Source organism: Diadema antillarum, unplaced genomic scaffold (genome assembly GCF_040938485.1).
Source record: "Diadema antillarum isolate AM-2024a unplaced genomic scaffold, OU_Dant_1.0 scf00000008, whole genome shotgun sequence".
NCBI classification, from domain to species: domain Eukaryota; kingdom Metazoa; phylum Echinodermata; class Echinoidea; order Diadematoida; family Diadematidae; genus Diadema; species Diadema antillarum.
This window is the reverse complement of record NW_027270897.1, coordinates 3,471,833-3,751,834: the sequence shown is the minus strand read 5'-3', so window position 1 is coordinate 3,751,834 and position 280,002 is coordinate 3,471,833. Positions and strand designations below refer to the sequence as shown.

The window sequence follows — 280,002 nt, the reverse complement described above, 5'->3', positions numbered from 1 at the left end:
GGAGCCGCCACAACATGCTGCTCTCAACCGGGAGTCAGAAATGACGACGAACCCTGAGGGACCCCCTGCGGCACCCCAGACAACGCCACCTGACAACGCATCCTTCAGCTCAGGCCGCCCTCGCAGAAACAGGCAAACCCCAAATACCCTAACATACCACAATCTCGGAAATCCTGCCCCCCATTGCATGCCATTGTATATTAATGACATAAACCCTGCCATGCCCGAGGTATCAAGGCCACCAAATAATAATATGTATCCTCCCAACCTACCTATGAACCCGACCTATTACTACCCCTGGTATAACCCTTTTGTACCTTACGGAATGCCGTTTGCATTCCCCACAATGTATGACCACGGACAACAGGTGGGAAATCAACAGTGAACCATGCAGTTGACCAATACGCCGAACATTATGTGTGCCCCATAGTGGAGGGGTACGCTGAGTAAGACGATGATTCGTCGAATGAAGGTAGTTGTGATTTAGGTAACCAGTGGTTTAAACCTCTGTGGAAAGCAGTTTTCTCTCAGAAATTGTACCCCTGAATCATGTGGCAAAGATAAATTGTAAAAGAAATGAACAGAAAAGAAACACTGCGCAGTGTAAAAGTGGGAGAACTTTATTTTGTTTCGCTAGTTATGAAGTTCTACAGATCAAGAGTCATTTCTTTTCGCCATATCATTTTTGTATTCGAATATAGAGTAAAACTATAATACTTCGCATGTGGATCTGTAAGGATCAGAAGAATACACTCTCAGGAACGCGCGCTGGGAAGCTGTATTACTTTTTAGTGTGCTATACAATGTAGCATATGTAAGGGGTTTAACCCTGCGAAAGTGAAATGCAAAGTGCGATGTGGAGGAGCGCCATGTGTCAGGATATGTTATTATGATGTTACATTTGAAGTTATTTGTTTACTGTGTTGTATGAATAGACGGTTAAGAGATGAGATAATGTCAGTTGACAATGATATGGTATGGATTTTATTGACTTTAATCTGAACATACGTTTTTTGTAATCCATGCATTGATAGCATCAACCCTAGTTATTGTGTAAATGTCGAGGACAACATTTCTTTCAGGAGGGAAAGATGTGATACCCCAAGAAAATAGATCCCCCCCCCCATTTTTTAGAAGTTTTGGACAATTGCACTGATTTAAAAGAAAGAACATACCCTCACAAACTTGATCCATCCACCCCTAAAGCCCGGAGTGGAGTTAACCAAACTGCTTGAAATTCAGAGAAAAATGACATCACTCAGATGGATGTGGTTTTGAGCACACTTTCATCCCTGCATCCATCTTGACTGGACGTGTGTTATCTTTCTCTGCATACAGGTAAGAAACCTTGCTTTTACCCCTTTTCAATTACAATTGTATTCAAAATCATTCCTTCCTATTGGTAAATCTGGTGATTCTATGACATTTAGTGTTTTGTAGTTGAATGTAGTAATTATTCCTTCAGAAAAAAGGAATTCTGAACACCAATGGTGTTCTCAGTGAAGTTATTAAGTACATGTATTTGTACAAACCTATTGTCACTTACAGCTAGATAGACTGGTATGCCAGTGTTGGTGAATAATAGAAATGGTGTTACTGTTATATTTGTGTAGTGATTTAGTAGTTTTCATGATGTAAGAGTTGAAATTACAACTTAAGCTGATTTAATGCCGGATTAAGTGCTGCTTGTGCGAGTGTGAACAAGCCATAGGCTGTACTGTCCTGTGGAAGAGACAGAGTAGAATGGTCAGTGTAAACACTCTCCTAGGCGGTGCGCCGTGTAAGAGTCCGTTGACCTTTAGGCTATCTTGGGAATGACTGTGAAGTGACTGACATACATTGTATATGTTATTCTGACTGAAAGCCCAAATGCCTTAACGAGTATGCTTATTGTAAATACATGGATATTTGGCATGATGCTTGTGGAATAGTAGTGTAGCATTGTGCAGAATGGAAACAGTGACGGATGATGATAATAGTGTACATTTGTAGATACAGGTAGAATAGAGATAGAGACGGAGGGCCGGTGTGAACACAGTTTGGATGACTCACGCCAACCTCCGCACCTTATCGGCCAGAGCTCTGACCACCAGCTCTCTGGAAGGTGTGTTTATAGTTGTGGTCAGTGTCTCTCTCACTTTCCCAGCCCCCCAGTTCCTCACTTTTTGGCCAGTCCCTCACTTGGTATAAAGAAACTAAAAAGGAATTATTCAGGGATCGTCCCCAAAGTTTGGTCTTCAGAGCGACTGTAGTAACATTCCCGAAATACTTTCGCTTTTGCCTGACGGCAGGGATCATCTCAGATGTTGTTAAAGTTTATGCTGTAAAAGATGTTATAGAAGCGTTTTGTTTTATATGAGAGGAATAAAATATAGGAACGAGCAGGAAAGAGAGAGAAAACCTGGCTTTTAGAGAAACAAAGGAAAACTAAAGAAGTTAGAATTGTTTTGCAGTGTACTAAGATGACTAGTTTTCCCGCTTGCTTTCAGAACAATTCTTGCCAAAGAAGTGAATGCATTCCAGGTTTAGGTTTATCTAATCATTTGTGTTTCGGTTCGTGGATACAAACAGAGATTAATCAAATGATATGTAGTTGTGTTTATTTGATTAAATCAATTGTATTTTAAATGACTGGTTAATGTTAAGCTATAAGGTTGCTTTTGTTAAAGGAGAAGTTTACAGTTAATTATGCTTACTACAAAAGAATATTAAGATTAATTGTTACGAGTAAGTGTCATAATTAACCTTTGATTTTAGAGACTCTTTGAGGTATAAATCAAGCATCATAATATTGAGCAAGGTAAATTATCAATTACACTGAAGAAGAATTAGATATTCATATCAACAATTTGCATGTGTAATTCACGTTGTGTTGATGAAAAGAAGTATTGATAATTATTTTGATTGCGATTTATATGATCATTATTGAAACTTGATATGATTTATACAAGAATAAAGAGAAACACTTTCATCCCTGCATCCATCTTGACTGGACGTGTGTTATCTTTCTCTGCATACAGATCAAGAGTGATATTGGAGTGTAAATTCAACCCAGTTACCCGAGACCCGGGTAACACTACATAATTATGATTATGACCTAGTTTGACAAAATATTTTAAAAGTTACAAGGAATCTTTCATGATGATGCTAAAATGTCCCATTTCTTCCCGGTCTCCCCTACATTTTCCTGCATTTTTTTCTCACGGATAACCTCTGCGTTTTAATGGAAAGGACCAAACCTCCCACCCACCCAGCCGCCAACGTCTCTAAAGTATTGCAAATGGAGGATGTATATACAAAAATTGTCCAGAATGAAAACTGTATTCCTTCACGACCATTAGGGCCTACGTACATGTACAAAATATTTCCCTCGTTTTCCTCACTTGCAGGTAGAATGCATATCGTCTCACCTGGTTTTCTTTCTGGTTTATTCGAAACATTTTCATCGGGTTATGAGATAGAGTGCATAAACCGTCACGTAAATGATGTACGTTATTATAAACATTAAAACGGGGAAAAAAAGTATACGTGTGCATAATGATCACAATCGATCTTTCTCAAGGCAGCACAAAAAGAAGAACTTATTCACATTCATAGACAATGTGCGTGTTTGCATGATAAATATGGGGTTGGTTCATGCAGAAAAGAAAGTAGGCGTGTACTTATATTTGTCATGCACCCGGGGGTTGAATTGTTTAACTGTTGGTTTCCTTTTCACTGTGTTATTACTACATTAAATTTAGCATGACTCCAAAGTCTTCAAAATAAAAAATTCATGCACAACACCAGATCGTAGTACCCATGTTATTTCAAACTTTCACACCCTCTCGAACGAGGGAGGGGTAAATACCCCATCCAATGAAGACTTTAGACTAACATAGTGACAGCGAACTGCCTGCAAACAGGTTTTCTTCCATGGTTATTTTATGTTATTTTCTGTGACCCACGTGTATCAAAGGATATCCTTTTTGTGAGAAATTTGTCATTTGTATACATTTAAGGAGCCTTATTTTAATCAATAATGAAAAATAGCTTTAATTCATTTTCCATGATTACTTCTCATGGAGCAGAAGTGTTGTAATCGATCTCATATATCAATGCAGGACAGAGCTCTGAATTTGCTACACGAGCAAACCCCGGAAATGACTATTCAAACTGAACAGCTGATAAAATAAAGATTTCTCCACCAAATTGATTCTGATGTTATTTCAATGAAGAATGGATGCTCCACCCAACAAGCTAAACTACTATCGCATTTTATCCCAGCAAAGTCCTACAAACCTGCTGTTCAAATTTTTGGGGCCACCCTGTATAGTGTAAGCTCACAGTGATATTGTCGTTTATCTATTTGCATCTAATCATCAAAGTGCCACAGTTTTCGTAGCATTGTGGTCTTTCCAAGCAAGTGTAAATGGCCCTATAATAATAGTACAAACTCTGCCAAATTTAGCGACTTCCCAGGAAAACGAGTAGCATTAGTTCTCACCTTTAAACTGGAATGGTGCAATCTGTATAGTCACTGTAAACAGTTTTTGAATGCATACATTATAAATCAAAATCTGGAAGTCAATCACGAGCCCCAAATGTTCTTACACTCCTGTGCTACATACTACTTAACTACCCCCCCCCCCCCCCGAAAAAAAAAAATGTTTGTGAATCTATAATGAAATGTTTTTAACGATCAGAATGGTAAAATCTTCGTTTGACACCTGGGTATATCTATATTTTTGCTAAAAAATATCAACGAATTTTGAGCTTGTATATTTTTGTTACTCCCCTTTTGTAATTTCAGCTGAAAGATTCGTTTTACTTTTTAGTGAAGTTTTCTTACTGTTGTTGTATAACGAGGGAACAACGTCATTTTCGGAGGCTGAATCTACCAATCTTCACCAACACACCATGTTGATAAATTTACTACGTTAATCACAATGGAATCTGACTTTGGAGCAACAGCTAAGTTTGAAAGGCATCAAACATTTACATTTTTTTCGCCTGCAGATTCGTTCAACAATAATTGAAAGAAATCCCATGGCAAACTATCGGTTTTTACTCTCACTAGAACAGTCTATTGCTAATGTTCGTCTCCACTTTTAATAGGCATAAGTTTGCAAAGTGACCACAAAGTGTTCATTAAACTTCGAGATATTTGTTTTTGCGCCATGTGATACTTGAACAATGTAATAAAATATTTTGCAAGAGCTTACTTATGTCTGCCGTTACATCTGCTGTAGTTTGTTTTTTGCGTTTTGTATGTTTGCTTCTACATTATGTCGTGATCAGGCCTTGTGAGATAAATAGGCTCCTATACGAAACCTGAATGTGAGAAAATAACATAAAACAGGTGAAAAATTAGCGGTTTACTTCGACTATGTCTCCTTCACTTCTTTACACTAAACTGTTAGAAACTGGAAAATAATGACATTATACTAGCCTGGACGTGAGCGGAATTCGTTTGTGTAAGAGTGTGTATGTGAGAGTATGTATATCTGCGTATAGAAGTATATGTTTATACCAAAAGTAGGTTCCTGCGTGTGTGTGTGTGTGTGTGTGTGTGTGTGTGTACGTGTGTGATAACTTCATTAGGCGAAACAACGTAGGATACTGTTTAAGGGGTTTGCAGCATTGTTGGAACCTCCATTATAATGATAAATAATAGTAATAATAATAATATTAATAATAATAATAATAATAATAATAATAATAATAATAATAATAATAATAATTTCCCATAGGCCTAATAGGCTCTTAGCTGGTTTAATATTCCTCTGAAAAGACAGATTACGCCACTGCACTTGAATTAAACTCAGAATAATGAGAGTGATCTATTAAAAAAAAAACCATAATTCCATAAATATTCTTCAAACCTGCAGTTTGGATTTGATAATTCGATAGATACACTTTGCTCTGGCTAGGTTATTATTCAAAACCTCTTCATACGTTTACCTCTGAAGAAATCGCTCTCATTACTTTTGACATTTTTACCTCTGACATTAACTCTTGACATTTTTACCTCTGTCATTAACTCTTGACATTTTTACCTCTGACTTTTTTACCTCTGACATTATTACCTCTGACATTATTACTTCTGACATAATTACCTCTGCCATTTTTACCTCTGCCATTTTTACCTCTGCCATTTTTACCCCTGCCATTTTTACCCCTGCCATTTTTACCCCTGCCATTTTTACCTCTGCCATTTTTACCTCTGCCATTTTTACCTCTGCCATTTTTACCCCTGCCATTTTTACCTCTGCCATTTTTACCTCTGCCATTTTTACCTCTGCCATTTTTACCTCTGCCATTTTTACCTCTGCCATTTTTACCCCTGCCATTTTTACCCCTGCCATTTTTACCCCTGCCATTTTTACCTCTGCCATTTTTACCTCTGCCATTTTTACCTCTGCCATTTTTACCCCTGCCATTTTTACCTCTGCCATTTTTACCTCTGCCATTTTTACCCTGCCATTTTTACCTCTGCCATTTTTTTCTCTGCCATTTTTACCTCTGCCATTTTTACCTCTGCCATTTTTACCTCTGCCATTTTTTACCTCTGCCATTTTTACCTGGCACCCTTCAGGTTCGGACCACACCAACTGGTGTTACTGTGGTGTAAATGTGTTTACACATTTTTTCAAAAATCAAGTACTTTGTCGGAAAATTCTTTATCGTCTTGTTGAAGTTCAAAATTAACAAGAAGTGCAGTAACTAAGAATCTATTCAAAAAACAATTTCAAATTTTGAAATGACACCCGGAGGTGTTAATCTAACACCATGAATGAGCACCGGAAATTTAACATCAGCTCGGTGTTTCATATTCAATACCGGACTTTTTGCAGTGTATGTGTTTGCATGATATATTATCGGGCAATTTCAATTGCTAAAATTTGATATATACATGTAGTTACCACTTTACGGATGACTTCCTAATCTCACTTAGGTCCAATTAAACGGAAACCTCTTCCCTTTTTTAAATTTATTTCACTGTATGACAAAACCAACCTAATCGTGATTAATTGCTGTTGAAGTGCACATTGCCAGCAATTAGCTTATTACTTGAGTACAAGTTGTAGTATCCGAATTCCCTCAAATCCAATTTAAAAGTTCACTTTCTCAAAACAGGAAAGTGCTTTACCAAGATGTGTTCACCTCGTCTTTGTGTTGACTTTATAAAGATCGAAAACGATGTCACATACTTTGTAAAGACAAGTAAAATTTTTGTGCAGCATTTTATTTCATTTGTTTTATTTACCGTTTTCATGATTTCAGGTCAAACCTTTTACGGCACCGGGCATTCCCACAGAATTCTACACACAGTGTAAAGTTCTGTGGGGATTCCCAGAGCACAAAAACCCAGAGCCCTCAACGGCCAACTAAGTTGTACACGTTAACAAGAACCTTGTCAATGAGAACAGTGGCGTATGTAAGGGGGGGGGGGGGCAAGGGGGGCACATGCCCCGGGCGCCACTCTTTGGGGGCGCCGAAAAAAAAAGAGAGAAAAAAAAAACGAAGAAGAAGAAAAGAAAAAGGGAAAAGAAGAAGAAGAAGAAGAAGAAACTCGCCCGGACCGGGAAGGAGGGGGAATTGGAGGGGGGGGGGGGGGGGGAGAGAAAACCACATCAAACAAGATAAAAACAAAAAATGACAATGTTTGTTGTGTTCACACAAGAATTCCATGTTTTGTAAGCTGAAATTTCGGCTCGCTCGTTGCGCTCACCAGCCAAAATTCATACATATATATAAAAAAAGATAAGAACAAAACGTGATGATGACGCGGACAAAATGACAATGTATGTTGTGTTCACACAAGCCATCGTTAGAAGGCAAAATGTTACACGGCTGCAATTTTATTTCTTTCGTTCTGAAGCGATCGCCCATTGGATCAAACGAGGGCGCCAAAGGTGTAGAACATACGGGGGGCGCAAAAAACCAAATCAAACAAGATAAGAACAAAACGTATAATGATGACGCGGAAATATACAAATTTCGGCTCACTCGCGCGTACTAATTTAGAGTTTTTTTTTTTTTTCAAGTCCTCAGTTTATTGGTATAAATCGTTATCTATAAGGCCGTCACCATTGATTTTCTTGATTAGAATTGCAAGATTTAATAAGCAAAAAATGACAAGAATTCCATGTTTTGTAAGCTGAAATACAAAAATTTTCGGCTCGCTCGCTGCGCTCGCTCGCCAAAATTTATCACAAAAAAAGAGAGATAAGAACAAAACGTGATGATGACGCGGAAATATACAAAAATTTTCGGCTCGTTCGCTGCGCTCGCTCGCCAAAATTTATCTAAATTTATTACATTTAAATCACCCTCATCTATAAGGCCGTCACTATATCTTTATTAGAATTGTAAGATCTAATTAGTAAGCAAAAAATGACAACAATTCCATGTTTTGTAAGCTGAAATACAGAAATTTTCGGCTCGCTCGCTCAAATTATCAAAAAAAAAAAAGAGATAAGAACAAAATGTGATGATGGTGCGGATATATACAAATTTCGCTATAAATCGCTATAAATATTATGAAAGAGTACATAATTCTACGACGAAGTCAAAGTTTATTTGATGAAACTTGGGTTTGAAGTGGCTGAGATATCCAAATCAAAGCAATCCTAATAAAAGGTGGGACCCATTTTTTTTTTTATTAGGATCGCTTTATTTCACTTTGTGTTTTGATATCTTAACCATTTTCATCAAATAAACTTTGAATTCCTCTTAGAATTGCATGCTTTTTACATTTCATGAAGTGGTTTCTAAGTATCTTGCAAAAATATAAAAGCTGAATCCTCACCTCAACCAATACTACATGTATACTACATGTACTACATAATCATCCTTTTAAATCCCCTTGCATTTTCATCCGTGGCATTTTCCCCTGATATTTTTACTCTGACAGTTTTACCCCCGGTATTCTAACTCATGACATTTTCCTCTGACATTATTTACTCCTGAAGTATTTACCACTTTCATGACATATTTGCCTCTCACATTATTTTTTTACCCAGCGCCGAAATTACTCTCTCTAGGGTAGTCTACCCGATAAATCAAAGGGGTTACAATAAACTATAATAGATGCGTACAATGCGTCCATTATGCAACCCATGAATAAAATAATATATACTGGAAGTATGAGGTAACGATCAGCACCGAACAAATCCCCCACTGACCTCCGCAGAAATCAGATTACCAGTGCTTATGTTACTGAAAAATCAAAAGGACTAGATTGCATCCATTCTGGTATCATTATCATTATTATTATAACGTTACATTTATTATCATCATTATTATCATTATCATCATTATTACTATTACTATTATTATTTTTATTATTATCATTATCATATACGAGTAGGCCCTAATAGCTATAGTACAGTTAGTAGTATAGTTGAAGTAGTAGTAATTTTTTTTGTGTGTGTTCAATTTCTAGATGTTATTGACGGATATTTGAGTTAGAACTGTCACATCAACAAGTATTTGTCTTCTTTACGAAGTAGTATCCATAAAACTATTGGTATTTTGAATAGACTTGTGAGGCGTTTATTTTTCCCATATAACCACTGTGCATTTTATTAGTAAATTAATAAAGCACTATTATAATTTTCCAATCTGATATTGTATTTCTGCATGCGGGAAATGCGCATTGTATTTATTGAATAGAGTGTATGTTTTTGTATTTTACAAAAGGCTGCAGTACGTATAGTAACAATTTCATATCTTTTAACACTCACTAATTTACTTTTCTAGAAATTAAATAATACTCAGAGTTACTCCTCTTCACTCTTTGACAAGCAGCTAGTTTTATGTATAACACTCAAAAGGTCATTTACCTAAAATTTTTGCAGTTGCTATTGTTCTTAATACTTCGATCTGTATAAATATGAAACTCCGAATGCGTGCAACATATACTTATGTTCCGTTTTTATTGATATAAATATCTAAACGCAACATAAAATTTGTTGGTCCAAAATTATGGAGAAATATAAAAACAGATTTAAAACAAAGTTCAGCACATGTTTATCATCCAGAAGAAAATATAATAGCTGATTATAAAAAAATTTGCATAATGTGTAGACTTATATTGTCAAGTGTTATATAAGATGTCCCTTTTTCATTGGTATATGTTGTTTTGTCCCTTATAAGTACTAGTCCATCTGACCCTCTGGTTGTTACGTCGTGCATGTTCCCTTGCTGATTATTCTGTAATATCTTATTTGATTGATGACTGATAGGTCCTCATGTGTCATTTTCAGTGGTTCATTATTCTTACTCTAGGGCTAGCTGTCTAATGGAGTTCGGCTGTTCGATGGTAAATGGCCTAGCGCAATAATTGCGGTTCCTTTCCACATTCTCACTCTGGCCCTAAGCCACATACTTTAATTTCTTATGTGTACATTACTATTATGCCAGTGATCGTCTTATTCTGTACCGGGGAGGCCGCGGTGGGCTCGAGAGACATTCCACCGCCCTGTTCTGTACATAATGCTCTGATGAAATCCCACATTGATTTCATACTTTTAATGAGGAGCGGGAAAAAGTACAACTTGAAACTTGAAGTTGTTGGGCCTACTACTAGTATGATTAATACTGTCATGTACTACTCCTTGACAGTAGACCATGGAATGTCGGTTACAGTTCTTTATTCCGAATGTTCGCTAATCCGAAAATGATAGGGTTGATATAGGAGTTAAGGTTCGTAAGTACGCGCACTATATTTAGGCCTATAAAATGCAGTCTGTACATTTTCGGTTGAACGAATCTGATTTCATTTTCGGAAAATAACGAATAACCTTTGGTCCGACCAAGGAGCTTCAAACACCAAAAGTGTTCGAGATTAACGAACCCTTTTTCATTTTCTAGGTATACGGAATTTATGTGTTTTGGAATGACGAAACTTAGCAGTGGCGGATCCAGGAGGGGCGCACTGCCCACCGGCGCATCCAGGATTTACAGGGAGGCGGTTAGTATGCGAGGGAGCGAAGCTAGCGAGGGGTGGGGGGGGGGGGGGGAGGGGGGAGTTGGTGTGGAAGGAGGTGTCCCCCCTGGCACGGTGAGAACTTTTTGCATTTTAATGTTGTAAATGGTGCACTTTGATGCATGCTTTTGCGTGTTTTATCGACTTGAAACAGTCCCACTACCCAACACTAAATTGTTTAAGGTAGCAGTATATTTTGATATAGATTACTATTGAACAATTTGCCTACAAAATGTTTTCATTCAAATAAACTTCTTGTATTGATTCTTACAATGAATATTATGAACGCTGTCTGTTAAGCCATCAAACAGAAAAAGCATGCACACGAGGTTGTAGACAAGGGGTATTTCTCCTTCCACACGAAAGTGATTTTGCAATTTCAGACCTGGTGCAAACTTTTGGAGCAATACTTCTAGCCCCCTCCCCATAAAAATAATGGAAATAAATAGGGTTTATTCAGGGAAGTGTCAATAGCTAAATCACGGAATTTAGCATCTCATTCCACGTGTGCATCATCCGTGTGTATGTACAAAGTCTAGTGAGGTAGAGGGGGGGGGGTGTGGGAGGGGGGTGCCACTCCCACTCGAGCTTTTGCGTTTTTAGAATTGAAATAAAGCGATCTGAAGCACAATTTTTGTGGGAATTTCGGAAATTGTCATCCCCCAAAGTGTACTAAGTCTATAGAGGGGACCAAGCAATGGGAGGGTGGCAAGATACCTCTCCCATATTCGAGGGAGGGTTTTTTTTCATTTTTGAACTGAAATAAAACAATATGGCGCACACTTTTGTTGGGATATGTGGAAATTTGTCAGAGAAGTGTAGCAAGTCTGTGGAAGCCGACAAAGCAGGAGGATGTGGGAGGGGATAAGCCTTATTCCACCTCCTATACGAGGGAGATTCCGTATTTTCTGATTGCTGTTAAACGTTTTGGTGCACACATTTTGTGGCATATTTGGAAAACTGTATATGTTCAAAGTGTAGCAATAGTCTACTTGAATGCATGGGAGGGGGAGGGGGCGAGCAGGGAAAAAGCGTGGGAGAGTACTATCCCCACCCTTCCCGTACGAGGGAGCTTTTGCCTCTTTAAAGTTGAAATTGAGATATCTCTTATACGCTATTTGATGGAATATTTGGGAAATCATCAAAAAAAAAAATGATCGGGGGAACTGAGCAAGGAAAGGGTTGATTAAAAGGGGATATAGAGCCTACCCCTTGCACATGAGGGTACTTTTGAGTTTTCGGAATATAAGTGATAAGGTCTTGTTACCTCGGTATTATTTAGAATTTTTTGTAAATCTGAAAAGTGTAGGCCTACTAAGGCTAGGGAAAGGGGCACAGAGGGGAAGGGTTTGGGAGGGGGCATCCCCCTCCCAAGCCAGAGAGATTTTGCAATTTCAGAAGTGAAATTCAACGATCTGGCACACACTTTGAATGAAATATTGAAAAATTATGATTTTACTTGATAAAAGGTTGAAAGGGAGACCCGCTTCATGCACATGCATACAGTATACACGCAATGTTTCATTTTTTTTTCCGCCTTCCAAATTCCCGGTCCAAATCTTGGGGGGGGGGGGGGGGGCGACCGCCCCCATCGCCCTCCCCCCCCCCCCCTTGTTAAAACAAAAGAAATGAAAGAAAAATGGAGGGGGGCACGTCGCCCCCCCCCCCCCCCTTACGGAATTCTTGGATCCGCCCCTGCTTAGGAATGTTTACAGAACTTACTAGCAGTATTCCATTTTCGGATTTAATTCGGAATAATTACTAGTAATCCATATCGAATACCATGCATGATAACGAAAAAAAAAAAATCTCACATTGCGCTCCGTGAGTGACTTTCACGCACACTGCACTAGTGCACTGTCTTGTATTACAAATCGTGCTTCAAGTGCACGATTCGCTTCCCCGAGTCACGCGCACGCGATTTTACACTCCACATCACAATTCCTAGATCCTCTGCTGACTTGCCATCCCCACTGTCACGTGTGTGTCCATACGTACTGCACAAGCACTGCACTGCACAAGTACTCATCGCGCGCTAAAGCTACTAGTGTAGAATTGGCGTTGACGAAATACGACAACCGCTCGACTCCGAGGAATCAGTGGCTGACGTACTGCGAAAGAAATGGTAAATAAATGACATTTTGCACCGGTTCCTGTGTTTTTGAAGTAGTGATGAATACTGTATTCATAACACTTTTCTTTCTTCTCTTTCCCTCACAGACTACCTACGAGAACAAGGGTCCCAAGGTGAGTTAATAACAGATTCTTTTACCCGCCGAGCTTCGTTTTCGTTCATTCTCTCTCTCGTCGTGCTGCATGTTTTGTACCGGTGTAGTGTAGTATTGCGCCGCTGACACGAAGAACACTACACAGCCAACCTTTTCTTGAATTCACCGTTTTGCATGGTTCTCGTTACAGCCGGATGCCGGCAGATTCGTTGCTTTCCATCACGTGAGCTTCTGGGTTGGAAATGCTCTACAGGTGAGTGATTTTGTATCATAAACATACATACGGATCGTACGTAATTTTCACCCAAGAGTCAAGACCCCTCACGTTTGTCTGTGATATATCGATACAAATGTACATAAAAACAGGGGTTGTACGATGGTGGTTTGCTCATACAGCGCACACAGTACATACCGGCGAGCACGCAATGCAACTCCATCCTGTAATACTACGTAGACACCACAGTGTGACGGGGCCCAGGAAGTACGCAGCGCTGATTGGTCGCTATGGGTGGTGTGTCTGGGGGCTTGGCAAAGACCCATGTGTGGTTTATCACTGTACTGCATAATGGGCAGTGCTTAGAGTGGGATTTTTGCCTAAGTCTTGTGTTGAAATGGTTAAATTTTACTTTTCTTTTTCACGCACATCATCATGCACTAGTACGTAGTAGGTACTTAACCCCAGTACCTGTCTGTACTAGTAGTAGTAGCTAGCTGTCTATTTCTCAGTTGCTACACATACAATTAGACTAGACTAAGCTTGTTCTATAGCAATGTAGCTATGTAGGGGCCCAGGCCCATATAGAGCGGGACTAGTACTAATAGTACTAGGGCCAGGGCAGAGAATTATTCTATGCAATATGGACAGGTGTGAACAGGTATGACTGATTTTAAAGTAAAACGATACATGTGTTGCCAATTGGTAAGCTACACCTGTATGAACCAAAATTATTGCCATAAATTATTATCACCAAGTGATTGCAGACGTCAGACAGTAATTTCATGTAGGATATCTTGCAGTAGGTTGCTGATTTTTTCTTTTTTTCCCCCATTCTTTTGTGTTTGTGTTCCCTGTGGTATGCAGGTCCATCAGGGTATAGTTTAACAACCTTGGTGATACACACGGTGTACACTTCAGTTGCATGGCAGTGGATATTTCTAGGTTGATCTCTCCTCTATTCCCTCATTTGGAGTGACAAATAAAGGGAGAGAAAAATAGAAAAACCAAGAACAAACGAACCTGTGACAACGTGCCAAGGAGAAATTGCTGCCATTTGCCCCACAGTTCAGAAGTGTCATAAACTATAAAAGCTGTTATTTTTGCATACAAATATTTTCGTGAATTACATGGTAAGAGGTCACAGATATTTTTGTGAATTACATGGTAAGAGGTCACAGATGTTTTTGCAAGATGTTGTTTTCACAATTTGACACTGAGGCTATCGTATGTGCACCACTGCCTCTCTGTTCACTCCATTTCCGCATGTTAAATTTGCAGCCCAACTCATCTGTGATTTACCTGTACCTGTGATGCAAATAATGGGATCTGAGCTTTACCTTACATCATATAAATCCATGTGTATGTACATGTACAACTGTATTTATTTGGGTGATGTGAACAAAAGACTCGCATACAGACCTTTGGTTCACAGACACATACATGTAGATCGTAAGACTTAAAAGCAGCACTTTCCTAGAAAAAGAAGGTACATGTATTGCTATTCATCTAATGGTAAACCTAGCAGAGTATAATTTTTATGCCTCCGCAACGAAGTGGCCGGAGGCATTATGTTTTCGGGTCGTCCGTCCATCCCGTTTTGTTTTTGTCGATATCTCAAGAACCGTGTGGTGGTTTTACATCAAACTTGGTATGAGGGTATATCCTTGGGGGATAATACTTTGTGTGGATTTTAGGGTCACTGGGTCAAAGGTCAAAGGTCACAGGTTATTTTGTGGAAAAAAAAATTTGAAATTTCATGATGTTTTTCTCCATATCTCGCAAATGGTTCAAGGTATCTTCATTGAACTTAGTATATATGCTTGTACCGATGGGCAGTGATTATCTAGGGAAGTTGGGGGTCATGGGTCAAAGGTCAAGGGGGTCAAAGGTCAAGGTCAACTCCTCAAAATATCACTACTTTTTAAAATGCAATATGCCTGAAGGTTTTTTTTTTTTTTTTAACTTGATGTATGGCATGTATTACCCAATATATTTTTTGGGGGAAGTTTCTTGCCAAAAGGTCAAAGGTCAAAAGGTAAAAGGTCAAGTAAAAGTGCTAAATTGCACTTTTTCCTCCATATCTCAAAAGTAACTGAAGGTATCATCATGAAACTTACATATTTATGCATGTTCAACCTGACAGTGATTCTCTTTGGAACTGTGAGGTCAAAGGTCAAAGGCCAGGTTTAGATAATGCTATTTTCCCATTTGATACTGAAATTATACTTTTTCTCAATACCTTGAAAATTACTCAATGCATAAACTTATAGTGGGGTGGCTTAGTGAAATTATCGTGACACGGCGGACAAAAGCATGATTTTTTTCACCAAAGGTACTTCATGATGTACCTTCTCCAAAAATAGGGTGCTCCAAGAAAATTGATGCTGGGAAGGAGGTCAGAGGTCAAAGGTCAATGACCTTTATTTGTGAAATAGGTTTTTTGGCTATTTCTCAGGTCAGGAATATCCAATCTGGATAAAACTTGGCAGGAAGAATATTGAGAACAAGTAAAATATTTTGATTGAATTTGGAGTGAATTTTCCAAAGGTCAAAGGTCAATGAACTTTTTCTAAAAATCATGTTTTTGTTTATTTCTCCAGGTAGGAAGATTCAATTTTCACAAAATTTGATATGAACGTTGTATAGAAGGTACCAAGAGTATAAACCAGGGGTCAAATATAATTGTTGATTTGTGCATTGCCATGGCAACCCAAAACTAGGGTCTTTAATTGAAGTTAGTTACAGGAGGCTATTTTCCAGTTTGGAAGAGATTCCATTTGAATAGGTACAACTGATCGACGGGATGTATAGAGGTTTGAAATACTTTTCATTAGTGTTAAGTGGTATGTTGCCATGGCAACTACTTCAATTATAGATTTTGGTTAAACTTAAAGGATTTTGAATTTGGAGAGATTTCCATCAGGGTTGGTATAATTGATCAACAAAAAAGTCGCCAGACAAAGATTTGTCACCTTTATAGCATGTGGGTTGAGTGAATGCAGCAACAATAGTAGAACACATCAGTGAGAGTTTGAGGAAAATTGGACAATCCGTTCTAAAGTTATGAATTTTTGAAGTTTCTGCTCATGCAGTCGAGGCTGGATGAGAAGACTACTATACCTTGTAATGTCACATGTGTACAACGATATAAAGAATGAATAAAGAAAATTCAACATAAATTATTTTCGCTTACAAAAGGATACTCGACTTCTCTTTCAGAAGGCAGGGGGAATAATATTACCCTTGACATACGTCAGTAGCAAGTCAAAGAAACTATGTGAACTTTATTCAAAAAGTATGGTTTTGTGAAATTCTCATTTTATTTTCCTTAGAATGTGCGCATGTGACATCATACACTGTGGTAGTCTTTTCATCCAGCCGCGACTGTGCAGATACCTTAAAAAATCATATCTTTTGAACGGATTGTACGATTTTTTCCAAGCTTTCTGTGATGTGTCCTACTAATATTGTTGTATTCACTGAATCCACGTGTGCATGAAGGTGGACTTGTCCTTTAAGGACAGATTCTGAAAGAGCAGACTGTAAGCTTTAAAATGATGTATCACACAATTCAAAGGGATTCCCCTAACCTATCTAAATAATAATACCGGTACTGGAAAGAAAGCACACACTCTGGATAAGTATGAACTGAGAAAAGAGGCTGCATTGTCTATTTTAGCGTTTAATCTTTACCAAGCTGTCTCATGTCATTATGTTCATCTTTTCTTCCCCCCTCCATTTTTCATTTGAGTTTGTCATTATTGATTTTTTATGATAAGAACGATGCCACAAGGCATTGTTTCTTAAAAATGCTTCAACTGCTCCTTCAGGTCCAAAATCTACATCAATATATATAATTTTCCTGATCTCCTCAACATTTTCCAAAAATAAAGCATACACCTTTTATGCATTGAGTCCTCCTTTTTGTGGATAATTACAGGCCAAAACCCAAAATTAGTGCTTGAAAATTATTCTTAAGTGTGAGTTACGGATAGAAAGAACCTCTGTAAAAAAATGAATCTGTATAATCAATGTTAAGTATTGTTAATAACACAAAATATGAACAATATTTCTATGATAACATGTTTCCAGACTAAACCGTCCGAATTTATGCTTTAATGAGAAAAATACTGATATCTCTTTATATGTTTGCTTTGATTGCAAAAACTGTATATGGTAGGATGTCTTGTGATACAACAGCTGGGGGGGCATTTCATGAAGTAGTTTGGTCAGATATTTTTCTGACAAACTGTTACAAACTACAGAAATCCTTGCATCTGATTGGCAGAGAGCAAATTTGTCCGACAACTTGTCGGACAAAATGCTTCATGAAATGCCCCCAGACCTACACATATTATGCATAAAATGTGATATCCTGAACATTTTTTTCAAGTCACTCTCCCAAAAGTGTATATATAGGACTTTAAGTTTTTCTTGTGTTTGTTCCTGGCAGATTACTAGTACACAAATGCTCCAATCCATGATGACCTAACGGAAATTAAGGAAATCAAAATGAATATACTGAAAACCAAAACTACAGATACTAATAACTTACTTCATTCTTCTCTCCCCACCCCACCCCTTCTTTTTGGTTTCTTGATATACTAGTAGATCTAGCTGACTTTGATAATTGTCATTATGTAACATCATCTTCAATTGACAATGCGATAAAACTTAACAATCATTTCATTATGCTGCTGGACTAATAGGGTTAGTTGAACTATATTGTTTTTAATGTACTATACTTTTTCCTCCTAACAATCACATGTATTTTGGGTGGAATGTATTTTGACATAAAGCATCATAGAATCAACCGCCTTTGGGGTCGGGAATTTTGTCATATTATATTGTGATTTAGATTCTGCTCTATGCCAATTTTGTTTTATTTCTATCAACTTTTTAAACTTCCCCATAGACTTTGTTCACCAGCCAACTACATCCCACCCTCTTTGGATAATGTGAACCAATCAAACATTGCTTTTACTTTTTAATAACATGTCTATACATAGCTATCAGAACAAAAATATTCAAGCCGCTTTAAGTCTTTATGAGTGAAATTACAAATATCAATATATTTTTAAAAATATTCAAATTGTCTAAATTCAACTTCATCAATGAAAACAAACTTTTAACCTTTTTAAACATTTGAATAACCCCCATAAGAAATAAGAAACACATAGAGAGGGGAAGTGCGGACTATAAAAATTGCTTACGGGAACCAGGTAATCCCTGCGCTAAACCTATGGAATTCACACAATCTTGGAGGAAACGGGTTAAATTTGTTAGGAAATAGGGCAATACCCAAAACCTTAAGTTCTCAATGGAATATGCAGCTCTTCTACTGGTAAACTAGTAGTTCTGGGAGAGAAAATGAGCTGTGACATAGTCCTACACCTGGCTCAGTCATTGCCCAAGATTTAAAGTATCTGAGCCAGAGTCACATGTCACTCTTTGCCATTTCTCTACAGGAGGTAGACAGTACTAAAAAGATCCTTTACCAGAAATTATATCAAATTATTTAATGAAAAGGTGCTTAAGAAAACTGGACTATTCCAACACACCTCCTTCAGGTCTGCAACACAGACTAACCACCTGTTACCAGAGGAAAACCAGTATTACTGTAAACATGCACATAATATGTCGTATTATGGGTCTGAATTTTAAGACTAGCAACCATGTACATTGCATTGCATTGTACAGAAACCTGGCGAATGCCCTGTGTATAGTCTTTGAATTCAGACATTATTGTTATGTACAAATTAAGGGCATTTTCTCATTTTTTCTGTTAGCGGATTTCTTGGAGCACCCCCTAATTTTGATCCTCATATATATACAAATGTCTGAGGAAAAAATGACACTTTTGTCCGGCGTGTCACGATTATCAGTATATTTGTCACTAAGCCACCCCACTATTATAAAAGGGTCAAAAGTCAAGTAAAAATCATCAGTTCCCCAAATACTTGCACTCTGACATTTTAATCATTCATCCAATTGAACCTAGTTCTAGGAAAGTGAACATTCAGCACATTTGTGTCAAACCTGTCATTTTAATATTTTGCCACTTGTGTGAAACTGTCATCACACATTGTCAAGACATTGTACTATAGACCTATTAGGAGAACCATGCATTATGGCGGAGGCATATCAGTAGCCGTAGCGATATATCTAGTTTATACAATATATTTGCCTGTGCATGTGTGGGTGTGTGTGTGTGCTATAACCATTCATTATAGTACTTATAGATATTTCGTATTTATATTAATCAAGACACCGTCTTTGCAATGCCTTTGTCAGTTTTTTATATATTATACAGTATATCTAAAAAAAAATTACAATCGGATTTTGCGTTGATAACACCCAATATGATCAAACCGTCTAAATGCTACTTCAGGGTCTTAAAACATCTTAGATATATTTTGCAGAAAACCCCATTCAATTTGGTTAAGCGGTTACAAGGAAATGTGGATTGTTGTAAAGCATGTCATGAGTCTGATTCTTCCCAGTTTAGCACTTGGATGCTCTTGGAACTGCATGTGTAAACACCATAGACAGAGCTTGGAGGGAAAGGATTCCCGACATGCTGTTCAAAAACCCTCATTTCTCTTTTACCACTGAAGCAAATTGAATGGGGTTTTCTGTAAGATGTGGGCAATGAGTTATAGTTTCATACCCTGAAATTGTGTTTGAATTGATTCACTATTTTTAAAGTTATCATTGTGGAGAGTACTGTTATAAAATATGGGGGGACATACGGTATATTATAATTGTATGTACAATGTATTGGGTTTTTTTCTTCTTCTTCTTTTTTATGCCAGTGGAGGGCGAATTCCTGTATAACATGTATTCATTTAAACAGACAATAAAGTAGGCCTACCTTGTCTCTTGTATACAATATGTGGTATCTTTTCTATTAAGTAGCTGATCCTCAGACAGGTTCCTACAGATAAGGAATAAAGATTGTCTGTGTCTTAATGATCTGCACTTGATTAATTTTTTTTTTGTGTGTGTGTTTTAACCTTTTTAGGGAGGAGGTAAACATATACCAGTTTGGGGGACCCTTTGGCACATGAGCAGAAAAAGGGTCACTTGTACCAACACATCATGTACATGTACTAGATTTTTTTTTTTAACTTAATGAGTATGATGTAATGATTGAAAAATTCAAGTAGTCCTTATATGGTGCTTGCTGGCACAGCCATCTGACATTTAAAGTTGTATATTGGCAATATTAACAGAAAAAATGATTGTTGATACATTCAGTGCAAAATCACAAAATAATGCTTCCCCAAGTGTAAATTTATCGACCATGTCCTTTGTCCTTTGTTTGAACATGAGTGATGAATTCCATAGATTGTTACATCAGGCAAGCCTACAGTGTCTGCATAATTTCGCTTTTCAAACGAGTGATGAGCCTAACCAACTGAGAAAAAGAGAGGTCACTTGTACGCATGTGCACCATGAGTAATGGTAACTCCCAACTGACTTTATTGCTTGTAAATTTGCATGACTCACATAGTGAGCTGTAGGTAGCCACCATTAAAAGACAAAGCATAACAAAACAAAAAACAGAAAACAAATGACAACTACAAACAAAACCAGACCAAACTTTAAAAAAAATGTTTGATTTGATTGCCAACAGGAAACTGGGATGAATATCAGAGACAAAGTTTTGCCAGAATGATTAATTGTAATGATGAATGTTGACAGAAATATTGCAGCCAAAATAATGAATGCAGGCAACATAAATTCTTTCCAGAGTGGTGATGTTTCTAGATGCAAACTTTGGTGATCACATAATTGTCTTCTTTATCAATTTGCAATGTTCTTCATTTTCCAGGGGCAGATTAGCCAGCCAAATTTCTCTCTCTCTCCCTCTCTGTCTATCTGTCTCTCTCTCTCTGTGTCTTCAAGCCTTACAGAGCTCTTTTTAAAGTTCACAAAGGTTTATTTCTAGGTTCACAAGCTCAGTCCATTTAATGACTACCAGTAAATATCAAGTCTTCCTGTTTATGGTTATTGATATGACTTATGTGTCTGATCTCACCACAGGCGGCCACGTTCTACTGTGTTCGAATGGGCTTCCAGCCCTATGCTTACAGAGGCTTGCAGACTGGGAGTAGGGAAGTCTGCACTCATGTTGTGCGTCAAGGAAAGGTACAGATGCACCTGATTTTTGCTCCCAAGCCACTTTGCATGGATGCAAATCTATGGATTAAAAAAATAATAATAATAAAAGTTGCTTTGTTCCACCCATTACCACTGGATCCCTCATTTTGATAAAGAGGCCATGAGGCTTGCTTCAGTGAAAAACATGCAATTCATCATCCATAGAGCCTTTTGAAATTACTTTATGTGACAGTTAGGTTAATGGAGAGACATTTGATTGCCTTCAGACATTTCGTTTTTCATTTGCTTCTATATCTTTAAGCACGACTTGATGCTGTTGTGATTAAAAGGAAAATGTTTAAAGTGATTAGCTGAAGATTGTCTGATAACTGCAGTTATAAGCACATCGGTTGTATAATGTGCAATAAGAATTAGAAGATCAAGAAAAGTCCTCAAAAGCAGAAATGAAAAGTTTGATGATGGCACATTTACAAAATTACTCTTTTTCTTCCAACACCAGGCCATGTTTGCCTTTCATTCTCCACTCAACCCCTCTGGAGCTGTCTCTGAAGGTAGACACTTAAAGTTGTTGTTTTCATATTGCTCTGTGTGTGGGGGTGTGTGGGTGGGTGTGTTTGATAAAATCTTGGCTACCCAGGGTAGCCTCTTCAGTGTAATCATTGTCTGTGTATTGCCCCCTGCTGTTGTCATTGTCAATAGAGATAGATACAATAGATAGATATACACTGTAGATAGAAAGGTAAATAGAGAGATAAAGAGAGGGATGGGGGGGGGGGGGGGGGGGGAGAAAGAAAGAATATGCATATTATATGTCTTGTGCATCAGGCATGAGAGCTCATTGAAAAAAACAACAACAAACAACAAAAAACCCTCATAGTATGGATGTCCTTTATCAAAACACCTGTGGTTTTTAAGTAGATTAAAAACACTAGAGATCACAAAAAAAAAGTTAAAAATCATATCAGCTTATTGTGCTAGTGTTCATTGAACACATGATTTCAGATGCAATGCTCTTGTACAATTTATGTATTACAGTGTATGTAATCATTTGTTTACATCAAGTATTTTTTTCAAACTACAACACCCCAAGATTATTCTGAATGTTTAAGTACACACAAAGCAGTGTACATTTGTATTTAACTTGTTTGTATCAGTGTGTACCTATGTCAGTGATAAATACGTCTGTTGAGAATGAGAAGGGCGTTAAGTGGTCGTGAACACTATGGGTTTAGTTGCAACTTAACGCCCTTATCATTCTCAGCCGACGAATATCATTTTCTTTATCAAAGTTCAATAGACATATGACAAACAAAGGTTTATACTACAAAAGTATGTTAAACATCCTGTTTGGATCATACTAATTTTGTGGACATTTGCTTTATTTTACAATTACCAAGCCAATACACCAATAGGAATTTGAATTACCTCAAAATGACTTAGATTTTAAAAAAAAAAAATGAAAAAGAGAAAAACATAATTATCTAATCAAACATCCATTTATGTGCTTTTACATGAAAAGTACCTGTGATTTAAAAAAAAAACAAACAAACAAAAATCAAATGCATTTGGAAGAAAATAAATTGTGCTTTATGCCTCTCTTTGTACCCCCTCCATCCCTCCTTTGTGTATCATCCAATACTGAAAAATATTGATAGTCTGTTGTGGCTTTTTTTCTTCCACCAGAGATGGGTCGTCATCTACAGGTCCATGGGGATGGTGTGAAGGATATTGCCTTTGAAGTGGAAAATCTGGCTGCCATTGTCGAAGTATGTGGACTTTTGTTGCTTTTCTCATGTCTATTTCTTTCTTTTTTTTCATGACAGTGTGGCTTGATTTACCATTTTAGATTTAGTTTTTTATGCTTTGTTAGGTTGACTTGATTAGGCACTTTAGGTTGATTCTGTCTCTGTGGGGTAAAGGAAATACACAGCATGATTACCAGCATTGCACACTAGTATCCTACATGTATTACCATACATGTTGAAGCAACTGATTTGTTCAAGCTAAGAGAGGGGATGAATAAATTTACTGCTTTGATAAGTTTGCAGTACCAGATAGTGTACATAGAATCACCATTCAGAAGATCAAAAGCACAGCAGAAAAGCTGGAGTTAAAAGTTGTCAGCTAGCAAATGTTTGTGTATAGTTTTCATACCATTTTGATGCACTGTGTAAAATGTCCTATCAAACTTACACTTTAACTTTGGTGTACTGTATGATAGTGTATGTTCATGTGTGGGAGTGTTTGGGTACATTTGGTTGCAGCATCTCATCACAAAAGGAATCGTCTCTTCTTGTCAATTTTTTTTTTACACAGATTTATTGCAATTGCCCTCGAATCTTTCATTCAGTGTCTAAGTATGTGACCCTTTATGCACCATGGTCTGCCACCTGTTAATATCAAAGCTCTTGAAGCAGTACAGTGTATTTACTACAGTGTTTAGGTAATTTTGGAAGCAGCTGCATTTATTGCTTAATCAAAGTACTTCTTTCCATTATCACACAAATGTGTATGATCAATCATATTGATGGCACAGAAGGGGGATATAAATTATGTATCAGAATTACTGGTACCTTTCTGTCATACAGTTTGTAAATATGTCATTCTTAGTACCGATCGCATGGCAGTGAATGATACATGTACAATTGTATGTACTATGCACACCAAAAATCATGCGGTTTGCATATGATTGTGAACAAATATCAACAAATGGCAAACAAACATTGACACACACACATACACACATACTAGCTCACATGTATGCAAATGTGCATATCTATGGCAAGAATTCATTGAGCTATCTTAAATACCATAAGGTTCTAACCTGTTGTAAGTTACTGTATACGCTATGTATTTCGCGGGGGTTTTATTTTCGCGAATTTCGCGAGTCGGGAGCTATTCGCGAAATTAACAACACGCGAAAATATTACCTTCCAAAATGAATCCCTTGCCTTGATGATACGAACATTTCAGTACTAGTATACCATGTCACGGCTTACCGAACAGACCATACTGGCTAAGCTTGTTTACGCACGTCCACGTCTACTTACGAATACTGTAGAGAGCCAATCCATTATCGCAAGGGGACCACTCTTCAGAAATCTAGCGCGATGGACTTAACCACTTCAAAAATGTTGAATTCTAACTTACTAGTTCGCAGAGTTTGGCAAGTCTTTTTCATGCAGTGTATATCATTCTTATTTGCTAGTAAGTTGAAAATTCACACTTTCTTTGCCACTTCATATTTTCTCTGGTCCCCCAATCGCGAATTTAACCACTCGCGAAAATGTGTGACAGCGGCAATTCGCGAAAATTTATATACGCGAAAATTATAGCGTATACAGTAACAGAGGTTACTTACAGTTGTACACTGTAATTGCAGTGGATGAATTTTTATGTGTACACTTCACTGCTCTAACTGCTGTGAATTTTTAGTCTGCAACATCTGAACTCTTTCTCAAGAGACTGGTGCTATCTTACAGCTGTCAGTGAATATCTAACAATACAAGCCTTTATTTGTCTTCCAAAAAATTTGTGTAGTTATCTACCAGCAGCTATCTTTGGCTGTCTGCTGTTGTTTATTTAGCCGTGGAAAGTTTCCTTTTGGTCTCTGCTTTCTTTCTTCACTCCTGGATTTACATTTGTACCTCTGCCATGGAGATTTTTATTTTTTTCTATTTTCTGCCAATGCTTCTCTGTTTGTATGTAAATCTATTGGCAATTTCATGCAAATATTATAATCAGATTTACTTAACATTCATAGGAGAGGTTGGAAATCTTCCAAGGCACAAGTGTTTAGGTTTTGGCAGTAACCTCTGACCTGGATCGTCGTCTGAATCCAGGAATGTTTTGAAGGATTTTTATCATGACATGATAGAAATTTTAACACCTCTCAGATGTACATGTACCTCATCAAAATATGACCAGGATGCTTGATCAGAGAATAGAGGGCAACCTCAATGAGTTTTCATGGCACTGCTAACTTTGATGCAGATATTGACAATATGATTGAGCTCATGGTTCAGAACAGTTAAATTGTGAGATATGTGAAAAACTTGGCAATAAAGTTGCAGCATAACATTGGGGAGGGGAGGGGGCATTGGAAAAAGCTGCCTCGAAGGGAGTCTGTTCTCTTGAAGCTTTGTCAGCTGTTGCATTGTGACAGTGAGTCTAAACTGTGTTCACCTGTCTGCTTCCCTGTAGAAAGCCAAGGAGAGGGGTGCAAAGGTACTCAAGGAACCCTGGGAGGAGGAAGATGAGACAGGAGCAGTCTTGTATGCCCAGATCAACACGGTGAGATGTATTCAAATTAATGAAATTATTGCATTGAGTTGTTTTGTCATAACTGATTGACAAAGTGCTCTTACATCAACATAAAAAAAACCCATCAACAACACTGAATTGATCAGTATTTTAGTAAAGCTGTAGTAGCCAAGATAATAATGATAATTTTTTAAAAAAAGATAGGCAAACATACTTGGACTTCATGCGAACCAACAATTTCTTGCTCACCGGACAGGCGTCTTATCCACTGGACCAGCAAGCTACCCCCTGACAGCCAGTACTGGTTTTAATCCTTACAGCATGCAGTGAATACTGGTCAAGAAATTATTCAAATTAAAGAATGCCTGTGAGCTTTGCAGTCGCGTACCGTGACTACCTTCTCTCTGTTAAAGGTTTTAAAGTGCCAGTGCAATTGAGATGGATACCGATTCATTTATTTTTTATGTTTATCTATTTTGTTAGCTGTGTCTTAAATATTGAAATGACATGATTAGGTGAGATTATTCTAAGGCTTGTACAATGAGGGTCAGCTATTCGGAGCCGACGGCCCTTTATGCGGCATGAAATTTTCGTGAACAGCCACTGGCATTCAGTGCATATAGTGTAGACAAGAACTTTTGTGTGCATTTTAATTTCGCGAATCTTGACACTCGCGAAATTAAAATGCACACGAACATTCCTAGTTTTGCAGTATTTTATGTGGGGTATGATATCTTTCCTTATGTACATCTTGATAAGTAGTGAGTTGAAATCAACTAACCCACATCAAAACAAATGAATTCACAAGTAAGGAGTTTTGTTATTGATATCAAATATTTTCTCAGGGGAGAATATGGATATTTTGTTTGGTGTTGAGTGTCTTCAAGTGTCGAGCCACTGGGAGGCCATTGTCCTACTATATGATGCCTTTAATACATCCATCCTATTTCATGTCTATGTTTGCATCTCATTTTGGCGAATGCGACTGACTTTGCCATTCCCCCCCCCCCCCCCATATTTATACCTTATCTCGACAGTATGGGGAGACAGTGCACACTTTCATAGAGAGAAAGGGTTTCAATGGCCTCTTTCTGCCTGGTTATAAGCAGCCTCTATACCAAGACCCTCTGCTAAAAACACTGTGAGTATCTGTCACTCTGTTTTAGTTTTTGGATACATTTGTAGATATGAAGAGTTTTAATGCAAAACAAGCTAACTCCATTCTTGTTAAGTTGAGATGTCTGTGATTATGGCTGCTAAAACACAAAGAAAATAATCAAATGATATGGGATATTTTTAATCATAACTTGTAGAATATGCCTTGTTACACTGTATGTTACAAGTGAGGTTTCATTGGAACAGTTCTATTTTGTTCTATCTGAAGATGGCCACACTTTGAAATGTTTGAAAATGGTGCTTAGCCCATTTTACCATGAAACTCTTCCTATGTATCAGATCCTAATGACAGGCATCAGAACCAAAAGTGTCTGAGAATTTGTGTGCATACATGTGTATTTGTGTGTGTATTGTGTGTATGAGAGTTTGAGTGTATCTGTGGATCATCATGTGGCGTGGGCTGCTGATGCATACATTGTATTTTGGTTAAGCTCTGCAAACATTTTGTAAAGGTCCCATCACGCTAGAGCGAATGCCCAATGAATGCCCAAAGAATTCAGAAAATATGAAGATACTTTTCACATCCGTTGCTAATACTAGAATAGTTTGTAACATGTTTAACATTCTTTGTATTCATTAGCTATTCATAGGGATTCACGGAGATACAGTGGAGATTTTGGACTTGTTCAAAATTAAAAATTGGCTCCTTCGTATCTGTGCAAATCCCTATGAATAGCGAACGAATATAAAGAACATAAAACTTGCTAAGAACTATTCTAGTATTAAAATTCATGAAATTCCTGACATTCTAGTATTAGCGATGGATGCAATATATCCTCAAATTTTTGAATTCGTTTTTGCATTCGTTTGGCATTCACACCTGTATGACAGGGCCTTAAACAGCAAGGACATGTGGGAAAATGCATACCTCTATGAATATTGTTGAATTATAATTACTACTTGAGAATAGCAAGTAGCCTACGTGTAGGTTGTCATGCATATCATAACGGGGGGGGGGGGGGGGGGGGGAGACACACCTACACACACACACAAACAAACACACACTCACACACAGTATGCACAGACACAAAGCAGTAAATGTATTGCTTGGATGACTTGGAATTCCCTACTCTTACTTCAATGTCTGCCATTACTGTTTGGGAAAGTGACTGGTACATACCAGTATTTTTTTTCTTTCAGAATGGATAGAATGCTGGTATATGCAGGATTATTGTCAATACAGTGACCCACCTTACATATATGTAAGGGGAACAGGGTAACCTGCGTATGACATATAATCAATCTCTCTGCGATATTCATGACAAGACATGTGAAATTAAGCAGCTGTACAGTTGAAATAGTTTCATTGTGTATTGCCATTTTATGCATCTTTTCATTACTACTATCATTTTGCTGGCAGTCTGTGATAGTTTTATCAGGGAGGTGGTTCTCTTCCCACCCCCCTGGTTTTATAGTCCTCTTTGTCTCATGACCACAACTATGTTGGGGCTTTGGTAGAAAATTTTTGGGCTTACCAGGTATGTAGAAAATCTTGGGTCTTTTGCACACTCAAAAGAAAACAATCACACACACACACACACACAAAAAGCCCTACCTCAGCAACTGCTGAATAGTGTTTGCTCAAGTATGAAACTGTGCAAAGGATTTGACTTCTCGTAATGTTTGGAATGTGCATCTCGATAACATGATATCCTCAAGGTATTTTCAGCAGGGGCATCAATGAAAGTTTACTCTTATTGGACTCATTTAAACAATATATTTAGATAAGTGCTACATAGTCACATGACCAAAACAGCTCCATTTTGGTAAATACATGTAGTAAATACCATGGTAGATAACTTTGGGATTGTGAAATAGTCACAACCTTTATCATGATTTTTCCCCCAATTCTTCCTCAAACTGCCATAGATCTGTTGCATTTGACTCATAACATTCATGCTATGAATGGTTGTTACCAGGTGTTGGCCATTGGACTATAAACTTCATATATGATTTCCATGTACAATCAGAAGAAACAAAATGCAGTGAAATTGTTTTGAGTTGGTGAAGAAATTTAAACAAAGTCTGTTGAAACTGTTCAGTTGAGAAGATATTAATCCCCAGGTACATAGAAGTATTACTGTACCACCTATACATACACATAGAATATAAGAATACACGAATCATATACATTAAACTTGCTCTAGAACAAAAGCAGACATATTCACCTCCACCAAAGAAGGAGGAGGTTATGTGATCACTGGCGTTGGTTTGCCTGTTTGCAAAATCAGTCAAAAAGTTGTGAACGGATTAAAATGAAACTCTCATGAAAAGTCAATATTGACACAAGGAACACCTCATTCAATTTTGGTAATGATCCAGGAATTTTTATGGATTTTTGAAGAATTTTTCATCTTTTGTCATATAAGGTCAACGAACTTTGGGCTCGAGCTGTGTGCACTGGAGGTTTACATGTGCACACTAAAGTACGTGCTCTGCTCGGCAAGCGCCTAGCAATGATGTGAATAAAAGGCTTCTATTTTGGGGAATTGTAAGTGTGTAAGTAAGGTACCGGGTGGAAATGAGTTGCTGGCGTAGCGGAGGTCCGTGCTGTCCTAGTGCTTTTCTAGTTTTACATAAATACTTTGCATCTTTTATATGTGTGCACTTGGGTTAAGAGGTAAGTGCAGATAGAATAATAATGATAATGATAATAATATTAAAATAATAATAATAATAATGAAAATGATAATAACTAGAAAAGCACTCTGAGAGCGCAGACCTGTGCCAAGCATGCAAATCATTTTCACCACGGATCTTGTTCTTCCATAGAGATATCAGTGATTTCCACCCATACGTACTTATAGCATTGTGTGCTGAAAGTTGCCTGATTTCCCAATATAGAAGCCTTTGTTACGTCATAAACCCTCAGCTGCACAGCGCGCCTCACCCCAGCAGAAACTAGAGCAGGCACTTTAGTGCGCGCAGGCAAACCTCAAATACGCGCAGCCTGAACTCCCAAGTTCATTGACCCTACCTGCCAAAATATCAAAAATCCTTCATAAATTCCCCCAAAATTCTTGGATCACTACCAAAAGTTAATCGTTTGTTACTTGTGTGATTCTCAACCTTTCCTGCAAGTTTCATCCCAATCCATTAACTACTTTTTGAGTTATTTTGCACACAGACAAACTAACTAACGAACACACACACAAACCGACGGTAACAAAAACATAACCTCCTCCCTTAGTGGAGGTAATAAGAAGAAGGAGAAGAAGAAGGAGAAGAAGAAGAAGAAAAAACAAAACAAAACAAAACAAAACAAACCAGAAAAACCCACTGGAATACAGAGTTTTTCCTTGTGGTAGGCTCTCCCTGGAATGCATGCATGATCTATACACGGCATAGGAGGCAGTGGAGACCGTGGAAGCCATCTCTCACATTATACTGTATGCAACAACTGAACTGGCAAGGGCAGCTTACGGTCAGTTTAGTGGCTTGATAATCACAGCAGGTGACTGCTGTATGACCCTGAGTGCCATGTCGCGCATGACTGCAAACTGTTCATTTTCTCAACATATGTGCAGAGATAGATTCAAGCATCATAATATTCAAAAGGGTATTTTATGAGCGAACTCTCCACCACATAATGGCTTTTATAGCATACTGTCAGCGAGACAGCACAAATGTGCTGGTATCATTTTTTTTCCCCCTTTCTAAACTGCCTTTGTGCAATCATGGCCTGATGTTTAATACCAGTGTAAAGTCTAAACATACATGTAAAGTCAACTAATCTGGAATAAGTATGCTCTCCCGTATGCACTACAAAAGTAGTCATAAATGCTTTGTATGGACCTTACTAAGGATATAAATCCATGAACCGTGTATTCTTATCCACTGTTCTTAACGTTCAGTATCACAAATGCAAATATGTAGGTGTGGGCCTTTGGGCTTGAAAATATCCTGTCTGTCTATCAACTCATGGGAAGAAAGAAATGATAATTTATCGCCAGTTGATGCAATCAGGAATGAAGTGAGACCACTGAAACTGCAGGGCGATAGTGATGTAGTCCTTCATTATGTAGACATTAATTCAGCATTGTTATTTTCACACTTTACAAACACATAATCTGTCACAGTTTTTACACCACACCAGCCACACATTTAGACTGTTACATGAATCAGACAAACTGAAAACTTCAAACATGGCCACGCAAACGAAAATAGACACCACTTGGCAATGATTATTTGCAGCTGTGGGAAGATATATGCCTTTAACCAAAACAAAAGCAGTTAAACAAATGTACCAGGTAACCACGGATAAAGGCATAATTCACCATTTGCAGATGAAACAAAAACCCAGCATTAGTGCTTTAAAATAGTTCTAAAATGTGAGTTATGGATAGAAACAACCACTGTAAAAATTTGAATCCTTATAATCGTTGTTAAGTATTGTTAAATACACAAAATGTGAACAATAATTAGAATAAAAGTGTTTCCAGACAAAACCGTCTACAGTTACGGTTTATTGAGAAAAATAATATCTCCTTATATTTTAAGCTTAAATTGAAAAAATTTTATATGGTAGGATGTTTTGTGATACAACAGACCTACACAAAGATGCATCAAATGTAATATCTTGAAAAAATTTTAAATCACTGCTCTCAAAGGTAAACAGTACCTTTAAGGTAACATCGGAATGTCACTCAGTGAATGGCAGTACCAAGCAGGATGATGGTCACACTGGCAATTTCATGCAGAACTTTACTGCTCGAGCATTTCAGCCAGAGACAACACGCGTGGCAGTGATAGAGGGAGACTTGAATATTGGAATAGAATGGTGATATGTTGACATATTTGCAGAGGGAAGCTGTAGTACTTTTTGAGTGCCAGGTCAAAGGTCAGCCTGTAGTGATGGGTTTATCACTAGTCTCTGTCACTCTCTTTCAGTCCTGCCTCTAACATCGAATGCATCGATCACATCGTTGGCAACCAGCCTGACCTGGAGATGGACAATGTCGTTGACTGGTAAGCTGCCAAACCACACAAAAAAAAAAATACATGAATGAATAAGATATATAATTAGATAGATAGATAGATAGATAGATAGATAGACATATAGATAGACTGATAGATAGATAAACAGATAAATAGATAAATGAATGAATGAATGAATAAGTAAATAGATACACTGTAAAAAGTAGAATGAATAAATAAGATAGATAAATAAATAAATAAATACATACATACATACATACATACATACATACATACATAAATAAATAAATAAATAAACAAATAAATAAATAAATAAATAAATAAATAAATAAATAAATAAATAAATAAATAAATAAATAAATAGATAAATGAATAAATAAATTCAATAATGAAATGATGAAATGATGAAAAAACTGCCAAAGTCAAGCAAATATGTGGTGCTATGGTGGGAAAAAAGTTTCTTCCATTGTAGGATTTTCATTATGATTGTGCTTGTACTGTTTTGCAAACTTTTTTAATGGTGCACATAATAAATGCACTAGTAATCATTGTGTAAACCTGGGGTAATGTAGGATTGCCTTCTGATTGGAAACGTGTGTGATGGCAACAACCTCCCAAATGAACAAGAACATTTCAAAATCCTTTTCCCTCGGTCAGAATAATTGAACTCATGTATTCCGTTGCATGTTTTCTTTGGTGGGAGTACTGTGGTTTAGTTGACAAGGCTCTAGATTTAACATACAGCAGGTCATGAGTTCAAATCCAACTCGGTGCTAGCGTTCTTGGACCAAACCTTATTTACTCACTATGATGATCTTCACACAGATATTAAACGTGACTTCCAGACAATGCTTGTGCCATAAAAATTTCAGAGCCATCTTGAAGAGCATCACTAACAGTGAATACACTTTTAAGGACAAGTGAGGTAATACTATCAGAATTATTTTTCACACAATGTCTCTAACCTCTTTCAGGTATGTGCAGAACCTGATGTTCCATCGATTTTGGTCCGTGGACGATTCCCAGATCCACACATCGTACAGTGCCCTCAGATCAGTCGTCGTCACAAACTTTGAAGAGACCATCAAGTTGCCGATCAACGAACCAGCCAATGGCAAACGCAAGAGCCAGATACAGGTAAAATTCTTGCCAGCCACTCTTTTCCGCTCTCAAGTTTGTCCTTATACCTCACTCTCTGCAGTTTCTCATTGTTACATAATGTGATCATTTACCCTAACCCCTTTCCCTTGACATAACAAGGATAGTGATCTTAAAAACAGTCAGTGGTATGACTGCCGCAAACACAAAAAGATCCTGCGTCAAATCCCAATCGGACAAGCTGACATAAATATTTCAGTTTGGTTTCATTTTTTTAACTCTGCCGCATCTCCTGAATTTGGAGGATCCACCGTATGCCATATATACAGAGTAGGTTTGACCAATTTTTGCAAGGTGGATTTTACTTGCATACAAATGTTCATGTGTGATGAAATGAATCTTGGTTTGCCCTACCAGGAATACGTGGACTATTACGGCACGGCTGGAGTGCAGCACATTGCCCTGCACACATCAGACATCATCAATGCCATCAAGGCGCTGAAGGAGCGTGGGATGCAGTTCCTCACCATCCCCAACACCTACTACACCAACCTGAGGGAACGGCTCAAGTCCTCCAAGGTCCAAGTTACTGAAAGCCTGGATGTGGTGAGTTGCTCACAGCTGTAGGGGGTTTCTCTTTAAGTAGCATACACAGCAGTGGATCTGACCAGTGCTTTGCATACCATGCTGTATACACCATGCTGTGTATACCATACACTTGTACTTTCTACACCATGCTGTGTACACCATGCTGGTTACACCATGCTGTGTACCCCATGCTGTTTACACCATGCTTTGTACACCATGCTATGTACACCATGCTGTGTACACCACTCTGTTTACACCATGCTTTGTACACCTTGCTATGTACACCATGCTGTGTTACACCATGCTGTGTTACACCATGCTGTGTTCACCATGCTGCTTGTACTACTGGTAATTATGAATTGCTCTATGCCATGGATGCCAATGAACATGTGCTACAGATACCACATTTAGAAACAAAGGCTGGTGAGTGAATGCAGTTTCTTATTTTATGGACACATGGTGTAGGATACATTGTTATAGGAACTCTGCTCATCTTTATCAGTGCCTATTTTAAAAAAGAAACAGTGTTAAAATGTCAGGGGATTTGTTTTTGTTTTTCGAGGTTATGACAATCATTATGGTAAACAGTGATCAGTGTTTAAGAAATGTGCTGTTTAAACATCAGTATATTACCTTCTATTCTTGAAATCATTATTATCATTGTCGTCATTATAAACTTTTGATTGTCTCCCCCACACACACATACACACAGCTGCAAAAGCTGCACATTCTGGTGGACTATGATGACAATGGCTACCTACTCCAGATCTTCACCAAACCTGTCCAGGATCGTCCCACTGTCTTCCTGGAAGTGATCCAGCGCAAGAACCATCAGGTAATAACGAGCCCTGTCTTCTATACCCACTGAGCTCTATAGGGGGTATCTGGATATCTCATTGGCCCATTCATGCTGTACATAGCAGTGAACCTGCCCCGCCGCCATCTTGTCAGGCACACTCTGTGGAGACTTTGCACACATTTTCCGACAGAGACAATGATCAAGATCATTTGATGTCGTGAGCTCTGTACACGTATGAATGGACGATGTTCGTGGTAAGATGGTGGCGCAGTTGCTTCAAAGCAATTGGCCAATGAGCTATCTGGATACCTCCTATGGAGATCCGTGGTCTAACCCCAATGTCTGTGTGCTGGGAGTCTACAATGGATTGAGCTCTGTTGAGCTCTGCTCTGCATCAGACTGCAATGATAATCAAATTAATGATTCATCTGTCGTGTTGTTGTTTTTTTTTCTAGTGCAACTGATTTACAGATTTATTTGCATTCATGAAGGGCAAATAGTCAATCAGTTGCAGTGATATTGTCTGCAGAAAAAAGAAGGAAATGAAACCTGTCACAACAAAGTATGTCCATCAAAAGAAATTAGTCATTCCAACTCAACCTAGAAGAAAGGTCTAGTATTGACTAATTAGCAGCAGGTAAACGAGAAAATCAAGTGAGATACCACTCCTTGTTCAAGATTACCTTGTAGAGCAAACTAAAATTAATAGTATGGATTGATTAAGTTTAATGAAATTAGACAAACACAAAGAAACTTAACAAATGTTCAAATTTCAATGTATTTTCACACGATGATTTCTTCCAGATTGGCATATGAAAAGTAGATATTGTACTGTAAAGCACGATATATTCGCGGCATGAAAATTTCGCAAATTGGAGCCGACAGTCTTTCTCGCGGCATGAAATTTTCGTGAATTGCCACTGGCATCCAATGCATATTGTGTAGGCAAGAACTTTCGCTTGCAATTTAATTTCGTGAATGTTGGCGCTCGCAAAATCCACAAAATTAAAATGCATGTGAACATTCCTCGTTTTACAGTATGTAGTTGCAACTGAAGATGTTTTTTTTTTGTGGTAACTTGTCAAACTTTTAAGTTCCATTTTATTTTCATTTTGTAAATGGTCTGATTTTTATGTCGACAGTGAGAACAAGGAACAAAATTTCAGTTTAAGCACATCAGACATTGAGCAAAATTTGACTCTTTTGTCATGAATGTTTCATCTTTTATAACTTCATTCTGTCACAGACACTACTCTTTGTGCAGTGTTTTGTTGTTGTTGTTGTTTTTAAAGGGATTGTACAGTATTGGTGGAGATGAGAATTGGGCTTTTAACTTATTGCGAGATACCAAGAACACACTTATGATATAGTACAGAGCATACCATTTAAAGAGGAATTCAAAGTTTATTTGATGAAAATCGGGTTTGGAATGACTGAAACATCCAAAAACAAAGTAAAACAAAGCAGTCGTAATAAAGTGTGGGTCCCACACTTTATTACAATCACTCTTTTTGGGATATATCAGCCATTTCAAAACTGATTTTCATCAAATAAACGTTGAATTCCTCATAGAATTACATGCTCTTTCATATTTCATAAGAGGTTTCTCATTATCTCACCAAAAAATGTTAGAAACCTGAAATTAGGTCTCAACCAAAACTATACGAACCCTTTAACATACATTTTTTATATGAGAATGATTTCTATTTTATCACAAATTTGATTTCCCCTATCATTACTCTGCTCAAGCTGCAGCAGCGATTATTAGTGCGACTTCACAGATGCAGTTTAAATCAAGTCCGTGGTTCCAATTTAGTCCATGGATGTCAATGTGTCAATGTGCAATCAGTATAGGATGTCTGTTGCTGTGCAGTATGTATTGTATGAATTCCTACATGTATGGAAATTTGCACAATCCCAGAAATAGGTTTCTCCACCCTTGTGAATTTCTACCATTTTGTTACAGCTGTATATCCAGGTAGATTTTTTCTTCCGTGAAGGTTGGGGGATGCATAAATTCTGTAATATTCTGTGTTAATGTTGTTTTATGAATCTGGCTGTGTTTCCAATGCTAGGGATTTGGTGCTGGGAACTTCAAGTCCCTGTTTGAAGCCATCGAACAAGACCAAGATGAGAGAGGCAACCTGTAGGGAGAAGGGCGCCCCCAACCAGCCGAGGGATGCCAATCTCCAACACCTCTGTCATCACAGCGAGATGGTGGCGTGAGGTGTTGTCATGGCACTACACACAGCATGATATTACTGTGCTCTCCCGTTTCACCTTCCATTTTGTTCTTCACCTCTTCCCCTCTCACTTTTGGGTGCTTAGCTTCATTAATGGCTGCCACACTCTGATTGGCTGTATCATTAAATCCCATTTAGTGTGTGTGTGTGTGTGTGTGTATGTATATGTGTCTGCCTGTGTGTGGGTGTGTGTGTGCACAATCATAAGACATGTTTAGCAGCTCTCAATGTGCCTCAATAGGCCAAGTGCATGAAATGCCGCAGAGATTTTAATGGGTATATATTATGGTCATATGTGTACATATTCATGGAAAGAGTTATCAATGTTAACTTTAAAGAGTGTATTTTATTTCCCCTCATTTTCATGGCTGGTTCACTCAAGTGAACTTTGTGTCTGATCTCTCCAACTGATCAATGGTTATCTGTCTGAGGGTTCCTAGAACCTGAAGGCTGATGATTAGCAGCTGCGTCATGAAACATAGAATGCATGCATGGTTGTACCAGTTGTAAGTTGTTGCATTCATTATATGCCACTGCTCTCTTTGTTTGAAACTGACTCTCTTTGTGACACATGCAAGTTTTTCAAACTATGTTGAAGACTGGTACAGCAGTACTCATAGTTAGAAACTGGCACCAGTCTACTTGCAGGTAGTTTCTCAAAGAATGACCAGGAATGATTAGTAAGGATTATTCAGAATTCTGGTCAATTTCTCCTGTGTGGTATTCACAATTGATTCACTTCTGTATGGTCTGGGCAAAGAGCAATAAGCATGTAATGATGTGTAGAATAATTCTAGTGCCCTCCCATACCACTCAGTAGGCATTATGAAACAAATTAAGTACTGTACAGATTAAACTGGAACAGCATGTTATCGTAATAAGCAGACAGCATACGCATATTATGACGTTGGTTTCACATGCAAATCAAAATCAAGTAATTATAATCTTAGAATGAAGAGGTTAGAACATAAAGGTCTTGTTTAATTATGACGTGTAATTTCTTGGTCATTTTGTGCACCCAATATTTGCTGTGTGTGGAAATGATCTGTCTCCCTCACAGTAGTGTTTGCCACTGAATAGAACAATCTACTATATAGTACCAGTAATCTCTGCATTGCATCATGTACAAGTTTACAGTTTATGAGTTTTTGCTGTTGTAGTGTTTTGCAATATAATTATTCTCCTTCTTCGGCTTCTTCCACATGTATTCAGAAGTGTTTGAGAACATTGATTGTTCATACATTTGCGTTCAAAACTGCACATTTGTTAATATTTTTAGCCCAGTGAACTTAGCCTGTTACTGAAATACAAGAAAAATTGTTATCAGTAGTTCTTTATCTCATTCTAAGTCATATATCTTTATTTTATTTAATTTTATTTTATTTTATTTTGCATAATTTCATTTTTTAGTTAATGGCTGACTAGCTTGCCTTTTGAGATTCGTTGCAGACAAAGCAAAACAAGAGAAAGTTGTTTTTTGTGTGCTGTTTATGGGCATTTTTTTCCCCCTTGGTAAGGAGATTTCTGTCTTTTGATAAGGCAACAAGTCCTGTACACATACTTTCTTAGTAATTCTTTAGTTTTCTCCGCATATATTCCAAGTAAAATATCACCTCTTTCTGTAATTGGCAACTTTAGTGTTGATTTCCCTCAGGCTGAAACAAAGAGGCACACCCCCTTGGTCTGGCATAAACTTTAAAGCTGTGCCCTCAAGTTATTTCCACTTCATGTGTTGTGTTGTGACATTCTGCAATATCAGCTTACTGTCTCATCAATCTGCTGTGTAATAACAAGTAAGGCATTCAGTCATTCTATCTTTCACATTTCTTTCTGAATGGTTACCCCTTGTTTTCTCTGCTTCTTAAATGTTCTGTTATCAGAGTGTTTGGCTCTATGGTGTCATGTATTCTTTTGGGCCAAAAATGAGGCATCATCTGTAGGATTGACTTTAGTGTCATGTTTGAACCCTGATTGGATGGAAGAAAGCAAATCATGTCACTCAATGTTTGCCATGCCAAAGAAAGTGCCAACCTGCCCATTTTGGTCCAGTTTCAACCTTAATTTTCCTTGAAATGATTCCTGCTTTTAAAAATCACCAAAGTCAGTACTGTAAGATATTTATGTAATGTTAAATCAACTAAATTCCCGATGACTCTGTTTCGGGGGTGGGACATGATATTCTGATAGGAAATACAGTTATCGAAAAATGTGGCACTACATCTGTGAAGAGATCCCATCTAGCCAAGCATTTTTTAGGTCCATCTGAATATTTCTTGGTGTTTAACACTTTGATATTTTTTGGTGGCAAGGATTGAACTTGTGTGTTATTAGGGAGCATCATATTCTACGAAAAAATTTTCAACAGTCTCTAGCTGCCCTGAAGAATTGTATTGAAGTTTTTGAAAGTGGCTGGGTAATTAAGTGAATCCCTATCTGTTTTACAATATTTTGCCAATACTTAGCATCTAGCACAGATGTATTAAGGTTTCTTGACACAAATGGTAGTGTAAGAGCATCAGTGAGCTAGTATGCTTGATTGGGTGACAGGGAAATTTTGTTTAGGTGTTAACTTGTTGCAAATCTTGTATGAAGTCATTTATAAGCACCTAGGACTCTTCATCAGAGGTTTTTATTTTGTTGGTTAGCCACTTGGGTATCATGACAAGGATAATTAATGTAGTGTGAGCTACCCTTTGTAGGTAGAAGTGGTCAGATCACATGGGATTTTTCTGACTTAATCAACTATTGTTCTTCCTGTTCTTATTTGATATGTGGCTTGGGTCAAATGCAATGTCTCTGGGATGTATTTGAGTTTGTTGTTTGCTTATAATGTAGTGTGACTATAGTGTGACCATCTTCCTGAGCATTACAGTATTACATGCCCCTCAGTTTAGCCACTTGTAATGAGTGCAGATTGGCGAAAAGTTTCTCTTTTGTCCTGGATGGTCCAGGTTATGTGGGAATAAAAATCTGTGTGAACACATAGAGATTGAAGTAACCAATAAAGTTCATGTTCTTGAGAAAGATATCTGTTTTTGTGTGATATACATGGAGCCAGGTTACTTGATATCGCTACATTTCAAATGAAAGATCAATGCAATCCTAGTCTGGCATGAAGACTATCTCAGAGACTCCAACTCTCCCGTTTTCAACGGGAGATCTCCCGCCGAAAGCCCATTTTTGCAAAATCTCCCGTTCTCCCGTTTGAGATTTGATTTCTCCCGCCCTGGCTCTGCGTCTCCCGGTGGAAAGGATTTCTTACTTATTGCTATCTTATGTTGAAAAAATAAGCCTTAGATAGCACCAGAGAACATCTAGAACTCTAGGAACTTCGCGCTTCGCACACATCAACTTGGAGTTTCCCGTTTGCTAGGGGTTTCGGGCTGGAGAATCTCCAGATTAGAAGGTGCTTGGGGTTGGAGTCTCTGCTATCTGCCTGTGAGCTGGATGGTCCGAGATGCTGTGTCTTTGGCAAAGGTGATGAAGGGTACATTTTGTGGAAGGTACTTCAGTTGTTAAAGGGTCTGGAAACCAGACTAATGCATAACTGATTACTGGTCAGTGCATGCACATTGTGTGTGTGTGTGTGTGTGTGTGTGTTTGTGTGATGGCCGTTTTATTATATGGTATCAGATCTGCCTGGGGATATCTGTGACTGTATTATGTGTGCAGTGTATTTATGTATGCAATATGTGATACTTTCTATTTGTGCAATCATGTGAGGTGATGACACGAAGTCTAATTGCCTTTGGTTGGTTGGTTATTTGGTCGTTTTTGCTTTTTTTTTGGGGGGGGGGGTGTTTTTGTTTTGCTTGTGTGTGTGTGTGTCATTCGTGTACATGTATGTACAATGTTTGTGTATAATGCAGTCTGTCTTTGTATGATGTTTTGTTTTTGTATCTGTGAACGTTTCTGTTTCTGTGATATGAAATTGAACGAAATTCGAATAAAGAATTATAAAAAAAAAACCCAATGTATCAATTTCATTCACATTGTTATATCAAAGCAGCCTAACACAAGTACTAGTAACATGTTCTGTGTAACTTCTCAGGATATGCCGTCTGTACTATTGGCTTTCATGTGCCATGTAAATGTTCCCCTATATTTTGTGATTGATCTGACTTGAACAAATATCTGAATTGAATTGAATTGAAATTTTAAACTCCTTCCGCCTAATGGATGATACATTACATTTTCAGGTAGTTCATCAGTTCAGATATTCATTTGCAAAATATCTACACAACCACTCGAAACACATTTTTGCGTGCACAGTAAAAGCCCGCAGGCAGTCAAGGATTTTTATTTCGAGAATGAAAATGATGTTCCCTGCCATTTTACATTCGTTTTTGTCTTTCTTTGTTTGTTCGTTTGTTTGTTTGTTTGTTTGTTTTTTAGTTGTCTGTTCTGAATTCGTTGCAATCAAGCAAACTGTCGTTATTATATAGCGCCATCATCGACAAAGTTAGTCCAAGGATCTACCTTGGCAGTCAATACTGATCTCTGTACTGTGTACTAGAGTGCTAAGTGTCGACATCGGAGCGGCTTGGTCGGTCCATTTAATTTGACTTGAGACGTCCGAATAATATTTCGCAGCGATCCCGATGCGAGAAGAAAATAAAGCTGATGAAGGGGTGTAATGATTAGCGCCATCAGTTTCTGTGTCCGTGTGAAACAGCGGTCCGTCGTGTCGTGTCCATACACCGTTTCGTTGAACAGCCAGTTTACTTATGTTCCAAATGATATGATGGGTGGTTTTTCTTTAAGACCTTAGTAACAAGTTTTAAAGCTATCCTTACATCCATACTTCTAGTCGCACTTTAGACGTCTTAATTGTTGCCATGTCAAGCAAGCCTAGGGCAAGCTTTCTGGTTATAGGTTTTATCACCCATTAAAACAATAAAGAAGACCTCGGAATGCTTTTTCAGACTTTTTCATTTGAACATATATGATTGGTTACACTGGGTACAGAGTTACAAAATCAATAGTGATTGAGATAAGAATTAAGAGTTTGTTCTAAAAATTCATAGCAAATTACAGTAAAAAAAGGATGATGATATCGCAGCTTCACTTCAAGAATGCATGATTGTGTGCTCATAGAAGCACAACAAAAGGAATAGGGCATGCATAAATTCTGTGCAGGTGAATTTGTTGTGCAAAACAGTATGGACTTACACTGCTATATTTCTTTAATATATGTGGGCCTGCTATGTCATCATCCATGTCCAGTGTAGATGGTATGCTATGCTGTAACATGCCAGGAGACAGAATGGTGATAGCCGTGTGCATCTCTATAAACAGAACCTGGTTCTACTTGAAGAGAAGGTTATAATTTATTAAAATTATTAGTGATATTTGCCCCTTCTTAATGAATACTGATTACCAAAAACAATGTCCAACCTTGCATCGCACATTCCAGCGATATCTGTAGGACCTTGCGGTGTTACTGTTTTAGTACTTGTCATTATTTTACAGAAAAGGGTAGGGACCCATACTAGCATACCAACACGCCAAATTCCCAATCATTTTTCCTCCTCATCTACGCCCCCCCCCCCCCTTTCCAGGAAAGGGTGTGACAGGTCAATTACTGAATATAAGATTAGACCCTAGGATAACGACATGGTTCGAGGTTCAGTTTTGATCAGTTGAAGAGGTTTACCACAGTATAATGTACTAGTGGGACCCACGTTGAAGTTTTGCGATCACCATGGCGACAGTGAAGCAAAATGGGACATTAATCTCATCGATTGCCGCTGAAGGTGCTAAAAGTACCACGCCTTTTTTTTTGCCCGGCATCGTCGTGATTTAATAAGACAGTATACAGTTGAAGATGCATAGGACGGAGTGGATCGGTGAGACTTGGATGCGCGAGTTTAACTTTGGAACTGTTTAAACCCACGAACGCAGCGAGTGCACTGTTTCCAAAGTTGAACGAAAGCATCCGATTCTCATCGATCCATGAAATAGGCCTGTGCATCATTCGTTTTGTAAAGTGGGCCCGTAAAATAATTCATGAAATTCAACATTTTCCTTGTCATAAGTTAAGTATACCCACAAAGCTTGAGCCATGATTTTACCGGACGCAATGACCAAGTTCATTGCCACTGAGGTGATATCTAACGTCAAAAATTGTTGTAGAATTAATGTCATTTTCATCGTGTTTAATCTAAAAAGATCATGGGAGCAGTAGGGACCTAGAGACTCAGTGGTACAGTGACCCTTTGTCAGTTTGCCGTAAGTCAGTATGGTCCTCTGGAAGCGTATGGGCTGTGTGATTATATAGTCGTCGTCCCATACTTTCTCGCTCATGCAATCTCAAGCACGGCGAATTACGTTTTAGTACTGCTGTAGACGAGTTGTCTTTTTCTTTTAAGTGTTAAGTGTTATTGAATACTGACAAAGGGGTCTGGAAATGGGTAAAAGTTACAAAAACAAACAAATAAACAAACAAACAAACAAACACACCATCAATGCGTATGCTTTCATACCACACATCAGCAAATGTCAATATTATTTCTATTTTAGATCAGGTATATAAAATGAGGTGGGGACACATTTTCGTAAGTTATGACAACGGGTCCTTCCTTCAATATAAACCAAAAAGCATAGCCGACATGCGTTTGTGATCAATGTTATTTTTCCCAGTATTTAAATATTATCGATGTATTGAATAGCTCTCTATTACGTCATCAAGGAAGACATCCTTTAAATTTGAATATTGCAGGCGTATTGATAACTTGGTGCGATTGGAAAATGAGCTACATTTTGTATCTCTATTGGCCGTGGGATGTGGCAGGTTTCACATGGCATATTGTGATCACCATATCACGCTTCCAGTCTGTCAGAGCAATTCAGATTTATCTTGACTGTGATGGTGTATTGTTTAGTCTCATTTTTGATTGCATCTGTATGGATGTTGTATGTATACGCGGTTACTTTGCTTACATAGCCAGCCTATCGCAGAATGAAAGAGAAGGACAAACTATCGAATTGTCATGATCGAGCACATCGTGATAAATCAATACGTTCAATCGTGACGAATCAGTAGTTTTCTCCTGCATCTGAAAGACTGCGATAAATATCAGGGCTAATTTTGTGTTTCATTTGTTTTTTGTATATTTTTCGGGAAATTATTTGAACTGTTTTATCTAGGGTTGCGGATCATTAATGTTTTCAAATAGAAGGCATTCTATACTAGTTTTAGGCTTAAGAGATTAACAATCCCATGTGGACCGTAATCAAAATACAGGCTTTAATACAGTGTACTAGTAATACGTCTATGTGTATCATAAACTTCAGTGATTATTATATAAGTCTATATTTTTCTGTAAACGTCATACCTTAAAATAGTGAGTCAGACACGTCAGATGTGATATATCTTCTCAATATACGGACACTTCTTATAAAGATGATACGATGTTTAACTGCGCTGGCTTTAGATATCTAATTGTCTTCTTTTGACAGGGTTTTCCTCATGAAATTAATCACTTTGTAGGGATTATTGTTTGGTTTATTCTGCTCATCCCTGCTGGTCTTAATTAGGATTGCAAACACAAGCCAGGCATCGCTCAGTCAATTTAAACAGTTACTTTTCTGAAACTTCGCCGAAAATAAAGCACCGCAGAGCGATGCCATGTCGCCATCAAAAGCCATGTATCGTAACTGTGCGATAAACATCTATATTTGGTTTGTATTATGGGCGCACACCATCAAAAAGCTCGCTTTGAGGAACTCTACCATCTCGTCGCGCTTAAGTGCAGCCGCCGAATGGCCGCTATATCAACAGCTTGTGGTGGTGTCATGGTTGGAATCTAAACCTCAACAGAGATAACATTGAGACACTCGGTACATAAAATCAGAATAGAGCGGAGCGCGTGTAGTTATATAGATAAAGATTTGTATTCTTTGCATGCAGGTGCTAGCAGTTTAACCATGATTGTGAACCCTTCCCCTGAGCTGTACTGCAGCTTCCTTGAAAATTGTTCCGAGACTTCGCTGAAAAAAAAAAGAACAATGTGAAATTAAAAGAACTTATGTTAATTTTACAGCTTCAAATTTCAAATAATGGTACGAAGCAACATCAGTTCCAGTTCAGGACAATTTTCTGAAGCAACTGATCTTTTTTTATCCTTTTGATACCACAAAATGTACCTTCTTTTGATGCTTTCAAAAAAGAACCTCAAAACCTAACTTTTTAATTCAAATGGACAATATGTTATATCTTACACTCTGTTGTAACGTAATACATGTAATCTGTTTCCACAGCGCTTATGAGTATCTTTTTAGGTGGAATGAGCGCTTTATAAGAGTCTTTCTATTGTCATACTATTAAAATGTGATATATACTTGAGAGTGGAATAATTGCAATTGAGGGGGATGATTTCAATTCAACTATATTCTATTTCAATCAAACAAAAATTATCATAGGTACAAAGTATACATTTGTCATTTCATATTGTTGAACAATATTAGGAAAAAGTCATGAAAATGATACAGAATATTTTATTTGTTCAAGTTACTGAAATATGATATGTCCCTATATAGATACATAGGCCTATACATTTGTATAACATAGGCCTACTTTTTTTCAAAGAACATAACAATAGTTTATTGCTTCCAATTACACTTTATATCACAGTCTACATGACGGTCTACGTAAAATGTTTTATCTTATGATGGGACATAGATATCGCCCAAGTAAAATGTAATATGTGAAACTTTTTGTACGCATCCTCAAAATATTTACAAATTTCTATGCGTGAAGCGAGGAACGTTTTACTCAATGATGAGCTATAAGATGAAATCAAATTCCAGTGCAGAAATAAGTTTATTCTCCCATCAGTATACATATAGGCCCACATTGTAGAACTTAACTAACGGTTCATCTTCTACTGTGTGTTTGTGTGTGTGTGTGTTTTGTTCTGTTTTTATCTCTATAGATCTAAGACTGACAAATACTGAAGATGAGTTATCTCGGCCTGAGATCGTGAATCAAAATTTGGCGTAAAGATTTGGTGTTGACACGACCCCGAAACGTGACGCCACAGTATAGGATGGGCACAAGCAAGCTGTAAGTTCTGTCTCAAAGGGTCTGCTCTGTCGTCACTATCACACTACTCCGACACCATTGAAACACAGTCATGCAAAATCAAACAATTATTTAATTCGATGATCCTTTTACAGCTAGAACTTGGATATCTTTCTGTGTGTCGAGGTTGTAATAAAAGAAACAGCAAACTGCAACTTTTTGAATTGAAATGACACTCCATGTTCATGGTGAATAATCATCGTATCACATATATTGTAAATATTTTTTCTTGCATGATCAGTGACTTAGTAAAATACTGCAACCCACATTCACCCTTTGAAGTGACCGCTTCTACGTATTACGTACAGCGCTACTGTAATTTGATGGAACGGATACAAGTTTATACTCATTTATTCAAATAAAAGCAGTTACAATTTTGTATGTACGTCAACCAATGCCAACGGCAGACTTTTTAGGCAATGTAACACCATACCTTCAGTTCATATTCGTATTTGGTAGAAGCCCATCATCACAGTTTTTGAAAAAATAAACGAAACTTTGAAATTCCGTAAAGTTCTAATATCTCTATTAATGTCTCATTTTCAGTGAAACATCTGCAGTTCTATCTGATATTTCGCTATGTTTGGAAAAATTTACTTGAACATGGGTGTCGAAGTGCTCTTTGTGTACGAAGGGGCATAGATAACCTGTGCGTTCCACCTGTAGCAATGCGTTTCACATGTAGCAATATCTCAAGCTACGGTAATACTGGTATTAATGAATGATTGCAGCTATAACGTAGTGTTGAATGTGATAACAACAATGATAATGTCTATCAACAATAACTGCAATGCAATGATCATTGATATGATAACGAGGTGAGATTGCTCATGATACAGAAAATGATATCTATAACAATATTGACTTCAATATCTGGTGATATTTTGATATGACTAAAAACCATATTCTTGAAGATAAATCAATACTTCTAAAACGAGAACATATTAGACGGTTATCACCTCCGTTCTTGCAGCACGATAAATATCGATTGAAAACGGATGGGTATTTTTAAGAAACGAATCGTACACATTGATATAAATGTATATCACCGCTGCTGTGTACTAAAAATAGTTGTTTAGACGTTCCACAAAACAGGAAGACGACTTTACTGCGTATGTGTGCTGCGATTTCAATGCGTTTGTTGAAGAAAAGATAAAATCAACCTACAGTATGTATTTGGCAAGTCGTATATCCACTGAGTAAACAATGGCTCACATGATAAAACCACAATCGTTGTTGATACATACTTTAGGCATAAAACTGTTTCTGAAGTAGGCCTAGTTGGAGTGTATTGAGAAGAGATGTGAGCTAGTTCATGACATATTTCTTTCGATTTTTTTTTTCTATCCGGATATAGTGAGTGTCATACTCCAACTCATATACAAAATGTCATACTGGGATATCAAACATCAAAATATTCGTTCATTTTGCATTTACGTTCTATTCGTTTTCCTTGTGCTGTATGTACAGTTGGGTCGTATTACCTGTCGCCCTCATGGTGATTGCCAGACAGCCTAATGTATTTTTCTACTGGGGTTGATGACTTGAGTATTGCTATCTATTCAGGGTGAACTGTCAACTTTAGTTTGATAACTACTGAAAGCCAATACTATTCGAGTTGAGTGCGAGTTAGTTGATGTTTTGTATGCTTTATTTTATGAGGTTTTTTTTTTCTTTGAAGGTGGTGTGGCAAATCGGGCTATATGGTTGGAACATTTATTCGTTATACAATGTACCGCACATAAATTGTCAACATCTCATCCATCGTCAACAGAAGACACAACATAATATCTTAACACCCAGATAATTCTACGCCCAGTTGAGAGACACCAAGCACGCACGCACACACACACACACACACACACGCACACACACACACACACACACACACACACACACACACGCCACAACAACAATGGATTAAAAAGATCTGAAGGTTTGGGCAGCATGCGTGACCCCCGTCAACAACCTTTAAAACTTGTAAAGATGAAATATAGGCAATTGGTGCTTCTAAATTATAAAAATATCTCTGGCTCAACTTTGCCCCGTTGTTATCTCAGCAGATAACATCAATAAAGCTGCACGAATTGCACAGAATGGTTTCATAGTGCACGAATAAGATAATCAACAACAGCACCCAAGTTGAATGTTATATAGCTACTGTTTGAGGTTGCAACACCTGCACATATATAGCCAGAATTAGCTGGCCTTGTGGTGCATCAACATAGCGTTTTGCAGATGCATGGATTCTTCTAACTCACCAATTGCTCACGCCAACAACTCTTATTTCCAAATTAATCCTACGGAACCTAATTCTACACATTTATCTCATACAGATCCTTTATTTCATCGTTTGAATACTTTGAAGCTTCATGACATCCACATTTTACTAACAGGTATATTCATGTACAAGTACGCAACAAATCAACTTCCCTCTTTATTTCATTATATTTCACTTAAATTCGAATATACACACCGTTCGACAGACTTTCACCTTGTGAACCCAAAACTGTTTTAGCTCAGAAATCAATTAGACATTGCGGTCCCGATGTCTGGAACAATCTACCTGATCAATTAAAGCCGTGTACTTCACTTTTTTCCTTAAGGCTCATCTAGAAAAGTATCTGCTATCGAAATAAGTTTCCAGTTAGTTGTCTTTGATCAATGTATTTTTTTTCTCAAGTCTCAGTCAGCCCTGACCCATGCAAAATGTTTTTCGATTTTTTCAATTCCCTCCCGTTCTTTTCTTTGATAATGACTTTACAGCAGGGGCACCTATTTGAATATTGTATACCTTCAGTAAAGCACATACCTTACCCCCAAAATATGCATACTGTGAACATTCATTCTCTCTTGCACTGTCACTCGCACACACCTACACTTCTATTGTCTGTTATACCAGTAGTCAATGGTGCTGCGTGCTTTTTTTTTTCTTTAAAGCGCCAATTCACTGTTTTTCTTTTCCGTTGTTTTTTTTTTCTTCTTTCTTTAGCAAAATGTATTTCGTGTATCAAGATTAAGAGTTTTATGAGTACATTTATAATTGGTGTTGTATTATATTCGTATTACATATATAAAATTAGATAGGGCCTCATCCACGTCAAGCTCTGCTTATGATGACGGTCCCCTGTATTGATTTCTCCTTTGTTCATGGATACAGTATGCCTTAATATGTTATTTTGATTCATATGTCACTACAGACTGATGCTATTATGAAAATTATATTTTATTGATTTGTATGTTAAACCCTCCTTTTTTTTGCATACTCTGTATCACTTTGTTTTCATTTGTTATTGTATTTGGAGAAAGAAATGCAGAAATAAACCAAACCAAACCAACCTCATCCTTATTCTTACATGCACACGGTGATGAATGATCGCGATATCTCAGAAAGCCCATGCAGTAGTAAAGGAAAATTATGATGATTTTGATAGGAGAAAGCTTGAAAAAACAGACAAGTAATTTGTGATGATGGTATAACATTTTGGGAGCTGTCAATCATTTTTTATTGTTTCAAAAGACACTACAGAAATTGTACCATGTCGAATGAGTGATATGTAACAAAATCAAATAAGATCACATTAAAAAGACTACCCCCATGATAAGGTATAACGACCTGGAACTTAACAATACTGGAAGTGTATAGATCCGTCTCGTGAAAATACGACTCATAAATACTAATTTTACACACGATATGAACGTTAGAATAAGGAATATCCCCTACCCACTTGTCAGGTATTGTTTTTCCACACACAGGTGCGAATTGGCCTTGATGTTTGGAAGACTTGTAACAGCGATTACCATCTTGTAGCAGCGACTACAACTAAAACTGGTACCAAACTGTGAAATAAACTGCTGTATTCTGAATATCGTGGGTTTTTTTTCCAAACCTTGTGTGAAGTGAAGTCAGTGAATCAAAACCATGTAAGAACATTTCCAAAACTAGGTATGAAACTTCGAAACAAAGATGACAAATAAAAGCATTTCCAAACTTACTTTTCAGCTACCGCTTACTTTTATTTGCATTTCAGACTCTCTTGGTGGAAAGAGTCCTCCTGAGGTTTGATGGTACACAATGACTCAATGTCAAGAATGTGTAATAAGGGCATAAGTTTAATATTTTCACTATTCCCAATACTTCCTGGCTCAATAGGATGTACGAGTGATCACAGATTGTATTACCTAGCATATGTTTGTTTTATCATGTGATATTGCAACAACAACAACTACAACTGCAAATAAAGGTGGTATATACATTGATGGTTGTATATGTCTTAGTGTGTTTTGTATATAGCCAGACATAACATAGCTTTTGGCAGAAGGGTTAAAAAAAGATAAAGGAAATTAAAAAAAAAAGACAGAAGAGAGAAGATTTTAACTATGTTAACCGCGTCTTTATCATCCGGATTTGTTTTTCTTTTTTTTAAATTTCGAAACAGTCAATCAAATTATAGAGTTTTTACAAATATTTCATTGTTTAAGTTGTTTGTCTAAGGAGACAGAAAACTAAACAAACTAAAAATAAAATCAATGAGCGGCATCGTATGTGGAAGCTGATGCGTATGAAGATTAGAGAGAGCTCCATTGTTAATTCTTGTGAAAACAGCGATGTCGGCAACAGGCTACTTTCAGCAACAATCTAAGCACATCTGACACGGAATTTTGAGCTTTGATCCTTGGTGCGTGTTTAGTTTTTCTCCTCTGTTGTCAAGATGTTTGAATTTTCATGCACCGAATGCAGTGAGGGATCCTAAAGCCATAAACGCATTTTATAGCTTTATTGAGCGAGTTTTATTACGACGAACTTATATTTCTAATCCACGCACCGACACAAATTTTAGGAAAAAGGAAAATCCTCTTTGTTCAAAATGTATACAATGTCAAACTCATCAATGCTCATTTACTTAAGCTTTTAATTACTTCATCTGTATTACAATGCGAAATATTACACTCTTGGTGTATACAATATCAGATTCAGATGCAGATTCATCTTTATTGATCTATGATAGGACATAGAAATATTGCTGTCATTGACATTTGTACAATCATGCAAACACATTGCACAACATAGTTACTTGCTTCCATGACAGTTACAATGAACGTTATGAACATAACATATAAATAAATCAGCTAAAAATGTCCCTATGATTAATGTGCCTCCGTTGTGTCACATAAGAGGTGACACTTTAACATGATATCGTTATTCAAATAATTCTTCCTTTTGAATGTATTTCCAATTGTCATGATTCTCGACTCAATGATGATAAAAACACTGAAAAGAAATCGTCTGATCGGTACCAAGAAGTGTATATAGAGTCGGGATGAACTTTTCCGCCCATGTCGTATCAAATCTTCCCTGCGTCATGGGAATCTTAACGCGCACTATATATATTCAAAACGATATCAACCAAGATGTTTTGTTGTTATTATTGTTTGTTTGTTGTTATTGTTGTTGTTGTTTTTAGAGGGAGCACAAAATTTAAAAAAATTTAAGAGAAGATCGATGAATGAAAGACTTTCAATTGTTGATTAGTGTACTCCGCGAGGGGCTCGCTGAAAATTCGATCTGCATGTACGCCAGTTCTCCGTCGGGCTGATTTTTGGGGACTCATCACTCTTTTCACGTGCTCCGACATTATTGTACACAGAGCACACTGGGTATTTTCCTCATTTCACTACAGAGCTCGACCGTAAAGACTGACTCCAGATATCCTATTCATGTCGGGGATTCTGAGAATTCTAAGACAAAAATTAAAAATCCTTTCATAAAGTACAACTTGCAATCAATACAGTGGTGTATAACAAGTTCATAGTCAGGTCATTAGCAAGTAATTTCGGTTGGAATAGAAACATTTCGCAGCAAACGATGATAGCTAAACTATCATGTCAAAGCAATCTAGCAACAGAAATTCAGTGAAAGAGGTACCGCAGTGGTAGAAGGACAAACAAATCAAAGATTTTTTTTAAGGTAAATGCACCACGAATTGGAGTGAATATGGAAGAGATTGTATGTCCATTGTTTATTCAATGTATAGTATGTATCATTCTTATTTTCCTATATAATGTTATGGATTATAATTGTTCAAGCAACATACATCTCATGTCTTAGATATTAATATGATGTACATTGATTCATAATGATTGTAAAATGTAAGAAAAGCAGTGGAAAACTACTATAACTATGTGCCAAACTCTCATTGCAATAATAACACCCAGTCCTCTGTCCCACAAGGAGAATAATATTCCATGTATGATTTCATTGTTGATGAAAACTGATAGAACTTCTTAGCATTGTGGATTTTTGCTGTAATGTTTTATTTTCAAAAAGTTTTGTTGAGAATGATCACAACTTTCATAACTTCTTCCACATATTCATCTAAAAGATTGTTTAAACAAAGTTGCTATTTGTAAGTAACACAACCAAATTTCTTCTGTGATGTCTAATCATTCCTGCACATAACAGCGATTTGATTGATATTTCGGCACCCTGCATAATAATTCCGGTGAACTCATATTGTGGGATATTGATATATGTATGCTTTATGTTACTTTGCAATGTACATTATATACCTGTGTTTTCTTCTGTTTATACGCTTTGCTATTCAATTTACATAATTATGTTATGCTCATCAATATTATTCAGGGCCCCAAGGAAGACCACTACTGATTGGTGAATGGACTACCCTGACAAAAGATTAGAAATAAATAAAAAAATGAATGATAGCAATCTAAATATGACAATAAGTCATTATCACTGCCATCATTACGCCTCTTAACGTTTATTGACGCTATGGTATGCATCGAGGTGTTTATCAACAACCATAATTATATATAATAATATTTCAAGACTGAGTTCAAAACGACGTGATCAGCAACTGAAATTTATTTTGTGAGTGGTTTTGTAACCATGGGTCCTTTTTAATAGAAGATGGAAACTGGTGAAGGCAGCCATTAACTGTCGGAGTGTCAACTAGCATTCACCTCAATCAGGGACGATTAATTATGCAAAACCGGTGATTAAAAGCGCCTGGAATGTTTATTCTGCTGGGTGTTTTCGGTAGAGGTACAAAGTTCGGACAAAGCGGGATCCATTTGAAACTTAAAGGTAGTAGCACCCGTTAATATTTCTGAACCTTGAAGACATTCTTAACACCTTGCCGTCAGCGGCATTTCGCCACATTAATTTCGGCAGGCTGATGCCACCCGGACTTAAAAATCTCGAAAGAAAAAAGAAGAAGAAAGCGATTACGTCATAAAGTATCTTTCACATGTATCATCCCAACTTCAAAAGTTTTGTGCAATTACTGTAGAATATGCCGTGTTGCACTTTTTTCGTTTTTATCACATCAGGGTTTTTTTCCTCCTCAAGATAACGCGAGTTACACCCATAAAACATGAGATAAGAACTGAAATATGCAGACATCCACTTGTATATCGTTATATCACAGAGATCAAATTGTATAAAGTTGCTGTAGATACGTATAGATTCTGATTGTATGGACGACTATAATTCAAGCACGAATCTCTTGATATACCCAGAGAAACCAAAACACCAGTCTAATTTGCCCAACAAGATATTCTTATTCTTCGCTGTTCTTCACTCTCCATTGCTATTTTGATGATTAGTGTGCATATCTAGACCAACGGACACTTTTTTTTTTTTTTTGCTGTCATGTTGCGTTTTATATACAATGATTATAAAACTTGAAAATCGTGTTTATATAACTTTGTCGTACAAAAACTCTCTGTGCAAGACGCTATGCCTGAAAATTGTGATTTCAGTTTGATATATTAAAGGTTTGATAAGTATAATTTTTTGTACACAAAATAACAATATATGGTCATATTATGTTTATCACATCGATTGTATAATATATATATCTTACACAATACGAGAGCTATCTAAAAGACAAACAGCAAGCGAAAAAAAAAAGAATCAAGAAGAATGGTGCGATTTTTGTTTTCATTTGAGTGTGCTTGAATGTCTTACAATGTTATACATTTAAAGGGACCGTATAGTTTTGGTTGAGACCTAATTTCAGGTTTCTAACATTTTTTTGGTGAGATTATGAGAAACCTCTTATGAAATATGAAAGAGCATTTAATTCTATGAGGAATTCAACGTTTTTTATTTGATGGAAATTGGTTTTGAAATGGCTGAGATATCCAAAAAAGAGCGATTCTAATAAAGTGTGGGACCCACACTTTATTACAATCGTTTTGTTTTACTTTGTTTTTGGATGTTTCAGTCATTCCAAACCCGATTTTCATCAAATAAACTTTGAATTCCTCTTAAAATGGTATGTTCTGTTGGTACACTGTATATAAGTGTTTTCTTGGTATCTCGCAAAAAGTTAAAAGCCCAATTCTCACCTCCACCAATATTGTACCATCCCTTTAAGTTGTGATATAGGAGAGTATGATTCATGACCAAGCTGACAAACCCTGCTGAATTGATTTAGAACTAAATAAGTTATGATGCTGTGCTGAGTTACAAAGAAACAATCATATTATATCGTCTGCTCTGCGGTATACACAGTATCTCCTTGTCACGTATTCAGGCATTTATATCGAGCAGACTTTCTTTTAAATTGGTAGGCCTATAAGCGTTTTTGTATTTCTGCTAATTCTACAAGTGATATTTATTTTTGAAAGATTTTAAAATGTGAAAAAAAAAATGAAATGAATTCAAAAGTGGAATAGACAAAGTGTTGCTAAAGTATGTAATAAAACATTTCGAAGGTATATGTGAAATGAACATGTAACGAATAGCTATATGATAAACAATTTCAAACACAAAGGTCACAGCCAAAAAGTCTCAGGATAACCTTAACACTCGAAAAGGAGACAGACACATGGGACAAGCAATAACAGTGTCAAAATGAAAATTATCGGATACGTTTCAAGATGCTTTTGAAACTTGTTCAAGTTTTCTCAACCGAATACACGCACCACCCCAGCCCCCCTCAAGCGGCGCTCCCCGCATCCCAACAAGCGTGTCTTTGGCGTAAAGAAGGCGAGACGGAGCAGGTTGATTTGGCGCGCACCGTCCTCATGGTAAATCTCTCTCGTACACCCCTGGGTCTCGGGCCACATTGTCAATCATTAACCCCTCGCAGATGGACTATATATGAAGAGTATAACTTGGGATTCGTGCGTTTAGATGTTCGACTCATTGATTCGATATGTTGTTTGTTTAGGAGTTTAACATCGCCGGCCTGCGTTTCCCTTCTTATAAACTTCTTAAACACCGAGAATAGTTTTTATTAGCACCATGCAGCAAAAACTAAAAAACAAAACAAAACATGAATTCGAATATTATGCCTGTGAATAAAACAATTGAAGTATAATTGAAAGTTGCGTACCACAAAGTTTGACACTTTCAGTTAAGCCTACTGTAATAGTAAAGATCATAAGTTAATGTATGAACGTAAGTAATGATAAGATCGTTATTCCGTCCTGTGACCGTCCATCGAGATTTTTAAAGCAAATTTCGTTGTATTTTACACCTAACAACTGTGTGGAAGCACGAGTCTTAATGCAACGAAGCTATCTTTTATACGTTTTGTACTTTGGCAAGAACTGAGTTGTTTTTAGACCATGTATCTGCATAGAATATTTGTAATTCAGAGTGTTTGAACACTCAAGGATTAAAGGGCAAGTTTTAATAGTGTTTTATCGTCTTGGTGTGTTTTACTGTATAGTCTATATAGTAATTCGTAACGTCACAATTGTTTGCTCTTCTTGGCCCAGTGCATACTGAATCGTATTACATCCTTCATGGGATATCCATGTTGTCACAACGTATCATACATTCGAAACTTGGAAGGAAGGAATATACTGCTGATGAGGTGAGCGATATCAGCAGAAAACGCATATCTAAGATCTACTATGTTACAGACCTCGCCACTGCAATGAAAGGTATTCGGTGCAAGTTATTCATAACATTTGCAGGAATCATCATATATTTGATGAAATCAAATCAAAAATTTTGAAACTCGTTAACTGCCGTTAAAAAGTCATTCTTTAACAGTGTTTTGACTCGATTTCAAAAGTTGTGAAACTTTTCTGACTAAGCTATGTAGTGATAATAATCAATAATTGTGTGAGGAAAGCACTTCAGCATACAAAAGTTTTGAGAATAAATGATTTCACTATCAAGAGTATGACTAATTGATTACCATAATGATAAACCGTTTATTGAATTGCTTGTCCTAATATTACTGTCTAATGGTACTAATATTACTGTCTAGTTATGGGGTATGCTGAATCCAATCACTCACAGACTTTCGCTTAAAAAAGAACAAGGAATAAGCATTTATCTTCAACCCTATTTTTCTTCATAGCTTTTACACAATATCAGAGGCACCCTATATAGCATCATTATGTAGGACCATTTTTTTTTCATAAATGAAATATTGTGCCTTTAATAGCACATCCATACTCAACGTGAGATGCTGAATAGGTGAGTGTTATGAGTGAATGATATCGAAACTCTTCAAAATGTAAACAGTGTAATTACTTTTCGCTGTTGAAATCACACAAGCAGACAGTTTCGAGACCTTCAAAAATGCTGTATGAAAGAAAACAGGTGAGGGAGGTACCAATGATGATGTCTAAAAGTGAAATATTGATAGCTCAGGTTTATAACGAGATGTGATAACTGTCAATCATGACAAAACTGATATTACTGCGAATCACTCATTATTTTCAATCATCGTATCCAACATCAATCTAAACTCCCATGGTTTCTGCAATGCATACCTTAACGAGCCATTCCGAGCCTCATACGATATAAATGTAAGCTGAAGTTTTGTGCATGTGGTAGTCTGGGTTAATTATAAAAACGGATATTGGCTATCTTTACAAAAAAAAGAACGATACAAGGTAGTATCGTTCATTTTCATTCGCATCATGTAAGTTCTTAAAATGATATTGAATTACTGCAACATTGTTATTCAAAAAACAAACGAACAGTCAAATTGTGTAGCATATGCAATCAGTCACCGAATTTGCCAGCAATCAAACTTTCACTCTTAACAGACGAAAAGAATTCGTTGGCCATTGATGTCCTTTTCTGACTGAAATACACCTGGAAAACGCTGGAGTTAACAAAACAGATAATTTCTCAAATTCAAGTTCAATTTATTTTAGCCTTCTCATATCAGTTTACACTGATAATACTATGAACACAAATTTTGTACTTTTTATTTTGTAAGCAAACAAAAGAATTTACTATCATAAAATAATACAAACACACATTATAGTTTTGATGATAACTGGTCAATATCGAAGTTACGGTTTAGGTCATATAGAGAAGTATGACGGGACACACACACACACCGACATAAAAGCAAGCTTGTTTGCTTTTATTGATATACATGTGTACTTTATTTTCTGGTCGTTGTGACGCAACGATTTTTCTTTCATCATTATCATGAGCCGGAATTAATTAGAAATCTTATTCTTTCTATAAATTCGATCTTGTCAGTTTTGTCCAAGTTTCAGGATACGCAACTTATCCAAATTCATTCCCATTATATTACATCTGTCATCCCTACGGTACAAATCACACATCAATTTCAATGACGAGCTAAGCGGATAAGCTTTCACAAAAATAAAGAAGAGTAAGGATATGACAAGCAAAAAAACAAAAAGCAATCACGGGATCAAGTAGAAGATGAAATAGAAACGGGCTTGCCTGCCAACAAGTTAATTGGTAGAGAATGAAAGAAGCACGGTTGCCATCGGCTGCATGTCGTGAGGGGCGGTGTCACTTTGAGGTCGATAAACAAACAAAACTCGCCAGGTGGACTCTATATAGTGCGCTCTTTGGGTTCCTTGACGTGTAGGATACATAATATATAGTCTAGGTGATTTCAATAATAAAAAAAAAAGCTTTTCTTCTCTGGTACAACTCATCCTCTCCCTAACATAATGTGGAGGATATGTCAGTTTACAAAGATATCTGTGAAGCGAAAATTCAACAAACAATATTGTACTTAACATTCTGAAACACTGTCCTTTTTATACTCTATAAGCATGATAAGCATGTCCATTTCAGGAATCAATGGGTATACTGAGATATAGAAGCTGCTTTTACTGTGCATCTAAGTTTCTTGGTAGCCTCGTTTGGAGCACCACTCCAGTAAGGTAATTAATATAAGTAATATGATTAGAATTAGGGTTTAGGATTAGGGTATGGGTTAGAGTATACTAACTTTGATCTCGGTGTCTTAGGCTAACCCTAACGGTAATCCTAATAAAGCCACCTTAATTTAATCATAGAACTTGTATCAATTTCCTTTCTGGAGTTGTGCTCCAAACAAGGCTACCAAAAGTCTATGTGGCTCACACCCGGTAAGCACTATTTGGGCACCCGTCCCGCCTCATCATGAATATTCATCACGCAGTAAGATACTGTACTAGTAGATGGCAGAACGCTGGATACGTGCAAAACGTATCGCCGGGAAATGTAAAAATCTCGAAAAATTGAATCAACTGGGAATGTTAAAACGTCTCGCCGGGAGATGGAAAAATGTTCAGTTTTGCCGAGAAATGTAAAAACGCTGCCGGGAAATGATAAAATTATGTATTTCCACGGTATTACGAATACATGTAGATGATGAATATTCATGATGAAGCGGGACGGGTGCCCAGATAGTGCTTACCCTCACACCCACGCCGAGTAAAGCTCACCAATAGCAGAGCTGTAATAGAAAGCGCCCTCACCGATTCAAAACAAAAGTGGAAGTAAGAGGAAACAATGATAGTGACATAATACTAGGACTACGTCAGACCACTAAGAAGAAGAAACCTTGAAAGAAGGAAACTATTTCCCGTTGACTAAGGTAGCTATGCACTTCCACGCATTGCGTACTCCAAAGTCTTGAAATGAATCTTTATCAGATTCAAAATACATCAGGCTTGCAAACTCATGTTTCCGAATAATGATTTACCTGCCTTCGAATTCATATAGAGCAGAGATAGATTCTAGTCGAGAATTAATGACATTAAACAAACTGAAACCTCATCGCGCTTGACTTCTTCGCACCTGTGATTCCAATCAAAGAGGAAATAGTCTCACGTTTTAATGAGCTACTGCTACTTCACAAGACTACTATAGTATCGCAGACACACTCTCACATATCGCATACACAAACATACAAGCACTCATAAGTGAACGCATGTTTCCTCTCACAAGTTTTGCGTCTTTTCGAGAACTCGACAACAAAAAAATCACATCAAATGTCAATGACGACAAATTTAGTACCCAAAGCCGAATCAAAGAGGAAATATACAATTGCTGAAAAAAAAAGAAGTTCATAATGTATAATATTTATATCAACTAATAGGGCGTCTCCGACCTATAGGCATGATCTTTTGACTTTTATGACTTTTGAGTGTTTGTTTTCATTTAAATCATTTTGACGTTTTGTCTTCTGGTGGCCTTGAGACAAAAAGTATTACTTTAGTGGATTTCAAAAAGTTGTTTTTTTATACTTGCTCTAGCTTTTATTTTTGAATATTTAAACAGCAAATACATAATATCCATGCTTTGATAACATAAAAAACAACAGTGCACAGTAGGCTTACACCACTACATGATCGAAAGCAAGAAATTACACACATTTCATATCAGGAACCTTAATTCTTCACGTATAATATTGATTTTTGTTAAGGTTACATATCATTAACGGTTAACAGCCATAGGGAATTTTGGTAAAGTGTCGTCACAATGAGAATAATAATAATGATATTTCAGGCTGTGCTGAGACCTCTAGTATACTGTTGGAGCCACTAATATCAGAAAATCATCATGGTATTTTCGAATGAATGTTGGAATTAATAGGCAAAAAAGTATGATAATTTTTTCCCTGTGTTGTGTTTAAGATATATTTCTGCGTCTACTTTGAAAAAAAAAAATGGGTTGAATCACGAAAAAAAAAAAAAAACCCTGAAAATAACGCAACAGCAATTGTTTGCTGTGAGATGTAAAACTAAGCCGTAACACATCAGCTTCAGTACAAAAAGAAAACCCTCCATAACCCCATCTATAGAATTCTTTGGGAGAATAAACTGTATGGTTGTCATTTTGACCTTGCAGTCCAGGATGTATGTTTGCTTGCATGCTGTGTAAGTTAAGAGTGTTACTTCTTGTAAAAGAACTTGCCGTGGCCTGCAATGTATCCATTTAGAGGTGTTTTGTGTGTGTTGTGTGTATCATTGTGTGTGTATGTGTTCTTTGAATACATAATGTTTGTATTTAGAGGTAAGGGCAAAAGTCACCAAAGAAAAATGTAACGTAAAAACTACTGAAAGTACCTATTTATGTGACAAAGGAATTTACCCCCCCCCCCCCAAAAAAAAAAAACAGAACAGAACAAAAAACAAAACAAAACAACAATAACTTAGAGAACCTAATTCGTTATCAAATCGGACGCACTCGTGAAACGGGAGGGGGACGAGAGATAATAACCGCACATAATGTCTGTGCAACAAAGAATCATAAATATTGTGAATTCCATTCATGTATACTGAAATCAACTGATTGTCCATAAATTGTTGTCTTCAAAAAAAAAAAGAAGAAAGCTTTAGTCTCTAGACATCCTTAAGACTGCTTTGTCAAAGCTTAAAGAAATTAGTAGGGCAGAATGCCGACAAAAATATCAAGTCTTGTGCCATCGAAATATATAAATTGTGTGGAAATATATATTCTAGTAACTTTTCCTCTTTCTGTTTAGAACGAGCACGAGCTGGTTGTGTAAACATTGTCGAGTTGTGTGTACACAGCGGGAGAAGCCGTTCACCAAGGCACCAACCCTACGATACAGCTGGGACTAAGGCAAAATAACATGTCTCTAGCTTTTTTGCTCCGTGACGCGCAGTAGACGCAACGGTCACAAAACAGGTTGCCCAGTTGGCCGCTGGCTGCTCTTTCGTATCATATACGGTTGGATATCGAGCATGATCATCCCTATGGGCTGCGACAATACTTTGTGATTAAAAATGGCGGGAATCTGGGAAATACATATTAAAGAAGATTTCTGCAATTTTGTGACATTCCTCGGCCCATATTTGGTATGAGCTGGTAGGTTGGTATAAAACACTGTGTTGCCTTTTTTTAACCCCTTCGGCTACGTGTGTTGTCATTGAAGGTAGAAGAATCATATCCGGTTTCCGCCGTCTTTCTATACATATTTTATTTTATCGTCTCATAAACAAAGGTTCATATCTGAAACTAAAAATGGATTTATGACTTCGCTTTTGATGTTCATCAAATCATGCCCGGAAATCTCACTGAATTACAGCGGGAGTTGATTCACGCTTTGTTTGATTCGGGCCTTAGCCCCGACGATATACTCTGCGAATTGTCGGCCGAAAGGCTTCGCGTGGATGACGCCGAAAGTACAGAGAAAGCCGCCAGCAACGCCATCGACTGCAGGCCCGAATCTCTGAAAGTTTACTCCTCCCCGACCACCATCGCCTCTTCAGCTATAAATGAGGATAAATCGGATGAAACATTGTTGTCGTCTTCTTTGACGGCAGCCGGTGAAGAGCTATCCTTACAACAAACAGATTTGAATTCATCGGACCGTAGCCGCGGGCTCACCGTCATCAAAGTGGAAACACTGCAGCGAACAATAGCCTCACACGCCACAATCCCTATGTCCAGCGCCGCCGGAGCAGCCGGCGAGCAAACCACACACCAAGAACATTTGGACTCCCTTGACCAGGTGACGGATTTTGGGTCAGTGGGACCCGATCAGGAGGTGGTGATCGAAGAGGAAGAAGTAGAGGGAGAAGAAGAAGGTGTGGTCGGGGACTCGGAGGCTAAGCAGGTTTTAGAAAGCAATCTTGGGGGTCAGGAAATGCTACATACAGAGGACGGGATGGTGGCGAACGCAATGGAAGAAGGTGATAACGACAGCAATTGTACCAGCATGTCGGACTACGCAGACGGGGAGGAGAGCATTCACGATTACAGCCCGGAGGACCCCGACAAACCCTTCACGATGAAGGACCAGCTGCTAAGGTGAGAGAATACAACAGTTACATCTATTCTAGACCCGCGAATGTCTACGTCTACTCAATCATTCGGCAAAAATAAAATTCATCGGATCTTATTTCTCATTTTCACAAATGATTTATTTCATTAACCAATTCCCGGTTATATTTTAAACCGTTAACCAGATAGCCAGGAGCTTAATCAGCTTAGGACTAATCGATGCTAGTTATTAACACCTTCAGGTTGCACTTTGCATCTGTCGGGGCATCGAATCGTCAATAATTAATAGTTAATTACCTCCATTGCCCCAGGCGATTGATTAGAATCTGTTAATTTGAGCCTGGTTATGTCATCTGTAAATCATTAAAACAATTCAAAGATTCTTATCAATTACATTTGCAGTCTTCTTATCTATTTTCAACCCAAGGCCAATGAACACTTGGTTGAAACTTGACTTATTAATAAGAAATCATATTTAATTACTATATAGGAACACAGCAATATGGATCAATACAACGGGGGTCACGCTTTTATCTTTCCATACTATTTTGTGATCGAGTTTTTTTTTTTCTCGAACTTGGTCGTTATTTCAAATTGGCTTGCAATATAACCCGCAATACAATAGACTATGATTTTACAAATTATGCTTGAAATCATGCGACCTTACATGGTTTCCACTCGTTATAGTGAAATCTTTATTCGTTCTGAGATAATGTTAAAAAATTGCATTTTATGAAAGTTATTTCTACATTTCTTATACTAGTGATGGCATTATCATTTTCTTACAAGGGTTATCGATGAAAAAGAAAAGCAACGGACTTCAAACTTCTAGGGAGTTGTAACAATCCTCAAGAGAACTTAATTCTCATTTTTTTAAATATTCTTTATTCACTTGTATTCATCCAGCTAGGAGACAAATTGATTTCCAATATTTCAAATTTATATTTCCAATCATTATCTTATCTTTTCAACAACTTCTAGTCGTATCATTCTATATTTCTCTTGCTGCCTTTTATATGCATCAGTTTGAGTAAAAATCGAAGAAAAAAACCCCAGAAGATTGCCTGATGTATAAATTAATGTTTAAAATCCATTTTTCCTCTTAAACACCATTGCTTTGTCGATCGAGAACAAGAGTTTTAATGATCAAAGTTCAGAAAGTGTATAACAAACCTACATTTAGATTTAGTGATTTCTTTTCTTGTGCAATTCAACACATTTCGAAATTTCAGAATCTATTCCACTTTTCAACAGAACACAAGTTAACAAGAAATGCAAATGAGAGGACGGCACAGTGATATCAACTGGCAATTACCATTCTTATAAAGCAAATCTGCTTACCATTGCAAGAAAAGCATGAATTTGAAACATGTCCAGCGAAAACTGAAGAGACCAACTCAAAAGCAGTGCTTGTAATGTGCGGGTCCCTCAAAGAAAACCCAGATAAACAGATGAGGAATATGTGTTTATGTGTCCTACTTTATCTTATAATATATTGTTCCAATTCATGCAACCCCTGATAATCCTTCTTTAATCGTTTTTTTTTTCTTTTGTCTATTTCATACTGCGTCACTCCTAGGGAATGGAAATGATGTTGGGAACATTTTTATTTGTTTGATTTTTGGTCGTTATTTGGGGTAGGGTTATGTTGATATTTAAATCTTGGTTTTTAGAAAAAGCACGGTAGAAAACGAGGGCTGCTTGCCGTTGCAGTCTTTATATTCAATTTCCGTAGGATGCATTGTGTGATACGCTATTATCAATGGGTCCAACGCTTTACACTGTTCTCGAAGAACTCGATAATAAACATTCACAAAGCAGAGTAAAACGTGTGTATTTTGGTCGGGGAAAAGTCGACCGTAAATTGCTCTATTGAAACTAGTGAGTTCACCAACGTCCCAACGAGGTGATATATGATGCAGCCATTATTACGTCCATGACTCATTAGGGAATCGGCACTGTAGTATACAAACCCTAGAGGTGTAAACTTCGCTGACATCATAATGACAATTGTCAGGTTTCACATAAAAGAAAAGAAAATCCAGTATAAAGTCGACCAACTTACTCATCAATATGCACTTGCACACCTGAAAGCGACAGCTGATCCAATCTGATATGACTGATTCAGGCATCTTTTTTCCCCTTTCTTCTAACAGTTTATTTTGTATTTCAGAGCACTTCTGAAGAAACGGAGATAAACATTCTGTGCTTTAACACCACGTGTAAATTTAGTTTGCTGGAAAAACTGTCAATGACATAGCTCCGGAAAGAATTGTTAACACAGTCAATACACTGTACTCCGTTTACCATTCGGCATTAGTCACGTCCCTACCTTTTGTCAAGTTAAAGTCTGGATCCTAAATTGGGCTTTTCCAAGTTGTTATTCACAACTTCTCATCTTAAGAGTGTAGGAACTGTAAAGATATCTAAAGTATAATCAAATCAACTTCAAACTAATGAAATGGATATCAATATTGAAATTGCTTTCCATCTTGATACACATACATAGAAAACGTATGAAATAGAATTTGATTTAAAAAAAGTAGAGTAAGGGTAACAGGCCATCTAACAAACTAAATGCAAGTAAATTTATGGATGTGTATTTCCGAAGAACTTAGTAACAAACTTATTCTGTCCACCTATTCCAACTAAATGCATGTAATTCGTCATACCAAGACGCCAGTTTGCAGTCATTTCATGCTGCCTTGTGATAGGGTATGATTCTCCACAAGGTTTTTAATTCAGTTGTTAACCTTTCTCACAGAGGTGTGCATAAGCCAGGTTTTCTAATAAGAACATTAAATATTTGATGGTCGATTAATGACGAGAATGACAGGAATTTTAAGAATCGAAGTAAAAAATATACCATTAGATTCCCACTCTTGTCAACTGGCAATTACCTTTACTTTCCACTAAAAATGTATATACACCTATGGTGTAAACTTAACTGTACTATTCATTGGAAATATTAGCGTAGCATCAAGTATATCATGTTCATCCTTATATAGCACAATAAATTCATTACAAGACGAGGTACAAGATCCTCCGAAACCTTTGTTGTCGTTGATATATCCTCCATTTATCGTTGACAAAGTACGCACAAAATAGTAGTATCGCAGTTAATTCGAGCTCATGTTAAATTAACTTAATATGACTTTGCACAGTTTGTAGAATACACCGAAGACTATAAAAATGGTTCTTTCTTTCTGTCCTTTTTTCGGATGACTTGCTGTCATGTTAAGCACTGCTCAACGGTGCCCCTAATCTCATTCATTTTCAAATAAAGAATGAAACTCTTACTTTGTTCTGTACTTTTTATATTACCCCATAGACAGGCAAGAATATCCTTTGAAGGTTTCGTATAACTACCTACAATAAAGAGAGGAATAGAATATAGATAAGAGCAAATATTCATCTTTTACAATGATGCTACACGCTTGCTCAGCAGATTTTATAATCACACCAGCGCAGTGAGCTCCCAAACCACAACATAGAGAAATTATGTCTTACTTGAAACAAATTTAACACGTAAATATAGTTACTCATAATCATGCACCGTCAAAGGTGCTGAGGAGAATGAGAAAAGTTCTCTTGTCATTTTTTTTTTGTTATAATTACAAAATAGAATAGTCTAAAAGACAATTGATTCTTATATATTTAGCTTCAATTGTGAAAATAACAGCGTGGAAATAAGATCAGCTGAAAACAGTATCTCAGCTGAAAAGAATATCTCAGCTTTGTAGGCACACTAGAACCAAAAAAAAAAGATACGATTCGATGTGCAAAATATTTGTCTATGTCGGTTTGAAAAGAAGCAGATCAGACAAATATAATGCCTATGCAGTACAGAAGGGTCGTAATGGTATATCGTCGTAAATAATTATGTAACCAGCATTTATCACGTATAATATCGTAATAGCACTGATCGTTGTAGCACACGCCTTACCAAGACAATAGTGTCTGCATGAATATTGATGGTCAACAAGGCAGTCCTATACGTCAAGGGGAAAAATGCAATAGTGATATTTGAAGTATTTGTGAGATATTCCAGCGTAAATTAGAAATCCAGTCACATTGAAGGTTACTTTCCTGATATAAATCCGGTATCGATATCCTGGAGGATCAATATATCGCTGCTCCATCCTTGAATTTAAATGTCCAAAAACATATCGATGTGAATGGATTGAAATAGAGTTTGAAATGCGAGTCCTCACAGATGAAATACCCCTCGACCAACTGCAGCGCTTAACGCATTTGTTTCTGAGGGATATCTCAAGTAAAGCACTTCTTATTAATTCTTAACTTACTACAAAAATCTGATTGGGGAGGTTATAAGTTATGAGCTTAATGCCTGGTTATTTCATAACTAGACCTACGTACCAAATAAATAAATGATCAACTTGGTATTATGGCTTAATTGCTAAGAACATTGAACGGCGTTGGTAGATCATTTGCTAAGTTTATAACTTTATCGGTCCTGTGGCTGGATTGATTTGTGGCTTCGCTCAGGGGCGTCAAGATAGTGCAGAGATATAAAAACTAACACGACCGTGATAACTGACGTGCCTAAATATAAATTTGCTTCGAAGTGTTACTTCCCTGAAACAAAATCATTGATGTGCCAGTTTTTCCACGTTTGCCCATTAAAGGAATGTAGACAGAAAACCGTGTATTCATGTCAAATCACACACATAAGTCACGATGTTGCACTTGTGAAATTTTCATTTGATTATTGTATCATTTGCTAGAGGTGTCGATTCAAGCTTGGCAACGGAACGTGTTTCTTAGATCAAGACTTTGACCCTGTATCCATTAGTCTCCTTCTTATCTTCCCATCTGCGCACAGCCACCAAGATCATGGAATGGGTCGACCCATGTACAATTCGGCCGGTCACACACCAGGGGACATCGCCAGAAAACACCCGATATTATGCAAAATTGATCTGATTTAATTTATATATATATATATTTTTCCTGTTCACATCTTTGGGACAAGTGTGTTCTTGGCTTATGTTTGGGAGTACTGGAGTTTTTTTTTTTCCTGAATTTCGTTGATGGTATCACGATAGCCTAGTAATGAAGTGTCATATCTCTCGTCATTCGTCACACAGTGAACAGAAAACATAGCAAACTTTTCGACACAAATTTAAATTCATCAAACACAACGACAGATATGGCAGAGTGTAAGTGATCGCTTTGTTTCTAAGTAAACGAAATAGATCGATGCGTTTTGCATTTCAATACGCCATGATTATCATCAGGGTCGAGAGGATACGGCATTTGAAAATCTTGTGCTGCAGTTGGATTGTCTGCAACATTAATACAGGAAACTTTCAACTCTAATCAATATCTGTGAAAAAAATAATCGCACAGGTTTGTTTTGATCAGAAAACTTTATTTACATCTCCTCTAAAGATGTCTTAAATACTGAGTATTCATATGAAAATGTTGTTGCATTTGAATGTCTTTATCGAGCACAACGCAGCATCCATGAAAAAAAAATCTTGTACAATACTGCTTTAACTCTTTCATTAACGACTGTTAGTAGGAAAAGATTGGCGGTTCTTTTTTTTTAAACTGATGTTTAAAGAAAAAGTAACAGACGCTAGAAATTAATGATTTATAGCAACAAGTAGCATGCCACTGCTCTGTAACCAACACGTTAGATAAATGACCTCCCGTAGATCGGCCATCAATACAGTACCAAACCACGTATCTCCCATTTCCCGCACAACCCTGGCCCATTAGCGCTTGCTTCTTATACCCCGACAGGCACTATTTGTTGATATTTCTGCCACGAGAGGTAACAATGAACTGGAATAATTCGGAAGAATTTAAACTTTATGATTTTTTAAATAGGCGTATATTATCAAGGATTGATAATATCAAGCTTGCTGAAAACGTTTGAAATTAAACTTGATTTTGGTGTATGGTAATCATGATTTATTTTCATTGTGTCTGGACGTAATAGCTTCAGCGCATTTTCCTAATATACAATAGCCTTTCATGAATAATTTGAGGCAGTTTCAGACGTAATCTGAATTTGTGAGCCTAGTTGAACTTTACATGCTAATTATTATCGGACCATTGCACAATTACATTTATTAATTATGCAAACCATGCTGTTGATATTCATATCATTAAAAATATCTCAAAAGTATATAAAAATCTCTCCTATTGTTCAACTTAATTAAATTATACTTTATTTCCATCCAACAAAAGGTAGTACATATATTATACGAGGTACACATTTTACAAAATTGTGGTTGAAAATTGTAAGATGTAAAAGTAACAAAGTGCAAAATAAAATAATGTATGAATTGATACCACACGAGGTAAACAAAGCATACTTTAATGCGTAGCTTCTCTTATTGTATCGTATATAGATGGTTGTTTAATCATGTCAAGTCAATAATGCGCCTAGCTGTGGAATCGCCGGGAGTTAAGTCCAGTGGTTTAAGAATATACTGGAAAACGGATTAAACAAGAGCCATGATCAATTTGTATGTCGGCTGTGAAACAACTTACTCTATATGACCGGTTCATAATGAGATTGGTATATAATTATGTGGTCTTACATGAGATATTTTGAGTAGTTTGTTGAGATGGAAAAGGACTGCCACAAAGAAAAAGATTACAAAGGAAGGGCGAATTCAAAGTCTTATAGTTTGCATGGTATCGCATATAGATCAGGCCCGTAACAAGATTTTACGATAGGCATATCCCACTCAACACACTAGACGTGAGTCACTGCCTTTTCACCGACTTGTCTGACGTAATGAAATTAGGATTTATCGTCAATCAAAACGATGTCCTTTATTTACGATATAGAAGACCTCTCGTATTGTCCTCTACATGTAATTTTACATAGAAAGAGTTCCCCTGTAATTAAGACTACGATCGTGCTGCCCAACTTTGTGTTCTGGCCTTTTTAGACAAATATGTGAACAAGATAAAGTGCGAATGACGATCCCTCGCGAATTAGATGCCTCTTTTTCTAACGATTCCGAAGAGTGTGCCGCTAGCGCTCCCCGTTCTCAACTCGGTTTGTAAGGTCATCAAGAAGTTTAGCACGTTTCTAGTTGTCTTCCGCTATGATAATCCACTGGTTACATTACCTTTGAGCTAGTCTAAACGATGCCTCCCTATTATGTATGCCTTTAGGGCTGTTTAGAGCTATCGTATGTTTTACAAATAGGATTTGGGCTGGATTGCTTGTTCCTAATCCGCCGCTTACGAGTGGTCTTTCATGGCAATTCTTACAAGACTTCGTATTAACGACCCCTCTGCCCCCTTCTTGTACTCATTCCTTTTTTGTTCATTATTTTTTTTCTCTCTCTTTATATGCGGGCAACAATTCCATTTCAATGATATCATTCTGCTAGTGGGCCACATGGTCGGAATCTTGTTCCTGTTGTTTGGAGGTCTGTTAGCTCACCAAACATTTAGTCCGCTTTAGGCTTTGGGCAAACAGAAAACACTTCACTCTCAGCTTTGCGTTGTGCGGGTACTTTGGACCGCGCGGTTATCAATCCGTCTACTCGTCGCAACAGATAGAGTGTTGAAATTGGGGTTGAAAATTAACAGAAAATTAAACCCTACCGTGCGATCTCTGCAAATGTTGGGAGGCATGGAATCCCTTTATTAGCCTATTGTTGATAAGTGTTGAGCCACGAACAGAAGTCAATTTTAGATTCAATACACAAAATCGTTACTTTTTTTGTTACAACAAACTTTGTTGGGGGGATAGGTGCGCGCGTAGTTTGGGGGAGAGAAACCAACACGTCTCGCGCGCTGCGGACGAGAGTGTTTGCCAATGTACAAGGGTCATGCTATGCCACCTTGTGTCTCTCACTGAGTCACTCTCCCCTACCCTCTCCCTCTCCGTCTCTGTCTGCCTATATAGCTTTTTCTCTCCCCGTCTGTTTTCCTTCTTTTCATTTCATATCACCGCTCAACCCTCATATTCTTTTCTGCCCGGTATTTGCTCGTCATACAGCCAACAAAGTCATTACTGGGGCTCTACTTTTCATCGAGACATGCGGGCCAACTTTATGGGATTGCTCGAGCGATAAATTGGGCAATTTGGACGGGATAAAGGACAACTTTGCTCAATGGAGTTTATGGCAGTTTGACACTCGCGGCCTGCCAGGGGCTGTGTGTTCGCTGTCATAAAACGAGGAAGCTGTTAAACTTTGAATTTGAAATCTTGAAACCTTCTGACTCTGAATTTTTTCTCTCCGAAAAAGACAAATTCAGCTTCATATAAATAATGAGAGTGACACTGATAATGTATAGTCTAAAATCCAGCTCCTCACATTTTTTCTTTGAAGAATCTATCGATTTTCTTTTGTACTATGAACGTTTTGGCAAGTTGTTTCATTAAGACAGATAAAAGCTTTTTTTACTACGTATAATGGAAGTATAAGAACTACATATATATGCCTGAAAAAAAAAAGCATTTCTTAATGTCGCAACGAGACGTTTTTATAGTAGGACCATAGGATGATAGGTTCTATAACGATGAGTTAACAATAATCCTGCATCCGAGCGATTTTGACTTCGATCCTCATAAGGTAGATTTGTCCTTTGTTCACACCACTCTCATCTTCAACATTCCCTGACGTCATCATTTAAACCGTAAACCAAGAGTTTCCGAAGCGTGGTTCCGCTATATCTTCCATATCTATGCCTCATTTTTTACACTCATATGATAAAGACAAAATTATGATGATAACCCTAAAATGTTCAGTTACATAATTATTCTTGCTCTAGTTTGAGTCATACAAAAATATTGATATCACGATGTTTCATTATTTTGATCTGGACACTTCTATACAATGTGACAAATAAAGTTAAAGACTCAAACATGTGAATGATAATAAGCGGACATAAACACGAATTTCGTCAATGTGAAAAACAATTTTGCTTTGTATATTTCAGTTGTTCAATTAATTAAGTTCAACTGAGATTTATTTCCATCCGTTCTCAAAAGAGTAACCAAATATAAAACATACATTACACAATTGTTATCTTACCATTTTCTAGAAAATACATGATAAAAGCATCATTAAGTATATTGAACTACACACACAATTTCGTTAAACAACCAAAAATAGCAATGTACACTTGGGAAGTGGCCCTCTGAAAAGCAGAGCCTGTAAAGCGGAGCACTGCTTATACATGATTTAAAAAAAAAAAAACCACTTTTGAATTTTTATTCAAAACAAAGAGGACAAAAAGAGGGTCCTTTTTTATCATAACAGCAGACATGATGATTCGGGGGAAGTTTTATTGATATTTGTCCCTTTTTCTTTTATTATCCACCCATTTGCAGGCAGGATCCCTGGCAGGTGGCAAAGATGATAAAGATGTACATGCAGCAACATAACATCCCCCAGAGAGAAGTGGTAGATGCCACGGGGCTCAACCAATCACATCTCTCGCAGCATTTGAACAAGGGAACGCCCATGAAGAGCATAAAGCGTGCCATGCTTTATGACTGGTATGACAAGAAACAGAAGGAAGTCATGAAACGTAGGTCAAACACATCACTTCATGCACTTTATGCCTTCAATACTACTGACAATGATATTACGCATAGTAATATGTCTCCTGCTTGAATCATGAATAATGTATTTAGTGCTATATCAATTGCCGCTATCACTTAGGTCCTACATCGTTTTGATTCATTTTATTCAAGAGTATAATGTATTACCAAAGTTGTCACCCCACCGTAGTAAATTCTTCAAACATTCAATTAATCGCATTTTACAGCAAATGTTTATAATATTAACTGCTATTCTTTACTTTTGTGGAGATTGTTAGGATGGGATAATAGTTTGTTCGTTTTTCTGTTTCTGTTTTGATCTTTTGTCATTATTCGGGTTGAGAAAAATGTTACTTCCGCGGGGATTGTAATATATGGTATTATTAAGAACAAAAAAAAAATGAAAGCATGAAACTTACTCAAAATTAAATTACGAAGTTTAGTTGAATCCCAATGCGCTGGTATCAATTTTAATATATATCTTTTTTTTAGATAGAAATTCTTGTGTTTTGGGGGAAGGAAATAGCTCCATGGTTAATAAAACAAAACTTTTGGGAAAGCGGTCAATGTATATTTGTATCAGTACTCCTTGTTTGCACGTCACGGCTTCTTTATGAAAACAATGATGGAGTAAAACTTGAGTGCAGCTTTATCATGTGTGTGTGTGCGTGTTTGTGTGTATGTGTATGTGTGTGTGTCTGTGTCTGTTTTACTTTTGTTAATTTTGTTCAATACATGTACGTGCTTGCAGAATTCACCAACCCTGACACTGGTCACTACGTCTTCACCACCGAGGAGAACCCGGCGAAGAAACAGCGGAGAAATCGCTTCAAGTGGGGCCCTGCCTCACAGCGAATCCTGTACCACGCCTACAACCTGAATCGGAATCCGAGCAAGGAGGAGCGAGAAAGTCTGGTGATCCAATGCAATGCGTGAGTTTCGAATTTTGAAATCCCCAAATGAACTAAAAAATATGAAATCCATAAAAAAGACCCACTTGATTCATGAAGATGTCTAATGTCTCGTAATGAAAATATAACGTAATGTCCTCGCTTATTCCAGTTACTTACATTCAAACATTCCATGCATAATACATTGTTGTAGCGTTAACTGCCCGGATTGAACTTCAACGAAACAATTCGTATTCGGAGGTTATGTTGCATGGCAGTTAATTATTTTTTAGATTAAAAAAAAATGTTGTTATTTTGACTGAAAATATCACAGTATTAATTTTTAGAATGAAATCATCCAAACACACGCATAATATGCACATCCCATGTATGTAAGTGCATGTATGTATTAAATGCAGGTTTGTGTTAATGTATGAATGTATATAATTAAAGGGTCTACAGAAATCTACGAGACACTATAATCACAATCCATCTTTATACATCTAATGAAAAAAAATGAACGAGGGAGAGAAAGGAGAGAGAGAAAAGACAGACTCTTCATAATTATTCGGTGACATTTGCTGTATCACAAAGTTTTTTCGCTGTATCATTTCGAACAGCACTTGAAAGTAATGATCATTAGTTATAAACGAACACATATTGGAATATCAATAAGGATTAGTTTGATTAGACCATTGAAGTTATCAGGCTCTTTCCGGCTAATGATGGAGTGGGGTTTTATTTCTTCTTTTTCAGAGTCCCTACCCAAATCTCATTTGCGTGTGTATGCGTGTGTGTGTGAGAGTGTGTGTGTATGTGCGCGCGCGTGCGCGCGCGTGTGTGTGTGTTCATTTGTCTGCGTGTGTGTGTCACCAGTCTGTGGGGAATCCTGAAATGACGCCACCATCGTCGGTGTCGCAGTAACCCAGATTTTCGGCAAATCCTTAAAAGTGCCCCGCCCTGCGGTTCTATCATCATTTAAACAAACGACCATGTGTCGTTATACAGATTCGATTCGTGGGAAACGAAACATACTCTCCAAATAGAATGACGGAATTTCTATTGTCGGTGTCTATGGCCTCTAGACACTTTCATCCCGAAGAGACATTCGTTTATACCAAAGACCCGATTCCGTTTCAAATATCACTGAATGCTTGTTCCGAATTCAAAAGGCATTGACTGTTTACATATTGCTTGAGTGGCTGACAGATCAAGTTTCGGATAAAAAAGAAAAATCAAACCAGCTAAAAGGAAATGGTTTCTATCTGTGTTTCAAGAAGTTTACAGTTGTGAATTGGGCCATATAACGAACATGAGCTCTTTATGCAGGCAGTAAATTTGCACGAGTACACGATACGTGTAGAGATATAATATTTAGTGCACCTGTTTTCGAATATTTTTAAACAATTATTGGAACGAAAAATGAAGCTGGTTTGAAGCAGACAGATGGTTAGAAAATGTGTCGCATTACCTCTGCTGTGTTAATTATTAAAATGTTGTTACAATTGCACAAGTCCATGTCGTAACTTGAGAAGAGTAGGACAACGAATCGTCTAACGTTTGTTCTTTGAGTTCAACGCTCTCTACTGCATGCATCTTGAAAAGATCCTCTTGGTATCGACTTTTGGATCGACCAGCGAGTGTGAGAGGTTGGTTTGATTCAATTCTCTTAAGACATGCTCTCGATATTCTGTTTCGTGATTGAAGTCGTATTGCATTACCCCATCTGTACGGAAAGCCAGTAAACACTTAACAAAAGTATATAGGCAAGTATGTTCCCTCTCTGTGACGTATTAATTCACACTGAGCTTCAATGTACGTATACATACACAATAAGTCATACACACGGACATTTTGAGCGAGAGGGGGAGGGAAGGAGCGCATGAGTACACGTCTAGATTTTTTAGTTCAACAATCTGATATCACAAACCGGCATTGTAATTCTGAGGTTGAATGTTCACATAGCCAGTTCGTAATTAGCTCATGTACACATTGGTACAAATTACCTTTCTTTTTTTTCTCAGTTGGTTAGGCATTTCACTCGTTTTACAAAGCGACATAATACATAAGCTTGCCCGACGTAACAGTTTATGGAATTCATATTCAAACAAAGAATGAACTTTCGTTTTCATAGACCAGGTGACCAGAATGGCCAATTGACATTTCAGGAGCCATGCATTTCATTGTTTTGTATTGAATGCATTGACAACATTTTCTTTTGATATTGCCAAATACCAGGCTTGCTGTCAGGTGGATGTGCTGGCAAGCACCATCTATATCAATATAAGGATACATGAATAATCATCACATCACAGATGCTTATCTCAGTGAATTAACAAACCAAAATGCCTGTTGGTACAAAAAAAATGACCTTTTTCTGCTCATGTGCAAAGTGGGTCTACGAACTGGTCTATTACAAACAGTGATGATCACATGGAGGATATTTGAAGCCACTTCCCCCTTTCTCTTTTCTCTCCCCCCCCCCCCCCACCCCCCTCTATCCCTCATGATAATAATTCTCTTGACTCTCTCTCTCCCTTCTCTCTCCCTCTAATATGTCATCTCGGTCAAATGCGATAAAATATATACACCGATGTTTTTAATGACTATTTCCTTCCGCGTCAAATTTGAGCAACGAAGGAACTATTAAATGGGTCCGTCGAAACATTGATAAGTTAACGGATATGCCAGGTTTCGGTCATCGAATCTTTCGATTTCTATGCCTGTCTTGACGTCGGGGTTTGATGCTTTCGCCCGCAGAAAGCGCTGCCACCGCCACGCAATCCAGTTTACTAGCTGTTAGATACCCATACAGTATGTAGGGCACACTCAACGGACTGAAGATTGTGGTGTGACGAAAGTGAAAAGTTTTTATCTTCAAGTCAGTTTTGTTCTAAAGATACCTGTGGAGAAGTGAAACTCATGTAATTGTGATCTTGTTTATATTGAGCAACTGTCATATGCACTCAAGGCCGGTCATGACATTTGCGAATACAGTCAAACCTGGCAATATCGGCCACCCAAGGGAGACGAAACAAGTGGCCTTTTTAAACAGGTCTTTAGCGTTGCTTTGTGTCAGGGGAATTGTTTTAGTGGTCGGATTCGGCAGGTGGTCGCTATAAACAGATGACCGCTTAGGCAAGTTTGACTGTATCGATAGACCTTTAGGGGATTGTTTTGTTTTGTTTGTTGGTTGGTTTTTTTTTGTGTGTGTATGTGTGTGTGTGTGTGTGTGTGTGTGTGATTTTGGTGTTTCCCTGAGGCTCTGAAGTCAGATCAAATTTGCCATTGATGTTAAGAGGTAAGAGACAGTACGACAATTCGCCGTACTCAGTAGTGTAGGGGGTGGGGTGGGGTTGAGGAGTGTATTGATATTGAAAAACCGATGTCGATAACGATATTAAAATATTGATGAGAGCAAAGAACGAAGAGGTGGACGAGATAGTAAAGGAGATGAATAGAAAGTGTGAAAAGCTAAATGAAGGGATGTATTTCTTCAATAATTAGATGATTGAGAGGGCTGTAAGCCATCATGATTATTGCCATCACGTAACATTTTCGATGAAAAAAAGTATACTTCCGTTAACTATAGCCGATCGATACCACATGGATGTACAGTGTATAAACATCAAGCCCATAGAAAAATGGTGGTTTCCATGGCGCATGTGTTGCGAAAGCGCGAGGGGTCACTGTGCCACTCCGATCCAGCCCCCGCAAGCCCTCGGTGCAAAGTAGCCCAACCTTGGCAGCCTCCTTGAAGTCGGCAATGCGGTGTTCAGGCCTACGTGCGTGTCGTGTTGTGTCGTATAATGTCGTGTCGTGTTGCGTCGTGACCTCATGCAACTTCTCCGGTCATTATCATGCGTCTTTTATCACGGATTTATTTTGATGTTCCCGTATATAGAGAAGAAAAAGTATCAAAAACGGCCATGATTATGGGACAAAAACAATGGTATATCGTGTTAGCACATCTGGTATTCAAAGACATAGCATGGCTCTTCATTCAAGCTGCCTGCAGGTCTTAAGCTTCTTCCCTTATTGTTTTGTCTCTATTATTTCATCGCTAAAAGTTAATTGTGGCACTGGAATGTTGCTTATGGGTGCGGTGTGAGATATGACGGAAACTGTGTGCACGGCTCCCCCAACGTGTAAACCGCAATGATTTGACGTGAAATGTCGTCGGCCCGAGGTTTACACAAAAGGTGATTACATCGTGTGAGTAATACGGAAACACGGGCGTGCGATGGGTGGTACACCCTCATCAATCAAAACAAGTTCACGTCCCGGGATATAAAGATGACGTCATAATGAGCTCATCTGTCAAGCTGGTGTGACATCCCGTAGAGCGTGTAATAGTGCCGAGCTGTATCTACACCAGCGGCCCTATGTGATCAAAGTGGGTTTTTAGTCATTCTATTTGATTGGAAAGTATTCCTCCAGTACCACCTGAGAGTTTTGTCGGAATTATATCAATGTTAGTGAGACTCCACTGCAGACGAACGTACCTGCAGTAATAACGTTACATTCGTGATTTATAGGACAACACCCGGACTCAGTGTTAGTGGCAAATAAACAAGATTTATCAGTCGTTGAAGACTAACGGTTCTTACTATAAGGTCATTCATTATGTCAAAGTGAGAGAATGGATACGTCAATTTGGACAGATAGATTGCCATGAATGAAAATGACTATACCATCACATTCACAAACATATTCGCAATCTACAAGTTCAAATAAATCGACATTGCTGCAACGCAAGCACATCAGACATAGGAGCGGTACAGCCCATCTTTTCTACTGCTTTTGTGTTATTATCTATGGCGTTGGCTGCTGTCCTTGTAGACGTGATTCGAAGATTAATCAAAGGTGTTTCATCATAACGCTTCTCTTGAGAACATCAACAAATGTTTTGTCTCGACAAAATACATAGATAGAAAAAAAAAAGTCAACTTCTACCCTTGTCACGTCGTGTTTATCCCCGTATAGCACAGAGCTGACGTGTATAATATACGTTATACTGTGTACTGGCATGAGGTGAACAATAGATAGATGGATACTAGTAGATAGAATAGACAGACAAACAGATAAATAGAGATATAAGAAGATACAGTAGATAAATAAATAGATAGATATAATAGAGAGAGAGAGATAGATGGAGAGATAGACAGATACAACGTAGATAGATACATCCATATTTATCTTCTGTTTTCTGCTCATATCAAAATGTTTCCCTCTCACTTTTTCACTTTTTTATGTTCCGTTTCTGTGGTTAAAATGTCTATTGGTATCGGGAGCTATAGGCACACAATGTCTTTTTCCCATAGCAAACATAACAACGCTTAGCAGGAAGCACATGAAAATCACAGTTGATCCGACCAACTTCGGAAACTTCAAAAATTCAGATTTTTGTCAAACTTTTCACAAGGCCCTTTCTCGCGTGGACACTCATTTCGTGACAATACAAGTTATACATTTTCCTCTCAATGTCTACATGTTTGCCAAGGTTTCTTCAATTTCTTTATTCTTTCTTGAGAAGAAATTGTGCGTTATTAGTATTAACAGCACGCTTATTTTACACATCCTCAAGGAACTATGGATCCAGATGCATTGATATAATCAATAATGATGCGTTTTCGGTGTAAAATCCAACAGCCATGACATCCAAATATTGCATTTCGATTTCAAAATGGCGAAAAGAAAATTTAAAAAGGAACTTACCTGTCCGAGAGAGGCCAGACCGTATAATTATTACGGTCGTCAGCCAATCAAGTCAATGATTAATCCACAGTCTGAGGAGGGCTGAACAGGTGCATGGATTCGATCGAAAAGTTAGCATCGTTCTCAAGTATCGCTGTATTAAAGAATGACGCATATAAAAGTAAAACCAGACCTGGTAGACGTATAACGATCGAACCACCTGTCCCTGTGCTCTTATCATTATACTTTGGTAGGTATCGGAGCCATACTCTCGCTTCGAATTGGGACTTTTGATTGATAACCAAAGAAAGGATCATCAGGCCTTTTTAGGCAAAACGAAACAACAAGAAGTGTAAGAACAACGACAAAAGACAAAGAAAAAAAAAGACTGCACATTATTATGCCCGTCATCTCAATCTGTTTTGAACGACAAAAATATCATGACCAAAATCATAAAAATGGGTTGCAATTTTTTGAAGTGCAGTATTAGCAATTTTCAGGAAAGAAACGGTTAAAGTAAAAAATACAGTGGTAACTGCCACAAAACACACTTCATTGTTACACGAGATGTCAAAACGACAACCAGCAGTTCGAAATAAAGATTTAGAACCCATTTACAAACCACAAAGAATGCCGGTAATAGAACTGGGAATAAGGTAGGTATAAAATGATGGAAAATCAATAAACGTCACTTTTACACAAGCTATAAAGAACACATAGACCTTCTTTTAAAATATCATGTACAACACCCATGTATAATAAAGGTCTACGTATATTTTTGCTAATCCTCTACAACCACAGGGCCGAGTGCGTCCAAAGGGGCGTGTCCCCCTCGCAGGTGGGAGGCTTGGGTTCGAATCTGGTGACGGAAGTGCGGGTGTACAACTGGTTCGCCAATCGGAGGAAAGAGGAAGCTTTCAAGAACAAACTGGCCACGGACGGAATGACCCTCAACTCCCAGACCAACGTCAACTTTCATCACTCGGGTAAGAGAGGCAATACTAACTTTATTTTCTGGACATTTGGGACAGCGGGGTGACTCGAATGTTTTAGCTAAACCTTCGAGACAACCGGGTCAGCTCTTTCTCATGATAATACAAAATAAGATTGTTCTCATATTCAATATTAACATACAGTTTATACTTCTTGATGTCGTTGATGTACAAACGCCTGGTGTGGCTATCCCGTAGGTAGCAATATATGCTTCAGTCGGAGGCATATCGTATTCAAACTTGAACATATCAATGATTTTCCTTCATTTTTGTTATAACAATTAGGACTAAGGTAAGTCTAATTCTGTAATCGTTGTAATATTGAACTGTAATTACTTCACATGCCATGTCTTTGAATATCCTGTTGCACTACACACAGGCTTGTATAGTTAATAGCCGCAGCGTTGAATCCTTAGTCCTTGAAACTCGACCTAAACGGTGCCAAAAGGTTCTCCTGCATGTCTAAATAATTAAATGTGCAAAAATTTCCGTCATGAAGGTCTCCACAATCTCTGCAAACCAAGTCATTGTTGTGTCATTAAATGTTGAATCGTTGTTTTGTAGAACTAAGCTCATTTTGACCATGCACAAACATTCCATGAATATAATCATTCCCTCTGTTCAAGTCAACAATGTAGACCCTTATACTACAAAACGAGTACATAATATTTGCTGAACTTGACACACTCTTGGCCCGATCGTGTCATTTACTGTCCGTGAAAACAGTTACAGCGACTGCGTTTCATTAGAATAAAATGATATAATTCTTTGTTGTTATTTTTTTCTGAAGAAAAAGGTATACTTTATATAATATATACATTCAATATTTTGCTAAAAAGCTGTTCCCATTAACGTAGGCCTAATAAGATTTACTGGTCATCCCAGCTGTTTGGTTCCTTTGTTGTAGGACCATAACCCCGATTTACCATTTATTGTCATGAAACAAACAGATAATCGATGATCATAATGAGTCAAGCTTTTTGCTTATTGTTGGCAACCATTCTGTATGGCAATTCATAGCGCATGCCATTATGTCACAGATGTATACAGTGTAATGAAAATTGTTGAACTATTGTTTGAAATATAGCAATATGGCGTGTGGTACCATCCAGTATTTGTTGATATTGCTGAAAATAAGAAATGTAAAGTGATGCCATACGGAGAATGAGTAAACCAAGTCAAACCAAATCAAATCAAAATCTAGTAATCAATTCAAATCAAATCGAGAGTTAACCACAGTACGTGAATCACTGTATTATTCAGTGTCAGGTGTGGAAACAAGCCCGGTGAGTAGCGTAGCGGATGTACTGATCGGTGATCTACCGCTGATGGGCCAGGCTGGGGCGGGTCTCCAGCCAGCTGTCGCCGTGGCTCCGCAAAACCTGCATCACTCCAACACCTCCATGGCACTGGCTCAGCTGCACGCCCTACAGGACAGCGCGGTGCTCGGCGGAGGGGGCACTGTTACCGGTGGCTCGCCCAGCATGCAGATGACCATGTCTTCTCAAGCCATTGGGGCGCTGAAGACAGACGGATCAACCTTGGTACGTACGTCGAACTTAAAAAAAAAAATTCTTAAATTCCTTACGTTTCACTTCAAGTCTAACCTCTTATCAATTCATGCAATCACAAGTATTCATTTTTGCCCGTATTGTTTGTTGACATCCATTAACAATGCCTTTGATTCTTTTAGGCATTCTTAACTTGTAAGTTTGTATCAAACTTCAGAACTTTGGCAAATAATTTTCCAAGTATTCTGAATTTTACCCCTTCACTCAATTTCCATTCCTTTCTGACAAACAAACAAACAAATCTAAGATTTTTTAAAACCATTTCTACCTGCAAGGTCCTATATTAGTTTCGTGTCGTAACGCGATAAAAAAAGAATAATAATAATAATAATTGAATTCTAATCACTATGATATAATAGACATGAAGTTAGATTCAATTCATCTTTTTCAATAATAAAATACACTGACCATAAACCAATGATCTTGGCATTCACTGCATGATTTATAAATGAATACATTGTATGCCTGTCGAGGAGTTTGTTACAGGGAAAAGAAGAACACGTACAAACAAATATATTGTAGCTCAATCCGCGCAACATAGCCTACAGGTGCATTGGCGCAACCTGATTTATTATGATGTAAATATCATACGGTATATTATACGTATAGTGCCTGTAAAAGTACGGGATGACCTACCAACCCACTCGTGGAAATCTAACTTTGATGTGAACTCATTATTTGATCGCAAGAATACATAGGCTGATTATGAAAGCAATATTCATACTATACCACCACTAACTTTCGCGAAGAGAGAGAGAGAGAGGGGGGGGGGGGGAGATTAGGGAGGGGACTATAAAAAAATCCTGACGGAATGCACTAAAGCAATACAGAGTGCAATTCCCAGTTCGTTGTGAGAGGTCCTTCGAAAGTAAAGATGGACAAAAGTGTATTACACAACATAGGAGCGAGCGAATGATCACAGCATTAACAGGTGAATATTCAAGTAACGGCATTGACCCTATACCCGATCAACTATATACCGCGGAAAGAGTAATGTGGGGCAAATCTGTTAAAACGGCTTCTCTTCAGAAGAATATAACTCCACCTATTGTGACGATTATTTTTATCACATGAATGTTTAAGAATTTGCCGCCAGGTACTAGTAAGACCTCATCTCTGAATATTGTCTCTGTTTTTCGTCTTTGTGTCAAAAGGGTTCGCTACAGTCCACTAAGTTACCATCGGTGAGTAGCATACAGCGCGGAGGGTACACCACCCGCCAGCTTCTCACCGCCGCGTCCCCGGGGAACGCATACGGCCACATGGGTCAGCAGCCCAGCCAGCAGCTCTCCTACCAGGGCGTGGCTCAGCAAGCCAACCACGTACTCCTGGCCCCGCAGTCTGGCGGTGAGTGACTCGTAGTCTTGGTAACGACACTGGGTATATAGGGGGGAGGAAGGTAGGATTGGATTAAGGGAAAGAATATGTAATGTACGCCTTCTCCTTCTTTATTTCTTCTTCGTCTACTCCTACTTCTTCTCCTTCTACTACTTCTTCTTTTTCCTCCATTATCTTTTTCTTCTTGATGATATTTTCTTCTCTTCCTGCCTTTACTGGACATGATGTTCTCCTGCTGTTTTGACAGCATCTGATTTCAAACCTCTTCCAGTCTTTTCTTCTTCTTCATCATCTTTTTCTTCATCATCATCATCATCATCATCACCACCATCATCATCATAAGCATCTTCTCTACCTTGATAATATTTCCTCTTCCTGCCTGTACTGGCCATGATGTTTTTTCTATTAGATTTGAGAGTATCTCATCTCTAACCTCTTTCATTCTTTTCTTCTTCTTCATCATCATCTTCTTCTACATCATAATCAGCAGCATCTTCTTCTCCTCGATAATTTTGTTTCCTCTCCTTTACCGACAGATTTTCCTTTCAGGTTTGACAGCATCTGACAGCCCTGTATTTGATCTTCCTATTCCCACATTGTTGAGAAGTGTAACTTTTCCTCTTTTATACCCTTCTCCATTCCCTGTGAAGTTTTCATTTTATTACTATAATCGGTGGAAAAACTGTCCTCCTCAGAATGTGTCCCACCCATGCACTTCTTTCTATCTTCCAATGTTAGAAATCATTTCTTGCATCCTGGATTTTTTGTAGTATAGACCTTCACTCTTAACTGTCTCCTCACATTAAACATGTGGTTCTGCACACACTCTTCCACAGTGACATAACCAGTCCTGTGAACATATCTCCTGCATCCCTATTTAGCTTTCAATTCCAAACAACAGTTCTCAAGTCTGTATTCTACCACATGCATCACTGTGCTAATGTGCTAATAGCTACAACTCACTTCCAAGTTGATCATAACACACTCATACACATAAACACAAAAACAACTACAAGTTTTTTGAAGTGCTATGACTGTCCACTGTTGGTGTGTTTTTTATTGTCAAAGGATAGATGTAAAGCTTGGTGATATTAGTCCAATGCCTGTGTGCTTTCATGAATATATTCAGTCAAAGAACAAATATATTCACTCACATTTTGCTTTTCAATTCAGTGTGATTTTCTATAGAGCCAATTTGCTTGAAGTTTCTATTTGAGGCCTAATTGGAACATGTCCAAAATGCTGTACCACAGAATTGATTCCCCCAAATTAGAGAAGATTTTTAAGTTGTTTTTCCTAATTACTGAGTGGATGTGGACTGTTTTAATTATCAAATGGCAAGAAGACAGATAAATCAGTATACGGTATATACTTTCATGAAAGCCTTGTCAATCTTGTCATTATTGCTTCATTAAATGAGCACCTTGGATTTCAGTGAGTCGTTTTGCCAGAGTGACAGGCTTTGACAAGTTTTGGGTTACACATTAATTAGCGGCATATCGTTGTGGATGAAATGCTTGATGACTTGTGCTACTATCCAGAAACGTCTGAGTTAATCTTCATATAGCACTACGTGCAATATATGGGCACGGCATGAACAAAGCGCTGCCCGAAGCCCGCTGGCATGGCAGCGCTTATCAGCGAACATATGTGCCGTACAAAGTACAATCGCAGAGAGAACAAACAAACAAGCTGCAGAGTGGCCAAGCGTTAGTCTCGCTCTTCTAGATTACTCACTGAAACAGACATTGTAAGGGATGCAGACCTGTGTGATATAAAGAGTATGATTTTCCTGATTGTTTGATGCACACTTTGAGGTGCAGTTTTCAACTTTAAACTTGCTATATTATATTTGTTGTGTGGATTATATCTATCGCACCATCTCTCACTCAGTGTAAGTAAAGGTCCTTTATAGGCACTGCTACATGACCTTTGATTTGTGCTTTAGTTCTCAACACTCATCAAGATTTTAGTTGGAGAAGACCTATATAGGCCCTAGATAGTGGAGCTATTGAACATGACAAATGTATTCCTTCCTGTCATGCGAATATTTTTAACATGATTCCATCGCAGTTTTCAACAATTTAACCCGTTGAGGACGAGTCCCGAGTATACTCGGGCAATAATCTATGGGAATTACTTGTTGTAGCAAAATCAGCCCATCCTCAGCAGTTAAGATTAAGATGTGTGGTATTTAGATTTTGCCAGTTAGGGTTGATGTAATGAATGCAATATTACAACATGTTAATGCATGAAAACAGTTCAGAGTAACCATGATAATGACCCTAAGCTGTATATCTTATTACAATCTTGAAGAAAATGAAAGCAGTTTGCAGAATGTAGGATTCTATCGACCAAATCATAAGTCCATGAAAGATGTTTAAGACAAACATATCTTGAATGTCACAAGACCACAAAATTTCTTGTTCTAGAAAATGTTTACTTTTCAACATTTTTCCAATTCTTCTGATATTCCTGCCACTTCTGCTTATGTGACATTTTGTCAATCAAAATAATTTCTCCTATCTTAAAATGTTTCATAATGGTGGTAATACAGTGTGGATCTGTCAATTCACTTGTTGTATATCAACAAATGTTTGGACTGTATTAGTTGGCAGAGCATCCCATTACCCTTGAAGATTCTGAACTTATCAGCTATACTGACTTGTGTTGCTGGTCCTATGTACACAGGTGGCATACATCAAGACACAGCAACTCGTCTTGGCAACCGCAGCCACCAGACCTCCGCCACCATGCAGGCCCTGCAACAACACCATCAGCCACAGTCAACGCTGCAACGAATGATGCGAGGTAACCAGCAACCATCCCAGCAACCCCAGCAGCAACAGCACCAACAGCCTCAGCAACACCTTCACGCCAGTCAGCTCAACGCCCACACCAGAACGGCACTGAGTCAGCTGCAGTCACAACACCTGCAACATCAGCAACAACAGCAGCAACAGCAGCAGCAGCAACAACAACAACAACTGCAGCACTTCATTGATCCAGGACTGTTGCAGCAAATCACCCAAGGTTGGTTGGTGCACCACCACTTTCATCAGTCCAATCCCTAAATGGACGCATGTGTTGCCTTTTGATATAGGATCCTACTGTGTATGCTATACATGTATATCCTGGGGGTTTTATTTTCAAGAATTTCGTGAGTTTGGGCTATCCCTAAATTTAACAACATGCAAACATATTAACTCCGATTCTGACATGTGCACGCATACATTTCTGTGTTCATTACTCCATGATCATAGAATTTAACGCTTGTGAAATTGTTGGGAAGTCCCGATTCATGAAAAATTGAACTCGCTGAATACATGGTGTTTACAGTACTTGAATTCTGCCAAAGCGTACCCTCGATTTATCCATGTAAAGAGTGGCATATGTAAATATTGGCATTAACTGGAGTGGCATCCAAGGCAGTTGTTTGTGGAAGCAAATGCATATATTCATATGACATATCTGTAAGCTGTTCTGTGTCATTTGCCATCTCAATCACAGAGCACATGTGGCGCAAATGATTAGATAATTGAATGAATAGATGAATAATTTGATTACCTGAGAATGTATAAATATATTTCATTCTTATGTATGCTTGTGCTCGTCCTTTGGTTACTCATCTGTTTATTTTGTTGATACAAACAGACTAACATCTGGAGGAAAATGCTCATCATTTCCAGAACTAATTTCAGCAGTAGGGGCTTGAATTGGATGCCAAAGTCTGGACAGACACGATACATCATCTATATATTGTTCATTTCTTTTTCCCCAGCCATCAACTCTCAATCACACCAAATCCAATCCCCAAGCCACCCTCATCTTGCCTCCTCTAACCAACAACAACAACAGCAACAGCAACAACAACAGCAACAGCAACAGCAGCAGCAGCAGCAGCAACACCAGGTGGTGTCTCAAGCCGTAAGCCAACAACTCTTGCCTGACTTCACCCTGCCGCTGAGCGCCATCACGGCCATCACCTCCACCAGCCACATGAAGCTGGACACCAGCGAGCTCCAGGCGCTGGTCATGACCAACTCCGGGGCCAAAGGTCAGGGGTCGGTGGTAGAGGGCAGCTCGCACGCCGCCGCGGCAGTGGCGGTGACGTCGTGCAGTAGCCTGATGGGATCTGGTAGCGTCAAACATGTGACCCCCTCTTCCTGTGCCAGTGAGGCTAGCAACAGATCAGCAGGTGAATTTCAGGGTTCTTTTTGTAACACACTTTATTTCTTCATATATCATAAAACCAAGTAAATATTCTTTTGCGAGAAAAAAAGAAGTCATCATTTCAGTTCATGTACATTGCTAGGAGAATGTTAACAGAATTCCTCCAGTGTTTGACTTTCAATGTCTTTGTTAGTCTGTGTTTGGGTACAAAATTACCCACAAGTTGTATTATCTGCAATAAGTCCTGTCCACTGTGTTGTGTTTTCACCAGTGGGATATGGATAATTAAAGCCCTTGTTTCTTATTCCAAAATCAAAATCAAAATCACAACAAAATTTGTCATTGTATTTCATTGTATGAATTTTCTTTCACATGTTGAAATACCATTGATGGAGAGTATCTTTTTCTATAATTTCTCAATCTATTCAAATTACCCTTGATCAATGTGATTTTTAATCACCTTAACCGCCTTAACATAATCATGGTTTTGGGTGAATGCCAATTTGTTTACACTTAATTACAAATTCATATTCCATTTCTACCATTTGTGCTGTATTTGGGACTTCATTTTGTATGCTCAGCATATTCACACTTTGGTACCAACATGCTAATTTTCTTCTCACCAGGTATGGAGCTGCCAAGCCGTGTGCTAGACTTCAGCGCCAGCATGGCTGAGAGTGCTGTGAACAACACGACCAGCCAACTTCACACAGATCAGATCAAAGGCGGTGGTAGCGGGGGTAGGAGAGATGAACACACCACTAATGCCACACTGGAAGGATACACCGTGGCGACACAGGTCCCCGTTACCGTCAATGGAATCTAGCAGCAGTTCGCGTGCCACGCGGCATCGCAGAGAAGTGGTTCTGAAACTGCAGGTTGACTCGTCAAGGCATTCATATCGCTTTACGTGCATGAACTGCAAGCAACACAAAACTGCAGAAGAATTAAACCTTGAAACTATAAGGAGGAATTTTGTTTTTTACCTCATTGATTTCATTAAGAACATACCATGACATGGTGGTCTGCAAATAAGTGACAATGACCTGAAAAAATGCTGATGATAACATTTTTGCCTCAAGAAATCATAATCTGGCTATGGTCAAATTATGCACAAGAGGTCAGGGGTCTCATAAATGACATTTCATTATTTGTGACAGAATGCTTCTAAGAATTGAACAATTTACAAGAATTTCCATTATTGTGTTTGACAGTTACCTGGGTACAGATTCTTGGAACTAAATCTGCAAGGTAATCTTCCCTTCATGGAAGGGATTTAGAGCAGAATACCTGAAATAAACTTACAAATCTTAAGCTCAAGGAAGATGGAATGACTTTGCACTCATTGATTTTGAAACAATAAGCAATCAGTGTGGTTCAGTTCAAAGAGAGTCATATCTGGCTGCTGGTTTGATGCACAGACAAAATACATATTTTATTATGTCACTGCATACAAGCTTTTTATTCTTTTTTAATTTCAGGTTTATAAATGAATGGTATGTGCTGTCTTGTTTTTGTTTTGTTTTTTTTTTAAACAAAGGATATCAGAGCTTTAAAAATACCACTGCTTCACATTGGTTTATATCACACTTTGAGTTCTAAAATGTGGGAAATACTTCCCATCAGGACTCACAATATCTGTTTTAAGTGACAACAATGCTATTGGAAACCACTCAAACAGTTTCTGCATACTAATCATGTTAAAGACAATAAAAAGAAAAGAAAACAGGAGTAACAACTTGTTAAGGTGGTACATTGATGGAGTCAGGTTAATATGTTTCTTCTAAGATACATATCATCTTTGATGTCAAAGGCTAATTTCAAAACAAGAACTCGCTTTTGTGCTTGCCTGTAAAGGACATCAAACTCTACCTTTAACATATCAGGTCAATCGTATTGAATAATGATGAGAATCTTTACCCGATGATGTAAATGATTGTGGATCAAACTCCCAAAGGAGTGGAGTGAGGGCACAGAAGGAATGTGTATGATTCCAGTGACAGGGATGGCAGTATGCTGTCATGTGCTCTGCATGAGCTTCCCAGCAGCGTGGTGGAAAAACACCGCATAAACACTGTCATCATTTGTAATGTCCGAGAATTTTTGTCCATGTTATGTCACCGATGAGCGAATCGTGATGAAGAAGTGATACACTATGAGCCAAATTAAACCATTGCTGCTGAGTTTTTCATCATACACATTTGCACTGTAATGCTAAAGCGACTTTACCACTTAAAGATGCCCAGAGGTCAAAGGGAATTAAAGCTTATCACATCTCCAATGCAGCCTGCAATTCACAGTGGACTCGACGTGCGTGGCCCCTCCCATGCAGAATCTCTAGTAGAGTGGATTGTGAAAGATATTTAAACTATGGTGACACTTGGCATCTTGGGTGATAATCTTGCTGTCAGCCAGTGGCCAGTATTCAAAGGATGACACACGATCAACAAATATTGTGATTGTAGGTTTGACGCACCGAGATGAGAAGAAGAAGTGCTTTGGGACCTTCCTTCAAGAAGCACAAATAGTTTGATGACTTTTTCAGCAACTTAACTTCCATTACTGCATCTGGGAGGAGAGCTAGCTCAGCGAGTGATGGCCAGTTGGGCAAAACTTGTTGGAAGCGTTACACCAATGACTGCTGCGTGGATCTTAATTCAAGGACAAGTGTGATCTGATTTTGAAACCTAGTGATTACTTCCAGCTGCTGTTTGAGTATTAAAAATCAGAAGCAAAATGATTTGATTATTAGTGACTCCTGAAAATAGTATGATTGATCATCAACTATTGTGGGAAAATCATGTGGATTACAATGCAGGTGCACTGCAAACCTTAAGACTATCGAAGATTGACTTGAAATATGTGTTAATCCGCTGATTGCTGAAACCAGGAGAGTCGATGTGTGGAATCTATGGTGGATTTCAGAATCCTGTTGGAATCAGGTTAGGATCGATTAAAATCACGAAGACACAGCAAACAGACAACACTGGCAATATTGCTTCATGATTAAGAAGGATATCATTCTCAGTAAGAAATGAATGTTCTTGTAGACAGTTGATTATTGTAAGGATGACAGCCACATGTGTAAGAATTATACTGTTGAAAAGAATTTGCAAATTCAGCTTTATTGGTATTGGTGTGTTTTCATATGTATCCATGCTGTAATTTGTATACAATCAAAATATGACATGATGTCAGTGTTTGTCACACTGCCAAGAGTTATGGCTTAGCTGGATGAGGAGGAAAGGCATTCATATTAACCCTTTCTGTGCTAGGGACCTTGGACAGTGTGTACAAGACTATTGGGTTTTCTGCCAGTCAGCACTCCAAGCAGGCAAAGGATTAAGAAGTATTCATAATGTAATCATCAATTCATTTTGGAGAAAGCTGCCATGTATTCTAAGATCCTAATGTCAATGTATCACCTAGGGAGTACTGCTATCAAACTGCTCAGTGGACAAACTTTATCAAAAAGTCATGGATGGAAATGTAATAATGCAAGTTTAAAGAATCAAATACAACTTCAGTAAGCCAGATAGACCATACACACACACGCATACACACACACAAAAACCCTCTGTGACATTCAGTCATCAATTTGTATGGTACACTTATTTTATGCTTCTTTTAATCCATGGACTACTGTATATGCCATATATTTCACGAGTCTCAATTTTCACGAATCGGGACTTCCCGACAATTATGCGAGTGGTTAAATTCGCGATCGTGGAGTCCTGGGCTGAACGGAGAAATGTGTACGCGTACGTCACATTCATGTCGGCATCAGAATCAATATTTTCGCATGTTTTTAATTTCGTGAATAGCAGCTGACTCGTGAAATTAAAAACCTTGTGAAATATTTGGCGTATATAGTACATTCAAGCCATGGATTTGATTTTAACACCTTTGTTGAGTTTAGGCCTATGCATTGCATATCTTGTGTTTTGCAGAGAGGTTAAACGATGAGCCACAAAAGTAGAAATACCATAATTCATGGAATGTTGAGCTTAACTCAGGGGACGTTACTGTGAGGAGGGGGAGAGGGAAAATATATTTCAGTCTCAAGAATTCTACTATTTTGGGCCTTGTTCACATCCCCATGAATGGTGACCCCACTTGCTTTGTGTTTACCATGCACACTTTATCTGACAGGCCTGCAAGTTTACCTTTTAAGTGTTGACAATCTATCGTATCTTTCAACAGTCTCTCTCCCTCTCTCTTTCTCATATCTAAATATCACAATCTCTTTGTCATCTCTCTCTCTCTCTCTCTTCCACAAAGTTTTGTGTGGCTAGCATGTCTGGGAGAGAGCAAACTTGTTTCATTGCAGGAAATAAATGGCGATAGCATATTTGCCTTTTAGTGTTGTACTTGTATGCTCTGGGAGAGTAGAATGGCATATTAGCAGGGTCAAAGGTCAGAGATTTGAGCTATTTGACCGCTGGGGTAAACAAGAAATATTTCGTATGCCATTCACTGATTTAAAAATATGACAAAAGTGTCTTGAGCGTAATCTTGAGATGCTACATGAGGAAAAAAGGGAATTTTGAAGAGAAGAGTGAGGTTAAAAAGAGTTGAAAGGGGGCAGCATGTTACACTTGCCATTAGCCATTGGATGTAAGTGTTTTCATTCAATTTTTATCTTTTTATACGGATTTTGTCGTACTTAGATATGGTTTTTGACTTGAATTGTAGATTATCTCGTCATGAATTAATCAATGTGATAACATGCAGTGTGATTATCTAGTTTGTAACTGATTCTGCTTTGAGAAAGTATATGTATTATTGAATTTATTGAAGGAGGTATTCACAATTTCAGCTGCATCAAACTTTAACAGCATTAATATGGTGTCAGTACCTATAAAGTATGATTTTGCACACCCATATGTGTGAAGTTAGTGTGATGAACTATCAATGGAAAAGCAGGAAGTCATATTTTTCACATGTATTCTCTGGCATGTACTCACTGCATCATCTGACCATCTTAGTGAGAGCAGTCAAACTTCAACTAAGATTGCATTTGAAAACAAAGGAAAACAGTCTTCTGTGTATTTATACCTAGTGTTTAGAATGTTTAACTCTATATGTGCCATGTTCGCACACCAACAGCCTGCCAAGTTCGCATATTCTGCTCAAACCCACAAACCCACTCAAACCGATTGATTAACTGCTAAATACCCCAGTGCAATGAAAGCATTTCTTGTGATTCTATTCCTGCCACATGTACAGACTGTAGTTGGCATTTTATGTGGTGATTGACTATGAAGCGGTGTTCCATACTGAATTTGCACGTAAATTCTAAGTTCCTGTCACTGTTTTATATCAATATGCAAAAGTCATGCTTTTATAATGATGTTGCTACTGGTCATTTGAAAGAAAAAGAAAATCATACATTTGTCATACAATTTATATCAAAGCAAAGCTTGGCATTTTCTCTTCACCTTTGCTCATTACATGTCCAGGGTACCACAAATTTGTAAAAGTTACTTAGATTTAAAAAACAGTGTTTCCCAAAGCATGACTACGTTGCCATCTCAGAACGATGTGGCACACATGCAGGGGGTTTACACCATCGCACATAAAGAGTTTATAGACTTTGTCTCCCTTGGAAAACTTATCAGTTTTTCTGTCCTCTGAGAAACAAGAAAAAATGCTTACGGTATATGTCTACACTGATATCCAGGTGCAATACAGAAGTACTCGGTGGATAGAACGTATGGGTTTTTAACTTCATTGTTACAAATTGTCAAAGTTATTGACTGTGAGCTGACACATGACCAGGCATTTCACTTTGCAAAGTAAAGAGATGGTCAGCAATGACCGGTCAGTAATACCTTACAGGAAACTGTTGTAGTGAACATACAAAGTAAATACACTTTGTGGACTGGGGGAGGGGGACCCCAAACATTTTACACTTTGATATTCAAGAACAGGCATAAAGTATGAGTTATTCATAAATTATTTCAAAAATTGTGCTGCTATTTCATTTAAAAAAAATTATGCCTCTCTGGTGATATGGCATTACCAGAATAATTAATGTTTTTTTGGTGAATTTGAACTGCTGCATCATTTGTTTCAGACTACCGGTTGAAGAGTAGTTCTGAGTACACTCAAGCAGGCATCTATGGGAAATGCATGCCATGGCAAAATCAGCTCGTGCTCAATGGGTTAAGAAAAGAATCCCCACTTGAGGATCATTGCTACTAGCAAGCATACTGATGTTCACTATTCATGTACTATCTTCTCCCCAATTCATTGCCTCGTGTTAAATTTTTGTATCTATTCAATAGCTCAGGTTAATATGTGAATGTTTTGTTTCTAAGTTTGTATTTTTCCTCATCTTGTATTGTTCAGTGCAAGAAATAATTTCAGTCACTTAATCTCTCTTATCTTTTATGTTACGGAAGAGTTGCCTCTGAAATGGTAAACGCATTTAAACATCCCAAAAGCAATATTACTTGCCAATCAGAAGGGGGGGGGGGGGGTGTTCTCGTTCTCTTTGTCCAATTTCTGGTACTCAAAAAAGACTAGTTTACACAAAACATGATATACGATTATAAGCTACAAGGGAAATATTAGAGTACATCGTAATCTTCACATTTGTCAAGTGATTTTGATTTTGATACAAAATACAATCTATGGCGATAGATTTTTAGGGCTTGTTATTTTGATGACTTATGGAGTGACGTTTTGTTATGTTTGGTTTTTTTTTTCAAACATAGAAACACTCTTAATGAATGTACCTAACTGACAAACCAATGACTTTCAGTACTATTGAAAATTCCTACTGATTTGAATTGAAATGTATATATTTGCTCATTTCATTATATCTTTTGATTACCTTACTGACAATGCCGTTTTCATAGACTTACTCTGTGCTTTGTAAATGAAATATACTTGGTGTAAATATTTGTAGATACCATATTTATGAATGGATTGTGCGTTTGTTATCATGAACGTCTGTGCTCTCTCTTGGATTTGTTCACATCCCAAAGTTAAACCAGCTCCCACTTAAATCCCGATAAGGTAGTCTCTTCCAAGTGGGATTGTGTGCACCGAGTCGGGAGGAACGCTGGTCAAAATATACATTAAATGTGTCAATGTATGGAAGCTACACACTTGTTACTCTTTGTAAAATTGTTCTCATCTATCTCTTGTGGTGTCATTTGCATGAGGTGTGTGAAACCTGTGATTGAACATATATACACACAAACCATAATTTCCCTTCCTACTGCAACACACTTGCTTTCTGGGTTACATACATGTACATTACAGGTCATCTAAAAAGTGTTTAGCACATATATTTTCTTAATTTCCTTGCGCATATACACTGCGTGGTGGTGGTAGGGAGGATGAGTGGGATGATGATACTATGATGATGACGACGATGATAATGATGAAGATGATGATGCCGATGATGATGATGGAAATTATGAGGGGTGTGGTAGATGTGGTGGTAATAAAATGCAATCAGGCACCTTAACTTCTAACATTACTAGTATGCACAAGCACTTCTTAGGAAGCTTTTGACTTTCCTTTCCAAACAACTTCTACAATCAGAAGCATGCATTTCTGCTGCAACAGGCTATTAACTTTTTGAGGACGAATCCCGAGTATACTCGGGCAAGTGTCTGTGGGAAATGCATGTTGTAGCAAAATCAGTCCGTCCTCAATGGGTTAAGCAACTAATTCATCACTCCCATGAAGAAACCAGCACAGATTGTTATTGCTACAATTCTGCACAATTACACTTTGCAGCTAGGTTACACACTTCTCACTTGCACAAAAAAATGGCTGAACCTTACCCAGCATTACATCCTGGCAAGTGTTGGCATGGTGACAACATTCATGAGTAAAGTAGAGGAATAAATAAATAAACAATCAAAAAATACATGTATCTATTCGTTCACATATTGTCGCTGGAGTGACAAGACCTTTTTGGTGAAAATGACTTTTTTTTTTAAAATTAATGGTCAGATACGTAATAAGTTATTAAGTGATGTCCTGTCCAAATCCTAGCTGTCTTACTTAAAAAATGAAGCCACCACAGCATGTCAAAGGAAAGACTATCCCATTTGATGTAGTGCTTTGGCTGCCATGTTTTTTTGCTCTCCTGAACATTTGACATTTTATAGATATGAGGTCTTGTCACCCCAGCGACGATATGAAGACTTATGGACATACACTGTATATGAGTATGTCAATATATGTAATTATATATTGATAGGTAAGAGGTAAGCGTCCACTGTAGACGAACTGGTGTATATCTAGTTCATGTTAGATTAACTGTGTATCTTCAATCTATAATTATGACCACTTAATGGTAACATTACCACACCATCATAACAATCGACGTTCAACCTTCAGGCATTCAACAATCTTTTAATTACTGTACCAGGCAAGTTTACCAATAATCACAAATATTTTGACCAGAAATTATCAGTTATGAGACAATTTTAATTCTGTGTTTCAAAATTGAAATTTGTAACATGACAAACTTGACAATTTATAAATTTTTACATTGTAATCAATTTTTAGATTATATGAGTGCATACTGTAACTTACTAGTGTACTGATATTCTGCATGTACCAGCATACTTATTATTTTTCACGACACAATGTGCTTACTTAAGAAATTCCTAAAGGGGTTCACTGATGGTTTCAACTTGGTTCTATGTTAACTTATGGTATAAGGTGGTTTAAAAAAAAAAGTATTCACCAAAATAAAATGGGTTTGTTTGTTTGTTTGTTTGTTTGTTTCATTTCCTTCTGAGAAGATGGCTAGATAGCCAATATTCAGCTGCAATAGCTGGTTTTCCATGGGGTCCAGTTGGATGTAAGGCGGGGCCACTTCACCGGGTTAAATACACCCTGCTCTTTCCGATGAACAAATGAAGCTGGATCATTCATGTGCATGAATTGAGACTCTCTCACACTTCTGTAATAGCAGACATAAGTCTTTTTTAGGAGTTGTGTGTTCATCTGCTGGTGTTTTGTCGTCTGTGCAAACACTCAAGATATTGTTAACCATTGTAAAGTCCTTACTACAGGAGCACATCACTCAAGGTGTAAATGCCCAAATTATTTGTAGGAAAAGTTAACAGTGGATAATATTCTGCAAGAGGCTGTTCAGCTGAGAAGCCATGATGTAAGGTTGTTTTTGCATCATAAAGCAAGACAATGTCTTCAAAATACAATTCAAATTTCACAAAATGTTATAATCAACAGCATGCAGTATAAGTATGAAAGTGTCCTATGTTCGTAATTGGAGATTGCAGAATACTCACTTTCTATATAGGAATGGATGTTATTTACTTATGAGAATTGGTGTATTTGTCTTTCACATCATTCTATTAGAGCACAAGCCTAATCAACTGAGCGCATTGACATCGTAGAAGAAGTGTTTGGAGATGATGGTGATGAAGATAAAGAAGGTGAAGCAGAAGAAGACGAGGGAAAAGGCAAAGAAACGGAAGCAAAATATTCGCGCCTTCACAAAAAGATTGATTCCGCTGATGAAGCCCAGTGGTGTTGGCTTTATTTAATGTCTGACACTATCATCAAGGAGCTGGCAGTTGCAGAAGTAAAGGTAGCAACGCGAGCACAAATATTAGATTTCTTTCTTCTTCTTTTTTTTAATGTGGAAGGCTTAATCATAAGTATGCTTTTTACTTCCAGCATGTTTCTTACAAGACAAGATGATAAAGAATTCAATCATGCAATTATTTCCCCTACACACCTGCACAACTGCTTACAACTTGTTGCATATGTACAACTTGTAGACTGTATTAAAAACAAGTATTTGATGGATACGAGAAGGTAAGAATAGATGCATACAAATATGTAGATGAAAATGAATAACTACAGACAGAAATAGAATTAAGCAGTTTGAGGCTATAGAGTATATTTCCTATCTTTAGAAATGTTGATATATGGTACAAAGAATGAAGTCAGAGAAATGTTTGACTTCAGTTCATCTGTTCATTACCAGGGGTGGATCTAGCTTTTTATAAAGGGGGGGGGGGGGGGGGTGGGGGGGGGGGGTATGCGAGGGAGTGTAGCGACCGAGCCCGAGCAAGCGGAGCAAGTGAAGGGGGGGGGGAGGGTGTGGGAGGGGGGTGTCCCCCCTCCCACAGTAGGGAGAATTTTTGAAAATCTGTGTGTGAAAATGGCGTTTTCTTGCATCTAAAACACCACTATTTTTGGTATAGAGGTCATTGCCAAATAAAAAATTACAAGTTTATAAAAAAAGATAAGATTTTAAAAAAAAAGTCCCCGGATTTTTTTTTTTTTTTTTTTTTTTTTTGGGGGGGGGGGGTTACAACCCCCCTAACCCCCCCCCCTAGATCCGCTTCTGATTACCCATATTTTACATCTAACAGAGATATTTCATGCATGAATAGAAAAAAAAAAGAAAACAGAGAGAAACAAACATTTGAGATCAAGATAAGAAATTTTGGGATGTAAGCTTGCTCAAAATTAATATATATGTTAGTACGTTTGACTGGAGAGTCTGTGAAGGGAGAAGCTATACAGAGAGCACATTGAAGTGGGCCGCAGGCCAGACGGGCTGCGACCAGCAATCGTGCCCCGCCCAGACGGAGACCCATCCAGGTGTGCTTTGGATCTTTCCTGCAGAAGGAAGCTGCGAGAAAATCTCTTCCTGAAGCGTTCAAAGCAAAGTCCTACACCCATGGAGCGGTTACCTCGAAGATGTTTGTCTCCGATGATTTTTCAAAGAGGATCCAGGAACAGAGGAAAGAGAAGCTGCCATCCTATGGATCCCTTTAAATTACTGAAAAAAGAACATCAGGGAGAGTAAAGTGCAGAGAAACATCCAAGGAAGATAGGAGTCGTCTCCATGCCAACCTTGTTTCGCTGAGAGAATGTACTCTGCATCAAGAGTGCTCTCTTTATTCTGGGAGAGCTATCACCAGTGCCCTGTCATTTGAGGTGATAGACAACATTGTTGAAGAAATAGACTACATTGGGAGTAGTGAAATTCTTCAGACGAGGTATATAGCTATTTTATCGACACAGCTGTCTTGTGGGAAATTATCGTTGCCACTGTCAGACCTCCTTCTGCTGAAGTGATTCAGGAAAGTCAAGAAATACTTGACGACACACCTATTGAACATGAAGATGATGTGCCTCATGAAAAAGATACTGATCTCTGAGGACATTTACTATATGCATCTGATTCAGATTCATAGACTTCTGTGTAGTTACAGGTCATGGTAGTATTTTTAAACTATAGTTAATCATGTTTCTTGTACACCATTTTCACAATTAGGACAAGGAAAAGTAGAAATTACGCGGTGCGTAATATATGTCCCCGCCGAAAGTAGCATTTAGTAGCAAAATGTACAATATAGGTAAAAAGATGAAGGTCAAAGGTCAAAGAAGTCAAAGGTCAAAATTCTATGTAGAAGTTTTGAAGCCCTCACCTAGTGCCATCACATAAAGCATACGGAATCGAAATCGGGTTAGAAATGGCGAAGGAGTAGCATTTTGTAGCCAATGTACAATATAGGTAAAAAAAATCAAGGTCAAAGGTCAAAGAAGTCAAAGGTCAAAATTCTGTGTAGAAGTTTTGAAGCCCTCACCTAGTGCCATCACATAAAGCAAACGGAATCGAAATCAGGTTAGAAATGGCGAAGGAGTAGCATTTGGTAGCAAAATGTACAATACAGGTCAAAAATCAAGGTCAAAGGTCAAAGAAGTCAAAGGTCAAAATTCTGTGTAGAAGTTTTGAAGCCCTCACCTAGTGCCATCACATAAAGCAAACGGAATCAAAATCGGGTTAGAAATGGTGAAGGAGTAGCATTTTGTAGCAAAATGTACAATATAGGTCAAAAATCAAGGTCAAAGGTCAAAGAAGTCAAAGGTCAAAATTCTGTGTAGAAGTTTTGAAGCCCTCACCTAGTGCCATCATATAAAGCAAACGGAATCAAAATCGGGTTAGAAATGGCGAAGGAGTAGCATTTTGAAGCAAAATGTACGATATAGGTCAAAGGTCAAGGTCAAAGGTCACAACTGAAATTCTGTACAGAAGGTTCAAAGCTCCCATGTAGTGCTATCATATAAAGTAAACAGAATCAAAATCGGGTTAGAAATGGCGAAGGAGTAGCATTTTGAACATTTTGATCACACACGGACGCACACACGGACGGACACACAGACGGACGGACACACGCTACGACACACGGACGGACGGACACACGGACACACACACGTAAGGAGCCTGTTTCATAGTCCCCTGCTCGAACTCGTTCGGCGGGGACAAACAAGAGGCATAACAAATTTTTTTGTCATGTTTTTCTTCTCAGACATACGTTACTTCCAATAAAGTGAGTTTTTCTTAACATAGCAGATACCATTATCGCAAACACACAACTACAAGTAAAAAAAAAATAGAATAAGTCATAATGATAATAAAAATCCTTCCTTACATTGCCTATTCAACTGTAAATGTACTTTCTCTGCAAATTGGATTTCAAGGACACATACATGTATTCATAATTACAATGTAGATGCACATGATATGTTATTGTGACTGTGAGTAATGCTTGAATGATTATAATGCTGTATCCTGTTTATGTACATCAATTGTGTTTAGATTTGAAGTGATTTTCAAAAGCATGCAAGAAGCAGTCTCTTTAAAGAACAAATAAGAACATTTAAGCGATCTGTTGGATGAATATGAACATTCTACATGTATGTTCTACTGTTCTTCTTTTGACACTCAGTTATTTCCACATTCAATGGGACACTTTTCTATGAGAGAGGCATGTGTAAACTATGTGTAAAGAAAAAATACAAAGAACAACTAGAAGTATGATGTGATATTCATTGTTGTAGATGAAGAATGTACACTATTGCTTGGTGCCAAGATGGCACAGGTCATGAATATTCTGAGAATCCACTTGGCACAGGTCATGATTGTTCTGAGAATCCAACACAGCAACATTAGTCTGGCAGATGTTAGTCATGTGACACAGGTCAAGGATAGTGTGAGTAAGATTGAATTCATGAAGGCATACCCCAAAGTGTTCAAAGGGTGTGGGAAAATGCCAGGTAAAGTACATCTGCAGGTTGATACATCAGTAATACCAGTAATGATGCTGCCAAGGCGGGAAGGTGGTACCTCTAGCTCTCAAGGACAAATTGAAGACAGAATTGAGTAGACTAGAGGGTCTTGGTTTCATACAGAAGGTAATTGAACCTACGGATTGGGTCTCAGGCTTAGTGACGGTACAAAAACCATATGGGAAAATTTGTGTGTGAATCGATCCTCTGTATCTCAACAAAGCTCTGAAACAGGATCGTTACCCACTGCCAGTAATTGCTGATGTGCTGCCAAATTTGGCAAAAGCCCAGTTTTTGTTTTGTTTTGTTTTGTTTGTTTGTTTGTTGTTGTTGTTGTTGTTGTTGTTTGTTTTTTTTTTTTGGGGGGGGATGCTGAATTCATGTTTAGTTTAACACATCTTTGCTGCTGTTTTTCACCATGGAATAATTTCCAAGCAGGATCCAGCAAGCGTTCACTTGCATACACGGATGGAACATGATCACCGCAGCATTACACAACTGTTTAATTTGTGTGCTTCAACACATCTTAGTCACCTTTTCATTGGAATTATTTCAAAATTAGTTTGGATGAGACATCCTTGGACTAGCTTATCTTGGTATTTGGTCAACTAACTGGACATTGATATGCTTTGACACCATAAACTCAACTGATTCGGAGTGAGATGTAGCCATAATGTCTCATACCAAAGCCACATTCGCTAAAGTAAGCCAGTGGGAGCCACTCCACAGGGTGGCTCTTCACAGGGCACCTCTGCATCGGTGGTTGAGGACTCCGTCAAGGAATGTGAGGCCCTACCCAGCCAACCACCCGAGCCCACCACTGGAGTCCTGTAAAGGGGCATTCTTGACTTAAAGAGCTTCCTAACCACCAAATTGTACAAACTATCGGCTGAAATGACTGGTATCAATCTACGGTTTGATGAACTGAAAACCACTGTTCATTTCAACTTTGACAAAACTTCAGATATTGAAAGAAAAATTTTGCCAGATTTGAATAGTCTCTTAAAGAAAAGATTTCAACTTTGGAGAAAAAAAAATCATTTTCATGGAACTCCACAACAGGAAATCAAATCTACTGTTTTATGGTGTGCCACAGAAAGAAGAAGACGTTTATGAGGTACTTCAAGAAGCATTTGCAGCTCTGGGTCTTGGCGACGCTGCTGCTTCCCAGATTGCGATAGCCAACGCCCATAGGCTTCCACAGCAAGAGGAGGGAGCCCAAGCAGCTGGACAAGCACCCCTCCCCGTCATAGCATGGCTCCCCTCCATGCACAACAGGAAAAGGATTCAGGCAGCCTTTGAAGACCAGTAGAAAAAGCAAATGAAGGAGCAAACCGAGCCCGGCTACGCCCAGCCGCGTATCACCATTTGAACTGACCTACCACCCGTGAGGAAAGCCCGTCGTGTAGTCCTAGTGAAAGAAGCCTACAAGCTGCACAAGGAAAAGGGGGTAGCAACAAAGACTTTTATGAGGGGGATCAAGGTCCATTTGCAACAGAAGGAAAGAGGCACTAACAGGTGAAATGATTTTGAGGGGTAGCTCAAACCATCACTGTCAGTAAATTTCACCTTCACAGCTAATTGAAGCATCCTAAGCTCGATCTCCACCTACTTTTTTTTAAATTCTTCTTTTGTCTTTGTCGAAACTGAATTGTTAGAACTGATGCAATGAAGAATGAATGCTGCTAAGTCAACCACTTTGGATTTTTTGGGTTGTTTTGTCATCATGCCAAAATTGTAAGTTGAGATTTTCATTGAATGAGCTACTAGTAAAAGGAAAGTGAGTTATCAAATGCAATAATGTATAACAATAGATAATTATAGAATGGGTAGCGAGAATCCTGAGAGAATCCTGAGAGAATCAAGAAAGTGGGGCCTCTTTCTCATCTTAAATTGTCTGGGCATCTTTCTGATATCATCAACCTCAAACTTGTATTCTTCCTGGGCCACATCTTTGTAAAATGTGCTCAGTCTTCATCCTTCAAACAGAAGAAAGCCAACCTATCTGCAAACACAATATTCCACTTTGACTTCAGTGACAATTACCAATTTGTCCCACAGGATGAAGTACAGAGTGGGCATTGGAATCAACCGTCTTGTTCCCTCTTCACTTTTAGAACATTCACAGCCATGACATCAGGAGTGAGCCAATTACTATTGTCTCTGACTACATGTATCACAATAAATATGCTGTTCATGTCTTCTTGAATAAAGTTTTTGAATCACTTTCGGAGAGAAGAGTCACACTGAACTGCGGATTGAACACAAGATATCTCAGAGTGATGGTGCAGCCCAACATTTCAAGCAGAAGTTCACGCTCTGTTCAATGACTTAGATGGATGGGGATGCTGAGTGGAATTTCAATGCAACGTCCCATGGCAAGGGAGAGGTTGACAGCTTAAGAGGGACCTGCAAGTGTAGAGTTCAAGAGAAGGCCAACGCTCAAAGAGTTGATCCCCAAACTTCTCAAATAAAGAAATTGAAACTGCCAAGTCCTATCTGGACAAAGATACAGAGAATTGTCCAATTGCCATTTTTTACGAGCAATTGTAATGTTTTCTCTCTTTTTCTTTTCCTTTTCAAACGATACCACCATAGCTTGGTTCATGGTTCCGCCGAACATGGGCAGCCAAGCTGCACGGAGATACTCGTCTGTCATCAAGGCCAGGATTCCAGCTAAGGACAACTCAAAGTGTCAGGTGAACCCAAACAGCCATTTCTACTCAGCGCGGATGAATTACCTTTGGAGCATGGCAGCTAGGCTCGGGGGAGCGTGTCCTCATCTATTTGGCTAACAACAAAAACAAGATCAGGGTCGCTGACAACACACCTGCTGTTGATCATCGCATCCACATCAACAGGATTTTCCCCATCAACGACAGCCCAAGGAACTTCGACCATGAGTTCCCCACCCCTGACTACTTGCTGACACCGAGTGGATACTTGGAGCTCTGGGCCATCTCGGGTTCAACTGTGGACCAGTTTGGAAGAGAGCAGTATGTGATTATGTAAGTCATGTCACATACGTTTATCATGAAAAATGTCAGATGTGTATCATTAAGGCTACAAAGCATCATAATACAATGCCACGTACTGTTTTGTTTGTTGCTTGAAATGTACTGTTTGAATCAATGCCCAAAACGTACATATTCAATCAACAGTCATGTCTTGCCTTTTTACGGCAATGTTCATAATTCGTTGTTTATATAAAGTCAATTGTTATGTTCAGAATCAACCAGTGAAAAATGCCTTTACTTAACCCTATTCATATGTTATTCATCACCATTAGAATAACATGGCTAAATATACATGTAAAGTGATGGAGGAAAATGCTTTTTGATATAATATACATGAATGTGTATTGTTTTCTATGTTCCTCTGATTGCAGGCCTCTGCAGAAGGATCTTGCTACCGCCGTTCTCCATAGCCCTTACTCGGCATCAAACATCACTGCACACCTCAACGATCTGACTCAGCACCTGGATGTTCATGTGAGGATCCGGAACAGAGTTTCTGCACTGTTTTTCATCGTTGACCGAGGCCTCAACTTCAACTCGAACCATGCTGTGAAAGCTTTCTACTACAGCCGGTTCTTCAGAAATATGTGCCTGGACGCCATGGTGGCTTCTGTGCACTGTCCCAGTGATTTAGCGATAAACCCCATGGAGCATCTCTGGGGCCCCTGTACCAAGGCCCTGACCAACGTGTACTTGCCGTCCACCCTCCGTGACAAGGATCAGCCCCCATGTCACCAGGGCTTCACAAAACCAGAGAAGAAGAAGAAAGAACATGCCGCTGCAATGATGGACGTCAAGGATGTTCGCTGGCGGCATCTTTCTTTTTCAGGCAAGCGAATGCTGGTCCCTGTAGAGCCCAGCAGTGGAGAGCAACAGTCATACAGAGTGGACTACAACTACGTCAAAGCAACCATTGGGGGATCAGCCAGGACACTGCGAGGAAGCACCACTGACGAGGAGTACACCTTCATCCTCCAGCACATGGACAGACGCATCGGATACATCATCTTCACAAAGTGTGACAGCTGCGACAACTGCACACAACATCCTCCTTCACTCAATGCCGACGACCTACGCATCTTCAGGGGATTTCCATCACCATCATCATCTACAGCATCACTGGGACACTTCATCACATTCGTGGAAGCTCTTTACTAAAGCACTTCGTGTACCACCATGCCAGCATATACCCCTGTTCCAGGAGAAGGGGCTTGGTCGATGCACCTGCAATGGATGCAGCTACTGTACATCTTCACCAGCAAGACAGATGTCAACGACCAGCAGCTGAAGGTTCACAGGTGTTGATATTACATCGTTCTACCCTAAAAAGTTGTTGCTACACGCCAGCAAGAGATACCGGTGTCAAACACTACTTACCAGCAGAAGATTGCATTGTAATATACTGACATGTCTTGGCATCTGGTCTAATTATTTGTGTTTATACCAATAAATACATATTCTTCCAACGATACATTACGGGTCTTGTCTCATTTCTTGATTTGTTGAGAGATATGATGCGGATTATTACAATATCAGTATTGGTCAAAAAGAGTGCAGCAAAATTTCCCTGAATCCAAAAGTGTGAATGTATCTATGAATGTGTGTGTGTTAAAATAGAAAGTAAATGCCTGAATGTGATACCAATAATATTCAATACGCTGACACTACTAAACCATATATAAACCAAAAACATGACGTCATTGTTAGGGCGATTCATACAAATCATTAACAACAACAAAAAATCCCACATACTTTAAAACAAGTCAAAAAAAAAACAAACAAGGGAAGTGCCATAATGTGTCTCGCCCATTCGCGTACAAGAAATTGTACGCGAATGGGATATAACAGATAAAAAGAGATATAGCAGGTTAAAAATTTATGGCAAAAAGGAAACGTGCCATAAAAACTTAACATTGGGCTCTTAAAGTTTGTTGACCCCTGCCTGTAACTTTTGACCTTGTGGTGACCGTCCACTCCCCAAGGGACATCTACCATCCAAGTTTGGTCACAAACGGAGCTATGGATCAAAAGTTATGACCCATAATAGAAACGTGCCATAAAAACTTAACATTGGGCTCTTAAAGTTCGTTGACCCATGCTTGTGACCATTGACCTTTTGGTGACCATCCACTCCTCAAGGGACATCTACCATCAAAGTTTAGTCACAAATGGACCTATGGATCAAAAGTTATGACCCATAATAGAAACGCGCCATAAAAACTTAACATTGGGCCCTAAGGTTCATTGACCCCTGCCCGTGAGCTTTGACCTTGAGGTGACCTTCATATATAGTAAAATGTGAAAATTTGTATGACCCCTCTTCCCTCAAAGTTTCATTGCAATTGAAGCCCAGAGTAAAGAGTTATTGAAGTTTTTGTAGTGTTACGGACGGACGACGGACGGACGACAGACGGACAGACGCCGCAGGCGATCCCTTAGTCTCCCCTTACCTCCAGTGGGCTTGACCAAAAGAAAAAAAAAACCAACAACAACAACAACAACAAAAACCCTCCAAAAAACTGCAGACCAGTAAAGCAAGGCGTAAAATGTACTATTTCAAGTGTTGATGCCGGTTCTCATTATGGGCTTCATCCAATGTATGTGTGTATGTCAATAACCCCAGAGCTGGTCCCTCAAATGTTCCTCATCCTTCCACACCAGCCAGACAAAGGTCAACAAACCAAGAAGCTACTGTCCTTGGTTTTATTACTGAGGAAAAAATACCTTATGCTATTGCTCCAAAACTAATCAAACTTTCACAAGAGCTTGCTAAGGACAAGAAAACACTGGAAACAGCTTCTCTTTCGAGAACAACAGCATCATACAAGATGCAGCATGGATTGGTGAGGACATTTCATGATGAACTTATTCAGGACTTAAACACATTTCAGCCTCAATATCGATGAAGCAACTAGCAACAACAAGATGAGAGTTTTGTCCGTATTAGTTAGTTATTACATGCCATTTGAAGTCAATCAGCTTTACATGTCAATGCTGAATTCTTGTATGAAGCTCTTGTAGACATGTTTGAAGAGTTCAATTTACCTTGGACAAACTTGTACATTATCGATTCTGATGGACAGGCCTTGAAACACGAATCCGTGCCAACAAAGCACCTCATCTGCTGGATGTTGACGGGGATTCATGCCATCATGCCCATAACGCAGCCAAGAAACTTTGTGAGCCGTTTGGATATCATTTGGAGGCCCTCATCAAAAACATTCACACTGATTTAATGTGGTCAGCAGAATCCCTTCACAAAATATGCAAAATTTTGAGTATCAAATACATGCAACCACTTAACTACAATGCACATCGTCACCTCAGTGTGTATAACACAGGCAGTGACCTCCGCCGCATGTTTGATGCTCTCACCTTATTCTATGTTGGCTTTTTGTCAGAGGAAGAGCGGAGATTGTACTTTTAAACTGTGTCCGGGATATACAAGAAACATAAGTTGAGTAAAGAGGCACATCAGCAGGTGGTACAAGAAAGAAAACGCTGCTTAAAAAAGTCAGGAATGACAAAAGAAGGGACAGAAAGGAAGAGAAGAACAGTGAACAAGCTACGAGTATTCATCTGCAGGAAGACAACAGAACTCCAACTTTCCTTCTCTATGTCGGTATTGCCATTGTTACAAAAGTATGCAAAAACATTCGAGATGACAGAACCTCTTATCTACAAACTGAATGACTACCAAGCGGAACTCCTGAATGATTTTCTAGTTTGTTTCATCAGACCAGAAGTGCTGACAAAAGCAGAAGTCCTTGGTGATCTTGACGTTAGAAGTAAGACGAACTTGCTACCCAAGAAGAAGATGTTTGTGGGGAAAGCTGCAAAGGACTTGATGACTGATGATGCAGCGACTTTATTTTAAATTCTTGGACAATGTGCAACAAGCGTACACAGCATGCACAGCAACTGCAAAAGAAAATGCCCCTTAATAAATCATTTTTTAAATGTGTATCTGCTATAGACCCAACAGAGGTGCTGACGCGAGGGGACATTCAGAGACACTTCGCTACCTGCTGAAGCTGACTGACTTTGCCAAGCATGTGATTTCTGATGCCCAGAAGGATGAGTTTGAGTTGGATTGTAGACGGTATGCAGCAACAAAACAGGCAGTATGAAGTGGTGTTCCTCTGAGCGGGGAGCAAGAACGCACCTCAATGGCTAACAAAGTTGCACCATGTGGAGGCTGGGACACCACGTCAACCTGCTGTGTGACGGAGAGGGAATTGGCCAAGGTTCTCGTTGGCCAGGTACACAAGATCACAGAGACCGTCTGCGAGATGACGTACAAGGATGGAGTCTTGTTCAACAAGCTGGAACGATGCAAGGAATTCTTTGTTGACGCTGTGGTGGGAGTTCAGACCTAGCAAAGAGGTGCAACGACTAGTGATGCTCCAGTGTTTTATGTGTTTTTATATATGTGTTTCAGATAATGTGGACTGCTATCAAGAGAGCTTTGTTTATTCATGTACTTAAGTATAAATATAATTTCATCTACCGTAAGAGTTAACACTGGAAAAGTACAAATCACCTCAACAATGGTAATGCATACACAAGGTGATCTTTTAAATCTACGTCATAAAAATGGTGGAAGATCTATAAATAACTCAAATGTGAAGTAATGATTCAGCTTTTACTATGGTGTTGACTTAAGTTATATAAGTACATGTTCATGCAAAGTTGCAAGAAAGTCTTTCATGTTTTCATGCAAGATACTTGTTGTTTTAGCTTGTTTTAGTGAGCTTAGAAGGAGAGGTAAGGTTGCTATGCTAATTGGAGAGGTTCAAATAAGCAGGTCGATATTGCGTTATTGTTTATGTTTCTAATTGTAAGAGATATAGAATTTTAGTATCCGGTTTTGGTCATTTCATTATGTATGAGAAGACATGCTCTAGTCAAGGGACTGACTAGTCTTAGGGAGGGGCTGTATAATGAAATGAGTTTAGAGCACTGGAAGTAGGTGTCTCTGGTACGTCTAGTAGGACATAGGTGGCGTGCGGTGACCCGTGACCTTAAAAGTTGTAGTGGGGGGCACGGGTCGCATGTGGGTTTACTCTTGCTTGGGCAGTGTGAGCAAGCAGTTGTTAGCCGACTCTCCACAGAGGTGGACGTGGTCCGTGGTGTGTCTCCCCCTGCTTTGTTATGTATTGTATACAATATCAGCTCTTTCATAAGAGGTTCTCACTATCTCACCAAAAAAATGTTAGAAACCTGAAATTAGGTCTTAACCAAAACTACATGTATACGATCCTTTTAAGCATGAATTCCGCCCCACCAACTCTTCCACCCAACCGTTATTTATTGGAAATCATGTCCAGTGCCATCATTCCATATAGGAACGTTCCTCCCTCTCTGAAAAATTTAAGGGTGCTGCCACGTACAAGTGCAAGTTTTCTTCTGAATGGATGAAGACAGTTGGCTCTTTTATAGTAAAAGGAGACAATGTTCATTCATTCCGTTGCACGATATGCAACAGGACAATATCATGTGGCGAAGTCTGCAACTTGGACCTATAATTAGGAGCATAGCTCAAAGGATTAAAGTGATAGTTGCAATTGAAGGTATATTTCCTTTTTGTCTTTCAAAAGACGTAAAAAATAGTCACTTAAAGTATGCACCAAATCGCACCATTAAGAGCTAAAAATTGAAAAAGCTCCCTACCATAACAGGGGGGACACCAACACAATAATGATACAATAATGACCTTTACTCCATTTTACCTGTGGGGCCAAACACAGAAACTGGACTAAAGGCCATCATTGTGTCTTATATTCTTCTCAGAACCCCATATGACATGGCTTACATGAACACACACACTGAATAAATAGCCAGTCATTGGCTGCTGACACCCGTTGCTTTGCATGATTTGAATTTGTGTTATAGAGTTAAGTATTGTATTTCTGAATTCAAACAAAAGAGGTTTATGTCAGTTGATCCAGCACTCAATTTTTTGTTGGGCTAATAATTTGATATTAATCACATTTTTCACCTAATCACTGTCATTTGCATGTTCACGTCTCTTCTATTTTTCAGATGTTCAGACTCGCTGATTCTAGTTGATGACCACATTCAGTTGAAGACCAGTGGATTTCTGGTAATGCCTGTGATGTTTTTAACATGACTTCTCTATGTTGACCATACAGGCGATAATTTGTAATATCCATGCCCATAGTTCCTCATGTCCATTGTTCCTCTTTGCAAGGAAAAGGATGCCACCCTTAAATTACAAAAGCATTAAAAAAAAAAAACCCTGCCCTGCAGGCACCCTTGAAACTTCAATGCCACACAGATACTCCTGAGTGCATTCCGACCATGACACATGTTCAGATAAAGAGTACACGATGGAACTCAACAGATGTGTTGCCAAACAGGATAATACCCAGTCACCTCCCATGAACAAAGTAACTAGACCCAGTAATCCCAATGATGATGTAGTGAGAGCACATGAGGTAGAAAATCAAGAGGCTGCAGAGATTAGTGAGACAGAAAACGACCAACTTGTATGGCAGTGAGCTCAAATGGGACCTCTCCACACAGGTACCACCCAGGGATTGGCCCAACAGCAAAAAGTGCCCAAGCCTAAAACAATCTACCTGTGTTAGGTATGCAACACCACAATATTTCTACCCCATTTCCATCCTGTCCCTCCCTAAAATTTTTGGAAGTTTCTGGATAAATGCAATGATCTACAGAAGAACTTGCTCTCACAAGTTTAACTCATCCACCTCTGGTATTTGAGTGAAGCTAACCAAGTTACTTCAAATTCTGAGTTAAATGACATTACTAGGATGGATGTGGTTTTGAGCTTCACACTTTCATCCCCGCATCCATCGTGACTGGATATGTTATTTTTCTCTTCTTACAGATCAGAGTAATTGGATTGTGAATTCAACTCAGTTACCCAAGACCCAGGTAACAGTAATACTGAGAAAAGTTGTGTGATATAATATCGGTATGCTGTCTTCTATAGCAGAGGCAAAACACTCTGTGCCTCAGATGGGACATACTATGGAGATCCTATGTGTGAGAGAGTCACAACCAATGCATGCATAAGGTCTCGCTTCATTCATTCAAAGAGCAGAGCGCATAACCCGGTGAAGTGGTCTGTCCAAGTGCATACAACTGGACACCATGGAAGACTAGCTAGAGCAGCTGAAAATGGGCTGATCCAGCCATCCGTCTATTAAATTTCCTGCAGAAATATGACACATCTTTACAAAGAATTTAAATTTCTATCCAATTCTCACATTTCTTCTTCTTTTTTCTTTTTTTGACAATGACTTCTTGACTATTTGTGGTTGTGTCAAAAATATCTGTTTTCTCAGAGTCTTCCCTCAAAATTTCATTGCATTCACTGCCAGGTTTGGACTTCTTCATTGCTGTCTTTTTCTTCCTATTTATTGTGTTTGTAATGCTATCACCATTTATCATAGTGACTACTTTCAGTTTATCTTGTGCCTCCAGTGACTGTCTCCTTTCTGCATCCACCATCTCACCTGAGTCACAGCTGAGTCTCTCCTGACCCTTGACCTCTTTCCTCTTTTTCTTCTTCTTCTTCTTCTTTGTTCGCTGGGCCTGGGAGTGCTCTGCCTCACTCAAACATGACTTGTCAACCACCTCGGATTTACCTCTGTCCCTGATTATGCTTCCATTCTGCTCTGTCTCTGGAGCATCCCGCTTCCTATAGGTGTGGTCAGATCCATGTTCGGAGTCACCAACACTATTAGTTTCTTCACTGCTTTGACTGCCATTCACCTGGGCGGTCCTTTCACCTGAAATCTCCGCCAACCTGACAGACGTGATCAAGATCTGCTCACCTGAGATGGCTGCCTCCGCAAGTCGCTTGTTCTCAACCTCAGAATCACTGCTGTATGAAAAGGAGAGAGGGAATATTTTGAACTTGACAGAAATCCCTGAAACAATATATTAGACAAGAATGGATATATCATTACACTGGTATTCTTAAAATTGGAATGACAAATGGCGTAGCAATTCTTTCTCTGTGACAGGTTAGTAATCCTCTACTGCAGGTTTTAAAGGGATCATATAGTTTTGGTTGAGACCTAACTTCAAGTTTCTAACAGTTGTGGTGAGATAATGAGAAACCTTTTAAATGAAATATGAAAGAGCCTGTAATTCCAAGAGGAATTAAAGGTTTATTTGATGAAAATTGGTTCTGAAATGGCTGAGATACCCAAAATAGAGCGATCCGAATAAAAAGTGGGACCCACACTTTATCATGATGGATTTGTTTTATTTTGTTTATGTCTCAGCCATTCCAAAACCGATTTTCATCAAATAAACTTTGAATTCCTCTTAGAATGGTATGCTCTGTACTATTTCATAAGTAGTTTCTTGTTACCTCACAAAAAAAGTTAAAAGCCCAATTCTCACTTCAGCCAAAACTACTGTCTATACTTGAGTTACATGTATCATATATGTTGGTTAAAACTGCCCAATGGTCAGCAATGCAGTACACATGTGCTTGCAGAGTTTTTACAATAATCTGAGTCGTGGTTGACTAGTCCAGGGACTAGACTAGTCTACCCTTGCGTAGTGTCAGTTAACCCTCCAAGGAAGCTACTTGTATCAGAGCAACACATGAAAAGGGACAAAATCAGCGGACATAAGAGCAAAAACAAGTGCATTGAGTCACCCTTTATTGTGTTTGGAACAAAACAGGGGTTTAAAAGGCCATGACAACCACTGTATCAAAGGGACTATTAGATCAACCTGAAACTTTTTTCATGATTACTGCAAAGTTTCAAAGCTACTGAGCTGACAGAAATGTTCGCAAGCATTTTAATTTTGCAAATTTTACAAGAGCCATTCGTGAAATTGAGCAACAGTGTGTTTTGAGATACAGGGTCACATATTATTTGATCAGTATCATAATAGACAAGATGAAAAGTGAGATAACAGTGTTGACAGAAACTCAGAATTGTGACCCGCTACAACAAAAGGATCCTAAAGTCGCTGACGGCTGAGCCGAGAAAATCGAGTTTAAAGCCACATCATCAAAATTGGTCAAAACAATCGGATTTCTGTTTTCGGCATAATTTTGTAGTCTAATGTTTTGCCTATCATCTGCCGAAATTTAGAAGCTAAATGATCAAAGGAAAGGCAAGAAATCAGCATTTTTCTGGGCCATGATTTTCCGACTTTCAACGTAACAGAAACGTGTCCGAAAATTTGGACGTAGCGCAGCAGCTAGACTCCACCCCTAGCAACAAGGGAGTGATCTTTATTGGTCAGTGCGTGGCCTCCTGATTACTGATTGGTCGTGCGTAGACTCCTGGGGCTAAGCTTGAATGAACATGGCGGAGGTCGCTAGGAGCATACCTTCTATTGTCAAGCGGTGGAAACTGTCTTGCCTCCCCTTGATCATGATAGCGTTGGAAGGAAAACTTTGAAGGTGTTTTTCTCAAAACTCTGATTTCCTCAACCACTTGACATGCGCTAACAAAATCATCGATATCTCTGCAACCGAGTTATTTTATGAGTTGTGCCATATATAAAACTAAGGTAGAAGAGTCCGGGAACAGTGTCATGCCATTTTCAGAAAATTGTCCTCCCCGACTTTGGGATCCTTTTGTTGTAGCGGGTCACAATTTGGAAGCCCAATTTGAATATTCCTCCAAAATATCTCTGAATATTTAACTCTTTGTGTGTTAGTTTGCAAGCCCCACTGAGTCAATGGCTTGCTAGCTTTGCATTTTGCTCAAGCACACACTAATGCACAAGAAGCCAATCAATGAATCGCAATATTCCACAGAACATTGAAAACGCCATAACCATATTTTTGTCATAAAATTTACACCACAGCAAAGCTTGCACTTTTCTCTACAACTTCGCTGCCTTGCATTGTTGCTATAGCATATATTGATTCTCTGCTTCCATAAAAAAATACATGGCTTTGAAAAACATGTCTTCAAAAAGCGCTCGCGTGATGCGGTCTCAGAAAAATGTGGCACACATGACGTTTACACTGGGGCACACAGAGAGTTAAAGAATTTTTGCGAGAATTGGTCATGTTCTCCACACATACAGGGTATCACCAAAAAAAAAACCAACAACAAAAAAACAACACTATCTATTTATCTCTCTAGCTCACCTGTCTTCTTGGTCTTCAGCCGAGAGCTTCCTCCTCCTCTTGCGCCCAATATAAGGCCTCTTCTGCCTCACTGGTGGAGGAGGGCTGGATGTGTCGGGAGCACAACAGGATGTGGAGAGCAGCTTGAATGCATCTGAATATTCACAGGAAACAGCACGGCTTTCATTGCATCATTTTCAGGGGCATTAACATCAACATTTTAAAAGAGCTAATCAAAAGATTACTGGGTATTATGTTCATTACTGCCATGATGGCAAATTTGATGGAAAAAGCCCCCAGCAAATGAACAGAAAAGGGCAATGAGTATTACAGCTGGGTCATTTCATGTTAACTCCTCCCTACAGATATACACTCCCTACAGTACTGTACTCTCAACTGTATCTATGTATGGCCTAAAATGTAACACTGCACTGCAAACATCATCCTAAAATGTAGAAACACAGAACAGAACAGCACATAACAACACAATAAAACAGTACAAATGGAGAAATGATGACATAAATGGTATCCCAGAGTACCAAATAAAAATCAGCCATCTTGTTGAATTATCATTTTTTTTTTTTTTTAAGTTGTACCCTGGGTTGCCGAAAAGTGGAAATTGTTTTTGTGCTGGAGCTAGCGCGCGCTAGCTACTGCACTGCACTGCACTGAAGCACACGCTATTGCTAGCACAGCGTGCCATGGATGCATGGTATAACATGCAGTGGCATGGGAATGACTATGTACGCACACACAGTGCATGCATTTCTCTGCGGCTGTCCTCGAGTGGACGTGAGGTGGCGCTACGCAACGTGGTACCCCGAGGTACTACGGTACCCCAAAGTAACGCGTGATGCATAAAATGTGGTCTAGAAATGTGAATTTAAGCACACAGAACACCAAGTAAGAATATGCATAACATTATAAAGCCAAATAGGTAGCTCGCAATAAACATAAAATGCAAAAAACAATTGAAGTGGAAGGTGAAAAAACTGCCACAGGCATCACACGTCATATTCTTCTGAGTGCCATTCATGTGACTAGCACAGAGGTAGATCATAATGTACCAGTCATAATCATGATGAATACATCTTGCAGTGAAATTTGTAAGGCCTTGGTAAGCTCAAGTAGTACCACAGATCTCGCCTTCATCACAGTGATAATCCCAGGATTCAAGCTCAAGGTTTGTCATACCATGCATAGATAGTTGCACGCACAGCTATGTTCCTCAATGGCACTTTGCACACAAAAGCAGAAATAAATTGCTTCAAAGATTTGTCACATTTGCCTGAAGAATGCAACTATTTTTTACAACAACTCATCCAAAGCATGAAATACTCACCATCATGGTGGTCCTGTAGGGTTGCGCTAATTTGTACTTGTCCCTTTGTGTCCTTTGGATCCACTGTTTTAAAGGATCTGTAAAGACAGGATGGTGTGATAACATGCTGCTTGTACAATCAGATCCCATCAATTCTCAGTCAGACTTACATACTTTTGATATGGGCTGGACACCTGAAAAGCTCCTGGTACATCACAATAAGTTGTCAGGCAACAACCTCCCCCCCCTCAAAAAAATAAAAATAATAAAAACAATAAATAAAATAAATAAATAATAGATAAAATACATATGACTATCTTTTAATAAAATTAGACATCCTCTCTGTTCTTTGCAAAGCTTCCAAAGTCTATCAAATTGATTTAAAAACCATGTCATATCTGGTTCCACAAGAAAAATAATTAATGAGACCCAAATTTTTATGAAGAAAAAAAAAGAGGTACGAAAAGAGTGATGGCAGCATCCTTTTAGATTGTGCTCCGGATAGGAAAAAAAAATAAACAAATTTAATTCCTTCTGTACACTTGTAAATGTAATATGATGCTCTCATACACAATCAATTTTTTGAACACGTTTACCATATCAAATCAATACAAAAATCAAGCCATGTAGGGCCTACACACACACTGCAATGAGGCAGACAAAGTTACTGGAAAACCATAAAAACAAACAATCAGATGTGTGACATCAGTATTGAAGATTCTTCAGAGTGAATTAATTACAGATATGATTTGGTATCAGGCATATCAACTCACCTATCCAAGAATGATGAGAGTTTCTTGGCCACAAAGCTCCTCATTTCTGGTGTTGCTATGACATTCTTGTGATCTTCATTGAATTGGTCGTGGTAGTCTTCTGCTATTTGCTTCCTGCAGAGAGGTCATGGCAGGTCAACAAACTTTGATTTTCTAACATGCATTTCATATGATTTGTGCTGCCAATGGCAAGGTATATCAATCATGAGAGAGGTCATACCATTATCATCATCTGCATTATCCCCCGAGAGAAACAACAATAGATGACACTTAATAGTAATGCAATGCATGTTATAAACAGAATAAACAAAGTTTAGTAAAATGGCTGCTTTCTCAAGGAAAAACTGCTGCGTCTGTTTTGACTTTTAAAAAAGAATGACAAAAATATGGCATAACATACTGTAGATATAGTGGATATTTGCAGGGGATTCTTTTTTGTGAATTTTGCAAGTTAAAGAAATAATAATTGCCAATCTAACAACCCACCAAAATATCACCCTCTGGTTACAATACTGAGTATGAAAGCAGTGTATGTACATGTGACAGTAAAATGGGCAGGCAGCAGCTGCACACACGCCCAGCCTACTACGTGCGCATGCACGCCTGTATCCCGAGTGCATGCTACCAGTACGATATTTACCTGCCCAACTGCAAATTTAAACACCATTGACATTGTCTTAACACTCCCAATTCATGAAATGTTATGCAAGCAAAATATTTGGCATCTACAGTATTTAATGTAATACATGTATCTTTGCTGTAGACAATGGATACCAAACTGTGGTTGTTCTTGACTTAACTTCATGAAACATTACAGTATCACATGTCATTACCTGATGCTGGGCTTATCAGTGACAACAGACTTCGTTTTAACACAGGCATTTTGTCCGGATGAGAGTAGTGTGGATTTTTGCTGGGCCCGCCTATTTTGACCTGAAAGTCAAAATGTATTGAAGGTGAGATAGAACTGCACACTGCTGATAGTACATATATGCATCATTTGTGGTGTGTCTCCAGAATGAAATCTTAAAAAGCTTCCAACATTCAGGGTGAAGAATGTTTCTCCATCTTGGAATGGACATAAGAAGGGTATGCCTTCATCAAAATGACTGAATGATGACATAAAATCAATTTAATCAATTATTTCTTTGACTAAAAGTTAAAGTCTGTACTCGGACTGTGATTTTGTAGCCAGTAAAAATTCTCTTTATGAAATTTCACAGGTTCAAGACATTTATTTTATTCATTTGTTTAGATATTGGTTTTATTTCAATATTTGTGTAGATATTGGTTTTATTCACTCATTTACCCTCAATGACACAAGCTAATTGAACTTAAAATCATCAAGAAGACAGATTAATAAAATGTGCTATGCCGACCTCCTTGAAAGTGACATAACAATTAACTCCACTTGACTGCAGTCACTCAAAAGGAAGGAGACATTTACAAAGTTGTAATATCACACATTTTAAAATCAAGAAAATTAGAAACAAAGAGATGAAAATGATATTCAAAAGGTATCAAAGAATTACAATTTACACACAGCACAGATGCATACCAAATGCAAGAAGCGAATAAATTCGGCACTGTAAAAAAAAAGAGAAAATAATAATAATAAAAAAAAGACATGGTAATATTCAATTAGACTACTGTAAATGTTCATATTTTCACACAATTCATTCTTTTTTTTTTGCACTGAGCGGCTCAAAAACATATTCGCACCAAGCAATTGCTTACTTAATCGTGTATGTTTTCATCTAATTCACAAAAATGACAGAGTATGATTTGACATCACCCTGCACGAAATTTGACGGGAAACACTGCCCAATCCATTCTAATGTACGGCCACGGCCCACACACAAAACTGCATTTCATGATTTGTACTGCATACAAGCATGCACTGAAACAAATACCACCAATACCGTACTTTGGCACATGCTCACACACACACACAGACACACTCATACCACAGGGACAAAGCACATGATTCAACCTGCTCAAAAAATTGTGAAGATATTATCACATTAAAATCACTCACACATTTCAGAATGTGTGCTAGCCAGAAGTAGTGCAAAATACTTGAAAATTAATGTAAATATGTGGAATTTCTGCATCTCCACGAGAACATCTACAAAAGTATGTAGATCTCTATAAAATGTGGTCTAGCTAGTAAACTTTACAGAATTTAGAAATTTGTATCACGCTTATATTCATCGACTGTCTCATTTTAATCATAACTCGTGCACGTACGTACGAATGCGAATTAACTGTATCAATATCACAAACATCATTCATTGTTTGCTTAGATCTAGGCCTACTCTAACTACACGCAGCCGCTGTCGCGAAGCGACGCGGCTGCACCTCTATTCCCTCGCAGACGTTGTCATTTTTCAGTGTGGTTGTGCGACTCCTTCATGAATATCTTTATTAATCGTGGAAAACTAAAATACAAGGAATTATCGTAATCTATGATAATCATTCAATAATCGGTACGCGATTTTTTGTTTAATTACGTCAAAAACTCACCGAAATCTGTGGCTGAAATCAGGCCTGTAAACGTCCTTATTGCTTCACTCCTCATCTGCGTGTTATTTGAATGGCATTCACTCTCGTATACTACAACGTACAACATAGGTAGTCGGAGAGCTAGAGGGCGCCTCTCCGACTACCTACGTTGTACGTTGTAGTATACGAGAGTGAATGCCATTCAAATAACACGCAGATGAGGAGTGAAGCAATAAGGACGTTTACAGACCTGATTTCAGCCACAGATTTCGGTGAGTTTTTGACGTAATTAAACAAAAAATTGCATACCAATTATTGAATGATTAGCATAGATTACGATGATTCCTTGTATTTTAGTTTTCCACGATTAATAAAGATATTTATGAAGGAGTCGCACAACCACACTGAAAAATGACAACGTCTGCGAAGGAATGGAGGTGCAGCCGCTGTCCCTACAGCGGCTGCGTGTAGCTAGGCCTACTCTAGCTCTCCCTGGCCCTGGGGCAGAATAATCCTTTATTAAAGGCTTTAATAATAGAGGAATGACCATGAATTCCTCCATATCCAGGAAACTGAATCCATTTTACTGCAACATATCAGACTGCTTTAATGAATGTCTAGCTAACCCCGGGCCGGGGCGCTCCTTGTACACAGTTATACTGTGGCGGATGGGAGCATCTTATACGCTTCTACGCAAGCGCTAGACAGAGATTCTATACAAAACTGCTGCTGACACAAATCTGAACATACGGGGCTTGGGCCTTGCATTTGGTCAATGTCCCCAGCACTTAGTTTGGTCAATTTGGCTGGGTTTCTGCAGAACTGACAAGGCAAAAAAAGTTAACATCGATACATTTAAGGGCTTGTTCTCTTGGTCTTACTGAATGAATCATGGTTCCAAACAGCCGAAGACAGCCGTTCACTTTCGGCTTCGTCCTCCGATGAAGAACTCGTTTCTTGTTTTTTCCTCCTCATGTGAGATGCCATCACATGTGCGCTGCCATGTTTATGCGTATTACTTTTCCGCTAGTCATGCATACAGACCAGAATCGGTGAATGACTCCTTAATTTTTATATTATCAGGTGTTTTGAGTTAAAAAAACTCGGTCATTATACCCATAGGACACAAATTACATGTAATCAAAATATTTATGAGTACAAAAGTATCCCTTTTTAGAGCCATAGATAGTGTTCCAGTAGCTGACGTTAATCAATGGGTTTAAAATAGCTAGACTATCATGACAGGTGAATTTTATGGAACGCCAAATGCTTCAAGAGAGAGAGAGAGAGAAAGAGAGAGAGAGAGAGAGAGGGGGGGGGGAGGAGGAGGGAGAGAGCGTCTATCTCTTCATTAATACTTATAGATGAAAAACAGCAACTGCATGTATAACGGTGTCCCTTTTGTACCTACTCCAATGATGCCTCAAATCATCGAAATGATAATCAATCTGTCTAAAGTATCAATCAAACCAATCCCTTCAGTCTTGTAAAGCCTTTCCCATCCTCATCAAAAACTTTTCCTGGCCCTCTGATCTGTGCTATCCATCTTACACTCAAAATTTAATGTCAGAATATCAATTTTGATGGAGCTTTGCATTTTTTTTTAATATAGACGAAATAACAATGAGCGCTGAAATAATTGTGCAGACGGTGACCCTGTATAATTTGGTAAAATTAGAAATGTGCAAATAATTTCTTGTATTTTGCATTAAGGCCTAGCTATCACTTAGTACAGTACTCAATAAGAATGATTGAACAGCACTCCACTAGGGCTTAACATTCCTCTAATATCAAATCAACCATTAGGTGAAGTTCATTTATATCTTGCTTCTACATACAGACATGAAGCATTGACCGAACCCCAATAATGCATGAAGAAAGCATTCCCAAAACTAATTACTAAAAGTGTTTCTGATTATCAAGTTAAAGAAAAAAAAGTTTCTTTCCATACACTGGCTACAGAATTTGAGAATTTATAGTACAGCCCTAATTGCGATGAGAATAAGAATGTTTTCGGAATTACATTTTTAAAAAGTCACAATTAATGAACGAGGATAATGAGATGAGCAGTTTTATGTAAAAATGTATGATTGGATGTCAAGGAAGCAGAACAAACTAAAAGAAAGCATGTTAAGCAAGTGGTATGGAACAATGTGATGGATATTTATTTAGAGATCAGTGAGAATATAATTTCATGAGCTTCCTCTGTCATTGCCGCAGCCTAGCATGTTCACCAGAAGGGTTCGGGGATTTTCAGAGTATTGGTTTATCTGCTCAAGGACCACAATAAATTCCACAAATCTAGATACATGGCACTATCGATTTAAGTACTGCATAATGCAGTGGCGGATCCAGAGGGGGGCGCAACCGGCGCACGCCCCCCCCCTTTATTTTTCGTTAAAAACAAAAGAGATAAACAGAAAAAAAATGAAATGAAACCCGGAAGTGGCACCAGAAATTTTAGTCACGCCCCCCCCCCCCCCCCCCCCTTTACAGAATTCCTGGATCCGCCCCTGTAATGTGACAGTATGAAAATCGTCTGGAATTTCCCTTTATTTGCACCATGGAGCTAGTGAGTAGCTCCATGTTTGCACCAATTTACGTGCGGTTTTGACATCATAATCATGGTCTCCTGTATATACATTTTGGAAACCTTCGCTTTCCATAGCTCAGTGAAGCCACTTTTATGATGGTAGGAGAAACACGATCACTTATCTCCGTCAATCCACCTGCCAAATGGCATAGATCTACCGTGAGTACTCTGTGCACGTCAGGCCGTGATAGGGGTTATGAATAGTGACAGCAATTTGTAGCGTAGCAGAAGGAGCACATACTGTTGCGCTGTTGGCTGAATATGAAGAGAGCAGTTTCGACTTCCACACCGGGATCGAACGGGGATTGCGAGGGACGCACTGCGGGGTAGAAAGTAGGGCGTACCGTGTACCGCGTACAATATACCGCTGTACATCTCATGAACTAAAAGCGGCGACTGCAACTAGTAAAAGGCAAGCTGACGACAACTCTCCCGTGACTGAAGGTAGACTTTTCTTGACCACACCAGCAATCAATAGTTTTGGTGACTTTTACTATCTGATAGCTGCTGAAACAGGTTAGGTTCTACTTTACATTTTAAAAAATAAATAAAGCAGACTATATTGTGCATTTATACAAAATCGCCCCGCCCATCTCCGACTGATGATCCCAGTTTATTTTTCGTTTTGCGTTTAGTTATGTAACGTTACACTACAGTAACAAATACCGTAAATAGGGAAATGCATGTAAATAAAGTGTTACAACATGGCCTACTGTACTGGTGGCGCCTGCGCCTGCAAGAATATGCAGGTGGTAGTAAAAAAAAGAGAGACTTGGGCCCTATTCATTGACAAGTCTGTTCCAATGTTGTGAATGTAAATGATTGAATATATAATGTATGGGTAGCAGAGCTACCAATGCCAAGTCTCACGCATTCTGCGTGAGACTCGAGCATTTTTAGGGGCCGTCTCACAATCTCACGCATGGCACCCATTTTTCTCAAGCAGCGGGCAAAGTCTGCAACTTGGGTCTATAATAATGAGCAAAGCTCAAAAGATTAAAGTGATAGTTGCAATTGAAGGTATATTTTCCATGTGTCTTTCAAAATAAGTAAAAAATAGTCATGCACCTGATCGCACCATTAAGAGCTAAGATTAATTTAAGAATTGAAAAAACTCCCTACCGAGGCCGAGGGAGGCCACTGGGGAAAAAACTCCTCCCACGCCCTCGCTCGCGCGCACATTCGCTCGCCGAGATGCCGAGTCATGAAAATCTCACTCATCAAATTTTTTTGAACTTGGCATCCCTGGGGTAGTAGATGGGCATTGAATTCATATGTGATCAAGGTTTACAGCAATGTTGTCACATGTGCACATAGCCATGTAGGGCAATTAAGACTTCTTTATGTTCCCTCCCTCCTTCCCCTCCCCCCCCCCCCAGCCCCGCCCAACTCATATCCCACCGCACCACTTGCCAAATGTTGGGTTCCCAAGTAGCATGTTCGTAAACTGGCAAGGTGTATTGTTTGTTTGAATACTACATTGATCTGGGTATTGTTTAACTGTGACCAGCCCCACTGGCAATGCTTCGTGTTGGTTTGTGTACAAGGAGCGCCTCGGGGTTAGGTATTGTTATGCAACTCTATATTTCCACACGGAGCAATTCAAACACGTCATTCCAACAGAGTGAATATGACATGAAAGTGTCATCTGTTTATTCATTGCTGTGCTCTTACATGTTTCTTTTTAACCCGTTGAGGACGAGTCCCGAGTATACTCGGGCAAGCGTCTATGTGAAATGCATGTTGTAGCAAAATCAAACCGTCCTCAATGGGTTAATAGATGAGTAAAGGAATGAAAAAAAAAAAGGAAAATAGACATCACTTGGAAACTTTGTATGTGTGTAGCGAAGTAGAAGGGTGCTGATGTCTATTCTCTCTCTCTCTCAAAAAAAAAAGTAAAGAAAAAGGGATTGTCAATAAAGTCTGTTATATTTTTATGCTGGTTTCTTTCTTTCACCCCACTTCCCCATGACACCAAAAGTGTGACTGCATAAATCATAATATGTAATTCTGTCATTCTATTCCATTTTTTTACCCAGCACCAGCAATGAAAGGACAACTTCAAGGCAAACTATAGTTTTGCTTGCTATCGGGAGGAACAGCAGAGAGCTCAGTTGGTGAAAGTGGAGTTTGATTCATGGAGATTCAGAGAATGATGGGTACTGTATGCAAGTTCTTCTGCAGTCATGGAACAAACTGGCTGACCAGCACATGATGGGATCATGTACACCCATATCAGCCTTGCACTATTTTTTCGATGAGCCCATCTCAACATTGTGGATAGGAGGAAGGATGAAGGAAAAAAATCTGAAAGATCTTCGCTGAAGGCTCTTTTTATCATGAATTGAAATTAATACTGATTTGTTTCAGCTGAAAAGGAAAATGAGACTGTAATGGTTCATCTTAGTAGAACTTTGGTAATCTGCCAGGAAACTAGGTTATGACTGGAGAGGACACATTCATCTAAATTCAACATATAAGTAAAATCGGCTGATTCTTTTCTTTTTAATGTGTTGGGGTTTTAATCAAAATAACCAAAATGGAACAGATCATTGTTGATTTGTCAGGGAGAATCAACTTGTGGACTTACCTGTCCATGGTTAGTTGGGTGACCATGAACATTTGTCTGACCAATGTCAACAAATGGCTGTTTATGAGCTACGGCTTCCCGTATCCGCTTTTCATCACGTCCTTACACATGCTGTGCACGGCAGCATTTGGCTTCATCGTCATCCGCTTCACCCCTCTCGGGGCTGTGTACGGCGAGGGCAATGAGCGGCTCAAACTGCCCCCGCACCTCACGCCCAAGATTCTCATCCTAAGCGTAGTGTCAACAGTCAGCATTGCGTGCGGCAATATCGCCCTGAAGCACCTCTACGTGTCCTTTGTCAAGATGATACTGGCCATGACGCCGCTTGCAACGGTGGTGATCTCCAAAGTGCTGCTGGGAAGGCAGTTTGATATCTTCACGTACCTCTCCATGCTGCCGCTTTGCTTCGGGTCCTTCTTGTGCACCGTTGGCGAGGTGAACTTCAGCATCTTTGGATTCGTTGCAGCCTTCACGGCCACGCTGCTGCGGGCAGGCAGATGTGTCCTGCAGGGTAAGGAGTGTTGGAAGCCTCAATGTAGAGTTCATCAAAGGTAGCAGCTGTAATTTTTCCCCACACCAGTCCTACACTGTAAATTACGTGCAAATTTCATATATATCATAATACAGAAGTTTTGTTTAATTTCTTCATGTGAATTGAAAGCCATTTCAATGCATATTTCAGTACAAATGTCTGGAGGGACAAACTGTAAAGCAAAAAATTTTCTTAGCATGAAATTTTCGCAAATAGGAGCTGACAACCTTTTTCGCGGCATGAGATTTTTCGCGAATTGCCACTGCCGTTCAATGCAGATAGTGTAGACAAGAACTTTCATATGCATTTTAATTTTTGGAATCTTGGCTCCCGCAAAATTCGCGATATTAAGATGCACACGAAAATTTATTGTTTTACCCTATCTGGTAAGGTAGTAATTGTAAGGGATAGTGGATAATTTCTCATTAGCTTTGCCAACTTTGCATTAACTTTGCAACTCTCAGTTCTATTTCCTACATGCCTACTACTGTATACGCTATAATTTTCGCGTACATAAATTTTCGCGAATTGCCGCTGTCACACATTTTCGCGAGTGGTTAAATTCGCGATTGGGGGACCAGAGAAAATATGAAGTGGCAAAGAAAGTGTGAATTTTCAACTTACTAGCAAATAAGAATGATACTAGTTATACACTGCATGAAAAAAAACTTACCAAACTCTGCGAACTAGTAAGTTAGAATTCAACATTTTTGAAGTGGTTAAGTCCATCGCGCTAGATTTCTGACGAGTGGTCCCCTTGCGATAATGGATTGGCTCTCTACAGTATTCGCAAGTAGACGTGGACGTGCGTAAACAAGCTTAGCCAGTATGGTCTGTTCGGTAAACCGTGACATGGTATACTAGTACTGTAATGTTCGTATCATCAAGGCAAGGGATTCATTTTGGAAGGTAATATTTTCGCGTGTTGTTAATTTCGCGAATAGCTCCCGACTCGCGAAATTCGCGAAAATAAAACCCACGCGAAATATATAGCGTATACAGTACTCTTTCTCAATCACTTATCACAAAAAGTGGAAAGTGTGAAAACTTTAAACGGTGCACTTTTACCTGGAATTTTGTTTGATATTGTACAGGAGTCCTGCTGAAGGAGGAGCGCATAGACTCGGTGCGTCTCCTCTATCACATCTGCATTCCCAGCTTCCTGCAGCTGGGAGTGGCGTCGCTCCTCTTTGAGGAGGGGGCGCTGTGGGACGAGCGGCTGAGATCTAGTGCCTTCCTCTGGGGCATCATCTCGCTCAGCTGTGCCTGCGCCGTGGGCTACAACATCCTGGCATTCCTGGTCACCTACTACACCTCACCAGTAACACTACAGGTTAGTTTCAACTTGAAGTTTTGAATTCCAGTTCTGTGTTGCCTGTAGAAATACATGGATGATATGTTTTCTTTTAAAGATAAAAGAGATTTTGCTCAGTTAAAAGTGACTTGAAAATCAGAAGAAAAAAAAATAGTTAAAAGTTTCATTACATTTTGACAGGAATAAGAAGGTATAAGAATTTTAAGTTTCATATGGTTTTATGAAACAGGAGTGTTGATCACAATCACTGTAGGTGATGATGTCATCGCCTCAAAAGTGTAAAATTGGCTTCCACACCAATTTTCACTGCAATATTTTAAATAAATTTAAACAGAAGTTAATAATTAATTTGCATCACATAATTTTAAAGTTGTTGCTGTTTTGATAACAAGGGTGATTTTTAACAAATGTTTTTTTTTCTTTTAATTGCAACATCATTGACAAAAACTTTGGCAAAAGTATGAAGCAATGCAAAAAAATGTGAAGCAGTGACATCCATCATCCTTTCATTTTATCTGAATTATATGTGACAGATATCAATATTTCCTGAAAACATTTGAAAGTTTGATATTCCATAATTCTGATTACCCTCGCCCAGTTTCTTAAAATTTTATTATTTGTTTTATATTGTTGCATTCATGAAAGTCAATTTACATGGAGAATTACTCCGCCTTTAGACAACTAATAAAAATTTCGAAAATCACTTTTTCAGGTAATACTTCTGTGCTTGTTATGGGTCACCACAAAGAAGAAAAAAGCATCATACATGTATCTTCTTCACAAAAAACATTGTGATAAAGAATACAAATACACATTTGGTAAAGAGTGGTATGACCGTTTGCTCCTCCTGAACCAGGTGCTGGGCAACGTCAGCATTGTCCTGACCGTGGGGATATCGCTGGTCATCTTCCAGAACGAGGTTTCCACTTTGAGCATCTTTGGTATCGGCTTCATCCTCCTTGGGAGCATCATGTACCAGGAGGCAGGCATCGCCCGGAGGTTCTTCCAGCGGTTTCTATGACAACCAATGTCTCTGTATGTGTATGTGTGTGTGTATCTGTATGTAGCATCTCGTCACATATTCTTCCTAATGTCATCATTGAAAGCTTTGGTAAGAAATTGAATATTGATAATGTGTTTTATTGGTCGGTATGGAGTTTTGTACAATTTTTGTGTGCTGTAGTGAAGTTTCATCTCATCTGTGATAGGAATTGTGTATTTGGTTCATATCACAGTGCATCCTCAAGTTGCTAGCCTGTGGGCAGCTGTTTCTTGTCCATACCTCACGTACATCAGCGCAGGAAAAGGACTGAGACTACAACTATCTCAACTAAAGCCCACCTCTTACTATACCACTTTCGGTCACACGACTGACTGACTTTGGATCTGAAATAAATCACTATAGCCTCAGATTAAACATGCTTGTTTATTTCAGATCCAAAGTTGGTCAGTCATGTGACCGAAAGTCGTATAGTGTGAGATGGCCTTAATGCATCCTGTGTCTGTTGTATCTGTTAAAAACAGACTGAACTCAAGAGTGATATGAGTAAGAACCTAGCTGAAAATATACTATGAAATCAGTCCGTGGTCTGTTCTAGAGACGGGCTGTTTAGTCACAGGCATGTATTGAACTTCCAATTCTGTCTATGTGACCTGCTTAAATAGGCTGTTTGGTTGAAACACACTTGATACTAAAGAGATCTCTTACACACTGTTTTCTCATGTGCTGAATCTTTCATAGAGTCCATACTTTCATCATGCACAGGTGGTATTATCACATAATTCTTGATACATGGATGATGACATCCAGTACCCTAACTCCTCCTAAGTCGTCATGATAGTCTGTCATATTCAGTCGACTTTCCAAACAGAGATTGTGTGTGTATGCTGCGCTGTGTGTATGCATGTATTCCAGTTCTTGCCTTGTACATATTTTGTTTTGTTTTAATAGTCTTTTGGTAAGTTTAGTGGCTGAATGATTTGCTCCAAATGAAATTTGTGTGAATTTTATAATAGTGCACTATTCATGTACCATAGTCACCCTGAAGACCCTCAAAATAGGGGGAATGGTGAACACATGGTATTAGCAAAATTTGTTCCCACAAAAAACAGTCTTAGTGTGCAGGAGATCATCCAAATATTGTATTCAGGTAGGACAAGTGCAAAAACAGTATTCTGGTAGCATGTAAGCTGATATATCAAGTGATATCCCTGAACATTAGAGGCCTATGATAGCAAGCCACTTTCCAGCTCTCGCCAATATTCCGGGCATTGTGTGGTGTGCTTGCCTATGGCAACAATACACTCACCTTTATGACTTACACTGAACTAACCTTGCATGTAATAACAGCTAGACCTTCAGGTGTACCTGCAGGTATCACAAGTACCAACACATATATACACTTTTTTGTAAGCCTAGTAAATGTCCAGGCAATGGGAGTGCAGATGATACACAGATGTGGTTAATACCACGACAAAATTGGAGGTGATGCTATGACTGCTACAAGGATATTTAGCTCCATATTAAGATACCGTAAAACACAATATATTGGCAGCATGAAATTTGTGTGTATTGTTGCGGGCATTCCATGCATACAGTGCGGACAAAAACTTCTGTATGCATTTTGATTTCGTGAATCTTCACTCTCGCGAAATTCATGAAATTAAAATGCATGCAAACATTCCTTGTTTTACAGTAAAGACCCCATTGTTAGTAATGTTTTTCATGGTGCTGACTAAAATGACCTTTCACATGTCCCCCTTTGAGCAGAAACACTTACTTGAATCTCAGTGACCAGTGGAAGGACAATAACTTTTTATCAACTGAAGTCATTTCCCTATTTTAAACATGGCATGTGTGCAGGGTATGGTTATTTCTACCCCAATGTTATGTACATTGTGTTGATGATTCATTTTATTATTGTGATACTCTAACTTTAGCAACATCAGTACTACTTACACAAATTGATTAAGGGTGCTTTGTCATTTGCGGCTAGGGTGCTTTTGTCATTTGCAGCCAGGATGCTAATCATGTCCATTATTCTCGAAAGCATGATTGTAAGTTTTGTGTGTGTTTGGTGCACAAACTTTTTAGAAAACAGTACTGCCTATTTATGCCAAATGGTTATCTGAAAACTCAGATCAGGCTTACACTATTTAGGGACAGGTTTGTTTATGTCCCGTATAATATTGCGATGAGACTTCTTCACTCTGGTGGCAGGAGCACTCTTGCGAGCAGCCTTCATAGCCAGTTGCTTGCGAGGAGCCATGCCTCCAGTCGACTTGCGAGCCAACCGCTTGGTGCGGGCCATGTTTGCTTCTGGTAATGAGCGGACATTGGTGAAATTAAGCGAGTCCATTGTTTTCACAAAGTGTGGTTCTTTCAACTCTCTTAGATGTGGCTAGGAGTGCTGATGCAGGAATTAGTTTGAAATTGAAATTGAAATTAAGGTGTTTTATTTATCAATATCTATCGCAGCCCGGAGGCTGAATTACAGACATTGTTAACAAATGGCCATGAATAATCCCCCACCAAGGTTTTAATCCACCACCAAGATATGGAGCCACTATTGGCATAAAGGCTTCCAGGGGTTCTGACCTAAGGTTCTTTTTTGTTGATGTCCGCAATCTACAATATGGGTGATTTCTCAGCTTAACAGTATTCACAAACATTGCCACCACCACCATTACGATCCTCATCTTTACCACCTTTGTTTTGTTTATTTTTTAAAATTTTTTATGTGATCCTTACAACTGAAGTAGTTGGAAAGGAAAATGTGGCTTATCAAAAGTGGAATTAGGAATGAAAGATTCAATCCTGTTACATTCCATCATTGGACATGTTTTGTTATGCTTTGTTATCTTTTTGTATTTATATATTTATTTATTCATTTGTCTATCTATCTATCTATCTATCTGTTTGTTTATTTATTTATCTATCTATCTATCTATCTATCTATCTATCTATCTATCTATCTATCTATCTATCTATCTATCTATCTATCTATCTATCTATCTATTTATTTATTTTGCACATCAAATAGGCTCAAGTCTTACAGGATGATGAACTGAATATATGCATGCATCTTCTCTTCTCACGTAAGGCTGTGACTAAGGAAGCAAACAGATATTTGCCAGGGACTTTATGATATCACAGCTGTATTATTAACGAGGATATATATATGTATGCTCAATTTGTTAATCTAGAGTCATGACACAATCTATCAAATACAGTGTAAAGTGAATTAAAGTGCAATCCCTGCTTCGTGTTAGATCAAATGCCAAGTTAATGTTTATTCTAGCACTGCAAATAACAGCCATTGTGCACAGACCAAGATTTCTTCAAGTATCAAACGGTTGAAAGCCTTACGTACATTCTTTGTAGGCAGGCATCAAGGCACATTGCAGAAACTCGTGTATTTTGTTTTGTACAGTTTCTGCCCTGGTTCTTCCAGTAACTCCGCCCCTGTGTTGAGCCAATGCATACACACCCTCAAACCTTAGCTATATGTCCATCAATCATGACTGGGTTACAATTTGATGTTATTACTATGACAAATCATGATTGACAATGTTATATTTAAATACATTTAAAAAAAGACTGGATTACTGTATGTCACAATAGTTGTGATAAATGAAGTCGGTATAGTTATTTTTGTGCTTATGTCAAGATGTCTGCCACATGGACAGGGATGTCTGCAATCTTGGATGTCAATTCTGAAGCCTATCTCAATATCAGTCTTAAAGGGATGGTATAGTATTGGTTGAGAATAGAATTGAGCTTTTAACTTTTTGTGAGATACCACTTTACAAAACCACTTTATGAAATGTTAAAGAGCATACAGTTTTAAGAGGAATTCAAACTTTATCTGATGAAAATCAGTTTGAAATGGCTAATATATCCAGAAACAAAGTTAAGCAAAATGATCCTTATGAAAGGTGGGCCCCACCTTTCATTAGGAATCTTTTGTTTTGCATATCTCAGCCATTTCAAAACCAATTTCCATCAAATAAACTGTGAATCCCTTTGAAAAGTACATGCTCTTTCATATTTCATAAGAGGTTTTTTATTATCTCACACACAAAAAAGTTGGAAACGTGAAGCCTCGTCTCAACCAAAACTATACCATCCCTTTAAATTTAGTGTGAGCAGTGTAGAATGGGATTAGCATGTGGGCTGTGGAGGATGCTTTCTTGTATTCACCTGGCATCTACTGTATATGCCATATATTTTAGCAAGTCTAATATTCTGTGAATTGAGACTTCCTGACAATTTTGAGAGTGGTTAAATTTGCGATCATGGGGTCAGCAATGGACGGAGAAATCGAAAAGTGCGGGCATTGATTTGTACAATAGCTATAAAGCATGCCAAGATTTGGGCTTACTACTAGACTGTATTATCATGCACCTTGTTCTTGTGATTTGTACAGTGCACTCCTGCTATGACAAAAACAGTTATAATGAAATTCCGGTTACAACGAAATAGAAATTCTGGCCTCAACATTATCGGCTCTTTGTTTTTATTGTTTACTGTTCACTTGTTCGGTTATATAAAAATTAGGATATAATGAAAGAAAACTGGCGGTCCCAAGGACTCGTTATAACGGGAGTCCACGGTACTGCTTACCAATACGTACATGTACGTGTGCACTTTGCATTCATTTTGGGATCAGATTTAATATTTCGCATGGTGTGAAATTCACGAATAGCACCTGACTGGTGAAATTTGTGAAAGTAAAAACCTGCTAAATGGATGGAGTATACGGTGGTATGCCAGTTAGCACACATATGACGGGTATAGGCAGTGTGCTTTACAGAAGGAATTATACAGTCAGCGTACATCTTACTTGTAGTGGTATTTTGTGCAATAGATGATATATCTAGGATAGCAATGCATGCTGCAGGATAAATTATTTGCTGTTTGGTCTTATCACACAGAAAAATTTTAAAGACTGCAATTCCACTCATTCAGACTTGAGGTTCACACTGTGTCGCTGCCTTTAGACACAAATAAAGTCTTTAGTCTCCATGTTATTCATTCAGTCAGTCATTAATTCACTAACTTAGTTATTTTCATAGCATAATCATGCACCATTATTGTGCATTGTGTGTCGCTACTAATTTTTGTACCGTCAACCTCTCAGGGTAAGAAAATATGAAGAGAACTTTGAAGTTTTGAAATTGGAAGCTGGGCAATTCTTCTGGTGTGCTATATCCAGGTTATCGGAATGTGCAATGTCTGAACATTGTGTTTTACAGAACATTGTTACTTCACTTGGAATAAAAATCAATATCACTTACCTATGTTTTATGATTTTATCAGCAAGAAAGAAAACATATTCAGTATCTCTTAATTTTCCTGAAAAACAATTATGTACACCAATTTTGCTGTGTACATGATCTCACAAATTGGGATAAAAATGTAAGCAATCCCTGACTGTCTTTTCTAATTTACTTGTTTGTTTGTTTTTTCAGTATACACATGTATGTGCTGTCAGAGAATAAAAAAGGGATAGTGTAGGTATCTTGTAACTGTTTATATTGCTAGCTGTTGTACTTTTAGTGTCTAATGATGGACTGTGTGTGTGGATTAATGCTGGAAATGTGCAATAAATGTTTTTGCATACTATCTGGATGTCCCAGGTGTCATGTTGATATATCTTTAAGTGTGGCATGTTACTATTCTGGGTTACTACATATCGGCTTGTGTGAATGTGTATGTGTTTGTGCGTGTGTGTGTGAGGGTGTGTGTGTGTGTGTGTTGTGGTAGGTCATGTGCTGCTGCTTTGTTGTGGAGATATGATTTTGTGAGCTCACACTAAAACTGTAGTTTCTTCTTTTTTTTTGTATTTTAAAGAATATGCACATTTAGGTGGAAATGTACACGACATTGTGAAAATGGGAAAAGCAGGTTGCAAAACCCGGCACAAGGAGTAGCCATTTTTCCCCCATAAACAAATAACATGGGTACTGCACAATGAGGCGAGACGTGCTACATGTACCTCTGTCGATACAAGGCTAAATGTGGTTTCACTGATATGGATTAGACCTAGATCACGCAGAAATATATCGAAAAAAAAAGAGATGAACCAAATTATTATTCACTACCCAACATCTCTGAGATCAAACTTTAATCTCCCTTGCATGATATGTGTTTCTACTTGTGAATGTGTGTGTGTGTGTGTAAAATGTGCCCTTATTCGTAATTGCAATATCCTTGAAAAATAACTATTTCTATTCTAAATTGCATTGATTCATATGAAGCATTCCATTGCAAGTTCGTTTTTACATCCTCACCCCCCCCCCCCCCCCCCCATCCACATTAGATATATCTACATCACTCGCCAATCTCTCACTCCGACCAAATCTCTTTCTACGGCACGCAAAAGACAGACGCGGGGGCAAATGTGTTTTGAAAAGAATGATAAAACGGTTTACTCTCTCTTTCTCTCTTCAGTTTGTACACACAGACTCTATATACAGGGGGCTCAAGAGAGCATGCCGTTACACAGGACATGTGGAGGATACAAATGTGTTGGTGCGGGACCCACAGCCCTACGCACCTGTTTCACACTGGTGTGTGGAAGCTAACTGCCTCCACATATCAACTTGCAAAACAAATTTTACACAAGAAAAACAAACAAACAAACCACTGTTAACCTTAATGCACTCATACATTATACATATAATTGAGAAATATTTCATAGTGATGATGATAATAATAAAAAATAAAACAAACACTCCATATCCACACAGACATCTTATTAATTTCAAGCATCATCATCATATCGTTATCATAATCTTCACTTGGAGCGTCGTCTGTTGCATTCACATTATGATACACTGAAAGCTGCAATACATTTGCATAATATTCTTTGTACAGGACAGTGACTTCGCTCCATACTCTCACATTGGCAGGTCGCTGAGATTCAAAGACTTAACAAAGCTTTGGCAAAGTTAGCACTCTTGAATGTTTTTGGAGAAAAAAAAAAGGAGAGAAAGGAGTTGGAAAAAACACCCAACAAAATAATCACTCCCAGACAGTCTAGGAGTGAATTCTCCACTGGAAGGCAGAGAGAAATGTGACTCAACTCCATGCATTATCAAAAAAACAACAACCTCTAGGTAAGCTAAGTCCTTCACACTTTTAGACTGGATTTTACAACAGGCTCTACACAAACTCATGAGACACATTCCTCCCACTTTCTCCTTCCTAATTTTGATGTCATTTAATCAATTGACCTTGACAGGCATCAAATGGATTGGTCAATTTGGCCATCAATAAAAAATAAATAATAATGATATAAGTAAAACTCTAATAGATTGTACATCCCCTGAACGTCATTGGCGGCCTCTCTCAGCCAGGAGACGTAATCCTCACTCAGTCCATAGGACATCGAAACGGCAAATCATCCTCTTTACTGACACTACAATTCAGTTAAAAAAAAGGAAATATAAAAAAAAAAATCGTAAACACAGTCACGCAATAATTTGGTGTTTGCATATCAGTATGCATACACAGTCTCAATAAATATCAATATGCGGCGTCTTTAACCACTGTGGGAATTCCCCTCTCACATTACACTCACTAAAAATATGCGCACATGAGACAAAAATCATGTCTGACTGGAGTGTCAACCTTTGCCAGAGAACAAACAAGCAAACAAACAAATAGGGGACTTCACCTCAGATCTCTGTTTTATGTTTTCACAGGTTTAAGTCCAAACTGCACGAGACCTGCATCAAATCTGGCACAAATGTATCATCTTTACAAGGATGTGCCTACGTCAGTATTAAAAGAAACATACCATGGTACATCTACACACGGAAGCATAAGCATGCTCTACAGCCGCTTTCATCTGAACCTTGTGAGGAATCCACAGCACTACCATCATGCTGCGTGACTAATTCACATCATTACAGAGGAGATTACATGCAATTTTGACCACAAAAATATCATAAACACAACATCTTACCAGCACAACTACCAGTTACTGATCGGCTACCTGCGTTTTTGTTCCGATTAAATACACACATGAGGAGAAAGGTCCTGATAAGAATCTTACAGTGAGTACACAAAGTGCAATGATGATTACTCTGTCTCAGAATTTTTCACGTCGCAGACACGACAGTAACAATTTGCATCTGAATACTACCATGTTTAAGTTTGAGCTGGTCTTAAGAATTCCATGCTCCAGTACTAGTACACATTACACACTCTGTTACACTGTACAAGGCATAATCTATACTCCAAAAAATACAATGCCTCGAAAACTCTGGTGCAGAAGCAAAAACAAAAAAAAAATGTGAACAAACCACAACAAAATAAATATCACGTATACAACATTAAAGTTAGAGCACAAGAGAAATCACCAATGATCACAAACTCCCATATGCCAGAATATCAGAGGCAATGGTATAAACCACTCTCGTAAAGTCTATAGGTGTTAGTCCAATTTTCCAAAATATATTACACAAAACAAAGCACAGAAAGCAGCAAAACAGGATTTCTTTTCTTTGCGCGTACTCAGACAGCCAACTATTGCATGAACAACTCACTATCTACGCATGCTGTTCTGTGTGATGACACACAGAGCCTGCCAAAAGACTAAGATAGCATATTTTTTAACACGAACACATACGCACACACACACAAACATACACAGATTACAACTTCCTTAACTTTTGAATGTGCCTCTGGACATGCATGCAAAGTTCAGCGCTCTGCTGGCCAAAAGTTGAAACACATTGGGCATTTGGTTGGTCACGATATTCGGCCGTTTATTTCAGCCGCAAACTGGAAGGGGGTGCAGGGAGATGACTTTCTGCTATTTGGGCAGCAAGTAACCAAACAAATGACATCACAATTGTCAACAAGTCTTTGCTCCGCAGGAGGGAATGTTTGACAGAAAGACACTTTGTTAGTTTTTTTCCTGCTTTTCAGCGGCAAAACTCTACACTACCCTCTAGGACACATGCCCAGGTTTGGCTCTATGGAAAAGAAAGGTAGGAAAGGCGTGTCCATAGGCAAGCAGCAAGAGATAAAGCTGGAGTCGGATTGGTTACTACAGCCGTGTGTTGTCATGGAGACAATGGTCTGTACAAAATACACTTCAGTAGGATACTGTGCTTCAGGCTCTCATTTCCTTCAATTCAATCACACAAAACAATGACACTGATATATAATATCATTATTACTGAAGGACATACATGATATTTAGCCTGATTTCATCCTCCTCTAACGTAGAGGGTCGTTCCATCATTTCTGGTGTTCCATCACTTTCTTGCACAGAATCCAGTGCTAGTCTCGTCTTCAGCCCTCTGCCCATGCTTATGAGAGGGGTGAATGAATGAATGTGGTATGAAGAAAACAACAAGGATTCATCCTCTGTGAGACAAATGACATTCCTGCCATCTAGGATCGGGCCTGAATACCAAGACTAAACACGACTGTCTTCCAGTGGACACACACACACTGAACATGGGCAGTAAATCCTACATCACTACACACTGACCACATGCCATTCCATTCTATCCCTCTACACATCCCTGTATTCACTTCTAATTAGCTTGCTTTGTGAATCAGATCCCCCTGCCGACAGTAAAGAATGAATTTCCATGACTTCTGCATTGATGCCTCTCCTCCCCACCCCTATCGTTAGGGAAAAAAAAATGTCATTGCAATTCTACAATACATCCATTCCCCCTTTCATTATATCTAAAAGATTCATGAATCACCCAAGTTTCATTATATGCTCTAAAACAAAACCAAAAAAACAAAGAAAGAAAAATACAGGTGCACCAAAAGAGACAATATTGCACTTATACTTTATCATGCTCTAACACAGCATGACGGTTCATGACAAAATTTTCATCAATAAACTGAAGTCTTGGGTCCCTCCACCATCCTCATTCCAAATGCTAACATTATTAATCCTTCCATTTTCTTCCACCATGTTCCTGCCACATCACTACAGCATGCAGAGCATGTGCATTTCTCAATGATGTCCAGAAATTTCCGTGCCATGACGCTCGGCCCTTCCTGAGAGAGAGAGAGAGAAAAAACAAAAGAGGGAAGTGACCACTGGTTCAAGACCTCATGCAGACTTCAATCTCGACAGAAGAATGCAAATGACCCAGGCAAGCATGAGGCTATTAAGTGGCACCCTTGTCTACGATATCTTATGCATCACATCTCTTCAGAAAACGTTGACATATTTCTCTTGCATTGCAGCTCAAAGGGTGCTCATCAGTTGCAGGGGCAAGGAAACGCATGTTGTGAGAAAAAAACACCCTTGCACCTGCCAGCAAGATGCCCTGAACTTCACACTCATTATCATGGAGTGGTAAAGTGGTCGATCCCTCTCTTTCCAATCTCGTGACTCTTCCAAACCTTTCCAGAATCGCTCTGTGTTTTTTTGTCCTTGTAATTCCTACTAGGGAGCTAGACTTCACATTCTCTCCTGTGAAAGACTCCAGGAGACACGATTATAACCATCTATCCATCTACCAAATCAGTAGAACTGCACTGAATTTACTTTGACGGTGACTCCCTATCATCAGTCAGGCTAAAATGGAAGCTCAAGGTGGCCATGAGGAGAGTGTAGCCTGCTTTCGTGACAAGCTTAAAATGCCAAATTTTGCTCTTTCTAATCAACTCTGCGGGGAACAACACACGTATTACCATACATTTTAAGGAAAAGCAGACCCTGTATGCAATGCAAATAATGCAAAACTAAAGTTTAACAAATATTCTACGCTCTACATGTGTTACACCGACACCTGATAGCGCAATAGGGTAATCATGGTCGACATCAGCTCATTCCAACGCATTTTCCTATAACCTTTGGACTAATCACTTGCAATACAGATGAAAGCAACAGCTTTTTCAGACTTCTCCACAACACAGCTACAGAAAACACAATACAGCAAAACATTTATTCTCCCCCAACATACAACCACCAAGAAAAGAAGGGAGAAAATTAATCATACCAATAAATCTTGCAAGCACATACATAAATCTGAGGCATTGTTCTCCACTAATCCAAATGGCTGACAATAATGCTTCTGCCACAGAAGAGAAAAATGTCCTTGCAAACATATTTATGGTGGTGACTTTGTCAGTGCAAGTCCCCACATTCTCACATCGTTTGACTTCAGCATACTTCTACACATCTTGACATATCTTCATTGAAATCTATAATACATGCACACTGGCATACAGAGCCTATTCACAATGTTTTCTTGAATTCCATAATGATAACTATCTCTCACAGTTACATATACCATTGAAATACCGTGTCAGCAGGTAAAAATATATGCCTCAATTAGCATAAACATATCCCATTGAGACCGACAATCTGTGTAAATGCCATTTCCTGATAGACCTTTGTTTTCTTTTCTCTACACGATATGATACAACAATGCATCACGAAAACAGAAAACATGTCAAGAAAACAAATGAAACGTATCTACAAACACATCTTACATTCACGGAATGTGATGAGTACACGTACCTTGCCAATTTACAAATGCGGCTATTAGCACATCCCTGATAGTTCAATGAAATCCCACCCTAGTGCGTGACAGTTAAATCACTCTCATCTTTTGCCCGCAAACATGCAAAGAACAACAAATCCCTCACACAGTTACACACTAGATACTTCTACACAAATGATACACTGCGTGCATAATAGGTAGTTATAAGGTATTCACAAGTTATAAATATATCCTTTTTTTCTCTTTTTTTTCAATTTTGTATTACTCGTATATGTCACAGTTGCATCTGAGGTTTTTTTACTAATGGAGATAATACCACATGTCACTCCATCTCTTGTTAAAAAATACATTGGCAACACACAGAGCACTCGCTCTGTGCTACTCTGTTCTGCATCTTTGCAAACAGGCCAATTCACACAGCCATACATACACACACACATGCACACACACATGCACACACACACATACACACACACACACACAGAGGACCACATAGACACACATCTACTACTGTCTTCACTGCGCCAATGCTCCAGACTTCATCTGTTTGTTACTGGGGGTCATCTCATAATCAATTCACTGCATGTTCACACACGTTTTTTTAAGAGAATAATCCAATATTATCCCTGAGTAATACTCTTTCTTAATTTTCTTCTCTTTTTTTTTTTAATCTCTCTTATCTGAAGTGATTGACTGAACGGAGAGAAGGAAGATCAATGAAAGAAAAATAAAAAGAATGTCAACTAGGGATACGGGCAGCACTTTGGCTGCTTCAATTTCATCTCAATATATATAGATATGAAGATATCTTGATGGCTGTTAAAAGTTCACTGCTTTCTCTTCCAGTGAGAAAGCGTCACATGAGTTTCACAGTGGCCGCAAACAGACGGTCCGTCTTTTACTGTCCATTTCTGCTGTGGCGGCACAAGTCGAATAGTAGAGTGGGGTGACTGGCCTGGATACATGACCCCAAAGACTCTCTGGCTGACATGGGCAATCATCTCTCATGAAACACTGCGTCTCTTCTACCGTTTTCCTTCAGGCATGCATCACATCTCCTCTCGTAGGTTTGGTATTTCGCTTTTACTCCGTAATATTTCTCGTTTTTGGCGATGCCATGATTTTGGTCCTTGTGAGGGCTCCCGTCTTTCACTCTCAGTGCAAGCTGCTTCGGTTTTCGCAGCGACGCCACAGCCTTTCATCCGGAACCCTCGCTGGGCATTCCCCTGGTGGCGGCTAGCATGGCCCGTATCTTTGCCCGTAAGTCCTGCAGTCACATTGGGGAAGGAGAGCCACAATTGACATGATATACGGTCAGAAAATACCTTGGCTATAGATGCCAAAGCTCACATTAACCAGACACTGATCATTTCAAACAAAACTTGAAGACTTATTTATTTTGATGTCCCTCTATGTGCACTGGGCTTATACTGTCACTGCCTGGTATTTTGTATATATTTTATCTCCTATAGCGACCAGGGATGACATGTCATAGCGCTTTGCATCCAGTGGAAAAGGCGCTCTATAAATGTCTATTATTATTATTATTATTATTATTATTTCACTAGGCATCACTACGCCTTCACTAGTTGTAGAGAAAATGCCAAGCTAAGTTGCTTTGACATAAATTGTATGACAAATTTAAATTTTTGTTTTCTTTCAAATGATCAGCAGCTACATTATTGTAGAGGCATGACTTTAACACACAAAACAGCGAAAGACACTCTGGCAATTGGCGATTTATTGATCGGATTGGGCAGGCTTGTGCGTTTTGAGTCAGGCGCACAAATGTGGCACATAAAAAGCTATGTAGATACTCACACTGGTGCTTGTCTTGGACTCAGTCTTCACTTCCAGTCCACTTGGTTGAATACTAATGTACAAATCAGAAAAAAAAAATAGAAAGCATGTAACTGAGACACTGACATGGACTCAAAAAGGAATCTTAGGATTTGTACTAACATTTTAAAGGCATAATTTACCATTTGCAGATGAAACAAAAACCCAGCATTAGTGCTTTAAAATAGTTCTAAAATGTGAGTTGGGGATAGAAACAACCACTGTATAAAATTTGAATCCGCATTATCAATGTTAAGTATTGTTAAATATACAAAATGTGAACAATATTTATAATACAAATGTTTCCAGACTTAACCGTCTACAGTTATGGTTTATTAAGAACTAGAAATGTCGCTGTGGCGACTGATGCCTCCGCCATAATGCATGATTCTCCCAATAGGTGTATAGTACAATGTCTTCACAATGTGTGATGACAGTTTCACATAACTGGCAAAATACTGATATGACAGGTTTGTCAGAAATGTCTTGAGTGTTCAGTTTCCTCAAACTGGGTTTGCTATAATTGTCTAAGAGTGCAGGTACATATATTTGGGGAATTGAGGATTTTGTGCTTGACTTCTGACCGACCCTGTTATAAGTTTGTGCATTGAGTAATTTTCAAGGCATGAAGAAAGAGTTTTATTACAGTACAAAATAGATTTTTTTTTTTTTTATTTAAACCTGACCTTTGATCCTTAACCTTTGACCTTTGACCTTCTGGCTGGAAATTTCCCAGAGAATCTCCATTAGGTAATACATGTATATATTAAGTTTTAAAACTAATAATGCAAGCATTGCATATACTAGTATACTAGGGAAACAGTAAAATATTGAGGAGTTGACCTTGACCTTTGACCCATGACCCCTAAATTCCACAGATAATCCCTGCCGGTCAGTACATGCATATGTACCAAGTTCCATGAAGATATATTGAACCATTTGCAAGAAAAGTGAAATTGCAACATTTTCACCTAACCTTTGACCTTTTGACCTTTGACCTCATGACATGAAACTCTCTCTGGAGAATCTTTACACAGTAGTACATGTCTACACTAAGTTTCAATAAAATACCTTTGGGCAATGCATAGATATGGGGGAAATAGCAACATTTTTAGCAGATTTGACCTTGACCTTTTGACCTTTGACCTCTTGCCAATGTCACTAAAATCTCCTCAACTAATTGCCCCATCATACATCATCCTTGGACCAGGTTTGGTGAAAGCTGCTTCATCCGGTTTTGAGTTATCACGTAAACAGTTATATTTTAGGATTTGACCTTGATCTTTGACCTTTGACCTCGTCCAATTTCACTAAAAAACTAATCATGTAATTGTCCCATCATACATCATCCTCGGACAAAGTTTGGTGAAATTTGCTCGATCCAGTCTTGAGTTATCGCGTAAACGGATACAATTTCATGATTTGACCTTGACCTTTGACCTTTGCCCGATTTCACGCAAAATCTAATTAAGTAATTGCCCCATCATACTTTATACTTGGACCAAGTTTGGTAAAATTCCAGTCAATATTTCTCAAGTTATCGCGTAAACGAATGCGGATGGACGTACGGATGGACAACCCAAAAACATAATGCCTCCGGCACCACTTCGTGGCGGAGGCATAAAAATACTGATATCTCCTTATATTTTAGGCTTTATTGCGAAAATTTTATATGGTAGGATGTTTTGTGATACAACAGACCTACACATAGGCATCAAATGTGATATCTTGAAAAATTTTCAAATCACTGGTCCCAAAGGTAAACTGGACCATTAATCATATCAAACCACAAAGACCATGCAGCCAACTCAGTTTGTATTCATACTCCATTTCTCACCAAGTCTAGGAAAAGCACTGTGTGCTGCATACATGTACGCATGCACATCACTTTTATGTCAGAATCAGAATTAATATTTTCTTGTACTGTTAAATTCACGAATAGCACCAGACTCACAAAATTCACAAAAATAATAACCTTCTAATTACATGGCAAATACAGCTTAAATCACTGTACCACAGTTTTCCATAAAACAAGTATGACCCATATATGAGATAAAAAAAGCATGAAAAGCAAAAAAGGGGTCTGACGACAAAGGGAGACATAGTCTGTGACAAGAGAAGATATTTGCTTTGGAGCTCACCTTCCGAGCCTTACTCCTGGCTCACTGCTTGGTGATGAGACAGACATCTCCCTCTCCTGGTATACCTCCATCATAGGGGGTGAGGCAGAGCTACACAGCCAGGTGTCAGCAAATTCAGGAAAACAAAATACATTTTTAAGTAATTTGCATTTCAGGAAATGACATCCAAAACAGCAAGCATTAGGTTTTGCCCTTTTCATCAAAGCTTCAAAAAAAATAAATAAATAAATAAATAAATAAAAAAATAAGACATAATAACACATATAAAAGAATAAATGTCCTGTTCTCTCCTGATCACACAGATCTTAAAGTGAACTAGTAGTATTATCAAAGGTAAAATGTAGTTTCTATGCGCCCCACAGAAACTGTTAATTTTTGCTCTGAAATGGACACATAGGCATATTAAGTGTGTGAAATAACGACGATAAAATGATTTCAGCTGGATAATACACTTTAGGCATGGCAACAGTGTTGCACTCTGAGACCATCATCTGAACTTTGTTGGTACATAATGTTTTATAATGGATTACAAATCATGCCATAGCAGTATCCATCAATCTTCTGCAAGAGAGTGAATCTGGCAAGCTCACCTTGCTCTGCCCATTATTGCTGAGGTGCTGGGGACAATGGTGGAGATGGGAGCAGGGGACATCTTTCTGGATCTCCTTGGCGACGGTGAGCGAGATCTTGAGCGTCTCTTCCTACGTCTGCACAATGACACAAAGAGCCAAACTGATATCTCACAAACTTTTCATCTACACATGCGTGCAAAGGCCTCAGCCTTCTCCACCAATCACGACTTAGTATGACCTGTTATTTACACAGTTCATTCATCCAGACCTTTGACTTAGTTGACTGACCTTTAATCCTCTCTGAATGTAGCAAAAATTCTGATATTCATTTTTTCCTTCCTTTCAAACTATATTACCACGCTACAGTAACAATTGTGGCTGGTAAATTATACTCATATGAATGCTTTCATCCAATTTACTTCGGTGACCTTAACTTGTTTTCAAGTCTGCAGACAAGATTAGTCCGTCATAACATCATAATAACATTTTTTTTAAACATTTGCATGCTGTCATTCTGGGGGCAAGTTTAGTAGAGCACAACATTTTTGAAAATGTCCACATTACAGACTGTACCACAGTAATAGAAAGCACTTATCTCCTACATTCTTGTTTAAAGACTAGTACACATCATGTGTAGAGATATACACCGAGCTGGTCAACCCTCACCTCTCTACCACCCCTCGATTGACTGCTGTCTGGTAAGACTTGGGCACTGGGGGCACCCTCTTGCCGCCACGGCTGTCGCCGTACATGGCGCTACGCGATACACCAGCACTCTGAGCCTGCTCGCCTCGGTTTGACACCTGCGGTGACCTTGGTCTTCCCAGCAGCCTGCCTCTCTCAAACTCATCTCGCTCAGAGTCTGTCAAAAAATGTCAGTGAGATTATCAAGTCTGAAAGCAGGACTCAAAACAAAGCAAGCCATAATTCAATGAAATACACCCCAATTTAGCTATAGTCTGCTCATTAACAATAGGATCTGAATCTTAGAAAAACCAGGATCTTAAAGAATACACAAAGTACACACATACTGTCATATTGTTTCACATGACAACAGTGACATATTTTCATAACATCTATTGCACACACACAAAAAAACGAATTTAAAAAAAAAAAATCAAAATTTTGCTTCATAAATCTTACTTCAAATCTTAACAGCATATGAAAGAGATCTGAGGGCATACACTAAGTTTTTTTGGGAAAAAACATACGTATACACAAACAAACAAACACATATACACATATATATACACACATTTCACAGGAGCTACTTTCTCTTCATTTCACAACTGACCGCAAACATAACAGCTTAGAATTCATAATATGCATGTTGGGCTAATAATCCTGTGACATTTACATTTACTTCGCTTTTAACTATGCAGGCCCTATGCGAAGTATGTAGAGATTACAACTACGAAAGACCTGACCACATCATGGCATGAAAAGGAGTGTAACCCCTGCCCTACATATAAACAATGGGAGAGAGAAGGAGGGCTCTCTTGGAGCATGAGTTTGTGACCCCCCCCCCCCCCCCACCCTTAATATCAAAAGCAAAGTTTCCTTCCCTTTCCTTTCTCTTTCCCATTCTCTTTTCCTGTCTTCCACGGGTCATTTCATTTCTTGCAATTGTCTGCTCTTGCTGCTGGTAAATCCAAATGAAAATGTGCCATGATTCTTCCACGCAGTCAATACACTGCCTTGCATGTTTCTTACACAACTAAGCTAAGTTTATGGCCCAATACCACATTAGTCTGCTAGACATTTAAGTCCAGAAATCTGCCAAACAAATGATTTGGTTAGAAACAAACTAGAAAAAAAAAATAATTAAAAAAAAATGTAGAGAAATTGAATTCTGATATCTTACTTTCTCCAGCTATGTCCTTAAGATGTTTTACAAATTTGAAACTTCTTTTCTTTTTTTTTCTTTTTAGGGGTTGGTTGTTATAGTGGTCTGAATAGAATGAATGCATTTAAAGTCAAGAGATCAAGGTTAAGTCTGACATTTCATGATTATAGTGCAAACTGATGTAATATCTGGAAAAAGTGATTAATCTTCGGAAGGATCCATTTAAGAAGATACTAACATGCTAAAAATCTTAGAATATGGAGAAATATCTGACAAAATCAAATTAAATTTGGCAAATCACAAACAATGGAAGGTTGAATCCCAAATATGATTTGGAAAGATCTCATAAGGCCAGGATTTACAGTCAAAGATAAGACCGAAAAATTCCACTCTTTATGCAGCCATTTCAGAAGCAGAGAACTTGGAGCCATCAAACCTTGATCCACAGACAGTTATCTCAGTGCTATGATCAGACAAAATTCTGGTTAGAAGATTGTGATGTTTAGTGTCCGGGAAGCCAACTTTGTATTGAAACCTTTGCAGTATTTTGAGAGCTGAAAAGGAGTATCATTGGTTTAAAAACAATATTTTTAGCTTTCCTTCAATAGACATTAATACAATTTGAGGGTACTTTCAATCAAACCTGCAGATTTCTTTCTTTTTTTCATTTTTCTTTCTTTTCTTTTTTTTTTTTTTGGTAAAGAAGTCACAGTTACCATCTATGTTAGTGCAATAAATATTTAGGTAAGTGTGGATGTAGGACAGACTAGTGCAGTGAGATGGACGTACCTGTCACTCCACTCTCTTGAGCTGCTGCAGCCGCCTGCGGCCGATCCTTCACCTGATTGAGGAAGAGGGCCAGCTTCTTGCGCCTCTCCACCTGCAGGCTGCGCTCCTGAGAGGCGCTAGCCAGCTTCTTCCTGGCAGCCGCTGCCAGCCGGTCCTCCAGACGAGGTTGGCTCCCTGGGACCACCATGGTAGGGTAAGGTAGGGTAGGGTAGGGGAGAGGTAGGGTAGGGTAGGGGAGGGGAGGGGAGGGGCAGGGGCATGGGGGTGGATAGGTGTGATAGAAAGGAGAGGAAGGGGTAAAGAGAAAAAGCAACGGGTGGAAGGGCCAGGGTTTGGAGGGGCATAAGAATAGATAAAGAGTAAAAACGGGAAGAGCAGTGGGTAAGGTAGAAAGAAAGATAGGGGAGGGGGTGGGATAGGGGAAAGGCCAGATGAAGGGAGAGGGGTGACAGAAAGGTCATGGAAAGAGGAAGGAGATATGTAAAGAGGGGGAAATTTAAAAGCAATGCAAAGGAGAACAGGGAGGTGCAAGGTGGTAAGGCAGGTGCAGAGGGAGGGGAAAGGTGAACGAGATGGGAGGGAGAAATAAAGGGTAAAGGGTAGCGATGGGGACAAGGTGAGGGCAAAGGAAGGTAGGGATGAAGAGAAGGGGTAATGTAAAGGGTAAAGTGAAGGGTAAATGGATGGTGCACAAAGGGAACAAAGGTGAGGGAGAGACAAGGAGCAGGGATGTAACAGTAGAAAGGAAGAGGAGGACAGAAGACAGAACAATGAGGGTGGGGCAACATCAAATGCAAAGGAAAGAGGAAGAGAGGAAGGATTTCCACGATTGATTCAGTGCACTGCAAAAGTTTGCGCCGTCTTATTGAATCTTGAGGTTTTATAGAAAAATGTTGGCATAAAAATTTGGCAAGGACCACGGACCAGAATGAGTGGCAACGACAAGGATGAGATCACTCCATCATTGCGAAGTTACAACCATTAAATACACTTGGATTAGACAGTCTTGCACCATTTACATATGGGCATATAATATACACCATGATACAGTGTTACAAGCCACATGTCACTGCAAGTTTAAGAAACTGGCATTGGAACCCCGGGCCATTTCGTAGCAGATACAACAAAGAATTCAGTTGGGCACTCTCGATCATGTCACCATTCTGTCTCCATCAAACTACACTTTACATTTTAAACATTAATACAATTTCAACCACAGATTTCACTTAAATTTGGGTAAAAACTAATGTGTATTTTTAAGATATCGTGGATATGGAAACTATCATCCTTAACATGACACAAGCAGTTTCCCTAAAAATAATCACATTCCTCATGAGACCACGCAGAATGAGTGACATTTTTGCAGTGAGGAAGATGAAACGTCGAGGAAGACTTACCAGCAGTCCTTGTAGATTCCCTGCCGTCATCTGCAAATCTGCCCTCACTGCCGTTTCCCTGATCCTCGCTGTAAGCACTGCCGCACCGTCTGCTTTGTGTGGCGTCCTCTTCCCCCATGAATTGCTGGACGCCGAGTCTCCCCTGAGCCTCCATGGCCCTGATGTACGACGGATCCATGCCCCCCTCCTGCCCCATGGCAGTCCATTCTCTCCCCTCCCCACCTCCCCCCACCCTGCCCTCCTCCATGGGCCAGTCCATTTGTTGCCTGGGGGGAAATCCCCTCTGCAGCTCAGGGGGAAATCCCCTCTGCATCTCAGGGGGGAATCCCCGCTGTGCCCCTGCTGGAAAGTCCCCTGCACGGGCTGTGGTGCGTCGATGGCTTCCTGAGGTAGATTCATCCCCTTCGCCCTCTTCCTCGGAGTCACTGCTGCTCTCCAGTGGAAGGGCGCTCCGTCTCTCTAGGGTCCGCTCCTCTGCTCTCTTTGGCTTAATGGGAAACCTCACAGGCACTGGGGAGAAATAAAGTCAGCCACATGATGCAGATGAGAACTGGCACAGAGAGAAATGTCTAGAATGTTCCATCTTGAGTGTTTGAATGATACTGAGGGATGTTATAGGTCTCTAGATAAAGTCAGGGGATTCTTAACCTCCCTATAATAGCATTTCAAATCCCATGAGGTCAGAATATTCTGTGCATTCCCAACAACAAATATCAATTTACTCCAATATGAATTTTCCAGTGCAGTCATACATTTACAGTATCACTTACAAGCCAACAACTAATAACTATGTATACAACAGTATGCAGCTTCAGTGTCTTCATGACTCACGCATGCAGCGTGTATCCAGACTGTGCATTCTGATTATTGAAATCACACGCTGCTTCTCGCATTCACTATTTATCACAAAAATTACAACACAAAAAACAAGAGACCCGCGGGTCACGCGCTCACCTGAGTATCGCAATTTCCTTCCATGCATTCTTGCACACTCTTACCTGAGAACACTGGAAACTTTAGGTCTGCATATGGATCCCTCCCCCCCCCCCCCTCAACTCGGGGGGGGGGGGGGGGGGGGCAGGCAGTCCTGGATCTGAATCTGCAATTAACAAACTTGGAACTAAAGTCATCAATGTACAAACTCATGGTATTAACTTTGCTTTATCATTTCTGGTTCTAGAGCAGAAGATTTTACATATTCCTTAATGTGGGGGGGGGGGGGGTGGGCCCCCTAGTTCCCCCCCCCCCCCCCCCCCCCCCCCCCAAGAGGGACATGGTGCCCATTTGAAGAAATTGAGATTCTATCCCCCTAGGGATGCTACCTGCTAAGTTTGGTCAAAATTCATCTTGAGGTTTTCAAGAAGAAGATGAACATGTACAATTCAGGCTCCATTACAACTGTATTGTAGGACTTCTCCCCAGCCCTCTCCTGGGTCCTAAGGGGGGGGGGGGGGCACTCCTGATTCCGCCAACCCCATGAACAAACTTGAAACTACAGTCATCAATGTACTAACTCATAGTATCATCTAAGCCATATCACTTCTGGTTCTAGAGAAGATTTTTAAAGGTTCCTTAATTTTAGGGGGTTTGGCCCCCTAGGGACCCCCCAGGTGGGCAATGGAGCCCATTTGAACAAATTGAGATCCTATCCCCCTAGGGATGCTACCTACCAAGTTTGGTGAAAATCAGACATGGGGATCTCAAAGTGAAGATGAAAATGTACAATTTAGGCCACATTAGGACCCCTCCCCACCCCCTCCCCTGGGTCCCAAGGGGGGCACCCCTGATTCCCCCATGAACAAACTTGAAACTACAGTCATCAATGTACTTACTCAGAGTATCATCTAAGCCCTATCACTTCTGGTTCTAGAGAAGATTTTTAAAGGTTCCTTAAGTTTAGGGGGTTTGGCCCCCTAGGGACCCCCCAGGTGGGCAATGGTGCCCATTTGAACAAATTGAGATCCTATCCCCCTAGGGATGCTACCTACCAAGTTTGGTGAAAATCAGACATGGCGATCTCAAAGTGAAGATGAAAATGTACAATTTAGGCCCCATTAGGACCCCTCCCCACCCCCCTCCCCTGGGTCCCAAGGGGGGCACCCCTGATTCCCCCATGAACAAACTTGAAACTACAGTCATCAATGTACTTACTCAACGTATCAATTAAGCCCTATCACTTCTGGTTCTAGAGAAGAAGATTTTTAAAGATTCCTTGATTTTAGGGTGTTTGGGCCCCCCTGGGGCCCCCCAGGTGGGCCATGGTGCCCATTTGAACAAATTGAGATCCTATCCCCCTAGGGATGCTACCTGCCAAGTTTGGTGAAAATCGGTCATGGGGTTCTCAAGAAGAAGATGAAAATGTAAAAAGTTTACGCACGACGGACGACGGACGACGCACGACGGACGACGCACGACGGACGCCGGACGAAGAGCGATCGCAATAGCTCACTTGAGCCTTCGGCTCAGGTGAGCTAAAAAGAAAATGATAAAACATCATATGGACCAAAAGTGGTGAACTGAAATGAATTTGTAGCGAGGTCATATATTTGCTATCACACTTTGTATGGAGAATGAAGTACGAAGTACAGTAAGGAGGAAAATGTGATAATTCTACTGTGATGTAACTGAGCAGATTTTCCCCCAACCTTTCTTCTGCTTTTCAGCAGCATTCCTGTTCTCAGCGTCGGCCGCATCTGCTCCCTCCTCCCGCTGGCGAAACTCCTGAAGAAACATGTCCTTCTTGGCGAGGTAGTAGGCGTTGTAGTTGTGCCAGGGCACCAGGAACTCAAAGCGGGGGTCGTGCTTGTCCCGCACGCTGGCCTCAAACTCCTCCCCGTTCTTGGCCACGTACTTGGCCAGCTTGTCGATGATTGGCTGGATGTCGGGAGGGGGCGGAACGATGGGGGGACGCTGGGTCCCGATTGCACTGCCAGACGAAAAATGTGACGGAGGATTGGACAGCCAATGAGTTCTGACGCCATTTCATGCTAAAGCCAACACTCAATGATACATTTAAAGTTTGTTAGACTGCTTCTGCAAAGTTAAAGTCAAGTTACACTGTGACCGGTATTACTACACATAACTTTTAGTCAACTTAAACATTTCATTGGTCAGTTCAAATTTCAGATTTACAAATTTTACTCTATACTGCAAAAAATAAAACACCACATCTTTTTTTTTTCTTTTTTACAGAACCACTCTTGTCCATCACAACATAGGGAATTGGCATTAACTTCCTGATCCCAGTGCAACAAAATTCAACATGCAAAAGGCTCCACTTTTATGTCACGTCCCTTAATTGCAATGCCATAATGAAGCAATGTCAACAAAGATTTTGATTTCTATCAACAGGAAAGATGCTTTTTGTCACTCAACAGAAGGAATTCATGGAACAATTAAGTTTCTTTTCCACCGCCTAACCTTGAGGTAATCATATCATGCCATTATCAATCTTCATTTTCCTCCATGCTACATTGCTTTACCACAAGTGTGTTGTGTAGCAAGCAAGCCAAGGGCTATATGTCACATGTTATATATATATGTACGAGCAGCATGCTTTGCTGTACAGAGTTATGACCTTCCAGCTTTCCAGAGTCAATATTGACTTAAGTTGTGGACTGGAACAAGACCTTGTTACATTTTCCTTCCACATCCGCAAGTGTCTACTTGTGGCACTTCTGCAAAGCGAGGATAAGGCAGCTCACCTTTCATCAGCCGCAGGTGGCATTTCCTGGCTGATCAGCGGGGGTCCAAGCATGGAAGATGGAGCCGTGAGGGGCAGGGGCTGTCCCTCGTGAATGGGTGGGACTAAGGCAGGATGGTGCGGGGGTAGCACTGGTCCAGGTAAGGGCTCTGCGGCCAGGTAGCCTGGCGGTGGGGGCCCAAGTGTGTGACTGATTGGAACAGGGTTGCCTGCTGGAGCAGTAGAAACAAACACACATGGATACAAATAAAGGAATTGCCTGGTCACTGATTGGGCGTCTAATAGTCATCAGAGCTTGGAGGAGTAAATTTCTAGTACAGAGCATGATACATCCCTCACCCTGGAAAAATACCACTGACAACAAAGAATGAAAGACATGGTATTGGGACAGTTCACTGCACAGTCAAATAGCTCTCTGCACTCACAAATACATTAAGGAGTAGACTTAAACACCAGGAGTTTGGAATGTAAATGTGTGTACCAAGGAACATACATAATTTGTACATCATTTCCAAGATGGCATTCCGGACAAGTCATAGTGCCACTCAAGCAAATGCCCAAAGAACTCTTGACCACTTGTGAAACTAGTTACGTCAAACCTTTAATACAGACAAGAGCAGCGTGTCGTGATGGCAAAGTGTTGTTCAAATCACTGAAGATGAATATAAGTTTTCCACTTTCTGCTCTACTCAAGCTGTGCTATTTGTGTGGCAAACAGGTAATACTCCAGATTAAATCCCCGCACCAACATGAAACGTTACAGTTTACATGTGCCACGTCCTTTCCTGTAAAGGGTGGTCCATGCATGTACTTTTCTTTTCCTCCCCAAATTTTGGGCTCAGTAAGATTACATGATACAAATGTTCTGCATTTAATACTTATCTGGCTCCATTGTCTTCCTCTAATATTTTTATCCCCTCCCGAGACTCTTCCAAACAAGAGCACCTGGTTACACCGTTGAATCATTCTCTAAGCATAAAGTCTCTCATTACCACTGGTAATATCTCTGTCGGCAATGCAAATGGCATTCTGAGATGGTGGGGTTGAGCAGGTTAAAGGTAAAACCTAATTCTACAAAGAGCTCAAAATTCATCTTTCACCATTTGGAATTTGCTTTCCATACATCGAAAGGGTATACTAAGAAACTTGTCTGGCTGATGTGATTTGCCAAGATAATGAGTTATTTTGGAGTAAAAAAAACAGTGTGAAATAATTTTAATCACATGCATACAACTTTTATTCCCAAAGCCCCCTTTAAGTTCAGTAGTGGGAAGGTAGAACGTTACGTGATAATCAATCATGCCCTAGCAGCAGCATTTTCCAAAAAGCTGGATGCGATGCACTCCAGTGCAGAAGATCAATGGATACTGCTGCGGCACGACTTATAATCAATTAAAAGACAAAACATAGCAACCATGATCGGACATACTCTGAGATTGCATTACTGTCGGCAAACCATTTTAGCTAATATTTTGCATTTTCGTTGTTACCCAACTGGAATTGTGTTATCACAGCTTTTTTTTTCACACACATCTACATATAAATGTGTAGGTTTTAGAGCATAAGTTGACATTTTCTGCAGCCACATGAGAACTATGTTTTTATCAGACAGAAAAGAAACCTATGAAATACTATGCAGATACAAACATTCATCCTGCTACAATATTGCACTGTTTATTTTGTCTTTCATACTACATCTTTGCTCTCTTAAAACCTGGGGGGGGGGGCATACGCAAGAAAAGCAAATAACTTTGCCTCTGACATCCTAACAAGTGGAAAATACTGAGGATGATTACAGAGAGAAAATTGTTGACAAAAACACTGTGTTAAAAAAAGACTATTGAAAGGTTACTAAAGGAACACACTATCACAATCCAATGGGCATTTCTGGCCACTATTGAAAAGACATGCTGGCACAGTTCTATGAGCATACCTGAGTTGGAGTGGTCTGGGGGTGGTGGGGGCGGGACCAAGAGGGGAGGCAGGTGGAAAGGTGCAGTAGTGGTCACCGGCGGCCCTGCGTAGTAGCCCACCAGCTGTTGTTGCTGCTGCTGCTGAGGGTCCATCAAGAACAGTTCCCCCTGGATTGGCCCAACAGGGGGCGGAATGTGGTCAGGTTGGAGAGGCCCAGAAGGGGGGTGGGGCTGCCAAACAAGAGGACGACCCAAGAGGAAAAGTCAGTAACAAGACAGCAACTACCACTGCTACAATGGGTACTGGTATATATACAGTAGTATGGGATACAAGTTCACCAACGAACCCTAATACTACACCCATCTCTAAGTATTTCATGGGTACATCTGCAGTATCAGGGTTACAAGTCACCCTTAAAACCCTTGTAAATATAGAATTTCCTTTTTTCCACAACCATAAAACTTTGCAGTCAACCTTGTATAGGTCAACTGGAGACTTGTGAGGCTGTGAAATAATCATCATATCTACCAAGGTAATTTTCTGTTTGATATGGTTACCACCAATTTCAACATTCTTAAAAAACCTGCAAAACTTGAAAAATCATTCAAATTATTGAATGTCAAATCAGAGTACCTTTAATATGCAATGATTTCTCTCTTTTTTTTCTTAATCATGACTACAGCTCCTAAAACACTGAATAACTGGGTACTTTTTACATCAATGAAGAACAATCTGTCAATCAGCTGCAATTCACAAACGTATCTGTAACTACCCATTACACACCTGGTGTTTCAGAAATCATTTGAGTTAACTTACAGACAGAGTGGAATTGCACTTCTAACATCAGGCTTAGTGTAGCTTAGCTTATCACCAAGCTACCAGGTATTTTTTTTTCTTCTTGCAAAGCTTTTGAAGGTTATCTTCATGACATTTATGACCACAATTTGTGAGGCACATGTAGACCTGGAATCATTAATGTGACCTTTGATATCCACGATTACCCCTTCCAAGAGTCTGCATGCATAAGGCCATTCCTTCATGTTGCATGTTAATCACCCCTCGGATCGAACCCATACATGTTATCTACTTCAGGGAGCTTATCATCATGTGTATGTGGTCTACATTCACACGCCTACAAGACTGCGGAGGCATTAAATAGATTTGGAGCCAGACAGAATAACTTAAAAGCAAAAAAAAAAAAGAAGAAAGCCACAAGTCCTACCGCCATCCCTACTTGGATGATTGTTCGGCGGCAGCTGACTATTACCTGCACTTGGGCTGCAGCAGGCTTTGGTCTGGGTGGGGCGAAGAGGCTGGGATGGAGATAACCACTTCCCTCCATGTCGTCCTCATCATCATCGCTCTGTACACTGTTGCTGTTGCTGCTTCTCCTGCTGTTGATTTCCCCTTTGAAAAACAAACAAACAACAACAGTTCAGTTCATTTTGCTATCCATCTAATTGTCAGGATGTACATGGTGTATTGATAAAGTATGGCCTGCTCTTTCAAAGCAACATTTTGTATGGTTTGTTTGTTTGGTTTTCTTTGCAACTTAAAGGATGGCATAGGTCTGGCTGAGATGAGGATTCAGGTTTTAACTGCTTGTGAGAAAATCAGAATACTAAAGATCATGATTTTAAGTGTAATTCAAAGTTTATTTGATGAAAATTGGTTTTGCAATGGCTGAGATATCCAAAAAACAAAGTGAAACAAAGTGGTTCTAATAAAAGATCGGTCCCACCTTTTATTAGGATCGCTTTGTTTTGGATATCTCAGCCAAAAACAAATTTTCATCAAATAAACTTTGGGCTGCTCTTTCGCACTATAAATCTGTAACACGAGAAGGCCTCGTTGCGAGGCTTCTTGACTTTCTTCGTTTAAGTCTCGCGCAACTTTTGAGACCAAATTTGCAACGTCCGCGCATACTTTTGCGAAGCCACGCCCATTTTTGTAACGGAATATTGCCCTAAAACGGGCACAATTTTGTGATTTTGTGTACATTTCCTATGGAAAACAGTGTTCTGTCATGAAAGTCATAAAAACCTGATTATTTTTACAATTAATCACTTTCATTGATTAATTTTGTGCTAATTATGGTAGAAAAGTGGTCAGTGACAATTTCCAATGAAAAAACAAAGAAAAAACAAAAGTTGAAAAACAAAAAATACATAAGAAATTCTGAAAACAATAAAATACATAAGAATAAATGAGTTTTGGAAGTTTTTGTGATGTACAATTGTTGAATATGCTAAAACAGATTTCCAGATCAAAAATTAGACTCTCAATGCTTTTAATTAGGCTAAAATATCATCTTGAGCTTAATTTGCATAATTAATTAATTTAAATTAGAAATTGATTGTGTCAAAAAATCTTATGACACAATCTTGTAGATTATGACGTGGGTCTCACGCATGCAAATTTTCATCGCAATTGCACCACCGATGGCCGAGATCTCAGGGGGGGGGCGGAATCCATCCCCCACCCCGGTCTGAGCATAGCCAAAAAAAGCCCGGCCCCTTTAGGGTTAATATTTCATATAAGTGGTTCCCAATTATCTCACAAAAATTTACAACCGAAATCCCCATTCTCAACCAGAACTAAACCATCCCTTTAACTGTATAAGCTTGGATGTGACAATGAAGTGATTTCCTCTCAAAGTAAGAGTCAGTGTGTGCCGAGAGTAAAGAGAAAAGACAGGTGACAACCATGGGTGAATCAAACTTCAAGGAATTCCTCCTCCCAAGACAGACATTTTCAGCTTTCTGCTTTGTTTTGTTTGTTTAAAATGAAAATAATTTCAGTTTTCATTTTGTTTTGTTTTGTTTGATTTTGTTTTAGAAAACAGCAAGTTCTCCGTTCAGCATAAACAGGTGCACCTGGTCTTCTTGCTCTCTAGCATTTGACTCTAAACTTGGGCCCATACATGACCAGATCCAAAAGCCCAGGGTTAGTCATTCCCACATTCAGATTTTGTCTCAGCCACTATTTGCTTTCATAAACGGAGTGATTGCTACTGGAAAAAAAAAGTAAAAATTACGCGGTGCGTAATATATGTCCCCGCCGGAAGTAGCATTTAGTAGCAAAATGTACAATATAGGTAAAAAGATCAAGGTCAAAGGTCAAAGAAGTCAAAGGTCAAAATTCTATGTAGAAGTTTTGAAGCCCTCACCTAGTGCCATCACATTCAAAATTCTGTGTAGAAGTTTTGAAGCCCTCACCTAGTGCCATCACTTAAAGCAAACGGAATTGAAATCGGGTTACAAATGGCGAAGGAGTAGCATTTTGTAGCAAAATGTACAATATAGGTCAAAAATCAAGGTCAAAGGTCAAAGAAGTCAAAGGTCAAAATTCTGTATAGCAGTTTTGAAGCCCTCACGTAGTGCCATCACATAAAGCAAACGGAATCGAAATCGGGTTAGAAATGGCGAAGGAGTAGCATTTTGTAGGCAATGTACAATATAGGTCAAAAATCAAGGTCAAAGGTCAAAGAAGTCAAAGGTCAAAATTCTGTGTAGAAGTTTTGAAGCCCTCACCTAGTGCCATCATATAAAGCAAACGGAATCAAAATCGGGTTAGAAATGGCGAAGGAGTAGCATTTTGAAGCAAAATGTACAATATAGGTCAAAGGTCAAGGTCAAAGGTCACAACTGAAATTCTGTATAGAAGTTTCAAAGCTCTCATGTAAATCAAAATCGGGTTAGAAATGGCGAAGGAGTAGCATTTTGAACATTTTGATCACACACGGACGCACGGACGGACGGACAGACGGACACACACACGTACGGAGCCCGTTTCATAGTCCCCTGCTCGAACTCGTTCGGCGGGGACAAAAAAAAGAGGGAGAGAGAGAGAAAAAAATGTTTGATATAAAACAGTATCTGGGGGGTGTTTCATAACGCTGCTCGTAAAGTTACGAGTGACTTACGAGCGACTGGTGATCAGTTCTTGTGCTGAATTATGGAAATTCTGATAAGTATAGCACATCAGAACTGATCACCAGTCGCTCGTAAGTTCTTTGTAACTTTACGAACAGCTTTATGAAACCGGGCCCTGGTTTGTTTAAGATGTCATGTTCACTCCAAATACCTCATCTGGAGAGGAAATTTTCCCTTACTTCCTTTGTTAGCACCGTCACATTTCCTTAGTTCTAGAGAGAGTTGGCCCCACTAGCCACTCCTGCCAGTAGTGCTGGTAGTGGTAGGGGGTGTGTTGAGGGGAGGTTGTATTGCAAAACCAGAGAGGAGACTGGCCAACCGAGGCCATCCGTGTGAGCCCCGCCTCAATCGGACACACTGCCTGCCTCTCATTACCACTGGGTAAATATTATGTCACGGCATGTTTGACGGGCATGACGGACTTGGGCTGAATGCAAACACTGTGGGTCTAAAAAGCGACTGCTTGATACGTCCCTCTATCTCCACACTTGTCCTCGACTGCTCTGTCTGAGGACACCCTTTCAACAACCAAACTTTCCATTATCCTACTCTCTCTCTTTCTGGCTTGATGCCCACTTTGTAAACAGTGTCTGCCCTTCACAGGCAGTAGACCTCTTTCTAAAAAAATTCCCAAATGCAACCACACATCATCTGAAAACAGTGTGCAATGAGAGTAGTACAAGTTGGCAGCAAAAAAACAACAGTACTCAAGTATCCGTTTTTTAAAATCTATTCATCCCTTGAATGTTGATCGTTAAATGGGTATTACATTCATTATGAGCTCAAAGGGTCCTCTTTTTGCCCCTCACATTTCACAGTTAAAAAAAAAAAAGAATGAAAACATTGTAATACGCTCTGAAAATCAGTCATGACTGATTCAGTCAACCACAAAGACTCCAGCCTGTGACAAGACCACAATACTGCTTTTGTCCATTACTCAACAAATTCTCATTTTCTTTTCTTCCCAATTGGCCAGTAAAAAAAAAAAAAAAGAACAAAAAAAAAATGTGTGTCTGTCTTATAAGCAATGACATGCTCTGTCGTGAACTCTGCGAAGCACAAACCATTGCAGAAAAGAGGGTGGATATTTACATACCATAACATAAATTTGCTCTCTAAAAGTAAAATGATTGTACATAAACCTGAATACTGTGTCTCCGATGCTATTTTTATTCACACATGGTTAAAAGGTCGATTGTCCTGTCCGAAGGGTAATTATGTGATATGGTGGCAGAGCTCATTATTTGTTCAGCTCGTTGTAACCACTCCTGAAGTGTGTGTTGCCATGGTGCCATTTCCCAACTCTTCCCCACTGCCACATTCAAAAACCTTACATCGTCAAGATCCTCTGGGACTATAGCACAGCGCTTTACCTCGGTGCTTGGTACTGGAAAAGTGTGACGCAAGAAAACAAATACCTAATGTTTGGCTTGCCAATATATGCTAAATTACATTCAATAGCTGTCTGAGTTTGTTGTTGTTGTTTTAAACTCTCTTATTTCTTCTTTTTTGATACCTCTTTGTTTCCAACACATCTCATCTAAAGATGGCATGCATGCTTTTTGAGTGCTGATACATACTTCGCAGAAGGGAACTCAGGTATTCCCTGAATGCCTTTTCCTTTTCTTCCTCTTAGTGCTTCAGCATTTTTACACACATGAGGTCACATGCAATGTTCATCTTCCTTGCATTAATATCTAGCTTCATTTGGTTGAGTTCTGTTTGAAGTGAAAAACCACTCCACATTGAATACTTTTAAGTTGACTTTAACAAAGATAGTTTTAAAAAAAGGGAAATTCAAAAGTGCTATAAGAATCACAAAGCCATATAGCATCATTATCGCATTGAATGTGCATATATTTAAAGTAATAAAGACCAGCACTGAGATTTCATAAAAAGTAAAACTCTAAAAGAATTTCTTAAAATCTTGTGACTTTTCATGTTATCCAACCAATGCGATTAATTTCACTCAATTCAAAAGGTAACCTTTAAAGGCATAATTTACCATTTGCAGATGAATCAAAAACCCAGCATCAGTGCTTCAAAATAGTCCTAAAATGTAAGTTAGGGATAGACACAACCAATGTAAAAATTCGAAAACAGTATAATCCATGTTAAGTATTGTTAAATACTGTAAAAGTGGATATATTTGCTAGACTATTTTTTCGCGCTCGGCCCGGTTAGAAGACTTTTGTGTGTTTTCAATTCCTCGGAATCAAGACATCAAGTACTGGAACATATGGCAAGCAAAAATATTTGCATGCTTTTTATTTTCGCGCTAATTTCTGGTTGCCCGAAATGCGCGAAAATTTCCACTTTTACAGTATACAAAATGTGAACAATAGTTATAATAAAAAATTTTCCAGACTAAACGTCTAAAGTTATGGTTTAATGAAAAAAATAGTGATATCTCCTTATATTTTAGACTTTATTGCAAAAATTTTATATGTTAGGATGTTTTGTGATATAACTGATCTACACATATGCATCAAAAGTGATATCTTGAACATTTTTTAAATCACTGATCCCAAAGGTAAACAGGACCTTTAAACATGGGAGTGGCATTTCAGTTTCATATATTCTCCTCCGACGTTTTCCATAGAGGGCTTCTAACTTACACAAAGATGACTGGAACAAGTTGACATATGTTTACTCACATATCCCTCTTTCAGCTGAATTTAACAGATAATAAAGCATTAGGCAAAAACACTCAGATTTCTACTAATTTGCAAGTGAGAAATAATTATCTAACAATGGGCTGTCAAATCCATTAACAACCTTGTAAGCACATCACTTAATCATTATCGCAGCAAAGTTAAACAATTCAGTGCTGCTATGTACACAGACGCTATGTGCAATTCATTAGTGATAACCTGAGCTCGAGTATGACAGGAATTCATACACTTACGCCCCATATTTGTCACTCACACACCTTATATTTGTCACTTACACACATGAAGTGTGTGACGGTGTGCCTATCACCGGCTCCCACACACAATTTAGCCATGTCATCAAATCCCTGGGAACATAACAGCCAAATATTTTTGCAAGTTTGTATTTCATTCTTTCTCTTTCATCCTAATCACAAAAGCTTCCAAGGTGTAAAGGTCGTTTGCGTATTATACACATTGGCTCTGCCGGCACATGTTCGGGAGTCTGATAACTGTTATGTTGTAGAGCCTTCCAGAGAGTCCTTGTGTACATATGGACCCTTTCTACCAGCACTGCATTATCTCAACAGCTACATGTAGCTAGTCATGTAACAAGTTAACATCAAGAGGATAAAAGAAAGAAACATCCTGCCAATGCACTTTTGCATGAGATACCGGATTATCTAATGATTATGAAATGATAAAGGATATGGATGTGCCGGAAAATGAACATCTACTTTGAATCACACTGAGTAAACTCGTGTCTTAGATGGCTGATTGTATTTGTAAAATGTCAAACATATTTACATTTATGTTGTCTTGTGATCCTGAAATAAATCAGCTATGACTTGCCAACAACCATATGCACGCTTCCAATTCACTGTGTGGTATGGATGCATGCACAATCATATTTGCTTCCTGAAATACATTTAATCAAAAATGCTTTGAGCAAAAGTTGGTCACGCCAAAGTCATTTTTTTTTTCCGGTTGTAACTTATACTTGCATGCATGTGTTCTATCTTTGGTCATAAGCTCACTGAAGTAAAGCCTCGTAACTTTTGATTTTCTTTGGATGGCTTCCCTGTGCCATGTTCTGCAGGTAACTGGTGAGTAGATACATTGAAGCTCCCGATAACCCGATTCTGCATAATCACAAGTAAATATGTCATTCTACCTTTTTCAGAGTCAAAAGTTCACAGAAAAACTGGCACGGTGAGTGTTTCTCACCCAGGACCGCTGGGGACACAAACATTGAAGCTGAGCCAATGTAAACAACGGAGAGCACAATGGGCACAAAGCCATTATCAATACCTAGGAGTGCTGTCCTCAGAAGCATAGTGTGGAGCACTGAAAAAGCTTTAAACTATATTTGATACTGAAATTTGGCATCAAAACAGCAGGTGTCAAACAATTTCCAATACATAATTTTCATGCTTGGCACAGAGCTTAAATCAACAAAGTTAGTACATTTCAGATTAGTTTTCTGCATGTCCAACAGTACTAACAAATGGAGAAGATATAGCTCAATCTACTCAGCAAATTGTCGGTGATTTATTTCCCACTAGAGTTTTCATCAATGCCCAAAGGGAATCCTAGTTCTGAATGAGAAAACATCCCTGCCTAGAAACACCTAGCCCCACCCTGGCCTCCTTCATATAAACTCAACATACAATTTTATACAGTCAACCTTGCCTAAGTTGATCTAGCACAAGCCAAAAAATTGTCTACGTCAAAGAAAAATTTTACCTGTGATGGACATAAACATGAGTTGATTTGCTTGTGTCAGTCAAAATTCACATAATTCAAATGATTTTCTCCTGTCCTGCTGGATTCAACACAGTAGGTGAAGTTGGCAGTACAGTAGGGCCTCGATTAACCGGCCATCAATTTTCTGTTATCCGGATGTCAACTGGCTGACATTTTATTTTCATGTTTTCATGTATTTTCAGTGCCAAATCTCACTCAAAACAAACATCGGGTCAATACACAACAGGATAAATTCCAATCAGCGCAGAGGGACTGTAACGTTGAAGTCAGTTTGTGAGACAATGACAGAGACTGGTGCCGCTCTTGTCACTGGCACTGAGTGCACAGCAGTGGTTACAATACAATGCTGTGGCAGTATTCGACAAGTCACACTATTGATCTTATTGTCAGTCAATGTCAATCAATCAAACAATACATGTAGGAATATGTTACTTGTATTTCGTTTTATTTCCATATCATTTTCTGAATTATGAAGCATAATGCCATGCAGATAATCATCATATTGATTGGTAATAACATGTATTATACCCCTAGCATGATATGCTAGAAAGTACTGTATTTCAGCTTATCTCTCTTATCTGGCCAAAACTATAATCCAGACGCCTGCCGGTCCCGACGTGGCCAGATAATTGAGGTTCTAGTGTAGTTGCAAATGAGAGTTGATGCTACAGAGAGCCTGGACAGAGCTATGGTGTCCCACTGGAGTGCTTAGTTGTACCGTTTCTCACCTTGTTTCTTCTTTTCCGGCTGGCTGGGTGCCCTCTGCGCCGTGGGAATGTACTTCTTGGTCTTGATGGCCGACAGGAGGTGCTTGTAGTAGGGGTTGAGGAAGTGGTCAAACTGGATGAAGTCAAACTGTGGGTTGTTGGCCTGCTTCGTCTTGACGATGATCTCCATCTGGGGGCCGTGGTTGCAGACAAACATGGCCGTCTTCTCGATGATCACATGCATCTTCCACGTCTGAGGCTGTGGGGATCAAAAACGGTAGTCCAAACAAGATTGCATGATAAACTTCTTGGGGCACGAAGATTTACATCTCCCTACTTCAATACTTTAGCTTCCGTATGATTACTCAATCATAATATAACACCCACCATTCTATTAAAGGTATACGGACAAAGGATTCAAGAGCTAGCCATTGGATAATTTCAACCAGAGCCCTTGATATGCTACAGAGTTTGACCAACTCGGTTTCAGCTGGTAGGAACATGGTGTGCATTCCTTTGTTACACTGCCAGTGGAAGAGAGTTGACCAGACTATAGGTGGCACTGATTTCAACGCTTTTGAAACTGGCATGTTCTGAACATCCAAATAAAACTGATTCATATGTTATGTTGAAAATGGTGAAAATAATCATTCCTGGGTGGCTCAGAGTACAGAGAATCACAAACAACTATTAAACCTGGGCAAAAAGAGTGCATGCAATATCCGCCAGCAATCTACTTTGTTATCGATCTTCTTAATGTTGATGGCGGCGATCATCACGCCATCAAACATTGACTTCTTAAATCCAGCTCTATGTGCCTTAAATGAGATGAGGAAAGAAATCTGAGACAAGTAATCTCCATTTTACCAACAATGTATTACAAGTGCTTAGCAATTTTAGGAAGATTTCCTTTTTTCTTACACACAAGCCCTTTGCACTGTAAAATCTCTCAAAATTCAAACATCCCTCACTTTGCTTCCTGACAAATGATGACTTTTGACTTTGTCTTGGCCTTTAAACAGAAGAGCCATGACAGATATTTTTACAGGCTCTGGTCCCATAATTACTTGGTCATCACGAACACTCTGCAATGTCCACAAGAGATTTTGAACAATGCTTTATTTCACACGCAGTGCAGGGTCTTCTGCCATAAACATCCTCAAATTACCTTTCAATGGCCACTTTACAGCAATGTACCACATTAGAGGATGAATCAATCAATCAATTAGAACTGGTCAAGTGGATACTTTATGCTTTTTGAAACTGAGCTCATGGTGATAACATGGTCTCCGTTCTGCAACAAAACTTATAATCAATTTCAAATGACTTATACCTGATTTCACTGTAACTCGTTGGACGAGCCTAGTTTCCCGATTTTGCAATTTAACTGAAGTTACTGTTTGCCCAGGAAAAAAATGCACAACAATACCATCAAACTGACAAAACTAGAGATGTACGTTCACTTTTACAGAAGCTGGATAAGCTGGCTGCAATGAAATGCAGAGTAGCGCTGATGCACTGATGAACGTTACATCGAATGATCCCAAATTGTAAAAACCTTGCCTCATAAAATTTACCATACTACTATATTTATCATACGTTTTGATAAAACAGGGCCCTGACACCACACCATTCCTATTCCCTGCCTTACATGAAATTATCAATTGAAGTTTACAATAGCAGTAACTGTACAAGGTCAGCCGGATTCATACCTGGCTTTAATGTGGCAACTGTACTGTTACAGTGGAAACTTTTGAGCGATTGAATCGTCACACTTGACCAATTTCAGCAAACCTGATCACTTGTGTACAATTTTACGGATGAGTATCTCTATTCATTTGTCAATATTTCAAAAGCAAAGAATTTGTTGTTCTCTTGGTTGGCTTACCCCCCCCCCCCCCCCCCCCCAATTCTGCACAGCATGCAATTTTGTGGAAATTTCCACACCACACAATACTCTAGATTTACAGTGATAACATTCAATCATTCCACTGTTCGCAAGCCCTGACAAGAGTCCACTCACTCACTGTATTCTGATTTTAGGCACACTGCTATGAACAAGATTGCTCCTGAGAACTAAACAGCTTGCCAAAGTCTTGCCCAGCTTAGCAACATGCAATGCATGAAAACTGAAATGCATGACTGAAACTGTATGGGACTCAACGAGAACAAGAAAAATTGAATAAGTCATTATGAATTCCTAAGGAAAAAAAAAAGGTTGTCAATTCAACAAATTTGAGTACATTATTGAATTGACCTTGCAGTTCCCAATTCAAAGATAATTTGAAAGAGCAGACAAAACTAATACTTGCATGATTTGTATGATCTGCACACATCAATGCACAGACTGTATAAACTACCAGTAGTAGGACCTATAATGCCTTTTACTGGCATACAATAGCCCTCTACACACAAGCAATTTGTTGGTGGGGTGGGGGTGTCAAACATAGATGGCCCATTGAGGTTGAGGACATTAAAATGGTTTTCTCGACTGTTAAAATGTCTCTTTTATGTTCCCAGATCTGTCAAACCCATATGTTCCCAGATCTGTCATATGCGTACAAGAAAAGTGTAGATATTGCAGGAAGTGACAGATATGATCACTTACTGTACACAAAATGAAAGGCATGTCATGGAAGTGTTCACTTTATACTTTAGCTCAAAGAGAAAAAATCTTTATTTTTGTAATGGCACATGATCTATCTGACAGGACAGATGGCATGCGTGACTGGAGTATAACTGAACTTACAAACAAGTATGGACATATGTTCTTCTCAATTCAGTTGTGCAAATTTACAGTTTAGAAAGAAGAAAATCATTGTTATACAAATGATGCACAGGATAGAGTGCGTTAGTGTAGGCGTAGTGCACTCGAGGGTATTTACAATTGTGAAACATGCACGAGGCGAAGCCGAGTGCATGTTGCACTACATTGTAAATACCCGAGAGTGAGCTACGCCTACACTAACGCCACGAAATAATCCTGTGCATCATTTGTTTTATAAAATGGGTCGAAAATTCGAAAACTAACATCATTTTTCAGCGTTTTTCACGTACCTTTGTGGGTCAAGACGTCCGAAGATGTTTGTCCCAAACTTTTACGCACGTCGCACTCGCGGAAGTCCCGCACATACAGTATAAGTATAATGGGGGGTTGGGTTTCCGGACACCCGCATGAAAACTTACTTATTTTACATAGAATATGCACCCTTTACCTTAAAGACTTGATATATACTCCTCATATAGGCCTACTAGACAACATACTCTGAAAACGGCGTGAGAATTAACCTGCTAAATCGTTGGATTTGCTCTTCAAAGTGACTCCATGTACGCGTCCGGTCCCATAACGCTTGGTCTACTGTACTGTACAAAGTGTACGTATAGTACAGTATACGTACGTACGCCACATATGTTATGCACAAGGGAAGACAGGCCGGCCGGCCGGCAGCCCGAACTAGAAGTTGTTTACAGGATTGACAGCGCGTACGCGTATGCATGCAATTCATCAAAGGAGCCGCCGCGCGCACAGACGATCGGCAATCTACCATAGGATTACAGGCAGTGCAGTTGTACTGAAGTAAAGGAAGGAGGTGTGTCTCATTTCAGCGCTTCCTATTGGCTACATTCTTGAACCCATTTTATAAAAAATGTTAATCTCATCAACTTGCTTATGGTGTGAAATTAATTAGGGGAAGAAGAATGAATTCATTTGTCAAAACCTTGACTGATCAGAGCATTCTGTACGGAAAAATCATGTATGGGAATTTCTGACTTCATGTTTAATGGGTTGGTACCACACCACATACACGAATACAACATCAAATAATGTAACATTACACAGTGCACCCAACTGCATAGAAAAAATAAAGATTGGTAACTGCTTCTTTCAACTTCTGGGACTTCTTGGAACTATTTATATCTGGGCATCTTTAACCCTTCAGTGTGCTTTGAGTGATGATTGGCACCAAAAAACCCCATTGCACTGCACACACTGTCCAAAGTTCCTGGCACAGAAAGGGTTAAAAAATGAGATGTGTCATTGCTTTCCATTGTTGTATACACAAAGAAAACACACACAAACACTCACACACACGCCCAATGCATTAACTGTGGGAAAAGATGCATCGTCCCTGCGGTATGTGCTGGCAGAGACGGGCAAACTAAATCCAAAGCTATGTGCACGCTGACATTTACATGACCCCGTGACGATCTTGGCCGAGGGAAGGAAAACATGACAATGTGTTGGTGTGAGAGGATAGCATCCCAACATTAACCAATCACTGGCAAGTGTCTGCCCCTCCCCCCCCCCCCCCAATCTTCTTCTCCTGTCTGCTTAGCCTCATATTTCTCTCCTCTTCCTCCTTTAACTCAACCTCTCAAACTCCCCCCACCCCCCCCCCCCCCTTTGTTTCTCATCCATACTAACCACAATGTACCTCCCCCTTCAAAATTCAGGTCCACATCACAATGTCAAATCCGCATGACATCACTCCTTCTTTATTCCTAAATCTCAAGTCTTCTCCACACTTTTTTGGTACTAATTCTTTTTCCTCAAAGATTTATTGTACCTGTTTATGTGTCTTCTTCATCTTCCAGCAAGATTTTTTTTTTTATGTTTTCCATTCTCCTATGTCTTACCTATTACAGAAACAATCCTCTTTCTGCAACCTTTAATTTTTTTTTTTCTTACTATCTCTAGCATTCCACTGTTCTGTTATTTGCAATGTATTCCAGATTTTCCTCCTGTTTCTGACTCAAATAGCGCCTGCATATTTTACCCATATTTTCACATTCTCAACACTGCCTCCAATAATTGACTACTTCCTGTTCCCCCTTTTTTTATAGAGAATGCTGCTGTCTCATAACTTGCATTTTGCTACAATCTTTTTCCCCCGTATAATTTCCTTCCCCTTTTCCTTGAATTCTCATCCATGACATGATATCACTGCCATGACAGTGTGTATCATTGTCAGCAGGCAGTCCTCACTTTGACCCATTCATTATGACCCAACTACAATGTATCCCTTCTCCTCTTCTTTGAAACTAATTTTCTGTCCAATGCTTCTCGACGTCTGAACCTTGAGGTTGGTCAGATGTCTTTACACACAAGCCTGAAATGAGATAGAGTACAGACTTTGTTTAATGAGATTTGAATAGATTTAGTTGTTTTCTCATATAGTCCAGCAAACTCCAAAAATTGCAGGTTTTGATCCTTACCTATGCCAGTTTAAAACCTCCATAACTATACCTGAATGATATGTACAACATGCTTTATCACAGCTGATCATTCTTTTCCAGTTTGTTCTGACTCTGTTCAGTATATCTCAAATAATCGTTTGAAACTATCAGGTTTCCATTTGGACCCCTGCTGACCTACAGATGATTTACATTCTGATGATCTCTACATCTTACAAGCAACCAATATAGTATTTAATACAATGTTACATGTAGCTATCTCCAGTCAAGAAGTGGTTGCAAGTGAGTACCTACTGGGCATGATGTCCCCTGCACCACACTTGACTGTGAGGGTAAAAAGTGCAGTTACCATGATGTCTCACACAACTTTTTCTCCCCCACGTTCTACGGTTCCATTTCTTGGAATCCTCCACTACTTCTAGCCACATCACACAAGTCTAGAATCGACCTTTTTAACCTCCTCCTCCTCCTCACTGATCCTTTTTCCCCAATTTCTCCCTTTTTTGTGCAAATCTTTCAAAAATACATCCCTCTCTCTTTCATTATCCGTCGCTCTGGTCACAGTAATCTTCGATCTTACACATGTTGTCTGCCCACATACAATCACACATAAGCCAGTTTGCCGAGGTACACTGTCATTGCCAACCACTGTCATCGAGCCCGGCCACACAACCATCTCACTGAGCGTAGTAACCACAGGAAAACACACAGATTGAATTACACTGCACACAGCCAATTTCGATTTCCACTTATGGGTTCCAGTTACAAGCGTAGCCAGTACGATTACGGTCGTGTGTATTCTGCCCACAGCACGAGTGGGTGGGTAGGTACTACTACGTACACTGCTGTTCTGGCCCCTTTGGTAGTAAGGATTATTAAAAAGACACCTGCATTCAAAGACTAGTGTCTCCTACCCTTATAATCTCAGCAAGTCCTTGGTTTAATGACATGTCTTACAATCATTGCAGCACACGGTAGTGTAGATTTCAGGATGTAGGAAGCACAAGCACTTATGGCCGTGCATGTGTTGATGGAAGAAGAAAGTTTGATATGTTTCTAACCTTATTTTTTCACTTTGTCTTAATCATTAGCTCACCTGTTCCATTCCCGGTGGTAGCTTGAGCTCTGGGGGCGCTACGAAGGGTTCTTCCAAGTCACTGGCAGGGGTGGTCTCCTCGTGCTGGTAGGATGGAGGTGGCTGGTTCTCATGAGACACAAGCTTGCGCTGAGCTGCTTCTGTAACAATGAGTGGTCACACATCAAGTCCGAATTGCGTGCAAAATGAGTGTAAAATGACAAAAAAAAAACAAACACATTAAGAACATATCATTGCATACCAGTAACACATTATGCAATTGTGAGGATAATATTTTGTAAACTGGTACCCATCTAGGGCAATTTCCCAAATGGTTGAATTTGCACACTTTCCAATAACACTGATGGAATAAGAAAAAGAATTACCAGGGTACCATTCTTCAAGAAAAAAGTTAGCAACTTCCTACTTTTGGAGACACAATACAACGCATTTGCTGTACGGGAGACAATATCCTCATGAGTTGTTGATTTCACCAATATTAGTTGAATCGCAAACTTCACAAAATTACCGGTAAAAATACCTCAAAATATAATGTGTATACAATATTACTGTAACTTATGCCAAAGTAGCAGATTTTTGTACACTCAGGACTGGATTGACGGCACCTGTTGTGCCTTGCAAATTTCATCTGATGATGGAAAAAGGCATAGAGCAGACTCAGGAGTGGTAAAAATCCACACACACTCATCTCTTGCTTCAAACTCAAAAAGTCAGTATGATATTTGAAGAGCAGCATCATGTCTCTCGCTAGACAACTCTTGGGCCCTGTTCACACTCAGTCAGCAAGTAGTCAACAATCAGGAAACACCATTCAATACCAGCATTTTTTCCACAAATGTCTGAACTCGAGAGAAACCCCATCACTTCAGTTGTACAGTGACTAATCCAAATCAGAAAACCTTGACCCTCCCTTATGCAGATGCTCACAAAGGCACATGCATACAATGATTCCGCAGTGGATGCTGGGATGGAATTTCCCAGAGAATTTCCAATCCGGAGTACACAAAACAAGTAGGAAGTAATCGTGGTAATTTAAGTCAATAACGCACTCAAAGTCTGATATGAAAATAGATTCAATTACAGGCAAAAATTAGGATATCTTCATGTCCTTCACAAAATTGAGTAGAGTTTACAACAGTGTTGTTGAAATCTTTGGGCTGCCAACTCGTAAATAATCAGGGCAGCACCAAAGAGCACTCAGGGAGATTCTTGGGTGTTACGTGCATCTCTGTATCAAAAATTCTTCCCAATTCAGGTGGACTTCTAGGTTTTCTGGTCATGACATGAAGAGATATTCATATCTTTCAGGGAGCCTTTGGAAGAATGAAGGAGGCTTGGCAACTCTGAAATCTTGACACTTTGGGCAAGTGTACACAAACTTTCTGGGTTCACTCAGGATTAGGGAGTTGGCAAACACAGCTTGGCACTGGAGGCTGCATCCCTACCAATGCAATCATTCCGCGGCTAGACAGTAATATGTGTCACATACTATAGGAGCGCTGATTGATGGGAGTCATTGGAGCCATGCCAGCCCTACTACCTGTGTGCTACTCTTTCTCTCTCACCCCATTAATACAGGGTATTTAGAGCACTCCTTAGCGCTCCGGAAGCGCTCCAAACTCCGTGTGAACAGACAATCTAGTCTTGAAGCATTCAAAAGTTAGGCCCCTCTCGACGCTACAGTGGTGTTGTAGGTTCAGGAGTACTCTTGAATTGCACTAAAAGTCTGTATAAATGGTCACAAATATTTGGAGCACTCCTACAGTAGTATGCAGCCCACCTACAGTTTGCATGTTTGAATTCCCCACGCTCGCAACGGTTATCATGACATGACAGTTATGCCTCTCTCAGCCACTTCGGGCTGTGACTCTCTGTAGAACAAATTCACATGGGCATAAGTCGAAGTGCTTCAGGAGCACTCCTGTGCCCTACTTTGTGAATAAATGGGGTATATCTCTCTTTCTCCATGTCCTGAAGTATTCTATGGGCATGATGGACCATACTTTTAAACAAAGTGCTACATTTAAGCGCTTGCCTGATTGCCCGGGCCAAGTGAAAATCAAAGTAGGGCAAGCATTTTGGAACAACGATAAAAAATGCTTGCCCAAATTCAGCAAAGCAAAAACATTTGAAGCCACTTTTTTTTTTTTACTTATTTCCCCTACAAACCCACAAAGTCGACCATACAGAGACCTAAAGATAATGATGCAAAACATTTTAATTTCATTTCAGCAACTTTGCAACACTTATGTGAAGAAGCCCCAATGCAAAGCAACACCAACCCTTGATCAAACTAAGTTCGTTACTCCGATTCATTCATTCTTTCAAGCGTAAGGCACAGTGTGCCTGGTTGATACCGTTTGCTGACTATTGCTAGTCACCTGGGGCGAACGTGTTTAAGCATGGGAATCAACGTGTGCTGTTTAATGCAAATGATCATGTTTTATTAAGCCCTTGACATTATTACACATGATTTGCTATATAATTTTCTTATGTTTAGGACTTTCTTTTCAGGGCAAGTAAAATTCATGTTTGGGCAAGTGTTCTGCAACAATTTGAAAATCTGCTTGCCCAAAATCAATCCTTGCAACAGATGCGAAAAACATTAATTCTTGAGTGTGGCCAAACAAACACACAAAAGGCTAACTGTACCGATGTGCATCGCAATGCAGAAATCAGTCCCGTTTGATTTCTTTCGAAACTCTTTTGATAATTCACCCGGTGTGTGTGAACGGCACATGAAAAATACCATCAAAACTTTAAAATACTCAGGTGCCTGGGATCACGCTCTGGTCATTGTTCAGGCACGTGCAGTCAGGAGAGTCAAAGCACTTCATTTGTTGCCAAGTGACTTTTTTTTTTTTCTATTTGTGCATGCCTGAACACTGGCACTTAAAACAATTTTTTGCATCGAGATGCAAAAAGTGATAACTCTTACGTATGAATGCGGCTAATGATGTACTATAAATAGAACCTCACCATTCTCATCCTCTGTTGGCTGCATGGGATCATAGTCTTCGTTACCAGCCCCATATCCGAATTCCACCGCGGAGTACCCTTTGTCTGATGTTATAGCCTCATTCAACCTCTTCAGTTCTTCCTCTGCACAGAAAGACATCAAAAGAAAACGCAAAATTACAAAATAAATCTTCACTGAACCATCCCATCATGAGCAATAATACACGAACAAAGTTGAATACAGACATGTTTACAAAGTATCAAAATTCAAGTCATGCAAGTTTGCCGTCACAAAATAATCAAGAAAAGAGGGTAGCACATTGTGTGTTCATGAAACAATATTGATAATAGCTCGCTATATTATGGAGATGGCCACAAATAACACCGGCACACCCTCAACTAGTTATTGAGTAAATTGAGCCTCACACGAGTCTACAAAGATTATAAAAATACAGTAAAAACTGCCTTTATAGCGGCCATCTTCTCTATATGGCCACTGAAAACAATCCCCCCCCCCCCCCCCCAGCCATGTTACAGACCCTGACCATAGCCACTATTTTTTCATCTCCCTTGGGTGGCTGCTATAGACAGGTTTGAGTGTACTTAACAATCATATAACATGAGCTCGATATATCTTTATAGAATATGGTGATAAGCACAATCAGGGTATGCAATCATGACTTTCTCACTTTAAAAAATTGTAACTTCTAAAAGAATGCACCAACTGACTTAAAAATTTACATGCAGCATGCTAAGACATCAGTAATCACATGTGGTAAGACAATAGCTAATTTCTTCTCATTTACTGTTAATTATTAAAGATTAATTACCAAAAAGTCCCCCCAAACCCACGTAATGCGTCAAAAAAAGCGTTTTACAACTTACGTAAAATCAAGATTTGAGGTCCATATTTTAAGTCTACCCCTATGTGTTTGGTATCAAATTAATGGATTTTTTCCTGGCATTGCTTGCATGCAATAAAAAACAGTGGTTCTTTCAGCTGGAGAAAGTTATAAGGTCTGAAGTCCCATCCTGGTAGGAGTGTAATGCTGGCTTATTTTTGTGACATTGTGACCTTTTAACCCATGCTGTACAGCTATACATGGAGAAACAGCTTATTTTTCTGCTTTTCCTGAAAGTACTGAAGACACACTACAACATGGTGCGCTGTTTGCCAATAAATGTTCAGCCAGTTTTGAGTTTTGAGCCATTTTCAAATGCTGAGTAAAATAAGTGCAGCCGTTTTTCAGTATTTTCAGTGAGGTATATCCTAATTTGACTACTTTAAAGAATCTTTTCCCCTTACTGAATATCCTTGTTTTTTTAACCATGAATTGTACATATGTAGAAATCTATTGTACGTGAAAATTTTAACAAATTTGAGCAATAGGAACTTATCTTTTTTTATTTTTACAAATTGCTGAGCATAAAAAAGTGCGATACACGCCCATGTTATACTGCATGAAGGTCATATGATAAGTGTTCAGTGTTCATATTTCAATGCTTGTTCAATTTCTAAAGAGATCATAAGCAAAAACATAGTATTTTGGCTTAATATGTCATTGTTTGAGTGTCACAGCTTGGATATCAACTCAAGTCATCATAAATCTCACATTCATTCTTCTATCTGTGTTTACAAATATGAGAATTGATCCAAACACTGTGCGCACATTCAAGGTCAAACTGTACAGATAATTTTTTGACGAAAAATATCATATCTTCCAAAGTACCAGGGCCCTAATTTCATAAAAATTTGTAATAATGGCCACTATATATCTGTTACCTATTCCTGAAAGTTTTGCCTCTTCACTCTTTGGCAAAAGTGAAATATGATAAAATATGTAAAAGTGGTTTTATTTGAATTCAAATAATGCCTACAAAATTGATCATCCATTTCGAGAAGTGAAAATGTGAAATTTATTCATATTTTGTGATATGTCATGGCTATGTGCTGGTGGTGAATGAAAGGGATATTTATCAGGAATATCTAACAGCAATATCAGATTAAAAAAACATTCTCCTTTTTTTTTAATGAATTTTTCCAATTTATTAGTCATTTCAATGTAATTCGACATCCCTAATTTAAATGCTAATTTATGCGCAGTTTAATGCAAAATTTTGACTCTTTCTTCACATGAAATGAAAATTTGAACACTCTGGTACAACAAACAACAAAAAAAGCATTTTCACCAAGTTTTTTTCATTTTTGCCTTGTTACACAATTGCATACCCTGATTGTGCTATTGACCATATACATCAGAAAGTGTGCCACAAATTCTCTACAACTGAAGTAAACATTCATAGCCATCTTGACCTGTCAAGATTTGCCTGATTGCTACAGATCTTTTCCCTGTATTTCACTGCTTTCGTTTTGAGAACTCATTGCATGGGATGAATGGATTCACCTTCTGGTACATGCCAGACAAAGGAAGATTCAAACACAGAGTCATGGAGGATGTAGTATAAAGAATGTACCTCAGTTAAAATAAGGGCTTCTTACACTTGTAAATTTTTGCTTAGTCCCGTACCAATGGTAGGGCTAAGGGTGGGGGGGGGGGGGGGGCCTCCAGCCCCACCGTTGGTACGGGACTATCCTTAGCCCACTTTCTGTTTACACTCGTTTTTGCCAAAGTGGGCCAGCCCCACCGATATTCCGGTACTATCTGGCCCTGCAAAATAGCAGGGTTAGCACCGCAATTGCGGTGCCAAGCAAGTGAGTGTAAACAGAACGAAAAAATAATCCTGGGCTAAGCGACGGAAACGAAGTCCGACCCTCACTGACCAATCAGAAACGAGGTAATCAAGTGCTGCCGGTGCGTGCGTATACGTGTACAGTACACAGCGTAATCATGAATATTCATGTGGTTTGGAAAGTCCAGGGCTAAGAAATAAAGGGTAAAAAGGTCAGTTTTCTCCTTAGCCCCGGACAAGAGATAGTACGGGACTAATTGGCGAGTGTAAAAAGCTGAAAAAATTGGTACGGGACTAACGATAGTCCTGGGTCAGAGAAAGTCCGGGGTTAAGAAACACAAGTGTAAAAAGGGCTATAGACAGAATAGACCCTTTTTGATGTACATTATTCTGAAAAAAAAAATGGAAATCAGTAACAGTTCACGCATGAAACAGAATACTCAGACAAGGGTGACTATAAATGACACGATTCAAGCCACCCTCACCATCTTGCTCCACAAAGATGAATTACTGAAACCACATCAGTCTTCATTCTTCATGATTTTGTCTGAAATCATACAAAATTTTCACCAATAGGCAGGTGGCTAGGTGAGGTGAGGCACAGACTGTATGTGTCTTTTCCTGAGGGTAGGGCCTTCACTCCATCTGGTAAATGAAACTGTCACTATAGTGTAGTTGGTAAATGTGCAGGTAACCTCATTAAACATTGCATGAGAAAACAACATACTTTAGACGTGCCCACATGCTCTGTTAATCCATCAACTGTACCAGCAGAATTGCCCCCAAAACCCACGCCCCCAGCTTACACAAATGGGAAAGGCAAGGTAACTCCATTCCTCTATCAAAGCCTCAGAATTATCTTTTGAAGATTTAAAAAAAAAATACATACTACAAGGTTGACATAGAACCATTCCAAATGATGACAAACATGATAGAACACCATTGTGCTGAGTGAGGATAAAGAACTTAAAGGGACCTCAGAGCACAATTCAGAGTCAATCTGGATATGGGTAGATATGGAACTGGTATGATCATTTTATTTTTCTGTCCACAAAGGAGTCATTCAGCCAGTTAGTTGTCACAAAGCATTGGGAGTCATGACTGTGATGATGATAATGATGATAAAACTTTGTCTTCAGTTCTGTCTTCCTCTCTGTCTTTGTCTTTGTCCCTATCTCCGTTTTGTATCTCCATTTATCATACTTTCATTTGTTACTGCATATCATGTTCATTTACGTTAAGGGCACACTCACCACAAGTTCTCTACTTCTACAGATGTGCCCTCAGCATGTTCATATAGTATACAAAATAGTGTATGGTCACAAGTGCGATGGGACAAGATTTCGCACGAGGTGAAAGATAGAGGCGCTCTATTGAATGAGGCGAAGCCGAATGCAAAATCTTGTTCCATTGCAAGAGTAAAGACCATACACTATTTGTTTCATACAACATCTCGGACATCAACACATGTGGTCCGCACAGATTTGTGAATTTAGCACAGAAAAGGTAACCATTTTCTATAAAAGGCAAATGAGAACAAATTGTAACTGTACAGTCACAGACAGCTGTGTACAGTGTACGTGTACTGTAAACCAGTCAGTTGAAGTCGTTTACAAAAACGAGTAACAAGACTATGCACTTGCAAGCGCACATGTAATTGTTGAGTGCGCATGGCAAATGTTTGTTCATTGTGACATCAGAGCCATGCAACAGAACAAAAACTTCGAGTCACTTGTGATGTTAACACAGGAGTCAATGGAAATGGGTGACGTCAGCCATGCGCTTCAAATAGAATTGCACGGCTGACAGCCACAGCGTGCGATGGTACTTTTAACTGAACGTCAAGTGATGGGCAATCGACCAATCGGATAGCTACACTCTTGTTAGGTGTTGTATAAATCTCAATGTTATTCATGTCCTTATATTGTTTGCTGGAAATAAATGTCACTGAACTGAACTGAACTAAAAGATCAACACAATGTAATCATGAGTAGAGAGTGAGAACTCCATTCCACTGTCTCATTTTTTGTTCTTTTTTTGCACCCACATCAATTATACTATGTCTTTTTCAAGTCATGAGTTCAAGACAACACAGCATTCTCTGGCAAATCATGGGGCAGTTTGCCCTTCATGTAGCCAAACCCTGGCAGTCGATGGGTTAAGGTGCTCATCAAAATTTCAGGGAGTGCCTGGCGGAGATCGTGCTCCCTGGAGGAATTTGTGGATGAGCCTCTGGGACCGTGTTGGTCTTTGGTTTCACACGCCTCCACTAATCCTTACTCCATCTACCGCCTCCTCCTCCTCCTCCTCCTCCTCCTCCTCTTCCTCCGGCCCTTCATCACAGCAACAGGACGACGACAACCTTCATAATCAATTGGATGTGATGGGAACTTGGCCCCGCTTCAAGAGGGAGACATGAGAGCATAGAATGCTGGACTTCTAACAAAAAGAAAAATGGAAAAAAAAAAGTTTGGGAGGGGTGAATACAAATTTTAGGTCAAATAAACACTGGCTTCATTGCCATGCCGTGCAAAGCAGCTGTGAGCCAAACTCAACCTGAGGATTCTTACTCAGCATAAACAAAGGGAAAAGTGCAAAAGGTACATGCATGAAATGCACCATACCTTTCTGACTTCTACCCCATTTTCTGGGATGCCTGCTGCTGATGACTATGCTTTCGATCATTCATTTTCTTTTTCATGGGTGGGGGAGGGTAGTTCACTTCGCCTCACTCTTTTCAATGCAAAAGGGTCCTTGACATTACATTTCATTTCATTGTTGCAACCTGTTTTCTGTGTTTATGCATCCCTCAGGTAAAATTGTTGGGTTTTTTTTAATACAAAAAAAAACCAAAATTGGATAAAGAAGGGTAATTCATTTTTGCTTCGTACTAGGAGCAGACATCAGACAATTTCAACAAACTCATTTTTGAAGTCATTAATAACTGGCTGTGCTCAAACAGCATTGCCAAACACGTGCAGGACGACACTATTATGATGTAATCTCCTGACAGCAGCCCACCGGGCCAAGGGTTCAATGTCGGAGCTGGGAACACGGTGGCACATTTTTTCTCCCCCTCTTTTTTGTGGTCATGAAATTAATCATTTCCTCGCTGCTCACTCCCCAACCTACAACGAAGTCATACGAACATTCCCTGATTGCTGAGTTGTCTCTGCCCCCACCCATCCCACCTACCCAGGGGGGAAATGCTGAACTTAGTGTCACCTCCACAGCACACCGACTGTCATTTGTATCATTCAAAGAGAAGGGGATAGGGAAGTCACTGCACACAGCTCTATTACATCCCCCCTTCAAGATACAGATTGCCGTGAATAGTGTTGTCATCAATTGTCAGTTAGATTGACACTAACTGGAACTTGATGGTCAACTTTCTCTGCAGCACTATTCAGCTGAAACTCTGGGAACAAAAGGCCCAGACCTTCAAACACAAAGGATGCTCTTGGGAACATGTTTCAATAGACAACTACAGTCACTTACATGTACTTTACACATGTAGCAAACTTTACAAGCCTTGGTTCTTTTTGATAAGCACTCGACAGTCAACCTTTCTCAAGTCAACCTCACACAATCACAAGTCGAATAATCACCTGAGTCAAAGCTATTTCTTCAGTACAAATAGATTTGTCTTTAGGCAAGGCTGACTGTCCTTCAACTCCTGAATTTTAACACGCAATTTGGAAAGCGCACCATGGATTAAGTTCGACAGAAACAAGCAGTTTTCCCCTCTAAACAGTCCCTATGCAAATTCCAGGATGCTTTTGATCTCAAAGCTTTTATACACAGACTTTAGCTAAGATCCACACAAAACAAAAAAAAACAAACAAACAAATGTTGAAGGCCACATTGGCTAAAGAATATTAAACAATACGGATGTAAATATCTAGGACAAGTATGATTATATTTCATTACCAGGAAAAAGGTCAGATAAATGTATGGTTGTATGTTCAGTAGTCACTCATTTCATGAGCCACATTTCTCTAACAAACATCTCACTTTAGAGGGATGTTCCTTTTCTCCACAAAATAAGGTCATAAAGACTGAATAAAGACATGATTTCACAATTGTGTGTGTGTGTGTGTGTGTATGTGTGTGTTGCAGTTTCCCGAGTTCTCCAGACTCAACTCACAGTGTGAAAAAATTGCGTGCTCAAGTAACATTCTGAACATCCTGAACTACAGGTTGTGACGTGTGTTGATAATTCATCACTTGCAAGCTGCAAGGTCTAGTCCAAGGCAGAGTGCCCCAGATGCATAAATAATGAGGGTTGTTAAAGGGGCATTCTAGTTCATACTCACAAGTTTATTCAGATCAAAAGTATAGAAATCATTACTTACTAACAATTCATAATCTACAACTTTCCCTTTAAAAAAAGTAATCTGAGCTAAATCATTGCAATACTGTCAAATAATTTACACTATTTCTTTTTTTCTAATTGAATGAAAAAGATAAATTCATAGATTTGTTCACTAGTAAATGTGATAATTGTTGGCTCACAGTAGGAACCCATCTATCATGCACATGATTGAGATATAGGGCTTACAACATTTTGTGAAAACACATTAAAATGTCTTCACTTTCTTTACAGATCAGTCTAACTTTTATCAAACCATCTCCTTGCTTACCTTTTTTGATTGCAAGCATGTGGTACAGTTTCTTTTTTAAATGTGGTATTTCCTCTCTGTACTATATATCTGCACCTTAAATCATTTTCTGTGCTAAATCTCCACTTTAAACTTTCTTATTACCAGACGTGTGTACATGGCTTATGTTCCCAGAGGAGAGTATCTAGTTTGCATGAAATTGAGAAGTGCAGGCCCCAAACGAAGACGGTTTTTTAAAGGTCAGGGTCATTTCACATTAGCACAAGCTGTGGAAAAAGGACAGAGACCTTGAATGTGTGAAAAGATTAAAGGTACCAAGACCGATCAATATGGATTGAAAGTTTTTATTTTGAAGGCATCATGGCTCTGCATACCGTCAAACTCATGGAAGCCTGTTTGCATACAATTACTGTATGTCTATGATATGTATACGAAGATGTCACACTTATATTTGCTACATTCTTTCCTCATAGTCCTATTGAGTCTCCATTCCCCCCCCCCCCCATTACAGATTTTAATGCCTCACTACAATCAAAGTCAGAACATGGAAAGAAATATCTGAACTTTGTAAAAGATGGCTAAGCTGTGGCTATTTCGACACATTTTGGGGTGTGCACACCAACAAAAATCACAGACTTACGTGAAAGACTGTACATAAATGCTACAAACTACAAGGGAGTACTGACATGGATATGGGGCAGAGAAAGGATGCGAGACAAATTAGCCCAATCGGTGTGTCTGTGGATCAGGCTTTAATGGCAGCCCCTTTCTGGCTGCCCTGGAAGGAGAGGTATCATCAGTCTCCTATAAAGCATGAATAACTCAGGTGATGCGCATTTCACACAATTACCAGAGATTAGTGGGATCCTCTTCACACTTAAAAGGCAATCTTGAAGGACTGCTCCAGCAAAACTTAAATGTACCTGGCCCTGACTGGCAAAACATCATGTTGAGTTTCAAACAGGAATGGGTCCAATGTCAATCAGAGGGACAACTCTTACCACACAGAAAACAGAGAATAACATTGGCTCCATAATCACCCCCACAGTCAACCAAGCACAAGGTCATTCTGATGTGAAAGGGATGTCAAATGGGGAGAATAAAGGACAGCTCCTTCAGCATCTGAAATATCTTACTGCTACCAGGGTATTTGGGACAATGGCATGTCATAATACAGTATCTTGAAGCCATATGCCATCTTCAGGGGGGGAAATCTGAACAAAAACAAAACTTGGAATAACAAACGAAAAAGGGCTGTGATAACTTGGCAGATCAAGGATAAGTGACCTAAATCTCATAGTGTGTCTGCTTGCGTGCGAAGTCTGCTCGGCAAAGGAAAACTGAGATATTCGGTAGGGCACTTCAATGTCACAATGTACCAGGAAGTGTGCATGAGAAAAACACACAACTACCCTGCCCACCATTTTGGCTAGAGTACTATTCCAAGTGTCAACAAACCTCAGAAACACTCTGCACGGTTGTGACACTGACGCTGTAAACACCTGTCAGAAGGCTTGTGACGCAAGAAACACAAAACTTGACATGGGGTGAGTGCAAAGGAAAAATGAATTTTATGCTGTTCACATCGATAGCAAACCATCCTTATTGGACTCAACATCTGCAACATTTAAACAATGTCAGTCATCCACTTCAAGGATAAAAACAAAACATGAGGTACAGCCTGGACACACTCCAACAATTCACTTCAGGCGGAATGTGCGGCAATAGAAAACAGTAAATTAATCCAGTATTAATGAAACTACTGGAGCCAAATGACCTACTGGCACTTCCCAACTCTTATCATGTTCTGCCCCATTTACACTCACAAAATACTCGCGGACTACCAACGTACCAGAATGAGGCCGCCATAGGAGCTTCCTATTCCCAGTTGGCGCGGGAAAAAATGCAAACACCAAATGATGCCAGGGAGAGTTACGATGGAGCGCCTCTCTACGCCGTCTTAATGAGATTGTCTGGTGGCACGCCTCTCTTCTGAGACCCTTCTTATATATCCAGGGCCATGACAAAGTTAATAGACTGGTTGCAAAACCTAATAAGTTTGCCAACACTGCCCTACCGACAAGCTCATGTGGTGAAACAAGATGCCCAACATGTGAAGCGAGTAAAATGTCTTTCGTCCCTCTCTTTGCAGGCCTCCCAATTTCCACCGAACCATCGTCATCAGTTGGGAAGTCGGGATGGGTGCTGCATGAATGTGCAGAAATTTCACTGAACTACAAGACCAACACTTCCAATAGGACATTGTGTCATCTTTACCGACATGGCTCCTACTTTCAGCTACAGCAGGGCTGCCCATAGTCACACACCTAATCGGGGAGGTTCCACAGAGCAATCAGGGGGATACTTGTGTGTACAAAGTAGCGTGCATCTCATCTAGGGCAAAAAATCATTCTAGAAATCTGGGAGGCTCACATTTTCGTGTCAGGTGGTGAAGACATATTCAAGCTTCCCTGGGAGTTTCTGTAGAAGCCCCATTCAGACACACACCCGAAATTAATGGTTTTCAAAACTCCTGTTTTGCAACGCGTTGCGAAAATAATTAATTCCCGTGTGTGGACGCACACACACACACACATTTGGTTTATAATTACATGTCGTATTGCGATGTGAGAATCAGTCCCACCTGAGATTTTTTTCTTGAATGTCATGATAATTTGCCATGTGTGTGAATAGCAAGTGGAGTTTTTATCAATGATTTTAATGACATACTGCAAATTGCCACAGCAGGTAAGCATAATTGCATGCCTGGGGTCATGTTCTGGTCATTGTTGGACTTTTGCATCACAATGCAAAGAACAGTAACTCACATTGTGTGAATGGGGCTAGAATTAGGGAGACTTCAGCCCTTTTTACACTTGTGTTTCTTAACCCCGGACTTTTTCTGACCCAGGACTATTGTTAGTCCCATACCAATTTTTTCAGCTTTTTACACTGGCCAATTAGTCCGGTACTATCTCTTGTCCGGGGCTAAGGAGAAAACTGACCTTTTTACTCTCATATTTCTTAGCCCCGGACTTTCCAAACCACATGAATATTCATGATTACGCTGTGTACTGTACAGGTACACGCACACACCGACAGCACTTGATTACCTCGTTTCTGATTGGTCAGTGAGGGTCGGACTTCGTCTCCGTCGCTTAGCCCAGGATTATTTTTTCGTTCTGTTTACACTCACTTGCTTGGCACCGCAATTGCGGTGCTAACCCTGCTATTTTGCATGGCCAGATAGTACCGGACTATCGGTGGGGCTAGCCCACTTTGGCAAAAACGGGTGTAAACAGAAAGTGGGCTGAGGATAGTCCCGTACCAACGGTGGGGCTAAGGCCCCCCTTAGCCCCACCGTTGGTACGGGACTAAGCAAAAATTTACAAGTGTAAAAAGCCCTTTCTTTGCTCCACTATCGTAGGCCTTACCCAAGTCTTGCCCTACTGCTCCTGTGGCAGCCCTAATTGGCAGAGCCCTAGACGGTCTTTTTTACCAAACCAATTGATTCTCTTCCTTTTCAGACCCACTTAACCTGTGTGAAGACTGCAAGCTCAAGGTTGAACCAGGGGTGGCAATGAGAAATCACAGCATACTTTGAATCTCATGTTCTTGCGTGTTTGCTCCCATGTGGTAATCAATTTTGGGTACCATTAAGCCAACTCCTTAACCAAATGTGCCTTCCTCTCAGACTGTTCACATCAAATGACTCTCCCATTACGAAACATCCTCCTAACCACAACAACTCGTCAATGCTAGGAACCCCCCCCCCCCCCCCCCGAAATAAAGAAAAATCTACCCCAGTCTCATGCTGAGACTAGACGTACCCACAATATGGTATATCATTCCATCTTCATGAATGAAAAAAACAAAACAAAACAAAATACAACAAAACAAACTCGACAAAAACTACCAGTAGCAAAGTTTTCAATAAAAGCACAAATCCCAAATCCCGTACCTTACGTTTATTGTTGTTGTGACTGGAGTGGAGAGGTGGTATCGCAACCTTTGTCGTGCCCTTCGCTCCAGCCCGGATGTCAATTGGATTATCTTGGCCCATTCTGAGTGCTATTTCCCCTGTGAGGGTAGATAACTCCCTTTGCATTGTTTCCTTTCCTCTTCCCTTTCCTCTTGACCCCCCCCCCCCCCCCAGCATCAGATCTTCTTTTCTATAAACTCTCTCCCAATTTAAAGGACAAGTTCACCTTTATAAACATAAGGATTGAGAGAATGTAGCAATATTAGTAGAACACATCATTGAAAGTTTGAGGAAAATCAGACAATCCGTTCAAAAGTTATGAATTTTTAAAATTTTTGTGCAGCAACCGCTGGATGAGAAGACTACTGCAGTGTATGAATAACTTGCGTACAACAATATAAGGAAAATATAAAGAGAATTTCACAAAATTCCATCTTTTGAAAAAAGTACACATTCCCCTGACTCGTTACCGACAAATGTTATGGGCAATATTATTCCTCCTGCCTTTAGAAAGAGGCAAGTCAAGAGCTCTTTTATTATGCGAAAAAAGTGAAAATATGTTGAATTTTCTTTTACATTTTCTTTATACTGTTGTACGCATATGACTCACAAGCTGTAGTAGTCTCCTCATCCAGCGGTTCCAACACAAACATTTTAAAAATTCATAACTTTTGCATCGATTGTCCAATTTTCCTCAAACTTTCACTGATGTGTTCTACTAATATTGTTGCATTCTCTCAATCCTTATGTTTATGAAGGTGAACTTGTCCTTTAAAATACCTCCCTAACCCAGCACACATTCACTGCAAAAGCCATCTGAAGATTCTACAAATCCTGGTCGACCACATTTTGTGAAAACATCTTCACTTACCTCCATACAGTGCTCTGCTCAACCGAAAGGGTCAGTGAGAGCAGATTTAACTTAAAGGAGAAGTCCGGACGATTTTGAAAAAAATTAACCAAAATCTACATAAATAAAGGACCATAATGACTAAGTTTCATTGAAAAAGACCCTCCCAACTCGCCACAATCGATTTTTTAGCATCACTAATTTTGAATCGTAACCGTTCGATTTCTGTACGCCGGCGAGAAAGATCACGTGACAGCGTGACGTTTCATCCTCACATTGCTTTTTGCTTGGAGCGTCAGCTGGCTCGGGGGAGCCCTGCTTGAGCAACGGTGATACGGGCCAAGCGAGCGGTAGTAGCGTACCGCTCAACAGTCTCTGACCACACAGCGGATGCACGCGGCATGATCTATTGCTTCATTAAAGAAATGCCGATGTGTCAAGTGTTAGGGTGTTGTCAATACTTCAACTTTACTAGTAAGTCTTCAAATTGAAGAAATATTTCGATTTTAAATTGATATCTATCCACGATACTACCTTTACATGATCCTGAATGCTACAACACGCAGCCCGATTACGCTGTGTGTATTGGGCTGCTGGTCGTAGTTACCGGCGCGGCGCGGCGGCGGTACCAAGCTGGCGCTGGCGTTTCTTCCTCGGTTCAAGTTACATGTATACTGTCGTATTTTATCACCGTCAGACACACTTTTCAACAGTCTCGGACAACAAAAGAGGCAATAATTCTGACATTGACAGACTGATTTCAGATTGTTCACACTCAGAAGTCGAAAAAACGATCGCGGATTGTGATAGCACTTGGCAGCAGCAGACGTAAATGTATGCCTGCACAGCCCGACAACAGCTAATGCATTGTAAGTGATGGGGTGGACACTAATAAGTACGGCAGTATTATAATACATACATATTTCAATTTAAACGAAAATGTTATAGCATTGCAACTATTTTACATTAATCTTTGAAGATTTTATATAGATATATAACGAAGATTCTTTGAATAAAGGAATACAGCGTTTGGCAACAGCACTCCTAAATCGGTGTACGGTCTCCTGCAGTAGCGCCGACAAGGCACACCTATGCAGGCATGCAGATACCACCCGCAGTCAGCAGTGCAATGGGAGATCGATGCGTAGCTGGGCTTCGCTCGCGGTGCTCTCAGCTGAGGAAACTGCGCCCGATACGTCACGCGCAATGCATCCTGGGACAGATAGTACGAAGGGCAGCTCGCGACGGATTCGAACATGAAGAATTACCTTATTTAAAAAAAAATATCATAGTAAATGTATCTGATGGTCTTTTCTCGTCGGGAAAAGGGTAATAGGTTCATGAAATATTGTTCTTTACACACGAAACGGCTGATAATCGTCCGGACTTCCCCTTTAAACTAATCCTCGTATTCAATTAAAAGGTGCAAAAATTCTCTTGCATTAGATAGGTTCAGACAGTGATCCCTAACTTTGAGGATAAGCTCGTAGTTAAGTTAAGGCGCCAAGTGTTGCATAGTTTCTTTCATCACAAAGTCAGTCATTTCGTCATGAAATGACAATTTTGAGACAAAATTGACGTCACTTGTCAACGAAAAAACAATTTCATCACAAAATTGTCATTTCATGACAAAATGACCGATTTAGGGACGAAAGAGACCATGTGACACTTGACGCCCCATACTTAATTACTGGCTTATCCTCAAAGTTAAGGATCACCGTCTGAACATAACGTATGAAGGGAAGTCTTCATCAAATCCCATCTAAGTGACAGGAGTACCCAATTACCTTCAATCCCATTATGTGGAGACGACTGTTACTAGAGAAAATGGCAACTCACATTTCATACTCCTATGGAATGGGCACTACACAATAACCTCTTTTTTTCCCCTGGTTTTCAAAACACATAAGCGACAGCCCAGGGTTTAATTTTTAAACTCAAATTTCATTGGCAATTTCAGCTGCTACAACAATTTTTCAAATGATATGCTACATGTATACCGTGGTGCGAAAAGGAAAACAATCTCTGGTCTGCTGTTCAATGCCCGCTCTGTTCGACACAAAATGCCAGATCTGCTAGCTCATATGGCTACAAACCCGGTTGATATATTGTCTGTTTGCGAAAGTTGGCTCAACATCACATGCGATACAATTGAACTAGGTTTTCCTGACAACTATGTGATCTTTCGAAGGGACAGGGAAGACGTCCCAGTTATGCACGGCAAAGGTGGAGGTGGTGTTCTCACGGCTGTTAATGCAACACTCTGTCCACGTCGCCTGAACATGTTGGAACACCCAAACCTCGAAATGACCTGTGTCGAGATTGTCATTGGTAACTCAAAGTGGCTCTTGGTGTCCATGTATCGTCCACCAAATGCAGCAGCTGATACATGGGAAGCTTTGCAAGAATGCATTGACAATGTCCAAAGAGTATCGTCAGATTTCTCAGGTATCCTACTTGTTGGTGACCTTAATGTGGATTTGCTGAATCGACACTCACCTGATTCCACTCGTCTGCTGTCCATACTTAACACATTGGATGCTTCTCAACTCGTTAGTTCTATTACTCGGCCTTCACGTGACGATCCTATGTCTGGAACGTTAATTGATCATCTCTTTACCAACCGCCCTGATGTCTTTCTGCAAGCAGATGTATGTCCAAATCCGGTTCCGAGTGACCATCATGGTGTCTTCTTTGAAATAAAGTCTACAAAGATGTTTTCGACTAATCCTGTAATTCGTGAGTTCATGCTTTTCAACAAAGGGGACTTTTCTCATCTAAATCGCCTACTGCAGCTCGTCCCATGGAGTCTATATCTGGACCCTGATGACACCAATGCATCCTGGGAAGGATTTTTAGACATCTTTGACGCCGCTGTTAGGGATGCAATTCCCAGAACCAAGAAACGCTCTACCAGATTCAGACCTTGGATTACTAGAGAGATCAAACATATGATCAACAGGCAACGCAAGCTGTTCAGAAGAGCTAGGAGGACTGAGCTCTCGAGTGACTGGTCTGCGTTTCGTGCAATTCGCAACCAGGTGAAATACCACACCAGAGCGTCGTATTGGCACTACGTCAACAATATGTTCTCTCTCCCTGACAACCGTAAACGGTTCTTTGCATTTGTCAGGGAAAGGAAAAGACACTCTCCTCCTCCGGTTCTTGTAGTTGACGACCATGTGATCAGGAACCCAGCTGATATTGCAAATGGGTATCTTGCCACTTTTCAAAGATACTTTACTGGAGGCCAAGAGGTACCCGCTGAACCTCCAAAGTGCCAGTTTCCCATAAGTTCCATGGAATCACTTGACATATCTGTAGCGGATGTCTACTGGAAACTGCTCACTCTCAAAGCCAAAAAAGTTCCAGGGCCTGATAGGCTCTCGCCAGTCCTACTCAAGGAAACAGCTCCAGTATCAGCTCATATTTTGCAGCGGATCTTCTCCATTTCTCTTTCGACTGGTTCTGTTCCAACATCCTGGAAGCGATCAAATATCATACCAGTGTTTAAGACAGGCAACAAATCTGACCCGTCCAACTATCGACCGGTTGCTCTTACCTCAATAGCTAGTAAGATCATGGAGTCCTTGGTGGCCAGAGCTATAGAGGACCATCTCGCTTTAAACTGTCCGATTACAACTGTCCAACACGGATTCAGGAGGGGGAAATCGTGTGTTACCCAATTACTGCACTTGACGAACGACTGGCTTCACTCTTTGGAGGGCCCACATGCCTCACCTGTAGATGTTCTGTTCCTCGATTTTTCCCGTGCTTTTGACAAAATGCCTCACGATATTCTCTTACATAAGCTCTCCACTCAGTACAATATCACCGGAAAGCTCTGGCACTGGACAAAAGATTTCCTCTGCAGACGTGAGCTGCGAGTTTTGTATAGAGGTGTCCACTCTGACTGGTCTCCTGTACCGTCCGGGATCCCCCAAGGAAGTGTTATTAGGCCCCTGTTTTTCAACATGTTCATTAACGATCTTCCTGCCATTGCTTCATCAAAAGTTGCCCTCTTCGCCGATGATACGGTGTTATATCGACCAATTCAATCTGCCAGGGATGTCGAGGATCTGCAACTTGACCTGAATGACGTGTCATGCTGGTGTACCCGCAACCGTATGGAAATCAATGTCAAGAAAACAAAAGTCATGCGAATCGCTGGAGCAAGGAAAACGAATGTTGCCTTACCTTCGTATTTCATACAGGGAGTCCCAATCGATGTTGCTTCTGAAGTTAAATATCTTGGTGTGGTGATCAATCATAGGTTGTCGTGGGAAAGCCATGTTAATTACATAATTTCTCGCGCCAATAGATTGTTGGGCCTGATTAATTCCATGTCTTCCGGCCTTACATCATCAGCCAGTTTTACCCTGTACAAATCGCTCGTTCTGCCAATCTTGGAGTATGGCTTACCTGCATGGATGCCCTACAATCGGAACTTGTGTGACCGACTTGAGGGCGTCCAGCGCCGTGCAACCCGAATGATTCTGAAGCAGCGTAGACAACAAATGCCTTACCCTGAGCGTCTACGTACCTTGAACTGGTCCACATTGGAGTCCCGCCGCACATACCTCCTACTGAGCTTCATCGCCAAAGCCTTGCATCGTTTCATATTGTGTGACGACATCGTGTCTACCATTAAAGTTGTTACTCGACGCCCATATGATGTACGTTTCCAGCATCTGAAAGCTCGCACACAAAGACTTTCAAAGACAGCCATGCACCTTTTTCCCATTTTATGGGATCAGCTGCCCACGGACTTGCGCACAGATTTTGTGCTTGTGAACTTTACAAACTGGCAACAAAGACTGAAATCACATGTCTCTTCCTTTGATTAGACTGTAATATTTGTATATCTAAAGAATGTATTTTTTGTTTGTTTGTAAGGTATCAAATATGGCTCATGTTACCACATCGTGACTATACTATTTGCCTGTACAAAATTGATCTTTCGTCATTGTTACAAAATGTGTAGCCATGTTAACAGCATATTTTGAATGAAAATCATAATGTTATTGTGAATTTATTTAACTCCCTCAGCATTTGAGCAATTTCATTTAAATTTTGGCACATGTGACAGCTATGAAATATATTGTGTAGTTGTGCAAATTTCATTTTCCCCCATATCTTTTATCTTCATATCAAACATTGTGTTGCCATGGTAACAACATTCCTTAATGAAAATCATTGTTTATTTCAATACCTTACTCGGGTTATGAGCACTTGAATTGAGATAATACATGGCACACGTGACTACATGCTTTATTAGTGAGCAGAGTGTACATTTTGTTCAATGTTGAGCGATACATTGCCATGGTATTCTTTTTTTTTCTCCAATAGAAAACATGCAGATGATCATTACTGGTTGAGCTGTCTCCATGGGTGTTGGGTAGGGGTGTTACTCACGTTGAGAGATAGTTTTAGTTATCTATGAATTTATTATTTTTCTTTCTATCTTTCGCTCTTTCTCTCTCTCTCTCTCTCTCTCGCAGTTCTGTTTTGATATCTGTCCAAATATAATGAAGTTAAAATGAAATGTTGTAAGGGAATATAGTTTACATGGAAATTTCAAATTCATACATTGTTCATTAACTGTATGCATTTTCACACGCAGTATAGGTTTTGATGTCGGTAGTCATTTAAGAGCTGACATACATATATGCAATGTATAATTTTTTTTTCTTAGTAGTATTTTATTTAGAAAATGACCTCTGATATCTGAATGGAATAAGAAAGATTGGTAGGTTCACATATCTCAAATTGACACTTACAAAGAAACAGTTGTTTTGTTTTTGTTTTTTATGTATGCCTGTTAATGAAATTTGTATTTTTTATATTGTAAACTGACTGTTTTGAGTGCACCAGGTGGGTTGGGGAGGATGGCCTGAGGGCCTAAGTCATTTAGTTGGCTCTTTCCAGACCCGGGCTACCCAACCTGGTGCCCCCTTACCACTCCAACGTACAATTTTCTGATTTCGAAAAATGTATTTGTGATTGAAAGCCAAATAAAATAATAATAATAATAAATAAATAATAATATACACTTCTATTGAAGAAAACTCTAACACAAATGATAGTTTGTGTAGCAGTGGCGTAAAAAATGCACAGCAAATTGCGATGCAATACCAGGAAAATTATTCCCTGCAACCGTTGGGCATTCTTTCACAAGCAATCTTCAAGTTTCAAAAATTGCATCGATGGATAGCTTAAATCAGAATGTACATTACTGTGAGAAACTTCTCTATTCCAGGAACATCCCCATACTCTGTTTTAGACATCTTTTACACTTCCTATATAACTATCAGCCACACATGCCAGTGACAGATATCTGATAACCAATAATTTCTACTTTGCGTGTCAAGTAGAATCTTATCGTACCAGCATATTCACACTACCTTCAATTACACATCTTTTTCATAATCAGACACCACACCAAATGAGTATAATATTAAATGAGCAGAGTTTGGTGTGGTTTCCAGAAGAAATACACAAGCTGCAGTGGAAAAAGAAAAAATTGGAAACTGTCTGAGAGCACTGCATGATTCAACCTACACGTGTAACTACATGACTGTGTAGCACCAAGTGTTTGAGACACACGTACATGATGATGATCAGTTTGACTGATTACCTCATTTCATACTGTAAACCCACAGGCATTCTGAAATTAAATCTTCACTTTAATATATCCGGAACCGTCGCATAATTACAATTGTACCAGTTTAGTGGATTCTTTATTAACTTTTTTATTTGTATGTATACATACAGACACGAGAAAGGAAAGTCATTTGGGGGTCACACAAATTTCCCCTCCAAAAGTACACATTTCTTAAACTTAGATCCCCCCCCCCTCATTTGCGGCCGTATCTTTATTTTTTGTTTTTGTTTTTTGAATGTTTTCTTTGGATGGTGATTTCCTTCAACACAACATGGCCTTCAGCAGCATGAATTACCGTTACCCCATCCCATCATATATCATGTTCACAATCAGCCTTCACATTGCACACATTTCCTTGACTCTGACATTGACAAAGTCAGGCATATATGGAAATTCCAGCAGGGTGGATTTTGATCACGTTCACATTTTTTGTCTGCCCTGCAATGTAGAAGGGAGCTTTTCTACTTTATAAACGACATTGAAGAAATGAAAACAAAACATAATGTTCAAAACAATGTACGTGTATACACACATATACACACAGGTTGTAAATGTAGATTCACATGGGGACAAACCTTACAAATACCTCCACGATCTCAGGTCTATTTTGAGAAATACAACCCTCCGTCCTTACATGTTATCACTGCTATGTTATTGCAACTCCACAACAATTTGATGAGGCCACTATATCCATATTTCTATAGTTTGTTTCTACTTCCAAAAGAGGAAATGTGATGAATATTTGTGTTCTTTTTATGGGACTCTCACAAGAAAATGACCTTATGACCTTGATATCTACTAAAGAACTTTGCAGACATGATCACACCCATATCATTATATAGTAAAAACATCAAATCATTAATCACATCCTCTTTGCACAATTTGGATTGGGAAGCTCACTTTGAACAACACATTCTGACCTCGGACAACATAATGCTGCACAGATTTTTTTTTTCTTCCACTGAAAAAAAAACCAAAACAGATGTAATAAATGACATTCAGGCATGGGCCCTACAGAGTTTGTTCAAAAGTGCAGTCACATGTCCCACACTGATTCACTGCACCCAAACACTTGTTGCTGCTTGGATAGGAGAGTTGGAGATTAAAAGTATGCAAATGAGATAATGGGGCCAGAATCAGACAATCAGACAATCATACAGGAATTGGTCATTACCGTTCATGTCAGTATACCAAAATGGTATAAGCAGTTTTCATTTATTCTACACTTAACTCTTCACGATCACTACAGTTTAGACATGGCGTAAAGGAATTTTTGGGCTTTGATACAAAATATCCAATTTAGGAATGTAATATCCAATTTTCATTCATGTGGCTCATTATCCAGTGTGATCATGTTTGCTTCATGATACAAGTGTAGTTGAACACATGGTCACACGACAAATAGGACTTCATGGTTAAACAGCTATCAACATTATGTGGCTTTTGTCAAAATTCATTATACACATAATGATACAAGGTTGCACTTTTACAGGTTCCGGCAATGGTTTAGATGTAACTGAAAAAGCACACATTCAAGCATGCCTAGAAATATGAAATATTAGCCATGTTTGTCTGAAGGACACAGGAAAAGAAGCTTTGATGTGGGTAGGCACTGTTAATTCCAAAATAAACATACAAAATAGGTTTGCCAAATCATATCTGAAGAAGGTTCGGGGAATATAATCTCAACCTCATGGAGTATTTTGGAGTGCTCCTATAACATGATAAAGCACTGCATGTTAGAGTATGTAATACATACTCAAGATGTTTTGCACACTCATGAATTTTGTTTATTATATAATGTATTTTCTATTGCAATTATTTTCAGTAAGTATTCATATTAATGTTTCTGTTGGAGAAAGAAAATGAATCAATGAATCAATAAGTGCAATTTCAATTCATAATCAATAATAATTCATACTGTGAGTAGATTAACACAGTGCCGTTTTGAAATGGCGTTATATCTCCTAACTGCCATGGTCAACGTCCAGTATACACAACGTTGGTTACAAAAAGCGTGCGCACCAGTTGACTTCTACTTCCTACATTGAATGGCGCACCTTAGCACCTCCGCAGTGGCAACACTCACATCACAATTATATGATGTTTCGATAAACATGGCACCCGAGAACTACGTTTCAAACCACTTTCAAAAATGTCACTCAAAACGCATTTTGAAACATAATTCTCTGTCTTGAGTTAGATAAACGCAGCCTACGAGTGGAGTGGAGAGCCTTGGTCGAGGAATGAGCAGGTTAATAGAATTGGAACCCCTGCCACAACTCAAGTCGTCATGGAGACTGCAAAGAAACAATGTAATGAGCACTCAGCAGAGTCTGCAAACAACAGCTGCTCATTGTGGCCAAGTACAAGCACAGCAACAGACAAGGGTACCGCACTTTATGCTGTGTTCAACTATGCTACAGTGTTTACACTGTAACATTATACATACAGTACATTGCCTCATACCAAGAGGGTGGGGCTCCCACCTCACTTGCTCACACCCTTCCTAATGCAAACAATCTGCGGTGTAATTTCGCTGTTCTATGTGATATTGGATGCCATCATCTTAAGCAAAACCAGTTACAAGAAAAAAAATAAACAATCCCTTTCAATTTGCTGATATCTATGAGAACATATGTGCAAAAGCACACTGTGCTTTATATTATGAAACAACTTCCAGTGCTCTAAATTGTACAAATACTTCGAAGACATTTTAATACTCAACGTAGGAAAACTATCTGAAGATTCAAAGATATATTTTTAATAATTTCACAGGGGCCTTGTTAAGTACTTCTGCTTGTCGCCATTGCAATGGAACATGTTTGTTGTGAATGCAATAATCATAATATAATAAAAAGTAGTAAGGTTATTTCTCAGTGGCAAAAAAAACAACCAATAAATAAATAAAATCATGAAGACTGCTTCTGTTATGGTTTTAATCAGAGTACGAACGCGTCATCCCTTCATTTTTTTTCTTTCTAAACTGATTGGAGAGTAACCTTCATGCTGCATCTGTGCCAGGCGACAAGTGTATTTGCTTCACGGGATGACCTCTTTCTATATCAGGTGGAGGGATGACAAAAGCCACTTATCCACTAGGTTTAGAAAGTACAGTGACCTTTGTTTGACACACAACAGTCTGTCTACCTCATACCTTATTTCACAAGTTAAGGAGACATCTGAAGTTTAACAGCAGTAAGGACTTTGTTTTGTGATGTAAAAAAGCAGCATAAATTCCATCAATGATCTTGTCAGTAGTGTTCTTCGATAATGTTGGACACAAAAAAGAGTATTTTGCAGAAGAAAAGGCCTCGCTTGGAGAGAAGAAAGGCCTCGCTAGGAGAGAAGACTATGCATTCCATACAGCAAGTTTTGGCACTGATCTTTCACATTCAGACTGCAAAACACTTCCTTTCACAAACAGGGACCAGGGGCCTGCGTACATTGTAGCTCTGTGGCAAAATCTCCTTCCGCTCCCCACATACACAACAACAGGTTGGCATTCTCACTGGTTCTTGACCAGGTCAAGACAAATCATAACAAAGTCCATGGAACTGTGCAAGAGACTGCACAGTGCACAGAATTGGGAAAACACAGTCACTGCAGCACCCTGGAATGATAAATATTGCATTACTTAAAATGATTCCATGTTGGCAGACCCTTTAGTCTTCATTGTCTGGAAAAGATTTTATAGTTGCTCAATTTTGTAGTATTCCGATATTCTTGCATTACATTTTGTATAAGTCTACTGAAATAGGCCTCATGATACCTCAAACCTTTAGCTGAATTACTGAAGAAATAAATGACTTTCAGTGCAATTTAATAATGCACTGCTCTTCATTCAGGGGAGGGAAGGGAGGAAGAAGTAAGAATCACCTCGACTAGAATACAACAAAACAATGAGAAATGAGAAATCAGCAAACATTATACATGTACTACACTTTAATAAGTAACTGAGGGGCACTGACTTCAAAATTTTTAAGGAGCACCTGCATCTTCCTGAATGTCAACTTACATGTATGCATCACTATGGTGACAATCTTCTTTGGTTTAAATGTAGTCATTGACTTAATGTGTCATCTTGACTGGATATGATACAGTCACATGTGTGTATCCTTTCTTATGCCTTTAGCAGAATTCCACAGAAAATGTGTCGATCAGTTATTCATCACATTACTAACATCTCCTTACCACAACCCAGTGAGGTGTACAGTGTATGTTTGGCAGCAAGGAATACAAAGATGGCAACTGCTTTTCATGCGCACTGATGTTATGTCAAAGTTCATTGCCAAGGCTCACATGATCATAACTCTATCAATATTTGCTTTGTTTTCCTCAATTTTTTTTTCACCTACTGACAGCCCTTGTTTCAATGCTTTCTTGGAATATCAAGTTATCCGAGGGGGTACGGTAATCACCCCAGAATGCACTCATCGCCTCGGCATAAATATGCCTCATCGTGTCAATATGGGACCCGCCCAGCTGTGCGTAGGCAGCTCATGGTGCCACAAACAGCCACAAAGCAAGAAAGAAGGTGGACGGTCTGTCAGACCCTGGGATTCCATGTCTCCCAGAGAGGATTAAGAGATCTTGAGGTCAAGACAGCTATGATGTTGACAAGGATGTTAAAGCAACCAATGTTCATAGGATGTTGAATAGCAATGTTAATCATGTTCATGGGATGTAATGTTCAGTCCATAGATCTGAAGTTTATAACAACTGTTATTTACTAACTGATAGAAGAAAAACAAATATGATCAAGGAAACAAATGATCTGAACAATCGGACAAACCTTTTCCACGTGACAGCATTAGCATTTCGAGAAAACTGATTTTTACCAAGGAATAGGCATTTTATAAAAAATGAGCAGACCCAACTTCCATCTGTAATTTGTACATTTGAATGCATAGCAATTGAAAATGCAATGCCATGTAATACATTCAATCATTTGTATCTAACGGAGTATCCTGACCATTTCAATATGTTTCCATCATCAGTGCTATCACATTATTACTCCCACTGATGTCATCACTGTGACTGTTTAGTGCTTTATATTCAATTATTCACAAAACCGTGCGATGAGGAAAGACACTAAATGGTTTCTTTTCATATCCACAAAACAAATTATTAAGGTCAAAGAAAAGTAAAAAACAGTTGCATGATTATCATCCTACAATCTAATTTGTGCAACGGTATCTTGTGTTTCATCACCAATGGATGGAGTTTAATAGATCTATTGAACGTGTCAACTACTATGTCCTTCCTTTTATAACCCTGTACACCTGAGAGTTGTGAGCGTGCATTTTAACCCGTTCCTTACGGGAACCTGGTGGCCTGTGTATTATGTCTATGAGGATTTCAGAATTCAGTAGGAAATAGGTTCACTCAAGCTGTCCCCTGGGGATTCTGCAAGGCCAAAATGCCTGCATCATAAAACTTTATTACCACACGCTTGTTCTGATACCTGTGAATGTGACAGGTAAGGGCTACACGGGAGTCACATGCATGAATAAACTATAAAGGATGAACATAGATAATCTTTAAAGGCAATAAATCAAGCTTGTGGCAGTTTGCTTTGAAAACATGCCCTGCTTCCTACTGACGTTATCCATCACAATCACGAATACTAATTAGTTTGCGGATGGTGGTGTCGTCACCGCTGCATTGCACAGAAATATTAACTCAAAGTTCACTTTCATTTTCATATGAATTCAAAAGGAAGTTACCCTTCACATTAAAATTTTACTCAGAAATTTTGATTTGATAGTAAAAACAACCTGAATAGGGGGGTTAAGCTGCTAAGTCACTCACAAGAGATTGGCTTTTATGGCATTTTCATATATGAATTATTCAACGAATTCACATGAAATTTTCAAATGTACCACACAGCAACTGTCTATTTTTATGGCACAAATGGCTTAGCTCTGTGCATGTCTTCATGAATATTTGTTTGGGGGGGGGGGGGGGGGGTTGGGGTTTTTTTTTTGGTGGTGGTTGTTGTTGTTGTTGTGCTTTAAATTAGGTTGAACATGAGACTGTCCATCAGACATGTTATCAAATGCAACATACAAATGTACTCCGTAATAAGTCTTATTCAATATGGTCAAACCTGCCTCAAATACTGATGGTCACTAAAAAGTGGTCTCATTGCACAGACTGCCTTTCCTAGTGGCATCTATGACAGCTTGGATGATACAGGCACAATTACACGAAAGTTGATTTTCATGTGGCTGAGAAAGACACATAGACTATGGCAGTTGACAATCCCCCCCCCCCCCCCCCGGCTGCGCAGCCCCCCCCCCCCCCCCCCTCTTGGGAGGGCAGCAGTGGTTACTATGTGAGGGAGCGAAGCGACTGAGCCCAAGCAATCGGAGGGAACGGGGGGGGGGGGGGGGGGGGGGGGGAGGGGAGGATGTGGGAGGGGGGAGTTCCCCCCTCCCACCGTGAGAACTTTTTGCATTTTGATTCGTAAATTTTTGCATTTTGATGCTGTAAATGGTGCAAACTGATGCATGTTTTTGAGTCTTTTATCGACTTGAAACGGCCCCACTTGTTTAAGGTAGCAGGATATTTTGATGTGGATATTATTGAACAATTTGCCTATAAAGTGGTAGCATTTAAATAAATTCGTGTATTATTGTTACAATGAATTTCATGAATGCTGTCTGTCAAGCAATCAAACACAAAAAGCATGCATAAGAGGGTGTAGGCCTACATAAGGGATATTTCTCCTCCCACACGAAGGTGATTTTACATTTTCAGACCTGAAATTCAGCGATCTGCTTCAAACTTTTGCTGCAATACTTGGAATTTTTTTCTAGCTCCCCCACCCCCCCCCCCCCCAAAAAAAAGATATTAATGGAAATAATTTGGACTTTTTTTTTCAGGAAAGTGTTAATAGCAAAATGACGGCATTTAGCGCTTATTCCACGTGTGCATCATCTGTGTGTATGTACAAAGTCTAATGAGGTAGAAGGGGGCATCCCCCTCCCACTCGACGGAGCTTTTGCGTTTTTAAAATCAAGATAAAGCGATCTGAAGCACACTTTCTGTGAGAAATTCAGGTAGTGTGATTTTCCCCCCGATTTTTCCCCTTTCTTTCTTTTCTCTTTTCTTTCCTCTTTTTTTTTCACGAACCAAAAGTGGGGGGGGGGGCTGCAGCCCCCCCCCCAGTTCCGCGGCCCCTGTCTGTTGCTGTGAGTTAAGGCAAACAAGCCAAATCGCGGACACAGGTGAACAACTATCATCTTTTAGTGATATCTTTTGTGTTTTTCATGTTTTATAAACTCATAAAAAAATCACAAAAAAGCATGAAAACGACCAACAAACAGAGCAACCACTCAAGATTAGTGTACTGCAGTATCACTAGCTTGAATTATGCATGCAAATTCCTTCATTCATCTGCCCTCAAGCACATTAGCACACTGGGCAAGTTTACATTGTTCAATGTTAACCTTGGATGTATTGTTCCTGCAGCTTTCATCTCGCCTTCCCAGCCTTTCTAAATGAGTTCCTTTTTTTAATCCACAGAAAATCCATCAAAACATACCATAAAACAGCATGACAGAGAGGAAGTGCTTAAGTTAATGCACTAGAGCTGCTAATGTTTAAGGCACGGGATATCTCATGATGACTTTGCTAATGCTATCACAAAGAAATACTTTCTCACAGCTGGTCAGAGTCCATCCTCTTTATTCATATGAAAGGTCATTACCAATTAAAGCACACACTTCACGCCTCACTAATCAAGTCCATCCCTCACAAGAAAATCATATGATTTGGTGTTATATCACTTATTCCTTACTATTCATGTTCACGCTATGTAGGGTACATGAAAAATAAGTAAAACATTTTTTTTTCTCTCTCTCTCTTTTAGACCTGAGTTGTTCACATTATTCAAGTTCTGCTTTGTTTGCACAATTTTCAAAGGTCTTTCATTCATTTATTGGATTTCTGAATTCTTTTACTGATTCTTTACTCGGCTACAAAGATTTAAGTTCTTCTTTTTCTTTTTCTTTCAAATTGGCAAATTTGTACATTTCTTTCTGATTTGTGGAGTTTGATAAATTTATTCATTCCACTCCAATCTTACTCAAATGGGAAATTCAGGGTAAATCAAAGGTTCGAATTAAATGATGAGATAAAAACTTCTGCAACAAAATGCTTCCAGGACTCAGCAGGTTAAGCACATATTATGATCTTGAAGCTACATGTACATTATCAGCCTCAGGCAAATAAGCCCATTCTTTAAAAAGAAATTTTAAAAAAAGCATAGATCTTTGGTATCACTACAATACTGATTGTATTAGAATGATTATGATTACTACTAGCACAATATTTACTGCCACCACCACCACCATCATCATCATCATCAGTTATCTTTAATGTGAACTATTCAAGCTTTAGTTAAATCCACATAAAAGCAGATAAGATGACATCATAGCTTCACAAAGCTGTCATTTGCTCTAACTTAGTAAAATATATTTACCAATATTCACTATATGATAACCACATCATTGAACTTTCTTTTCATTTATTGTGATCTAGGAGATATAAAAATCAACATTATTTTTCAATTGTTTCATTCCAAAATGTCCATTATTTCATTTTCATTTGTAGAAAAGTCAGTCATGTAATTTGTTTTCATAAGTTTAGTTACAATAGATGCACTATACATTACAAATATAACACAATTTACAACATGACTAAAACATTCGGTTACTGGCGAGTCCCCTTGTTAAACCACTGAGTGAAGTCCCTTTGTGCCACAAGCAATTATTTAATCCTGGAGAGCCTTGTTGTAACAGTCAAGAGGTTTCAAGTGGTTATAACGTAACTTTATACAAAGGGGGAAAGAAATCACATACACTTGAACATGCACAGCTGTATGCACATCACAAGAAATTGTATGTCATTACCCACCTCAAACATTGAACAAGCATGGAGGTTTACTGCATGTTTATGATCAAAAGCAATAAGAACCTGCATGAAAATAAGGCATTTAAGCCTCTTGGATATACTTCATGTTGCAACAACAACTGCAATGATGACGATGAAGCTGATAACAATTCACATGTAAGCAGACAGCCCACCATCTGTCAAAAAAAAAAAAAAAAAATTAAAAATGTTTCAAAGTCAAGTATGATGTAATACTGTCAAATATCACTATCAAACCACATTGAGTTCCACATTTTTAACAAATTAGGAAGAAGCCTGTAACAGCTACACAAAGAAAAAAGTAAGGAAAGGGGGAATGGTCACATCTTAAGATTACACACCTTTGAGCATGTAGCCATGTGCATATAAAATGCAAAATCTGCTACACATATCTCGGTCACTGACTACACTCTTCTACGCTGACAAGGGCTGTCAACTGATTCATATACACTAGCATGTGAGGGAAAAGACTGTAGAGAAAAGTGAGTTTTAACACAGAAAGTGGTGTTGCAATTCTGTACTTCTCTTATTTGCTCAAATGGGGGCACTGCACCAGCCAGTTTAGAAATAACTGTATCTTGAATGTGTCTCCATTCATCTGGCAAAGTTCTTGCTTGGGTGCTTTCATGTGATTGTATCCAGAACAACACTCACATCTATTATTTATGCTAATTATTCTTGATGGAAATCTACAAAGCATCTTTATATCACAGTCATGTTTCACTCCTCTTTCAGTACAGCCACACCTTTTCTCTTCTTCTTTCTAATCTTTTTTTTTTTCTCACTAAATACGTGACTCGACTCCCAGGGTTACATCATCTCGTGCCTGGAGTTATTGATTGCCGACATCCAGATGATGGCGAGGATCAATGGTCAGCCTTGGTGGTGCTATGGCGGAGGCCAGCATCCACGCGGAGTCCAAATTTAGTTGTTGGCAGTATCGATGTGCTGGAGCTTCTTCCAGTGACTATAAAAAGCCATTCACTCATAAGTGCAAAATGTGTTCAATTCATCCCCCTTATTCAAGAGTCTAGATACTGTTTATATTCAAGGCAACACCCTTCCCCTTAGTATGCAACTGATGACATGAATGCCCAGGAAGTGTACCCCTTTAAAACATCTTCAACGAGTTTACCCAAGAGGTGATTATGCAAGGAATGCCTTGAATCAAGCAGAGAGAACAGGAATGAGCTGTCAGGGCACCTTAAAAAAAAAAAAATAAAATAAAATATATATATATATATATATATATATATATATATATATATATATATATATTGCTATTGTCACGGCGGCTAAAAAAGTATCATCATAATTATGTGTACACACTTCCCAAAAACAGTACAACAACATTTCAATTCACATAGAATTGCAACATTGAAAGCAGTAATCACACATTTCTTCTCAGCTAAAAAAGATGGATATCGCCTAATAACAATTGTACATTTTACCCAACTTTAATACTTTTATCAACGAGCTCCCTTGTTGATAAATGTTCTCTTACTGTGACATACAAAATGTACAGTAACCATTCAGGCACTGTCTGTGTCACACCTGATACAACTCAGTGTCTCATTACGGTTGTTTGTTTACTTAATTAATTTTCAGTTTCTATGTAGGCCAATGGCAGAGCTCTGAGGATATGACATTGTCACCTTGACCACCAGTAACTAGCATAGGTGCATGTGACAGCTGAAAATATTTATCTGTATGATGAAAATGGAAGGATAAAAAGAAAGTGAAAGTTTCTACCATAATATTTGCTGAATTTCAAACTATTCATCAAAGTCAAGAAGGAATACAAATAGAGTGGTGCTTTTCATCACAGGTATCTCCTGGACCAAGAATTTACCTGTGCTGCACTTACGATCCTAGTGCCGTTGATGTCATGATCTCTCTCAGGGTGCGTTTATAAGATTTTTCTCCTGGCCAGAAACAGTGTTTTGAAACACTGTTTCTGGCCAAACAGTGTTTTGAAACACTGTTTCTGGCCAAACAGTGTTTCTAGCAAGAAAAAAAAATCTTATAAACGCTAACCGTGATTTGAAACAGAACGCACAAAATAGTGTGTTTCAAAACAGTGTTTTAAAAATCTTATAAACGCAACCGCGATCTCAAACACTGTTTTGAAACGCACAAAAGTGTTTCAAAACAGTGTTTCTGTAGAAACAGTGTTTCAAAAATCTTATAAACGCAACCGCGATCTCAAACACTGTTTAAATGACGTCACAATGCCTTGCGCGCACCCTGTTTGACCTTTTGACGAGGAAAAACTGCGCAGAGTGAGTTGTGCAATGGCAGTCTGAGCGAGAGCCCCAACACGCTCGGAGAAAAAATCTTGTAAACGCTCTCCTGACGAAACATTGTTTCGAAACAGTGATTCAAAACAGTGTTTCAAAACAGTGATTCTAGGCACGCAGAATCTTTAAGTACACGGCCTCAGAGCGAGAGCCTGAAATCTGCCACGCACAGAATGGTGTGGAAATAATCAATACACTGCCTGCCCACTTTCATCACAATCCCTCCCTTCCTCCCTCTCTCTCTCCAGGGCATTCTTAGAAGCCGTGCTACATCGCTATTCAAACACCACTAATCTATAGATATACAGTACACGTGGTCATGAATGCACCCTAGATCCATTCAAAGTGTTCCCATGACGACTATTACATTGATGAGTCCACACACAAAAAAAAAGATCAGGGGGGATGTATAGCACAGCTCCACAGAGCCATCTCAAATGGGGAAAACACTGTGCAGCAAGTCATTGAATTTACGCCAAGATTCTGGAGAAGGTTGCCAAAGAATTTGTGCGGAAAAATTCTACTCTAAAAAACGAGATGATTAATGCGAGAATGATGAAGGATTTTAAACGACTACTCAATTCTATCCCCTTATCCTTGCTCCTTTTATACTTCCTGCCATTCCTCTTCCATCTCCCTGATGCATCTACTTCAATAGCGTAGAATTGGGTCACTCACTGAGCACATTTGTTACTGTAGGTCTTTGGAGTAAAGGCCAACTACCACACATTGTTATGTGTATTTATTGTGAAGTCCCCTCGTATTCTACTCCAATATAAAAAGGAGGGGACAGAAAAAATTTGAATGCTGTAAATACCTTGCCAAGCCATCTCCATCTTCCAATTCAAGTTCTTTTTTTCCTTTCTTTTTCTTCCTGTTGCCATGGCGACTAACACACAACACTGTGGCAATAAATATTCAAAATGCCCATGGCAGATAGGTACTGTAGTCACCAACCTCTATGATATACAAGTACATATCAACATGTTTGTATTACTGAAACTCCAACAAGAAGCAAAACCCTTTTACAGATAGATGGTATGAAAACAGTTATTATTCTAATGAGAGACTGTCATAGAACCAGCAAATAAAATGCGCAAAGTGGTTTGTAAGAATGAAGCATACAGACTTCTAAGTAAAGAAAAAACAAATACATGATACCTCAATGTCTGCTATTGAACTATGACTGTATGTCCTAGTAACACACAATCTGCTGCTGCAAGCTTGTGATGAATTCAAAACTTTAGACAGGAAAGATATTCCTACGATTATGAACAGACCACCCACAAGTAAGAATTTGTTGCATACCATAATGTACTGTCACTACACACATGAATTGCTTAAAACTTATAATTGATGCCACCATTTAGCTTTGGTAATTGTTTTTTTTTTTTTTTTTAACAGATTCTAGATGATCATGCACATACCATACATTCTACATTGCACACTGTGCAGATCAGCAATAAGAAGTGACAATTATACTAATTTGTTCACTACTACAAAAGTGTAAACTACTGAAAAACAAGCTATATTTGCGGCATGAAATGTTCACGAATTGGAGCCGACGACCTTTACCACAGCATGAAAATTTTGCAAATTTCCACTGGTATTCAATGCATATAGTGCAGACAAAAACTTTTGTGTGCATTTTAATTTCGCGAATCTTGGCTCTCACGAAATTCACAAAATTAAAATCCATTCGAATATTCCTTGTTTTACAATATTTGCAAAGATACATGTGAATTTAAGACTAAGATTTATCTCAAATTACATCTAGTCATGATGCATACTGTTAAGATTAAAATTCAAGATCAAAATTTTGGTCTCAAGCAACGTTCAGTTGCACTCTCTCTACAAAATATCCTCTTACACAGGATTGTACACAAAAAGATATGGCTTACACGTACACTGTATTTCTACTTCTGACTATCCTTACGCTACATAGTGGGCTTGATGTCTACATGTTGGAGCGACATGCAGCAGTGAGTCTCTGTCCATTTTCAGCAGACAGATTTTCTAAACATGAAGAGTTATTTCATATTTATTTTCATCTTGACAGTATAAAGTCAACGTGGCTGCACTAAGCATCCATCACAAATGACCGGGTGCTGCAGACAGAATGAAAAATAATGTCCCCCTTTTGACATTTCTAGTTCGGGCACGGCAAACCTTTTTTCCCCCCACTTTGCCCTGCGCACCCGTGTTAAGACATCAGGCTGGTATGTTTATAAAGCAGGGTTCACAGAAAGGGCCGGCAGCCATTGCTGGAGCAAACATAGTGTGGCTGGCTGGCTGGCATTCAATCAGCGCAGTGCCCTTAGACACCCGCCTGATGGTAAGGAGGAAGCTTTGCTCAAACACAGTAGGGACAAAGAAAGGGCACTGACAGTGGCACAGTCAAGAGTGGTCAGGAGTGGTCAGGAGTGGTCAGTCTATCAAGCCATGAAATGGGTGCATCAGAGTGGGATGCACTAATCAGTGAAAACTGACAATTCATAGAAGAGTAAACTTCAGCAATGTTACCCGACAAAAGCAATGGCACATTGCAGACTAACCAAATCACAAAATGGAGTATATACTACCATTTTTTCAGACAACTAAAGTCCTGTTAATTATTCCAATGCCCTGAGAGAGGTTATTCATTCACATTGTTGGAGCATGCCATAACGTTATTAATATCATATTCTGTTTGAAAAGACACAAATTAGCACCAAGTGTAGAGTTTGTAATTACAGCAAGACTGTAAAATGTAACATTTGTCTAGATATTGATATAAGACATCATTAAATGTGCTTCACATTTGTAACAAAATAATCACACCACTCCAATCGTGGTCGCTCAAAGTGGATTGTGTGCTTCCTTCCTTTCTACTTGACCTACCATGCATAAATTTGTGTCATCTTCCGTATGGATTTACTCATCTTCATGCAGGTTCACACTTGTGCTAGCGTTTCTCCCCATCATGGCCGAGAGACTCAACCTCCTCCACATTCTAATAGCTAGCTGACTCACACCACAGCAGAAGGCACTACCACCGCCACCGCAGTGACGCTCTTTGCAGCCAATCAAACCAATGACACAGCACAAGCTCAGTCGGTGAAGGTTCACCAGCTAGTGCATCACTAAGTCTGAAAATATCACAAGCATGGCTTATCTCTCCAGCCGAAAGTTGCCGTTTCTCACATGACATGCACACTCAGCAAATGTCAGGCTGTCAAAGAGGTGTATTCGACAATATTACGCATTTCTACTCCCATCACAACTTGCTAATCATGTTGTCACCATTGACAACCATTACCATGGAGACCTGCTTGCATAGTTTCAATAATATTACGTGGTGGTTGTGGAAGAGTTAAGCTTAGAGCTCAGGTTTCCCACAATGAGTCATTAGAAGAAAAAGAGATCATGAAAAATCCCCAATTCATTTTTTTTTTCAAAATGAAATAAAATAAAGAAAAAAAAAACAGAGTTCCAAATTTTTACTGTTTCTGTGAAACACGTTCATCCTTGTTTACCATTCCCATCATCTCTACATGACCAGGGAACAATCAGGCATAGAAGATGAAGCTGAATTCCATTCCCTTCATTACATGGGAGAAGGGGGTGGGGATATGTCTTGCCAACCATTGTCCAACTATGGAACTGTTGCCTTATCTTTTAGTCCCATTATGGATTGTCTTCCTGAACACCTACCCCCCTCCCTACTCCCCCCCCCCCCCTCCCCCCCCCCCCAAAAAAAAAAAAAAAAAAAAATTGCAACCTGTATAATTCAATTCACAGCTTCCCCCTCTCAAATGATTCTCAACACTTACAGACTGTGTGGTTATTGGGGACAACCTTTGCAAACAGTGATAGATGCAATAATTTGATCGTGTCAAAATGATCTGCTCTGCAAAGGTTTTTATAAACATGTAAGATATATAATGGCACTGCATGCATGCAGGCACTGCCAAAAGAAGTCATCAATTATTGAAATGTGCCAATGCTTGCAGTGCATCCCATGCAGTTGACCAAGTTTTAGCCTGCTGCACTGGGGCAGGTGTGATGCCATCCAAGACGACATCTCCTCAGCACATAAGACTTTCGTGGCAGGCTGTGGACAAAGATAGTTTGAGGAGTTTGGGGAATGGATGGCTGGTTGATAAGCGAAGTAGTGTGATTCACAAAGCCGTGCCCACTCCTTCCAAAATGTCAGCTCTGGTGAAGGTCGTAATGAAGAAAACACATACATCCCCCGTTCGCCAGACGTTTTAAGTCGATCCCCTAACACCCCCTGCCATGCATGAAGAGACGATGCGGTGATTTTCAACCCCAGTCGGGCAAGGCAGGGAAGCCATTACATTTAGAGAGATAAATTACAGGCAGCGAAGGCCTCACTCCTCAGGCACAATTATCAAAAAGAAACTAGTTAACTGGAACCCAAGATAGCAATTTCCCGCATATACTAACCTACTGAATTCATACTCAAGGCATCACATTAATTGGCGTGTGGGTGTGGGTGTTGGGGTGGGGGGGGGGGGGGCTTCTACTTGTGTGAACAGTAACATAGCCATAGACTGTCTCACTCTTGAGTACAAGAGCTCCCAGGTTATGACAATCAATATCTGAATTCAAAGAAACCATCTATACAGTCAGACTGCTCACTATTCATCGTAATCCTGCCTGGATGCTGGTGGGAGTCTGTGCGGCAGCAGCATCACCCCTGGATGACATCCCACGGAGGCATCAAAATCTCCGTAAATGAGGACTCCAACCTCGCTGGCAAAAAGACAACTCATGGCAATGAGTAGTCTTGAGTTCCTAACCCTTGTCCTTTCTTTCTTCAACAAGATGGACGAATAGAAGTGGGAAATGGAAGGAAGGGGGAAGGGGGAGGAGGGATGTGTTATACTCAATGTGAAATGATGATAGTCTCTGTTCAATAACTTCATTAACAAGAGGGCAGGCCTATGTAATATCACCATGGCAATATCACTTCCAGATGAAGTCAACTAGCATTATAATGAGAATATGACTGGAAGCCAGGCTAGCAAAACTGGTTCATCCATAGTAGCTGGATAACATGATCTGTGCAAATTATGCTAATATGTCACAAGCATAGCATACAGAGGAAATCAAGCAAAGTTTTCTTTCCAGGAAAAGGCTTATCACAACAATCATATAAAGTGTTTTTATAACAGGGAATACAATTGCTGTAGTGTGTCATGATCATAATCCTTGTAAATGAATGCAAACTGAGAGGTAAATGTACAGAGATACAGTTGACAAACTTCTACTGCATTGGGTGTTGCCCAATGTATTACAGATATTCAACATTTACCCTTATACATACAGTATATCATTTCATCAGGTTCTTCCATTTCAAAAATGGCTGCTCTTTCAGACACAAAGAGAGTAAAACAACCATTCTCACATCCAAAATATACACCCTTTGAGCGAAATGTAATGTGGCTCTGAACGATAAGATGGCTCATTTCTGTTGTGTTATTTTTTTAGAACTCTAAACATGTACAAATGTATTGCCTACAATAATTGCAAATACACTCTGAAACATGCAAGGCAACACAAACACCATTTCCATATATGCCTATATTCATGATGCTCACATTTTGAGCACTGACAGCCCAAACTGTCTTCCTGTAAGGGCACAAACATTTTAGATGGATGTGGCAGTTTAACCTGAAATGACTGCAATAATGAATACAAATCATACTTTTACACTTAGCATAAAATGAAACATTAACAGAAACTAAGCCAGTGTGTGAGCAGTTTTGCAGGTAACAACTCAATATGTTTCTGTTCAGTATGAAACGCAACTACACTGTGAGATACAGGTACAAACTCAAGATAAATGTCGAACTGAATGGAACTGATCTGCTTAACGTGGCTGCCAAGGAAGCGATAAATGCTTGTAACCAAGCAATCGAGGGATCAACAGTTTCAAGTCCCCTTACAGGACTACAGTAATGAGGATAAAGTGCTCTGCCTACATGTACATTTGTATGAGCACAACCTCCTCTGCCATGGGACCCAAACCAGGGGGGCCTCAGGATTGATAGTCCATGGTCTCTAGTACTGAGCTGCAATCAGCTTTTATAACTTTCACATTGTCAGACTGTACATCCCTCCCTACGACAATAGTCATTCTGATAATATGTAAGCTGACTTATGGGCCCGAATCCACGAAGGTGGTACAATTGAAACCATGATTTAAACCATGGACAAAGACCATAGTTTTTTATGGGGCGCCAAGTGTCGCATGGCCTATTTCATTACAAAATCAGTCATTTCGTTAACGAAATGGTCATTTTGTAACGAAATAGGCCATGCGACACTTGGCGCCCCATAAAAAACTATGGTCTTTGTCCATGGTTTAAACCATGGTTTCAATTGTATCACCTTCGTGAATTCGGGCCATGGAGTCAAGAGCAGGGGAGAGCTAGCATCCCAACCATTTCTTCCCTGTGCCCTGTAATATTGCATATCAATGCCCAATCATGTTGCATCATTCAGCAAACACACACACACCACACACACAAATATAATACAGTGTATGCATGTGTGTGTATTACATAATGAATATTATGATTACATAATAAAGAAATAATGTTTGATATAAAAAAAAAACATAACTATAAATGTTACTACACATTAGCCGCCGTCACACTGGCAAAAGATCGTGAAGTTTAAGATCATGGTCGAGATCTTTTGCCAGGTGACTGCGGCTATATCCCTAGTTTGAGTGGGAAGTTTCATGAAAAGTTTGCAGTCAAACTGGCAAAACTTCGAGATCTGTAAAGATCGCGAAACTTCTCTATCTTTTGCCAGTGCGACCACGGCTAATGTTTGATAATGCTTCCCTTCTGCACTAAAAATCATCTCATTCGAAGGGGCTGTCAATTTTCAAGGTGGAACACCCATAGAATTTCACCAGAGCAGCTAAAGTATTATAAGTCAGCACATAAGGAGCCCCTCCCCACCCCCCCCCCCACCCCTCACAATTGTTGTAACACATGCAGAGCATTCTGAGACACAAAGAGTAGCATGCCTTCTTCATAATACAGAGAGCTTTGAGACATAACATCACGCCTGTGTTGAATGTTTAATGAGAACAGGAAATGAATCCAAGAGTGTATTTCCATTTTCATTTCATGGCAAAAGTGGACGATTCTTTTCCTGGTTTTGCTCCTTGTGACACGAACCCTTTCTTTTGCTTCATATCGAAGTCTCAGATGCAAATTTATGCATCTACTCAATAATACCCAAACTTTGGCTAACTTTTTGACACCAAAATATTTCTATTAAACATCATTCCTCCACATCAGCAATGAATCGCCATGACAAAAAGACAATTTGTGAAGGACATCATCTTCAACGAGAGTTCTTGATCGATTTCAGAGGTTCTACTTGCCGAGTCTAAAGAGGATAACATTTACAGAAGGTCGCCCTCTTTGGTGATAAGCCCCTCCCCCTAATCTTTACAAACTCAATCTCCACCTGGAAATGACCTTTGTCATAAAAATCACATGTCATGTATCATCATCAAACAGTAATAAACCAAAAGAATGACCTTTTGAATGTTTGCACTAAGACTTTGAAAAGCTGAATTTCAAATCACCTTGGATTAAAAAGGGTCTAATTCACTGTGCAAATGTTGAATGGTCCTTGAAATTTGACCGATGGATACTGTAAAAGCTGTTCTTTTCGCGAATTTTGGCCGCGAATGTAACACACGAAAATATCGCGAACAGACAGGCATTAGTGCACATACAATATCCTTGGTGTCAAATCGCGAAAACATCTTGTGAAAATATCTGTGACCTCCTCAATCGCCAAAATATCTGTACGCAAAAATAACAACTTTTACAGTAATATCTAACCACGCGAGTTGCAATGGGAAATTATTCCCCGCCCACTGTGTGCTACTCTACCAAGGAGGGCTACTCCCTCCAAGGCAGAGGGTGGCCAAACTGTCTGCCAGTCTAGTGGTACCTTGTCTGGTCTGTTCCTCCAGCAGGTCTGTGTGCAGCGCCATGTAGCGTTCCTCGTCACAGATAGCCTCAATGCGGGCAGCCTCGGCTGAGAGATGAGTCTCCTCATTCCAGCCGGCCCGGTCAAACTCCGACAGGTCGTGGAGGTGTCCTCTTCCATCATATCTGGAGACAGAAAAAAGAGGAGGGCAAAGGGGAAAAAGAAAAGAAAAAAAAATGTATAAATTTTTATTTCTTAAAGATTTAATTCTCCTCTGTGAAAAGCACAGAAATGCGGGACCCTAGCAAGCCTTGTCTCCATCAATGTCAGTAATAAACAAGGAAAAGTAGAAATTACGCGGTGCGTAATATATGTCCCTGCCGGAAGTAGCATTTTGTAGCAAAATGTACAATACAGGTCACAAATCAAGGTCATAGGTCAAAGAAGTCAAAGGTCAAAATTCTGTGTAGAAGTTTTGAAGCCCTCACCTAGTGCCATCACATAGGCCTAAAGCAAACAGAATCGAAATCGGGTTAGAAATGGCGAAGGAGCAGCATTTTGTAGCCAATGTACAATATAGGTCAAAAATCAAGGTCAAAGGTTAAAGAAGTCAAAGGTCAAAATTCTGTGTAGAAAGTTTTGAAGCCCTCACCTGCTGCCATCACATAAAGCAAACAGAATCGAAATCGGGTTAGAAATGGTGAAGGAGTAGCATTTTGTAGCCATTGCACAATAAAGGTCAAAAACCAAGGTCAAAGGTCAAAGAAGTCAAAGGTCACAATTCTGTGTAGAAGTTTTGAAGCCCTCACCTAGTGCCACCACATAAAGCAAACGGAATCGAAATCGGGTTAGAAATGGCGAAGGAGTAGCATTTTGTAGCAAAATGTACAATACAGGTAAAAAATCAAGGTCAAAGGTAAAAGAAGTCAAAGGTCAAAATTCTGTGTAGAAGTTTTGAAGCCCTTACCTAGTGCCATCACATAAAGCAAACAGAATCAAAATCGGGTTAAAAATGGTGAAGGAGTAGCATTTTGTAGCCAATGTACAATATAGGTCAAAAATCAAGGTCAAAGGTCAAAGAAGTCAAAGGTCAAAATTCTGTGTAGAAGTTTTGAAGCCCTCACCTAGTGCCATCACATAAAGCAAACGGAATCGAAATCGGGTTAGAAATGGCGAAGGAGTAGCATTTTGTAGCAAAATGTACAATAAAGGTTAAAAAATCAAGGTCAAAGGTCAAAGAAGTCCAAGGTCAAATATCTCTGTACAACTTTTGAAGCCCTTAACTAGTGCCATCACATAAAGCAAACGGAATCGAAATCGGGTTAGAAATGGCGAAGGAGTAGCATTTTGTAGCAAAATGTACAATATAGGTCAAAGGTCAAGTTCAAAGGTCACAACTGAAATTCTGTGTAGAAGTTTCAAAGCTCCCACATAGTGCTATCATATAAAGCAAACAGAATCAAAATTGGCTCATAAATGACAGAGAAGTAGCAAATTGAAGATTTTGATCACACACGGACACACGGACGGACACACGGACGGACACACACACGGACACACACACGTACGGAGCCCGTTTCATAGTCCCCTGCTCGAACTCGTTCGGCGGGGACAATAAGGGGTATCAATGGTCCTTGCAACTCTTACAGGTAGGATTAAACTACAAATGATGAATGCAGTATCAGTTGTCAGCACAACATACTCTCTCAGTCACGCAAACACATTACTACTATTGTGTCATGAGTAGTGTGACTTTCCAGGGTGAGTCTACACTTTTAGGGGTCTTGACGTTGTACCACATGCTACACTGGTCAAAACACACAACCCTTCATCCTGAAAGACACACTAACATAGATTCCAGTACAGAAACCATTCCTTCTAGATTACAGCATGGTAGCCATAGATGTGATGGCTTCTTCACCAAAAACACACAGGATTTACAGATATAGGATTTATTCATTTTTATCACCAGTGTTATTATTCTTAACACTTCTGGGAGCCAATAACCACCACATCCTGAGCAAAAAGTGCTTGGTCTACTGCACATCACAACGCAGAACTTACAAGCATTGGCATATGATCACTTTATTCTAAATCAGAACATAAGCTTTTCTACTATGGCCACTCAACTGAAATGAAAATCCTCATTTCAAATCCTCATTTCTTTGGGGTTTTTTTCTGTGAAAAGAAAGGCAAATACCCATTGTATATCTGCTCATCATACATTGACAAGTTTCAAGACTGATTAAAATCTCTGCAACAAACTAATGCTAGATGCCTGTCAGATATTGCAGTGCAATCGATCCTTGACATTTTATACAGCAATCTCTCAGGTTACAGGCAAGAAGTAAAACTCCAGTGGCAATAATCTCCATGGCTACAAGAAAACAGCAACCTGCAATTCATTGTATTTTTTTTTTTAATCAAAAGTGCAGGGACTAAGAAAATAAAATGGCAAGTAGATCAAACACAATACCAGCCAATTTTGCAATCACTAACATTTATGCTGTAAGAGATATAATCAGCTCAAAACTAAACAGACCATTAATATTTCGGCCTGGATATACTTATACAATGCACATAATCATCTCCATGGTGACAGTGGCCTTGAGAATCAACTCTCTATGCACTTTCCATCATTGTGTCTTCGTGTGTGAGTACTTGTCCCCTCATCTAATCACTGTTTGTTAACACTTGAAGCATTTCCCTAGAAACTTTTGACACAGTGTTGGTGTTGAATTGGCTACACACTGCCACTTGCCTGACAGATATTTAAGATGAAATTGGAAATAAAAAAAAAAAATGAAAAAGACAAGAAATTTGGGAAGTGCTTCCATACAACAAATCTGCATATCTGCACAGCATATCATTAAATAGCCCTGAGTAGATAGTATGATGGGTAAATTATAGCCTCAATATGTATTTTGTACACTGTCTGTACACTGTATGATGATAGAGGCGGAGTCATCAATCAAGCACATGCTGCACACATACAATGCAAATTACCTTTCTAAAGCTTGAAATATGGACAAAGATGGGATAGTTGGTAGTTGGTCAGAGGAAACAATGTTCCCACTCAAATCTACAATATTCAGCTGATGAATAACAATTATTTCAAAAGGTAATGATATGTTGTATGCTCCTTTGAAAGAAAACTGCTGCATAAAACATAATTTGTGCAGCAATCTGGGTATACTACATAGCAAATTGCAATGCGATACCAGGAAAATTATTACCTGGGTCGAGATGTAGAGTCAATTAAATTGTGTGTAGTTATGGAAGAATAAGGAGGGCAATGGCAATTATGTCTTATAGGCATATCCAGCCACAGCATGAATATTCAACTTGGGGACATATGATTACAAACCAATACACCAGTGAGCAATGCACTATATCTATATGCCATGCTTCTCTGTCACTGCACAAGTTTTGGTAATAGGATCTAAAGTGTATTCTGTAATTACAGACCTGAGAGACGAACTTGTGGTCGCATACAAGCACAAGAACAGAGAAGCATAGTAGACTGGGGGAATATGTGTGAATACCTTTCTGCTTGTCAGAAAATGGTAGGCCTAAATCTGCCATGAGCATAAATATGGTGAGAGGCAAGAAAAAGACATTTCTTTTCTTTTCATTCTTCATTCTGACTTCTTCTGCTTTCTAAGATCCTCATTGGCAGGTTGTCCGGTGGTAGAATAAACTTGGTAAAACATCATACCTGTATTTGAGAGCAAGCGAAAGGTCGCGGTAATCCTGACCATAATAAACACAGATTAAAGGAGGAAAGACAAATGCACAACCGAAATGACGCTTCCCCTTTAAAGCTGCACTGAAACATGTACATAGCCTCCAGGGGACGCACAGCTGAGCAGAAACTGAATTGGATCAAAGGTCACTTATTAGCATACAATCACTTGTAAGCACGGCTGATTGTAACTTGTTCTATACAAATGAAAGGAAACTGGCACACTTAACGTTCCAGACAGGGACCTGTTCTTTGACACAGAGCCACTCGACCTGAACCTCCACATTGCCGGCCAGCCGGCCGGTGAACCGTTGCAGGCACCCAGCTGATGGAAAATAACTCACTGGCCAGTAGTGGTGCTCTTCACTTTCTATAACCTTGTGTCGAAGGTTATTTACTGTCTGCTCTCTGTGTACAAACAATCCATACAGTTAAGTGGACTTGGTCAGGAAGAGACTTGGCCTCTCTTCCAGCCTGATTAACTTATCTCTTCCATCCATGGTAGTAGTTATGTTCAGACGACAAGCCCTAACCTCGAGGTTAAGCTCTTGCCCCCTAACTTCGACGTGTGTCCACACAACGAATCTTAACCTCGAGGTTACAAAACCTCATGGTTAAATTCCTGCCCCTTTGAGTGCGTTGATTTTTGTGTCCACACGGTGCTTAACTACGAGTGGGGACCCCCCGCGGCTCATGGTTAGAGCGCTAACCATAAGATTTCTTGTGGCTCTTAACATCGAGCTAACCTCGAGGTTAGCTAACTACGAGTGCATCTTCACAGGCTCTAGCTACAAGCTCTAACCTCGAGGTTAAGGCTTGTCGTCTGAACGTAATAATTTACACTATTCACAATTTTGATAAACCAACAAGTCCTCTTTTCTAGTTTCTTTTGTTTACTGACTCTAAAAATAGCATTGCATCTTTTTCATTCCAATTGCCTAGAGCATACATAGGCCTATATACTATTCCCTTGACTATTACTACATGTAGCGTGTATCTCACCTACCAGGTACCTCCACACATAGGCCTAAATGAAAAATTAGCATTAAAAATCAAAGAATTAGCATACCGCATACAGTACATTAGAAGTAACTTTTGTTAACACATACACACACACACACACACACACAAATACTCAGGACAGTCTGATAGAAAATATGGGATCTCAAGGTCTGCCACATGAAGGTAATGTTTGAATCACTGTTCATTACAATTTTTTTTTTTTTTTTGGGGGGGGGAGGGGGATTATGTGTGCATTGTATCTGTTTTTCAATTAAAGACAACTTAATCATTGCAATATCAAATTTGAGAACAACGAGATCACATTAGAAATTATTTCTTTAAATGTATATTTCCGACTCTAAAAAAAAAAGAACACCTTATGACTTTGAGCTTGTCATTATGACTGCTGACTTGTTACCACTCTCGTTTTGTGTGCACACACACACACACACATAAGCACACACCCAAATATACACACACACACACACATATACACACACATGCCTTGTTTACCTTTAACACCTTCACGCCCATCTCATATGAGTGCATTCATGTGCACATGCGACATCAACATCGCCACTCACGTATAATACAATATCACAGATCAAACATGCACAGTATACAATGTAGATCACCGTCGAATATAGATCACTCAGTGGCAGTGGTACCTGCCAATTCACCTAAAACCTACATCGGCCCACAGGGCACTCACTTTTGAACTCAGGAAAAACTCATAAGTAAACTGATTGACAGGGTATGGCACAAAGCATATGGCTCTCATGACCCAGCAGGAGATATTCTGGTGGTATTTACAGAATCAAGAATTTTAATGTTCGCATTTCTTTTTTAAATCAAAGAGTGAAATATAACAGTGACATTGTGCTGTTCTATTTGAGCAGAGCAATATAAACATCAAAATTGATAAAAGTTCAGCACAACTTTGAAAAGCATGTTAACAATACATCGACATTTGACCTACAGTCCCTAATACATCAACTTGACATTCTATAATTCTATTTACATTATACCTGTTTCTATTTAGTTCCTTCTATCATTTCCACTCACAAAAAGTCACTGTCCTCAGAAAATGACATTTAAATCATAGCTTTTAGACCAAAGAGGAATTCCATCTGTCTACATACGAGTATGTACACATACTGTGCACACTATCATTCACCAATGTGTTGGTTGCTATCGACTTTGCAATCTGGATAAAGTTGTGCAACAATTGTGATCATGCACAGTTTGCATCATGCATGAAACAGTAAACCTGCCAGCAACATAATTGACGAGTCTGACAGACAGACTACCAGTAATTTTCCATGGAAATTGACGTTCATCTCGCCAAAAGACCTTGGTAACGACTCAGTAGACACAGTTTATTTGCTGTGTGGGTGACAAAACCACTGCTAAATATTCCCCCCCCCCCCCAAAAAAAAACAAAACAAAACAAAACAAAACAAAACAAAACAAAAAGGTAAAAAACCACTTTCAACCAACAAAAGAGGGAAATGAAGTTGAAAAAAACAAACATCGAAATCAAGGTCACTACTTTTCATATAATGACACAAGAATGTAATGCTTGTAATCACTGTTATGTCCTCTCTCACTGTGCAACATTATGGATATTCCCCATTCTGTATCTCTCAAAGGAAGACATGTGCATTGTGTGAATGGAAAAACACAGTGTACAGCTGTACAACACATAGACCATTGACACTATTATCGGTCAGAGTTCAAGTTACTTTGTCATATGATATTTTCAGAATTTGTCTTTCACAAATTTTTGAATTTCTTACATATTTCTGAGCTGAAACGAAAAAAAAAACAACAACAAATGAAATACAACGCACACTAGGAAAGATGCTGGAAGAATAGAATCACTCTGGAATTGCACTACAGCAACGCCAACAGTTAACTCGCTTCTATCAAGTTTGTAAATAGTACAAAAATAGCATCCCGATGTTTGTGATGACAATAGCCCACTTTATTTTGCAACTGTAAACATTACATCTTTAATCTTCCTGCATATTCATTTGTATTTCATTCATTCATTTATATTCTTTATTTGAAACAAGCTATGATCTTGCCTGAGATCTGCCCCAGTCTTGCCTGCCCCTGCAGTAGCTAAATACACTGTACATAACACAAGACACTTTCCAGCACACAACAGAAAATTACCAGGTACGGTACATAAAATAAAACTGATTCTGTGAGTCAGCACTAGAGGAAAACAGTTGGTCTCAGGTGCAAGAGGTCCATTAATTTGAGCGGTCAAATGCCGTGAAGTACAAGAACTACACCTGTACCTCACACGCATTTGTTGAACAACCTCATAGACTGTCATATCTTGCTTTAGAATCAGCGTTGGAAAGCTCACCACTTGCCTCCTCACATGGTCTGTCTACTCCTTGATCTTCTGTAATATACTGGGGTTGAGATTTATCTAGAAATCTAGCTTTCTTCATTTAGAAGGGTGCTGCATTTTAATTAATGGCTGAGATGAGGGCATTGAAACAACTACAGTGTAGGGTCGTCTACGTTGTAGTACACCTTGTGCACATTTACAGTTACATGTATATTCCGGCCACACTCAAAAATAAAAAAATAAAAATAAAAAAACAATCGTTGACCAGGTACATCCCTAGAGATAATACTGATTCAAATAAGAATACTCCTCTGTATGGAGATTCAAATTTTTGCTTTAATCACATTTTACACAAGTCATCAATTTCAAGGTTAATTTCTGGATTTGAATAAAATTACTCAAGAATTGTTAACTACTCTGTTTACTACATGTAAGTTCAATTCAGACTTTACATGTGGGACAAATGCAATAACCTTCCTTTTACAAATCAAAGCATTCAAATTGTTAATGATCTCATTGCTTGCAAAGAGCTATATGCATCTTTTAAAGAGATTATCAATCTAAACAGCAAGACAAAGGCAATCCAAATGAAGTCAAACAGGAAAAAAGAAATTTAAACAGAATATAACAATCTAATGAACAGCAGAGCACTGCTGCCAACCTTTTGACACACAAATTAGTACTCAGCACCTCTAAAATTCCTATTTTTTCATAATTTTTTTTTTCAAACCTGCAATCCTTTCAAATATGTTAAAAACCTAGTCATATTATAGAGTCAATTCCAACAATAGGATTCTTGTTCTTTTCTGCTCCAGCGGGAGCAGTGATAAGGGGAGCTGGCTTCAATAGTTTCACATAAACACATTGCCTATACCCTGAGGAGATAATTATGAAAGTTTCACTGTGTGGCCACTAATTGCAGTGGCTAAGAAAATTGCCACATATTCAGTAGGTAGAAAATGAAAATCTACAAGTGTCAGAGGAGATGAGCTCCAAAATTCTGTTATTATAAATCAGATCCAAGATGAAAGAGTGGATAAAATACAGTGTACATGTATCTATTAAACTTTATCCATGTTTACCATTAAGAACAAAGAAACCCAATATACAATGAATGTGTGGATTGATTGAATGCAGGAACAGTAGAATAAAACGATGAAGTTCAAGGAAAATTGGACAATCCATTCAAATATTTTGAATTTTTGAAGTTTCGGTACTGCCATCACTGGATGAGAAGACTACAGCAATCTCTGATTATAGTTGGACAATGATATTTAAAAAATATAAAGAAAATTCAACATATTTTCATTTTTCTAGCACAATGAAAGAGCAATTAGTATACCCCTATCAGAAGGCAGGGGGGATAACATTACCATGAACACGTCAGTATCAAGTGGAAGTGATTTGTACTTTCATAAAAAATGATTTGTTTTGTTTTGATGTGGAATTCTCTTTATATGATTTTCTCTATTTTCTTGTCCAACTGTGACACCATACATTCTTGCAGTCTTCTTATCAAATGACAGCTGTACTAAAACTTTAAAATTCATAACTTTTGAACAGACTGTCTGATTTTCCACAAACTTCACTGATGTGTTTTACTGATATTTCTGCATTTACTCAATCCATAAATGTACTACCACGCTGTATTCGGGTTTCATTCTCCTTAAAGTAATGCCAAAATTAAGCTAAAATCAAAAGACTGGACTTGTGTGTTCTTTCTGCTCAAGAGGAAGCAATAGGCGTGTCTTCATCAGCCCGAAGTTTCAAAATAGCGCGCTATCTTGCGGTTACCAAACTAGTCCGATGTCAAAATAGCGCGCTATCTGTGTAGTGAAGACGCAGATAGCGCGCTATTTGATCGGGAAAATTTCCCCCAAAATCTTGGTCTAGTTCGTCAACTAGAGCGCTAATTCGTGAAATAGCGCGCTATCTTGGGTGCGTCTCCATCAGCCCGAAATTTTCTCGATCCCTCCACGCTTCTGGTTAGCCAGCTGGCAATGGAAAGTGCATGTACAAGCAGCTAGTACATTACACGCACGGTGTATTCAAGGATCACATGTGTGTACTATAGGCCTACTGTTGTTGTCATCTTTAAAACCAGGGAGGTGATTTCTCTCACCTCCCTATTAAAACTCAGTGCCGTGCATGCTAGCTATTCTTTTGTAAACTTCTTCTTCTGGTCCACTCTACCTTAGCTGAAGATTCTCGCAGATTGTGTGCATTTTGGATTTGTTTAAACATTGCAATTCGTTAATTTCATATAAGATGCCTCACTGGACGGAAGAAAGAGCAGCGTTATTAATATCCCTTTGGAGAGAATTTGCTGTACTGCTCACCTCCCTGGTTGTAGAATCGTACATACGGTGATACAGGAGATTTTGAGCGGGGAAATCCACTTTCGAACCGCGAGCCAGGCAGAGTAATATTGCGAAGTGCGCATGCGTCAATTTTCGGACTAATTTCCCGAAGCAGGCTGTTCGAGCTGATGAAGACGCATATTCGCTGTATCGGGCTATTTTCTAAGACCGCAAAATGTCCCGCTAGTTTGAACTTCGGGCTGATGAAGACACGCCTAATGCAGGGGATCCAGGTCCAATGGTTTCCTCATCAACCCACTGCAGACACCCAAGGGGCGAAATTCACAAGTTCTGCTGGGAGTAACTCACTACATGCTGCAGCTCACATGTGCGTACACTGTGTAATTCACTGCTGTAGTTATGTGTCACAGAGGTGCAATGTGTCGATCCATAAAGTCACACATACAAAGTGTAGATGTAAAGGCCTTGGTAAAGCATACTATCTTTAAAGGACAAGTTCACCTTCATAGACATGTGGGTTGAGTGAATGCAGCAATATTAGCAGAACACATCAGTGAAAGTTTGAGGAAAATCGGACAATCTGTTAAAAAGCTATGAATTTTTGAAGTTTCTGCTCAGTCACGGCTGGATGAAAAGACTACTATAGCTTGTGATGTCACATGAGTACAACGATATAAAGAAAGAATAAAGAAAATTCAACATATTTCCATTTTTCTCGCATAACAAAAGAAAACTCGACTTCTCTCTTTCAGAAGACAGGGGGAATGATATTACCCTTAACATACGTCAGTAGCAAGTCGAGGAAATGTGCACTTTATTTAAAAAGTAAAGTTTTGTGAAATTCTCTTTTTATTTTCCTTATGTAGTTGTACGCATGTGACATCATACACTGTACACTTGTAGTAGTCTTCTCTTCCAGCAGTGACTGCGCAGATACTTAAAATATTCGTAACTTTTGAACGGATTGTCCAATTTTCCTCAAACTTTCACTGATCTGTTCTACTAATATTGCTGCATTCTCTCAATCCTTATGTATATGAAGGTGGACGGTCCTTTAAGGTTTACCGGTGTGTATATTTAGTTTCGGGCAAGTAAAAGTATGAAAGGTGATAATTTTACTTGCCTGAAGGGCATATTTGAAGAGAGAAAAAAAGAGTTAGTGTGGGAGCCCTGGTATTTCGATATTCACACACACACACACACACACACACACACACACACACACACACACACAAAGATAAAACAAAAAGCGTGGAGATATTTACTTTGTAGTTACAAAAAATACATGAACCTGCTCAACCTACGTACTGTAGTCCTATTCATTATGTTCCCTTGCAACTTCCATGCGCAATTAATCAACTGTATGTGTACATGTGTAGTATACACACATAATCTACAATGTACACAGGTAATTCCGTGAAGTTGGGGCACAAAGTGTGACATTTTAGCATAACTCAATACTAATTATGCTATACATATATTGTTTATAGGCTTTACATTTGTATTGAGACCATACATTTTCCTGGAAATTTTGTGCCATTCAGACTCAATTTTGATGAAGTTATTTTTTAAAAATGTAACGGTGTCCTGTAGCATCGTGACGTGTCCATGTAGCATCGTGATAGTTAAAATCTGGTCCTAAAAGTCAAATTAATGCAATTAGCTTGACCAAAATTTGATATAATATGCATAATTACTAGATTAGTCAGATACAGCGTAGCTAAATATCTTAACTCTCCTTTCCACAGTTTTACTTTTACAAGAAAATTACACAATGTGTCACTATGCTACGCGGTGTCCACCAAATGTCACAAAAAAGGACACCGCGTAGCATCGTGATACATTTTGTAATTTTCTTTTAATATTAAAACTGTGTGCAGGAAATTTGAGATATTTAGCTATCTGACTAATCTAGTAAATATGCATATTGCATCAAATTTTGGTCAAGCTAATTGCCATAATTTGTCTCTTAGGACCAAATTTTAAAATATCACGATGCTACATGGACACGTCACGATGCTACAGGACACCGTTACATATTGTTTAATAACTTCATCAAAATTGATTCTGAATAGCACAAAATTTCCAGGAAAATGTGTGGCCTCGATGCAAATACAAAGCTTACAAACAATAAATGTATAGCATAATTAATATTGAGTTATGCTGAAATGTATTTTTCAAATATCACGATGCTACATGGACACTGCCCCAACTTCATGGAATTACCCACACACAAACACATACACAGAGAGAAATGAGACATGAAATATGAGTGGAAATTGATGACCTTTAATAACAGTTTTGCAACCTGATGAGCAGATATGTACTGAGTACTCAATTTAATCTACACCTTTCCTTTGACTAAATTCCTAATGCCTAATTCCATACCAGACAAACACACAAGATAACAGATATCCATGACTCTTAGGGAAAAGAAGAATGCATTTCTTTTCATGACAATCTGAAAGACCATTTAAACCTCAGAAAATAATCTCATTTCATTTTCAGGGACTTCTTCTGCCATTCTAAAAGGTCATATGCTTGTGGGTAGCACATCACAAACATGAATTGATTATTAAATATGAATTAGTTGTGACTTCTTTTGAATATGTCTCCTCTTACACAAACTGTTATTAATATGCTATTATCTTATTTGAATACAAATCTACCAAATTGTCCCATAAAAGCAAGCAGTGTACAATGCCAGCCAGTGATATTGATGGCTTCTGTCATAACACCTACATATATTAGTTACGTTTAGACGACAAGCCTTAACCTCAAGGTTAAGCTTGTAGTTAGGGACGATGAAGACGCACTCGTAGTTAGCTAACCTCGAGGTTAGCTCGATGTTAAGAGCCAAAAGAAATCTTATGGTTAGCGCTCTAACCACGGGCCGCAGGGGGGTTAACACTCGTAGTTGCACCGTGTGGACACAAAAATCAACGCACTGAAAGGGGCAGGAATTTAACCTCGAGGTTAAGATTCGTCATGTGGACGCACGTCGAAGTTAGGAGGCAAGAGCTTTCGAGGTTTCCTATTCTCGAGGTTAGGGCTTGTCGTCTGAACATAACTATTGTAAAAGTACATGTGTATCCTTGACCTTATAACATTTTCTTATACACTTAGTTTGAATGACTCTATACTTAACCCTCTCCATAAATCCCAATCTTTCACATAAGTTATTCTACAATCTAGGGCTATTCATCAACCACATTCTGCCCCAAATGTACACACTAATCATCTCTACAGCGCCTGCAAATGAGTGTATCAGCTCGTGGGATGCATTATGGAAAATTACTGAGCATTACATGCACATGTGTAATGTGTCATTGTACATCGCATTAGATAAATTCCTTTGTAAACAATAGACAGTGATCTCACGGGTAGTTTACACTGTTGGCTGACAGTGTTCTTTGAATTGTACAAAATCATTTCAGTAAAAAGCTGCAATTTCCTGCTGGCCCCTTTGCATTGGTTAGGCTAGTTTACACATTGCTTTTAATCACATAACAGAAAAGGCTGTTTTGTTTTTTTCTGTTGTTTTTTGTTTTGTTGTGTGTGTGTGTGTGTGTGTGTGTGTGTGTGTGTGTGTGTGTGTGTGTGTGTGTGTGTGTGTGTGTGAGTGTGTGTGTGTGTGTGAGTGTGTAGTGTGTTTGCTTGCTTTTGTTTGTTTCAACAGTATGTTAAATTATTAGCTGCATCTTTAGGTCTCAAGAATAGAGGAAACTAATTCTTACTCTGCTACAGCATAGACCTACTGTATGTAGTAGGTCCATGGTTACAGATGAGATACAGTACATCGTACCTATTGTAGATGTCACTTTCCATAATACAGTAAAACTTGAGGTTCCATACTTGACATACACGTTGGAAGCTATTCTTTGCTATCTCTTCGTTTAGAAGTCCAACTGCATGCTGTGTCAGCAAGAAACTCACACACACAAAAATCCATCATCCTCTCATTTTACTAAAAAACAAAACACAACTAGAAATGTCGCTATGGCGACTGGTATGCCTCCGCCATAATGCATGATTCTCCTAATAGGTCTAGATAGTTCATGTGGACAATGTGTGATTACATTTTCACAAAACTGGCAAAATATTGAAATGACAAGTTTGTCACAAATGTGTTGAATGTTCACCTTCCTTGACCTTGGTTTAATTGGATGAATAGGAGAGCATGTACACGTATTTGGGGATTTAAGGACTTTAACTTGACTTTGACCCATTCATACATTTAATGCAATGAGTAATTTTCATGGTACCGGTATGGAGAAAAAGTGCAATTTCTGTACTGAATAGTATTTGTTACCATGTTCATCTGGCCTTTGACCCTAAAATTCATAAGATACTCACTTTCAGGTAGAACATGCATAGATATGCAGTAAGTTTCACGATAAATTGAGCCACTTCCGAGATATGGAGGAAAAAGTTAGTTCAGCACTTTCACTTGATCTTTGACCTTTTGACCTTTGAGGCAATAAAAAAAGAAAAAGAAAAAAAACTCTCTAGAGAATTTCTATTAGGTTACACATGCATACACCAAGTGTAAAAAAAAAGAATACTAATCCTGCTGGCATTGCATGAACATGAGGGAAATAGTAAAATTTTGAAGTGTTGTACTTGACCTTTGACCCCTGACCTTTGACCCCATGAACCCTACATTCTCTAGACAATCACTGCCAGTCAGTACATGTATATACTATGTTCCATGAAGATACCTTGAACAATTTTCCAATTTACAGAGAAAAAAAAAAGAAGTTTTAATACTTTTACTCAACCTTTTGACCTTTGACCTCATGACCCAAACTTTCACCAGAGAATCTAAGTTGGGTAATACATGTATACACTAAGTTTCAAAAAAATATCTTCAGGCATTGCATAGATATGGTGGAAATAGTGACATTTTATGTATTTGACCTTGACCTTTTGACCTTTGACCTTAAGCACGTGCACCCAAAAGTTGATAGGCACAACTTCACCCCCTAATACACATACATGCCAAGTTTCATTAGGATACCTCAACAGCTTTTGATAGTTACCTTGTCCACAAAATTCATTACGGACGGACGGAAAGACGGACGGATGGACGGAAGGACGGACGGACGCTACGATGGACGGACGGACGGACGTGCTAACGAGAGTATGCTTGTGTGGCTAGGAGAACAATAGAGCACAATAGATGGCCTTTATTCCGTCAGGCTTGTCGTCCGGAAGGACGGACGGACGGACGGAAGGACGGACGGATGGACGGACGGACGGACAACCCGAAAACATAATGCCTCCGGCACCACTTCGTGGCGGAGGCATAAAAAATGTTATGTACTGGAAGGTCAACAATGAGAGTTATTTTTCACAGTGTCCATTGTAAGCTAGAAAACACTCTCAAGGTTAGAAAGTGATGTACAGTGTAGTTATGGCAACAATAAAACCGGTACATACAATGTACAGGTTGTACATATATCATGGTTTCACATAACTATGCAGTCAGTTTCTATCATACATATAATACTGTAATACATCAGGAGATAATGTGAGGCGATCCATTGCAGACAATGGACAAAGAGATGAGAAATTGAAGTTTCACTGGGTGTGAGAGTTTACAAGAGGCTGGTTTTCTTTCAAGGTGTTTAAATAAATCTTTCGCTTTCTTTAATTCTGAAGGCCAATATCAGACCTGATACAGAACAATCAGAGAAAGTAAGGAAGATGGTTGACATGGTCCACATATTTTCACACTGCATTACAGAGTGTCTCCTTTCAAACGCTTCAAGTTCACAACAGTTGGACCCCTGTTTGGAGGGGGGTAATCATGGCTGTTCCTGGGTCAGCTCGAGGTCACCCCCCAGCCCAAAAGAGTTACTCACACAGCAGCTGAAAACCAAGCAGCTCAATGCAGCACTCTGAACACGTGCATCTCTTCTACATATTAGGCAAAGCTCCCTCTGGTCCCTCAATGCATTTTTGCTACTCATTCAATTTGTTGCAGTAATCCACAATGCATTTCTTTGGAAGTGAAACAGTGCCGTTTGTGAGCCAAAAATGAATGTTAGGTACCAAACACAAGCAATGTGTCTGAAATTGCCTAATACTCTTACATATTCTTGCAAAGCTCACTACAAGTTTTTAGAGGTTTTCTAAAATCTTGTAGTAAGGCTATAATGCATCTTTATACCTAATTCATATTGCCATCCTATCATGAATTTATGTATTGTATCATTTACCCATCATGGATGTTACACGTAAATTTCAAAATCAAGGTTCTACACTATCTGTTATACCACAACACACAACACATCATTCTAGAAATTGGAGACACTGCTACAAGAATTGCTGATAAAAGACAGCATACCGGCAAGTACCAATATCAGTTTGTAGTGACTTTCCATCAGTGTTGTTGTTGTTGTTGTTGTTTTGTGTGTGTGTGTGTGTGTGTGTGTGTGTGTGTGTGTGCATGTGTGTGTGTGTGTGTGTGTACTTTTGCACAGGTCTTGGTGATACACAAAAATCACAAAGAGAATACTGACAACCCCAAAACTTTGCTGAAGAAGCTCCTAAACAACAAACAAAAGGTCTCCTAAAAAAACAATATTGGACTGTTCATGCATCGCTAGAAGGCTCCATACGATTGGAATGAGTACAGTACTGAATTCATTCTCATGGAAGCCCAATATTCCTAAACCAGATTTCATACATGTATGCCACGATTCTATTTTGCATACATGTCACACAAATCTACAATAAATCTAAATTGTTGTTCCTCTTTGAAAACTTTGTTGTCATGTTGTAGATATATTACTGTGCTCTGTGGCTGTGGTATAGCTAGAGTAGATTAACTCAGTAGCACCTCTAGTACTTAAATACCAATCATTGAACTTGGTTGAGGGGCAATCCAAGGGTTTAGGGACCACACACTGTTTTGACCTGAAAATTATACTCAATTATATTTTAGGTTACAGAAATGTCTTCTGACATGTTTCTGCTTTTCAACACTGCGATCTAAATTCGGCAATCATTATCGAAATCATTGCCATAAATATTGCCTGTTACCTACAAAAATCACACATTGTGTGTACACCTATTTGCTACTCGCTCGTACTCGCCGATACAAATACATGTACGTACACGTACGCCTTGCGTACGCACATTATCTGCTGAAATTAGCCAGCCACTCTGATACTGTGATAGAAAGCTGGCATCTAACACAATGCTCTTGAGCCCAGCAGTGAGAGCTCGAAAAATCAAACACACGTCCCGCGAATCATACTCAACTTTTGTACGTAAATATCAAACGCAACTTTGAAGAATCAAGTCAAATGCATCTTTGCATTTGATTCTCATCAAACACAAAATTTTGGACAATACTTGCATTCGATGTGAAGATACAATTACAGTATCGCAAGTCCATTTTCTGGCATAAATGGGGCCTAGTCCAATAAACGTTACAGAAGCAAGCATACCCCGGCAGTGCAGTGACAGTTCATGTCTTTTGCTGGCTAATTTCAGCAGAACGATGAGTATAGGTCAATTCCACCGAAAGGTTGCATTTTCTGAAAATCAAACTATTGAGTATAGATGATTAATGAAGCTTAATTAGATGATCTGGTATTGTTTACTCAAAGCAGCCTTTCACAACGGATATTTTGATACCTCATTTGTGAACATCGGTGAACGTGGAGAGGAGTTATGTCCGAAAAACCTTCATTTTTCATGAAAATTGCCAATTTTTGCAGAATTTATGTATCATTTCTGATACACTATTATGACCATAATACAGCTTGTGTAATTCTCAGATGGCTTATTTTCTGAATGTTCTTTGGTCATAGATTGGTTTTATGATGTTCTAGAACTTGTTCCGGCATCAGTAAATATTATTCTCTCAATCTCAAAATGTGGTAGTTGATAGCGTCCCATAAGTCACGTTTTTGTGTCCCATCAGTCACACTGGTTTTCCCTATCCTACTACTGTACCAATGAGTAGATATTCATACCACTTGGCTCAGGGTAAGCACCAACCCTTTGCTACATTCAGGAAAGAAAATATCTTTCCAGAGTCTCTGTGTTTAAGAATATTTCAGAACTTACTTTCCCATGTGAAAAACGGTGGTCCTCAGATGTCCCATAAGTCACGACAGCAATTTTTCATTGCTGTATGTAATGCAATGATACTTTTCAACTAAGTATGGTGTTTTCATAAACTGTGATATGATAGATCTAACCATGAACTGAGAAAAATGCATTTGATGCAACTATTTTCTCAAAATACTGGTTTGAAATTGCCGAAAATTGTCACTTTGTCCCATAAGTCACAATGGAATTGACCTATAGCAAGCAAATCTCAAACTGGCATTCATAATTTCTACATGCACTCAGCAACGTTTATTGCAATAATTTCATAATTATGGCCAAAGTTGCATCCTAATGACATCGTACGGAATATTAAGCATGTGAGGGGGTCGTTTACATGTGACTCTGTACACCGAACTATCAACTGGAGTAATGAAAAAAAAATTGAGGTCAAAATTGCATGTGGCCCCTAAATCATTAACCACTGCCTCCTGGATTGCCCAAAGACTACTGTAAAAGTTGATATTTTTGCGAGACTGATTTTTCGTGTTCTGCCAAGAAGAGTTTTGCGTGTTTTTAATTCCGCGGAATTAAGAGTACAAGACATCAGCTACTGGAGCACATGGCAAGTAAAAATATTCGTGTGCCTTTATTTTTGCGCTAGTTTCGGGTTGCGCGAAATGCGCATAAATATCAACACCGCGAAAATTTCCACTTTTACACTTACAGATTTCACACAACACTAAGCCTATTGTACTACATTTGTAGTTAACACTAACAGTGTTATAACAGTCAACACATTACTAGAATATTCTACTCAGTCATATTTCTACTTTAGAGGTTTGCCCTGATCTGATTGGCAGTCTGAGTATTAAATTACAATATTCTCTAGACCCCTTCCACGTGCCAACAGTAGGTACTAGCTACACTGTGGAAAAGCATCATGTGCACGTGCATGTGGTGCTGTGTGGTACTGTCCACTGGGAAGCCTGGACTGTAGTAATGGTGCTGTGTACTAATTTTGTGTGTGAATGCACACGACATGCTACAGTCAAACCTGTCTATAGCGGCCACCTAAGGGATACGGAAAAAGTGGCCGTTATAGACAGGTGGCCGCTATAGGCAGGTAATCCAACTTTGTGTGCATTGCCTACATGTACATGTATCATCGTTGTATATACATGTACATTTATGTGTGTACATATGCACACGTGTGTATCATGCATAGAACAATGCCGGTGTTTATGAAATTGTTGCACAGTACACTAGATGCAGCATGTGCACAGTCATGAATTAGTGCATTATTGTGACTGAATAAGTGATGAATGCAACGGTGGCGATCACTGAATGTTGCCCAGAAATGACTGGCACGGCTAAAAAGCAGAAAAACACCCTGAATTATCAGCTCGGCTACGGCTCCATCGGGTTTTTGGCCGCTATAGACAGGTTAAAATCTACCGCGGGAAACAAAATTTGTGGCCGCTGACCGCGTTAGACAGGTGGCCGCTATACACAGGGTCTTTAACATGGCTTTTCTCTCGGGGGGATTTTTCAGTGGCCGCTATAGACAGGTGGCCGCTATAGAGAGGTGGCCGCTATGGCAGGTTTGACTGTATATGAGTCTTGAGGTTCTCATAGAGTCATATCAGTCCGGGAAACCCGCTCATGAGGACCGCCCCCGCGTACGAGGATGGTCCCTCCTCATGAGGACCTCCCCCCGCCTCATGAGGCCCCCCGGGGAACGCCTCATGAGGCCCCCCATTCACTTCTTATTCATCTCACATCTGACGTATAAATTGTCGCAACTTTGCACGGTGATTTTTTGTTACACACACATGTTCACTATCCATGATGAAAAGAAGAAAAAATCCTGTCTGTTTTTTTTTTTTTTAAATCGAGTTTTAATCACCCGATGCAGAGCGCCCATCAAAACACGGGCGCCAGCGCATTCGCACAATGCAAGACTGCCGCACCTAGCGGCCTGATCCGACTAAATATTTTCGATGCTTTTTTCTGCGGCTCTCACCTCTCCGCGCACGAATCAGCCTCGTGAAGCTGAAGTCTGACATCTTTTTACACAAATTCGTAACGAGAAAAATTAAATCAGTACTAACCTGATCTTGTCCATATATTCCAAATTACTATTCCACACTGATAGAGTAGGTGGGTAGATGACATACTCCAGTTTGTTAGCAAAATAATCACTTTGTAGGTATGACGAGTTCACTTTCTTCGTCAATTCCGCCCACAATTCCGCCGTTTGGGCGCTTTTTCTGGAATCATCCCGCGACGCGACGTACGTCGCATCACATCACGCATTCAGCACATACTAAGTACCAGACTGGTATGTGCTGGATGCGTGATGTGATGCGACGTACGTCGCGTCGCGGGATGATTCCAGAGAAAGCGCCCAAACGGTAAGCGGGCGGCGGAATCGTTGGCGGAATTGAAGAAGAAAGTGAACTCGTCATACCTACAAAGTGATTATTTTGCTAACAAACTGGAGTATGTCAGCTACCCACCTACTCTATCAGTGTGGAATAGTAATTTGGAATATATGGACAAGATCAGGTTAGTACTGATTTAATTTTTCTCGTTACGAATTTGTGTAAAAAGATGTCAGACTTCAGCTTCACGAGGCTGATTCGTGCGCGGAGAGGTGAGAGCCGCAGAAAAAAGCATCGAAAATATTTAGTCGGATCAGGCCGCTAGGTGCGGCAGTCTTGCATTGTGCGAACGCGCTGGCGCCCGTGTTTTGATGGGCGCTCTGCATCGGGTGATTCAAACTCGATTAAAAAAAAAAAAAACAGACAGGATTTTTTCTTCTTTTCATCATGGATAGTGGACATGTGTGTGTAACAAAAAATCACCGTGCAAAGTTGCGACAATTTATACGTCAGATGTGAGATGAATAAGAAGTGAATGGGGGGCCTCATGAGGCCTCATGAGGCGGGGGGAGGTCCTCATGAGGAGGGACCATCCTCGTACGCGGGGGCGGTCCTCATGAGCGGGTTTCCCGGACTGATATAGAGGTCTAAGCAATTGCAACTTCTCGAAAACAAAATAGAACTTCAGCAGTCTCATGTCATGATGAAAGTCAAGTTCTTCTAGACCTACTAGTTCTATACTACAAGTTACAACAGGCGTAAATTGTAATGGTACAAATTGACGAGGATTACAGCTACACTGTAGAAGAGAGATGAACATTGAACTTATTATTTTACTGTTGCTGTGTGTAACGTTGTATAATTTTAAAACTGCAATAGGCCTAATGTGACTGTGTCCCATCTGCTGAAACGTTCTAACGTAGGCCTATTATAGGCCTACTACATGGTACACAAACATTAGTGTCAGTACGACAGTATTTAGTAACGTAAATTTAATTGCATTCTTACTTTTTTCAATTCAATTCAATCTATTGAAAACCAAGCCAAACATAGTCCCCAAGAAGCACAGCTTGTGAGTGGGGCCTACTGTAACATCAGATATACACTGTATATTAGGTACCTAGCTATAACATATAAAATTTAGATTCTACACTAAACAGAAGTTGAACATATCAAAAACATTTTAATTAGGCTAGGCCCGGCCCGAGGCCCTAACTTCACGACATTCACACTAGGTTTAGTTCTTTGCCATTCCGATTATTGCAGTCTGATGTTGAGCGATACATCGGGAATTATAAAATTGCTATTTAAAAAAAAAAAATTAGGTGACCACTTCAAAATTACTTACCTGTCAATCATAAGTGTTTTGTCACCCATCCATGGGATAAGATGACCACCTCGGTCAATTTCCCTTGCCCGGGCATCATCGCGGAACAACTTGCAGGCATAACCCACTACACACACATCGTCCAATTCCTCTTCGCGCGATTTCTTCGCATCCTCTTGCCTCTTCCCAGCCGAATATTTCAGCTTTACCCTTGATTTACTGGTGATTAGGGCCATTTTCACCCACCCTCAGCTCTGTCAAATGATCTTGGAGGGCCTCATGATGCTCCCACCGTCGCCTGCCATACAATTTGTGTATGTTTTGCTATGAATCTAGCTCGATTTTTTGTCAAAAGATGACAGGTCGTTACTGACCCGATACATGAACACGCACGGTACCGGTGAGTTGATGATACTAGTAAGCGCTCACGCCAGATACAGTAAGCGCTGTCGATTGCGCTCGGTAGATTTCCACCACACGCTGCCCCGGCGAGAGAGCATCGCAAAATCGCGTATGAAGTAGTGCGAGCGGCGTGCATCCGAGGGTTGGATGTGTATGCATACGTGAAGTCTGCGTATTATGTGTGTGTACTAGAGTGTGTACATAAAATCGTGCGTTACACATCACACGCTAATTCCCGTTCATGGTCACCATGCGTGCGCTCGGGGAAGCGGTACGGGCCGGTTCCCGCACCGGCGCATCACCGCCCGAGGACGCACATCTCGTAACTTCAGAAAAAATGAACACTGTACTACATCAACAGTCAAGTACTAGTAGTAAAAATAAAATATATAGGCATTCTACAGTGCAGTTTCCTCCTTTTGGATCGAGGTTTTCTTTATTCGCGTTTCTCTCAAAGATCCCTTTACGGCATCAAAACGGAAACGCAACTAATATCATACAGCAACACAGAGAAGTAATCAACAAAGATCCAACTCTTTGGTAATCATGTTATCAATAATATCAGTAATTCGTCGGTAGAGCATCTAGAAAAATATATATCTAACTGTTAGAAGTGATTGTTTGGAAGAGCTTTACGTGATAAAATATATTTTCAACCACAGGGCGCCGGCCTACTAGTATTAACAAATGCTGACCTGTCTGCCCCCCCCCCCCCCCTCTTTTTTTTTTTTCACCCCGAAATAATCAGTAAATAACGATCCGATGAAACCTTGAAGTGGGAGCACGGATGAGGCCTTGTCTTTCTCTCCCTCTCTCTCTCTCTCCCTCTCTCTCTGTGTTTGTCTGTTTGTAGTTCTTTCTTCTCAGCTGAAGAAACCCGGAAGTGGCAGCAGAAGTTGCGCTGAGGGGCTTTTCTTCTTCTTGTGTTTATGTTTTCTGTTTTTTTCCTGCTAGCTGATGAAACCCGGAAGCGGCACCAGAAATGTAAACTGACCCCCCCCCCACACACACACACACACACTAAAGTCTTGTAAAAACGTGGCTTCTTGAAATGGAATCACTATTTTTATGATATTATCCAAAAAGTACCACACTATCTATGAAATTATGTCACAAAGCAATATTGTAAGCAATCATCTCGGACCACTTTTTGAAAAATACATTTAGGCCTACTCTGCGTAGTGGTATGATTGTAGGCCTATATACTGTTCACTGACAGAAAAGCCACGAGGTGAAAAGTAGGTCCCTACTATTTTGGCGTCGCCTCTGCCTATAATTTTTAACCAGCAACTCTCAGGGAAAATATTTTGTGTAATACCCTTCAATAATTAAATCTTGTCTGCTGATTGGTCTTCATAGCAGTAAGTGACAAAACATAACACTATATAGGCACTCTGTTAAGACAAGTGCCGATAGAGAAAAAAAATGTACCATTATTATAGGGCCTATACTGTGATATTCAATATAGTGTCCTATACCATGAATATGATAGGCCTACTATATTCGTGGCATATACCACGGGGGCCTATATTCCCTATTCACCAATGGCACGTGTAAAGTGCTACTGCGGTATATACTAAAAAAATAGATTTGTAAAATCAATTCTATTGCACGCGGTACACTGGTCATAATTATGCTGCAAAAAGATAAACAAAAAAAAAAAGTCACATTTTTGTTTGACCAGGATGAAAAGAAAAATATAAATCATGTGTACTACCAGAGTCGAACCTCTAGCAAAATTATGGATTTTTCTTCCAGTTCAAGTACATTTCATTTTTCCCCATCTCAACATTGTAATATTATTGATAACATTAATATACGCACAATGTGAATAAAGGTATAGAGAATCAATATCAGCAGAAATGATCATTAAAAAACGGGGTACTATAGATGATGACTAGAGGGGAGGAAACATAGTATGTACCGAATGTTCCATCCGAAGGGTTTCAAATGCTGTTGAGGGAGGTTATAAGTTTCGTCTCGGGACTTATAGCTTCCCCAAATAGCATTTCAAACCCTGAGGGTGGAACGTTTGGTACATGTTCCCGACAACAAAAGTCATCATTTGTTATATTTCTTATCATATGGGTTAGTCAAATTATCACACTTACAATAATCGGTCATCTATTCTGCTTTTTCACATTGTATGGAATACTAGCAGGCGAATTTATCCTATCGATTGCGTGAAAAATAAATGATCGTTCAATCGTTTGGTAAAATCGTTTGTCACTTTGTTACGTGAAAATGTTTTCCCATTGGAGAACATTACAAAATGTTCTGCCCATGAGCGCGAACAACCAATGTGCCTCCACAGAGTGACTGTGTTTAGCCAATCACTAACCGATATTTGACTAACCCATTTATATAATATCATTATTTTGATTTTGATTGAAGAAGTGAGATTCCTCGGTGACTGGACGTCCCTATCATAAAAATTGTGCTTTTCCTGTCACCTCGAAATCAATCATTATTTTTTCAATTAGCTTCTTATACGAGTACAGTGTATTAAAGCTCTCAGTAGGTGTAAAGGCCTACATCTGATTTCGTCATGCAGAAAACTGTCATCGCAAGAATAATTGTTGGATGTATTAGGCTTGCCCAAGTAGGCCTATACTACTTGTATAGTTGTCTGAGTATAACTATATGGAGCTATAGATGCAGCTATACTGTTAACGGAGAACAATCATGGAAATAGGCTGCTTTCACGTTTCAGTCATCACCGCTATAACCCACTGTTGAAACTGCATGCATATTAAGGCATTATGCAGTATAAACCCTGACACAATGATAAATTATCATTGGGTCGCTTTCTTGCAATCGAACCCGTTTATGCTCTTTGATGGGCAGAATTGGTATGTGCTTGTGCCGTGTGTACAGTCAAAATATTGTCTGTAGCGGTCACCCGATGACGAAAAAAATGGGCCGCTATACACAGCATATAAAGACAAGTTTTTAGTATAGGTTTAGTGGTCGTGCGGCAGTGGCCGCTAAGGCAGGTTTTGACTATATTACATTTTGAAATACAGTGTATATATAAGATATAAATTTGTTTAAATCAAGTTTTGATGCAGACTGTAGTCAGGGTCCCAGGGAGGTGGAAGAGACGCTCTCTTTCATCTCCCTGGTTTCTTTCGATTTAGCATACGTTTTTCGATCTATGTCCCTGCAGGGAGGTGTCTCACCTCCCTGGTCCCTATAGCTCCCTTTCCTTTCTGCAGGGAGGTGAGCACCTCCCTGCTTTCTGTAAATTAGGTCCTACTATATAAATCCCTACGGACAAATCTAACATATAGAGTATACATATGCCCCTATTTTTTATGTAAAGGAAAAGAATGAAGATACAAAAATTTTTGTGAGTTTATTTATGACATTGTATAGGCCTACCTATCACTAATAATAAACAACTCAGACCTCGGGGCACGCAAGCGCACACCAATAGTCAGACCGCAACTCAGTGCATCCACCGGAGAGCGTACCCACAGAACTCTGAGTTCTGTGAGCGTACCCACGAGCGTACCGTGTGTGTCGCCATCTATGGATAAAAACAGAATAGTGGAAGTAACCGGGGGGCCAAAAGCTAAAAACAGAGGTCGAGTTGCACTCTCTCTACAAACTAAGTAGACCATGCTTATTTTCAAGTTTTTATTGTAACAAACAACATTCCACTGGTCTACCTCAAAAAATTTGTTGCGAAAGCCTCCAAATCCAAGATGGCGTCCAAGATGGCCGCCATATTTACTGAATTTGCTATTTAAATGATAGAATTTGATAGAAACATTAAATTTCAACAAATGTGATGTCATATGAAAGAGAATAAAATTTTCTACAAGTTGATACCATTTTTTGTGGGTTATTGTGATAACTGGATTGAGATTTTAAGGAAAAAACACTCATTTTTGATATTTTTCTGAAAAAAGGAAAATCTTGAAAATGCTTGATTCAGCATAAATCAGAGAAAAACAAAAGGATTATTTTGAAACGTTTCAAGAATTTTGTTTGACATATAATTAATACTTGGAAAAAATAAGGGGTCAGTACCATTTTTGGTTCAGGAGTTATAATGTCTCAAACTTGAAAACTCACTACGTAAGAATGGCCACTTTAGTTGTGACCAAGACCTTGTTGGTGATAAAAATGTCTGCGCGCGCCAAGACTACTACACGCACCACTGGCTCTGGCGCTGGTAGCAGCGACTGTAGTGCGTGTAGTAGTCTTGGCAAAAGCAGACTTTTTCTTTGACAAACAAGGGTTTGTGCTTGCAAACTAACTTTTCATATCAAGTGGTAGCTCAGGTGATACTGATCGCTATTATTTCAAAGTAGATTGTTCTGAAGCAGATGAGATGAAGCAAACAAACTTTCAAATAGAGGTAATAGCTTGAAACTTGGCACCAATCTTGTTATAGATAGTTTAAGACACAATTTAGATCAACCGCTCAAAAAAAAAATCAAGATGACAGCCATCAAAGTTGACACAGTGTATTGCGCCAAATTAAATGTATTATTTCGATTTTGATACAATTTTGTCTGTTGTGATATCTTAAACCGTCTTAGGTTTTTATGGACACATTTTTAAAACCAGTGATATTCTACTCTTCGAAAAAGAAAAAAAAAACAAATCGAGTGGAAGTTTTTGCTTTTGATGTGAGGAGTGAATAACAGAAAACGGTGGATTTAGAGTGAAATTGTTCATTTTCACTCATTTTAGAGTGACCTTAGGTAGGGCTCTACACTAACTTTTATTTTTGGTGGCCCAAAGGCAAATATCTGACCTTTTTTGGTGGCCCGATCAGGCCACCAAATTCTTCATTTCTGACATTTTGGTGGCCCGACATGCGTTTTTGGTGGCCCCGGGCCACCGGACCAACGTTAGTGTCGAGCCCTGCCTTTGAATAGGGATCACTCGTCACTCTTCGAGTGATCCCCGAGGTCACTCTAAAATAAATGAAAATGAACATTTTCACTCTCGAGTGATCCTGATATCTAATATGGGAAAGCATCTACCAATGGCATAAGTTCAGATCAATTGTGACACTATAACCCACATGAAATCAGCCCAAAAACAATGTAAGAAAAATCTGATAACAGTAAATACAGTTTCAGCATGCTTATTTGTAAATGTGAATATACAGCACGAGTAATCAATTTGGAAAATTTTATTCGAACAATATACTGAAAAGTAATTTCGCACAACACATTTAAGAGCAAAGTTGAGAAATTGCCGCCATGTCGGATTTTTTTTTTGGGGGGGGGGGGAGGGGGGTTCGGATCAGAAGGGCTTTCAAGGACATCTACGGATCAGACATTACACATATACCATCATCATTCACGTTTCTACAACAGCAGAGTAACATACAAGTAAAAAAGCATATAGTATCTTTGATACAGAAGCATTTCTTTTTTCATCAAAGATTGGGCCTTACCCAGACACTGGAATTAGCTCCACCCCCCCCCCCCCCAAAAAAAGACCCTCAATATGGTTTACACTAGTACAACATCGTTCGGATGTATAGAAACATGTAATAGACAGAAAGATAAGAAGATTAAAAACATATATCAAATTATAAGTTATAAGTTGAGATTTAACTTTGACGCAACACACTTAAGGTATTGTTTGCCATTGGGAGAGATATCACATTCGATTTATATGTGCAGGTTAGTTGTATTACAAAACATTCTATCATGTAAAAAAATCATAATGAAGCCTAAAACATACGGAGATATCACCATTTCTTTTCAAGAAACCATAACCATAATAACTGTTAACAATTTAGTATTTGAATTTGAATTTGAATTTGATTTTGAATTATATATATAAAAAAAAAACATTCTTTATATCAGATCCATTTAGTACATCTAACAACATTTAGCATTAAATATACTGATTTAAGTTTGTACATTAGTTGTTCTATCCCTAACTCACAGTTTAGAACTAGTTTGAGGAGTTAATTAAAGCTGGCTTTTCGTTTCACGTGCACTAGTGGTAAATGCTGCCTAAATAATGCCTTGAAAGACAACCTCGATTAATTACCGCCATCTTGAATTTTGTGTGGATACTGTTTTTATCGCTAATTATTACACATTGGAAAAATTTGTGTCAAATTCCAAGCTCCTATCTCTTTTTGGAAAATACTTTCTGTTCAATCTTATCTGCCTCAGAACAATCTACTATGATGAAATGCTACAGTAATAGCGACCAGCGTCACCTACCACTTGGCATGAAAAGTTAGTTTGCATGCAGGTACTTGCAAGTCACTAGACCATTACAGTATTATATGTGACCATGTAAACACATTGTATGCAAACTTTATAATGCATGAATATAATTTTTTTCAAGTTTTAGATGTTAACTTGTCAACAGTGTATGATATTGCCTGTAATTCCAGAAATATGAATTGTGTCTCAATCTCAGTAAATCTCAATCTCAATCGCAGGTTTCAAAATAATTCTTCAGTTCTTCTTTGATAAATACTATAAATCATGCATTATTGCATTTCTTCCTTTTTTCAAAAGAATATAGAAATATGGATTCCCCCCCCCCAAAAAAAAAGAGAGAAGCAAACAACCCCCCCCCCCCCAATTTATCACAATACACAGCTAAAGTGGTATCAACTTTTAGGAAGTTTTGCTCTCCTTCCGGTATATGACATCAAATTTGTTGCAATCCAATGTCTCTATCAAATTTTATGTTTGAAATGTTAAATTCAATAAAAATGGCGGCCCTATTGGACCGCATCTGTACTTTGGAGGTTTTTGCAACAAATCTACTGAGGTGTACTTACGGAACATTGCTTAGTATGCTTAATATTATGTATGGTTTTGTTTATAGAGAGAGTGGAACTCGAAAAGTAAGCACGATCTTGGATTTGACCCTCTGTGACGTCTTTGGGAACAGATGCGTGCAAATACATATAATGTAAAATGGGATTTCAAGTTTGAGACATTATAACTCCTGAACCAAATACAATACTGACCTCCAAATATTGATTATATGGGAAAGATTTTAATTTCTGCATGGTTTTCATAAACATTTTTAATTTAATTTTTTGTAACTTTTTAGAGAAATATTCATGGTGCATTCTGAAAAATGTCTCCATAAAAACCTAAGATGGTTTGAAATAGCATTAAAATGTTCAGAATATATAAAAACCATATAAATAGACACCAAAACAGACAAAATTGTATAAAAATCGAAATGATACATTTACTTTGGCGCAATACACTATGTCAGCTTTGATGGCCTGCAATCTTGAATTTTTTGAGTGATTGATCCAAATTTTGTTTTAAACTTTCTATAGCAAGGCTATTTCAAGCTTCTATACCTCTATTTGAAAGATCTTTTTTGCTTCATCTCATCTGCTTCAGAACAATCTACTTTGAAATAATAGCAATCAGCATCACCTGAGCTACCACTTGGTATGAAAAGTTAGTTTGCAGGCACAAACCCGTGTTTGTCAAAGAAAAAGTCTGCGTTTGCCAAGACTACTACACGCACTAATGGCACTGCTACAAGCGCCAGTGCCAGTGGTGCGTGTAGTAGTCTTGACGCACGCAGGCTTTTTTTACAACAAAGTCTTGTCACAACTAAAGTGGCCATTTTTACATAGTGAGTTTTCAAGTTTGAGACATTATAACTCCTGAACCAAGAACGGTACTAACCCCTAATTTTCTCCAAGTATTAATTATATGTCAAACAAAATTCTTGAGATGTTTCAAGATAATCCTTCAGTTTTTCTCTGATTTATGATGAATCAAGCATTTTCATGATTTTCCTTTTTTCAGAAAAATATCAAAAAATGAGTGTTTTTTCCTTAAAATCTCAATCCATTTATCACAATAACCCACAAAAATGGTATCAACTTGTAGAAAATTGTATTCTCTTTCATATGACATCAAATTTGTTGACATTTGATGTTTCAATCGAATTCTATCTTTCAAATAACAAATTCAGTAAATATGGCGGCCATCTTGGACGCCATCTTGGATTTGGAGGCTTTCGCAACAAATTTTTTGAGGTAGACCAGTGGAATGTTGTTTGTTACAATAAAAACTTGAAAATAAGCATGGTCTACTTAGTTTGTAGAGAGAGTGCAACTCACTCGTTAAGTAAGCGACTTTTTGGGGTTTGGCCCTCCGGTTAAAGGGAACCGTGGTGTCGGAAATAGAGATCAGTTCAGTGGCGGATCCAGAGGGGACCCACCATTGATAACCGGGCGCGAGCTCCCTCTTTATATTTTGTTACAACAAAACAAAAACAAAAAAATGGGGGGGGGGGAGAGAGCATGCGCTCCCCTTTAATTTTCCCCTTTAATTTTATAAAGGCGCCTCCCCTTTACGGAATTCCTAGATCCGTCCCAAGAGTGGGTGTACTAACAAGTATAGGCCTAGGCCTATACTTTCGATCATGGACCCACGAACCACAAGAAGGGTCCTATGTTTCGATGGAAGCCGGGTGTTGATGTTCATGTATATGTATCATACTTACAAAGTCCTCTCTGTCTTCATTAATTTCTTTTTCTGAATGCCTGAATCAACCCCTCCCTCCCCCCATTCCGCTTCATAGATGTAGCACATTTTTTTATTTATATTTCCTAAATATTCCATTTAAAAATACCTATACGATATCATCTCACTTCGATGTATCAAATCCCCCCCCCCCCCGCTTGGTTCCTTTCTATAGACTTAGTTTATACTTTCAAAGAGAAAAAAAAATCCGAATATTTCATTTTTAAGAATGTGCACAAGATTTGTCATTAAAAGACACACAAAAATCTTAAGTTCCCTCATGTTAGAGGAGGATGTCCCCTTACAATCACCCATCCCCTTTCTATAGAATGGATGCATGTATAAAGCCCTATGGGGAAAATACTCCTCCCCGTATTTCTCCCTGCTTGGTCTTCTTCCACAAACTACACTGATTGGTGAATTTCCATGTAGGCCTAATCCACCAAAAGTGAGCACCAGATCGTATAACACTTCTTTTTTTTTTTTTATGCATAATCTCCCTCAAATGGGAGGGGGGATACATTGTATACCCCTCCCCCAGCACCCTTCCCTTGCTTGATCCACCCTTAAAGGCATAATACGCTACGTTTTGCAGATGAAACAAAAATCCAGCATTAGTGCTTTAAAATAACTGGTTCTAAATGAGATAGGGGATAGAAACAACCACTGTAAAAATTTGAATCAGTAAAATCGGTGTAAGTATTGTTAAATATACAAAATGTGAACACTAACAGTTATAAGAAAAATGTGTCCAGACTAAACCGTACAGTTACAGTTTATTGAGAAATATACTGATATCTTCTTATATCTTAGGCTTTATGGCAAAATATGGTAGGATGTTTTGTTCAAAACCTCCGCATATGATATCTTGATCATTTTTAAAATCACTGTTCCCAAAGGTAAACAGGATATTTAAGTACAGTTTTAGGGGATTGTTAATTTTCCCGAATATTCCACCGAAAGTGTGCATCACAACGTTTTGTTTATTTAAAAAAAAAAAACTCCGTCGTGAGGTGGGTACCCCCTTTGCTCCCACACCCCCTACACCTTCTATACTATACTAAGACGCACATGCGAAACAAGAGCTGAGATATCGCGATTTAGCCAATCTCATTTGCTGAATATTTATATTTCTTAAGATTTATAGAAAAAAAAAAATCAAAATATTTCCCCTTGTGTGTGCACCAGATCTCTGAATGTTCAGGCCTGAAAATGCAAAATTTTCCTTGTGGGAGGGCAGGGGGATACGCCCTAGATCCCCCACTCTGTCGCTGCGCTCCCTCACACAGATCTTCCAAGTTTTGCCCCCCCCCCCCCCCCACGTATCGGATAATCTGTTGAGTTGTCAAAGTTATGATTTTTTTTTTCTTTTACTACTCGGCTCATGTGTTTTCATGAGTATACCGTCACGGCTGGATGAGAAAGGCTTCAACAGTTTATGATGTCTCATAATTATGTTCAAAGATAATGTATAGGCCTACCATTACAACGAAAATATAGAGAATCTCTCGGCATATAGGTTCCAGCCTGGAAAAGTCACCCATTAGAAGGCAAGGGAATGATATTGCTTTCTTACCCTCTATTTTTGTGTAGTTGAATAGTCCTCGACCAGAGGATAAGAGAGAGAGAGAGAGAGGGAGAGAGAGGGAGAGAGAGAGAGAGAGAGGGGGGGGGGAGGGAGTGGAGAGATGGACGTGGCAGAGATGCCAAGAACATTCTGATCTGGAGATTATCCCGCCTGAAACCCACAAACGGGAGACGGATCGCTCTCCTCCGTATAAGGAGGGGATCCATGAAACCTGACGCAGTCTCCGCGGAACATGATTTTCCCCGACGACCATGCAGATACAGACCGATCTTTCGGTCAAGGGTTTTAGATGCTCTCTCGTGCTATGTATCTAAGGCTTATATTATTTTTCAACATAAATTTCGGTGACACTTTTCTTCTAGAGCCTACTGCCTGCACTTGGCAATAAGAGAATCTTTTCCAACGGGAGACACAGAGCCAGGGCAGGAGAAATTAAATCTCGAGCGGGAGAACGGGAGATTTTACAAAAATTGGCTTTCAGTTGGAGATCTCCCGTCGAAAGCGGAGAGTTGGAGTCTCTGGTAGTGGGGTGAGGGGAGGGGAGGGAGAGAGAGAAGTTTGCCATTCGTCATCGAGGATTGGGGAGTTTGAAGTTTGAAGTTTGATGTTTACTTGAACAATTTCTAGCAACCCCACCTTTCGGAGTATGAGAAATTTACAATGTCTTTGTAACAGTAAAATACAACAAACATGATGTTAACATACATATAGGCGCCGGAAGTGGGGGGGGGGGGGGGGGGGGGGGGGGGCGGCTGCCCCCCCCCCCCCCATCCAAAAAGTGGGGGGGGGGGGGGGGGCAAAACGCATTTTTGCCCCCCAAAAAGCCCCCCCCCCCAAAAAAAAAGAATAAAAAATGATAATAATAAAAATAAATGAATAAACAAAGAAAATGAAATAAATATGTATAATATATGAATAAAAGGGAAAAAATATGGCTACAAACGGCAGCTTTTGGACTGTAAAATGTCATTTTCAAGCTCGCTCGCTTCGCTCGCTCGCAAATCGTTATGCCACTCTCCTAACGTTGCTGCCAGTAATTGCCAGCAGTTGCGCCCGATGCCCCCCCCCCTTAATTTCCAAAGCGAAAAAATATAACTACAAACGGGAGTTTTTGAACTATAAAATGTCAAAATTCTCAAGCTCGCTCGCTTTGCTCGATTGAATCGTTATGCCATTCTCCTAATGTTACTGCCAGTAATTGCCAGCAGTTGCGCCCGATGCGCCGCCCCATTAATTTCCAAAGTGAAAGATATAGCTACAAACCCCAGTTTTGGGACTGTAGAATGTCAAAATTTTCAAGCTTGCTCGCTTCGCTCGCTCGCATTGAATTGTTATGCCATTCTCCTAATGTTGCTGCCAATAATTGCCAGCAGTTGCGCCCGATGCGCCCCCATTTATTTCCAAAGCGAAATATAGAGCTACAATTAAAACTCCAGTTTTGGAACTGTAGAATATCAAAATTTTCAAGCTCGCTCGCTTCGCTCGCTCGCATTTTATTGTTATGCCATTCACCTTATGTTGCTGATAGTATATAATTTGTCGATCGTTTCACACCGTCATTCCATAATCCATGTAAGGAAAACTTACAATGTTCCTCAATGACTGTGTTGTTGAATGTATCACATTCCATAATGTATTGTAGTCCCATTATTGCTCACGCACACACGCACTTGTAAGCATACAGACCGTCTAAAATTACTTTATGGTTCCCCCCATGTTTCGACCCACCGTACGCCACTTTACATATATATATATATATATATATATATATATATATATATATATATATAATAGATGTGTGTGCGTGTGTGTGTGTGTATGTGTATGTGTATATTGTGTAACATATGCATGGTCTAATCTTGAGCCCCCTCCAATGTTTGCCCCCCCCCCCCCCCCCCCCCCCCAATCCAAAACTGCTTCCGGCGCGCCTGACATGTATGAACAAATATAATAATCAGAAAGTACATTGAAAACACGATGCAAAGGGATGCCTGACACAAAAAGGACATCAAGCCACAAGGTACCCATGTACACCCATATAAAATATGTGTGTATATACTTCAGCATACATAAATCATGTATTCATATAATTATGCGTGTACACACATACAACAAAATTTCCAGGTCCAGAGGACCTCGCTGTACTCGCTGTAACCAGGGAGGTGAGAGGTAACCAGCTACCACTGTAGTTCTGTAGTGTATTTTTAAACAGTCGTGTAAAAAGAAAAGGTGGTGAGTTCTTATAGGGTTGTAGTAATTAGGCTATAGATCTGTTACTACAACGTAGCTTTCAAAGTTCAGCTAATCATTTGACAGCTACAAAGATATCATTCCATTTTCAAAATACATGGATAAAGTATTTGGGTATATATAGAGTATATGGTAAGTGGAAAATAAGATCATGAATTTTCAGATGAATACCAAAAGTGAGGAATTGAATAGTTAATGCCTGGATCAAAGACTATACATTCGACGACGTGGCTTCTCTGGCAGGAACCAAGGCACGACGCACTGCAAAAAGCTGTACGTATGGCGATCACACACGGGGGATCCAGTGCACGATCCGTACGATCGATCGTGTTGGAGCCTCTGCCACCGCTTACTACATGCAAAATGGAGCGACTCTACTCAATCCCGTTCACAGTCCTAGAATGCCCTCATCTAAAGCTGAAGAAACCATCATGGATTCACGCACCGTCGGCCATGACAGTCTATTTCTTTGTCTTGGCATCATATTTCTTGGTAACAGGTGGTAAGTTGATGTTTTAAGTAAGTCCATTTCAATGCTTCGATGTAAGTCTGTTTCTTTGAATCTCACAATTGCCCCATGCCATGTACTAAAAATTGTGTAAGTTGTAACCTGATCAGTCCAACTATACATAATTATAAAGGTCATCTATAAATCATATGATGTAAATTTACAATACATGGCATGATGCAGAGACTCCAACTCTCCCGTTTTCGACGGGAGATCTCCCGCCGAAAATCCATTTTTGCAAAATATCCCGTTCTCCCGCTTGAGATTTAATTTCTCCCGCCCGGCGGCGCGCCCTGGCTCTGCCTCTGTGTCTCCCGTTGGAAAGGATTTCTTACTTAATTGCTATCGTAATGTTGAAAAAATAAGCCTTAGATAGCACCAGAGACTCTTGAGAGAGCATCTAGTACCCTAGGAACTTTGCACTTCGCATACATCAACTTGGAGTCTCCCGTTTGCTAGGGGTTTCAGGCGGGAGAATCTCCTGGGGACCGTTTCATGAAACTTTTTGTCAGTGATTTACACTGACAACTGTTAAAAGCTACTGAAATCCTTGCATCTGATTGGCTGATAGCAAATTTGTCGGTGAAAATCACTGACAAGTTGCTTCATGAAATGCCCCCCAGAAGGTGCTTTGGGTTGGAGTCTCTGATGATGTATGAATGATGTAGATTCTCCAATTTACAAGAGTAAGCCGACAAATTTATTTGACCGACTGCCAGAATCTGTCTGATTGTCACTAAATCACAACCCAGCAAATTATTGACAATGATATTGTCACAACACACACATCCATGCATATGCATAGCATATTTATGTTTATATCGCACTATTTGGCCATTTAACACGCTCGACACAGGGTCATTGTCATTGCATTGTCGTCCACAACACTGAGGAAAGCCTATATTCATAGCTAGCTAGCCCTTTAACTAAGGCCTTATAGTCACCTCCAAAAATCCATTAAAAATCCCAAATTTTGCCATCAAAATGCAAAAATTTTCCAGAGCATGCACTGTTTAAATCTAGTGTAAGAATTGGGGTCACCCAAAAAGTGCTAAAAACTTTTCAGCATCCCTGCCCTGCCATGTTGAAGTATGCATGCGTACATTGACATTGAACGTGCATTGCGAATTGCGCCCGTTTGAATTTTGTCTGGCTAGGGCAGTAGGGGATGTCACATGCTGCATGTTGCTGCATTCTGTCAATTCATATCACATGTACTTCTGTAAAATATGAAGGTGAACCTGTCTTTTAAGGGACAGTAGTCCCTGGATTTGTATACATGTTTTTAAGTGGGATAGGTCATGTCATGATGATACATAACAAAATCAAAAGGAAGCTTCACTCTGCACCCCAAGAAAGAACATATCTGTGGTTGGGTCTTATCTATGTCTATGGCATGATTTTGCCTTAAAAAGTCAGTTGCACCCACACCTTGCAATTTCAAAAGGAAATGCATATGACTTGGACTATAATCACACTAACCAAATATTCACAGTTCAGATGTGTGGTCCACCACCACTGGTAAGGTGGGATGAGTTGCAAACATATTCATATATGATGCTGCCATTTGATGATGACGGTATCATCTGTTGTGAGAATTACTCCTGCAGGACAAGAGTACTATTAAGGTGCTGCTCAAAGACCCATCAACATGGGGATTCATGGGTGGCCAGATTGAAAGGACAAGTCCACCTTCATATACATGTGATTTGAGTGAATGCAACAATATTAGTAGGACATGTTAGTGATGTCAAAAGTTATGAATTTTTAAAGTATCAGCGCAGTCACTGCTGGATGAGAAGACTACTACAGTGTATGATGTTACATGCATACAAATGTACATCGATATATAAAGGAAAATAAAAAGAGAATTTTAAAAAAAAAAGTTCTTTTGAAGAAAGTGCACATTTCTTCGACTTGTTACTGACGTATGTTAAGGGTAATATTATTCACCCTGCCTTCTGAAAGATAGAAGTTCAGTATTCTTTTGTTATGTGAGAAAAATGAAAATATGTTGAATTTTTTTCATTCTTTTTTTATACCGTTGTACACATGTGACATCACAAGCTATAGTAGTCTTCTCATCTAGCCGTGACTGAGCAGAAACTTTAAAAATTCATAACCTTTGAACAGATTGTCTGACTTTCCTCAAATCTCGCTGATGTGTTCTACTAATATTGCTGCATTCACTCAACCCACATGTCTATGAAGGGGAACTTGCCCTTTAATTGATATTCATGCTCTGTTCATTTAAAAAAAAAAGAAAATGAATAGCGCCTATCAGCGAACGTGTGCATCGAAGCGTACACTCATTTGTAACTCCTGTCAAGATTCCTTGGTTGTATGTATACGTGCATAGAGTCCAGTGATAAAGCTCTACACAAATTATTACGAGGATTCTTGAATATATCAGAGCTGGGTCAGCCTTCCCACTCCATGGTATCTCCACACTATTGGGTCTTTAAAATCCATGTTCAGATTTGTCACATTTTTTAATGCTTATAAATGCTTTGCTTTACATTTTTCTCCTCTTGAGGTGTCATCTATGATGTTATCGTGGAACCACCTAGTGTAGGATCAACAACAGATGAAAATGGACATCAAAAACCAGTAAGTTGTCTTTTCAACCGTAATATCTTATTTGTAGTTTAACCTCAATCTGTGTGAAGCCCTATTCTTCAAGAATTTGCAATTGTCATTTTACAATCACCCTCTCAGGAATGGCTAAAACAGTGCTAACCTACTCAGCAGTCTTCACATTTCTCTGGGCAGTGCTGCAAATGTAATACTGATGCATGTCCCATGTTTTGTTCCTGAAGAGTAATCAACTGTGAAATCTATATTATATTAACGTGCATGAAATGTTTCATACTGTGGTTTTTTGTCCCCGCCGAACGAGTTCGAGCAGGGGACTATGAAACGGGCTCCGTACGTGTGTGTGTCCGTCCGTGTGTCCGTGTGTCCGTGTGTCCGTGTGTCCGTGTGTCCGTCCGTGTGTGCGTCCGTGTGTGATCAAAATGTTCAAAATGCTACTCCTTCGCCATTTCTAACCCGATTTTGATTCTGTTTGCTTTATATGATAGCACTACATGGGAGCTTTGAAAGTTCTATACAGAATTTCAATTGTGACCTTTGACCTTGACCTTTGACCTATATTGTACATTTTGCTTCAAAATGCTACTCCTTCGCCATTTCTAACCCGATTTTGATTCCGTTTGCTTTATATGATGGCACTAGGTGAGGGCTTCAAAACTTCTACACAGAATTTTGACCTTTGACTTCTTTGACTTTTGACCTTGATTTTTGACCTATATTGTACATTTTGCTACAAAATGCTACTCCTTCGCCATTTGTAACCCGATTTCAATTCCGTTTGCTTTAAGTGATGGCACTAGGTGAGGGCTTCAAAACTTCTACACAGAATTTTGACCTTTGACTTCTTTGACCTTTGACCTTGATTTTTGACCTATATTGTACATTGGCTACAAAATGCTACTCCTTCGCCATTTCTAACCCGATTTTGATTCCGTTTGCTTTATGTGATGGCACTAGGTGAGGGCTTCAAAACTTCTACACAGAATTTGACCTTTGACTTCTTTGACCTTTGACCTTGATTTTTGACCTATATTGTACATTTTGCAACAAAATGCTACTCCTTTGCCATTTGTAACCCGATTTCAATTCCGTTTGCTTTAAGTGATGGCACTAGGTGAGGGCTTCAAAACTTCTACACAGAATTTTGACCTTTGACTTCTTTGACCTTTGACCTTGATTTTTTTACCTATATTGTACATTGGCTACAAAATGCTACTCCTTCGCCATTTCTAACCCGATTTCGATTCCGTTTGCTTTATGTGATGGCACTAGGTGAGGGCTTCAAAACTTCTACATAGAATTTGGACCTTTGACTTCTTTGACCTTTGACCTTCATCTTTTTACCTATATTGTACATTTTGCTACTAAATGCTACTTCCGGCGGGGACATATATTACGCACCGCGTAATTTCTACTTTTCCTTGTTTGGTTTTGTTTTTTGTTTTGAACAGGTGGCTTTTATGCCTTACAGGGTGAATGGCCAATACATAATGGAGGGATTAGCTTCAAGCTTCCTCTTCACAATGGGTGGCCTGGGCTTTGTCGTCCTAGACAAGTCAAATGCAACTATAATGCCAAAGCTCAACCGCTTCCTTCTCCTCCTTGTTGGATTCATCTGCATAATCATCTCCTTTTTTATGTGCCGGGTCTTTATGAGGATGAAACTACCGTGAGTATAGATTGGGTGTAATAATTTCTATGACAAAGTTAAGTTCTGCATGTAATGGTAAAATCAACCTAAAATTGTCATTGTCTAATTTCTTATTGAATTAGAGATTTCTTTCTTTACAGATACCAGTACATTTCCGTTGATAAATCATACCATGTAAATTTTGCACGACATCAGTTTAATAATAGTACACCTTGCATGTTCTTTCTCTTTTGTGCCATTGAAATTGTTCTACAGCAGAGTAAGCTATGATGATTACATATCTGTTTTTCCTTTGTTTTCTCTTTTCTCATACAGAGGCTACCTCCAGGGTTAAGAAGTGGATCTTTCCAAGCTGTCTTGCTTGTCATAGTATTTCATAGACGATATTATTTTTCTCAAAGTAGATCCAGTGTAGCAAGGTAAACAAAATATGCACACAGCTGTTTTAGGTTCTTTACTTTTCTTCACCCATCAGAGTAGTAACAGCTGAAAGTTGTTCAGAGATTCTTTTCTGTTTTGACCCTGTGTCATTTCATTCTATTTCCTTAAATTTACTGGTTGGGATGATTTTTGTGAATGCCAGTTTAGACAAAACTCCAATGATGACCACAAACATCACACACTACAATAGTATTTTGATATTGAACCAGTTGTGTTGTCAACCAGGGAAAAGTATTTTCTAGGAAGAAGTGCCTAAGTTTGCTCTGTAGATTTCATGACAGTGAGAAATTGAGGTATTATGTTTATCATTCCACAAATTGCACAGTCATGCAAGTCCTTGTATGTAAAATATAGTGTTGCAGTGGTATAATTGTGACTCACAATTGTAGTTGTTGTTTTTCTTTAATTGCTAACTGGTAGCAGTCATGAGTACTTGGATTGCTGTTGTATGTGCTATTATTGCAATGAACAATTTTGGTATGTCTTTTAAGGCAATAAGCCCCAGAATCAAACCAATTTTAAGGTTATAGTAAAATGTGCATGTTTGTTGGAATTGCTTTGAGAATGAATGCCTAATTTGTCAAAGAGCTGCATTTCTTTCATAGTCCTTTTCACCAGGCCAAGCGTCTCTTTCATCCATTCTTTGATGTAAGTTGGAGAGATTGGGACACCAATGCAAACACACATAAATGTTTCTGGGAAATTGGAAACTATGGAGGCTGTCACAATACAATCGTTTCAGAATGTTTGTACAAATTTTGGGAATGTCTTTTACAAATGGCAAGTAATTAGTTTGTGATTTCACCTTTTGTGATAACCACCTTTTCTCATCTGTCAGTGTGAAGTTTAAATGTAAGCACTGATACTACTAAGGGGTTTGTCAAACCAAACCTCCTGCAAACCTGTTTCAGTGATAACTTTTTAATCATGAATTATGTGCATATGATGTGAAAACAATATCGTAAATAACAAGTATCATATATACAGAAATACATTTTTTTTTCTCTCTCTCATTCATGAGTGTCACAAGATACTCAATGTAATGCGCAAAAAAAAAAAAAAAAAAAAAAAAGAGAGAGAGAGAAGAAAATAATCATAAGAAGAGAGAGATGTAACCAGTGTGTACATAGACCAGTGAATGATGTATCCTGGTAGGTCATTATGCATCACAGTAAAGTACAAAATGTATATTTTGTGCACACACTCACAACACACAAAAATACATTATTATGAGCAAATTAATGCTAAAGCCCATGTATTGTGTTTCTTTCTTGAGTGTACATGTTGTCCTTTGTCTTTGCATACAACGTAATTCATCTTTGGTAATACAGTCCATTAATTCATTCCTTGATCCTGCCTATTCATGTAGAAATGTCAATTCTGGAAGACAAAATATCACAAAAATTTGGCTATTTGAAAGAAAATCTATTTCTTTTTGTCTTTTCTGAACATGGATTGGGTCGGGTATTCAGTCTTCTGTAATGAGCAAACTATCTAAAGTTCATGAACTTTATGGATGCACCGTTGTTACCTGTATTGATACTCCTAAAATTTGTTTGATTCAATTGTTGAACGTCTTCCAGTGAAAGTAAAGGAACATTTTTTTTTTTTTTTTACGACACATTGTGTCCATGATCCTGCTCCACTCTGACAAAAGGTTGTTATTGCAGTAATTCAATGGTAAAATCTAGAGTGCAGCTGTTCTGTGATTTCTTGAAAAATGAAAGTCTTCAAAACAGTGAGTCAAGCGTTTGGGTTATTCCATGGCTGGGTAGAATACACTGAATGTGTGTGTGTGTGTGTGTGTGTGTGTGTGTATTTGTGAAACAAAACAGCACTAGCATTTACATAACACCTTTTTATCATCAATTACAAAGTGATGTAGCACATCATGTACTTGAATTCTCTGTGTTGTTTGAAGGTTTGCATTGTGAAGATAATGGGAGAGAGAAGTTTGCAGTATTAAACACGTGTATGTAGTCCTTTTGCAGGAACTGTTGCTTGGCAAAAGAAGAGCCTAGAAAGAGGAGAGTGGAGGAGGGAAGTGAATTGTGTATATGTTATATCCAACATAGGAAGTATTGCTTACAATGCACCTGTTACACACACACATGTAATAACAATTGAATTTATAGTTGCATTTATTGTGTAATAAAGAAATTTATTTTGCACAGATTGACTTTTTTTTTTTAACAGAGTGTACATGTAATTGATAACAAGAGAATGATGTTAAAGTCATTTCACATATTGATACAATTTACCAAGACACGTCACATGTGGTACATTTGCACGATCATTACAAGAGTATACATGACATGTAAGATTGATATTTGATGTAAGCTAAGGGTGTTTCCCAAAAAGCTGTAAATCAAAAGCCCATTACTCGGGTCTCATAAGTCAAGCATGTATGAAATTAGATACCAGGTACATGTACCTTATCATACTTCAGACACATTATGAAGTACAAGTACCGTACAATTACCATTGCTTACAATTCTTTTCTCAACATGTAAATTCTTAGAGCATTGATTGAAACATTTTAAAAAGTTTGCTTTAATTCATCTGAATTGAAAACTCCATTAAACTTAAAATCTTAGGCGGCAATTCATAAAATGTTTTAAACTGCGTCGAGTTGAGGTCAACATGCATACAAAATCATTCAATGTGGGGTAATACATTTGTTTGTATTCATATTTTCATTTCAAAAACCTGTATGGTTATTTGACAAAGGAATTCTGTACTGGTTCTGTGTTAACATTTTAAAGACTGGGGAATAGGGCGGACCTATACAGACCCTGTGAGTATAATACAGATGGGTGTGGCATTTTTGTTTTTTATTTAGTCATTTGTATTTTATTCATCTAGTGTTTAGTGCATTTTGGGGAAAGGCATATTTCACTATTTGTCTTGTCTTTAACAATAGGCCTACTCTCTTGATACATGTATACGGTACTGTAACCCAAAGAGAGATGGAAAGCTCAAAGTCCACTTCAAGCATTTCAAAACACTGGACATATACTAATACTCATAGTAAAGTGTATTTTCTTAGGCTTATTGAGATTCTTTCCTTTGATATTTGGTGTATTCATTGCCAAAGAAGCAGATGAAGTAGCAGGAAATGATTCTCCGAATCAGTGATTTGTGGGACATATTTGAAGCATAAGATGCTTCAAAAAAGATAAGAACATAAATAAAAACAGACACACAAACAAAATTCCATGACTTTCCGAACTTGTCAACAAACAGAAAGAATGAATATGTGTGTACGTGTAGTGCGTTCAACGGGATGACGCGAGCTAGCTGAGTGCAAGGCTATCATCGTGTTGTTCTATGTGTGTCACGCACGGTACATATGCATGCGGCGCGCTGTCGATTCCCGGGGAATGATAAAAATACTGATCGAACTGAAAATGGCAGCCACTGTGTCGTGTTTGAGGAGCCTATTGCTTCGGAGGGAAAACAAACTTTTGTGTGTTGTTTCCCAAAGCTTCTTCAGAAACGACAAAAGATATCTAGCGTCAAAGTAAGTGCAGGTAGATTTATACTGAGGTTATTTGGACTAATGCTTCGAGGAGGACTTGGTGTGCGAGATGTCAGAGAGCACGAACGTGATTCCGCCATTCATTTTATGTAGTCCCACATATGTACATACCATGTGGCCCTTAGAATATATGCGTGTACTGTATGTAGTGTATTAAGTAGGAATACGTTTAATAATAGTATATTTACGTAGGATCCAGTTATGGAAGTTGGACCTAGTATCCTACTGCGGCTTTGTTTTGTTTTGTTCTGTTTTTATACTATCACAATTTCACTGTAAATTATATTCTACAGCTAAATTATATTCAGTAGACTACATGCGCTGATTAGGTTCTGTGTCTGACGAGATTTGGCAGTTCAAGCCAGGTTTTTTTTGTTTTTTTTTTTGGGGGGGGGGAGGGGGGAGGGGGGAATTCAGACTTTCTTTTGTTTGTTTTGTGTTCCATGAAGTGATGAATATGTGAATGATGCTGCTGATGATGAATCCCAAGCCTCCAGCCTCATTATCGATCTCAGCCTCAACAGGTTTGAGATAATGTCAAGTAATGCCAGTATAAACTAGTCCGCAACGTGAATTGAACTCTTCCGTTTTGACAGAACTTAAATTTACTTAACTGAGTTAGAAGTAGAGTAGGCTCCTCGTCCTATAAAAGCCCCAATTTTCGGACACTTTAAAAGGGACTGTACGGCACTGGTTGAAGTGGGAATTCATGTTTTGAACATTCGTAAGTGAGATATTGAGAAACCTCTTATGAAATATGAAAGAGCATATAATTTAATCTTAAGAAGAATTCAATGTTTATTTGATGAAAATTGGTTTTCAATGGCTGAGATATCTAAAAAAGTGATAATAATAAAAGTCGACAGGCCACGCCTTTTATTGAGATCTCTTTGTTTCACCTTGTTTTTGGATATTTCAGCCATTTCAAAACCGATTTTCATCAAATAAACTTTTGATACCCCTTAGAATTGCATGCTTTTTGGCATCTCATAGAGTGGTTTCTGAATATCTTGCAAAACGTTAAAAGCTGAATCCTCACCTCAACCAGAACTGTACACACCCTTTAAGCTTTTTTGCAATATTTCTTGTTCAACTTAAATAATACTCTACAAAACTTAATCTATAATAATGTATGTTAGATATATCAACCTACTTTTTCCCAATATTGATTTTGTTGTATACAGTGTAGGTCATAAAATTTCACAGAACCCCCAAATATCACCTTGTCAATTCCCCCAAATTCAGACAGCCTCTCCAAAATTCGGAAACGCGCGCAATGTCAATACGTATACAAGGCTGCTGAAAAATCTGTGTGCGCCATACTTTGTTGGCGCAAGGGTGCATCGGGGATGTTGCAGCGCCCATTCGTGTCCGAATTTTGGGGACTCTGCACTGGCATTCAGCCCTTGTACATTTATTCACTGCATCGGCACGTACAGAGATTTTGTTTTTCTTTTGTTTTCTTGAGGATACCATCACACTCTGAGCTTGCGATAAGGGAAAAATCTCGCAGCGGAACGGCGTAATTTTTCAATATTTAGCGCTTTTTCGGCGACCCTGATTCTTCACATGGGACCTAATTTGCGCGCGCTTTGGAAAAGTTGCGGCAATTTTGCGGTTTTGACAGCAAAATTTGGAATTTTAGATGGATTTTTAGAGGTGACTCGGGCACTTTCCTGTGGTGAGCGAATGTGCCAGTGTGTGAAACGATGTGATATGCGTGTGTCGTGACAGTAGAATTTGCTGGCTTGTGATAAGTGGTATGTGTCCGGATTTTGGAGGCTGGCCGAAAATTGGGGTCCTTACTCTAGTTGATCTAGATTCTAATTTGTTTTCTTTTGTTAGGGTAGAAATCTAGCACAAGCACATCTTAGTAGCAGATAAGTAGAACATAGATTGTCTATAACGTCTAGGCATGTACATGTAGTACTTTGTCTAATATTTTCTCTTACAGTGTATATGGACTGTTTGTGCATTTGTCTGTAAATCTTATGCTTAGACCGTAAAGTTAAAATTCAATATGAATATGTATTAGACCCTAGTTGTTCTAATGGTAATTTACACATACGCAGTGTCATATCGGTAGTGCTAAAAAGATCTAGAATGAACAAAAAAACTAGTGAATAGTGTTGTTTGATATTGATGTTGAACTTGAACTTCTTTAGCTTACATGTATATCCTTGAACGAATGAGTACTCTCCCAAAATCGAAGACACTGTCCGTGGGAGGACAATACAGACTACAGTATTATAAGAAATTCTACCCTTGGAATTTTCAGCTGTCGGCACTACAGCCTTCATCAGTAGGATAACCTGTCTTCACTTTGATGTTGATATGTGACGGTGATGAGCGATATGCGGGTTGTTGGTTAAAGCAAGCCACCCATAATTCAACCATATCATACCATATCATGCCAGTATCAGCACAGTCAAAAAAAAAAAAAAAAAAAGAAGAAAGAAAGAAAGGAATAAATACTGTGCTAGCTGCTACTGGGTGTGTAAATTGGCAAAGAAAGCACCATAAGAGGGTTAGATAAGTTGCCATGGTGACGGTGTGTCTGTTTCTGATCCACAGGAAACTTCAAACTGTTGGAAAATTGGAGACTCCGAAGCAGCATGGAAAATATGTCACTGGACAGGTGAGCTACAATGTAGATAATCCTGATAGTGTGGCAATGTTCATGCAGATGACTTGATTGTCTTTCAATACCTGTGTCTATCTATGCAAGTTTCAGCTAGTTCATCAGATTTTACTCTATCAGGGTTCATACGGGTCATGGAATACCTGGAAAGTCATGGAATTTGACCTAGTCTTTTTCCATGCCTTGAAAGTCATGAAAAATTTGATATTTTCATCAAAAGGTCATGGAAAGTCATGGAATTGCTAAAAATTATAGAAGTTTATCTGTTGTTTTTGTAAGACGTGTAGTACATGTGTTCCCTTTGCTTCGCTTCGATTTGAGATCAAATTTTCAGTTTAATGTGTAAAAAAATAGAATTGTGTAAAAGTCATGGAAAGGTCATGGAATTCAAGCTAAAATGGTCATGGAAAGTCATGGAATTCAATTCATGAGAAAGAGTGTAAACCCTGTCTGTGGACTGGCGAGATAGTATATATATTGCCATCTCCTGCAGTGTATCATCCTAAGTATCATTTTTTCCATAGTTTGCATGAAATATCTTGTAGTCATCCCAAGAGATTGTATGTAATATTTAAAATGTTGATATGCAGTATTCCATCCATGGATCATCATGTATATTCATAATAATCTAGTTCTTTTGTCATGCTAATTTGCCTTTTCAAATTGTTAACATGCAGTAATTTTCCTCTTATCACATTCATAATCTTGGTAGTCCTTGTCTGTGCAAAGCATGTACAAGAATTTTAGATGATATTAAAGAGTACAGCTGTCTTCCCTTTCAAAAACACTGACAAACAACCAATGCAGTTTTTGTCAGCTGACAAACATGCATACATGTATATGAGATGAAAAATCAAAAGACAAAATTCATGCATGTATTCTTATTCACTTCAGTTACAATGTCATGACCATCCAAGGCAATCTCAAATTGTGGCCAAACTTTGCATGAGACTGGCAGTACCTATTAGCTGCTGATGTATGCTGGATAATTTCCGGCACGAGAAGTACATCAAGCATGCCATGTGACGAGAAGGTGAAATGCATTGCTCATCTGTAGGGCATTTTACCTAGAGTTGTTCATTATTTTTCACACATTTGTAGACAGTTCAATTTGAAAAGGTCTGTCTAGCTGTAGACACATATGCACCAGTAAATGTTATAATCTTTCTTTTCACCCTTTCTCCATCCCATCCTGTGGTGCCAGTTATTTCTGCATAGGATATTTGGTTACCGAGGCATTCTGCTCTTCCCTTGGTTGGCAAGACTGTATGACAGAGACATCGCTGGAAACAAACAAGAGAGGTATGGCATGTCTGTAGCATCAGACAGTATGCCAAAGACTGCCAAATTTGTAGGCCTTTGTATTACACACTCAAGTTGTATGTCAAGCACTTCTTTCTTTTTTTCTTTTTTTCTTTTTTTTTTTAGATAGATAGCATTTGAGCCACCGATATACCGTAAAGTTCCGTGTATAAGACGCACCCGTGTATAAGACGCACCCCTAATTTCGGACCTAAAATTAAAAACAAAAACAAAAAACACGAAAATGTCCACGCAAATATTGCTTGTGTCATACATATTATTTCAGCTCAAAATTTCCCTAGAATGCAGCATGTATTTGCTCTATTTTTCGTTTCCTTTTATATCTTCTTTTAACGGTATTCATCGGACATCAACAAAAAATATGGAAGACGCAAAATGCGAGACTTGTCTCGGTACTCACTTGCTATTGTTTCGCCTTTCAATCGTGGTACATGTGTCATGCATATCGTACTCATTCATGTATACAGTACGATCTTTGCTGTCATACATAGCAGAGGGTGTCTTGCATATTGACGCATGTCAGACTGGAAGGTTCATCACGAAAAATAAGAAAAACATCAACAAGTGTAGCAGAGGGATCATACGACAAGACGTACGGTGCGTACGGCAATTACACTCATGCACTGTTACCAGTAACATGTGTGTCTCTCGTACCATGCTTGTATGCACAGTGCTTGCCTTTTGCAAAAGGCAGCTCGCTATAATTTCAGCACACGCACACAGAGAGCAATGGACTTGCACACACAGCGCGCAACAGGCAAGCGCGCTTCGATCCGATCGTTGTGTGCACGCGAGTCCATTGCAAAAGCCTCTCAGTCTGCAGCTGCTGCCTATGCCTTTGCCAAAGGCTTGCTAGCTAGCTACAGCATGCACAGTGTAGCTATGCTATCCTAGCTGGCCGGGGCCGGCCGGCCTCGCACTCGTGAAATGAAGAGCGAACGAACGACATGGATATGCATGCATGCTTCACACATCGTTCATATTTACGGTGACATAATGTCGATCCTACTGAAATTACTCCGTATTTTACAGCTTTTGTCTATGGCCATATTGATACTAGTACATTGATAAGTTTTACGGTATCGGTAATTTAGTAATGATACCTGTACATCGCGTATTCCAGCTACTAGGTTGGCTGTTGGTAGATTGGTAGACTGACATCGGTAGCACACAGCAGTGCTGTTACAGCTGTTGTCTATGGCCAGATTGATACATCGTTACTGCACAAGGCCGATGTTAGTTTATCTCATATTTGCAGCTTTTGTGTGTGTCCAGATTGAAAGATAGCTCTTTTATCCGTAAGTTTTAGTGATTGCTTACCTTCCAAACGTCGATGGGCATACATGGCCCCAAGTTGGCCTTATAAAATTGGGTGTACATGACGGATTTTTTTCCGTGATTCGACTGTACCCGTGTATACGACGCACCCCCGATTTTCAACGTTTTCCGACGAAAAAATAGTGCGTCTTATACACGGAACTTTATGGTACACAAAGAGAGAGAGAGAGAGAGAGAGAAATGGCATCAGTAACCACATGTGGTCTTGTAAGAAATAACTTGTACTGTACCCTGATAATACAGTTCTATTATACCCTGGACATACATCACTACTCTAGCCTAGACATTCAATTCTTTGGGTTTCATTTTTTTGTTTTTTTTGTTTGTTTTAATCTCTTAACAGTGCTTAGCATGGTGCATGTATGTTGTTGCTTGGCAATTTGTTTCATTTAGGGATTTGCTTAATTGTTTTGTCTCAAATGTCTTGAAGGAAATTAATACTGTACCCAATGGAAATACCTGTCGGATCATCAACTTTCAAAAGAACATATTGATATCAACATGAAATGAAACCATTACAATGCAAGATGCACAATTCCACTGTTTATTGTAAATGAATGCATCAGTGTGTGTGTGTGTATGTGTGTGTGTGTGTTAATGTTAATGTCTTTGTTCATCCTCCTCACAGATCCACAGAGAAGATGGATGGAATGCCTTTGGACACAAACAAAGAAGTGAAAGGGAAAACACATGTTTACTACCAAGTGCTCATAGATTCAAGGGATTGTCCATTCATAGTAAGTGTCTTGCTTTATATAACTGTCAATGAAAGCAGCATAAAGTTGATGTAAGAATGAATATACATCTTTGAAAGCAAAGATTTAATCTGAAGTGTTTTAAAGAGGGATTTAGTAAGGATGAAAATTTTGCCCCATGAAATGAGTACTAACTTAATTACTGCGGAGGATTTTCAATATTTCAAGAAACATAAATAAAAAGGGATTGACATTACATTGTAATTGAGAATTTTGAAATGTTGTGTAGGATTGTACATGTCTGGAAGTTTGTGAACCTGTTGAAAAATGATTCATGTTTGTATTGTTTAAAGAGGGATGTGTAATAGTAAGGGTGAAAATTTTGCCTCGTGAAATGAGTACTAAATCACTTCAAAGGATTTTCAGTATTTCAAGAAAAATAGGGAAAAAAAAAGAGATTGATATTACATTGTAATTGAGAATTTTGAAATGTGTAGGATTGTACATGTCTGGAAGTTTGTGAACGTGTTGAAAAATAATTCATGTTTGTATTGTTTGGGCATTCATGTTTGTACTAGCATGCCTCCCCCCCCCCCCCCTTCAATATATCCCTGATAGTACATACATGTACATGTGTGATATGGTATGTGTTGTTGTTGTTTTGTGTGTGTGTATGTGTGTGTGTATGTGTTTGTGTTATTGTACACACATTCATGCATCAGTGTGATCTTTATTTTGCCAACCTCTTGTATGCCCTAGTTTGAATTTACCTTTGGAAGATCCTTTCGAAAATGTACTAGTATGCATAATTTTGATTTACATTGTATTGCCTGCAAGTGCCATTCTCTTTCAATATTTTTTTTCTTTTCCTTTTTCTACAATGCAGAGGGCACAGACAGAAGCTGTCACATTTCTGGGAAATCAAGAAAATAATAGGTCTCTGTATGCTATTCCAGGTAGGTGCAATATTCTCATATGAATGACGAGGGTAATGACATGAATGCTGATGATACTGATGAGTTTGAGATGTAACTGATGTTGATGGGAGGAAGTTAATGATCATGATGATCATGATCATGAAGGCGAGGATGAGAGAGAAGAGGATAGTGACAGGTAAGATTATGGTAAAGATGAGGAGACACAATTGAATTGAAACTGACGATGCAGAGGATGATGATGATGATGATGATGGTGATGATGATGATCGTGATGGTGATGAAGGTGATGATGGGGATAGGGAGGATGAACAAGAAGAAGATAGTGACAGGTAAGATTATGGTGAAATTGAGGAGAGGCAAAATTGAATTGAAACTGACGATGTAGAGGATGATGATGATGATGATGATGATGATGATGATGATGATGATGATGATGGTGATGATAGTCATGGTGGTGATGATGATGATGATGATGGTGATGATAGTCATGATGGTGATGATGATGATGATGATGATGATGATGATGATGGTGATGATAGTCATGATGGTGATGATGATGATGATGATGATGACTCTTGCTTTTTCAGATGATAAGGTTGGTAGGAGTGATACTGAGAGATAAAGATGATAATGCTGAAAATTGTTGTAACCTGTTTTTTTCCCGCAACAGGTCTTGATTATGTTGCACACGAAGACGTCCTCCCCTACTCCTCCTCTGGTGAAGCCCATCCCATCAGCCATGAGCTCTTTGACAAGTTCCTGGAATTTAACCCTGGTCAAGGTAAGCAACCCTACCTTGGTTGCAATCAACTAGGAGAATGAAATACCCAAATGTCAATAGCAACTGGCTTCTGACCTAAAGTTTTAAGTTTTCTTCTCTGTCCATTTACCTGGTGAGTTGTTCAAGATTTTTGCAATTATTATCACTATGATGCGTCAGATATTTTGTCTTGAAACAAATATTTGCTTAAGATTTAGAAAAAATGACTACACTTGAATTCAGTGTGATTTTTAAAACCATTAAAGTTCAGACATTGCCCGTAAAAGATAAGCAGGGATTTTTCCCTCTGACCCTGTAGTGTGCTGTAAGCCAGGCCTCATGGCAATGTATAATCATTAATGTGCCCTTGATATTTCACAAAGAATTTCTAATTCTACGCGTCCGTATTTGGTGTAGTTTCCCAAATGATGCTTCACATGTGCTTCTGTCACAATGAAAGACATCTCTAGGCACCATCTATGAAGGTGTTTCATTAATGATTGACACATTATCACTGGTTTTTTGTTTCTTTCTTTGTTTCTTTGTTTTCAGTTTATCCAAAAAGTGCACTAAGCATTCTGTAATCTGCCAGTCTAGAAGTTTTAGTTCTTGATTCTTGTTTGCTTTTTTTTAAACATCTTTTAAAGGCATGTTATGGTTTTTTGTGTGGATTTCAGGCTTGTTTACTTGATTCCCAGTCTTTCACTGCTGATCTAGGGACCACATGTCTGAAGCACCACTGCTTTGTTTCTTGTGAGATCAGCTTGCACTTGGGTTGAACTAAAAGTGGTCCCAGTCAGGAAACGGCACTATGTTTATTTTTTTTCCCCCAGTTTCCCTCTGACAACTTGTAACAGATCTAGACATTACCCTGTGAAAATTGGGGCCTGTTTCATAGAGATTGATCATAAGATTGATCTTATGGTTGATGCAATTCAAACATTTTTACGCTCAATCTGCTAGTCAATCTGTGCTGTAAATCAAACATATGCATCTGTATGAAACAGACTGACAATCAGGTATGATCTAACGCTCAATTCACGGAGTTACGCTTAATTAATCAAGCGTAAGATCAATCGTAACTCTTTATGAAACAGGCCCCAGGTCTGAAAAGTATGCATTCACCTGTTAGCCTTTCTGTGGGTTATGTTGACCTCTGACCTCTGTTGGTGATATACCCCTCCCGGCCCAGATCCCCAATTCACACCCAAGGACACACTGAGGGCTTGGCAGGAGAAGAACCACCCATGGCTGGAGCTGTCCGACGTCCACCGAGAGACGACGGAGGGCATCCGTGTCACCGTCATACCGTTCTACATGGGTGCTAGGGTGAGTCTTTGCACCTAGAGAGACAGGGACTGGGGCATATGGGGGAAGAGGGGGTGGGGGCAGGTGAGACAGATAGATTGCTCTTGGCTCATATGAAAAATAGTTTCTACACCAGTAGGGCAAAAGTCCTTGTTAATTAAGCATTGTACTGGATGGAATGTCTGACGTAGAATCAAATTTACGGAATACTGAATGTCAGATTCCTGAGGTATGATCATTTATGAAAGCACTATAGATTTATTGATATGACGTCAACGGATACACAACCAATTTGAATTCACATCATAGAGCAACTGTGAGAGGCCATAGACAGACATTCCAAGAGGTATTTCAAGGGGGAATCACATGCCTAATTTTGTGTATACATGTTGATGAAGCTGATAAGTCCATGCAATAGATTTGGTGGATATTTGAAAGGATTTCTGCAGAGAGATCTGTTACATGTACAAGATCATTTTGCAAGTCATGGTGCTATAACGGGGAAGGGATGGAAGTCGTACAGAAAGCTGAATATGTCTTCTGTCTTGGGAAGGAAATACAATGTAGATGAGATAATTAAAGTGTCACTCTCATCTTACCCCATTGTGAATGCTTGGTAACTGTGGAAGTTTTTTAGTGACTCATTTTTGAAGAGGGTATACAGAGTACCTTTAAATGACAAGCAAGGAGAGACCAAGATTCAAAGAGAAGAAAAGAAACCAATTGCCTCACTTTTGACTTTGAATTGACTTTGCTGTAAATATGTGACATGCATAATGTACATGGCATACTCATGTTCTTTTGTTTGTTTGTTTGGGGTTTTTTTCTCTCCCTTGTGCAGGTTTCACAAGACTCCAGTGTATATTGGGTGAGTAAGCCCAGAATGGGAAATCCTATTACAGGGATAAATACAATTGAGCCTTTCGTTGAGCTCCGCTGAACCACGGGCTCAAGTCAGCTGTTGTTCTTGCCTATTGTCTGTCATGGGATGTTTTTTGTGTCCTGCCCATCATCCGTAAACTTCCTATCTTTGTCTTCTTATTCTTAGCTTCCATGAGTCAAAGGGCTGATCTGAACTATTGTGATTGCTTTTATCTATCAGGCCTCATACATCAGGCACTATGCATTATATGCCAGCAGACATGTGTTAACTTTTTACATTTTTGGTTTTTTTTTTTTCTGTTAAACCCATGGTCCAGTTTTAACCACACATGGCAAGGCTCATGCTTTGAGATAGGAGATGAAATGTTTTTTTCGAATGGTTCATGTACGTATTCCCCCCCCCCCCCCCCCCCCCACCCACCCATGGGACCCAAGGGTGGGCCCAAAAGATACAATAGCGATTAAGTTTTTAAAATCTCCAGATCTGGATCCAGAAGTAATACAACCATGTTGTATTGAGATTCGATACATGTAGAGGTGAAGACTTTACTGATAAGATGGTCGTGACTGTGGAAGTGGTGGCCTGATTTGGCACAAAGAGGAAGGGGGTTGGGGGAACAAATTAAAGAGGGGCCCCAAGATAGAATTTACATGTTCATCTTCTCCTGCCAAAATGCATAATTTTTGTACCAAGCTTGGTGGGAAGCATCCCTAGAGGTAGGGGAAGTGAAGTTCTTCCAGTGTTTCAGGTTCACTGTTGGTCCAAGGTAGAATATATCAAAGAGTTTTTAGAGGTCTCCTTCTTTCCAGAGCCAGAAGTTGTACAAATGAGTTGTATTTCAGCTAGACACTTCTAAGAAACAGAGAACATTTAGGTGTTCATGTCGGTGGCAGTTGTGAAGAGATCTGTGCAGACGTAAAAAGTAAAGATATGACCATGCTTTACTGTTTAAAATAAATAGATAAATTTTAAAAAAGATAAAAATCAGTCATCACTGCGATAATTTGTATTCTGATATCCCAGTCGTGCCAAGGTGGGTTAAGAGTTGAATGCCTTAAGCCCGCTGCGCGCTACACGACCTGAGGTCATACGACCTCACAACCATCAAACCAGGTCATGTGACCTGGCACCGCATGAGACCTGACCTAAGGACCTGCAACCTGTCTCCACACACTTTAGCACACAGTGCACTTGCAGCTAGCAGCTAGCTAGCTATAAACACACGACCACTTGACAAAATTCAACATGCCAAAACTTTCCGACCAGGTCTTGTGACCTAGTCCTACAACATGACACTTGGGTGTTTGGTGATGTCAAACCGACAGTCGGAAGATTGTACAACCTCAGGTTGTGTGGTCTGCGGCGAGCTTTAGAGAGAGTAGCAGCTCATTTGAGCGACTTCCTGTATGTTCTCTTTCGTGTTTCCTCATAGTGGAGGTACTGCATCCGGCTGGAGAACCTCGGTGATGAGACGGTGCAGCTGAGAGAGAGACACTGGCGGATCTTCAGCCTGTCTGGTACTCTGGAGACAGTGAGGGGGAGGGGCGTGGTGGGCCAGGTGAGACTCAAAGCCAAACCAGCTGTCAAACTGTACTACTAATTAGTTCATTACACCAGTACAGACAGATCCAAGTTGGCAGCAAAATCTGCCATTACTGTGGTGTCCCATGCGTGTACACATATGCGAATGCACAATATATACGCGGGTATTGTGACTGGCTCGCTCCTGCTGCAATATATATCATGCATTCAGCATATGCGTGCACACATGTGACACCGCAGTAATGGCGGATTTTCTGTTGGGTCCCATCAGCCTGTAGTGGAGACTTGGTGGAAAGACATCTGATACAGTCAAACCTGCCCTAGCAATCACTTACCTACATATGGACCACCTATTCCTAGTGACCACTTATAAAAATCCCCCGTGCAGAAATTGTGTAGTGAAGACATTGTAGATAAAAGTCACATGCCTGACACAACTAACTGGCTGCTAACTTTGCTTGTGCTTTGACAACCTAGATATATGTATTAAAGATTGCCTACAGGGTATGGACAAAATTGAATAAAAGAAAATTTATATATTTATCGTTTTATAACAAAAACAAATTTGTGCTTCTTTGTGACAATTAGAGCCATGTAGATATTGGAATCAGGACAACGTAAAAAGCTCTGATAAAATGTTAAATATAAATGTGACAGATTGTGTCTCACTTTTGAGGGATGTCAGAGAATGGCCCAACCCTCTTGTTTGAAATGCAAATTTGGCAAGAGATAGAGTGACTTGTGGGAGGAAAATTTCTTCCAAAGTCACTTGAACCTCCTTGTGGGAACATAACACAGATATTACCTTCTTAGAGTTATGATATAGCACTTGACATCCCTGTGGGAGTCATATTTTCCCCAAGAGATTACACTTTCAGGAAGTGAAAACCCTGAGGGAAAACATTGTTTGAGGAGAAATATAACTCCCAAGGGACCATCAAGTGTTATATTACATTGATAGATGGTTTACATGAATACACATCACTTCATTCTAACCCCACTGGCAGTCAGTCAAATTCTTAAATTGTATCACCTGACTTGACTTCACTGCATTAGTCACATGATTGCATTATGACCAATCACCAACCAGTGTTAACAGAAACCATCTAATCTTTGACCCTCAGGAGCCCATATTATCCAAGGAGCAACCTGCCTTCCAGTACAGCAGCCATGTGTCTTTGCAAGCACCCAGTGGCCACATGTGGTAGGTAGCACCCTTCTCTCTGACATCTCTCACTCAGGGCTAGATCAGAGCTGGATTAGGTCTTATGAAACATTGCAGGGAGTCTGGGGACAACTGCTCCACACTTCTGATATTTAGTATCAACAACCTTGTCATGTGATTTTGTAGCTGTCTGTTTAAGTGCTTCTGATATTTCTTATCAAGAATAACCTTGGTAAGGCAGTTTTAGCAGCTGTCTGCAGAAATTCTTCCAGTATTTATTATCATAAACAATTTTGTTGATGTAGTCAATGTACCAGTGGTTTTCCTTTTATGACACTTCTAGTATTAATCATCATCAACAAGCTGGTTTACACACTCAGTTTCCGTGTGGAGCGAAAAGAGATGGTGTGTGTGGCTTATTCATGTGTACTGACAAAACTGCATGGCATGACAAATGATATTTTAGGTGTCAAAGTCCATTTCTTCTCTTTGATTTTGAAATTATATCACTTGGTCATAGTACAATCATGATATACAGTAAACATCGGGTAAGTCAACATCGTATAAGTCAACAAATCGGGTAAAGTTGTTGCAATGAAAGTCTTAAATATTTGTATTCTTCACTTTTGCATACACTTACAGATTTTCTCCCATCCCATATGTATCTACATGCGAGGTTTACTGTAACTCTGTGGTAGCAAGCATGATGTTTAGATGATGATTGAATTCAACCACTGTTTGTAGAATTGAACATTGAGGAGAGTGAGATGTAGCATTTACATCTCCAAAACTGTTAATATTGCACTAACCTCCCTGTGTGATTATCCTTTGTCCTAAAGGGGAACATTTCGGATGGAGAAGAGCGACGGGCAGACGTTTGATTGCCGTATCCCACCCTTCACGCTGGAGAGCAAACAGGACGACCACTCCAGCCCACACAGCTTCTTCTGGTAAAGGACATCGCAAGGATGTCTTGGGGGCTGCTCGATGTCAGCGCCGTGGTGAAAATTTCTGCTTGAGGACAGCCAAACTGATACAATATGATGTCAAACATGGACAGGCACCATCAATTTGATTATTATTTTTTTCTTGAGTATGGAAACTAGTGGAGCAATCTTACACGTATCTTGATGCTCAGAAGTTGGAAATATTTCCAAAAGTGGCTAATTACAGCATCAGACAGTTGATTGCAGACATTACATACGGTGTGTTATCTGCCTGATCTGGTAAGTTCTCGCTAGATTCGTACCAATGACTCTTTCCCATGGAATGGTTCATGGCTTAACGGAAGTTTGATCAGGCGAGCGTGGAGAGATTTTCTGCCCTTGTGTTCCATAATGTCTGCCTTTTCCAACAGGTTAGTCAAATGCAAATGTAGCCATTTGTCCCTTGAATCACATGATGGCATAAGTTCCCATTATTGAAGATGAGGACTAGTGCAGGACACTCAGATGTGACTTCGAGAGAATGTGAGCGACATTGTTCAAAAGAAAGTGTACATCATTATGTAATCTACAGTGATCAGAGGAAAGATAGGCTTGGGGCAAGGCCATTTGCCTTCATATTGGTTCCTTATTTTTTTACATTTGCCATGTTGGAAATTGAAATTGAAAGGCTGGAAGAAAGCGATTGCGCAGGTGGTGTATATTCCCAAAGATAGGCTGTGGGGAAAGAGGAAATATACTTTTTATGAAGAGACACTTGGTTGCAGTGCGGACAGTTGATACATCTTTTGCATGAGAAGTAGATACAACAACTGGACATTTTCATTTCGATTGAAAACTTGTCGTTAATAAGTACACCTGTTTCATGGATCATATAACAGCTTGTATTTCACACATAAAGAAATAACCACAAGGCATTCATGTTCACTGAAATGCCCTGCAAGTTTTACCGTCTTTTTTCCACCTTTTTTTTTTCTTACTTCACTATGGTGTTATATCTTTTGCTTCACGATCAATATTCGTACTGTGTTTTTCTTCATTTCATGTAGTCCATTAAATTTTTGCTTTAGCAAATTTATTTCAACCCAGAGTTTGTACCAGCAAAACACTAAACCTGTTCACACTTTGATGAAATCTATTGATATCTAGACTATTTCAGTGAGCAAGGAACGGACTTCAACCTAGCCTTCAATTACCTGGGCCCTGTTTCATAAATCTGTTCGTACAGTTATGCATGACTTTATGAATGACTGGAGTATGAAGTGCCAATTTGTATGCCCATTTTTTTCTTTTTAACAAAGTACGACTGTATGTCAATATTTCATCTACATTGGGGCAAAAATACACTTTCAACTGAAAGCATGTGTTAACATGTAAGAATAATCATTAGCATCTGCAAATTTCAACTTAAGCTATTGAATTAACAGTGATTAGGAAACCCACTTGGCTTGTTATATTTAAGCTGTTTGTACGGTCGTGCATAACTGTACAAACAGCTTTATGAAACAGGACCCTGGTACACACAAGAAATGCAATTATTTGTCATGTAGGAGGCTTTTTTTTTCCTCTGCATATAACATCAGAGATGATCAAAAGACTGATAGCCCACCAAAAGACTGAATTTATAACAAGTATTGTTATTGATAGAGGTGTTTCCTTCTATCACCCATCTACCATATATGCCAGGTGAAGCGTTTGGCATAAATTGACATGTTTGTATTTCATAGCGGCTTTTATAGAATTATTCTTCCATTCACATAGAGTAACGAAGTAATATATATACAGTATTGGATTTGTACATTTGCAGACTTTATTATGTACTCAACGACATTGCTTGCAAATGTGTATTGGGAGGAGGAAATTAGCATTTTCTAGAATTATTCAAATGTATACACAGCAGTTTTATCATTATCAGTACATCTAGTATGCTTTACATCTTACAGCGTTTATTTGCCACAGATTACCAGTATGTGGCATGAGAGTTACTGTTCTTGCAAATAATACATACACAGGAGCTATGTTGCATTGAGTTTTTATTACAATGATGATGGTAACAGTCATGAAAGATGTTATTGTCACCATCATTGCCTGGTATATTTGTTATCACTGGTAATGCAACTGATATTGATATGTCATACAAAAGACAAATTGTAGTTTCTTTGCCTTGAAAGGCATCTCACCTCATTACAAACTGCACCATCATGTTTGACCTAGAGCCGTGCTTCTCAACCAGTGGGCTGCGGCCCACTCGCTGGGGGGGCATGAAACAGATGGGCCACGATGTTGACCAGAAATAAGTAAAAAGGATTAATATATGTGATTAATATGTGATTTAAGTGGGCCTCAAAAAAGAATAGTGGGAGCCAAGTGAGCCCAAGATTGAAAAAGACTGAGAAGCATGAACCTAGAGGTATGACATTTCTCCAGTGTTGAGTACAATTCAGTGGAGATCAAGGCAAAGCTGCCATCTACATGTAACAGAGAGGTGATATCATGTAAGATTTTCTTTGATCTCACGATCTCACATTAGACGTAGTACATAAGATTCTGTTAAAGGGTTGGTTTCTGTGCATACCACACAAACTACCCAGGCAAGCTGTGAGATGACTGTGGAAATCAGTACTCACATTGCATGCAGTGCATCATTTCCAGTCCGTCCGACTGTAGCACACATCTTGTGTCGTCCAATGCCACATTACACTGTCAGGTAGTATGTATTTAGATGCCTTGTAAGGCATGTGATCTTGCATTTATCTCTACTTAATGCATATCATCTGCTATCATAAGTTTGTATTAGCCCAGTCAGAGCCAGCAGTTTTTCTTGAAATGCAATTTCTTTGCTTTATTCTCTTTATATTTGAAGTGATAGAATTTAAAGAGAAATCTGTATGTTAAGCATGTACTGTGCCAATTCTATATATTTGTTCATTTCTAGATATCCGTGTCATACATGGATCATGGATGGATGTTGTTAGTTGTGGATGCCATTTTTTTAATATTCCAAAAGCAAACTATTGATTAATTGGCTACTATGTTGGCATCTGAGGATATACCTGCGGACTCCATTGTGGATACTATATTCTGTAAAAGACTATATAATATTTTTTGTTACTGGATAAATGGAATTGCCATGGCTCCACTGATCCAAAGACTGTCGAGTTATGAGAACCCTCACAAAAGGTCAAAGTAAGTCCTTCATTTTTGTTTCAACTTCAACTTTATTTTATGTTTCATGTATCTTGCTGACTTAAATTAAGTACAGCCTCTAATTCACACTAATAGTCAATACGTGTAGGTGTATACCCCTTCAGCGGAAGTGGGGAGAGGTTAAACTTAGTGTGAAAAAAAATTGACAAACCATGAATAGGTGAAATACTGGTATATGATAATGTCATTTGTGTGTGTGCGTGTGTGTGTGTGTGTGTGGAGAGAGAGAGAGAGAGAGAGAGAGAGAAGGTAGGGTGAGATATATTGGTATATTATGCCTTGCTGACAAGAGCTGGCATGGATGGGGGTAGCTTGACAGAGGTTACTGTTCAGATTGCTAATGTAGGTTGATTTATTGTGGTTTAATTCATATACAATGTAGCTCTGGATTAGTTTATGCGAGACTTTATGCCTCACCTGGATTTTTGTGACTTTCTTATACATATTTCTTGCATTTAATTTTCATTTTAAAAAAGTACCAAGCCAATATTGCAAGAAATCACAAAGAATTGAAACAAATGCAAACAGGGTAGATTTTAGCTGCCAAGGATGTTGAGTCGCAATAATTCTGAAGAACCAAGAGTATGTAGAAAGAAATTCCATATCGTGTTCAACTTGCAGAGCTGCTAATCAGCATTTTTTTTTTTTCATTTGAGACTTGATGTCTTTTTTCTTCATGAATAAAAAAAAAGTACAAGTTTTTTTTTATTCGTAAAATTTGATTTACCATGCATGATTCATGCAAATATCCTATATTCAACAAATATGACATTTGCCTTTGAAATATGTTGATTTCTGGTTTTTTTTTTGTGTGTTTATTTGACGTACTGAGGTCGGCAAACCTGAAGTTGGCTTTGATGAACAAAGTGAAATCAAGCAGAAGTTAGAAAGGTAGAAAGTTTCATCAGAATTTGACCTAAACCACAAGATTTATGGAATTTGAAGTTTGTCCCGTTTTTACTCATTAGTCATATTAGCAGCAACCACATGCCAATAACACAAGGTGACGATGTCATGGGCCTAAAAGGTCTCTCATGAACCCTCATGCAAATGTTCTCGTGGGTTTTTTTTTTTCTCTCTCTTTTCTGTTTGAGATATCAGAGAGAAAATGTATCCTTTAGAACAAATTGTGAGGTTTCTCTTTTAGGTGGGGGTTTGTTTTATCCAAATTATCCAACTGAAATGTAGGTTGTCAGATGTATTGTTGTGCACAGAGCAATAAGTGATAACATCACCTCAGCTCATTTGCATATGATTTTGTAACCAATAACAGAATTCAAAAATTTTTGAAACTTCAGAATTTCCAAAACTTTCTTCTTTTTCAAACCAATTCTGATGAAACTTGAGCCAGTCTGCTGATCTAATTTGACTCTTTCTTTCAAGCCTGCTCAGTATGGAATTATACTCTAAATAAACTTAGATCTCTGCTTAGCAGTATCGGTCACATTGCAGTATAATGCTGCCAAAGCCAAAAAATGAGACATCCACTTTTTAGACCAATTAAAAATTTCTTGATTGTGAAGCAGTACATTTAGTCACCTTGTTTTGAAATTGATAAAATGTAATGGTCAATTCACCCAACTACACTAAGTGCAGTTTACCACCTTTGCCATCTTATACCAAAGTTCCCAGTTAGTCCCTGTATGCAAAAATATCCAGATGTGTCATTGGAGAAACAATTCCTTTCCTCCCCACAAAACCAAGAAGTGTTATTCTTTTTTCTTTTCTTTTTTTTTTTTGTTAAACTGAGACACTGGTAATCCAATGCTTACAAGAACAAGATTCCACATTTGGCCCTGTGTGGACCTATCAAATTTTGGAGGTAGGGGGTAGTTCTTTGTGGCAACTGAGAACTGTTTGCATTTTGTTCACAAGGAGTGTCCTATTCTTCTCGCAGTAAATGTAAGCCTGTATGTACTTTGGGATTAGAAGAGCTAGACAAAAGTAATCCTTGAAATAAGGAATTCCACAGATTTGAGTTCGTTGAATATTTTTGGTTAATGAAAGTAATTTGTTCTTCCATTTTGTTGAAAGAGAAAAAAAGTTGTACGTTTGGTATTTGCATACTTTGTAACCAACTCTTACTTTTGTATTTGCTTGAAAATGTTTCCTGTGAAAAAGGATAATTTTGCAATATTTTGTTTAATTGGGATAGTTTTGTAAAACTGAGTGAAGATTTTCACAAAGCCTGCTGTACATGTACCTTCTAAGAATATTGAGGTTGTTGAAGGAAAGTTCATATTTGGAAATTATTTCGCTATGGGATGTAATGTAAAAAATGAGTGTCTACACATCATTTTCTTCTATCAATGGTACATAATGTAGATAATATATGAAATATAATTGTCGCTTTTTTCATGTAAATTTATGGTACTGTCGTCTGTAATTGTGTCCAAGTTATTCTCCAAGAGTCAGAAAAGAAGAGAAAGGTGTTCTACATGAACACACTGAGGCATACATTTTCATGATTTTTTCGTCTTTTCCTCTATTTCCTTTCTTCTCTTATCTATCTCTCTTTACAATAGTTTGATCTTAAAGGGATGGTACAGTTAAGGTTCAGATGAAGCTGCAAGTTTCCAACTTTATTGTGTGTGTGAATGCTCACCTCAACCAATACTATACCATCCCTTTAACAGGAAGAGTTATCTTAAACATACACTGTACATGTGGTTTCAGGGAATGCAAAAAGATCATTGTTGTGCTTGAAGAATGTTTGGTGAACATTGGACAAACTACTCAAAAGAAATTACTTTTTAAAGGAAACCAAAACCCAAAGAGAAATGTGGATTAAGTGAAAGCAGCAACATTAGTAGTGAAAGTTTGAGGAAAATCGAACAAAAGTTTTGGTGTTGGAACCGCTGGATGAGGAGATTACTAGAGGTTATGATGTCATGTGTGGACAACAATATAATGAAAATATTAAGGGAATTCCACAAAAATTCACTTTTCATGAAAATTTCACATTCCATCAACTTGATACCGACATATGTTAAGGGTAGTAATATTCTCCCTGCTTTCTGAAAGCGGCTAGTCAAGCTTTCTTTCATTATGCTAGAAAAATGAATTTTTGTGGCATTCCCTTTATATTTTCTTTATATTTTCTTTATATTGTTGTCCACACATGACGTTGTAACCTCTAGTAGTCTCCTCATCCAGCGGTTCTGACACCAAAACTTTAAAAATTCGTAACTTTTGCATCAATTGTCCTCAAATTTTCACTGATGTGTTCTACTAATGTTGCTGCTTTCACTCAGTCCACATTTCTCTTTGGGTTTTGGTTTCCTTTACAGTGTGGATTATTATTATTTTTTGCGCTGCTCTTTCTAGAGGAGAACTCTACCAGCAATTTGTGATGTCACAGTGACATAGAGGTACAAAGAATATTACAGCACAAATACTCATACACACACACACACACACATTTTCACATAAACACATGCTGTGATATTCCTTCAAGTGGTCATACAAGGGGTCACACGAAGTGAGTGATCCTCCCTATACATTTGTAAGTACAGTGTACTGATAAAGAAAACTAGAAAAGCACTCTGAGAGCGCAGACCTCCACCAAGCAGCTACTTTCCACCGATGATCTTGCTCTTACCAAAGAGATTTTTCTCCTCTCCACCACTGGGGAAAAGCTCTTTGGGCTCTTCCAAAGAGATCAGTGATTTCCACCCATAGGTAGTCATGCTGAAATATCATCCCATTTCCCAATATAGAAGCCTTTGTTACATCATAAACCCTCAGCTGCGCGGCGCGCCTTGCCCTAGCAGAAACTAGAGCACGCACTTTAGTGCGCATTTGAAAACCTCAAGAATGTGCAGCTTGAACTCCGAAGTTCATTGACCCTACCTGTCAAAATATTAAAAATCCTTCATAAATTCCAAAAAAAAATTCAGATCACTACCAATATTTAATCACTTGTTACTTGTGTCATTCTCAACCTTTCCTGCAAGTTTCATCCAAATCCGTTAACTACTTTTTGAGTTATTTTGCACACGGAGAAACAAACCAACGGTAACGAAAACATAACCTCCTTCCTTTGGTGGAGGTAACTGTGAAATCATCAATTTCCATCAAATATAAATTAACATCTTTATTTCCATGTGACAGTATGTGGTCAACATACATGTATAATATAGTAAATAACATGGCCATCACTTTGGCACAGAAGGGAAAATGATAACACATGTAAGATTTCGAATAAATTACGGGGGAGTTTGGTTTTCAGCAAGTGATGACCTGTTTAGGACCAACTAATAAAGAAGTTTCCTCTGAATCACATATTTGAGCAGCTGAGTGATATATAAAACAACTGTATGCAAAGAGCATGACACTGACTGGGTACATGGTTAGAAGTTATCTGATTACAAGCCTTCACAAGTAAGTCAGAATGACCTCCCAAGTACCAAATACTAGTAAAGTAACATTACATGGTACAGAAACAAAGATTTGCCCAAAGAGAGAATTTCATGTAGTTATTCAAATAAATATGATTTTTTTTTTTTTGTTAAAAGAGAAAAAAACACACAATCATAGTTTAAACAAAATCAAACAATAAGAATTATTTTGACATCTGAGCGCCAACAAACGATTCACAATATTACAGCATCATATCTTCACATAATAACCGAGTTGTCTGGAGAATCTGGCTGATGCAACATTAACAAATAAACAACTTTTAATGGCAAGCATATTCAAACATTTAGTTACATGATCTTAAATTTTCTGCTGTGATACGTTTATCACACATGCCATTTCAAAATGCAGTGAACCAATCACCAGGCAAGTATCGTACTACATTAACATACAATGTCTAACTCATTTGGAATAGACTCTAGAATCTGTGGCATAGAGATAAATGCAAAGAAAATACAATTCACAAACTTCCACAACTTGAACCTCAAATTTATGTGTTTTAAATGGCACATCATAGATCCCTAGCAAGTTTAAAGAGAGATCTTTTGTGATACAGGTGTACTGTATCACATTCGCAGAGATACAAACTGTTACTTCTTTGTAGTATTTTGTACTTTTTTGCCAAACATACTGCAGGTGCCATGGAAAATACTGTTTTTCCCAAATTGTATTGCTACATACATGTATGTTTATTGCAGGAAAGGTAAATATACTGTTTTAACACACACACACACACACACACACACACACACACACACACACACACACACACACACACACACACACACACACACACACACACACACACACAAATGCCTTAACAGTCCTCAGAATAATGCAGTATTGTTTGCAAGGTTTGCATCTCTGCAATGAGCAATGAATGGAAATCATGAACAACTGTCTGCAACATACTCTTACAACATTACTCTTGTCGTACGTGTAAATCTTGCAATATGGTGTAAAAATTGTAACCAATAGACATGGGATATCACACAATTAATTTCAAATTACTGATGATGAGAAGAACTATCAATCTTTTGATGATCCAGATATTGGTGCTGGCACCTTGACAGAAGGCTACATTCTCATCATCTTAAGATTGATTTGTCCCATCATCATCATCATCATCATCATCATCATCAAAAGCATAGATTACTTGTTTGCTATCATTGCCACCAGAATTAGTCCAATGCAAAAGAAAAGGAAAGTGTTTAAACTAATTTGCTTGGATTTTTCCCTAACATCAATTTAGGGCAAGCAAACTTTACCAATTAAATTACAATTATCCTCACCTTACAATCAGCCTGAGTATACTACTGATACAAGTTCTGAAGAGGGAACAAATATTCTCCCTTGTTTGCAGAGGAACACATAACAGTCTCAACATGGATTCATTTAATCCACTGTGGCTAAAAACAATGACGTATGTCTTAAAACTGACCCAACATGCGATTTAGAGACATCAACCTGCTAACTTTTAAATGACAAAAACAGTAAAAGTCATTGGGTGACTGGGCGAGGCTAGAAGCCCTGCAAGACTTCAGCATTTTCATTACAATCAGATGATGCTTGAAATGGAGGGCAGTTGCTTTATATGGGTAACCTACGATATGCCCAATGTCGTACCTTTAAACATAATCTTCACAAATAAACATCTTTCACAAAAAAGTTTACACTGTACCCAGCTAAACAGCTGAAGGGTAACCGACCTCTTGGAATGTACACTGGTAAATCATTCTGGGATACAGCCTGATTTCTGTTCTTTCTTTGGAGAGAGTCAGCTGGGGGAGGGCATGCATAATTGCTGTCCAATCTTGGACCAGACATACTCCCATCACCCTGTCATACTTCAAACTTGATGAAGAAGTAAACATCAGCTACGGCGACCACCAGTGCCAGAGCCAAGCCGGTAGAAACACACTGTACGGACATAGTATAAGAACACACAAACAGGGATAAGGTCAAAAAGAAAGTGGACATGATGCAGACACGAAGTGTACTCACTGTCATTCACAAGATAGGAAACTAAAGAGTGATAAAGTCAAGACCGGTAGACTTTAGCTACAGTGAGAGGGGATTACTGATCCACAGAGCAGGATTCTGTTGTACTCTTTTTCTGGTTTGAAAGTAACTATTTACAGCTGCTTAGCACATCATCAAGCCATGTCGTCTCATTGAATATGGGCCTTTGCCAACATGCTTACACTCATTTCAGACGTATAAAGGGGTTCCAAATAAGACATAATATTGTATTTTTGCTGATCACTTCTTATTTCAATATTTAATTCTTCCATCAGCAGTTCATGCATTCATCTTTTTTATTTCCTTTTTTTTTTTGGCACTGGTGATATAAAATGAAGGTTGGATTGTACTCACTGTGATAACAGGCTGTGAGCGGTACCAGGCAGCCATGTAGCCAAAGACGAATGCTCCCACAATGGTCAATACCATGTTGACCACTCCAATCATCTGTGACTGGAATGACCGCACTGCCAAGGCAAAAGGGGGGAATTGTCATCTCAAAATTCTACCCATGAATAAATGCTAGATTTTACATCTAAGTTGATGATATTCCACGCTTATTTCTGTGCTGCTCAACCTTTCCCCTCCCTCACAAATATAAACAATGAAATAATGATGATAGGAAGAAATAATACACACCAGCAATGCCTTCATTTGCCATTGTAAAGAAAGATAAAGAAGATTGTGACACTGTTTGAGAGTTTGAGCACTCTTTGCTCGCCCCAAGGAGATAAATTATTTTTATTCTTAAATCAAAGAAGACTGAAGAGAAGGCTAAGACTTTTCTTGATATATCACTAACATGTAGAGCAAGCAGCGAAACAGAGGGTATTACAAGGTTTGAATGATTTGACTTGCTGATTATGACAAAAAAAAAAACAGCTATGTACTGTTGAAAGAAAACTACAAAAAAAATGTACAACTGACTTTTCCTTTTCGAACACATTTTGAAATGTGCATAAAATCGATGATTAATATACTGGGATAAAACTGATCATTGCTCAAGCTAACTGTCACCTGTGGACATTAGTTGTATGACGAACAAAAACTTCTAATCATCAAGAAGAATATGCTTACCATCTTTTCCTAATTGTGAGAGAGGGCTCTTTCCATATGTCTGTTGGTGTGATGAAGAACAAAAACAAAATGCACAAACACTGTAAATTTTAAAACAAAGCCTCATAAACTGGTTAGAACAATGTTCTAACCATCACATTTCCTCTTGTTGGGCAGGAAATACAGTTAAAGAATCTTAGCAAAGCATCATTTAGCTCATTCATTCATGTTGGCTTCGACATTTACAACATAATCTTAGGAAGTTTATTACAGATGTGGGTATTGTGAGTCTATTCTGTGACTTTAGGCTCTCATAATCGAAACATACTGTGTCATGTGTATGAAAATTTACCAATTGCAAATTGTAAGAAATACATTTCAACACAAACTTTACTTTTTGTCTCACTGCTATACAAGTGTATATATATGCATGTAATTTTAACTTACTGTTAACACATGCCATTGTCATAGATATCACACATTTCATAGATATCATACGTTTTTAAAACAAACAAAGAAAGAAGAAAATAATGGCAGAAATGGGGAGATCTGGAAGAAAAGGGCAAGTGCATTAAAACTCTGCCTGTATCTTTGTGTGTGTGAATACATAAGGATTACAGATTCAACCTCACAGTATTTTGGACACAGCCTTCTTAATGAATGCCCACTAAAAGTCTGACACAAAGTAATCAGTAATAATATAAGAATTCTGCATCTTGATCAGTGTTAGATTTGACTCTTTGTGTGAAGTGTGTCCACTTCAAAGAAAAGTTTACCTGCACATTCACATTTTTGGTCATCTCTCTATACTGTTTGTCTTCTTGCTCAGCCTTCAGCCTCTCTAACCTGGCAACAAGTTCTGGATTCTAAAAAAAGAATAAAAATAATAAAAACATTTAAAAAAAAAACATAAAAAGGAGACATACTGGCTTACAGGTGTAGCATGGGTACAGTTTGTATTAACCAGGTATGTACAGTATGTAGGAGATTCTGAGAACCCAGTGATCATGGTGTGTGAATCCTACACAATATTCAAATCGGAGGTTGAATCATCATCTTCACATCCACAACAATGAACAATTCAGGAAGTATACAAATAAAAAAGTTATTACATGCTTTTGAAGAAGAGAAATATCATGGATTTCTCTTTCACAGTACAAAGAATCACAAAAGAGTATTAGAGCACAAAGGTTTGCAATTGCAATCTGTCTTACATCTGTATTGCTCTACAATATACTACTCCACAAAAAGGTACAGTTGTAGATTTGACCTCGGTAACTTCACTTTTCACAGGTAAGATTATGGGTGCACTTTAAATTGTACTCTTGAATTTATCAAATCAGAATGAAATTTTGCACAGAAATACCAGTAAATAGAGCTATTCTCCTCTTACATTGTGATTTCCTACACACATATGTATACAAAAAAACAACAACAAACAAACAAAAGAGTGCATGGTCCCATGTATTCAAGATAGAGTGGGTAAATACCAATTTGGGAAAAGCTGTGTGCAAGACTACTGGACACAGAATGCATGTTGAGCTGCTTACCCTCTTTGGTGGCTCCAGTGGAGGGTGGTAGATTTCAGCCCCTTCAAGAAGTTCATGGAGATAGATACCTGATGATCCTGTGAGATTTATGGATATAAATCATGAAATGATAAACAATGAGAATTATACAAAGAAAATGCACTGGACACATTGCCTCTTTCAAGAAACAAACTCACACACAAAACAACTACATGTAAGCAGCATTGATCGCTGTTGTTATTGTTGCTAGTATATTGTCAGCTAAGTGAAATTTTTTTAAGCTAGCCTGCCTTCCCTCCTGGTTTCTTCCTTTTTCAGCTTATCAAATTTACAATGAAAAAATCATGGGGGAAAATATGAATATTTAGCTCATCACTTACTGGATATGCAAAGAAGCACCACTAAAAAAGAAAAGTGGAGTCACTAACATATCTCATGAGTTCAGATGGAAAGATAAAAATTGAGAACTGTGTCTTTTTGATAATGAGAGGTGCAAGCCGACGTCGAGTTGAGACAAAGCGTGGCAAAAAAACAACAGCATGCCTCCTACAAACTGACACAAATGATGGCAGCAGTTGTCAATATCACCAGCTGTACCCCTCAAAGCAGGATTATGAGGATATTAAGAATGGTCACCTGTTTGGTATTCTAAAAATCTCATGTTAACTAATTTGAAGTCACATTTGTATCATGTCAGCTTAACAAGTTGAAAGAAAGATCGGTCTGTATCTGGTCGTCAGGGATATATTCCACGGAGACTGCGTCTTGGAGGAGAGCTGATAAAGTAAAAAAAAAAAAAAAAAAAAAAAAGACTACTCTGGTCCAATCTGGACAGATGGATTTTTCTGTCTATTTAAAAAGGCCGATATGTCAGGAAAGTGACATTGCTACTGCACAATCAATACCACTGACAGACATTCAAATACATGTATGATGAACTGTTCAAATCATTAACAGCTGTTAAATACATATCACATTCAATCATGAGGATTTCCATTTTTCCTCTAGCAGTTTTTCAACTCTGTTTCAAACTTGAATGAAAATCAGTATCAATCAATCCAACTGTGGAAGATTAATGGCTAGTGATGTGTTCCATCCAGCTACAAAGCAAGCATCACAAGCTAACAATGTGCACATTGTAAATTTCATTGCACTTATTAAGTTTCTGGAACTGAAAATGCAACACAATCTCAAATTTTCTGAGCCGAATTAAAATTACTGTAATTTTATAGTGTAGGTCCCACGACAACAGAGTACTAGTATTGCAGCCAAACAACAACAAAAACAACAAAGAATGATAGATTTTAATATTTCGTTTTTAAATCAAGGTCAGGTGTTTTATATTCTTTTCCAAGATGAGTAATGACCCGAAGTTGCTTGCTTGGTAGTAAGGGAGTTCCGCCTCGCACAATTACAACCGCCTCGCACAGAGGCGGTTGTACAGCAGACGCAGGATTCAAAGCATGGGACTAAAGAAAATCCAACGTTAAGGTAAAACCACCCACCGGCAGATAACAGCTCATGGACTTTTCGGACACATGTGAATGGAATTGATCGCGGTTTGTCATCTTTCTTCTGATCCTCGGCTTCTAAGAGTTGCCTATATTCCCTTTTGGTCACCTCTGAGACGTCATCTCTGGTTAAGATCGTCTCAACTGACCTTCTGATGCGTTCGGTTAGGATAACAAGACCGGACATTTTTTCCACACAATCACGACAGCTAGCGTAGAGCAGGGAAGTACTAGTAAGTGGGAAACTCCCTGCGGAGCTAGGAGCAGCAGCTGCGTGGAGCGAAACGTATACACTCGGTACTCAGCTGTGGATTATGCATAGAGATATGTTCTTAGTATATATCTCTATGGGATTATGTCATCCACAAAATAATTAATGCTGGCGAAGAGCAATACATATACTTGTATTGATTTTGATCTTGTATTAACGCTGTGCGCTCCCTTGGGATAAACGATAGATACAATTGTAGATAGATAGATAGATAGATAGATAGATAGATAGATAGATAGATAGATAGATGCCATAGATAGATATAACACATAGGGGCAATTCCGTAAATACGGACGTACATTTCACAGCCTTTAATGACATTTGACAAAAAAGCAAATGTTATTAAGACAAGTTTTTTCCTACCAAAAGATGTACCTCTATGAAAAGAAAACATTCACCTAAAATTTTTGGGCAACACCCTTCCTGTGACCTTGAAAAAGTGGGAAAACACCCTCTGGTTGGACGTACAAAAATGGACGCTGTTTTCCAATCTCTTGATTTCAAATAAAAAATTCTGTGATTTATTCAGATTTTTTCTTCAAACTCAGGTATGACTGTAGAAAGAAGATGTCAAATGATAGTAAGGTACCAAAATCAAGCTTTGTTTATTCATTCATATGGAGATATTCTACATTTTATCATCGTGACGGACGTACACGGTTGGACGTACAATTTGTCCGCGATGGATGTACATGTATTATACATATGGAAATTGAGCATTTTTATCATATTTTTAACCACAATTAAATATCACTCTCTTTAATATGAGCTGGCATTTATCAAAAAGAAATATACAAGCCAAGCTTATTTTTTCTTTGTATTTCCTTGTTTTTCTATCTTATCATACATTTTTTTTTATATTGCTATGTAGATTTTGAGAGCCATCGCTCAATATGTCCTTGACATACCAAAGTAAACTAAGCCAGAGTGAAAGTTGTTACAATACTCCTCATAAAGTAACTCATTTAAGGTAATATCTATATCAAAATGGGGGGGGGGGGTTAAAACAAACAAGTTGTCATGATGAATGGATATATCTTCGACCACATCATGTACGTACTACATGAGAGTTGACATGACATCAAACACTGAACAAGTGGTTGCAAAAAAAAAAAATAAACAAGAATAGGTAAATGTACATGTATATACAGTACCTAAAAAGGACTGGCAGTGTGACTTAAGATTAATACTTTCATATACAATAGTTTTAATTCTAAACAAAGAGAAAACTAAGTCATGATGTGTACATGTATGTAATCATACACATGAAAAACTAGTGTAGGATTGATGTATAGGCCTACAGTAAGTACAAAGCACAATATAAGAGGTAACACAAGTATAATATCAGGCTTAAACCTGGAAACTACAGAAAGTTGAAATACTACAAAAAAGTCTTAAACTACGGTTAGAACTAGTATATAGTATCCAGTGACGGGTTATTACACAAAAGTAAAGTTCATGTACATTATCACATGTATAACAAACAAAAAGAGCATTTCATATGATACAAATTAAAAGCAGAACATACCTTGTTTCTTAAATTTTGGAATTACAGCCATGCATGATTGTAGTACTCTCCTTAAGAGCAGTTTTCTTTTACATGAATGGAACTGTATATTGACTTGATATGATTACTAATACTATGGATAATCATGATTGAATAAATGCATAAAACAGTCTGTTAATTTACCAACAATTTAAATGTCTGTGAAGAACTTTGCAAAGTCTGGGGAGGAAACACCAAACCATAAGAAGTTGAATGGATTCATACATAGTCCAATTTTGGAACATTTGAGGAGTTGAGATAATTTGCCTCTTACTTACATGTATATAAATGTTATTTTCCCCTTGCAAAATTGAAATAGATTAAGTGGGTGAATTAGTCATCATCCAGCAAAGTGTTGCAGTACATATTTGACTTCCTCCTGTAATTGGAAACAATATGCCTAGAATGTGAAACTGAATTGACCCCTATTTCCAGCAACTACAGGTGCTGCTATTTTTTGGACAACATCTTTTTTGAGGTAGAATATCTGATCTGGTGGCTCTGGCCATCTCCAGAATCCCCCTGCTGGGTGCATGACATCGACCTTTACATCAGCATTGTTTGCCCCAAATTCCATGACTTCTCCAGGGAAGGATTCGCCTTGGTAATCTACCAACACCCAGTCTCCAATGTTTATTTCTAGGACTTCGCTCTCCTCGTCTGATGTTTCAGACAGATCCATATCATCGATACTGTCAAGCGAATCATCTTGCTCGGTCTCTTCTCTTATTCGCACATGTCTGTAGTCTTGCGAGCCTGAAACTTCGCTGACGAGCAAATGGTGTGAACCATTTGGAGTTACACAGTGAATCTTGTGTGTGTTTGGAACCGGGACTGTTGCTTCCCAATATGCCTCTGTTTCCTCTCTGTTCTTCATGATTTCATCCTTCGTGATGAACATCACCTTCACGGACGGATTTCGGTTTACAGCTGCCTCGTAGAAAGCGTATGGAGTTGATGCGCTTCCCATGTTGCTCCTCACAAACCTCCAAACTGATCCTTTCACTGCCCCACCCAGTCCATCTACTACTCCTTTCCCATGGGAGGTGGCAAAGAAATGCCACCTGAGTTTGAAATTGTTCTTCTCTTCCCACTTGGCCAGATTTGAAAACAAGAATCTTTGTTTAAATTGGGACCCAGCACCATCAGATACGACATTCATGGTAGAAATTGATGGGTATTTCTTCTTCAGCAGGGAGAAAATGCTTTCCATGAATGTTTTTACACTGAATTTATTATGCTGCAGTTCATCAGACACAATCACAATGCTCTCGTTTATCTTCTCAGTGATCCATGCATGAGCAGTAAATAGAGTAGCTTGTCCATGGCTCCAGTGAGCTGTCTGGATCTCATTTTGCTCAGTAAGGGTGGCGTTTTCTGA

The 280,002-nt window shown here is 38.9% G+C and overlaps 7 protein-coding genes and 1 pseudogene across 7 annotated transcripts; 6 read left to right on the top strand and 2 right to left on the bottom strand.

The window, feature by feature from the left end:
- Nucleotides 1-13,057: 13,057 nt before the first annotated feature.
- LOC139718894 (4-hydroxyphenylpyruvate dioxygenase-like) lies at nt 13,058-39,655 on the top strand. The gene is made up of 13 exons (XM_071630345.1): nt 13,058-13,100; nt 13,196-13,222; nt 13,394-13,456; nt 21,470-21,574; nt 22,047-22,098; nt 23,231-23,313; nt 25,751-25,840; nt 26,848-26,951; nt 31,877-31,954; nt 32,899-33,061; nt 33,440-33,628; nt 34,323-34,445; nt 36,485-39,655. Exons 1-13 carry the CDS (start codon nt 13,098-13,100, stop codon nt 36,557-36,559), a joined length of 1,155 nt encoding a protein of 384 aa, XP_071486446.1. The 5' UTR covers nt 13,058-13,097; the 3' UTR covers nt 36,560-39,655.
- Nucleotides 39,656-61,021: 21,366 nt separating this feature from the next.
- LOC139718624 (uncharacterized) lies at nt 61,022-86,783 on the top strand. Its single transcript, XM_071630085.1, has 9 exons — nt 61,022-61,773; nt 71,084-71,283; nt 72,048-72,228; nt 78,685-78,869; nt 80,139-80,419; nt 81,613-81,793; nt 84,476-84,817; nt 85,566-85,994; nt 86,584-86,783. The coding sequence occupies exons 1-9, from the start codon at nt 61,022-61,024 to the stop codon at nt 86,781-86,783; spliced, it is 2,751 nt and encodes a 916-aa protein (XP_071486186.1).
- A 14,815-nt stretch (nt 86,784-101,598) lies between these two features.
- Nucleotides 101,599-103,351, top strand: LOC139718613 (uncharacterized; annotated as a pseudogene).
- An 18,427-nt stretch (nt 103,352-121,778) lies between these two features.
- LOC139718073 (uncharacterized) lies at nt 121,779-124,818 on the top strand. The gene is made up of 3 exons (XM_071629570.1): nt 121,779-122,461; nt 123,577-123,815; nt 124,654-124,818. Exons 1-3 carry the CDS (start codon nt 121,900-121,902, stop codon nt 124,816-124,818), a joined length of 966 nt encoding a protein of 321 aa, XP_071485671.1. The 5' UTR covers nt 121,779-121,899.
- A 12,027-nt stretch (nt 124,819-136,845) lies between these two features.
- LOC139718016 (uncharacterized) lies at nt 136,846-228,591 on the bottom strand. Its single transcript, XM_071629507.1, has 16 exons — nt 228,065-228,591; nt 206,848-207,011; nt 168,828-168,950; nt 165,849-165,988; nt 159,578-159,815; nt 151,764-151,903; nt 150,516-150,726; nt 148,584-148,794; nt 147,525-147,805; nt 144,880-145,389; nt 143,483-143,656; nt 141,514-141,709; nt 140,866-140,982; nt 140,276-140,365; nt 138,117-138,168; nt 136,846-137,562 (listed from the first exon to the last, which is right to left on the bottom strand). The coding sequence occupies exons 1-16, from the start codon at nt 228,277-228,279 to the stop codon at nt 137,494-137,496; spliced, it is 2,931 nt and encodes a 976-aa protein (XP_071485608.1). The 5' UTR covers nt 228,280-228,591; the 3' UTR covers nt 136,846-137,493.
- A 12,506-nt stretch (nt 228,592-241,097) lies between these two features.
- LOC139718063 (oligosaccharyltransferase complex subunit ostc-B-like) lies at nt 241,098-247,231 on the top strand. The gene is made up of 4 exons (XM_071629561.1): nt 241,098-241,289; nt 243,832-243,905; nt 245,342-245,559; nt 245,857-247,231. The coding sequence occupies exons 1-4, from the start codon at nt 241,151-241,153 to the stop codon at nt 245,873-245,875; spliced, it is 450 nt and encodes a 149-aa protein (XP_071485662.1). The 5' UTR covers nt 241,098-241,150; the 3' UTR covers nt 245,876-247,231.
- A 2,133-nt stretch (nt 247,232-249,364) lies between these two features.
- LOC139718054 (polymerase delta-interacting protein 2-like) lies at nt 249,365-263,658 on the top strand. The gene is made up of 11 exons (XM_071629549.1): nt 249,365-249,505; nt 252,098-252,161; nt 253,369-253,466; nt 255,454-255,562; nt 256,407-256,476; nt 257,129-257,239; nt 258,411-258,547; nt 259,368-259,394; nt 260,842-260,967; nt 262,076-262,155; nt 262,956-263,658. Exons 1-11 carry the CDS (start codon nt 249,366-249,368, stop codon nt 263,068-263,070), a joined length of 1,077 nt encoding a protein of 358 aa, XP_071485650.1. The 5' UTR covers nt 249,365; the 3' UTR covers nt 263,071-263,658.
- A 7,811-nt stretch (nt 263,659-271,469) lies between these two features.
- Nucleotides 271,470-277,006, bottom strand: LOC139718044 (transmembrane protein 199-like). The gene is made up of 6 exons (XM_071629536.1): nt 276,799-277,006; nt 275,315-275,391; nt 274,541-274,630; nt 273,786-273,825; nt 273,063-273,175; nt 271,470-272,606 (listed from the first exon to the last, which is right to left on the bottom strand). The coding sequence occupies exons 1-6, from the start codon at nt 276,989-276,991 to the stop codon at nt 272,529-272,531; spliced, it is 591 nt and encodes a 196-aa protein (XP_071485637.1). The 5' UTR covers nt 276,992-277,006; the 3' UTR covers nt 271,470-272,528.
- Nucleotides 277,007-280,002: the final 2,996 nt, after the last annotated feature.

Coding starts and splice junctions, on each gene's coding strand:
- LOC139718624 (XM_071630085.1), top strand. CDS start 61,022: ATGCCCGGAAATCTCACTGAATTACAGCGGGAGTTGATTCACGCTTTG. Junction 61,774..71,083: donor ATGAAGGACCAGCTGCTAAG/GTGAGAGAATAC, acceptor ACCCATTTGCAG/GCAGGATCCCTGGCAGGTGG. Junction 80,420..81,612: donor AGACAGACGGATCAACCTTG/GTACGTACGTCG, acceptor GGTTCGCTACAG/TCCACTAAGTTACCATCGGT.
- LOC139718063 (XM_071629561.1), top strand. CDS start 241,151: ATGGAGCGACTCTACTCAATCCCGTTCACAGTCCTAGAATGCCCTCAT. Junction 241,290..243,831: donor ATATTTCTTGGTAACAGGTG/GTAAGTTGATGT, acceptor TCTCCTCTTGAG/GTGTCATCTATGATGTTATC. Junction 243,906..245,341: donor AAAATGGACATCAAAAACCA/GTAAGTTGTCTT, acceptor TGTTTTGAACAG/GTGGCTTTTATGCCTTACAG.
- LOC139718073 (XM_071629570.1), top strand. CDS start 121,900: ATGGAACAGATCATTGTTGATTTGTCAGGGAGAATCAACTTGTGGACT. Junction 122,462..123,576: donor AGGCAGATGTGTCCTGCAGG/GTAAGGAGTGTT, acceptor GATATTGTACAG/GAGTCCTGCTGAAGGAGGAG. Junction 123,816..124,653: donor CCTCACCAGTAACACTACAG/GTTAGTTTCAAC, acceptor CTCCTGAACCAG/GTGCTGGGCAACGTCAGCAT.
- LOC139718894 (XM_071630345.1), top strand. Junction 13,223..13,393: donor ACGAGAACAAGGGTCCCAAG/GTGAGTTAATAA, acceptor TTCTCGTTACAG/CCGGATGCCGGCAGATTCGT. Junction 34,446..36,484: donor TCCAGCGCAAGAACCATCAG/GTAATAACGAGC, acceptor TTCCAATGCTAG/GGATTTGGTGCTGGGAACTT.
- LOC139718054 (XM_071629549.1), top strand. CDS start 249,366: ATGATAAAAATACTGATCGAACTGAAAATGGCAGCCACTGTGTCGTGT. Junction 253,467..255,453: donor GCTGGAAACAAACAAGAGAG/GTATGGCATGTC, acceptor TCCTCCTCACAG/ATCCACAGAGAAGATGGATG. Junction 262,156..262,955: donor GCACCCAGTGGCCACATGTG/GTAGGTAGCACC, acceptor TTTGTCCTAAAG/GGGAACATTTCGGATGGAGA.
- LOC139718016 (XM_071629507.1), bottom strand. CDS start 228,279: ATGGCCCTAATCACCAGTAAATCAAGGGTAAAGCTGAAATATTCGGCT. Junction 151,904..159,577: donor GCCGGAAAAGAAGAAACAAG/GTGAGAAACGGT, acceptor TGTTTTTCAAAG/GGGAAATCAACAGCAGGAGA. Junction 141,710..143,482: donor TCAAGAGAGTGGAGTGACAG/GTACGTCCATCT, acceptor ATTTTTTGACAG/ACTCTGAGCGAGATGAGTTT.
- LOC139718044 (XM_071629536.1), bottom strand. CDS start 276,991: ATGTCCGGTCTTGTTATCCTAACCGAACGCATCAGAAGGTCAGTTGAG. Junction 275,392..276,798: donor CCATGAGCTGTTATCTGCCG/GTGGGTGGTTTT, acceptor TAAATCTCACAG/GATCATCAGGTATCTATCTC. Junction 272,607..273,062: donor GCTCACAGCCTGTTATCACA/GTGAGTACAATC, acceptor ATGTCCGTACAG/TGTGTTTCTACCGGCTTGGC.